General features: G+C 43.1%; 1 protein-coding gene across 1 annotated transcript; it reads left to right on the forward strand.

Annotated features, from left to right (window-relative positions):
• The first annotated feature begins 62,146 nt into the window (after window positions 1-62,146).
• LOC144751990 (vomeronasal type-2 receptor 116-like) lies at window positions 62,147-197,441 on the forward strand. The gene is made up of 6 exons (XM_078639949.1): window positions 62,147-62,290; window positions 102,110-102,337; window positions 130,377-130,460; window positions 132,003-132,126; window positions 144,553-144,558; window positions 196,540-197,441. Exons 1-6 carry the CDS (start codon window positions 62,147-62,149, stop codon window positions 197,439-197,441), a joined length of 1,488 nt encoding a protein of 495 aa, XP_078496075.1.
• Window positions 197,442-288,358: the final 90,917 nt, after the last annotated feature.

Below are 288,358 nucleotides of genomic sequence, written 5' to 3' on the forward strand. Positions count from 1 at the left end.
TTTTGCTTGCTAATATTGCACTTATTTTGTGGTCAGATGTATATGTTTTTTGCTATTATTCATATTATTTTTTGGTGCAGATTCCCAAGTATGTAACACCATCAGTATCTGTTTTTCAGTGTATTCAATGACTAATATGATATGTGGATATACCCCCATGGGCAATAGTAACTAGGGCAAAATCTGCAGCCAGTGTGGGTTTGCACTGAGGGATAAATATTTGGGCATGACTAACATTGGTCACATCCACCCCGGTGCCCCCAGTTCCTTGTTGTTGCTGATGTAGCTGGTCATAGTCAATACTATCCTGTCCCTCGACTCCAACCACCAAATCCTCGCAGATGACCGCTGACACCTGTTCCTCCAAGGCATCAAGATCATCCTATGGTGATGGACTCCCACCTCCGTTTTGCACTTAGCATCATGCCAGCGCTTCTTGCAGTCGTTCACTGTCCTTCTGTCCTCTGGGACTGCATTCCCCTTGGTTGCAATGGACTGCCATATTTCATTTTTGGTCCCCAATGACACAGTGGAGCTGACAAACAGCTGGTGGTGTTTGTCTGTCAACTCCGCAACTAGGATCTGGTTTTCCTGCTGGCTGAACCTGGTTTTCCTTTTCCCCTTGAAGTCTGGCTGGTTCTCCTGGCTTTTTGAGGTGTTAAGGGTGCTGTTCTCTCCTGCATTACTAGGTACAGCTTCCTCCATGGTTCTTCTGCTAATTTTTACTTTTTTGGGTGGTGTTTTGGTTACTTTGCAGGTGTTTTGTATTTGATTTTCTAGCAAAATGTGAAAAAAGTTTCTGGCCGCTGGCTGGCTGAGGGCCAATGTTTCCACGTTTGCAGAAAGATTTTTATTGCCGTAACGCAGAGGTTAATGTTGACAAATCCAGCCGTGAAGAGAAAATATCACCATGTAATGACATATTGTAAATATGTCAGCACCATGGCAATAGCTTTCAGCAGTACAAGGCGGTAGGAAAATTGGTGCTAACTAAAGCTAATGTTAATTCTTATACATATGGCCCTTTGTTCCTTAACTAGACTGGTGACTCAATTGTACGCTGGGGCAAAGGTGGAGCATTGGTCATTTTAACTACATAAGGACAACAAGCTGGGGTAGGTTAATAAAATCCCTATGAGGACAACTAGCCCCTCAAGTGTGCACATCTATGTCCCCTCTGCCCCATTATCGAGGCTGTTTGAGGATGTTAGGTGCCCCTCACATAATTAGAAGACCAACCCACACTTAAACGGTCCCCCGAGATGTTACAATAGCCCTCCTTCCTGAGCCCTGAAACTTCATCCTGTGTGCAGATTTGTAGAGACTTACACTACAGAACTAGCAGGAGATCAGACATAGGCCTATCCAGAGGGAGACTAGAGCTTGAAGTATAATTTTTGGGGGTGACCCTCGTAAGCACATTAGATTATGTTACAGTAGAGGTAACACAATTTGCCTTAAAACTAGATAGAGGTTCTTCAATAGTCTCCAGCCTAGAAGATATAGGTACGAGCAAGCTTTCTATCGCACTCCTCACACTTTCCAAGGTCTTCTCAAAGGTTTCTAGAACCACAGAGCTAAGCAATGTAGAGTAAATTGCATATTTAGATTGGGGGACTACAGGTGGATCAGGCTTCCTTAGCCCCTGACCCCATTTCTGCTTAGAGCAGGGGGCATTATTATGTGGTAAAATTATCTCTATACCAAGGATCAGTCCAGGGTCAACGGAAGAGACATCATTGGTGGAAGATGACAGTAAAACCAACAGTTGAACAGGGTTCTGCACAATGTCACAAAACATCTCTGACCCAGCTACTTCAGCTAAGGTACCAGTAAGGCGGTACTCCACATGTTCTATTTCCTATTTAATGCCCCTGTTTCACTTTAATACAACCATCCAGGGAAGAAGAGCAGCTTGACTTGGTGGGCATAGAGATTTTACTTTTCCCCATCACAGCCCGAGTACAATGGCCAAATGGAAGGCTTATCAGAAAATTAAAAACTTCTAGGATGTAGTACATTTGTTGGAGGTGGCGTTGGGTTGGCTGAGCCTTCTGTTTGTATGGGCTTTCAGGGTGAGTAATTTCAGGCAAGCTGGCAGATCCCGCCCCAGTGAATGGGCAAACACATAAAAAGCAAAGCCAGTGTGGGCAAGAAGCAGGCTTGGCAGTACCTAATGTGCAAGAGACAATGCCACCCCAAATAGTAGACAAATATGCAAAAGTCATTGCAGGCAGGCAGAAGTATGAATTAAAATATGCCCTCATAAATGAGTGACTATGGTACCTGGGAGTATGATGCAATCTTATCAAATGAACCCCTTCATCTCCGGAGAAAGATCTTAACCCTTTTAAGAGAGTAAGCTATTCAGCCCAAGATTTATATAACGTACAACCCATTTCCCATTTGAGCTGTGTCGGAGAATCCTGGCCTCTCCCGGAAGGACCTTTCTCCTGCAATAATTGTAAATATCAGTCACTCTTCAGTAAAGAGTGTCTGGATAAGCAACTGCTGGGGAATGCTGTAATCCCCCTCCCTAAATGTAACAGCATCCTCTGCAATGTAAGGTCACTGTCCAGACATCATACCGAGGTCTGGGACCTGATTAATTCCGCCCAACCAGACCTCTGTTTTTGAACTGAGACATGGCTAAAACTGCGTCTGGTCCCAGCTATTACGCTTGGGATACAATTGGGGTATAAAATAATCAGGCTAGATTGGCCTCAGAAGACCGGTGGGGGGGTGGCCATTGTATACAAGGATACTTTTATGATTACCATCTTAGACCAAAGCTGTACCACCGATATTGAAATATTGGTTTTTAGAATAAGCAACTCTAGGGAGTCCAGTTGGAAAGGCGCTTTGGTCTATCGCCCTCCTGGCCCCTGTACAACCGCTTCCATGATCTTAATGGAGACCTTGGCACCGCATATTGGTGCTGGGACCAATTTTTTGCTTCTCAGAGATTTTAATATCTATAGTGAATTTACAGATAATGTAGAGGCCCAAACCTTGCTAACAGATTTGGCCACTTTAGGTCTGAAGCAATGTAATAAAGGTCCCACTCACCGAGCCGGACATACCCTGGATCTAATCCTGTCTAACTCCCAAACACTGCTATGTCTCCCCCCCCCAAATAGGTAGAGTGGACAGATCACTCAGTGATTGAATTTGTCCTACCCATCCTGATGGAAGAACGTTCCCAACCTTTTCCTCAACCACTCTGGCGTAGACAGTGGTATAAAGTGTCTTCAGAGGCCTTTAAAGACACTTTTGAGCCTCCATGCTTCCTTACATCAGATGACAATGAGAATGCACTTTCTAAATTTAACACAGCTATAGAGGCCGCAGTAAACTCCATTGCCCCCATAAGAATGTGCAATGGGCGGTCTACTCACCGTCAGGAACTGTGGTACTCTGATCAATTGTGGTCCGATAAAAAATTTTGCAGGAAACTAGAGAAGACCTGGAGAACCTCCCATTTATCAGCAGATAAGACTCGCTTTCATGCTGCCCTAAAAATTTACCATAAAAATAATAGAGCAGCGCGGAAAACAATATTACTTCTCAATTAGATGAGGCAGGCAAGGACCCAAAAATATTATATCAGATTCTCCAAACTTTCACTAAGCCAATAGCCTGTGAAAGCCCAGAGACTATGTCCCAACTACTCTGTGATGACATCTCCAGATACTTTTCCAACAAAATTGACTCGATCTATGTAAAGATCGCTCAGTCAAGACACACAGACCAAATTAGTGATCTGCCCCAGGGCACTTCTCAGGAGACTGCAGCCACTAGTTCTATTAAAATGTCCATTATACCTGGGATCACGGTGGATAAGGTTAACAACCTTATTGGCACAGTGAAGTCAGGATGCCCGACTGACCTCGTCCCTGCCCGAGTGATGCACACAATAGGTGACACACTCAGCCCGATGATCCAGACCTTGATTAACCTCTCTTTATCAGAGGGTACAGTTCCATCAGAGTGGAAGAAAGCTCTGGTAAGGCCGATCAGGAAAAATTCTTCCGCTCCCTGGTCAGACATGTCCAATCTAAGGCCCATATCTTTACTACCCTACCTAGGTAAATTAACTGAGAAGCATGTCAATTATCATCTCTCAAGCTTCATAGAGCGTGCCGATGCCTGGGCCATTCTCAATCAGGGTTCAGGCCAAAATACAGCATCTAAACCGCTCTATTATCTGTCACGGATAATATTCGTATGTCCTGCGATAAGGGTCTGTCTGTGGTGTTGGTGCTGTTGGACTTATCAGCAGCATTCGACACCATATCTCATGCCATCCTTCTTAAAAGGCTTGAGGAGATTGGCCTGGAAAATTCAGCTCTAGCTTGGTTTACGAGCTTCCTGACGGATCGTACACAGTGTGTGAATATAGGTCATTCCGCTCTGCTCCGTCAAAAATCACCAAAGGGGTCCCTCAGGGCTCCTGTCTCAGCCCCACGTTGTTTAACGTTTATGTCGCCCCTTTAGCCGGAATTATGAGAACTTATGGCTTTGTACCTATATCTTACGCTGATGATACTCAGTTGGTATTCACTTTTAAAACCTTTACTCCAGCTGTAAGACAAGCCTTCTCGGATGGCATGACGGCTGTCTCCAACTGGATGGCCAAAAACGTCCTCCAATGTAATGTGGGGAAGTCTGAGGTCATGCTGTTCGGAGAAGCCAAAATATTGTGGACCCCAGATTGGTGGCCAGCCAGCCTAGGTGTGGCTCCCCTCCCTAGGCAGGTGGTAAAAAATCTGGGGGTACGCCTGGACCAGAACCTCACATTACAACATCATACCAACACCACAGTAGGGTCCTGTTTTCATGTCATCAGCTTACTCCGGAAAGTGTTCCCTCTCTTGCCTGACAGTTCCAGGAAGACTCTGGTCCAGGCTCTTGTACTTAGTCACCTGGACTACTGCAACGGTTTACTGTTAGCAGCAAATGAGGGCATCCTATATAGGCTCCAGGTAGTGCAGAACACCGCCGCAAGACAGGTGTTAAATGCCCCCCCCCAGATCACCATCCCGACCTCTTCTTGATAAACTACACTGGCTACCAATTCGACAGCGAATTGAATTCAAGATTTGCTGTGTGGTACATAAAAGTTTGCACGATCTAGGTCCTTCATACTTGGCCGAAAGATTTGTCCTCCATCTCCCCACACGCAATCTTCGATCAAGTAATCAGCTGTTGTTACAGATTCCCCGAGTCAAGAGGGCCAGACAAGGAGGACGTGTCCTCTCTGTAATGGGCCCTGTATTGTGGAACAATCTTCCATTCTCCCTCAGACAGTGCACCAATAACCTCACTTTTAGGAAAAGTCTAAAAACAGTGTTGTTTCAATATTAGTGCTTCTTTCTCCTGCTTAACATTTTTCTTACAGCTATCTGGCACGAAGATACTCCTTCGGGTGTGATTCCAGCGCGTTATAAACCTACAAATAAATAAATAAATAAACCAAGCAGTGCACATTTCCAAAGCCATGGAACTGTCCCTACTCTTGCTCTTTCTGGAACTGATGGACACAGGAAGGGCCCACCCTTCTTACAGTCTTTGCCCTTACTTGGCCTGCCCGTGTCCCACACTTCGAAAAGTGGTAGGGATTTTTTAGAGTGTGCAGCATGGGGAAAACAGAAGCAGCCCCTCCTGTTGTATGCAAAGTGTTATGGGACACTGAGTCCTCAAAGGAAAACAGAAGCAGCCCCTTCTCTCATGGGTAAAGTGTTGTGGGATACTGAGTCCCCAAAGGCAAAGCCTCTCCAAGCATCCTGTGCCGCAGTAGTTGATAGGGTGCTTTTAACCCCTTCGATGCTCATGACAGAATGGTTCTGTCATTAGCATCAGTGCAACAAAGAATGTCCCACTATTTCCATACAATTATGTGAACACAATTAAACAACAAACATGGATAAGCAGCCACAGAATAACAGCTAAAACAACTCTACTTTCATTGTGTCAGCCAACACTGAAATAATAACCACGTATTCAAAAACGGTTTGCTGTATAAAAAAGTTTTCATGACATTTATTTGTACATACACATATTAAAAACAATGTATTGTTAAAAAAGCATAAAAATCACAAGCAGTTAAAATACAATTAGTTACAGAAAACAGAAGTCGACGCAGCGTTTCGGTGATATTTGATTGATAGTTCACCTTCTTCAGGACAGTTTTCTTGCCTGGAAATATTTACAGCGTATCTGTGCGGAATCCTTTCTGATGGTGGAATCACTCACACTAGGTATCAGTGGACTTTTCTCTCTAGATGGGGACTTTGAATGTAGCCACCATAACCAATTAAAACAATTGTTTTGGATACAATCTCACAACGCGCTGTATTTTCCAGTAGCCTGATGGGGTCTGCTAGACAGTCGCGATTAGATGCCTCCAACCATCGAGAAGCCTCAAAGAGTATGATGAATATCGACCTGTTTGAAGTCTTTAATTGTATGGAAATAGTGGGACATTCTTCGTTGCTCAGCTTTGACCCGGTCCCTATCGCAAGTAGTAGGGTATCTCCCTCTTTTTTGTAAATTAGCATCAGTGCCCCTGTGCTCATCATGGAACCATTCAGTCATGAGGCCAGGGGCACAAAATCCCTCTGCTTCAGACAGCAGAGGGATTTCCTTCTCTCCCCTGTGACCTTGGGAGCTGGGGAAGAGCTTCCCCAGCTCCCGAGGCCCCTGCCTGGTTTCTGTTCAATGATAATCGGTGCGCACGTCGCGCTGTCGTCATTGAACACTCATTTCATTTTCACTTTGTACATACTCAGAGGCTATCTCAGCCCCCTGAGCACATAGAAAGACGGGAGAGGTATTGTTTGAAAGGGGAGAATCTCCCCAGTAGATCCCTGCTTGGGGATCACCCTCAGTCGATCTCCATGCAGGAATCCACCCACTAGACGCCAGGGAGGGGGAGCGGCCCCTTGGGCAAGGGCCTTCACTCCCCCATAAAGAAATTAACATTATTCAGCCTTTCTGCCCCCCCTGAGGGGCAGATGGGGCAGTAGCCCCCAATCTGCCCCCCAGGGGGGTAAAAAGCCCACTATACACTAGAGATTTTTTGGGGGCACTTTTGTTAGGGTGGGGGCTGACCGAAATGGGTGTGCCAATGACCCCACCCCCGGCACCATTACACCATTACAGCCTTTCTGCCCCCCCTGGGGGGCTGATGGGGCAGTAGCCCCCAATTTGCCCTCCAGGGGGGGGCAGAAAGCCCACTATACACCAGGGAATTTTTGTATGCACTTTTTTTAGGGTTGGGGCTGCCCGAAACGGGAACGCCAATGCCCCCATCCCCCCGCCACCATAAAAGCCTTTCTGCCCCCCCTGGGAGGCAGATGGGGGCAGTAGCCCACAATCTGCCCCCAAGGGGGGGCGAAAAGCCTACTTGACACCAGGGTTTTTTTGTGCAATTTTTTTTAGGATGAGGGATGCCCAAAATGGGCATGCCAATGCCCCCACCCCCTCCACCATTACAGCCTGCACCCCCGGAGGGGCAAAAAGCCCACTAGACGCCAGGGATATTTTGAGGCAAATCTGAATTAGGGTGGGGGAATTAGCATGCCCCTTTTGGGCAGACCCCACCCTAATTAAAATGTGCCCAAAAAACTCCCTGGTGTCTAGTGGACTTTTGGACCCCCCTGGGGGCATATGGGGGCATACCCCCCAATCTGCCCTGCCAGCGGGGGCTGTCCAAAACTGGATTGCCCATGACCCCACACCCTCAGTCGCAAAAATTACAGCCTTCCTGCCCCCCCTGGGGGCAGATGGGGCAGTAGCCCCCAATCTGCCCTCCCATGGGGGGCAAAAAGCTCCCTAGACACCAGGGATTTTTTAGGAATTGTTTTTATTAGGGTGGGGGCATTGGCATGCCCATTTTGTAATCAAAATGTGCTAAAAAAAATAAAATCCCTGGCATCTAGTAGGCTGTCTGCCTCCCTGGGGGGCTGTTGGGAGCATCAGCCCCCAATCTGCACCCCCGGGTGGGGCAAAAGACCCACTGGTCGCCAGAGAATTTTTTTGGGCAAATTTTTATTTGGGTGGGGGCTGCCTGAAACGGGCATGTCAAGGCCCTAACCCCCTCCCCCGCTAAAATTGCAGCCTTCTTGCCCCTCCTGGGGGCAGATGGGGCAGTAGCCCCCAATTTGCCCCTCCAGGGGGGCAAAAAGCTCACTTGACGTCAACGATTACGCTGGCTTTTTTATGTGTGGGGGTGGGGGCTGCCCAGAATGGGCATGCCAATGCCCCCTCCCCCACCCCCAAAAATAGCCACAGTGTTTCTGCCCCCCTTGGGGGCGTATCGGGGCAACCCCACCCTCGAAATCCCCCCCCCAGGGCGGCAGAAAGCCGACTAGGCACGGATTTGTTTTTAGCATATGCCTACCTGTGGATTTTAGGCCCTAGCACAGTCGGCACATAGGGAAACCTAGCAACCCTGTACACTTTTGAAAATTTGACACACATGGAAATGCAGAATGGGGAGACTTGACTGGCTCTCACCAGGTTCTGTAACCCAGAATCCCTTGCAAACCTAAAAATGTGTCCAAAAAAGACACATTTTCCTCACATTTCTGTGTTGATAAGTTCTGGAGTCTGCGTGGATCCACAAAATTTCACCCACCCCATGTTCCCCAAAGCCTGCCGAGAAAAAGGGTACCTCACTGGTGTGGGTAGGCCTAGTTCTCGCATCAGGCAAGGGCCAAAAACCTATTGAGGCAACATCAAAATGTTCTAAAACAAAACAACCAGGTTTTGCAAGGGGCGTGCCATGAGTTTTTGGCCCCGGGCTTGGTGGCCATCTAGGGAAACCTACCAAACCCACACATTTCTGAAAACTATAGACCCGGGGGAGTCCAGTGAGGGATAGCTTGCGTGGGTCCCCTAACATTTTCCTACCCAGAATCCCCTTCAAAAGGCACATTTAGTTGAAATAAATCACTTTTTTCACAAATTTCTGTGTGGGAAATTTCTGGAATTTCCATGGTTCCACAAATTTCATCCCACTCAGCATTCCCCTAGGTCTCCCGATAAAAATGGTACCTCACTTGTGTGGTTGGGTCAAGTACCTGCGACAGACAAGGGCCCAAAACCTATTGAGGCAACATCAAAATGACCTATCACAAAACAACCTGGTTTTGCAAAGGGGGTCACGTGGGTTTTTGTCCCTGGGCTCCGAGGCCATCTTAGAAAACTACCAAACCCAAACATTTCTGAAAACTAGACACCCGGGGGAGTCCACTGAGGTATGGCATGCATGGGTCCCCCAAAGTTTTCCTACCCAGAATCCCCTGCAAACCTCAAATTTAGCTGAAAAAATCACTTTTTTCTAAAATTTCTGTGTTGGAAAGTTCTGGAACCTAATGGATCCACAAATTTCATCCCACCCAGCGTTCCCCCAGGTCTCCCGATAAAAAAGATACCTCACTCCCGTGGGCGGTTGAAGTACCCGCGACATGCAAGGGCCCAAACCCTAGTGAGGCAACATCAAAACAACCTGGTTTTGCAAGGGAGGTCACCTGGGTTTCGGTACCCGGGCTCGGCGGCCATTTTGGGAACCTACCAAACCCAAACATTTCTGAAAACTAGACACCCGGGGGAGTCCAGCAAGGTATGGCATGCGTGGGTCCCCCAATGTTTTCCTACCCAGAAATCCCTGCAAACCTCAAATTTAGCTAAAAAAACCACTTTTTCCATACATTTTTTAATGGGATCACTGTGCCGGCACAGAATCACTCACCCTCCTGAGGCGAAAAGCCGGGAGCGAGATTAGCTGTTTTTAAAACTTTTGTGTCACTTATAACTTGTATTCTTTTTAAAAAAAGCACCTACTTCGACTTCCTGGCACCTTCAGGACGTGCCCTTTGAACTTTCTGCACAGCGGATCTAGCGCTGTCACAGAAGCAACAAACACCTACAATCTCTGCCGCCATTGACGGTGTGCAGCGAGGCCACACCCACTCCGAGGCCATGCCCCCCGCCCCTCCTGTATATAAGCGCTGATTGCGAGCGCTGCATACAGAATCACTCACCCTCCTGAGGCGAAAAGCCGGGAGCGAGATTAGCTCTTTTTAAAACTTTTGTATCACTTATAACTTGTATTCTTTTAAAAAAAAAAGCACCTACTTCGACTTCCTGGCACCTTCAGGACGTGCCCTTTGAACTTTCTGCACAGCGGATCTAGCGCTGTCACAGAAGCAACAAACACCTACAATCTCTGCCGCCATTGACGGCGTGCAGCGAGGCCACGCCCACTCCGAGGCCAATCCCCGCCCCTCCTGTATATAGGTGCTGATTGCGAGCGCTGCATACAGAATCACTCACCCTCTTGAGGCGAAAAGCCGGGAGCGAGATTAGCTGTTTTTAAAACTTTTGTGTCACTTATAACTTGTATTCTTTTTTTAAAAAAAGCACCTACTTTGACTTCCTGGCACCTTCAGGACGTGCCCTTTGAACTTTCTGCACAGAGGATCTAGCGCTGTCACAGAAGCAACAAACACCTACAATCTCTGCCGCCATTGACGGCGTGCAGCGAGGCCACGCCCACTCCGAGGCCACGCCCCCGCCCCCTCACTCCTATTAAAACATGTGCACTCACCGGTCGCGCAGCGGACGGGCGCAGCGGGCGCGCCTAAAGCAAGCCCGTCTTCGCCCGTCATCGCCAAGTCATCGCCTCTCGCCAGTCCCCCTGGTCAGACTCCATCAGCACCCCTTCACTATGACAGGGAACAACTACTTGCCTGGAACTCTGGACGGATTTGTGCACACACAACAGGTACACTTGGTCACACGTGCCTTCAATGTAAAATCTGTCATTTTGTTACAGCCAACCCCCACCATACTCGACAATTACAAGACCTACCCAAAACCACCCCCATTACGATCCTCCATCTCAACGTCAGGTCACTCATCAAACATCACCTTGAGATTAACACCCTCATACTGGATGAAAACCCTGACATCCTCTTCCTCTGTGAAACCTGGTTACGGGACGGCATTTCAGTCATACCTAACCACACCCTTCCAGACGACTACCTTATGTCGACCCTAAAGAGGGATGGGAGAGGCGGAGGTATTGCTGTAATTTACAAAAAATAATTTTCATGCTTATTCACCAAGGAAGTACTTCCCGACTGTGAATGTGCTCACTTTAAAATTACTGTAAATCCTAATTTCACCATGTCGGGCCTCTATATCTACCGCCCACCTGGACCAGCCTCAAAATGTATTGAAGCTCTTCTTGAGACAACAATCTCTTTAGTGACTAAAAATGCTAACTTCACTATACTAGGCAACCTCAATCTTCACTTTGACCTGCTTAACGATTCCACTATCAAAAATCTTCTTGCTGACTTCTCCGCCTTGCAACTGAACTCCCTTATTCAAATCTCAACGCATCTAGCTGGTCATATCCTAGATCCAGTATTTACAAACATCAAGGAGGTTAAGACAGAGGCACCCCTACCGATGGCATGGACAGACCACTACCTTATTAAAATGACCATTTTAGTCAATAAAATAGTTCACAAAAACACACCTACCCGCCGTCTAAAAAGACCATGGCACAAACTATCCATCAGTGATCTCCATACCACCCTTGGGGAATTCCATCATGAGACTAACCTAGATATCAACATAATCTATAGCAAGTTCCACGATTGGATCACGGGAGGATTAGACGCTCTTATCCCAGCGAAATGGACGAAAGGACGTAGCTCACCGTCCAATCCATGGTACAACGACACCCTCAAAGCCATGCGCAAAGTCTGTAAAAAAGCTGAGCGCCTATGGAGAAGGGAATATAACAATGAAGATAAAAACAATTATCTATTGAAACAAAAAACGTACCACAAAGCCATCCGCGCCGCACGAACCACCTTCTATGCAGATAAAATCAACTCGAGCCCTACCCCTGCCAAAGAAGTCTTTAAACTTGTTCAAGAACTACAGAACTGTAAATCCCCCCCAGCATCTCCTCTGCGCAACAATGCGAGGATCTTGCCACGTTCTTTGTCAACAAAGTACAAAAGATCTATCAATCCTTCCCCCAGCACTCCCCCAGCCTTACTATAATCACTAATCCCCCCCCTAATTATTCTATCCTGACTCACATCCCAGACATTTCCTTTGATAATCTCATCCAACTATGCCGAAAAGTCAAAACTGGCTCTCCGTCAGACCCCATGCGCCCTGCTCAATTTTTGGAGTCACTTAACTTTTTTCTACCTTCCCTGGCCTCTATTCTGAATCTCTCCTTTTCCTCAGCGAGTGTACCATCTGCCTGGAAGCAAGCGTGGGTCTCACCTATCATCAAGAAACCCACCCTAGATCCATCTAAACCGGAAAATTTCCGACCGATCTCTCTGCTTCAATGGCTGTCTAAACTCGCAGAAGCCCATGCTAACAGCATGTTGTCCCAACATATGGTCCAAAACAACATCCTGGACCCATCTCAAAATGGGTTCAGACCGGGCCATAGCACAGAGTCTGCTCTTCTGGCCACTACCGAATACCTCCAGACGATCTTAGATGCCGGTCAATGTGCTGCGCTGATTCTTCTCGACCTCAGCGCGGCCTTTGACACGGTATCCCACGACATCCTCCTTAACCGTCTGGGGACATTCGGAGTATCTGGCCTTGCTTTAAAGTGGTTTCAATCTTTCCTCAAGGACAGATCCTTCCGGGTCTCGGCACCCCCCTTCTTATTTAAACCTCATCCCATTGCACAGGGAGTTCCGCAGGGCTCTGCGTTGAGCCCATCCCTTTTTAATCTTTATGTGCAACCTCTTGCGACAGTGGCCAAAGAGTGGGGCCTGACACTGGTGTCGTACGCCGATGACACACAGCTGGCCATCACTCTTACGGAAGGACCTTCCATCCCGGCCTCTAGATTTAAAAACGGTCTTTCCGCAGTAGCCCAATGGATGACAGACAACTGTATACAGCTCATGCTGGATAAACAGAAGTGCTACTCCTTGGTAAAAACATCAGCCATTGGAATGAGCACTGGTGGCCGTCTTCGCTAGGAACCACTCCACCTCCCAAATCTCTAGTTAAAAAACTAGGAGTGTGGATGGATGCCTCACTTAACTACCAGACCCATACCAAAAAAGTCGCTGGCACCTGTGTCGGCCTGCTGAGGAGTCTCAGCCACATACTTGGCTTTTTTGACCCTAAGGTTCGCCAGCTTATCATTCAAGCAACTATCCTCTCGCGTTTGGACTACGCCAATGTACTCCTCCTAGGGGCCAACAAAGGAGAGATAGTACGACTACAACGCGTGCAGAACTCTGCGGCCAGAGCCTTAGTTGGCCTTCCTCGCAGATGCTCGGCCAGAGCTACACTTCGCAAACTACACTGGCTACCCGTTGACTCCAGAATTAAATTCAAAACCCTCATCATGATCTTTAAAATTTTCAAACTTGGCAGTCCAACACTACTCCGGCCTCTTCTCACTCCCTACGCTCCGTCACGCAACCTGCGATCCTCTAACCAGCATCTTCTGTGTGTTCCTCGCATAAAACTCTGCCACATGGGCGGCCGCTCCTTTAGGGTTCTGGGAGCCAAACTATGGAACGATCTGCCACAAAATATCCGCTCCATAGAAAATCTACCTGCCTTCCGAAAAGCCATTAAAACGCACCTATTCCCCTCCCCCTAACTCTCCTCTCCACCTTCATCTCTCAGGCCTGGGCCTGTGGTTTCTCTAGCGCCGGGACGCCTCTTCGCTGGGGCAGCTGTTTGCGCTTTACCAAAACTATAGAATAGAAAAGAATTGTCCTACCACCCAGCTTTCCCCTTGTTCTCCCGAGTAAAATGATACCTCACAGCTGTGGGTGGGCCAAAGGCCTGTGACTAGGAAGAGCCCAAAACATAGGAATTTAGAGTATAGCAGCGAGAATTTTAAGCGCTACATTTAAAAAAAAATTTTTTTTATCCAGTTCTGCTTTGGACACCCACAAAAGTGAGGTATCATTTTACTCGGGACACTAAGGGGAACGCTGTGGGGTTGGAAACGTGTGCCAACACGGTGATTTCACACACAAATATGTGGAAAATGTTTTTTTTTCAGCTAAATTTGAGGTTGCATGGCATTCTAGGTAGGAACACTTTGGGGATCCATGCAAGCTACACCTCATTGGACTCCCCCAGGTGTCTAGTTTTCAAAAATGTTTGGGTTGGTACTTTCCCAAGATCCCCGCCAAGCCCGGGGCCAAAATATCAGATGCGCCCCCCCCCGCCGAAAACCAGGTAGTTTTGCTATAGGTAATTTTGAAGTCTACACTGTATGCGTTGGGTAACTTCCTGTTGCAGCCACTATGCCTACCCACACAAGTGAGGTACCATTTTTATCGGGAGACCTGGGAGAACGCTGGGTGGGAGGAAATCTTTGGATCCACGCAGATTCCAGAACTTTACCAGACAGAAATGTGAGAAAAAAGTAAATTTTTCTGCGAAATGTGAGGTTTGCAGTGGAGAATGATGAAGGACCCAGGCAAGCCATACCTCGCTGGACTCCCCCGGGTATCGAGCTTCAAAAAATGTGTGGGTTAGGTAGGTTTCCCAAATGGCCACCGAGCCCCGGGCCAAAAACTCATGGGACCCCCCTTGCAAATTATTTCAAACAACAGGAGAGTCAGGGTGTAAATAATCACTCTTTTACCCCTAATATCAGTAATAATCAACAACAGAAGAGTGATAAATGCAGAACACCTCAAATAAAAAATTCGAAAGAGAAGAAAACGTTAAACCTGGTGAAAAGAACACAAAAGTTAATTCTAAAAAGAATCCTCACTCACCAACCTGGTGGTGACATGCTTCATCACTGGGTTCCCACTGGAAGGACCGAGTATCCTCCCAGTGTGCTTCTACGCCTGTTTACAGCGGAGCTGTTTTTTTTGTGTTTTGTTGCAGTGAAAAACCCAAAAGTGCTAAGTGTGTGCAAAATATATTAAAAAATGGTTAGTTGTGACTGTCAACTACTTTATTAATAGTCCAACCAGCATTGGTTAAAAACAGGTGATATAGGGACTTATAAATGGGTTTCTTTATTTGAAAACCCTCCGTCCTACAGGTTTAACGTTTTTTCCTCTTTTGAATTTTTCATTTGAGGTGTTTTGCATTTATCAGTCTTCTGTTGTTGATTATAACCCCCCTTGCAAAACAAGGTTGGTTTGTGATAGGTAATTTTGATGTCGCCTCAATAGGTTTGGGCACTTGCCCGTCACGGGTCCTTGACCCACCCACGCAAGTGAGGTACCATTTTTTTGGGGAGACCTGGGGGAACGCTGGGTGGGAGGAAATTTGTGGATTCATGCAGATTCCAGAACTTTCCACCACAGAAATGTTGGTAAAATGTGTTTTTTTTTCAATGTTTTAGGTTTGCAAGAGATTCTGGGTAACAGAACCTGGTAGGAGGCAGTTAAGTAACCCCATCCTGGATTCCCCTGGGTGTCTAGTTTTCCAGCTATGGTTCAAAAACTACAGCTAGGCACTTTGCCAAAAAAGGGTAATTTTTCACTGCGAAATTGAGGTATGACCACGTTGCATTTTGCACAGTTTCCTATGGGGGGCGCTAGGCTGACCCACACAAGTGAGGTACCATTTTTCGTGGAACGCAAGGTGTGTGGAAATTTGTGGATCCACGCAGATTCCAGAACTTTCCATCACAGAAATTTGGGGAAAATGTGATTAGTTTGTCAATTTTTTTGGTTTGCAAGGGATTCTGGGTAACAGAACCTGGTGGGAGGCAGTCAAGTCACCCCTTCCTATATTTCCCTGGGTGTCTAGTTTTCAAAAATGTATAGGTTTGCTAGGTTAAAAAACTACAGCTAGGCACATTGCCAAAAAAGTGGCATTTTTCACTGCGAAATTGAGGTGTGTCCATGTCGCGTTTTGCACAGTTTCCTGTCGCGGGCACTAGGACCGACCCACACAAGTGAGGAAACATTTTTCTTGGACGTCTTTGGGGAACTCAAGGTGTGTGGACATTTGTGGATCCACACAGAAATGTGGGGAAAATTAGATTTTTTTGACAATGTTTTCGGTTTGCAAGGGATTCTGGGTAACAGAACCTGGTGGGAGGCAGTCATGTCACCCCATCCTAGATTTCCCTGCGTGCCTAGTTTTTAAAAAAAGGTTTGCTAGGTTTCTCTAGGTGCAGGCAGGGCTAGGGTTAAAAAACTACAGCTAGGCACTTTGCTAAAAAGGGTCATTTTTCACTGCGAAATTGAGCTATGACCATGTTGTGTTTTGCGCCGTTTCCTGTCACGGGCACTAGGCCAACCCACACAAGTGAGGTACTGTTTTTCTTGTAAGACTGTGGGGAAAGCAGGATGGGTAGAAATGTGTGGATTTGCGCAGATTCCAAAACTTTCCACCACAGAAATGTGGGGAAAATGTGGCTTTCTTGACATTTTTTTAGGTTTGCAAGGGATTCTGGGTAACCAAACATGGTGGCAGGCAGTCAAATCACCTCATACTGGATTCCCCTGGGTGTCTAGTTTTCAGAAATGTATGTGTTTGCTAGGTTTTCCTAGGTGCCGGCAGAGCTTCGCAAAAAAAGGGTACATTTTCATTGTGACAATGTGGTGTGTTCATGTTGGATTTTGAGCCTTTCTGGTCGTGGACACTATGCCGACCGACACAAGTGAGGTACCATTTTTATCGGGAGACTTAGAGTAATTCAGATTTGTAAAGTAACTGTTATTACCTATTGAGTTTTGAGGCATTTCTGCCTTCCAAATGAAAGTCATTGTGTAAAAAAGAAGTCATTTTGAAAATTGACCAGTAATTCTCATGCTAGTATGAGTATTCCCAATTTTGAAAATGTGCAAAGATGTACTGTTTCTAAACTCTATACTTTGTACCCATTTCAGAAATACATAGGTGTCTTTCAAACCAATTTTTCCAAGTGTACATTTTCGCACAATAATTGCTATATACCCGGTACATAATAAAAAGCCATTGCAAATTGCTACTCAGTTTTTAACTCTGGGTTCGTCAGCTACTTTGTAAACCTACAAGTCCTATATATCCCCACAACTAGGAAGGTCCTGCAGATGTAACGGTATATTGCTTTCAAAGAGCTGCCATAATTACAAGAAGTTATGGGTTATGGGTGAAAATGTTGACATAAAAGGCTGTTTGTTTCAACTAATTTTCAATGTTTCCAATATTTAACTGTTAGTTTCTATAAATAAACCTTGATGGATCTACACAAATGTCCCTTTTCTGAATTCAGAATTTTGTCTACTTTTCTAAAATGTATAGCTTTCCAGGATCCATTATTGTTTTCAAACTCATGTCTACCATTAACTGGAAGGATGTTCAAAGTACTAAAAATAGCAAAAATAGGCTATGTCCCAGAAAAATGCCAAAACTTTGTAAAAAATGTTGGTTCCCTAAAAGCTGGAAAAATGGTGATTTCAGACCTACAAACCCTTTTTTGAAAACATTTGCAGGGAAAAACTCAGGCTTTCATTTGTAGCCCGTTTTTTCCCAATTTTCTGAAAAAAACTAAAATGTTACTGTATTTTGGCTAATTTCTGGGACCCCTCCAAGGGAATCCACAAACCCTGTGTACCTTTAGAATCCCCATTATGTTGGAAGAAAAGGACGCAAAATTGGCATGGATACCTTATGTGGTCAAAAAGCTACAGTGCCTAAGCTCACAGTACCCAAAATAGCCAAAAAAAGGCTTAGCACAGGAGGGGAAAAGGCCTAGCAGTGAAGAGGTTAAAGTGTGGGACACTGTTTCCCAAAGGCAAAGTCTCTCTAAGTCTCCAGCACTGCAGGAGGTGGTAGAGCGCTTTTAAAGTCAGCAGCATGGGGGAAACAGAAGCAGCCCCTCCTCGCATGTGCAAAGTTTCGTGGGACACTGAGGGCCTGATTTTGATCTTGGCAGACAGGGTAAATCTATTACAATCCTGATGGATATCCTGGATGCCAAATTTCCATAGGATATAACGAAATTGTAATTTGACTGATGAGATATCCATCATGTTTGTGATGGAGTAACTAAGTCCACCAAGATCATAATCAGTCCCCAATCCGCAAAGGCAAAGTGTATCCATGCATCCTGCACCACGAGAGGTGGTAAGGTGCTTTTACAGCCCAAGGAAACCAGAAGCAGCTCCTCCTCTTGTACGCGAATTGTTGTGGAACCCCAAAGGCAAAGTCTGGGCACCCATCCTGTGCTGTGGAAGTGATAGGGCACTTTTTAAGTGCACAGCACAGGGAAAACAGAAGCAGCAAAGTATTGTGGAACACTGAATCGCCAAAGGCAAAGTCTCTCCAAATGTCCTGTGGCGCGGAAGGTGGTAGGAAGCTTTTAAAAAGTGTGGCATGGGGAGAACAGAAGCAACCCCTCCCCTCATATAGTATGGAATACTGAGTCCATAAAGGCACAGTCTAGGCAAGCATCCCACACAGCAGGGGTGGTAGGGGGCTTTTAAAGCACGGGGCAAACTGAAGAAGCCCCTCCTCTCATGTGTTTTTGGATAATGAGTTCCCAAATTCAAAGTCTCTCCACTGGTCTTTGGCTGTGGATTTAAATCCGTCCTCATCCTGATCATTTGAAATAGATGCCATCTCAAAATGTAAAATAGGTACAACCTGCCCCATGAGCAGCACTGCCGAAACACATTGGAAAGCTACATGGGGGATGAGTGCAAACTGTGCTGTGGATTGTACAGAATCACCACCATGATGGCCCGCCATCTCCTTTTGAGACACTCTCAGACTATTGGCTTGAATGAGAGCTGCCATTGGTGATAGCGCCACCACAATCCCTGGTAGGCCCGGGTGCAGGTATTTCTAGTGGACCATTGCAACAATGTACTGAGTCACCAAATGAATATGCAGCGGTGGCTAAGCAGCCACAAGCCGTAGTTCACTAGACATATGAACATTATTGCATGTCCTGTGAACTCACAACACACAACAACCCTGATGTGACAATTTATGTTGATGAGAGACTTTAAACCAGCAATCTCAATGGGATGCAATGACTAACATTTTAAGGAAATAGCTGTGGGGTCCTGGTGTCCATACACATGGACATTTCTCTTCCTTCATGTTTGTTTGTGTCCTATTTTTATTTCTACCAATAAACCGTTTTTTTTTTCTAATTAGCAAATTGAAATATCATGTATGATTGGCTTAGAGTGACAAAAAGTACCTTTTGTCAAGACTAATTATGAACATTTGTATTACAAAATACATATTTATTTTGAATTCAATATCTTGAAACATGCAAGGCTTTACAAGTTCCCATGTTACATAGTCATGAAGTATGTTGTTTGTTATGTACATCGTATGCGGGGGATCCAACAGTGATGTGCGTAGAGAAGTGACACATCTAAAGAAAACAGGATATGGCTGGATTTTTCCAAACTCATTCATTGACAGCCTGTAATTTCTGATTAATTAATTATTAATTAATTATGTTACAACTTGGTCTTTAAAGAAGATCCTTCCTCCTCATACATAGTGCTCTACATAGTGCTCTGAACACAGTCCTTGTGTTTTTGGATTAGGCAGTCTAAACCTGTGGACTTATGCAATAGTTCTGAGACACATAAAAAAATAACTGGTTTCAAAGCTGGCACAGCACATGGGTAGTACCTAGCCTCCCAAAACTCTATACTGGCCCTTTAAGGAAAGCCTATATTTTAGCCTCATTAGGACCAGGAGAAATATGACCATGTCACCCCCACCATCAAGGAACTCCATTGTCTCCACTTGCAGACCGGTGCCATCTTCAAAACCAGCCGCATCATCTAATCTACAAACCCATGACTACAGGCATCCTTGCCAGTCTAGCTCAAATTCTTGTGACATCCAGTGACTCTCAGCACGCCTCCCTTACAGATACCTGCAGACCAGGGACATAAAAGTGCAAAAAAGTACAAAATAATAAGGTCAAAGGTCTTCTACACCTTTGAACCCAGTATCTGAAATAATATATCCATCAGGAATGCTCCATCCCTGCACCAATTTAGAAAAGTGTTTAAGATTCATGACTTGACATAACAACCTTTATGTTACAGTAACAGTCTGCTTTTGCTCTTAGTAACCAGCTAGCCCCTTCATACATTGACTGTTTGTTTGCCTTTGACCCCATACAAAGCCATGTGGCCTTTCAGCTAGTTTCATGCATCATAAATGTGGCTTTTATTTATTTGATGTCCCTTTAGCTTGTGATAACTCATCAAATCACGCTGTTTTGCCCACTTTGGTTTCCACCAGCTGATCTGCACTGCACTCAAAGGAGAAGCCAACAACAATTTTCCCCTCGGGCTGTTGAGACTCACCACCGCCATCCTCCCGCCGCCCTGCTGTTTCCCGACACCTGACAGCGGGGCCGCCGAGCGGAGTGAGGCGAGGGGCTGCCTACAACTCCCGGCAGCCCTCGAGGTCACCAGCCCCACCGTCGTCATTACGCCGCGCCAGGAGGCGCATAAAGGTCCCTACTGTTCCCCCTCGAGGGACGCGAGCGGGACGCTGGGCGAAGCCTGGGCCAAGGGTGGGCCCGTCCTAGCCCGTCACAGACCAGAGAAGACTGGGCTGGGCCCACCCCCCTAAGACCCAACACAAGGTAAATTCCTGACTAGTAAGTAGTCCAGCGATCTGGTATATTCCATGTTCATAATATAAGCTCAGTACATTCGTTCACCTGATCGGATCAATTATATACAATGACCACCAGAGGCTCCAGGAGTAAAACTCTAAAACAAAATATGTCAAGTACCGTAGGCCCCATCGATCAATTCATCACAAAAGTGAATCAAACTATTGATCAAACCGTACTGATGATTGACAGGCGAGTTTCCTACGAACTAGATCAAGAAAGACGCTCATCAATGGGCATGCTGGCACAGGCACGAACTCCTAATGTCTCACCACAAAACAGCATCAATTTGGAAACAAACGCGGACATATATGCCATACCGAACACCGTCGACTTATCAGTATCCTCACAATTGTCAGACTTACAATTGACCCAGGGTCTCGAGAGGGATTAGGGAAGGAGCAATCCCTAAACTTCCGCATCATAAAGAAACCTACTCAGAAAATCTCACAAATACAGCTGCAACAAACTTAAATTCTGATCCACGTCCCAAACCGAGTGACCTAAACAATGATCAAAACCAAAATAATAGTAAACTTGCTGCAGTTACTGAATCTAACAGTAACATTAATTCTGATGTACTCATTGTCGAAGATCATACTGACAGAGCTAACTCTAAGCATACCCATAAAAAAACTGTGGCTCCCTTTCCAACTAGAAACGCTAATAATGACAAAACACAATCGTCACTATTAAAAGAAATAGCTGAAATAGTTAAATATCAGCTGCAACCTATCCAAAAAAGCTTGGAAATTATAGAGAAGCAAGTAGCCATACTAGTTGCTACTTCAAAAACAACCTCAAATCTAAGAAACAAAGAACACTCAAACCCGCCTGGATTTAATGTTATTCCAGGCAATGCAAAGTCTACAGACAGACCAGTACAACCAGCTACTGACACGGCAACAACAAATACTACAATCGCAAAACCTGGGGAACGAGTGAAAAAACCAAACAATTTAATTCCCTCATTAAACACTAAGACTTCTCAAGTAACCCTCAATACAGCTCCGGCCTCACAAAATAAACCTTTGGTAAATGTTCACCCCGCAAATGGCCCTGCAACAAATGCTCCCGCAGCAAATACCCCCTCCATACCACTTCCATCTAAAACCCCTCGTCATGTACAGACACAAAGGCAAACTAATAAACCAGACCGACCAAGCAAAAGTTGGCCCAAAACAGTAAACCTCCCACCGGAAGCTGCACCGTTTGTAGTCATTTTAACAGGGGTCCCAGAATTAAGCAACGACACAGATGAACCAACTTGGTCCTTACTAAACAAAACCCGCCACTGGCTGAACAATAACAGACCTAACCATCCAAACAATGTCACCAGAATTACTACAGTGAGAAGGGCCTCATGGATAGGCCACCAACCAAAAACAATTCCCGGTGACTGTATAATTGTCAATCTTGAAAATCCTCGCGCTGTGGGATTCATCGGGAAACAATAGAGGAATAAAAGTAAAACGTTTATCCTTTTTCGATCCTCAACAAGGCCATCGTTTTGAGGACCCTAATTGGCCCTCAAATTGGTCCTGGAATCAGTCTGATCACGAACAAAGAAGCGGAAACAGGGAGATTGGGGCCATGGAAACAATCAAAGGAGCTGGTATCAGGGAGAATGGGGGAACAACAATAAAGACCGGGGTGATTGGAATAACTACGGTAGGAGGTCTTACCAACTCCCTCGAAGGGAACCATGGTCTAGAATACCTACTATTAACAGCTACAGCTGCTTAGACATGGTCGATTGACCATCCTCACAGAATCACACTACGACCTCTCTGTCTAATAACAAAGTTCACTCAAAAACGTCAGCCAAACACCCTAGGAGCAAGTTATCCAACCAAACTCCTTGTATTCCAAAAAATAGGCCACATAAACTAACGGTAATGATAAAATATCAAACGACCGAAAAACAGACTCAAGAATATCAATGCCCTTTTAAGGCTAGTATCAGCCCCTTGTCTATGTTACAAACTGCCCCAAATGAGCAGATATATGCGCCAAACTTGAACTTGGAATCCTCCTTTACTCAATCAGAAGAAGAAATTACTGTCCAGTCAACGCCACCTGTCGATATCAGTAATAACGTCGCCAGGAAAATGTTATTCTGGAACGTGGCGGGACTAGCAACTAAACACATTGAAAAAAGTATTCTAGAACTGACTGACTCGAACGACATTATTTGTCTTCAGGAGACCTGGCTCAACGACCCAATCCATCTCGTGGGATACAGAACATACTTCTCCCAAGCAATAAGGTCAAACTCAGGGAGAAGCAAAGGAGGCTTAATTACATACATTTCCAACCTCTGGTCGTGTCGTGAAATAACTCCCGTACTACTCCATCAGAATTATCAGATCATCAACATTCAAGGAATCAATCAAGAGGTTTATACCTTTATAAACTTCTATAATAATATGACCCCAATGGAGTTGTCCAAGGATTTTAAATGAAGTTTCTGTTGAGATTAATGACCTAAAAACAAAATATGCCAAAGTCTCACATACAATAATCTGGGGAGGAGACTTCAACCTTCACATATGTACCAAAAGTGACACCTCTATTTGTGGGATCATAGACGAACATTAAAACTCTTTATCTCACTTTACCCACACTGACGAAGGCATTAAATTGCAGGCTATTATGTCCGAATTAGATATAGGGTTCGCGAACATGATAAAAACGCCTACAACACAATTCACCTCGACTTTCCACGGAAGAGGCTTTGAAACCTTAATAGACTATAACCTGGTATCTATCAACAAAGCCACACGTATAAAGTCCTTCGAAGTGGACAAAAATGCACTCAGTGACCATTTCCCACTAAGACTAACGTATTTAGAACCAGATCTTCGAAAGAAAACAGATAAGGCCTATCCTGGTTTGCTACATCAGGAAGCAATAACACTGGACAAATTGAACGGATACACCCTTAAATGGGGCAAAGTAGATCAAGAAGCCATTAGTGCGAGAGTAATTAAAACATGTAGTAATGAAATTGACAAATGTTTAGACCCATCCACAATGTCTACAGAGATCATGATCAGCTATAATGTAATAGTGAAAACCATAAGTAACGAATTAACTAGGCCTAATAAACAAAAAATTACCGCAAAAAAAGGTTGGTTTAATACAAAATGTACAAAAGCCTATTCTGATTTAAAGAAAGCCCTAACAAAAAAACAAAGAAACAGAGAAGAGGTAATTAAGTTGAGGAAGACTTATACGCAGGCGATTAAACAAAGAAAAAAGGAGATACAAGCTAATCTCTGGACCCAACTTCTAAAAAGTAGTACCCTAAAAGACAGTACAATATTTTGGGAAACAGTTAAAACCCCCTTTTTAACTGACAACAACGATGGTCCCTTTTTGGACGTCGCCATAAACGCGGAGGATTGGGTGCAATAGTTCTCAGGGGTTTTCGGAGAGGTCAAACTTAGAGACTCAACCTCCCCGGCTCCTCTTCCACCGGTGAAATATCCAATAGAAATACACTTTACAATCAACGAAACAATGAAAGCATTAAAGACTGCCAAAATTGGCAAAGCACCAGGACCAGATTCTGTTCCCATGGACTTCTATAAATTTCTACCAGATCTTTGGTCTCCCCTTTTAACCAAAGTGTTAAATGCAGCAAAGGATACTGATCTTCCTGACTCTTGGTCATCATCGATTCTGTTTCCCATTTTTAAAAAAGGCAATAGAGACTGTCCCTCCTGCTATCGCCCCATTTCCCTCCTGGATTCGGTCGGGAAGATGGCAGGGCGTATACTTCTTGACCGACTCCAAGAGTGGTCAAAAGAACAAGGGGTACTTTCAGACCTGCGATATGGGTTTAAGGCGGGACTGAGTACTGTGGACCAAGTTCTGAATCTAACACTACTGGCTGGTAAATATGTAACAGCAAAAAAGTATTGCCTACACATGGTATATGTCGACCTCACAGCAGCTTTCGACTGTGTGGAACATTCAAAGCTCTGGTCAATAATCCTGCAAATGGGGATTGAATCTCCCATAGTAGACTTTCTCCGAGAGTTGTACACCGGAGCTACGGGAAAGGTTAGATTTGGGACAGCAGGACAACTAACTAACAGCTTTCCAATTCAGAAGGGGGTCAGACAAGGGTGCGTGCTGGCCCCTTTCTTATTTACGCTCTATACTAATGGTCTTGAGACAGCAATGTTAAAGGATGTTAAAGATTTCCCAGAAGCCGGTCGTCGGCAGATTCCAGCATTATTATATGCCGACGACGCGGTAATTCTTGCTCGAACACCAGTCCAGCTTCAGCGGGCTCTAAACAACTACTGCACTTTTATGACCAGTCTAAATTTAAAAGTCAATATAAAGAAAACTTACGTAATGCACGCTGGTAGCAAAGGGAAAAAAGTGAAGAAAATCTACGTGGATAACCTGCTCCTTGAAAGAACCAACACGTACCCTTATCTTGGCGTTACTATTGACGATGCGTTTAACTGGAAAGCAGCAATTAATTCACAAAAGCTAGCCCTAATAAGAACAGTTGGCGCCCTAAAAGCCTTTTCTCTTCGTTTGGGAAGAAGACCCCCGAATGAGATGATTAAGATATATAATGCAAAATGCATTAGCACAGCCACTTTCGGAGCAGGAGTCTGGGGAACAACAAATGTTGAACAACTACAAAAAGTTGAAAATTCCTTTTTAAAATTCCTACTAGCTGTTCCAAAAAGTACCACCACATTTGGATGTCATCTCGAACTCGGGGTAGATCACATAACCGACATCATTAAGATCCAGCCTATCATGTTATGGCGCAGAATATGGGCAACGGATGAATGCCAGCTCACAAGAACAATAATACAGGACTGCATGAAATTAGAGAACATGACAAAGATAAAATGGCTGGTATATGTAAAATCCTTTTTCATTGACATTGGTCTCCCAAGATTTTTTGAAGACCCACTGTCAGTAACAGACATATCAAAAAAAGAACTAAAATCACTATGTCTGTCGCATCTATCTCAACTACGGATGTTGAGCGAAATAGGAAAGCCATCAGTTCAACAATGCCTACTAATACAGCTGGCTCCAACTATCCAACCGTATTTGCAGTATGACTTATTACAATTTGAAACACTTCTTCTCACTCGTTTCAGGTTTAATTTATATCATTACATGGTTTTGTTTCCCATCCAGAATGTCTGGACTCATAACATTTCAGCGTGTCCCTGCGACCTAATATCGCCACAGTCTACAATTCATGTCCTTTTTTTCTGCAAATTCTATACACCATTACGCAGGAGGTGGATATTACCACTACTAAAAGTTATGAACATTCGTAGATGTCGCCCTGCCTACCTGGCGTTGCAATTTCTGGAAAATAACTTAATGACAAAATCTGTGGCACAGTATCTAAAATTATGCATTAGGCACCGTATGAATCTATAAAAATATCAATGAGTTTTCTTTTTTCTCTCGTTTAAATTGGATTTTTAACAATACTGTCTTGGAACAGAATGAATAACAGTTTTAAATATTTATTGTGTTTTTTATGTACTTTTATGGCTTTTCAAATGGAAAACCGAATAAAGATGATTTGATTGAACTCATCAAATCCGTAAAGTTTAAACATCACTATCTGCCTTGAATGTGCAGAGAAATTCTGATAGGACACAGATAATTGGTCTGTTCATTGTGCTTCTTTTTTAGGTCAGTTATGCAGCAGTGCATGATGTGCTGAGCGACAAAGTCCAGTTCCCATCATTTCTTCGCACCGTTCCACCCATGAGACCCTTTGCTACGGCATCAATGCAATTAGTGAAGCACTTTGGTTGGACTTGGGTAGGGCTTGTATCAGAAGCTGATGACGTCTTTCACAAGTGGACAAAGGATCTGAAGGAGGATCTTGAGAGTGTGGGAGTCTGTGTGTCTTTCTGGGAGAAAATCCATGACAAGAACTCAAAAGAAACGATGAGGAGCATCGCCAAGAGGATACGGAGCTCTTCTGCCAGGGTTATCATCTGCGATTTTTTTGAGATGGAACTTAAACCATTTCTGCAGGAGCTGAATGACTTGAATGTAACTGATAGAATATGGATTTTCTCAAATGGATTAATAATAACATCATATAATTTTCCACGGTCCTCTTTGACACTATTGAATGGTTCCCTGATAATGGTACTCCATGCCCCAGACATGCCCACACTCAAGCCTTTCCTAGAGAGCCTTCACCCTAACAGATTTCCTGAAGATATTTTCATCCATTCCTTCTGGGAGGCAGCCTTTGGGTGTAAGTGGTTAAACAATGCCAGCTCTTCGGGATCAGGGTCAGTGGACGCTAAGGATGGGGAGCTGCAGTGCACTGGCACAGAGGTGCTTGAAGATGTGAAGTCAATGTTTGGATTGTCTGATATGACTTATACGTATCACATTTACCTGGCAGTGTATGCCCTGGCACAGGCTCTGCAGGACCTGATCTCATGCACACCTGGGATGGGACCCTTCCAGAACAGCAGCTGTGTCAACGTACAACTGCTAAAGCCGTGGCAGGTAGGAGGATATTGAATTATTTATTGGTGTCTTTTGTTATATTACACATTTGTATGGCCTGCATTAGAGTGTCCGAAACTGATCCATAAACAATCACCATTTAGGGTATTGTTTTCCTATGTGTGAAGAGCTTGATTATCAGTGTCTCAAAAAGTACTAGACTGTAAATCTTATCAGATGAGCACAGGAGACCTACTAGGTATTAGGACCCTGCTGTACTCCTAGCGGAAATAGTGACCTGTCTGAAGTAATGCTTGGGGCAGAAACAACACTCCAGCTGGTCTGAGGCACTGGAAGAGATAGGCCCTGCTCTGCTCACGTATGGACTCTGAGTTCAGTTCAGGGTCATTGGTGGCAGAGCCTCATCTAAGACCTATGCCCGGTAATGAATCATTAGTTGCTTTGGCTCTTATCTAATGCTTAGTGCACAACCTTGCTCCTTTCTCTCAACTTTATTGTTTTCCTCCCAGTCAGGTTTCTTGGTGTTCCTAGTCCCTGGCCTCTTGTTAGTCCATTCTGTTGTGCTGGGCCTCATTTCTCCTAATTTACTCCCCAGAGTTGCGCCTGTGTGCTTACACCAAAAAAGACTAAAGCTGCCAGATGATTTGCTATAAAAAATTAGAAAACAGAAGTGGAGGAATACATACAACCACCTTCTAAAGTAAGCAAAACATTAAATTAAGCAAACTTATACATAACTTAATAAAACAAGTTTAATCATAAATAACTAGCCAAGCATTCTATTTATTTTATGGCTTAAACTTTAGAAGCTACAGACAAATGACTGCACCATCAACATACCACAACGCCAAGACATGTCTGCGATCAAATACCTACAAAAAGATACATGGAAAATAAATAAATTAGGTAGTTTGTAACAATAAATCAATCTTAAATGCTAAAAATAAAATAAAATTAAGCCACAAATAGCCACAACAATTAAATATTCAAAATAAAATACCTTTTCCCCCAACAGGAAAGAAGCCACATGACCCATATTATAACACCCACAGTTGAAAATAAGAAATAAGGTCTGTGATTGCCATCAACAATACATATGTATGTATATATTAAAAGCATGTAAACAACTGTATTATTACAAGTATAATTCACTTAAGTGTAATTCATTTTTTTCAGATAAAATGGAAGAAAGAGCAAGATAACATAATAGAAAAGAAAGCAATTACTCTCTCACATGGGCTACATTTACAGCACCAAACATGTCAATTGTAACTGTTCAAAAATTACTTTATTGCTTGCAATGGGATAGTTTATACAAAAATGATGTTAATAATGTGTGGTAACAGGTCCACTCCCACAAATGTCACTTAAATCAAATTAAGGCATGTTAATCAATCAATATTTATTTATTCTGTTAATAAAATTACCATGAAAAAATGCAACTCCATGTGATAAAATCAAGTTCATTAAAAGACAATACAAACAAACAATACAGTTGTAGTGTAGTTCCTATATTCCCAATAGGCTCTGCGCATTGGAATAATATATCCTGTAGTTTAGACTTAGGACTGAGGTCGACTAGGTCTCTACCGGATATATTAGACTTAATTGTGAGTGCCAGCTAGCTGAGAGGTCACTAGAAACTTGCTCGAATACACAAGAAGGGATTAGTTTCTGACAAACGCATAAACATGACAAATTTGTTTCCAAAAAATAAGAAATGTATCTCTAGATTCGCGGAAACAATAGATATTTATTTCACTCAGTCAATCGTGCATGCTTCGTTTCACCAGAGGTGCAGAGAAATAGAGAGACGGGCATTTTCAATAAAAGGTTATTTATTGAACAGTCTTCTTTCTCATGCAGAGGAAATGTACTGCTACAATAGTAATACTGGTTGCAAAGTATAATGCGTACAGTACGATGAGTATTATAAAATAATGCTGTAAAAGCATGATATGGTTTCTAAGCCATAAAATACATACATTAATAAATAAAGACTAAAAGTGCTCAACTGGTGCTTCTAAAATACGCCTACCGCGGTGTACCTAACCTAGGTCTAGTACAAGGGAAGAAGTAAGTGAGGTGTAGCTTACTTTCAGTATTCTTTTTGTCAAGAATCTAGTCCAAGAATTCTCTAAGGGTTTTTAATCAGCTCCGTACCTTGGTTTAGAATGAAGGAGGTCTGGTATCTCTTTCTCAGGACTCGATTTCCCAACAACCCGCAAGGGTAGGTTGGAAACACTGTAGCTGTACAGATGCTTATAAAAACAAGAGGCACCTAAAGCAATGAATCAGGTCTTAATTCCTCAATGCCCAGACAGCCCATAAACAAATAAATAAGTACAAATCACCTGGACCATGAGTAGCATCTGTAAATACAACAAAACAGGCCTAACTTTATTAAAATGCAATGGTTTTAGCAAAGGGATTAAAAAACACTTCTTTGACCAACTATAATGAGAGGAAAACGTAGTAAAGTGAAGCAAATCATGTGAAGACACGTTGTCACAGCCACAGGATTTTCCCCCCGAGGTGAGTTGTTTGAACATAAATCTGCCCAATAAAACCGATTATGATGTGAACGAACGAGGCCCAGGTATGTCTCCAACCTCTGTACAGTTTTTAAAAGCACGTGGCCTCTAACTGCTGATTCTGGAGTTCTAGGCTTTCTCTCCAAACGGGAGCATTCCAGAAACAATCTTTTAACTCTCTCTGATTCAAGGGTGGAGAGAGCAGTTGGGTTAAAAAAATATCAGGCCTACCTATAGAAAAAAAATGCCTTGACATGGGCTAACCATGGGATACTCAATGCCCGGTCTAAGGACAAACAGTCCTCAAGAATCTGCTGGCTTAACTCTAGTTCCCCCCTACTACAAACCCTTATCCAGCACAAAAGCAAGCTTAGGGCAATTAGGTCATTGACATAATCAAGCCCCATTTCCGCATGCACGGAAAAAGCTGGGGTGGACTTGGGGACCTGTACCAGCTTGCGCAGAATGTTGTTCTTTAAAGTCGGGGTCTGGCCCACCTTGTTTCCCCAGACCTCGCTATCATATACACTTGGAGTGACAGCTTTTTAAAATGTCCCTTGGTGCCCAAGGGCCAAGCCTCTGTGCTAAACTAAAGACAGCCCCCATGGTTTTAGCAGATTGTGATCCTTTGGCTTCCACCAGCGGTTTCTAGTAGTTTTGGGCATCAAATAAGGGTAAAACTTGATACCTTGAAGGTCTTCCTGTTGATGGATTTAGGGCCCACTACCATTAAGTAAGATTTCAAAATATTGACCGAAAGGTCCAGGGGTCTTATAAAAGACACATACTTAGCTTATAATAAGTCCAACCCCTGTGTGGTCCGGGCCATCGGGACTGCATTGTCCGCATTTAACAAGACAGGGAGAAATCTGTTCTTAATCTTGCGGCAGTCGGGCGACACCGATAAGAGTGCAGATTCCAGAATTAAGGCATGTACTGCTAGATTTAAGACAGGCAAGTACTAGTTTGAAGAATTCACTACACAAATACTAAAAAATCTGAACTTGTCACAAACCAGTTTCTAGCTATACCCACCCTCAATGCTTATTAGCACAAGCTGCAAAGCTGCCAGTGATACTCCTCCTGACTCTGAAGATATCCCTGAAGATACCAAGATATCTAAATTCCAGAACAATTAACCACCACAAATCACTTATTGTGACACAATGGTGGTGCAAACCATAAAAATCATATTTATAAGGGCACACAAAGCCACTTTCAGTAGCTTTGAATTGCCTCATAGATATGAGTAAGGCAAGGCAGGGCAAATTGCTGCATTGCTTTACTCTGCACTAGGGATGTGTTCCATGGGCATTGTGGTGGGTGTTCCCAGGCAACCCCCATGGATGTTGATGCATCCCCACATTTACAAGACCATGCAAACCTTGGGATGTTTTTGTGCAGGAAGGTGCCTCTCCCTGCACAGAAACAATCTTGCATGCAATGCAGGGAAGCGCAGCAAGGTGACTTGAAGCACTGCCCTACACCAAATCCACATAAATATGCCACTAATGTATTTCCTTGAAGACACTTGGGTTAGCTGATTGCACTGTTCCGGACACAGATGGCAACCCAAACTCCAAATACTATGGGGAATGTCTACAACTGCTCCATGACTCAAGAAGCTAAAACCAACAATGCAGTAGAAGGGCGCATAATGTCTTCAAATCTACACCAGATAGAGCCCAACCAATACTCTACAAGGTTAACTAATCCCTATAAAAAGAGCAAAGCTATCAAGAACTATGAGCAGTCATTAAACCATATAAAATCTAAAATTAGAAAAGAAAACAATGGAATTTACAACATGGTACAATATAATGTAAAACTCTTTATTTGCAACAAAGGAGTACACTACTTAGAATCAATAGCAAACTCCATACTATAGAAACACAGGTTATCTACACAATAACCAATAAACCTAAACCAAAATGCAAACACGCATAACTAAACTATTGATACTAAATAAATGATTTCCATACTTAGGGTGGCATGCCATTCTTAGGGTGGCTTGTCTCAAGCATTTTGCCTTTGCTCCTCCGATTTTGCTAGAATTCATTTTCTGGGCCTTAAAATCCTTACACTTTACCACTGCTAGCCAGTGCTAAAGTGTCTGTGCTCTCGCCACTAAACATAGTAGACTTGGCTTATACCTGATTGCCAAATTTAATTTACTAGTAAAGTGGTACAACATGTGCCCAGGGCAGGTAACTTAAATGCTACTAGTGAGCTGGCAGTACGTATTGTGCCATTCACTTTTGAAGCTACTTAAAACATGTCCTGGCCAGCCATGAATGCAGTTTTAAAAAACCTTTGGCAAATTAACCCTCTTTGCCAAGTTTTAAACTCTCCTTTTATTATATAATAGTCACCCATAAAGTAAGCCCTAGGTTGCCCATAGGGTAGGGTGCAATATAACTAAAATGTTGGACATGTACTTTTAAGTTTTACAGGTACAGGTGGTGAAAAACTCCTAAGTTCATTTTTCACTTCTGTGAGGCTTACCTCTCCCATAAGTTAACATTGGAATTGCATTTAATAAGTGCTAAGTATTGAATGGGAACAAGTAAACAGTTCATGTTTAGTGTCTTTGGAATTGTAATGAGAAATGCTCTTTAATGCTAAAGGCGAATATTTGATCACAATTTTGAAAAGTTCACTTTTATTACGTTTATATTTTCCTGCCTTAACCATTTAGTACCTGAAGCCTGTCCTGGGTCACCCGACAGGCTAGGTGTCAGTTGTACTTTGTATATTTCCATCAGATAGACTGACACAATACATAACTTAGGTGTGCCTGGATGGACCATTAACTGGCAGGATGGGGGGCTGGGCTCTACCCCACATGCAACTGAATAGGCTGTGTCCTGCGTTCACATGAGACCTTCTAGGTTTGCGAGATGTGCACTGGACCAGAACCTCTGGCTTTGCAATGTTGCAGTGCACTGGAAATAACATCAAGAAGCAGTCACATAAACTTACAGGTTTGATCAGCGGCTTGGGATGACAGCAGAATAACCGAAATCACAGATTGAAGTGTGCCACTCCCAGAAATAAATGTGAAATAAAGATTAGAGTTATTGGAACTCCCAGGGATAAACTGAGAACATAGGTTGGAGTTACTTACTCTCCCAGGGATAAACTCGGAACAAAGGTTGGAGTTTCTTGCACTCCCAAGAATATACTCCGTACACAGGGTGGTGTACATAGTTCATTCGTATACCAATGACTCTGAAGTGCTTTCTCTAGGAACTACTGTTCATCAAAGAAACACAAAACCTATGTCTTTCATCCTTGCATGATACATTTCTTGCACCAACGATTATAGAAAGGGTCTGGACTATAAACATACAAAAAGCGCAAGTGTGAATCATAGGGAGGACCTGGAGGAAAAGTCTATAGTCTTTGATGACGGGGCTCCTTTGTCCCTGTTACTACTATAGGAGGATTAGTGTGCAATAACCTAATATCAAGTACTTAGCCTATTTCTCCACTTGACTGAAGTTTGCTAAAGATCTCAAGACTTTGACTCAGGGAGTCATGGGGGTGTGGAGTAGCTGTGCAGGATGGAGAAAGGAGGAAGACGTCAAGGGAGCTGGTGGCAATGGAATCCCAGGTTCAGATAGACTTGAAGGAGACTCGAATGCTTCTCGGTTCTGGCAGAATTCTTAAGGTGAATGGGAAAGGTGAAGTTTGTTCCGGAGGGAGTGAGGCCAAGCCACTATTTGGATTTGGGTGGGGTTTATATATCCTTGTGAAGGCGCAATGTATGTATTTCGATGTATGTATTTCGATTTATATAGCGCACGAATCACCCAGGGGTCTCAAGGCGCTTGCTTAGGGAACCCGTCCTGGTATTCCCCTGTGAGATACCCGGCAGGGTATCCACAAGGTGAAAGCCAGGCATCCCGCCGCGAGGGGCCGTAGTGGAGATTAAGCAAGCTATTGCCCAGAGTCGCAGAGTGTGACCCCGTGAGTCGAGTAGGCACCGGAGCGAGAATTGTGGAGTCCCTGGAATTTTGAGCCCAAGACCCGCCGAGGCGTGGAATCGAACCCTGGTCCACTGCCGATCTCAGCTTCCGGGTCTGCCGCCTCTAACCACTGAGCCACGCTTCTCCACAATGGATGTCGCTAGATGACTTATGAGACACGGGAACTTTGGAGAAAGCATGTGTTAGTACACCCTCTTTGACCTTACAAATGAGCAGGTTCTACTTATTGATTGGAACCAAATAACAGAAACAAATATATTATTTTCACTCAAATATACACAATGGAAAAGAACACCAAGGCCCCAGTAACAACGGGTGCAAGGCTTGCTATTGGCTCGCTGGATTTTGGCAGAAGCTTGCAGGGATTTAAACACAATGTTATTACATTTGCACAGTCACAGGATTCTTGGGGAACATCAGTCATGAGGATACTGGGGAAACAAAGAAAACACATAGAGATGATGGACGGAGCACTGGCACTTTTCAGACACTCACCCCCAGTCACAGATCTGAGTTGAATCCATCATCGTTCTTTAGATTTGTTTTTTGTTGGGGTTGCGAAGAGTGGGTGGGAAGGGAGTTGGGAGTGGGACTCTATAGACTTTCATGAACATTTTGAGTTTTGGGGCTTGAGCCAGTTTTGTTTGGGAGAGGGGAGGGCATGTTGCTTGGGTGGCGAAGGTGGATTGCTTAGTAAATAAATAAAGGGGAAAATATTTTTTATAATCTAAATTTATGCTTGAAATAGTTTATGTTACTTTTACTTTACACTGCTGCCTTCAAGTAGTTTTGCGCAGCCTGTTTATGTTCCTGTAATGTAAAACTAGAGATACTGTAGGACTTAGTTATAGAGTCTAGCCTTATACTTGTCTAACTATCTTGATTAATATGGGCAATGCTGCCATGATGAGATGAGATGGCTATATTGTATTGAGGGTCTGTACTATCTAAATAAAAACCAGGACCAGTTAATTTATTTCTTGCTAAGTTAAATTACATCCATACTAGTTGTCCTACCTGAATATACATGCAGCAGTAACAAGGGAGGCATCACAACATCACAAGCGAGGTCCCACTTCCAGTTACACCCAGGTGAGATCCAACTGTAGATTTGCTCTGAATGACTTGATTATCCATCATAGGCAACCAAATGGAAGTAGAAACACTGAGTATGTGGGTTAAATATATTTATCAAAGATTTACAAACAATTGACACCACCTGAGGGGTAAGTGATGATGATGACACAATGAGAAAAATAAAATAGAAAAACAATAGCAATACCAGTACGTTTTGGCTAATGTGAAGCTAGCAGTATTATTTGTGAAATCCCAAAGTTATCAAAAATGGACTTGAAGTCTGGAGTTGACAAGCTTATGTTAGACGTTTGGGGTTAGGTAACACAAGGCCTTGATAATGTTCTTCATTCTATAGCTAAAAAAAATTGATCATTTTTAATGCGCCGATTGGGAATGGACTGGTTTTGGTTACTGCTTCGAAGATTCTACAGCAAGTTGGTGTTGCTTTCATCACATCCGCCCCATCAAGCGTGTGATCCATTGATGGTGTAATTTAAGCCACAGCTTAATAAATCACACAGTTCGGGGGAAGAGGGTTAGGGGTTTGATGAATTGATGGGTAAATAGATTTGGGGAAAGGTTTGACAAAGACAAACACTACAACACAAGGCCAACATTCATCTGGGCAATAAGCAGCAGCACATCATTCACCATCAATACGTTGTTAGGAGCAAACAAGTGTGACAAGGTACAGATACATGCATTGAAAACAGTTGTTCTGCCCCCAAGACCCAATTTATCATGTATCCAAATGTTTACTCTTCTAGGTTAGGGAGTGAACCCACCCACCTCTCTTAGTTAAAGTGATTGTTAATATAAAATTGATACTGAATTGCAAAATTGGATTGTGCATCTTTATTCTCCTCAGGAATGTTCACCCTTTGTGACCTCTCTGAAATGGTCCGGTAGGTAAGCAGGAGTGCTGCTGAGCTCAGCTTTCGTGAAGAGCCTAGAAGAAGGCCTGGGGATTGTAAAAGAGAAACTGTATTTTATAGTCCAGAAGGACAAAAGGAAGGTAAGCTTCATGATAAGTTTATCACGATAAGAAAACTCAGAGGCAGAACAAAAAAAACAAGAGAGGGGTGCTCAGAGTTGTTTCACTTTTGCCACTTTTCCAACACACATACCTACACACACACACACACACACACAGAACAGCATTTCACAAACACACCTCTCTATCCCAAATAGCTGAGTAGTTCTAAGCCTCAGACTCTTGGTTTACCTTTGAACGCAAGCTGATACTCAATAACTTATTCCTTCTTGCTGTTGATGAGTAAGTTCTACAGTCTTCGAAATTCGGGGTTGATGCACAGCTTTTATTTCAGATAAAAATTGTATTTATGTGGACTTCTCAGTATAAGGTGCTGCTGCTGGGTGACGCTCTCCGTCCGTGGCGTCCTTTGAATATTCATAGAGCGTGTAGCCAATGGGTCATTGATTACATCCCCTGCAGGCGCTCTAATTTTGGTTCCTCTTAGAATGAAGACTCCAACTTTGTTAATCAGTTTCGTTTTATTTCTGCTTATCGTAATTCATATTGTTTTCATATGTTTTTCAAGCTATTCATTTGAATATAATTCATTCGTTAATGCAATTTGCTTTGTGCGCTCCAATGCATTTCGGGCATTGTATGCCCTTCCTCAGGGAGCACAATCTGTTGAGAACACAAGTATAAACCATAATCACAATGTTGTTTACATATATCATACAGTTTCATCATGTGATGGGGTACATATCATGCACAAGGCCTGTTAGTGTGCTTGTGTTAATAAAAGTGAATGCGTCAGAATGTACATTGTGCTATAAACCGTTGTTACACCCGTGTTAGTTGAAAAAAAAATTGGGGGGAATGCGACGCACTTACGTCTGCCCTGTTGCTTGTACGAACTTCGAGCGCTGTACGAAAAAAAGAAATCTGTCAAAATATTCGTACTGACTTCTAACACGATGTGTGTTTCCCAGATACGGTAAGCGTTACTAACCTTAGATTCTGTTTCGATGTTCAGTCGCATCGGATTAATTCTCGTTCGGTTAGCGGATCAAGCCGCCTTTAGTGTTCCAAACCTGGTGTTGCCGGCAACAAAAAGGCTACTTCCGTGTCGCTTAGACGCGGGAAATGGAAAATGAAGAAATACTAGTGCGGTTTGGTGTCAAAAGACGACGCGATAATCTTTCTTTTGACACCGAACCGCACTAGTATTTCTTCATTTTCCATTTCCCGCGTCTAAGCGACACGGAAGTAGCCTTTTTGTTGCCGGCAACACCAGGGTTGGAACACTAAAGGCGGCTTGATCCGCTAACTGAACGAGAATTAATCCGATGCGACTGAACATCGAAACGGAATCTAAGGTTAGTAACGCTTACCGTATCTGGGAAACACACATCGTGTTAGAAGTCAGTACAAATATTTTGACTGACAGATTTCTTTTTTTCGTACAGTGCTCGAAGTTCGTACAAGCAACAGGGCAGACGTAAGTGCGTCGCATTCCAAGAATTTTTTTTTTCAATTAACACGGGTGTAACAACGGTTTATAGCACAATGTACATTCTGACGCATTCACTTTTATTAACACGAGCACACTAACAGGCATTGTGCATGATATGTACCCCATCACATGATGAAACTGTATGATATATGTAAACAACATTGTGATTATGGTTTATACTTGTGTTCTCAACAGATTTTTCTCCCTGAGGAAGGGCATACAATGCCCGAAATGCATTGGAGAGCAGTAAGCAAATTGCATTAACGAATTAATTATATTCAAATGAATAGCTTGAAAAACATATGAAAACAATATGAATTACGATAAGCAGAAATAAAACGAAACTGATTAACAAAGTTGGACTCTTCATTCTAAGAGGAACCAAAATTAGAGGGCCTGCAGGGGATGTAATCAATGACCCATTGGCTACACGCTCTATGATTAAGTTCTACAGTCGCCAGTCCTGCCCAGAGTTCCTCCATGATACTCTTGCAGACTTTAATAATCATCTTCATGAACCGTGAGGACCCGAGCCAGATAGACATGGAGTGCAGTTCGCTGCTGATGATGAACAAGTAGAAAATGAAACAGAATTGCAGTATTTTGCATACGTTTTTGCTTGATAACTAAAGTGACTGTTCTGATGTCGGAAGAACCAGAATAAAAGTAGGAACACCCTTGAAATTAATAAAATCTGGCTGTGAAAGGGCTGATAATCACCTAAGCCCCAAACAATGCAAATGAATACTCATCTCAAGAAATTTCCCATATTACAATCAATCAATCAATCAGATAATTTATAGAACACTCTACTCACTGATAAGGGCCGGAAGGAACGGGAGAGGGGGATTCGGGCAGCTCCAAGGTTAACCAGGTCTTGAGGTCAAACTTGAAGTTACCTTATCCAATCCAAGGCAAGCCTGGGTAGTTCAGGTATTGGGTATTCAATTCTTTGAAGCAGACAACACATTGGAATTCTGTATTGACAGGCAGTCCTGTACATAATAATTGATGTTATGGGGCAGCCGTTCTAGTACTAAGTGGTACTAAAAGGGATAGGCATTAGGCATGCAAGGGGGTCAGGCATTGTCCCCAATGTCAATAAGGAATTGTAGAGCCTTCTTCAATACACACATGTCCAACTGCAATCTGGGAATATAAATGTGACTCATAAAAAAATGGGGGGCTTCATAAATCTGACACAAAAAATAATGTCCCACTAGCTAATTTGCTTTAATGTTTTGATTTGTTTTGCAACAAGAACATTTTTAAAGTTATATTGGGGCACTGGAATACTTAGTCCGGGCAGTAGAGATTGTCCTCAAACTTAGGTGGTTCACCCAGAAGTTGGTCAGCTAACACATTTAATTCGATTTCAGAACAATCACCCTGTGCTACTGTTTCAGCAGCTATGAAATTGTGTGCTATAAAATTTTGGTTCATTTTGATCACATAAATACAAAAAAGAAGACCAGGTCTGTTGGAGTGTGTTGTGATATGCGGCGGGTAGGGTCACATGGAGGTATGTGTAACAATAGTTGAGTCACACTGGGCTATTAAATTTCCCTTCAGACCACCCTCGTGGCGGAGTATCATCATGTGGGAAAAGGACGTTCGCTTAAAATGCCGCTCAACCGTCAGATGATGATGCGGAAAGAGAAAGCGACGTATTGTGCCACAGTGTTGCTCAATGGGTAATGCTGAATGGGTGCAGTGCTCTAAATCATAGTGCTATCTAAAATTAACTACCCAAGTTCAAAACAATAATAATAAGTTTGGGTGTCAAGATTAAAAACACGCATAGTAGTTTAAAGAGTGAAACTACTCAATGGCGCTGTGCATAGTGGTCAACTAGTTTCAGCCTAATGGAGAATTGCTCCAGCCTTCGTCAGGACCTAATAATCAATAAGCTACTGCAAAAAACTATACTTAGTACTTAAGATTGCATAAACACTGTATTTACATCACAGTCATTAACGTGAAATGTACTTGTAAGGATCAATGTCTGCCAGGAACTTGGAGCCCCAATGTCCGCTGGAGACAGGAAGGTAATCTTCCTGTTGACAAAGTACAGAAAGTGCATACAATACATTAAATTGCACACATTGTCTGATTCTTGTCCTGCATATAGCGCTTGCGCTAGAAGCTTGTAGCTGTAATTTTTAACTCCCCGCTTTGTATTTACATATAGCGCTTGCTCTAGAAGCCTGTAGCTGTAATTTTAAAACACCCCGTTTTGTATTTACTTTTGACTCGCGTTCGTTTTTTTTCCCCCGTTTTTAAAACTGTTAGGATATTGTGTAGAATCACCAGGTCCCTACCTGTGCCCTTAGACACGGATCGCACTGCTGCACTTAATTGATCTGCATTCACCGCCATTCGGGCGGCCCGGTCCTCGCGCTTTGACTGTCCGGGACGCCATCTGGGGTGGGTCACTAGCGCTATTCAGCCATTGGCTGAAGTAGACACGTGGTCTAACTAGAGGCTGTTATTGGCTACGGTATTTAAATCAGGTAGGCGAGCCCCTCATTCTTGTCTGATTCTTGTCCTGCATATAGCGCTTGAGCTAGAAGCTTGTAGCTGTAATTTTTAACTCCCCGCTTTGTATTTACATATAGCGCTTGCTCTAGAAGCCTGTAGCTGTAATTTTAAAACACCCCGTTTTGTATTTACTTTTGACTCGCGTTCGTTTTTTTCCCCCGTTTTTAAAACTGTTAGGATATTGTGTAGAATCACCAGGTCCCTACCTGTGCCCTCAGACACGGATCGCACTGCTGCACTTAATTGATCTGCATTCACCGCCATTCGGGCGGCCCGGTCCTCGCGCTTTGACTGTCTGGGACGCCATCTGGGGTGGGTCACTAGCGCTATTCAGCCATTGGCTGAAGTAGACACGTGGTCTAACTAGAGCCCTATATAGACAGCAGGGTATGACGCGCAGCGTATACGCGCAGCGTGTGCGCCGGATGCCCGCCGGAGTCACGCCAGAGTCCAGCCCGTCTGCGCCCGTCCGCGCTGGATGACTGGCCTCTGGACTCCGACGATTCTTCTCCCGCCCTCTATAGTTATTCTTACCAGCAACTGCTGGGTCTTAAACCGCTTCGACTGCGATGTTCGCACTCATATGAGCCGGATGATCTTCTCTTCCCCCTCCTCTGCGGTTGTTCTTCCATGTGTAGGCTTCCTCTCTTAGCCCCTAGAAATCCACCCTCCGACTGTCCCGCCACCTCCAGCCATAAGATAGCAAGAGTAGAGTGCATTTTGCTTAATGCTCGCTCTCTTGTTAAGAATAAAATAATGTTCAAAGAGCTGGTACTAGAGAAAACACCTACGATAGTATTTATCACAGAAACATGGGCTAAGGACTCCTCTGACCCTGATCTAATTGAGGCGGTCCCAGAAGGGTACTGTCTGGTCAGATCTGATAGACAGGGTCGAGTAGGAGGGGGGTTAGCGAACCCCTACAAAGACTACTTGCAATGCCACTTTGTACCTCTACCCGACTTCCCTGATAGTTCTCAAGCACTTCACTTTACAATAAAGGAAGCGCAATGTCCTTTTTTTAATGGTATCTTAGTATATCGACCACCTGGCTCGAGAACTCATTTCACTTACAACCTTCTCCAGGCTCTGGAACCCTATTTTGGCCAACATAAATTCTCAATCCTAGGTGATTTTAATTATCACTTAGAACGACATGACTTACCGGATACATCATGCCTTATCGAGGCCCTGGAGTCCTGTGGACTCAAGCAACGAGTCAGCGGAGCGACCCATCGTGCTGGCCACACTTTGGATGGCCTCTTCTCCAATGACCCTCGGCTTACTATTAAGGATTCGATGCATCTATCCTGGTCTGACCATCTAGCGGTTCCTTTTATTTTGGAATACCATAGGTTGGACTCTTGTAAAAGAGGGAATCATGTTACGGAAACTGCTAGAAATCTTAGGAACCTTAGCAGTGATTCTTTTGTGCCCTGGGCCGCAAGTCTCTCTGTCACTAGCCTGGACAGCGTAGAGACTGCAGTTGGCCATTTTGAGCAGGTCACCACTGAAGCCTTGAACAAACTGGCCCCAGTACAGCTCCGTCGCCGAGCCAGAAAGAGACCATCCGCCCCCTGGTTCTCCGATTCCCTCAGACTTCTTAGGCAAGAAGTGAGACGAAAGGAGAGGCTCTGGCACGCCAGCTGGGACTTTAATTATTATTATTATTATTATTATTATTATTAAAACTTATATAGCGCACAGCTACCCTGAGGCATCCCGGCGCTTTGAACAGTGCATCAACCGTGAAACCATGAGATAGTTGGATCAACTCACGCAGGAAACAGATGTGTTTTCAGGCCCCTTCGAAAGCGCAAGATGCAGGTCTCAACACGAAGTTTTAGGGGCAGAGAGTTCCAAGGCGTTGCTGTGTGCACAGAAAAACGTCTCCCGCCCGTGCGCGATCTTTTTACTCTCGGGACATGGAGCAAGCATTTCTGATCGGACCTCAGCGCTCTGTTCGCTTTATAAGGCACTGCCAAATTCTTCAGGATAGATGGTCCGTTACCCTGAAGAATTTTGTGTGTGATGCAGAGTGCCTTAAACTTCACTCTCTCCCGCACCGGTAACCAGTGCAGAGCCTTAAGGGCGGGTCTAGCAGATTCTGTTCTGGGGATGCCCATAAGTAGTCTAGCCGCCGCGTTTTGCACCTGCTGAAGTTTGTTAAGAGTAGATTCAGGGGCGCCCAGAAAAAGACCATTACTATAGTCAAGGCGAGATGTTATCAAACCCTGAATCAACAACTTCCTCGATGGAAGAGGAAGGAGCGGGAAGATTTTACGAGCGGCCCGCAGCAGGGCAAAACATACTCCCGCAGTTCTTTTAGCGTGAGTTCTGAAGGAGAGATCTTGCTCCAGCCAGACTCCCAGGTTCTTAATCTCCTCTTTCATGGTGGGGAGATCACCCATACAACTTGGCCAGCATGTTAAAGGCAGTGGGGGAGCTTTGTTTCCAAGCAGCATAATCTCTGTTTTAGAGCCGTTCAGCTTCAAAGCTGAGCTGCTCATCCAGGTGTAGACGTCCACCAGGCATGAGTGCAACAAGTCGGGGTTCTCCACCAGTTGAGGAAGGGCGACCACCAGCTGAGTATCATCAGCATAGCTGATGATCTTGATGTTGTAAGGGGCCACCACATCCTCCAGGGGGGCCATGTAGACATTAAATAATGTCGGGCTCAAGGACGAGCCCTGCGGCACCCCCCACTGGAGAGAGATGGATGTAGTCTTGTTGCTGCCTTCCCAGACCTGGTAAGACCGGTCTTCGAGAAATGAGCAAAGCCATTTCAAAGCGGCCCCTGCCACACCCACCTCTGACAGCCGTTGAGTCAACACCCGATGGTTCACGGTGTCGAACGCGGCACTCAGATCCAGGAGGATCACTGCCACTGATCCTCCCGAATCTAAGATGCGTCTGGATTCTTCAACGACTGCCAGGAGGGCCGTGTCAGTACCTTGACCGGGACGAAAACCGGTCTGCGAGTCTCGGAGCAGACCATTCGACTCTAAAAAGTTGGACAGTCGATGATTTGCAAGCTTCTCAGCAATTTTGCTGAGGCCTGGCAACAGAGAGATAGGCCTGTAATTGGCCAGCTCCGCCGTGTCAAGGTTAGATTTTTTTAACAGTGCCTTGACCACAGCTTTTTTCCAGCTGGGTGGCACCAGACCATGGGTAAAAGAGGCATTTATCAGGTCCGTAATGGGCCCTGCCACAGCGGTTGCTGCTTGCTTTAAAATTTTAAAAGGAACTGGGTCCATAGGGGAGCCGCTTTTTATGGAGGCTATGGCTTTTAGAGTTTCAGCTTCTGAAACTGGGCCAAACGTGTCCAGGGAAATGAGTCGCTTTAAGAACAAGGAAGCTCATAAACTCCTTGTTAGGAAATATAAAGCTGAGATTATACGGGCCAAACAAGATTACTTTGTAACCCTGACCACCTCGCTCTCCTCGCCGAAGGAGCTCTTTAGAACTGTTGACTCTCTAGTCAACCTGCAAGCCCCTCACCCTGTCATTCCTTCGCAGGATCTGTGTGACAGGATTGCCTCCTTTTTCCACACCAAAATACAGGATATCCATCTGGCCCTCGAGGAACAAAGAGTCTGTGTTAGTGCATCTGTTACTCGGGTTGAGATGAATATGAATACTACAGACATCTCCCCATTGTGCACCCTGGACTCCTTTCCTTCGCTGGCCTTACAAGATCTGGAGATCCTGATCAATAAGATCAAATCAGGATCCCCTCTGGATACCTGCCCACTGAAAATCATCAAGCAGTGTAGGGAGACTCTCTTACCACCGCTGCTAGACATAATGAATCTAGCTATCAGAGATGGTATCTTCCCTATGGAGTGGGAGAAGGCGGTAGTCAAACCCCTGCTAAAGAAGGCATCCCTTGATCCGGAGGTCCTACAAAACTTCCGTCCCATCTCGTTGCTTCCTGCTCCAGCGAAGATGCTTGAGGCACATCTTAACAAGCATCTCGCTATCTTTGTGGAAAGCTCGGGATGTTTGGACTCCTCCCAGCATGGATTCAGGAGGGAACACAGCACCGAGTCAGCCCTCACCATCGTGCTTGATAAGATCCGCACGACAGTAGATGGGGGCCAGACCTCACTCCTGGTCCTGCTAGATCTAACAGCGGCCTTCGACACCCTCTCCCCCTCAGTGCTTACATCTCGCCTGAGGGAGGTGGGGGTGAGGGGGGCAGCCTTGGATCTCTTGACCTCCTTCCTTATTGGGAGGGAACAAAGAGTCAAGCTGGGGGAGTTCCTATCTCCATCCCGACCAGTGCTGTGTGGGGTCCCTCAAGGGTCGGCGCTTAGTCCGACCCTTTTCAACATCTATGTGACCCCACTAGCCAGATTAATAAGATCTTTCGGGATGGAGGTAGTCTCTTATGCAGACGACACCCAAATACTCGTCTCTCTCCCCCATTCTGATGTGCTTACCGCCTCCAAGTTCAGATCTTGTATGGAGGCGGTTGGCCACTGGATGATTCAGAACTCTCTTAAACTGAATGGGGAGAAGACTGAGGTATTGGTGTTTGGGGGAAAAGAAAACATCTGGTCAGCCCTTTGGTGGTCTGACTCACTAGGAATATGTCCCTCCCCCACCACGTCTGCTAAGAACCTTGGGGTGATGTTAGATCCAGCCCTTGACATGGGCGCTCAGGTGAGCAGAACTGTCTCTACCTGTTGGGGCCTGATCCACACCCTGCGAAGGATCAGGAAATAACTTTCCCTGCAGGCAAGAAAGCAAATTGCTGTTGCATTGATTGGCTCTCGTTTGGATTACTGCAATGTGCTGTATGCTGGGCTAAACCGGAGCCACTTACAGTGCTTGCAGATGGTCCAAAACGCTATAGCCAGATTTGTTCTGGACATTCCCAGGCGCTCCTCAGCCACTGCGGCCAGGAAATCGCTGCATTGGTTACCGGTGGAATTTCGAATCCGGTTCAAAGTGCTATGTATGACCTACAGAGCCATCGCTAAAAATAGCGACACAGGTATCTGCTCTATCATTTCCCACTATACCCCTGGTAGGAGCCTGCGTTCCTCCGGGAAATTGCTCCTTAAAGCCCCGCGTGTACAAAGAGCCAAATGGGGTGGCAGGGCTTTTTCGACGCTAGCCCCCAAATGGTGGAATGACCTTCCGCTTGATTTGAGATCTCTTCCATCTCTACAGAATTTCCGCAATGTTTTAAAAACTCACTTCTTTCGAGAAGCCTATGTGTAAGGACATCTGTTTCAATTTGATTGTATTGTTAGGCACCTTGATACCTGCGGGTTATTGTTTATGCGCATTATAAATGTTTATCATATCATATCATATCACACATAGAGCCACATAACCTCATAAAAACCGCAATAACAGAACACAGATGCGGAAACAATTTGCGTTCCACATAACAATGAACATATTAGCTCAATCACACGGAGGCATTTCCTCCTAGTGATACTCACCCAGCTTTGTGTGAGTGATGGCCTCACCTCGCCCGGCAACCGCTCGGGAAGTAGAGGCCCCGCTCTAATGTGTAGAAAAGAAAGGGCACAGTTAGCAAACAAAGCTTCTGTGTCCCACCAAATTGTACTACACATATACCCCCAAAAAACGTGTGATCGACCCCAGAGCTGCCCCTCCATATGAATATACCTCCAAGACAGTAGTTCATAATTAACAGTTAACAGTTAACTTAGTCATAAAAAAATATATTTTTTGGAAAGAATAGAAGGAATGGCCACTAGCGAGCATGTAGGTCACACTATTTAGCAAACTGAAAGGCACAGAATCATTGTAAACATGCGCCAGACCCACCAAAAGATACCGTAGCTAGGTGGGCCAATGAAACCCTAATCACTTGTTCTTATTAAAAGGTTTAGGGAGATAAGCATCCAGATACCTTACACTAGTTTCAAAAATAAATAAATATAACAGACTTAAGACGGCGCCTCATTGCCATGTTTAAAATAAAATAAACAGAGCATCTGCTGGCTTACCTCTCCGTCGGTACCTCGCGCTGAATTCAAGCGGAAGGGAAGGTGCCGGCGGGGTCAACCAGCTGGTTTAAATATCCGGATTGCTTGGATCAGCCGCCTATCACGGTGCTCGGGATTAGAATGAATACATATGACCCTCCTTCCCTTTCTTCTCGTATCACGCCGCAATCATTCTGAAAAACTTCATTCGCGGCTAAACATAGCGCTGATCCCTCACGCATGCGTGCGTGCAACCAGCTTACAAATGTCTCAGCATTGTGTCAATACGCATGCTCTCCCACGCCTATGGCCGTCAATAGATCGACCGAATAATAAAACAGTGTCTGTCCTTTATCCCGGCGGTGGAGTGGTATAGTTGACAAGACACATTCACAGTTAACGTTTACAGTAGGGGCTGATATTACAAAGTCACATGTCGTGAAAGGACATGCCACCCCATTCGTCAAAAAAATCCCGGTGGAACTACGAATGAGGAGGAGGAGGAATTCTATGCTCATATACGTTTGGTAAGTACCATATGCTGCCCGATCTACATTAATGGAGAAATAACGCACATAAATAGCGTTTTTTCATATAATTGTGAAAGGTAGTTGGTTAAATAGATGGCAACGATGATAATAATCGCTAGTAACGCCCACACAGTCAGGTGGAGCTCACAAAACCACCTCACCACATTATTATGGGCAAGCAATCACCAAGCAGGATATAATAAACTAATCACAGATGGGATCCAGCCGTATCCATTAAGTCTGCAGTACTCCAACTAAAGGAGCTAAATCATTGTTGGGACTGTCCTGGGTTGAAAATAAAATGTCAAACAGAGCTGCAACCTATGCTGTGGTATACAACGAGAGCCAATCAAATTGTGTTTGACCCCGCCTGCCCACTATTTTATACCTTAGTCCTGTGGACACTAGTTGAATACCACAGCATAGGTTGCAGCTCTGTTTGACATTTTATTTTCAACCCAGGACAGTCCCAACAATGATTTAGCTCCTTTAGTTGGAGTACTGCAGACTTAATGGATACGGCTGGATCCCATCTGTGATTAGTTTATTATATCCTGCTTGGTGATTGCTTGCCCATAATAATGTGGTGAGGTGGTTTTGTGAGCTCCACCTGACTGTGTGGGCGTTACTAGCGATTATTATCATCGTTGCCATCTATTTAACCAACTACCTTTCACGATTATATGAAAAAACGCTATTTATGTGCGTTATTTCTCCATTAATGTAGATCGGGCAGCATATGGTACTTACCAAACGTATATGAGCATAGAATTCCTCCTCCTCCTCATTCATAGTTCCACCGGGATTTTTTTGACGACTGGGGTGGCATGTCCTTTCACGACATGTGACTTTGTAATATCAGCCCCTACTGTAAACGTTAACTGTGAATGTGTCTTGTCAACTATACCACTCCACCGCCGGGATAAAGGACAGACACTGTTTTATTATTCGGTCGATCTATTGACGGCCATAGGCGTGGGAGAGCATGCGTATTGACACAATGCTGAGACATTTGTAAGCTGGTTGCACGCACGCATGCGTGAGGGATCAGCGCTATGTTTAGCCGCGAATGAAGTTTTTCAGAATGATTGCGGCGTGATACGAGAAGAAAGGGAAGGAGGGTCATATGTATTCATTCTAATCCCGAGCACCGTGATAGGCGGCTGATCCAAGCAATCCGGATATTTAAACCAGCTGCTTGACCCCGCCGGCACCTTCCCTTCCCCTTGAATTCAGCGCGAGGTACCGACGGAGAGGTAAGCCAGCAGATGCTCTGTTTATTTTATTTTAAACATGGCAATGAGGTACCGTCTTAAGTCTGTTATATTTATTTATTTTTGAAACTAGTGTAAGGTATCTGGATGCTTATCTCCCTAAACCTTTTAATAAGAACAAGTGATTAGGGTTTCATTGGCCCACCTAGCTACGGTATCTTTTGGTGGGTCTGGCGCATGTTTACAATGATTCTGTGCTTTTCAGTTTGCTACATAGTGTGACCTACATGCTCGCTAGTGGCCATTCCTTCTATTCTTTCCAAAAAATATATTTTTTTACGACTAAGTTAACTGTTAACTGTTAATTATGAACTACTGTCTTGGAGGTATATTCATATGGAGGGGCAGCTCTGGGGTCGATCACACGTTTTTTGGGGGTATATGTGTAGTACAATTTGGTGGGACACAGAAGCTTTGTTTGCTAACTGTGCCCTTTCTTTTCTACACATTAGAGCGGGGCCTCTACTTCCCGAGCGGTTGCCGGGCGAGGTGAGGCCGTCACTCACACAAAGCTGGGTGAGTATCACTAGGAGGAAATGCCTCCGTGTGATTGAGCTAATATGTTCATTGTTATGTGGAACGCAAATAGTTTCCGCATCTGTGTTCTGTTATTGCGGTTTTTATGAGGTTATGTGGCTCTATGTGTGCAATTTAATGTATGGTATGCACTTTCTGTACTTTGTCAACAGGAAGAAGATTACCTTCCTGTCTCCAGCGGACATTGGGGCTCCAAGTTCCTGGCAGACATTGATCCTTACAAGTACATTTCACGTTAATGACTGTGATGTAAATACAGTGTTTATGCAATCTTAAGTACTAAGTATAGTTTTTTGCAGTAGCTTATTGATTATTAGGTCCTGACGAAGGCTGGAGCAATTCTCCATTAGGCTGAAACTAGTTGACCACTATGCACAGCGCCATTGAGTAGTTTCACTCTTTAAACTACTATGCGTGTTTTTAATCTTGACACCCAAACTTATTATTATTGTTTTGAACTTGGGTAGTTAATTTTAGATAGCACTATGATTTAGAGCACTGCACCCATTCAGCATTACCCATTGAGCAACACTGTGGCACAATACGTCGCTTTCTCTTTCCGCATCATCATCTGACGGTTGAGCGGCATTTTAAGCGAACGTCCTTTTCCCACATGATGATACTCCGCCACGAGGGTGGTCTGAAGGGAAATTTAATAGCCCAGTGTGACTCAACTATTGTTACACATACCTCCATGTGACCCTACCCGCCGCATATCACAACACACTCCAACAGACCTGGTCTTCTTTTTTGTATTTATGTATTCATGTAAGGGGCGTCAGTTGACAGGTCTTTAAATTATTTCCCTTTGACCCTCCGCACAATTGTTTATAGTCATTTTGATCATAGTCAATCATTCCACATTTTGATACAATAGACTGGTCCTTCTCACTGTGATGACCGCACCAGCTGCACTAAACACTCATTCAGCAGAAACACTGGTGACAGGACAAGCCAGATACTTTATTGACAGCTCCGCTGAGCTCTGGCCATTGGCACATCTTCACATAGACCTCCTTTGGACCATCCAGATACTTTCGGAACATCCTGAGGATGGTCATTGGTGATGCCACTTGTTCTACCTGTTTTTCCATTGCCTCTTCACAGGACTTGAGCCCTGCTAATTGAAACCAATACAATACAGAGGATGGGTTGTTTCCTTCATTTGCTTTTACTGCTGATGTTTTGGTTGATGGTGTTTTTAGCTGCTCTGAGAAAAGACAGCCCTCCCGGAATTTGAATTTGGCACCCCAGATTTGTGGTGTGGGACTAAAAGTTGCAGCCATTCTTCTTCCAAGAACCCAGCTTCCTCTTCAATCTAATTCTTGTATTTTATAACATCCCCTTCAGAACAAGGGATGCAGGTGGGCAGAGTTTTTTGCACCATGCATCAAGTAGTCATATGTAGTCTTTGGACTCGATGATGTCACGTTGCAGCCTTATCTTAGAAGTTAAGTGCAGGACTAAGCACTCAACCAAGGAATTTTCTTCTGTGATTTCATTCACGTCTGCAGGATATGCAGCAATGGGATAGCTTGGCCTCGTGTTGTCCTCCTTGCTAACTTCATGCATGAAAACTTCAAAAGGGAGTTGCATCTGTGTCAGGTATTTGACTAGGCCCCATTTTTCCACATCCATGGTCATAGATTTGCCCAACTGCATCCTCTCCTCTTCAAATTACATAGTCATTAATCTGTTTGTACTGCTCAGCATTACAGCATATACAAGGCGGAGTTCCAATGTGTTGGCACCTCCTGTATTAGGACTTTAGCTGGTGCGCTATTATTATGCTGATTAATCCGCAGCTCAAATGGGCGCAGGTAGTCAGTATGTTGCTGACTATGTCTTCCTTTTTCAGGAAGTCTTGCACCACCAAGTTGATGCAAAAAGCCAAACACAGGACCCTGCATCTGACATGGACTTGACTATGTTACTGCCATTGTCCGTGGCAACGAAACCAATTATAAGACCTCTGCGTTGCAGCCTTTCATACACCTTGCTGTGAATTTCCTCCAAGATGCTTACAGCTGTATGTGATTTCTCCACAGCGAACAAGGCCACTGTTGAATGCCATTACAGGCTCTCAAAACTTTCTTCAGGGCCAACACCTGAAGATATGTTTTTGTTTTACCCCTGCAAAAGAGAATCAGTGTGCAGAGATGCACATGTAATCAGTTGCCTAACAACTGGTCCACATGTCTGTCATCAGGTGTGAACAACACTTTGCAGCAAAGTTTGTCCAACAAACTACAGCACATGTTCATGCAGCACTGGAACAGCCACTCTGGCAAAGTAGGTCCTACTTAGCACCTTCCATTTTGGGCAGATGGCTGCCACAAATTCTAAAAATCCCAATCCTCCCACAAATGAAAAAAGTAGGAGGTCCAGCGCTAACATTTTTGCCAACTTCCCATTGTACAAACATGTATTTGGGCTCATAGCCCCTCCTGCCTAAACATGCCCTTAATAGTAGCTTGGATTTTCCTCTTTTCTTGGGGCAATGGCACAGGCATCTTTTGAGAGGTACATGCTAGTAGCAGACTCAATGTGTGTGGTTGTGGTTGGGCAGTCACTGTGTGCTGTAGTGTCTCCACCATCTCAAATGAAGTACCGGGTTATTTAGAACCCAGCGGTGCCAGGGCACACACCCAAAGACTTCGAGTTCTCCTGCTTTAGACTACAGAAACTGTGAGACTTCTTGGTGACGTCAAGGATCAGATTTATTGGCTGCAGCCAGTAACAGGTATCCTAGAAGTACAACACGGTGTATATTCTCAGGAGACTGCTCACTCTTACAAAGTCAGTCGACCCTTTTTATACAAAATATTACGCTTCAGGCAAACATTACTTATTTACAGTAAACCAATTCCAATGTGCACAATAAAAGCATTACATGACAAACCCACATTTCATCGTCCAGCCCACTATCAATTACCCGGCAAGACCCAACACTCTCCATCAGATAAATCGGCTGGACCCCTCATAAAATCGGGCACCTCCTCATCAAAACAGATCATAAAGAACGGATCAGAGACAGGTGTGTGTAAGATTAGAGATAGTTGTGTGCAATGAAGGGTTTATGGTATGCCGTGCCTTGTTCCCTAATCTTGATCGGCCACTGGGAAAGGAACTGACCGAACAGGTTTGGCTTCGGGCAGTGGAGTCAGTTTGTCCAGGTCACACAGAAGTCAGCTGAATGTGTACGTGTCCCTAAAACTCGTTCGGCCTTAGTCATCGGCCTATGTGAGGGCAACCACAAAATGGCTGCCGTACACAAAATGGAACCCGAGGGTTCAGAACGGAAACTCTGGTTCCATGGTGATCACGTTGCTCGATCATGCCGAAAAAACTTGTATATAGTATACTCGTCATTCTCGGTCTACTGATACCAAAATTGTCATGATTCGACGATGTTTATGACACGGGTCCAGAATTCACGGAATCACAGACCCTCCTTTTGCCCTTACATAGGCAATAACCTACACTCACGCTAATCTGAGTCCAGGTCTATATTCATAAAGTCATTGAGATGTTGCTGCAGCATCATCCTATTACTTAGCTTGTTGCTCGATACAGGTTTCCTTACACACGATGTAGCACAGAGGCCACATATAGCAGGAGCACACTGTACACAAAGACAGAACAGGAAAAGGATGGCTGAGATCATCCCAATGACCATCAGAATCTTCCATCCCCAGGCGGATATCAGTTCCCAAAACCATCCCATCAACGACCAATCTCCTTTATCCATGTGTATATATTCGGAGATCTTATGTAGCTTGGAAATGGCCTGGTACACTGTCGGAGCAGTATCTGGAAAGAAAACACAGCAACTTGATTGGATCACTTTACATACCCCAACTCGATCTGCAAGTATGACGTCTAACGCGACCCTGTTCTGAAGAGTCATAAGACGATCCGACTGGAGCTCAGCAGTCAAGTTACTAAGGGCACCGGCAGTTTCAACTACAGTGGACTCAACCACCCTCGTCAATTGCCGTATGTTCATGCTGTTAACCATAGGTCCCCAAAACGCCAGAAAACCCTTCAAGAAATCTCCCAATTCTTGTCCTGCAGTATCTTCCTTACTGAAGACACCTCTAACTACCCTTGTCTTGTGGTAGTCTGCCGCAGCTGTGTAGGTGGGAGGCAACAGTAACGAAACAAAACATGTGCCCGAGAAATCAGGGGGCAACCATGTGTAGGCTCTACCATAACAGATGAAATAGGTACCCTTAGCTGCTAGGAATGATGGGGAAGTCTGGGACGCAAAGACATACGTCTCAGAGCAGATACTCTTCCCTAGCTGAGCTTTCGGATTCTTACCATTACCCTGCAGACAGTAGTGACCCTGATGGGGTAAAACCCAAATCGGGGAGGATCTTTTCGCTCGCTGGTTCTCATTCAGATTGACTCCATATCCGGTTACATTCCATCCAATATATGCTTGTGTCTCATCACTCGGGATAGTCTCATAGAAAGTAGCTCCTCTAATCATGTCTACTATACCCTTCACTAGAGCACTATTCTTTGGATTATCTTTTACAGAACGTAGGGGGTGGACTTCACGAGCATAGCTGAACATTGTTCTGTATGCCCACACAGAACCATTATGACTGAATAGCAGGACTAGGTAAGGAATACCTTTATCTGTTGTATGAGGCATAAGACTACACACCAAACAGTTAGTCATGTTCACTTCTAATTGGTGTTGGTGCAAAAGCTGAACGAAGGAGTTATTGACAAACTCTACTCTTCTAACAGACTCAAGTTCAGGCAGAGGGTGAAAAGAATATGAGGAGATAGTAGAAGAAGGCATAGGCTGTGCAGTGGGTAATAACGTCACTCGAAAAGAGAACAAAACGTATCCTATTAAAAACATCATTACGCTAAACAGTATCAAAAGGCATAATATCAAAAAACGTTTACTTATCATTATTGTAAACATTTTAGTTTTGAAATTCATCTCTTTGGCAGGTCTCTCCATCTCGAAAAACTCCATCCTCTAACCTTGCTGCTCGCGGAGGTAGGGTGTTCCGTGCTAAGGAATGCGCCTGTCAGTCCAAGGGAAACACCCAAGAACCAACCAGAACCGTCTGACCTTGTGTCTTCGGCTTGCACTCCGAAGACTTGTCGCCCGCGACCCTACAGCTGAACCCGGATGGTGGTTCGAAAAACAAAAATCTAAAAAGTTTGTCAGATGAGAGAGCTGCACTTTTAAAAATAGCAAAGAAAAGGAATTGTATTTGTCCATAGTTCTCGGCCTCAGATTATAACGGCTTTTCCCTGGTAATGTCTGATCACGAAACAATAGGTCAGGCTCAGTAGTGTCCAATTGAACTGAAGATGAGACAGCTTCTTGCAGAAGATCGTCGCTTTCGCGTTTAGAATTTGTTCCAATTAAACGTGCATCGCTAAAAGGCAGAAAATGAGGCACAGTCTCAGTCTCAGAGTCAGCAATACCCTCCTGGACCCACCGGTCATACGGCAGAGGCAAAGGGACCCTCTTACAATGTACGCCGTGGACCCAGTTCTTCTTTCCTTGCACTCGCACAGCACTTCTTGTGGATAGCAGGACTAAATGGGGGCCGGTCCAACGGGGCTGATCATTCTTTGTCCGCTGAAAGTTTTTTACTAAGACCCACGAGCCAGGATCGATGATGTGTCCTGGATCTGTAGAAGCCTGAGGCAGAGTATCGTGAACCTGTTGGTGTAAAACACGTAATTTAGCCGTCAAATCATATAAGAAATCAAGCAGTACAGGGTGTTCAATCTCGCTGAATTTTGTCGACCTCGGCACACCCCATATGTTGGCAGGGCGACTGAACACGATCTCATATGGACTAAGTCCCACTCGTGAATGCACAGTCATTCTTGTCGATAAAAGTGCTAAAGGCAAAGCATCTGGCCATTTAAGACCAGAGCTCACTTGTATCTTGGCCAGTTTCAGTTTTAGGGTGCCATTATAGCACTCTACTAGTCCAGCTGATTGGGGGTGATTTGCAGCGTGAAATTTCTGTCGGATTACTAGCCCTTCACATACTCTCTTCATCACTTGACCCACAAATTCACTCCCATTATCACTCCAGACCATTCTCTGCAAACCGAACCTAGGGAAAAATTCTTTGACAAGGGCTTTAGCTGTGGACAAGGCAGTGTTATCTTTAAGGGGATATGCTTCTACCCATCTCGAAAAGGCACAAACAAACACAAGTACGTATTTCAGGTTGTTGCATCTCCCCATGTGAATGAAATCTAGCTGCAAAACCTCGAACGGGTACGATGGAGGAGCAAAATAACCAGCTGGAGTTGGAGTTCCCTTACCAGGATTGTATCTTAAGCACACCATACAATTCTTGACCACATTCTCTGCACAGTTAGGAATTCCAGCGTTTTGCCATACGTGAGCCAACAACTTACAAATTCCTTTCACACTGATATGAGCCATTCCATGCGCCATCGTAACCACTGCAAGCACATACGCATCGGGTAACAACCATCGCTGATGCTCTGACAACTCAATCCAACAACCATTCGTATCCAGTTTACCCGTACTTTCTCTCCATACACTCAACTCTTTCTCTGTAGCTTCAGCTTGAATAGACTTCACACTCTCTATCGTATCTTCACACATTCCAACGTCACCAACCCATCTTGCAGGGCTCGCAACATACATTCGACTCATCACATCTCTTGCCACGTCTTTTGCAACTTTGTCTGCAAACGCATTACCACGACCAGCATCATCAGTAACCTTCTTGTGTGCACTGCATTTCACAATCGCAACTTGCAACGGCAAGGTAAGTGACTCAAGAAGCTCATTCACCAATTGACCATGCTGTATCTTCGTACCATGAGACGTAAGGAATCCACGTTCCTTCCACAAGTGCCCAAAACTATGGGCCACACCAAACGCATACTGGCTGTCGGTATATATGGTCACTTTCTTTCCTTTCGACAACACACACTCTCTCGTAAGTGCAATCAACTCTGCTGCTTGGGCTGAATTATGTGGGATACGTGCAGCTTCAACAATCGTGTGCAAAGTCGTAACAGCATATGCTGCAGTCGTATCTCCATTCGGGCGCTTGAAGCATGAACCATCCACCCATAAGGTACCATCACACTTCACAAGAGGAGTGTCCCTAAGATCTATTCTCCCTTTCGATTCTTCCTCTGTCCTGAGAAAGCAATCATGTTGTTCAACATTATCTGTTTCCACTGAAATCGGCAATAACGTGGCTGGATTCAACGTATTGCATCTCTTTATGTGCACATGACTCACTAGGAGTGTCAACTCGTAACCTAACAATCGAGCGCTAGTTAAGTGCTGTGTCTTGATTCTGTTTAACAAGGTATCCACTGCATGCGGAACCATCACGATTAGCATATTATTCATCACCAAACCAGCAGACTGTCGAATAGAAACAGCTGCTGCCGCTGTGGCTCTCAAACAACTCGGCAACGCCCTAGCTACCGGATCCAAATTCGACGAGAAATACGCACATGGACGTTGCTTGTCCCCAAAAGACTGTGTCAATACTGACAACGCACATCCCTCTCTCTCGGACATACAGTGTAAAGGGCTTACTGTAGTTGGGGTACCCAACACAGGAGCCAAACACAATGAATCACGCAATTCGGAAAACTTTTCTGACAATCATCGGACCAGGGGAGGGGATTCGGTGTGTCCTTGCAGGTCAATGCCACCAGCGGTTTGGCCAACAGTGAAAAATTTGCTATCCATTGTCTGCAATATGACATAATACCCAGAAAAGCACGCACTTCTCTCTGTGTAATTGGCACACTCATTTTCGCAATTGCATGAATTCTCTCTGGGGTCAATCTTCTTCCCTCCTTCGATAAGAGATGACCTAAGTAGGTCACTTCTTGTCGACAATATTGCAACTTTGAAAGAGACACCTTGTGATGGAAATCAGACAAATGACGTAGTAATGATAGAGTAGCTTTTTTACAAATTTCCTCTGTATCGGCGGCCACTAACAAATCGTCGACGTACTGAAGAAGAGTAGCACCATCAGGTAAAACAATTGCATCAAGTTGTGTTTTCAGAGCTTGACTATAGATTGACGGACTCTCACAATAGCCTTGATGAGCGCGTTTGAACCGGAAGCTTCGTCCTCCTAAAGAGAAGCCGAAAATATCCCTACTCTCCTCGGCAATCGGGATGCTGAAGAAGGCATTCTTCAAGTCAATGACCGAAAACCAAGTCGCTGAAGCTGGAATCATAGTCAATAATGCAGTGATATCGGGAACAACTGGAAACTGTGGCACAACTATCTTATTCACCTCTCTAAGGTCAATCACAAACCTGTAAACAGGTGGCTGAGACGAGTCAGTACGTTTCAGAACAGGTAGAACAGGACTATTGCAAACGTTACATCTTGTTTCCTCAATCACATCTTTTTCAATCAAATCATAAATGATCGCTAACAACGCCTTTTCACCTTCATTAGAGATCTTGTATTGGGGAATGTGTGGCATTTTAACGTTCGCTTTCAATGTCACGACATACGGCGGTATTCCCAAAAGACCTACATCGTTAGGACCAGTTGCCCAAAGAACGTTCCGCCGGAAGTTTATCCTACGACAAATACATTGGAGAGACCACTTTCTTACCCAATGTAAGTTGTACTCCCGAAGGAGAACAATACAACGTTGCATACAATCTTTTCAACAGATCCAATCCCAACAAGTTCTCACCACAACCTGTCGTCAGAATAAGGGGTGCTTCGAATTCACGAGGTCCAACAGAAAGGGACAAAGGATTAAAAATCGGGTTTCTAACCGGGGCGCCAGAAAAACCTACTGAAACATTCGGTAAGCCAGACAAAGGTGCGCCAGGGAGTTTAGAGTGCATAATAGAACTCTTCGTAGCACCAGTATCCAGCAGAAAAGACTCTGACACACCTGATGTAATCACTTCAACATAAGGTCCACTCTGATCTACTGGAACTGAAACAACTCCCTCTCTTTGTCCATGGCTGTCCTAGCAATAATTACCGTCTACATTCTCACCTTCGACATAGTAGTCATCAACATAGTACTGAGTCGTCCTACTAGATGCACCATTCTGTTGATCAAAACTATTCATTGAATTTTGTGGGGGAAATGAACGTGCGCTCTGGGGGAAATTTCCACGTCCCCTATCTCTAGGAGCTTGCTGAACACCTCGACCTCTCGCGCCAGAAACACCATTCATACGCTGTAACAAAATAGGGCAACTATATTCGAAATGTCCCTCCTCCTTACAATGCGAACACTGATTTGGGCCTACCATAAAACGCTGTTGAGGAGACTCGAACCTTTGCGAGTTTCTTCTGAGGCTGCTGATAATCACGCTGATTGTTACGGGGTGGATACGCTTGCTGTAAAAGCACCTTCGTCTTCAACTCTTTAGTCTTCTTGTCTGCCCTATCTTTCTCGTCCTTATCCCTATTTTCATAATACTGTGCAGTAGCCAGTATTTGTGCTGAAGAGGAAACGGCCCACGAGCTCTCTGAATCCTTCAATTTCTTACACAACTCGGGAAGCAAATTATGCACAAACTTGTCAACAAACAACCTTTGACCACCTTCTGTACTCATATCTTGACCACTGTGGTCGATAAACGTCTCTTCAGACCTGGTGAAGAAATCAGACACGGTTTCCTCTTTCTTCTGCTTACATGCAGACAATTTATCCCAATTTACACGCATCACAGGCATTAAAGTCTTCATGTAAGTAACGATCTTACCAGGGAGGTCTGCTACTAAAGGCTCAGGTTTAGCGCCACCAACTTGTCTGTCATTCGCAGCGCTAATATTAGCCCATGTGTCGCCTAACTCTTGCGCATGATCCGTATGACGAATCAATCCCCACAACGGCTGTGGAACAACCTTCCCAAACAACATGTCTATATCAGCTAAATTCATAATGCATGAATCTGCAGTCTGTGATAATTCCTTGTAATACCCTGCAGGATTTTTACGGGGGTCAGGTAAAGTCTGCTTAAGATCCAAGACATCAGCACGTTTCCATGGAACATGTACCCAAACACATTGAAAATGAGCCGGTACCGCGTCAATGTTAAGACCAGCATCAGCCTGAACTGCTTCTTTCCACACCGGATGAACCTCTCTCATTGGATATTGTCGCACCTTCCTCCTGACAGAGGGATCAGGCTCAGTCAATTGCCGAGAAATACCCTCACTCCTAAACAACAACAATGTCGCAACTGCTTTCTCAACGTCAGAACCCACTATCGTACCTTTCGCAAACTCCGACTGTATCTCGAACAACTCAGAAGGAGCCTGTCCCAACTCACCATCTTCCCGTTCTTCATGAAGGAAAGTACACATTTTATCAAAAACATATCTCTGCTTCGGTGCTTCCCATTGACGGAAGACATCCGTAACAGATTCCACATCATATCTTAAAGGGCTAGTAACCCATTTACGTGCCATACGATGAAACATTTCTCTCGAGAGAGAATCAGGCACTTGACTACGTGACTGTTTACGCTCCGAACTATGGGTCATACCAGACGACCCAAAGAGAGAAAATATAAGACTAGCAACAGTATCAGTCATTCTCTGTCGAACAGAAGGAGAAGTCGACAGAACAGGAGATAAAGCAGACTGAGAAAAGGTCAACGTAGGAACAGTAGCAGAGGAGGTAGTAAGAACAGGTGAAAAAGGTGCAGGAATTGAAGGCGAAGCAGGTAGCAAAGTCGGCGGCCCTTGAGGAGGCTGCGTCATAAGAGTAGGAGCCAGCTGAAGAGGAGCTGGCGGCCGTGGAGAGGCAGGAGGCAACACAACCGGAGGTTGCGCAACTAAAGGTTGCGGAGGTGCTGTAGCACTCTGCGCATAAGGGGGTGGCGAACTCAACAAATGCGACATTAAAGGGTCTTTCTCAAGTTCCTTCGCTGCCTCTTGCTGGAGAAGCGGCAAAGCGGATAGCATTTATCAATCACCATTTTACGTTGCCTGTGCAACTGCTAACTCATCTGTTCTTCTTCATTATCTTTAAACTGCATAGCAGCTTGCATTATCGAGATACCCTTCTTTCTTTTATTTCTCTTTGCTAATTTAATTTCTTTCTGTTTGGCTTCCTTTCGCCATAGGCAGAAAGAGTCAAACATCGCCGGCCGGGCTTTCTTCTTAAAGAGTTTAACCTCTAAATTATCTAGAACTTCGGTGTCAATACTACCATATTGGGGCCACTTTAGGACACCATCTTTCCTTGTGTACCTAACCCATACTTCATTATACGTGATAGAGCCTACGCCAAGCTTTACGTAGAGCTCATAGGTTGGAGTTCCAATTGGAGGAACCGGACACGAGTCCTCCAATCGGCAATCCCTGTTTCAACCACAACAAAACAAATTTCCAAGTCTGCTAAGACCAGGCATCTTCGCTCACTAGTCTAGCTTCAAACTTCAAGGGAATATCAAAACGATAGTCTCGTGAATACACGAGTCCCTCGGCTTTGGTACTTGCAAGCTCCAAATCAAAGATCCTAACAAATCAAAGATCCCATGGGATATCCAAAACTAAGAACCAAACTAAGGACTGGGAGACGCTCCACTCATACTTAACTGAGGTATCGATGACGTCACCAGAAGACTCGTCTATCGTCTCGCTCTACAAATCATCAAAGGGTCCGTCCGAGACAGGGCGATAGTCAGGGCAGCAGTCCTTCATAGCCGTCGGAAAGCGGGGAACCTCGCAGCAAAGACTTTCGGACCACAACAACATACAGGGGTCGATGAAGTGGCTGGCCTTCCTCCAGAATTTTCACACGAAGCTCCTCACGAACCTCAGGCTTGGACCGGTACCGCTGAAATCGCCCCACGTGGGTGCCAAATGAAGTACCAGGTTATTTAGAACCCAGCGGTGCCAGGGGACACACCCAAAGACTTCAAGTTCTCCTGCCTTAGACTACAGAAACTTTGAGACTTCTTGGTGACGTCAAGGATCAGATTTATTGGCTGCAGCCAGTAACAGGTATCCTAGAAGTACAACACGATGTATATTCTCAGGAGACTGCTCACTCTTACAAAGTCAGTCGACCCTTTTTATACAAAATATTACGCTTCAGGCAAACATTCCTTTTTTACAGTAAACCAATACCAATGTGCACAATAAAAGCATTACATGACAAACCCACATTTCATCGTCCAGCCCACTATCAATTACCTGGCAAGACCCAACACTCTCCTTCAGATAAATGGGCCGGACCCCTCATAAAATCGGGCACCTCCTCATCGTAAAACAGATCATAAAGAATGGATCAGAGACAGTTGTGTGTAAGATTAGACATAGTTGTGTGCAATGAAGGGTTTATGGTATGCCGTGCCTTGTTCCCTAATTTTGATCGGCCACTGGGAAAGGAACTGACCGAACAGGTTTGGCTTCGGGCAGTGGAGTCAGTTTGTCCAGGTCACACAGAAGTCAGCTGAATGTGTACGTGTCCCTAAAACTCGTTCGGCCTTAGTCATCGGCCTATGTGAGGGCAACCACAAAATGGCTGCCGTACACAAAATGGAACCCGAGGGTTCAGAACGGAAACTCTGGTTCAATGGTGATCACGTTGCTCGATCATGCCGAAAATATTCGTATATAGTATACTCGTCATTCTCGGTCTACTGATACCAAAATCGTGATTCAACGATGTTTATGACACGGGTCCAGAATTCATGGAACCACAACTCTGAGTCTACTTGAGCCATTGTGAAGTCGCTGAGGTGGGTGAATCTGCTGGTGTACTGCTGGAAACAGGGGTGCTTTGCATGAAGATATCACCTTCTTGTTCCTCATCATCACCTTTCGCCATGATTGGACCAGTAGCTGATGTTCCTCAGCTCTCCTACCACCACGTCCATGTTCAGCAACTTTTTTAAGGTGCTACTCCGTCTTGATTGTTTGCTGTTTTTTCATATGGGTCATCTGGCCTCCAGTACAATAATGTGTACCAGGCTTACCTCAACAAACATTGTGGTGCAATGTGCTCCCCCTCTTTGATAACTGTAAAAAAGTCATTTTTACTGGGCCACTGCCAATGCCTGAAGACATAGGTAGTCTTGGCATGTCGTTGATTGCCTCTCTGCTTCTCCTGAGGCAAGCGTTCGTGCAGGTCTCATTTGGGATTTGCTAATATGGGAGCTGGTGGTGGTACTACCTGTGCCACATCTCTTGGAGCTGGTTGAATAGCGATGTCAGATTCCTCAGTGTCACCTTCCATCATGATTACCTCGTCATCGTCATCCTCCTCTTCATTCCCTTCAATAAGTCTAATTCTTTCTGGAACTTTTCTTTTTCCTTGTGTGAGATGTTGGTCTGGTATATGCTGTCCTCTAATTAAAGTGGCACCTTGCATCAGTCCACACAACCCTTATGGTGATTTAAGAAGTAAAAGATAACCTTAGAAAGCTATCCAAGTGGGAGCTGCGGAGAGCAGCCTTCAGGCTTAGTCTTGAAGGAATGTTAAGCAGCTTGTTTTACCAGACAGCAAACTTATTGTATTAATTAAATAAAAAGAGAGCCACACAGTAGTTATAAAAATATGTATTTAATAATATAACACTATCTAGTACGACACAATATCTTCTACATGAAGATAATCACAAAGCACACAATACTGTAGTACAGAAACAATATTAAGTAGCAATAATACACAGTAGGCCCAGAGGGGGGCCAAGCCACATACTAAAATAGTGGCATAAGAACCATGACTGGAGTCAAGATAAGGTTTAAAGTATGTAGAACAGCTGGAACCCCAAGGAACCACCCCAGGTGAGTAAGTAGAGATCCCATGGAGGACAGGTGGAGTGTGGGAACAGAACTGCATGCTCTGTACAATTCTACAGGGAAGTCATAGTTGAAGTTTTAAAGTTTAAGGGCCCTTCCCAGTGTACTTCGAAGAAACCCCATGGAAGTTAGGAGGTTGGAGAGTCATCCCAGCCGTGGATACTGTAGTACCAGAGTTACATATCCCAGGGAAGCCGGGTGCATAGGTCTGGATCGGCGTCAGAAACCGCCATCGATCTCAATGGGAGACTTCACAGACGAGTCACTGTTGGAAGAAAGAAGAGTGTCCGGTGGATTCCAAATGTGGATTCAGGATGAAGAGCACCTGCAAGCAGAGGGTACAGAGTCTGGGTCACTGGGAGTGACAAGGGACTTGGGCCCCGATGTAGGTCGGTCGGTAACGGCCGAAAATCTGTATTTTCGGCTGTTACCAATCGGAATAGAGACAACGGGATGTAGGAGGCCGAAATCCGGCGAAATCGGCGATTTTACCGAATCGGAAAGTCACCGAGTCGGTCGGATTCCGAATCGGAAAAAAGTAGGAATCGGAAAAAATCTCCGATTCGGTAGATTACCTAATCGGAGATTTTTCCGATTCCTACTTTTTTCCGATTCGGAATCCGACCGACTCAGTGACTTTCCGATTCGGTAAAATCGCCGAATTGGTATAAATTCCGAATCGGTGAAAATCCGATTCCATGCGAAAAGCCTAAGATTGAGATGTAGGTAAGCACTGAAATACCGATTGTGCTTCAAATTCGGTATTTCAGAGTCGGAAATTACCATGGATTGGAATCAGGTGGTAACCAGGTGCAACCTATAAAAAAGGACCCAAAATGCAGTTCTACTTGCAACATGGCAGCTTTCTATGTCATAGCAAGACGGCTACGGCTACAGCAGGAAGGAGAGAGGGAATGGCAGAGAGAGGAGCAGGTGTACAGGCAGAGGGTGACCCTGTGCATGCTGACAGATCCAGAGATCCTACAGAGGTACAGGCTGGAGGCAGACACCATCAGAGACCTCATCAGGGACCTCCAACCCCTGTTGCAGCACCCCACCCCAAGGGCACACGCAATCCCTGTGCAGGTGCAGGTGCTATGCTGCCTACACCTGCTGGCGTCTGGCAGCTATCAAAGTGTAGTTGCTGTGGCAGGAGGGGTGACCCAGAGCAGCCTGTCAAGGTTCTTCCACAAGTTCCTTGATGCCATGATCCAGAGGATGGACCACTACATTTCCTTCCCTTCCACCCATGCAGAACTGGCACAGACAAAAGCTGAATTCTATCAGATGGCAAGATTCCCCCACATCATTGGCTGCATAGATGGCACACACATACCGATTTGCCCCCCTGCTGACACCGAATACGTATACCGCAATCGGAAGTCACGGCACACCATAAATGTGCAAGTGATATGCAATGCCAAGTGTGTGATCACTGACCTGGTTGCAAAGTTTCCGGGGAGTACCCACGACTGCTATATCTTCCAGAGTAGCGGAATTTATGCACGGCTGATGGCAGGGGAATTTGGCGAAGGATACCTCCTAGGTAAGACACAGTGTCAGACCCCCATAACCAAAATTGCAGTGTGAAGTACATGTATGCATGTGAGTAATGTTACCCCTTCTCCTTCTAGGCGACAGTGCATATGCCCTACGCTCGTTCATTCTCACCCCTTACCTCAACCCCTCAACACCCAGCCAAAGGAGGTACAACCGTGCCCACAAAAGCACGAGGAACGTAGTGGAAAGGACCTTTGGCATCTGGAAGAGCAGGTTCAGATGTCTGCACAAGAGCGGAGGTGCAAGGCAATATACCCCCATCACCTGCTGCAAGATTATTGCTGTCTGTGCAATGTTGCACAACCTTGCAGTCAGGAAAGGCACTGAGGTAGAGTTATCCGACTACGAGGACCCTGACGATGACAATGCTGTGCCACTACCACTACATGCTGGAGTCTCTGCACCATCTGACGGCAGATACAGGCGTCAGGAGATCACAGACAACTATTTCTGAGTGAGTACAGATGCACAAACAGGTCAATATATGTTTTCAGAAATTAAATTTAATAATGTTGCATCAACGTTACTGCACTGATGTGCAACAAAAGAAAAGTTAAACAAGAAGGGGTAGGAATGTCCAATGTCCGGGTTGCCTCACCCGCAGTGGCAGTCCTATTTTTTGCTGCGCTTAGCAGGCCCACTAGGATGAGCCTCACCCCCTTCTGAATGCCCTGCAGCCTCAGCTGAGTGCCTGCTGCTCCGGCGCGGCTCTGACGCAGCGCTGGCCGGGCTGCTGCGGCTGCTGCTGTCCCCAGCCTCGCCCAGGATGGGATTCACTACGGTGTTGGAGATGAGTAGTGTCTCCATGGCGGTTGTAATACGGCCCATGCCCCTAGTGACCTCGGACATGTTCTGTGTGAGGCTGGCCTCCATGTTTGCCCCACGCTGGCATAGCTGGGCAGTCGCAGCCGCAAGGCGGTTGAGTGACCTGTTTGTGACTCGTGCATCCCTGCTGTAGTGTAGCTCCTATTTTCCCAATAGGCTCTGCGCATTGGAATAGTACCTACAGCAGTAAAGGCCTAGACCAGACGTTAACTAGGTCTACTACTGTCGATACTAGACTTAATTTTTGGGTTCGCCAGCTAAGCTCAGAGTTCGCTAGAAACTTTCTCGAATGTTCAAGGAAGGATTAACTTCCCTGATTAGACAAGAAGGGATTTAGTTTCTGACAACCATAGAACATGACAACTTTGCTCTCCCCTAATCAAGAGTCAATCTCAAGAGCCGTGTGAGCACAAGGCAGTTATTTTACTCAGTCAGTACGTGCATTCTTAGTCTCATCAGAATGTAGAGAAAAGGAAGAGACGGGCGTGTTCAATAAAAAGGTGTTATTTATTGATCAGTCTCTTTTCTCGTACAAGAGAAATGGATCGATATTATTGCAATACTTATAGTTAAGTAAAGTGCATACATTAAAAGCAATAGTATAAAATAATACTGTAAAAACATTGATATGGTTTCTGAGCCATATGATGTTTAAAATGATTAAAATATATTTACATACACATATACATTTGACTAAACGTACTCAACTGGTGTTTCTAAATACGCCTACCCCGTGTACCTGACCTAAATCTAATGCGTGGGCGGGAATAGAAAGTTACAGTTTAAGTTAAGTTTGTTTTTGCCAAGTGAATAACTAAATAATTCTCTGTGAGGGGTTATTCAGTTCTGTACCTGGAATTTAGGATGAATGAGGAATGGTATCTCTTTCTCTGCTCTCGATATTCCAGGCTGCCTGCGAGGGCTGCCCAGAAGCGCCGGTGCTGGGTCTCTCGGCTTGAGATAGCAGCGCGTCTCTCAGCGCGTCAGGAAGGCGGGGCTGCTGCCAGCGGGGTCTGCTTCTGCTCTCGGCTTCGGCAAGTATGGCTGCTCCGTCTTGTCACCACGCGTGTGTTTGCATAGGGCAAGGTCGGCAATATTTATACCTTAAAGGTGCCGGGATTGACGTAAGGATGGACATAGGTACGTCAATAAAGATGTCATACGACTTGCTCGTTAGCACATTCTTTACTAAAGTTCTCTGTGAAATCAAAACAATGGCCGCACGGATTATCCAGGTTGTCATAGGTTTGATTTGTTATGAGAACGTCGTATGCCTTATCAGGGGCTGGAGGAATGTCGCTTGTCTAATTAGATCTCAAGCGTTATGACCTAATCAGATAACACGTTCCTGTGCCGTAGTGTGACTGCGTCAGATAACGGTATCTGCATCATGGGGGATTTCTTGCCTCATGGGCTGACTGTTAGTTAACTAGCTAGTTAGTTTAACCAGAATAGTGTCAGGAATAGGGGGATCGATTCAGAACCTATAGAAATACACGACACCCACTCCACGCTAACTATGGTCATATCTACTAATCTATGCATAGTATAACATAGTACAACATACTATAGAGTATAGTGTATACCTTACCACCCCAAAATACATAAATGCATTTTGAAATTTTCAAATATACTGAAAAATTGCAGTCATATATATCGTATGCACTTAAGCTATGAATTAAATGCAAAAGTAAACACGCATTGTTATGCATTATTGCTTTTTGGTATATGAGAACTACACATGAAATGGCTCTTAATATGGCTATACAGAAAGGAAGGTCGAGACCATTTCATCACATAATAAAATACTTGTGAACATACCAGCGGGCAGCTAAAGTCTATAAAGTATCTAAAAATAGAAATCTTAGTTCTCTAGGAATAGTTTCTTACTTTAAGCAGAAGATCAGTGTCCCGGGAAAAAATATATAGAAAAATATTTTAAGGGGCTTGCTGAAAAAAATTGCTGTCCGTGAACTGGAGTGAAATTGTTCATGTGACTTTATTTTTAAAGTTGAAGGCCGAATTCAGGGAACGCCGTGTGCGAGTTTACTCAAAAGTCTCTATTTCTGTTCCGGAGAGAACATCATATCATTCAGGCTTTCGAAAAAACTGTCAACAGCTTCATGGGAAAGTTCCACTAAGTCGGAAATAGGGGTAACCATGCATTCGTGCGCATGATTGTCTCCATAGACATTCTGATTTGCATTGCTGACAGAAGGTCGTACCTGTTCGATGTTGCTTTCATCTTGAACTTCACTACCCTTCAATCGTAGTGGTGAAGTTTCCAGGAATGCCGTCATCAGGATTGGCAGCCTTTGAGGGCAGCACAAAGCGTGAACCTTGGTAGGAACCAACAGTGTATCTGCATCCACCGGCGCATCCGATTGTAGCGTCAGACAGGTGTCTAACACGCATTCTTCTCCGCATAGCAGACACCTTAGTACAGGTAAAACACACCTTTGCCACATTGGTCGAAATGATAGAAACCAAGTCATGTTTAGGTCTCTAAGCCGGGAGAGTCCCAGGATTTTTGATATCCGGTCCCGGTATCCAATGGCTAGGATCGTATCTTCCATTGTCGCAAAAGTTTGATCTGTGACATGGGTTGCCATAACGAAAAATAAGGACTAGGAATAGGATTCCTGCAATTAGTCCCAGGATCAGGGGAAGTCCGCCAAAAATCGAATGGACGAAATCTGGAAAAATACCCAGTATGGCTTTGAATGGTGTTAATGCCATAGAAAATACTGTCTTAAATACCTTTGAGACCCCTGTGGTATCAGAAATATTTAAGATTTCGCTCAGGATTTCCGCGAAATGTACGGGGGAATTGGTTGATAATAATGTATGTATCTCTGCAGTCGTCCTTGCGACTTGTAGATCATACGTTTCTTTAGATGACGTGAGCCTTGTAGGCGTCTGAAGAAGCACTGTTTTCATTCTGCTTAAAGTGTCTATTCGAATAGAAGTAATTTTCAAACTGGGCCATGCCCTTGCCTCCCTGTCTGGAAAGGAGCTGGGGAACAAAGAACGTCCACAGCACTTGACCTTCGCCGTCGTAGTGACGAGATAAGGAGTCCCGGGCATAAGACTACAACATCTGCGGTCTACAATAAGAATGTAACTCCCATTATAGAGTCTTTGAAAGAATGGTTCTATTTCAGTTGCAGGTGCGCCTTGCTGGTGACATGAAAGGTTGTATGAATTCCCTTCACAGGCTCCGTGCAAACTAATTCCGTTACACAGAAGCGTGCCGCTTAGTGACATAGCACAATTGTTGCCACTAAGAAACACTTTCTGTCCTTTATTACTGACACATGCATGTGAATAGGGCAGGTTCCAAGTTGTTTTAAGGTACCCCTTTCCCAATTTCTCGTACATGCCAGCCTGTATATATTTTTGGCAGTATTGAAACCTGAAGGTTGAGATTGGAATATTTATGATTCCGTGGATTATCCATTCACTGACAGGTCGTTCTGACATTGTCAACGGTAATCTTTCTAGTTTTTCAATGCTCAAGATTGTATAATCAGCACCCTTTTGCGCCATACCGATTTGTCTATCAGTAAGGTTAAAGATTTGGAATAGTGACGTTGTGTTGATTAAACGCCAAGGCACATAGCCTGAACGCAGATTTTGTAACGTCCAGCCAAGCTGTACAATAGAACGCAATTGTGACTGACCATGTTGTAAAAACAGTAAGTCTTGCGATAATATATCGATTGCTGAAGACACAATGCTGTCCAATGAAAATATTCTGGAGGACAGAGTCATTAACCCATTGTCCACTACAGAAAGTGATTTTTCCAAATTAATACGGTCAATTTCCCGTATTCTCTCTGCTGTTTCAATTTGAGTAACCTTCCAGGCCTCATTGTATGCTGCATATACAGAGGCTGCTATGAAACGCTTTTGACGCTGTTTGCGTGGTCCCAGTATGAAATCACGCAAGTCAGCACCATCAGTAAGTAAAGTTAGGTGTTGCTTAATTTCAGGCAGTGTGGAAGTTTGAAGCCATTGAAGGCATAATTTGCCCACACTGTAGGTTGTTATTATCCCTGGGTGATGTCTTTGAGGATATCTAGGGTCTGGCCTGGTCATTTTGAAACCCTGTGTTTTATTCAGGAATCTATCTTGACAGTTATTTGTATCTGTGGGCCAGATCAACCATTGTTTCCAATCAGGATGTGTTCTGTTTTGGTTAAGTATATGGTTTATGTCTATTTCTTCATCTGTATCAGAGTTATTGCTAAACATTGTTGGCTTTGGAATAGACAGGTTATTTAAATCTTTGATTTTGGCTAAGCCAAGACAGGTGGTTTGTTGAACAGTGTCATTTAAAAATATCATTTGTTCTGGGATCATGCAGGCTCTAAACAAAGCTTCTAAACCCTGTACTTGCCATTCTTTTGTACCCCAAACACTTTTCAAATCAACATTTTTGTCCCAATAATCAAATCCAAAAGTATTCATTTTTTCAAAGAATGAATCTGAATATATCAATTTTGTGTTGGTTATCATGGTTTTCATCCCTGTCTTGTTTGACAAATTGTAATAAAATGTTTCAGCATTACTTGTGTTAAAACCTTGAAAGTATGAATATTTGTCATAAACGGTTCTTGAACTCCCTTTTGGAGGTGTTGCACAATGTTCCCATTGATTATAATTTAAAACATTTCTAGGTTGTGCAGATTTATGCAAGAAATGGTTACCATAATGGTTGTAGCAATACATACTATCATAATTTGTAGAACCTTGCAAATAATCATGTTTTGTAAATTTAGCGGACATTACTAAGTCAGACATCATATTGTTTATACTTTCAAAGTCCCAATCATCAGCAAATGAGTTTGGTTTTGCAAAGTCACTCAAGGAGATCTTGATTTGGTGTGGATATTTCAGGATCTCGACCGGACCATAAATTTCATAGTTAGTGTTGTCCCAGGCTACCCCACCAGGTATTGGAATTGCTGTGAAGTTGGCTGAAGAAAGTTCTGAAGAAAGTTCTCTTTTCTCGACGTGCGAAGATGTGTGTGGTTTGAGGACCAAGTTGATGTTCTGACTTGCTGTGTCCATTTTAGCATATTTTCCCTCAATGAAGCGTCCCAAAGTAAATACCATGATGAGCCAAAGTATGAGGATAAATGCACCAAAACCCACCCAAAATTCAATCCATGGAGAAATCAGATATGTTTCTTTCAGTTGGTTCAAAAGTTCCTTAGCTTTGTCTTTAAAGGATTTTGATGATGGCTGTGTCTTTGATTCACTGAAGCCTTCAGAGGAATCATCGAAGTTGATGAAGTAACCGGATGCAGTTCTGTCAATTGTTCCAATTGCTTCAGGATTTTTGTTTCTTGCATTGTCACTTGGAACTTCATTGTAGATTGGTGTGTCTCTGCTAAATGTCTTTATTTGGGTTTTCAGAGGTCTGAGTTCTATTGCATTGTTGCATAGTCCTTGCTGTTCTTCTGTAGGCGTTTCGAATGTGATGAGCCTCTTTGTTAGGACCTCTGTACTGGTAGCAAACCTTGGTGTTCTGCTACTTATTGGGAGTCCACTTGGCCTACCGTTTGTTATCGGCCACATGTTGTGGTTTTACCAGGTCGATGGATACAACTCGGTTCTCCTTTTTTCCAGCAAGTGGCGGTAGTACAACTGATCTTGTCCCGTTGACAGACAAGACAGGAACTGCTTTTCTGTAAGAAGGCCCAAATTCCTTCTTTACCGCGATCTTCTCCCTGACCAGATCCCCGACTTTTGGAATCCAGACAGGTCTTGCTGGGACAGGTGGTGATTCTTCAGTGGTTGTTGGCTGTTGTTTCAACTGTATGTTGCTCAGGTCTTTTCTTGTTTTGTTTAAGTCCTGCAAAATAGCCAAACGGTCTTTGACATCAAAGGTTTTTTCTTTTACCACTGAAGTCTGACTATCAAGGTCAGAGATCAACATCCTAGTTCCGAATAATAATTCGTACGGACTGAATCCCTTCAGAGAATTTCTTGGCAAGTTATTTAGACTACGTTGGACACTTATTAGATGTTTGACACATCCAGCTCCCGAACCTAATACCTTTGCCGTTATAGATTGCTTTATGTCACGGTTTTTTCTTTCAACAATTCCGTTCCCCTCAGGGTGAAATGGACAAGAGTACCGCAATTGCACGCCCATGCTGACCATGGCCTCCTTATAAGCCCGAGAGCTAAAAGCAGGACCATTGTCCGAATGCAGAATGCCAATTGCGTATGTGCCGATGAAGACCCGCAAATCTTTTATAATAGTTCTGGCGTCAGCCGTTCGCTGGGGCCACATCCATATGAATCTCGTGCATGAGTCCACTGCGACCAAGATATATTTATAGTTACCATCCCTTTGTAAGGGACCGCAGTGGTCTAGATAAACACAGGCTAATGGTTTATCCGAGATTAGAAGGGGCGTCTGTGCTGGACGTCTCACAGTTGATACTTTCATTTTTTGACATATTTCACATGCTAGAACATAGTTCCTTGTTTGTCTTCTCATTTGTGGCCACCAGTATCTCTGTTTTAATAATGATACAGTGGCTGAGACGCCAGCATGGGTAGAAGCAAGCCCTTCGTGTGCCGCTATTATTAGTCCTAATCTATGTTCCATGTTTGGAATTGCCCTATCCCCCACTCCAGGGATTTGAGCAAAAGGAACATTGTTTTCATCAGTTATGTATGAGTATTTTACTGGAAAGTCTTTAGGGAGTGGTTCTATCGAATCCTTTTCTGAAGCGCTGACAGCTTGTAATATTTCGCTGTCTATTTTTGTTTTTGACCGGGTGACGGCAGCTACGGAAGCCGTTTGCACAGCTGCCTTCGCGGCCTCATCAGCCAATGAATTCCCTGCAACGTGAACGCCATCACGTTGATGACTCAGTGTATGTATCACGTGAGTCTTTGGTAGTTCTTTTTGTAAAAGAGCTACTTGTTCCCATAGCATTTTATGCTTGATTGTGCCACCTTTCGCATCCTTGAAACCGTTTTGAAGCCAGATCTGCAAGTATTCATTATAAGATTGAACGCAATAATACGAATCGCACACTATGAGTGTGGGGAATTCTCGATCGGTATTTTCAAGCGCCATCTTGAATGCTAGTAATTCAGCTCGCTGAGCTGTGCAATCTCCTAGAGATTGGGTTTTAGTGAGGGTTGGTTTAAATTTCCCTTCGTGCCAACGACCTTTAACAATCGCGCACGCAGCACTGTAAGCTTGTTTACCCCCTACTGCGGGTTGTGCTGATCCGTCTGTATATATTATACAGCCGTATTGGTCTAGAGGCAGAATTTCGGTTGGCGGAGGACATTCAAATTCATATTGGAGGAATTCTTGTGTTTTTAAGTAAGGATCAAATTCGTACACCACGTCTGTTGCAGCAAGAGAATTAGCCCATTGTATCCATCTCGGATGGAGTGCTTTAGCATTCGGAATGCTTGCCTTTGTTACCGCCTCTAAGGCTGGTATTGGTGTCACGATTATTATTCGTTTACCTTGTGCCAGGGCTCGTTCTTTTGCTATAGCTGTCTGAGTTGCTGTAAGAATTTTTTCCGTTGGGCTAAATTTCATTTCAGCCTTAGTGTACAAGTGTGATTTAAATGCAATTGGTACCTTTTCTCCCTCATTAGAGGTCAGGTATGTGAATCCGCATCTCCCTGGGATGACTCGGATCACAAGGTTGCGTGTGTTATCACGTGTTTCTAATTTTGTTTTAATTAGCATGTCTGTTTGTAAGGATCTCAAAATTTCTGTGTGTGTTTGAGTCCAATTGGATCTTTTAAAGTCTGGTTTAATTAGATCATAAAGGGGTTTGACCCTTTCTTCGTAATTTGCAATGTATGTTCTTCCGAAATTTAGAAAACCTAGAATTGACTGTAGGTTTTTTAGTGTTTTAGGAGCTTGGATTACGGCACATTTCTCTAGGAAATTGTCTGCCAGGCTTTTGCCTTCACTTGATAACTCGTATCCTAAGAATAGGACTGTCAGATGGGCAATTCTGGATTTTTTTAAGTTGAATTTGTAACCCTCTGCAGCGAACCCAAGTATTATGGTGTTCACTCTTTTCAAGTGAGTCTCCAAGTCATCATCTGTTAAGTAAATGTCATCAACATAAGATAATGCTTCATCATCATATAGTTGTAGTAATTCTGTTACTCTCGCTGAGAATACCCCCGGGCTGTTCTTGTACCCCCGGGCTAACCGACAGAATTGTTTTTGAGTGCCATTTACTGAGAATGCAGTTAAATATCTGCTTTCTGGTGCTATATTTTGACAAAAGAATCCATTGGAGATGTCCAAGGTTGTTTTGTATTTTTTGCGCACTATGTTATTCATTAGTGCAGCACTGTGTGAGTTTTGCACTGCAAAAGTTTTGCAACATGTGTTAAGGTGTCGGTAATCCAAAACTAGACGATATGAATTGTCTGGTTTGGAGACCGGAAACAAAGGATTGTTCATTTGTGAGGTGCAAGTTTCAAACACCCCCTGGTATTCCAGCTGATCTAGTATTTCATTTACTTGTTTTTTAGCTTCTTGCTTAATTGGGTACTGCCTTTGTGCAGTTGGTTGTGATTTTAACTGGATTTTGTGAGGAGGAGAATCCTCATCCCATCCTACATGATTTTTATATAAAGCAGGTGCTAAGGCCACTGCCCACTTTCTAGCAAGTGTATATTTTTTATGAATCGGTATTTGATTCGAGAAGGCAGGCATAATTACTTCTTCGCCATGAGGGCACTCCCTGACAAACTCTGGTGGCCAGTCTTTTTCAGCTAGAAGGATATCATAGCCCTTGGAGAGATTATCCCAAAATAGTCCCCTTATTTTCCTAGTCTTATCTCCCTCTATACGTAATGTTATCTCGTATATCTTGTGGGGCTTGCTAACTCTGGTATCTGCAGTTTCCACTTGAAGATATTCATTCGTGTCCACTGTCTCCAGATGATTCATAAGGACTTTGCGAGCTATGCTCACCTCTGCTGCGCTGTCTAGCATTGTCTGAGCCCACTCTCCGTTTTTCAGTTGTGTCCTCAGTATTCTCGGCATTGTTAACTACCTTGATACTGGCTACCTTCTTTTTTGGAAATTGTAATTTCTTTTTCAGTTGAGCAGGTTCCTTGTCTTTGGACTTGGCGTGCTCTTCTGATCGTCCTCTTCTTTCCGATTTCTGCGAGGAATTCTGAAAAGATTGAGAGGGACGCGTATCAATGTCTTGATATCTATCAGGTCTTTTAATATTATCCCTATTTCTAAGGTTATATCTATTCCCAGAGGGGTCACTCTGCGGTGACCTCTGTCTTTGGTTTGGAGATTTCTCTCTTCTCCTAGGAGACCTTCCTTTGGGCTGGAATTTCTTTTCTTTAGGATTGGATTGTTTGTTTCCATCCCAGTTCTTTTTTGGTGAATTATTATTATTAAAAAATATTTTTTCTGGACTTGTAGTCAGTTGCGGTTTTACTGGTATTCCACCTAGACTATCTCTGACTAGTTCTTCATAGGATTTTTCTATGATTCTGGCAATTTCAGCTGGTTGGTCTGCTATATCTGTCTCTTTTAACCTCTGGCGGATCGCCACGTTTGCTGCTTCACCTTTTATGTTGGCTAGTAATATAGCCGAGACCTGCTTGAAGTCTTTTAGTAATTTCATACCAAGAGTTAAAGCAGGTTCTGGACCGTATTCATCTTGAATTTGTTTTAGCACATCTGGTATCACCGAAATGGATGGAACACCGTGCGTTTTTGTGTAGATGGAAGCAAAGACTGTACCCCAAGTGTCACAGTCCTCAATGTGTGGTGCGATTCCCATTGGGAGACATATAGTCAGAATCCTGTGTTTTTCCAGCGGGGTGGTGTCAGGAAACACCGCCTCTATTTGGGTAATTTTCTGTGCCAACCAGAATGGTATCTGTTCCCGTTTAACTGGAACTTTACCTAGGCAGGATTGGATGTTCTGTGGTGTGATTTTATTTGTGTTCCCCTGGTGAGGGGTCAGCTGTGGAAGTTTAATCGCTGGCTGAATTGTTGAAGTCCGCATTACATACTGAACTAATTGTCTATGAATTTTTAGTAGTTGTTTTAGCTGTATTAATAGTTCAGCTGCAGGCATCCTATCGATGTCTGGATGTGGTGTGTATCCGGCTAAGACCGGCCACGTTGCTCCTGGTCTTCCTAAAGGACCGAGCCTTGTAATGTAATTGTTATGTTTTAGGGCGCCATCAAATAAGAGCAAATGCTCTTGGAATTTGAGTGGTACTTCCACCTCCTCGAAAGGAGTGTATGTTTCTGGTGGAACCTCTATTTTATAATAGTGGAAGTACTTTGTTACAGCATTTGCTGCTGGAAAATGTATCCATGTATAGTATACCTCTGTCTGCAGATATTCGTGTGCCTCAATTACGAATATGACTGTGCCACCTCTAGGTGTCAGTCCATTTTCTATAAGTTTTAGAGTTATAGATCTTCTTTTGGCGACCGGGATGAGTATTATATCCGCGTCTGCATCTTTTAGTGCAGTATCTGCTGCTGCTATTTCAGCTGCTAATCTAACTGCCTCTCTTTCTTCATCACTGTCTCCCATTTTACAGACAGGATGGTATTATGTTTATTTGCAGATCAGGTTTCTTTATGGAACAAAGATTAGATGCACAATATTTTGGAACACTGTTTATCCTTCAACGTTGACTTGACCAAGAACCATACATAGGAGTTCCCTCCTGCGAGGTTTTGCCGGATATAACCTTTCACCCACTCCAGACGTCTTTGGAGTATTTGGGAAAAGGGGTCTGAGTGAGAAAGCACGACTGAGTTACTCTAAATGTCTTACGTTAGTTTTATCGCCCTTTCCAAACGCGTTGGGCGCCATGTAGTGTAGCTCCTATTTTCCCAATAGGCTCTGCGCATTGGAATAGTACCTACAGCAGTAAAGGCCTAGACCAGACGTTAACTAGGTCTACTACTGTCGATACTAGACTTAATTTTTGGGTTTGCCAGCTAAGCTCAGAGTTCGCTAGAAACTTTCTCGAATGTTCAAGGAAGGATTAACTTCCCTGATTAGACAAGAAGGGATTTAGTTTCTGACAACCATAGAACATGACAACTTTGCTCTCCCCTAATCAAGAGTCAATCTCAAGAGTCGTGTGAGCACAAGGCAGTTATTTTACTCAGTCAGTACGTGCATTCTTAGTCTCATCAGAATGTACAGAAAAGGAAGAGACGGGCGTGTTCAATAAAAAGGTGTTATTTATTGATCAGTCTCTTTTCTCGTACAAGAGAAATGGATTGATATTATTGCAATACTTATAGTTAAGTAAAGTGCATACATTAAAAGCAATAGTATAAAATAATACTGTAAAAACATTGATATGGTTTCTGAGCCATATGATGTTTAAAATGATTAAAATATATTTACATACACATATACATTTGACCAAACGTACTCAACTGGTGTTTCTAAATACGCCTACCCCGTGTACCTGACCTAAGTCTAATGCGTGGGCGGGAATAGAAAGTTACAGTTTAAGTTAAGTTTGTTTTTGCCAAGTGAATAACTAAAGAATTCTCTGTGAGGGGTTATTCAGTTCTGTACCTGGAATTTAGGATGAATGAGGAATGGTATCTCTTTCTCTGCTCTCGATATTCCAGGCTGCCTGCGAGGGCTGCCCAGAAGCGCCGGTGCTGGGTCTCTCGGCTTGAGATAGCAGCGCGTCTCTCAGCGCGTCAGGAAGGCGGGGCTGCTGCCAGCGGGGTCTGCTTCTGCTCTCGGCTTTGGCAAGTATGGCTGCTCCGTCTTGTCACCACGCGTGTGTTTGCATCGGGCAAGGTCGGCAATATTTATACCTTAAAGGTGCCGGGATTGACGTAAGGATGGACATAGGTACGTCAATAAAGATGTCATACGACTTGCTCGTTAGCACATTCTTTACTAAAGTTCTCTGTGAAATCAAAACAATGGCCGCACGGATTATCCAGGTTGTCATAGGTTTGATTTGTTATGAGAACGTCGTATGCCTTATCAGGGGCTGGAGGAATGTCGCTTGTCTAATTAGATCTCAAGCGTTATGACCTAATCAGATAACACGTTCCTGTGCCGTAGTGTGACTGCGTCAGATAACGGTATCTGCATCATGGGGGATTTCTTGCCTCATGGGCTGACTGTTAGTTAACTAGCTAGTTAGTTTAACCAGAATAGGGTCAGGAATAGGGGGATTGATTCAGAACCTATAGAAATACACGACACTGCGACGACTCAGCTCATGGTCATCCAACCTGTTGCAGAGCTGGGTGATGGCAGTGGTCATTCGGCCAATTGATGTCGCTATTTCCTTGTTGCTGTCAACGAAGGTCTTGAAGCCCTGTGTCATCTCACCCATCTGCAGGTTGTGCAGGCGCAACTGGCGATGGCAGGCCAGGATGGATTTCGCCTGCATCCTCTGTATCGTGACCATGCTGGTCTCCAGCCCTGCGAAGACGCTGCCTCCCGGTGCTGGTATTGGGCTGCTGGTTGCACGTGGCCTACGTGGAATTCTGCTGCCCTGCTGTGTGTGCTCTGGTGACGCTGGTGTCACGGGGTCGTGTGCAGGAGCCTGACCCGCTGCCCCCTCCATGATGACTAATGGAGCTACTATTCTCCTCCGGGCCGGGGAAGTGGCAGGTGCAGGGTGGCTCTGTGGTGGTGTGTTCTCCGGGGAGAATAGCAATGAGGGCGACTGAGACTGAGACAGTCGGGGGGAGTGTGGAGTTGTGAGGGAATGTCCAGTGTCCTCCTCATTTGCCAGGGCACAGCTGTTGTCCTCCTCCTCCTGTGCTGCTGCACTGGTGCTTGCCACCGCCGCACTGGCTGTTGGTGCTGGAGCTGGTGCTGGAGCTGATGCTGCTCCCCCGCCTGATGGTGCCCCTAGGTACAAAGAAGCATTTGTCAAGTGGGTGCTAATGTGTTCCAGTCACAACTATTAAAGCATTGCACATCTGATTACAAACACGTTGATGCTGTATTACAGTTATTTATCTCATGCTTCTGCTGTGGCATTTTTGGTAACTTTTGCAGAGTACATTTAGCAAGATGCATTGCTCATGTCTGTTGCTAGCAGTACTGGCCTGGGGTTTGGCTGTGCATTGGGTCTGTAGGGGAGGTGTCTGGTATGGTGTGTCAAGTTGCGCATGCTTCTTACCTGTAGCTGTAGCTCGGGATGAGCTATCCAGGTCCCCAATTCCCACGACACTGGCCCTCTCGATGGTGGTCGCCACTAGTTCCTCCAGCTGAGTGAGGGGTGGCGCACTGTTTGTTCCTCCTCCAGTGAGTCCAGCCTGCTTGTGCAGGTCGGCCAGTTTGCGCTTGGTCACGCCACGGATGTCATAAAACCTCTTCTTGAGGTCGTCTAGGCTCCTGTGGGTGACACCAACTGCATTCACTTTCTCCCCGATGTCGATCCACAGCCTCCTCTTGGTGCTCTCTGGAACAGTGAGGGACGGCCTTCCATATAGCTGGGTGTGCACCCTCACCACCTCCTCCACCAAAGTTTGCAGCTCCATGGTGCTGAATTTTGGATTGCGCTTCCGCGCTGCCTTCTGGCTCTCTGTGCTGGTGTCCATGTCTCACAGGGATCCTGCTCACAATGCTGCTCTCTCTGTGTTTGCTCAGCTCAGGCAGCTTTCCAGAAAGTTCTGATGAGTTGCACCTGCCTGGTTTGCCACTCCCTGTGGGGGAGGGTGCTTACAGCTCATTGGCTGATGTCTTCAGTGTCACTCAACCTGCTCGGCAAAACGGCATTCTCCGAATCGGTATTTTCCGATTCGGTATTTTCCGAATGTGTTCGGTAAATACCGATTCGGACTGTATAATGCCTTCCTATTGGCCTTTCGGCCCATGGGGCGTATTTATAATTCCGATTCAGCGTTTACCGAATCGGTTGGTTCCGCATTTTTTTATTACCGATTCGGACTTCTCCGACCCGGCCTATACCGAATCGGTAGTTGGCGAATCGGTACGTATCGACTCTCGATACCGAATGCTACCGATTCGGTATTTTTCCGATGATTATTTCCTACATATCATTTTCCGATTTTGAAATACCGATTCGGTACGGATCGGTATTTTAAAATCGGTAAATGCGTTTTACCTACATCGGGCCCTTGGTAGATTAAGGCTCACAGATGTCGGGTGCTTCAGGTGCGTTGATGGGTCTCTTGACCCTGCAGTCAAAGGGACCAGGAGATGTTGGAAACATCCAGGAGCCAGATGGGAGCTGTCCCATGAAGGATGTTAAGTGCTGCGGGGTTGGTGTCCGGCGGGAGCACCAACAACCCTTGGCAATGGCAACCCATGCAGAAGGTCAAGAAGGGTTACAGTTTGGACAAGCAAGGACCAGGAGACTCACGAAAGGGAAGGGAGTCAGGGCAAGCCTGGAGCAACCAGGCAAGCAAAAAGAAAATACAGTTGACTCTCAATTGGACCCACAGGCCAGAGGCACATGAGTTGCAAGAGGACCTCAAGCAGGTTCACAAGATAACAGCCCATGGAGCATACAGTGTGAGGAGGATGAAGATATCTTGAGAAATGTTCTCGGAGGTTGGGTCTATCAGTAGCCCAATGCACTTATCTGGCAACAGTCAACAAGCATATGCATTTGCAAAAGTATGTGATGCACAGGGGTCAATGTATTGCATCCCGCATGAGGGATTTTGACCTCAATCTTGGGGAGAGGGCAGCTCAGGCCTTTGGGAATTTAAGAATCTACCTCCTGTGCTGCTGGGATCTTTGGAGTCCATAGGAGCTGATGGTACTTTGGGATGTGGTGCCTGTGGATGCAGGGGAGTGACTCCTTCACTTCAAGGGAGATGTCTTTCATTGCCCTTGATGCTCCACAGGTCCTGCACAGATCCTGTATATTGCACAGACCATGCAGCAGACTGTGTGGGATACAAAGTCAGGCTCAAACAAAGTCCAGCGAAGTCCAAGTGCCCAGACGGTTGAAGTTCAGTGGTTACTGGTTCAGAATCTTGTCCACGTCGAATATAGGGTCCAACAGCCAGGTAAGTCCTTTTGTACCCACGGGAGAGGGGACCCGCCTATGGGAGGGACTGAACAATGGGGAGAATACTCCTCTGTCCTTTGTCCATGTTCGTGCCAGAATGGGAGCCAACGGCTCCCAGAACTGGTTTGAACTGGACTACGCACAAGGATACCAAGTGTGCCCCTCGTGCAGATGTGTAGGCACCATAGAGGTGCACCCACCCAGCCAAAATACACTAAATCATGTCTGGGAGGTGGTCACACCTCCCTGTGACAGGACGCCTATTGTACAGCAGCAGGAGAGCAGAAATGTGTCTCTGGTTGGCAGCAACCATTTTGTCATGTCTGGCTTGAGAAGGCTGGTACTGTGAAGACCAGGGACCCCATGAATCTTGTTTCAGGAGGGTGGAATCATACCTCCCACACCGGTTACCAGTGTGGAGGTATGATTCCAAGGTGCTTCATACCAAACACAACTTGTTTTGCTGCAGCCATTTTCGAGATAGCATTTAACTTGAGCATATAATGCACCTCAACTATATGTCTGGCTGGTTCACATACAACCGGGGAGAATGGTCTCGGAAGACTGCAGGGGTGCTCTGCTCATGCAGGGGTACCTTCTCACATAAAACCAAGCACCCTGCCTTCAGGATTGATAAGGCCTGCTTTAGGGGTAACTGATAGGTTTTAAGTGTAGTGACCTATAAATATAGTAAACCTATACCTTTAGTAAGTGGTGTAAGTATCAGCTTACACAGGCTGCAATGGCAGACAAGTAGTTCCATTTTGCATGGCCTCTCATGGGTGACATAATCATTTCTGCAGTCCATGGGAGGCCTCTGGGGTATCTATGCCCTGGGTACATGTGTACCATGTACTAGGGACTGACAAGGGTACCCCAGTATCCATTCTGGAGTGTACCTAGTACATAACATTACCAATTTAGGAAGAAAGCAGATAGACTGGGGTCCTGATCAGCAGGCTCCAAGTCAGACTAGTCAAAAACATTATTACATTCAGCAAAAAGTAGGGGTAACCATAAAAAGCAGATCCTACTTTCCTACACCTTGCCTCTCCTGTTGTCTACAGGTCTCTGTCGGGATCCACTCCATGTCCCTATCATAATCATCGAAAGTGCTGCTTGGAGAAGATGGTGCAGTAGTACCCATTCTTTTTCTTGCTGGAGATGTAGGAGCCAATGATGATTATAAAAGAGGAGATTGACCTTCTTGCTCTGAAGGAAGCTCAACCTCCTGTTCTGCTCCAACATCAGAAAAATCCATTGCTGGCTGTGGCTACTGTGCACTTTGCTGTGTTTCCTGAAAAGATTGTGTACTACATTGCAAAAGGGAAACATCCAATTCAACATCGGCACTCGTCTGCGTCAACATGATTGCACTGGCTGCCTCACTGACAGATATGGTCCTGGGCTTAGGTTGGGGAGGTGGTACTGTTGATGGAGGAGTACTGCTCTCAGCTTACTCGCTGGAGACTGGTGCGGTAGGCACAACTTTCCTGAAAAAGATTGCGGTTGGCACACCAGTGATGGAAATCTGCTTCTTCTGCTCCCCACTTGCTACTTTCAAGGCATTACCTTTCTTTGGGGCCATCTTGAAGCTGTTAGTTGGCAGTGGCACTTAGCTTCACACCAAGCTGAAGAGATAACTGTGTTGCGTACTCAGACAAGTATCATGTAGTGCAGAGACCTTCTGTGTGGCAGTACTGTGGGTGATGTCATTTCTCTAACGAACCTAAAAGCAAACAAGCAAGAAAAACATCAGTGAAATGTGGCATTGTTGCAGTTCAAATGATAGTACAAATAAACAATATAATTCAGTATGGTTATTTAAGTTACTATAAATAATTAACAATAGTATACAGTGTTCATTCGTAAAATGGAAACCTGCACCAACATAATCTTTCATGGTGACTGTACACTCAGGAAGGATTAGAAGGAGCAAAAACAACAATAAAAAACAATACAGCTGTAACTTTTTGCTTTATGTGCAATGCATCAAATGGGAATGCGTCAGGCCGGGAGGTGCTTTGACAATCTAACAATCCTTACACAATGATTGCTGTTGTGCAACTGTAGCAGACATGGGGCTGATTTATTAATGCCAGATGTTATGAAATGATTTAAAATAATCTCCCCAAAAATAATTAGATTAAAAAGTAATAATTGTTTAAAAAAAAAATAGGTAACATAGATAAAATAAAAAAGTAATGAAAATAAATACATCAAAAAACAATAAAAAATAATGTATCCTCAAGTATATCATTTGTTTTTATTTATTAAACGGCCATCTCATTGCTTAACCATCCCTGAAAGCATATGGCAAAGAGCCACTCTGGCTGGACACACAAAATCAACAACAACACAGAAAAAAGGCATTGGGAATAAAGAGAAGAAATGCATGTCTATGGCAAAAGCACACTGGCTACCTACATAAAATGGCTACTGACTAACCACATGGTGTCAAAGTCAAGTTTATTTGTTTGATTAATTAAATTCTTACAAAAATGCTTTTTAAAATATCACCAGAGAATAAAAAGTTTAAAACACCATGTACATAATTATTCTAATATTGCATAATCTAAAAAACGAATTAATAATAGTTTTCCTCAAGTTTTTTACCAATCACAGATAGAAGTTTTACGAAAGCAGAATTCATTGATACGTCATTCGGGTTTAAGCATGACATTAATGCTTGTCTACATGTCCTTACTCCACGAGCATTAAATAATCTCTTTAGGATAATTTTCCTTTCCACTTCTAATGCAGGACAAAGACATAGCAGATGCAATATTTCCTCTTGACCACATTTACATAGCCTATACATGGTATTGTCGTCACTAGTCTTCCATGCCGGCGGATGACATAAACCCGGCCAAAGTCAGAAACGTGCTCTTATAAAAATTTGCTTACTTTGCTGTGACCATGCTGTTACAAGATATTCTTGGACTTGATTTTTTTAAAATCCATTTATAATTGGCCGTGCATGCCTTCTTATTACCAATATCTCCTTGTCCTTTATCAGGGAAAGATGATTTGTCAGCTTATTGATTGTTCTTTTGAAATTTTCCTGGGTAATTACATTTTCCCAAATTGATGTTAATCAGTTTCTGGTTGTCCTTTACTTCTTGCCATAACATTCGGGACATTTGATTGTCGAGGTCATTTTTTATTCGATTCCAAACTTTCAAGATTTGACCTTTTCGAGCGTGTTGCTGATTATTTATGCCAAACTCCATCCTCACCTGTGCTTGCGAGGCATTGTGACCAACCACATGGTAAACCAGCAATCAAGGAGGCATGGCCGCAACATAATATTAAAAGAGCAACACATGCAAGCCTATGGTAAAAGCACATTGGATGCCTACACAAAATGGCCACCAGCCACATGGTAAAATAGCATGCAATGAGGCATGGGGAACAAAGAGAAGACATGCAGGCCTAAAATAAACGTCCGCTCCAACAAAATTAGTCTGGCAGAGACCCCACACATCCACAGAACCAGAGCAGGCAAGATATCCTTCTCCTACATCACAGATAAGACTTGTAACAAGCTCCCAGTCGACTTCAGTTGCTCATCGACCCTGCACACCTTCAGGAAGAGCCTAAAGACATGGATCTTCGACTGAACCGGAGCTGCTCCCCCCAGCGCCTTGAGACTCTCACGGGTGAGATTGATTGATTGATCGATTGCTTGATCCAGGAAAGGCAGGACACACTTTAACCCCCACAGAAGCTGTCTGATGAGAATGCACATCCCCAGCCCCAGTCACTTCAAAGCCAGACAGTAAATCCACACCCCAGCAGAGGCACATAGAATGACTAAGCAAGAAAATACACACTTCTAAAAGTTTTCATTTCAAGCCACAACATAAAAATCACCTTTAACAAAATATGCATTTTTTAATTCTGAGTTCAGTCATACTAAACTCCATCTTTATATTTTGTCCCCATGGGAAGTTATATTTGTAAGATGTTGCAAATTATTCCCCATTCTATCCCATGGGACAAATAGCCTTCCAATAGTGAAAAAAGGTACACTGTATTTCACTATCAGGACATGTCACACACATACCAACACATGCCCCACCCTTCACATACAGCACCGTACCCATGGGTGAACCTTGGGTCTACTTTAGGGGTGACTTACATATAATAAAAGAGAAGGTTAGGGCTTGGCAAGTGGGTGCACTTGACAAGTCGACATGGCAGTACAAACTGCGTGCAGACACTGCAGTGGCAGGTCTGAGGTACATTTACAGGGCTACTTCTGTGGGTGGCACAATCAGTTCTGCAGGCCCACTTATAGCATTTGATTTACATGCCCTGGCACACTCAGTCCACTTTACTAGGGACTTACAAGTAAACCAAACATGCCAATCATTGAAACACAAATCTATAAACACAATTTCCAGTAGGAGCACTTGCACTTTAACACTGAACAACAATGAGGGAGTGCTCAGAGACACTAAACCAGCACAAATAGAGTAAAAACCAGGTCTGAAAGCAAAAAGATGCCATATCTAACAATCGTAATATCCTTTATCTGGGGATCAATGAAGCCTCCATGAAACATTTGCAGGATGTGCAAAATGCAGACACGCTACACTTATAAACACACTTCCAAAATACACCTCAGCCGCTTCTGTTCACCATGACCTCTTGTGGATAAATGTGGAAACATGTGTCCAATTTAAGTCCTTGTGCTATGTCTTCAAAGCCGGGACTAGGACTGCCCACTACCACCTGAATGGCTTGATAACATTATATCTGCCCACACTGTACCTATGATCAAACTCACCGATATGGGAGGACCTCCTTAACATTCCTGGGCCCTAAGCTCTAGAATGCACTTCTTGAACATCTGAGATCTGTTTCCTCAATGCTCTCCTTCTGCAGACAGCTAAAAACCTGGCTGTTCTTACTCCTTCTGAGTTGGAAGGCACTAAAGCACCAGGAAACCCTGAGTGAATGTTTCACGTTTTAAAAGAATTTAAATAATAAATCAACTCTTCAGTACTCTTTTAGAACTGTGGGGGTTGTCAGAAAGAAGAACTGCGGGTCTGCTGAAAGGACTGTCACTCTGCTGACTTGCTGCCCTGCTGCCTTCCTGCCTGAGAAGGAGGGGTCACATTTGCATCTGAACCCAGGACTACCAGAGTCAATACAAGGGATAGTATGCTGGCTCCCATTCAAGGTCATGTGGATATAACATCTCCTAACACCTCTAACCAAGACATAGATCTTGAAGGGGTGAGCTCTTGACCCCCATGTGGTACCCCTGAGGTCCTGGACCTCTGATGTATCCTCAGAAAGCTCTCTTTAACTTTTTTGGTTCTTCATGAATGGGCCAGCTCGAACCCAGACCACGCTGCTCGCACTGTGCGCCAACGCGCAGTTCAGGTGAACCAGATCTTTGCGCCTCAGCATTGACTGCTCATGGCATCGTGAGGCAAACACTCTGGCCATGACCATTCATGATGCCAACAGGACCTTTGTGCTACAGAAATGACTATTTGCAATGCTTTCCATTCTCCTCGCGTCTACCTCCACAGTGCATGAAACTCTTAGCACTGGACTTGAAAGGTAGCTATTTCACCTGGATTAACTTGCTCTCTGTACCTGGCCCACGCTTCATTATGGTCAGCCGGAAATTACTTTCACCTTGTCTCGCCCTACCAGATAATCACGAATGATGCTTTGTGCAAGTGGGCCCAATTGTTATTTACATCTTTACAATTTCTTTGCTCTTGATCTACTGATTGGAATATTGCTGTTTTAGTGTCAAATAATCATGTTCTCTATTTTTATATCTTCTTTTGACATTTTTCTTGTGTTGTGTTTTTACTTTATTACTTTTATTGTACTGCATAGGTACTTTATAAACAGCCTCAAAGTTAAGCCTGATTGGGTTTTGTGCCAAACTACAAGAAGGTTAACACCTTCGGCGCTCATGACGAGCTTAGTTCGTCATGAGGCACAGTGGAGCAGTCCTTATGACGAGCTCAACTCTTCATAACAGCCGTGGAATGCCCATGCGGGGATAATTACCCTCCTGTGAAGGGCGTTCCATTAAGTGGGCGGAGTCATGACAGCACAGCTCATTGTGCTGCATGATGCGCTGAGTTCGTCACGAGTACCACGCGCCGCCCCCACCCCCCCTCACCACGGGGGAATTAGCCCCGCGGCTAAGGGGTTAAGCACATCTTAATTTAGGGGATTACTTGTGTCTTCTCTGTTACAAGAATTGTGGTTGCTGCTTAAGCAGAGTTTCACCCTCTCAACCACTAATCCATCTTCTTACAATCATCAGTCAAAACAACATAAAATAACACAGTTAGTTAGAAAGAAAGAAATCAACCACAAAGTTCAAAATTACAAATAAAATCAAATGGAACCAAGTGAATACAACACATGAAACCTAAAATAAAACAGAACAATGACACCAAATATGTGTACATATTAAAATATAACATTTCCCATTCCAAAAATAATACAAATAAAACCCTGTAGCTCTCTTTGTCCATATTCATGTTGTCAAAATATAATCCCCCAAAAACGTGGAAATAAAACACATTTTCCCAAGAAAAATGCAAAAATAAAACAGTCCATTTTAAATACAACTAAACAATCCAACATCATAAGCAATCATTAAAAAACAGGGGAAGGGGAAGGACCCTAAAGGGGTTACATTTACTATTTCCACTCCAATCTAAAATGCTTAGGGGAAGGAGTGAAACACTGAAGGGGTAAAGTTTGCTGTTTCCACTCCAATCTAAACCCTTTTTAGGGGAAGGTGATGGACACTAAAGGACTGACATTTGCTATTTCCACTCTAATCTAAACCAGCACACGGAAGGTGTTGGACAAAAGAGGTGACATTTAATATTCTCACTCCTATCTAAAACATGTAGGTGAAGGTTTGTACTTAAAAGTGTTACGATTTACTATTCCCAGTCCAAAAAAATAATTTAGGGGAAAGTGTTTAACTTTAAGGGCCTTATTATGATGTTGGGTGGACGCAACTTAAAGATAAGGGTCGACCGACCTCTGTTCGGCGGTCCCGACCACTGAATTTTTATGTAACTGCACATGGTGTGTTTGCAAGCACCCTTTTCGGTATGGGATCTTGTGATGTGGTCGGAAACCGGTCCCAGCTCACGCTCCCATACAAAAAAGGGAGTTGGTGTTCATCCCTGTACCTCATGGTGCCTGCAACACTGTGTAAGGATGAACAGGGTGGCACCAAAGTTGCCCCCTTGGCCCACAACCAGAGGCCACTGGCTGAAGGGGGCCCTGTTAGTGCCCCCCAAAGTCATTTTCCGACAGGCTTTCCATGTCAGAAAGCCCAGCATGGAAAGCCTGTCGGAAACCAAGCATTCTAGTTAGGCTTTCCTGGTTTTAGTTTCTATTTTTGGTAAATTCTGGTGGGGGGTTTTCAGTGTATTCAATATCTTAAAAAATAGTTATTATCAGTGGTTACACATTTTCGCGCCACTAAAAACATCAGAAAAAGTGTTTTGTCCGGTGTTTATGGAACGTTTTGCTTTTATTATTGCTTGCTTTCTGCACTGAATGAACATGGTATATAGACAGTGTACGTATAGTGTATATGAGGTCCAAATAGATTTTTGCAAATTAATCTTATTGTAGTTCACCATAGAATACTTCTTCAGTGAGTCTTTGGATCATGTGCACTTGCTCTTTCCTTCCCATGTAATCTTCTGTGAAAAGGCCCTCCCCGCATTCATAGCCCCATGGGCTGAGAACGATCAGCTATGGGACACAGTTGTGATGACTCTTTCTTTGATGCCACATAAAGCACGAAATGATAAATATTTGCGTTTTAGTTCCTGTGCATAAGAAAACAGTGCACCAGAATGGACTAAAAAGTCAATAGCATCCCTCATTAACTCTGAAGATGGTAAAGATGCTTTCAGCATACCATCTAACAAGTGGTAAGGATCTCCTTCAGGGTATCACTTCAACTCGGGTATCAATTTTGACAGGTCATCACACAACTTGTTTATATACGTAGCTGAATCACTGCAAATACAAACAATATAACTCCAATCTTTGTTGAACTTGGAAAGAACCTTTTTTGCAGAGCATTACAAGTGACACTGAGTTCAATGCTTTCCAAAAGTCTGGTGTTATGTTTTCACCACTATCCCAGATGCTTGGTGATATATACACTTGTCACTATAACTTGCATTGAAGGTTTAAAGCCTGAGGTGTAGGCAATTCACCTACTATCAATACTGACCCACTAGAAACTATGGTCTGATGTATTAAGGGTTTTTACCCTTTCTCTGCGGGCAAATGTGATGGCACATATTAGGAAAGATTTTTATGAAACCAGCCATTTTACCTATCAGTGAAAGAATCAAATGCAGCCAAAATATCAAATATGAGTTTGATATTTTCTGATTCTCTACAGTTTATAAAATAATTAAACTAGATCTAAAACAAGAAACTAAACCCTGCATCTTTAGACCAAAGGGCACAAAACTGAAAAAAGTAAAAGGAAGAAGAAACAATATTTTAGTGGGATCCCTAAAGAACAAAACTCAAGCAGAATAATGTTAGCCAGTCTTCCTTACTGCTAGCTTGTATAAGAAAGTTACATTGTATTGACACCTTCAGGAAGAAAATAATGACTTTTTCACTCTCTTTATCCTTTCTTTGAATGGCATTTAGGGCCTCATTATGAATGCGCATAGTATGCGGATTCATGGCCGCAGCCACACAGAACACCCACCGCCAGATTAGGATGGCGGTGGGATTGCCGATGGACCAGCGGCGGACGGCAGGTCCATCCGCCGCTGATCCGCGGGGTGGGGAGGGCTATTTGGTGACGGTGTCTGCAAGACACCATCAGCCAAATTAGGAATAGCACGGAGACATCCTTTTCCGCAGCGGCTTTTCTGCCGTGGAAAAGCATGTGGACTTTGGCTTTTGGGGGCCGTTGCGGGCTCCCAGGGTGTCGGGGGTGGGGGGTACCTATGGTACCCCCCAACATTTACATGCACAAAGCGGCAGGCACCACGCGGTGCCTGCCGCTTTGTGCATGTAAATGTAATACATGCATTTGTAACATTGCGGTGGGTGCTGCTTGAAGCAGCACCCGCCGTAATGTTATTAATACAGGATGTGACCGCCAGGGCGGCGGTCACATCTTAATTTCCACAGAGGGACCGCCGCTGCCCCTGCGGACGGTCCCTCCACCTCTGGGGTGGCGGACGGACGCAGGTCCGTCCGCCATCCTAATCTGCCCCATAGTTTGTGGTTGTGCGGTGTTTTTTCAGTGTGTATGTGTTTTCACCGGTGAGGGCTATTTATAGTTCAGTGGGGTTTTATCAGTTATTATAAGTTTAAACCTAAAACCCCACAGCCTAATCATAGTCATGACAGCGGAAACACCGTCCATTGGGATTTTGTGTCTCTGACTAGCTGACTTGCTCCTTGAGCCCATCAGAATCCAGCTGGAATGACCGCCCTGTTTCAATTTCAATTGCATTGATTGTAATTAGGCAGTCGGAAGTGAATCCACTATGAGGCTTGTAAAGCCTCCAATCTGCGGTCAGAGGCTTTCTGGGCCTCATAATAGTAAGGCCCTTAATGAGTAGGCAATTTTATATAGGTACTGGGTATTAAAGAATTGACATTTCCTTTCCACTCATTCGAACCCATTTAGAGAAGGTGTTAAATAGTAAAGGGGTGAAATGAACTTAACCTACTCCTACTTAATAAATATTTAAATGTAACTGTAAAAATATTAAAAGCAAATGTATAATGGAAAATACATATATTTTAAAAATATCAAAATAGTATTGAGATGTACAATAAATTAATAAATATATGTACAACATAACATACCACATTACCATAAATGAATAACATAGCTAAACAGCACACATTATTATAAAAATTATGTAGTTAATATAAACATAAAAAATGATAATACTTGTACATTGTATTCTAATCCCAAAATAATCATAAAACAAACAAAATATTTTATAAAATACTTAAATTAATATAATGTAATTTTTAATTAATCCATTAAATATTAGACCAATATTCATAAATATAACTTAATACAACACAATTCGTTACAGAAAATATAAAATCTATATCTACACATTTCAAAATATTTTCAATGACTAATTAATTAAATAGTCAGTCAGTCAATCAGATCACCTTTATTCGGTTAAAAATCAAAACCATATAGGCATACAGAAATACAAACAGACTAAATAAAATATAGCATATAGTTCAAAAAATATTTTTAAAAAAATGAATCAATTATGTGCAACTGATAATTTATAATATATCCTACGAATATTCTGCAATAAAATGGCTTCCATATCTCTTTGTCACAGACAAACAACATCTAAAATAATATGTTAGGACTTGGAAAGTTATCTTTTACAACAAAACAGGCAGTCACAAGTGCACTCATCTTTCAATCATTAGGGTCATGAGTGGACTGGTGCAGAAGATGCAGTTTCCCCGAACCCAAAAGTTGTCAGAACTCCTATAAACACATAATATCGCTATATTTTACTACTAAACAGACAGTCACAATTGCCGTTTCCTTGCAGCTGAAAGGGACTTGATTTAAATGGTGCAGCAGGTGCAGTGGCACCTGGGTCAAAAGTTGTCAAAACTCTACTAAACACCAAGGGCCAGATGTAGGACGCCAATTACCGGTCGTTAACAGCCGATTCCGGCCGTTACCGACCGGTAATTGGTTTTCGAGATGTAGGGGCCAATATTTTACAGATTCTGTAAATTTACCGAAACAGTAAATTTACCGAATCTGTAAAATACCGAATCGGTAATTTTACCGATTCGGTAAAACCCAGATGTAGGTAGCACTGTTTACAGTGCTACAGGCCTCCAGAATTCGGTATTTTACCACCCAATCCAATTGGGTGGTAAAATACTGAATTCAGGTGTGCATGCACATCTGTGCATGCACACCTGTGCCATGTGACACACAGACATGCCACACATGCCTGTATTTGGGGTGCTAGAGGGAGTCAAAGTGACACCCCCTGCACCCTTGCTGAAATCGGTATTTACCGAATCTGTAAATACCGATTCGGTAATGCCCATTGATTCCTATAGGCTTCAAGGCCCATAGGAATCAATGGGCATTACCGAATCTGAAATACCTACATCTCCCCCCTCTATTTTACCACTTCTTAAATATCGAATCGGTATGATTCGGTATTTAAGAAGTGGTAAAATAAAATTACCTACATCTGGCCCCAAATATTGTTAATATTTTACTACTAAGCAAGCAGTCATAAGTGCAGTTATCTATCACGCACTAGGCTCATGATTTCAATAGTGCAGCATGTGCAGTGGCACCAGGACCAAAAGGTCCAGGCACCCCACCGAACACTTAATATTGCTATCATTTTTTCCTGAACACATGTGCAGTTACCTTGCAGACAACAGGATCATGCTTTGAATGGTGCAGCAGGTGCAGTGACTCTGGGGCCCTAGCTCTTGGAACCCCTCTAAACACCAAATATTGCAACATTTTACTGCTAGTCAGGCAGTCACACATGCAGTTATCTTGCAGGCACTAGGGGCATGATTTGAATGGTGCAGCAGGTGCAGTGGCACCACATCCAAATGTTGCCAACACTCCTCTAAATACATAATATTGCTATTACATCAGTTCAATTATTTCCCTTTTCATTTAATTTTTCAAAATGTTACTATTACTTACTCGTACTCTACCACTAGTAACAGTGCAATATATTGCATTTTTGTACATAAACAAGTCATAACAGTGTAACAGACCTTATATTGTACAGCTACTTAGCAAGCTACAACAAGAAAAGCTTATTATTAATCACATTGGCGATACCTAATGCATCTACCAATGCTTGTTACTATTTTTTTTGTTAAATATTTTTTATTAAATATAAATGACACAGGAATGCAAATATAATATTCCATTCATATGCAGAAATAGGTGTGCAGTTATACAAGAATAACATCTATAAATAAGTTAAAAAAAACATGAGATTAATACATTTGTATATCACATATAAATTGATTTATAAATAGTCCAGTACTGAACTTTGTAGAAGTATATTTAGAACCTGTGAAAACATGAGATGGTATATAATAAAAGAAAAAATAGGGTAAAGATAAGAGAAAGAAAATTGAGATAGATAGGAGAAGGAGAAGATAAAGAGAGAAAGAGGAAAGAAAGAGAAAGAAAGAGACACTATCAAATAGAGAAAGAAAAGTTAAGTAGGAGGTGAAGTTCACGGTAGATACAAAGTAAATTTTAGCCATAATAGATCACATCTAATTTGTAGTTGAATTGAATCCTGAGGCACGGAAGCAATTCTGTGTTCATCGCATATTACATTCCACCAGAGTAAAAAGGATAACCAGAGTTGTCTTTCCAACCTGTTAATATAACCTTAAAAGCTACAACAATAAATAGTTCAAATAGAATTGATTTAGAGGTAATTTGTTCAAAATCCGGCAACATAGTACCTACAAATACATTATGAATCTTAAATTGAATATTCTAAGAAAAAATCGATATACATTTTGACCAAACTGCTTCTCAAAAAGCATAAACTTTTGGACAATAGTAGAGTAAATGCAGTAAAGAACCTTCAGCTTTAAAACATGACCAACAGGATGATGAGACTGATTGGTTAAACTTATGCAAATGTAGGGGAGTAATAACAACTCCATTGAAAATAAAATATTAGGATTGTGTGATATTAGCAGCTTTGGATGTCTTGAAGAGTTTTTGCCAAAATGTGTCCCATTGGGAAACAGATAGTATTTGGGATAGGTCCTGTTCCCGTTCTAGCTCAATATTTGTTTCAGTCTATGTGCAGTTAGCTATAGATAACGTTTTATAAATAAATGAGGCTCTAGGAGTAGTATCGGAAGAAACTTGGTACTAGGGTGTATCAGATGGGAATGAAGTTGGAGTTAATTGAGAAGTAAAATTCTGCAAGTAACTCTGGAGTGTTGGAGCTAGAATGTTATATTGCTGAATGTATGAATCAGGTAAATTAAAGGTCTCTTGCAATTGTTGAAAAGGTAAAATCCTATTATTGACAATCATTTGTTTGACATAAAAAAAACCTTTTCTTTCCAATGTTTGCAGTAAAATGATTGGTGATGAAATTTGATGTGTTTATTATACCATAATGAGGAGGAAAGAAAAAAAGGTAATATTTATCAAAATTCCTAAAGAAAAGTGTAAGTAGAAGATAATGGGAATATTTCAAAATTGGAAACTTAGAAATAAAAGTACAATTAGTCATAAAAATAATATCCTGTAATGAAAAATCATTTAGCAGCGAACATTCAAACAGTAACCCAAGAAGTTTTAGGTAAGTCTTGATAATCTTTATATATAGCATAAAATTGACGGATCAAAAAAGCAGTGTGATATAATTTAAAATCAGGGAATCTAACACATCCCTCAGTTTTAGGACAACGTAACTTGGATAAAGCAATGCTTGCATGTTTATTATTCCAAAGAAACTTAGTACATATAGAATTAATCTATGTAAAATAATAGTTGGGAATTTTGAATTGTAACATTGACAATGTGAACAATATCTGTGGAACAATCATCTCCTTAATTGTATCAAATCTGCCCCACCAAGATAGAAATAAAGGGGACCAAGAGGTCAACAATTTGGTAATCTTAAGTTTTAGAGCAGTAAACTTGTGGGATAGAGTATCATGATTATTAGAAGAGAACCATATGCCAAAGTATTTAATTTTTTGTGGACACCATGTAAAATTAGTAGAGTCAAACATATGTTGGTAACATGAAGAGTTTTAAGGTAAAATTTCAGTCTTGGAGAAATTAAGTTTATATCCGGAAACATTAGAGAATAATGGAATGTCATGTAAAAATGGAGGAAGGAATGTAACACGGTTGGACATATAAATAGGAACATCATCTGCATATGCAGAAAGCTTAATTTGGTGGGATTTCAGAGTAAATCCAGTAATAAGAGTATTATTTCTTATACGTTCAAGAAAAGGTTCCATACATAACACGAAAAATAATGGTGAAAGGGGGCACCCTTGACGTGTACCTCTTTTCAGGGAAAAATATGGAGAAAAAAGACCATTCAAAAAAACACATGCTTTTGGATCTGTATATAATAATTTGATATATGAAATAAACTTAGGCACAAAACCAAACCATTGTAAAGTGTGTAACATGAAATGCCAATTAATTCAGTCACAGGCTTTTTCTGCAAACAGAGACAATGCAGCCAAGGGAGAGGGATATTTTTTACTAAGAGTAAGAATATTAGAAAACATTCTGGCATTATCAGAGGCTAAACATCCTTTGACAAAGGCGTCTACAGTGGCAATCATATTTAGGGAGGATTTAGCTTTAATGAATTCTAGTAATGATGATGGGGATTTGGAGGAGAAATACTTGTGTTCCAGGGTTTTGATTTATGCTAGGGTGTCTGTATATTTGGCATTCATTAACGTCCAGTTTTTTTTAAGAATAAGCAATAGTGAAAGCTCTAAAAGACGCATTAAATGCATCCCAATTATTATGGACTGAGGTGTCTAAATTGTTATTATTTGCAAACAATTCATTATTAAAGAAGGTTGCTTAAGAAATAAAGGTACGGTCTGATTAAAGGGAATTGTTAAAATGCCAACAGCCTTGTTTACATGAGATGATGGATATATCAATGTAAGTAGATACGGAAGCATGGTCAGAAATAAAATAGAAACAATTTGTGAGGTGTGGAGACAAGGCAATAAGGATTTGGAAACTAAAATGTAATCAATACGAGAACTTGTATAGTGTACAGGAGAAAAGAAAGTAAATTCTGAGGTATCAGGATTACATGTCTTCCTTGAATCAAATAAAGGACGGGAGGAAATGGCAGATTGGAATGATTTGTACGTTTTGTCTGGTTTAAATTTACATTTGGAGTTTCTGTCTGAAAAAAGGTCCATCCAATTATTAAAGTCACCACCAACTACTACGTTAAAATTAGATACAGTTAATAGTTTCATTTGTATGGATTGTCAAAATGTCGGGTCTGGTTTAACGGGACCATAGATATTGAAAAAAGTCATATGCATTTTGTTGATAATAGTATCAACCAGTACCCATTGGCCAAAAGGATCCCATTTTGATGATAGTATTTGTGCATTGATTGATTTGTGAAATAGCATTGCCACACCGCCATGACGATCTGTAGCAGGAGAAAAAATAACTTGATTAACCCATTGACGTTTGAGTTTAAGAGACTCTAAATCATTACAATGAGTTTCCTGTAAAAAAGCAAGTTGGGTGTTAAGTTTAGCTAAATAAGACAATACCTTTTGACGTTTGACAGGATGACATAAACCACTAACATTCCACAAGACCACATTAACCATGTTGTTGGATTAGGGGGTACATGAGGAAACAGTAAAAAACAAAACTGCATAAAAAACAATGAAAAAAGAAATTATTATTAACATACGATGAACAAAACACGCTGGAAAAAACATATAACAAGGTGGACATATAGTCAAAAAGAAGAAAAAAGAATGAAAGACAGAAAGAGGAAAAAAGGAGAAGACAGATCAAGAAAAAAGTACACAGATCAAGGGGTAGAAAAGCAAGAAATAAGCAAAGTTGGGGGAGCATAGTGACGTTGAAGGACATGGACAGAAACAATAGTAAAATAACTGGAAGGAGAACCTCGAATATAAGAAGGCAAGGTGACTACTCATAGATTAATAACGAAATATAACTTGTAAAAAACATTTTAACAAGCATTGTACTATAGAAATAATCGGATGTTGGTATCCATTCCACAAGATGAAATATCACGTAGATAAAGTTTAAGTTTGTCAGGGTCATCAAATGAACGTGAGCGCCCTTCATGTGTAATTTTGCAAAGGCATGGACGAAGAATTCCATATTGGATATTAAGCTGTTGCATCTGAGGATGTAGGGCAAGAAATTCTTTACATCAGGCATTTGTTGCAGTCGAGACATCCTAGGATATAAAGATATTATGGCCCGGCCACATGAGTCGATGTTTAAGTCTTACTGCCTTTAGGACATGCATAATTATTATTATTATTATTATTATAATTACACTTGATTAAGCGCACAGCTACCCAAAGGTTTCCCGGCGCTAAAGCAAACAGAAGTATACGAGGTGAGGGGAGCATTGGATCGATAGCTTACATATTAAATAACCAGGTCTTGATTCCCTTACGGAAAGTCAGAAAACACATTTCAGAGCGTAGCGATAAGGGAAGGGAGTTCCAAAGAGAGGGTGCTAACAGGGAGAATGACCGACCTCCCATTTTAGCTCTCTTGACACGCGGTACTTTAACTTTATTTTGGGTGGAGGACCTAAGTGTGCGAGAGGGGACATAGTGCTGCACTAAAACAGATAAGTAGTGCGGGGCTTTTCCAGTCAGGATTTTGTGCATAAGACACAAAGCCTTGAATTTAACCCTATTCTCAATACGCAGCCAATGCAGTTTACGCATGTGGGCCGAGGTCGATGTTCTAGCAGGAAGGTTACAAATAAGGCGAACAGCCATATTTTGTACCACCTGGTACTTCCTAGTTACCTCCTTACAGGCACCCAAGAGTAAGATGTTCCCGTAGTCCAGGCGTGAGATGACAAGAGCCTGGACTACCGTCCTCAGGGTGTCAGCAGGCAGCATCCACGTGATTTTCCTCAGCCACCTGATGATGGTAGTACAGGCTCAGTAAATTCCAAGAAAAGCATTATAATTCCACGTGGCTTATGTGAAGAAGGACGGAGATGACCAATACAATGTGCTCTCTCTATGTTGAGGGGAGATGCAGATGGCTGGAGATCTAATAGTTCAGGTGGGAGCTTCTGTAGGAAGGAAACCATATCAGAATCTTCAATATTTTCCGGCAGTCAGTAAAGGCGTAGGTTATTCCTTTGATTACGGTTTTCAAGATCCTCTGTCTGTATTTTTAACTTGTGAATTTCTTGTTCTAATACTGGAATCTTTGAAGAAACATCTTGTAAGTCACTTACTCGTTGTTCAAGTTCCAAAACTTTTCCCTCCATAACAATCCATCTCTCCTAAATCAGTTTTAGCTTTTCATTGGTAGTAGACATAAAAGGTTGAAGGCCTCGTACTTTGTCTAATATAGAGTCCAGGACTGGGTTTCGTGAGGAGAGAATAGGAGAAGGTGGATAATTTGTATGTTGTTTTGATTTAGTACCAGTGGAAGAAGATCTGACTGAATGAGGATCAGTAGCTATTGTGGAAACGCTGAAAAAAGTGATTTAATAAGCACAACATTGGGTGAATGCAGGTGGTATAATATCAAAGACCACAACGTGTGACACACTTTATAATAATAAGATTTAGCAGTAGCAAAAGAACCTGAAGGACGGAATATGAAATATCAAAGTAGGTTCCAATTAAAGATGCATATTTGCTCCTTGCCACAGAAAACAAAAGATATTGAAGTAATGCAAAAGGGAGCACTTTCCTGAGACTTTCACAATCCAATCATGACCTTGGAGGCGTGAAAGAAAGAAACTATTATCTGTGGACAGATATAACTGGCAGCTGGTAAAAGGAGAAAAATATGGATGGCTCAATACAAAATAGCGGGAGTGCTAGGCGACGCTGCTCTCTCTGAGGTGATGTTGCTCCTTCATTTGAGCTCCATTAATTGTGAGTTGCATCAGTTCCATACCAGGGTAACAGGAAGACAATGGCGTAGCTTGAAAGTGTTCAGAAAATAAATAAAATAGCATATTTCGCCAATATTTTGCCAAAAAATAAAAGTTGCCAGGCAATTAGGTGTGACACATTCAGGAGTGGTTAATTAATCAAATAGGGCAAGGGAAAACAAATAGATTTTATAATATTCATTCCTAGAGGAAAAAAAGGCCCACAAATGTGCTCCCTGATGTATCGGTTTGAAGAAAAACTAGCCGCTGAAAATGGCGGGTGCCCGTGATTTTGTAGGCTGGCGGGCGCCCTTTATTTTGTAGGTTCAAACTCACAGCTGTGGCAAAGAGGCTCGTAACATGATGTCGAGAGCGTGAAAACCTGACAAACGGGTCACCGAATTATCGCAGAGCCATTCCTGTAGTTCGCGGTCTTGGGAGCCAGCAGACGAGGCTCAAAGTCCTGCCTCGGAGCGGAGCTCAAGCGTGATGTGCCATGACACCTCGGCGCGTAAGCCACCCTCCTCAATGTTTCCTAATGCTTGTTATTCTTATCTTGAAACTTCACAATCTCGTCCTCTACGTTTTCAATCACATGGGTCACACCAGCATTAAATGTATTATGATGAAAGTTGACAAGCAGCAAATCGAAGGATGCAAGGATGATACAGATTGAGAGCGGAAACTGAATGACCAACTTAGTTTAGTTAACAGGTGTCAATATAGTCAACCCACCTATCGTCCTGCTCTCATTCGAAGGAATAGATGGAAAACACCAGGAATTTACAAAAAAGAATCAGTAATCCATGTTTCTTGAAGACGCACAATATTGCATTCATAAATTAAAGAAGTCCAATCTAGATTACTCAGCTTTGACCGGATACTGGTCACATTCCAAGAGAACAGATTAAAAGTCTTTCTGGAGCTGGGGTAATCCAGACTAGAGGTCAATATAGATACATCCAAACTAACCTCCGGGAATTGAGTTTGACTTGGAGGTGGAGCCTTATCAGGTAGTCAATCAAGTTGCTCAAGTGACAAGAGTACTTCATATGTATTATTAGTCTCAAAGCCCTCCTCATACTGTTCGGACACCCCCGTCCATCCTTTGACACCAAGGGTAATGCATAGGCCTTGTGATATGGTATACAAACATACCCAAGAGGCAAACATTTATTAGATCTAGGTGACAAAAAGACCTGGTATGCAAGCGATGAAGGATGACATCTATAACAGAGTGTCTTCTACAGTTTCCAATTATACACTTGACTTGGAAATCCTTTACTCAATTTGTCACCCAGACGGCTCTTCTAGAAGCCCATATTCTGCCAATAAATCATGGTCCAAGTCTGAGTTCTCTTTAAGCCAGGACACTGTTTAAGGGAATGCTGATCTTCCTTCAGTGAAGAGGATAAGAACAGCGGCAACGCATTTGTCAAAATTAGAATGTAGGAAGTGCAATCTGGAGGGGTCCTTACATTTATCCTTTGCTTGTCTGCCACCAGAACATTAGCATTATTGGATGTTTGCCCTGCAAGTAAAGCATTCAAATTATGAATTATTTTAGTTGTTAAGATGGGAATCATCCATAATCCATTTTAGCCTCCAGTTCTTTAAGCCTACCCAATACTGAGGCACTAAAAATCATTAACCAGGTTTTCCACTTTGTTAAAACTATTTATAACCATATATGTCATCCTGGAAACTATTTTTGACCATTAAGGGCAATACATAACACCTGAGCTGTTACTGTGAGGCTTATATTTTAAATTAGTATTTATTACTATAAATACTGCATACATGTATTATATTATTATGTAACAGGAGGATGAGGGTCACGGTTTTTCCGTTGTGCATCATGGCCCTGATGTCGTCAGTTGAGGCGATGAGGGCTGTTCCGGTGCTGTGGTTGCTGCGGAATCTGGATTGGGGCGGATTTAGGATGTTGTTCTTTTCAGACAGTTGCCTGTTGACGATCTTCTCGATGACTTCCACGGGAATGGGAGGAGGGAGATGGGCCGGAATTTCTTGAGGTCCCTGGAGTCTGATTTTGTTTTCTTAAGTAGAGTGTTGATCTTGGTGTGCTTCCAGCTCCCCGGGAAGTTGGCGGTCTCGAAGGAGTTGTTGATGATCTTGCAGAGATGGGGTTTGATGGTGGAGCTTGTCATTTTAATACAAATAATACACACATTATTTTTCAAAAATTAATTATGCATATTTTTCCATGAATATTTCTTCTTTTAACCCGTTCCGTGCTGCCGTCGGCCATTGGCCGACGGCAGCACTACCTCCCCAGTGCTGCCGTCGGCCAATGGCCGACGCGGCCCTGCCCGTTTTGCAGAAGTGCCGCACTTCCGCAAAATCGCGGCCGCCGTTAAGGCGTTAAAAAAAACAATTTAATAATCTCCTCACCCTTTTATTCCATAAACACAACATTCTGCTTCTCTAAAATAATAACATATATTTAAAAAAAATACAATTTATAATTAAAAGTTACAAAAAAACATTAGCAATGAATATTCATTACAACAACAATGAATTCGTACAAAAACACTTAATAATAAACCTGGAAATACAAAATATTACACAATATTTAAAAAATACAACTTTTTTACAGCTATATTAAAAACAACACTTAAAATGGTATACTTACCTATGATACTCTTATTCACAATATGGGCCATATGTATCAACATCCTAATAGCGATTTTTTAGAAATCGATATTTGAGAATTGCAATTAGGGATGTATGTAAAAGAAATCGCAATTTTTTTGCAATTTCTTGATATTCCTTAATTGCGATTAGGAAATTGCAAATCGCAATTAAGGAAAACTTTCCCATTCATTTCTATGGGCCAGGAGGCGCTGGGATGCCTTCTGGTAACCATGCGCTTTACAAAAATGCCATACAATACAATACAATACTATTCTCAATTTGCAATTTGCAATTTGAGAATCGCAAATTGAGAATAATTTCAAGGGTGCAGGGGTGTCAAAAGGACACCCTGATGCACCCCTGACATAAGCTTGGTTGCACACGTGGCACACATACATGCCCTAAGGGCATGTATGTGCTTCACGTCGCACTTTGAAAAATGCAAAAAAGTGCCTTTTTCAAAGAAATCACAAATTACCACCAACTTGAAGTTGGTGGTAATTTGCGATTCCTTAAGGCCAAATTGCACTTTTTTTGGTGCTTCTTATATTGCATTTAAGGAATCGCAAAATTTGCGATTCCTTAAATGCAATCACAAAATAAGGAATCACAAATTCTGTGATTCCTTATTTTGCCTTAATACATACCATTTGGCAAAATTGCATTCGTTTGCACATGCAATTTTGATTGATACATATGGCCCTATGTCCTTCAAAGAATCTTCCCCACCATGAAATGTTAATATTCCACAAGCAATTAGCCTGATTCGTACTGAACTATTACATGTCGTCACAAAACCTGCTCTCTACACAATCAAGACTTCAAACAAAGCACCTCAACCACTAAATGAAAGAAACCTTCTTCAGACCTATAGAATCGTTAAAACTTTGGAGCTTCCTCAGACATATCACGAGTTTCAAAGGCACTTGGAATAGTTATATGTCGACAGTCTTCACACCAGAAAGCAAATGGCCTCATAAGTAGCTTTAGTTTAGTCTCAGTGATCTCTGGACCCCACATAGGTCAGTTATGTGAAACCATCAATGAGGAAATACTCAATGCCTCTGGGCCCCATTTCATCACTATCAGCCGCAAGATGCTCCTTGACAGACTGTCTCATTTCGTTCATGCCAACATTATAGTACTATTTATTTGACCTTTTTGCTATTTTTTGTAATTTTTGAAAGCACCATAGAAAACCTTGAGTTGGCCTGTTTTTTGCATCACATACAAAGATGGTTGGAAACATATTACCTTGTGGATAGTAACTGAGAATCTCTTTGGGTGGTGCTATTAATTGAAGGAATCTATCAGCTATGTATATTGAAATAAAGGTGGAATACCCTTGGTAAGAGTAAAACAGAGGGGCATTAACTGGATGTAGACATCTGACTGATAGACTCACGGAAAGAAAGAGAATTGAGGCAGGCACAAGAGGATTTTTGAGTCTGCTTGAAGAAATGGGTGTTTAGTGATTTTATGAGTTTGGGAATGTAAGACACTATATGTAAAGAAATGGCTAGAGAGCATAGAGGGATGAGTTAGACTTCTGCATGTTTTGTAACAAGTCACACACGTTGGAATGGAATGGTTGAGAAAATACAAGGCAAAAAGTTTTGACAGATAGTTTGGAGCTCAGTCATCAATGATATTGTGGGTGAGGTTGTTTCACTTACAAGAAGGCTGCCAAGTGTATTTCTGAACACCTTTGATGTGGTCCTGTTGCTTCAGGCTGATAAGGAAATAACCGGAACTTTTAAGTTTTAATATCTTGCTATTTAATAGTTATATTCTTTTGGGTCTAATTACTTATTTGTATATATTTTATAAAGTCATTGGTGACCGCTCCCAAAAGGAACTTTGCATTCGTCAAAAAGCTAAAAAAAGTGCCTTTGCTTACTTTTATGTAAATCTGGTCAATAGTTTTCAGAAATCATTATTATAAACATTTGCTCGGCAGTATTGAAATGGTTGCATTGCACATACACACATTTTGGTGTCCATAAGGTTTTACTGCCCCTAAGAGGAGCAGACGGAGATTAAACCTCTGATCTGTCAGGATGGGGTGGATGGATCTTGGCTGAAGTTGAATGATGAGATGCTCTGTGAATTGGCTCATCATTGTGAAAACAAATTAATGGCAGGTGAGACGGATCATTTCTACTCCTGACTGTGTTAGGAGCATGTCAGAGTAACATCCCTGGGGCATGAACCAGAGGCTTTCCCAGAAACAGGAGCATGAACTACTGTTCTACATTTGTGTGGATTTCTTTGGCATTGTATCTTTTTTTACTCTCTTCACCCTATAACCTTGTAACCTACAAGAACATTCTTGACCAAGAATACAAAATAAACAAGTCAGTTTATTATTTTGACAAGAGTCTTGTTGTTTATAATTTCAGATGCTGCATTATGTGAGGAGTGTGCGCTTTAACACCAGCTCTGGAGAGGAAATCTTCTTTGATGAAAATGGAGATGTGCCAGCTGTGTTTGATTTGGTAAACATTCAGATCTCCTCTGAGGGCACTGTGACACTGGTGAAGGTGGGGACCTTTGATTTCAGCATCCCGGAAGGAAAGCAGATACGGATAACGGATGATGCCATATTGTGGAACACAGGAGACAACCAGGTGAGAATCTTGATGATTCCTTCATTTGAAACGGGAAGGATGCAAGATCCAGATTGATGAAAAGATGATGATAAATCTGTAGAGTGCAACAAGGTGGATTTATTGAATACATTTCTCAAATATACTTCTTAAGGAGATGTCCCTTAAAATGCTAAAAAGTCTTTAGCTCTGAAATTAGAAGTAGACAATACAGCTGTCACTCCTGTGTAACAAGATCATAGAAGATAACGTGAACATCATAACCCAGAGAAAGTAATATGCTTAGGAGGGTTTTCAATTAATTTTTGATCTTTACCTGTTTCCTCCTTCACTTTTACTTTGCCAGGTTGAAGCCTGACCTCTATATTACTGTGTCAGAGTAACATAAAAAACAACAGGAGGATATTATGTATCCTGAGAGGTTGTAGCCATTTGAGGCACTGCCTTTCCACTGCCATGGGAAACAGTCTTTACAGCCCAATTTGACCATTCCACTGCCTTTATCGCAGATGTATTAACACACAAATGTTTACCACATACATCAATTAATCAGTATTTATAATGTGGGACTAGTCACTCGATAGGACATCTAGCTGTCTGCTGGCCCCAGACGCTTATTCAAATAGCCAGTCTCGAAGGCCATCTGGGATTCAGGAAGTAAGGCGATAGTCCGCCGGTGTGCAGGGAGGCTGTTCCATGTCTTTGCTGCAATGTTGGAGAGGGACCTTCTTCTGCCTCGCTTGATGCAGGGAGTATGGGCAAATGAAAAGGTGGCTTGTCAATGGTTGAGAAAGTCCAGGAGGTGGTTAATATAATAAGGTCCTTGGTCGTGTGTAGCCTTGTGTGTGTTGGTCAGCAGCTTGAATTGACATCTCTTCTGTACGGGGAGCCAGTGGAGTTATCTGAGATGAGGTGTGAAGTGGGTTCATTGGAGAAGGCCAAGGATGGAGGCTGGCTGAGGTGCTCTGTATGGTCTGGAGTCTCTGAAGGAGGTAGGCAGTGATTCCTATGTAGAGGGTGCTGCCATAGTCCAGCTAGCTGAGGATGAGGGCCTGACTCATGGTGCGTCTCACATATTGAAGAAGGTATTTGAAGATATTACATAGCATGCGCAGAGTGAGGAAGCAGGCGGATGAGAAGGCATTGATCTGTGATTTCATGGTGAGCTTGTTGTCAGTAATGATTAGGAGGTCTTTGGCGTGGTCAGAGGGTGTGGGTGAGGGTCCTGGGTTTGATGGCCTTTAAGAGTCATTCCATGTGTTGCTGCTGTTGCCAAAGATCATAAAGGCGTTTACCAACCATTCATTTACCACGCATTTAAGATAGGGTGGTGAACCCCAGTAGGTAGTTATAGTTAGCACCATTTTTTCTTCAAAAAGCATTTTTTCTTTTCCCAATACCTTTGGCACAGATTGACAAACCTTTTGTGAAATTTTCAAAACTAGTGGCCCGCTCCGGTCAGCTCCTGTCTTGAAAGTTTCGGGGTGATTCGGAAATCGGGGGCCAAGAAAAAAGGGGGTCCCAAAACGTGTTTTCTCCATGTTAATTCCCATAGGAAACTTTAGAAAGCCCAAACTGCTGAAAGGAATTAAACCAAATTTGGCAAAAAGGTAGCCCTTGTTTCAGAAAGAGCCATTTTTGTTAAATGGTGTGAATGCGTTCAGTAGTTCCTGAGAAATAAAAAAAAAGTTCAAAAAATGCATTTGCCATAGGAATGTTTAGACACGGCTACAGCTCGAACTGCTGAATGGAATTACACCAATCAATCAATCAATCAAAGCATTTATATAGCGCACTACTCACCCGGAGGGTCTCAAGGCGCTGGGGGGAGGGGGTCCGCTACTGCTCGAACAGCCAGGTCTTGAGTTGCTTCCTGAAGGCAAGGTGGTCTTGGGTCAGGCGTAGGTGGGTCGGAAGGGAGTTCCAAGTCTTGGCGGCCAGGTAGGAGAAGGACCTTCCTCCTGTGGTGGCTCTTCGGATGCGAGGGACGGCGGCGAGGGCGTGGCTGGTCGATCGAAGCTGGCGTTTGGGGGCGTAGAAGTTGAGGCGGCTGTTGAGGTATCCTGGGCCTTGGTTGTGTAGGGCTTTGTGTGCGTGGGTGAGGAGCCGGAAGGTGATTCTCTTGTTGACCTGGAGTCAGTGCAGGTCTCTCAGGTGTCCGTAGATGTGGCTGCGGCGGGGGATGTCCAGGATGAGTCGTGCTGAGGTGTTCTGGATCCGCTGGAGTCTCTTCTGGAGTTTGGCGGTGGTTCCGGCGTAGAGGGAGTTGCCGTAGTCCAGATGGCTGGTGACGAGGGCCTGAGTGACCGTCTTCCTGGTCTCGGTGGGGATCCATCGGAAGATCTTACGTAGCATGCGCAGGATGTTGAAGCACGACGAGGAGACGGCGTTGACTTGTCTGGTCATGGAGAGGGAGGAGTCCAGGATGAAGCCCAGGTTGCGTGCGTGGTCTGTGGGTTTGGGTGCGCTGCCCAGGGCGGGGGGCCACCAGGAGTCGTCCCAGGCGGAGGGTGAAGATCCCAGGCCAAATTTGGCATAAAGGTAGCATTTGTCACAGAAAGAACTCTTTTTTCTTAAATGGTGTAAATCTGTTCAGTAGTTGCTGAGTAAATCAAAAAATAAAAGTATCGATATATAGAGGCACGGTGGATCCACGCACCGTACCGATCACAAGCTGCATTCTAGTTGGCTGTGAACACTGCAAACCAGGAAGTGTTGGCTGCCATCTTGTGCCTCGGTAAACAAGAAAAATAAAGGCGTACAACAAGAAAGGGGACTGGGTAGCAACACCCCGTCCCCCTTGGCCTGCTCAGGGGGTCCCACAAGGACCCCCAAGGCCCAGAAAAGCAAACAGTGGAATGCACGCTGGGTGTGGGGATCCAAACAAAATAAAAAAAAAAACAAAGCGAGGTCTTTCTTGCTTCGTTATGTTTAACCCCCGGGTGGGCCCAGGGGCATGTACAAATGTAATAGCGGGGGCCCAGGGAGGCCATTGCAGCCCCAGGGACTGCCACCCCATGGGCTGTTTAAAAAAAACTTACACCTTTGTGGGTGGACTCAAGCTCCCCTACACAGTCTGGAACAGCCATCTCCCCGGGGCATTAAATCCAAATTCGGGGGTCCGTAGCGGCACAAATATGGTGACAATCACATAGAGATGCTGCAACATGCACCTCCAGACAACAAATGGCATCAGATTTCACGCGAAACATACAGACCAGGTAAGCCTTGGAGTGGAACTGCCACAACCATCACATGGACCACCACCTCTCTGGGGTTTTCAATTGTTGGGAGGGGCTGTACAGCCCCCCTCCTGGAGCCTGTGATGGCCCGGGGACCACCCCCTCCCAAGGCCGGCTCCTGCAGTGTCCTGGGGTACTCACCCCCGGGACACTGCTGTTTGCTGCGGTAGGGCAGGAGCACGTCTCCTGCCCTTTTGTAGCAAACTCTAGTTTGAATTTTGAAAGAAAGAGCAGTGAAATCTGTTCTCTCTTCCAAAATCCAAAGCAGAATTGCTTTTCCACATGGGGAGCTGCATGTTAGCAGCTCCCCATGTGAAAAACCAATGCCGGCTCTCGCGGGATGATGCAGGGACTGTGGGGGCATTGCGGCTCTCCCTATGGTCCCATTGAAGTGTATAGGCCACGGTGGATGGGGTCCCCTGGGCGAATAGAAATTAGTGGTAGGAACCGTTTTTTTACCAAAAAATGTAGAGTCGTGACCCTAACGCGAGGCTCAGCGCGTCCCCCTGGTGTAAACGCGCTGGGGGCATGACTCCCAGCGCAGCCCACTGGTGTGAACGCACTGGGTGCACAACTCAAAGCCGCGCTGAGTGCGTGACTCCCAGCAAAAAAAATTATGATTTTTTTTATTATAAATGTAGGTTATATGTTTGGATATTGGGTGGCTCTAAAAAGAGGCCTTGTGTTTATTGGGAGATTTTGGTACCTTCATGTAAGTGCCTATTCAAAGTCTAAAGTTGTTGAGAAAGATTCTGTTTCCCTCATCTGTGAAATGTACACCATCTCTCCTGTAGATGCCACCCATATTAACCCCTTCAGCGCGCATGACAAAGCCAGCTCGTCATGGGCGTTACCTGCGCTACGCGCATGACGAGCTGGCTTTGTCACGTAACGCGCGATTTTCAAAATCGCAGCGCGCAGCGGGAAAAACGCTAGCGTGCATGCGGTTAAAACACAGATTGCTGTTGTATATGGACCCCATACTATAATCTCCCAGATACGCAGAAGCAGCTTTATTGACATAGCTTTCTCAATCTGTGGGCAAAATTGATTGGACCGGTTCCATTTCTGTCTTTGGCATATGTTAGAATAGACAAAGGCAGTTTGGGGGAAAAGTAACATCAATTCTGCAAAGGTGTCCTACATTAGCATTTCCAAACTTACCTCAGTCAAAGTGCCTAGGTCATTGCCACCACAGTGCATAATTATGGGGTCAGGGTGTTGGAGAAGCAAAAAGGATTTAACCAATGGCATCAATTGGTGCCACTTTAATCCTCTCTTTACAATCAATTTAATATCTACATTTTGCAAAGCTAGGTCTTTGTCAATACCTCTGCTTTCAGCATTCCTTTTGTACCAGAAAATATAGCTGTGTCCCACAATCCACACTCTAAGCATCTTGAAGGGAAGTCTGGATACACTGAAAAGATGTTTCTAAAAAAGTGGATAAGATGCAGTTTAAAAAAAGGAGAGAAATGATGGGTTGATTGAGAACATTATGGAATGAAAATAGGGTGTATGCTTCCGTGTTGAAAAAGCATGTTTCTTATTGGCTGGTAAAAAAAAGGTATATTAGATAGGATAAACTGATATTTTGGAATGTCAAGCACACTTGCTGTTTCAATTTGCAACATTGTGTGCTGAACTTTGGACCTGTGTGTTCAGTTGAGTGTTCCATGAACTGTTACTATGGAAACAGGCATTAAGCAGAATGGGGATAGGGTTGGAAGTTATGTGTGGAATTAAAATGTATATTTCTTATAAATATTACAGTAATATGTAATTGCAGTGAGATTTCCCAAGTGACTGGAATGATTAGAAGTGGTGTGTTATGAAAAAAAGGTAACGTTTTTTGTAATATCATTTTGAAGTCTAGTCTGGATCCGCGCTTCCATTGCTTAAGGTGCACGGACCAGACGCGTCTCCAGAAAATTGCAGAAGCGATTTTGGTTCAGTTAGAGGTCAGTTGGCAAGGGTTGATATGTGTAACCAATAGAAATGTGTCTTAGAATTTGAAGTAATCTGGGAAGCAATGTGATTTGATATTTACATGTATATGTGTGCAGAATAAGAGGGAAACTTTGCGATTTTTTAGTTTTGCTAAGAGCAGTGCACTATATTCATTTTGGAAAAGGGGGTGGTGATGGACAGAGCATCTGAATTAAACAGAACACTTATACCCAGTCAAAAGATCAGGGCTTGATCCATCACCGTTTTTTAGCTCACTGCACCATCCCAGTTCAGAACCTGGCTACATGCAAATTAGTCTGTCCCTATATTCATTTTGTGCATACGAAATTCTAGTGTGCAATTCAGATACTTCATAATCTGCAAATCAATTTGAAAGGTGAGTTATTAATTTATGAGGTGTACAATGTCCTGCCTTTGTTTTTAAACATGAAATATAATTTACAAAATTTGAATTTACTCATATATTTTGTAATGATTATGCAGTTTTGTGTAATGTGTTTAAATGTTGTTAAATATACACTTCTGAATAGCATTATGTATGTTTTGGAATAGGGATAGCTGATTATGACTGATTGTTATAATGTGTGGATATGTACATTAGTAGTATAATGGATCATTTTTGGTGTAGATTTCAAATTGGAAATTAATATGTTGAGTTAAAGTACTAGAGATGAGAGTAGTTTTATAAGTGTCTAAAGAGGTAAAGATAACATATGCATCATTTTTGGTGTTTGGTGTTTGGTTTCAATTCGAAGCTTGTATTGTGAATTTATGTGGTGTAGATATTGTTTTGTAGAGAGATACTCATTTATGTTTTTCAGTGAAATGGTGAGACTTATGTGAAAGGTTTCTGGTTTGTATTTGGCTACGTGTAATATTAAAAGCAGTTGTAGAAAGGTGATTTAGCAGTAGAGATGTATGCAGTAGTTTTATTCAATAGAGTTTGCTTGCTGAGCAGGTATTGCCTTGTTTGTACTGAGACACTCCTCCAATCACCCATTGAGCACCGTACTCTTATTTATCCTGTGTAGTAATACCTAAGTACTTATAAATTCTCTATGCACTGTGTTAGGTAAAATCTAATTTGCACAATGTATGCGGTCCCTAACTCCTTGCAGACTACTGAGTAGCTCCAGCAAAAATTCAGCTAGTAGCCATTCTTGTTTGGAATCACACTGTGAGTCTGTGTCCACTCCTACAATCATCCTGACAGAAGCATGTCCTTATTTAATCACTCTGCTAAAACATAAGGACTTATAACCTCACGTTTCTGTCAACCACTAGCACTGTAGGTACCTACTCACTGTCGATGCACTTTCATAATGACTCAGGCATTGAGACAAGCTGTGCTACAATCGAATGTGTACAATTTATTCATTCCCCTAACCCCCGCAGACTACTGATTGAGTCCTGGAAAAATCCAGGTAAGAGTCATGCTTGTCTAGAATCACACTGTAAAACTGTGTCCACTCCTTCAATCATCCTGAGAGAAGCATGTCCTTATTTATTCAATTAGGTAAAATACAAGTACTTATAAAGTCACATTGCTGTCAACTACTAACACTCTAGGTACCCAGGCACTGTTTATGCACTTTCATAATGACTAAGGCATTGAGACCAGCAGTGGTACAATCAAACGTGCACAATGTATGCGGTCCTTTAAACCCTTGCAGAATATTAAATCAGTACTGCAAAAATCCAGGTAATAGCCATTCTTGTCTGGAATCACATTGTGAGTTTGTGTCCACTCCTACAATCATCCTGACAGAAGCATGTCCTTATTTAATCACTCTGCTAAAACATAAGCACTTATAACCTCACGTTTCTGTCAACCACTAGCACTGTAGGTACCTACTCACTGTCGATGCACTTTCATAAGGACTCAGGCATTGAGACGAGCTATGGTACAATCAAATGTGTACAATTTATGCAGTCCCCTAACCCCCTGCAGACTACTGATTGAGTCCTGGAAAAATCCAGGTAAGAGTCATGCTTGTCTGGGATCACACTGTAAGTCTTTGTCCACTCCTACAATCATCCTGACTGAAGCATGTCCTTATTTAATCAATTAGGTAAAATACAAGTACTTATAAAGTCACGTTGCTGTCAACTACTAGCACTCTAGGTACCAAGGCACTCTTTAGGCACTTTCATAATGACTAAGGCATTGAGACAAGCAGTGGTACAATCAAACGTGCACAATGTTTGCGGTCCGTTAAACCCTTGCAGACTATTGAATCAGTACTCCAAAAATCCAGGTAATAGTCATGCTTGTATGGAATCACACTGTGAATCTGTGTTCACTACTGCAATCATCCTAACAGAGGAATGTCCTTATTTAATCACTCTGCTAAAACATAAGCATGTATAACCTCACCTGGCTGTCAGCTACTAGCACTCTAGTTACCCAGTCACTGTTTATATACTTTCATATTGACTAAGGCATTGAGACAAGCAGTGGTACAATCAAATGTGCATAATCTATGCAGTCCCCTAACCCCCTGCAGACTACTTACTCAGTGCTGAAAAAATCCAGCTAATAATCATGCTTGTCTGGAATTACATCGCAAGTCTGTGTCCACTCCTACAATCATCCAGACAGAAGCATGTCCGTATTTAATCAGTTAGGTAAAGCACAGGTACTTATAAAGTTACCTTGCTGTCAACCACTAGCACTCTAGGTACCCAGTCACTGTGTATGCACTTGCACAATGACTCAGGCATTGAGACAAGCACTGGTACAATCAAATATGTACAATGTATGCAGTCTCCTAACCCCCTGCAGACTACTGACTCAGTCCTGAAAAAATCCAGCTAATAATCATGCATGTCTGAAATCACACTGTGGGTCTGTGTCTACTCCTGCAATCATCCTGACAGAAGCATTTCTTTATCTAATCAGTGTTTTAAAACATAAGTACGTATAAACTCAACTTGCTGTCAACTACTAGCACTCTAGGTACCCAGTCACTGTTTATGCACTTTCATAATGACTCAGGTATTGAGACAAGCACTGGTACAATCAAATGTTCACAATGTATGCAGTACCCTAACCCCCTGCAGACTACTGGCTCAGTCCTGCAAAAGTGCAGTCACAGTGGGTCAGGTCACAATGGGATAGTTTATTGTTGTTAGGGTAATAAAATATATTCATACTTAAACATACAATCTTAATGTTTTGTTGGGGGGTTACTGTTTTAAGAATTTATGTTACATTGGTTTCCTTGCTGCTGCATGCCCACAGCCAGTGTTAGATTTAAAATATCTGCCGATTTTGTAACACACAAACAGATAGATGTGGTACCCCTCACTGAGTTATTTGTCCTACTAGTTCTTTCAGTCTCTCCTCCTAGTCCAATATACCCCCCACCAAACTTATATTGCCTGTGATTGATGATGATTAAGTTCGGAACAGCGATGGCTACATGGTTTCCCAAGAGAATGGAGCAGATGCCTTGGTTGTGGTGTTAGTTGTAGACACTTGAACTAGCTTTTGCAGACAAAAAAAAGAGACAGTCACTTGCCTATGAGAGACTGTGGGAGGAGTAGTAGAATGAAGTAAAGTACAGTACAGAAGAAGACTACCAAACATACAATATTGCAACTGCTAAAGTAAAATAAAACATAATGGTGGTGGGGACAGCCTATTACAAGAAGTTATAAACAGTAGTTGTGTTGAGTGATCATGGTTAACCTCTCCAGGATTTTGGGCGAGCGACTGGTCCTTTTCACAGTTACAATGGCACCAGCAGCACTGAAAACACGCTCAGAAGAGACACTTGCAACAGGGCAAGCCAGATGCTTTATCGCCAGCCTGCTGATCACTGGCCATTAGCTTCTTTACCCATACCAATACACCAATGGGCTTTGCTCCATGAAGACCTATGCTGTGTCATCCAGATAGGCCTGGACCATCAACTCAATTTTCAGGGGTGCTCCGATTTGCTTGGCCTCTTTTGCCTTAGCATCAGCAATGGACTTGCCAAACCCTTTCAGTAAAAACCAATCAGTTGCCGTTTTTTTATGTGGCTGATGATCCTGTTGGTGCTGTTGTTGATTTTTTGGTAGTGTTGGTGACTGCTGGGAGGTAAACGCACTGCTCTCAGGCTCTGAAGTAGAACTTGACTCTGGATGCCATGTAGTACTTGTTCTGTCCTTGGGTGGTGGGCCTCTAATTAAGAGCTGTTCATTTTCGAAATCTGTGGCTTCCTCAGCTATCAAAGTTTTGCACTTGGCAACATCCACTTCTGAAAAAGGAATTACTGCATTACTGTTCAGAAATAATTTGTATTGTGCATCCAAAATTGTGGCAGTAATGTAATGTCAATGTGACACAATGTTATTTTGAATCCTAATATTTTGAGATGAGCAAACAGCTAAGGCGTTCGCCAAATAACATGCATCTACTTTGTCATCCACACCTGTGTATGTTTCAGACACCTCCTTCAGCTGTTGCTCTAGCATGTACAACAATGGGATAGCTTGGTCCATAGTACAGTCCTCCATGCTGACTTCACGTGTGAAGTCCTCAAAAGAAAGTAGCATCTCTGTCAGGCATTTAACGAGGTCCCATTTCCCCATCTCAACGGTCATGCTTTCACAGTAGGATCCCCTAATATTTTCATGACATAAGCATTAAGTGGCATGTACTGCTCAAACAGACAATCAAGCATGTAATAAGTTAAGTTCCAACGTGTTGGCACCCCTGGATGAGTGCTTTTACTGGCATTTTATGCTCACGTTGTATGACTCTCAGCTGCTTCCGGGCTTTAAAAGAATGGATGAAACGTGTGAATATTCTTCAGCAGGTGGTCAGTAAGTTGCTGACTTAGCTTTCATGTGTCAGAAAGTCTTGAACAACAATGTTAATTCAGTGTGCCAAACACGGGACCCTGAAATAGCCACCATATTTCATGGCCCTAACTACATTACTGCCATTGTCCTTGGCAACAAAACCAATGCTAAGCCCTCTTGGTCGCAGCCACTCAAAGACCTTGCTGTTAAACTCATCCAAAATGTTTGCAGCAGTATCATATTTCTCCATAGCAAACATGGCTACAGTTGCATGTTTGCGAGTGTCATTAATAACATCAGCAGTGTCAACTCCTGCAAATATCTTTTCTCTAACACCCGAAAAAGAGATCCAGTGTGCAGTGATGCATATGTAATCCGTGGCTTGGCAACTGATCCACATGTCTGTTGTCAGGTGGATACTCTGAACAGCACTCTGTTTTAAGGCTTTTTCAAGCAATTGCAGCATGTCGTGATGTAGTGCTGCAACAGCAACTCTGGTGAAATAGTAGCAGCTGAGAACCTTCCATTTTGGGCAGATGGTTGTCACAAATTCCAGAAAACCCACCCCTTCAACAAAAGAAAAAGGGAGAAGGTCCAGGGTAGCATTTTAGCCTGCTTCACATTTTACAAACGTCCTATTGGGTGGTTGTGTTCGTACAGCCCCTCCGGCCTGGTAAACATGCTAAGAATGGCAGGCTGCGTGGTATTCCTTTCTGTTAGGTTCAACACCACACTTTTTTCATTGCAGTACTCCTTGGTGGCTCAGGCTGACTCTTACTCTTGTGCCACTGAGATGTTACTGAGGATGTGGGCGGTACCACTGCAATGCTGGGGACAGGGCTACTTTGTGTCCTACTACCAGAGAGAATGTCTCCCTCTTCTTCTTCTTCCTGTTCCACCGTGAGCAGACCTTCTACTCATTTATCCCCCATCAACAGCAATGGTTCCAGGTTTTATGCGACGAAGGTGGTCCTCCCAGTTCATTGCGAGGGTTTTTTTCAGATGGGTCATTTGGCCTCTGGTATCATAGTTTGTACCAAGCTTACCACGATGAACAAAGGTATGACAAATGGAGCATATAGCAATGTTCTCCTCCTTTTCACTAACTGTAAAGAAGTCCCACACTGGGGAGCTTAACTTTTGTCTCCTGCTGGAGGTGCCACTTCCAATGCCAGATTAACTGGAGGGTGTACGTTGAATTTGACTCTGTGGCTGTGCAGTACCACTACCTACTTCTGCTGAGGTGGTGCTTGTGCTAGATGTGGGACGCTGCCGGCCCTTTGCTAATGTAAATATGGAAGTTGGAGGTCTTGTTGGGGTTACCTGTGTTGGAGGTATGCGTTCTACATCCCTCGCAGCCATTCTGGATAAGGTAATAATGTTGTTCTCCATGTCCTCGGGCCAGGAGTGATGTTCGTGATGACTGGCTCATCATCATTATTCTGCTGTTCTACATGGACCTCCATAAGTCTAAGGCTTTCTGGAACCTTCCTTTTCTGTAGCCTGGTCTTGGGATGTGTCTCCCTCTCATGCTCAGGTTGTTGTGGCTCCCAAGTATATCATCAGAAGGGATGCTTGGTGAATAACTCGATGGACTAACCGTCCTTTTCCTCGCTGGTGATTTGGAAGACAATGGATCTCCTGAATGAGTGGATTCCTCTTCTTCTTCCTCTGCATGAGGCTCAATTTCCTGAACTGCCCCTACTTCGGGAGGAACAACAATTACTATTGCGGGTGGTGGTTGCGGCTGTTGTTGTTGACCACTTATCTGTTGTGTTCCCTCCTGCGTTGATTGTGTACTACTTTGAGATAGCGATAAGTTTAGGTCAGACTCAGCATCACTGCTTTCCACAATTAGGCTGGCTACCTCTTCCACACTCATCTGCTTGGGCCTGGGTTGGTGGGTTGGGCCCACTGATGTGGAGGTGCTACCACCAGCTTGGCCCCTGGACACCGCTGCTGGAGGCCTCAATTTTGGTCTCCCATAAAAGTTTTTGGGCGGCACATTAGACTTAAGTCACACTTCCTTCATCTTCTGTTCCTTCTTCTCAATAGCAACTTTCTTGGTAGTGGAGGACCTGGTACCTGCTTCTTCAGATGTCAGCAGCACTTAGTTGCACAAGTTGCAGAGATGGCTGGTCAGGTCACTCACACATCACGTTGTGTACAGCAGCAGTGCATCTATCTGCCACCACAACAGGCGAGGATGACAAACCTCCTCCTCAGCCTGTTGTGCACCTAAAAGCCAAAAAGCCAGAAGAACATCAGTCAAATTATATTAAAATCAAACTAATGTAATAATATATAACTTCCTAGTGTGTGGTGGTCACAAAAATAACATTTTAGTAACTCAGTGGCCAACAACAGTGAGTGTAGCCATGAAGGAGACTTTGACAACAAGACCAGGGCTTTCCTGGTGTACTGTACTGTGTACACTCAGGAAGAATAAGAATAGCAAAGAACAAAAACATAAATGTATGTTGTGTGCAGCCTGTTTGCCCTAAATGTGTGCATCACGTGGGATGGATGCAGCATCAAGGAGCAACAACAGCAAAAAAGGCATTTATTTAACACACTCAAAAATTGAAATATACCCCAGGAAAAAAACACATTTTGCAATTCAATCCAATGCCATCCATTCCATACATGATGTTAAAATTCAAGAGACAACCCAAAAACAGTTATTTAACTTTCATGCACCCATGATGATTGATGAGTAGTACCACTGGGTCTACTGGCAGACTAGGCCACACGCTTGGAGGTCTATGGCAAAAGCACAGTGGATGGTCCCACCAAATGGCCACCACCACATGGCCAGGCCACTCACAAAAAAAACAAGAAAAGGAATACAAGAAAGACAATGCAGGCCTATGGCAAAATCACAATGCTTGGCTTCACAAAATGTCCGCCTCCCACATGGTCAGGCCACCCACCACAATAACAAGAAAGTACATACAAAGGACAGGAACAGGTAGTTGGAGTCTATGGGGAACTTCCTTCCTCTTTTAAAAAATGCTTTAAAAAAGAACAATTACTCTATTCTCCAGAATCTACAGCCAAATGACAACCTGAGGAGTTTTTTAGCAAAATAAACAAAATCATCTTTTTCGAGAAGGATTTATGCAGCTCGAGAGATATTGTTTGCCAGATTGCAAATTCAGTGTGTTCGGCATCGTGATCTGTACAAAAAGTCATTATCATGTGCGCGAACACGCATATTGAGCACGCAAAGAAGAAAAAAACTGTAAATCTCCGTTATCGTGCTGTGCAGAGTTGCCAAAACTTCACAAGCTGAACGCGTAGGGTTACCTACTGGCTGAAAAGTCCTATTTATTTAACAAACATCCAAAAACTGAAGTTCCACCCCAAAAGACACATTTTGCAATTCAATCCAAAGCCATCCATGCCATACATTATGTTAAAATTCAACAGACAACACAAAAACAGTTGTTTAACTTTCATGCACCCATGATGACTGATGAGTAGTACCTCTGGGCCTACTGGCAGAGTAGGTCACAAACTTGGAGGTCTATGGCAAAAGCACAGTGGCTGGTCCCAGAAAATGGCCGCCACCAAATGGCCAGGCCACTCACAAAAAAAGAAAAAGAATACAAAACAGACAATGGAGGCCTATGGCAAAAGCATAATGCCTGAATTCCCAAAATGGCCACCACCCACATGTTTAGCCCAAACACAATAACAAGAATGTACGTACAAAGGGCAGGAACAGGAAGTTGGAGTCTCTGGGGAACTTCCTTCCTCTCTTAAAACATTTTAAAGAAAGACTCCATGCTCCAAAACTACAGCCAAATGACAACCTGAGGAGTTTTTTTAGCAAAATGAACAAAATTATAATTTTTAGAAGGTTTTATGCAGCTCGAGAGATATTGTTCACCAGATTGCAAATTTGGCGTGCCCGGCATCGCGATCTGTACAAAAAGTAATTATCGCATACGCAAACACGCATATTGAGCGCGCAAAGAAGACAAAAACTGTAAGTCTGCATTGTCCCTCTGTGCAAAGTTGCAAAAACGAAACGAGCTGAACTCCTAGAGTTACCTACTGGCTGAAATGAACTATTTAATTAACACACACCCCAAAACAGAAATTTCACTACAAAAAACACATTTTACATTTCAATCCAATGCTATCCATGACGATAAAATTCAACAGACAACACAGAAACAGTTTTTATGCACCCATGATTTGATGATGACTACCTATGGGCCTACTGGCAGACTAGGCCACAAACTTGGAACTGAAGCATGTAGCAAAAGCAAGTACACTGCCTTAGTGGCCACATAAATTGGCCGCTAGCCACCCACAACAAAAAGAAATGGAAGACAGCCAATGCAAGCCTGTGCCAAAGCACACTGCGTTTCTTCACAAAATGGCTGCCACCCACATGGCCGGGCCACAACAACAACAAGCATAAGCCAAAGGGAACAAAGAAAGGACATGTAGGACCATATGGAAAAAGAAGCACACTACTAAACTATCACCACAAAATGGCCCCAAGCCACATGGTCACTCACAGTCACAACAGGCCATGGAAATATTGAACTGAAGCAGGCCTGTATATGACCAGACAAAGGAGGCCTGCTAAAGGATTGGAAAGTTACACATCAAGTACAAACACATCCAACAAAGGTATTTAACACACACACCCAAACAGGGAAATACACCATGAAAGGAAGACAAGCCACACAGGATCAAAGTGGACTTCCTTTATTCAGGTCCAGACACCAGCTCTCTCGGCAGCAACTGCCGTCCCAGGAGTTCCACAACCACCAGCACAGCATACATCACGAGCACGCTCGTGAAACAGCATTAAAGAGACAGTGTAACATCCCAACACACCACAACCACATTCAGCAATTCAATCCTATGCCATCCATGCCCTACATGATGTTTAAATTCAACAGACACCACAGAAACATGGTTGGACCCATGGCTACCTCTGGGGCTACTGGCTGAAATTTCAAATAAAATTAACTAGGCCCCTACTGAAAGTACACGCCACCCACAACAATAATTTTTAAAAACGATGAAAAGCCCAGAAAACTGTAGGTAAAAAAGCCCTAATCAAAAAAACATGTACACCAATTCTCAAACTTACTTATAAAATGAAATCTCAAATCCAAAAGTCCTCAAATAAATCAAATCCAATGATGTGATGCAGCAGACAGACACAAAAAGTTGTCCTTCCAGTTCCAAATCCAAATGAAAGTGAACAGCACATGGACAAAGCACTGGGAGGAGCCTGCTGGACAGGAACAGGAAGTTGGAGACTCTTGAAAAAAAGAGTAAAAAAAAGGACTCTTTGCACAAAAGACTACAGCCAAATTACAATCTGAGGAGTTTTACTGAGCAAAATTATAATTTTCTAGAAGGTTTTATCGTGCTCGAGAGAAATTCTTCTTCAGATTGTCAGATTGTAGTTTCTGCATGTTTGGGAACCTGATCTTACCAACACTGCCACCGGAAGGAAGATAGCGCGTCCAAATGACGTGTTCACATTCGCACAGTCTCGCGGGATCTAAACCTCGGGGCACACGTAAACGGATAGAAAATCGAGCCAGTGAGCGCAGAATCATGGTAAGTTGTTACCTCACCTGCGAGAAGGCATATTGACCGTGAGAGGAAGAAAAAACATAGAACTATGCTGTAGATTGCATAGTATTCAGCAACTTTGTGCTCTACGCGAACTGCAAAGTTACTGAAACTTTGCAAACTTTGTCAATGTGTGCACTCATTTCAGACTATTGTTCATATGGAGCATAAAACCGGTAAGTTGACTCCTACAGATTTACAGAGAGGATTAAAACAAAGAGTTGTGTATTTACCTCTAGATTTAAAGAAAGATATTGAAACTATTGGTGTAAAGATTGTAGGCAGTGAACCACTAGTTATTCTAGTTAATGGTGTTCCTACTAAGAGTAAGAAAATCTGGCAGGAATTGTTGGATGTCAGGAAAGTTTAAAAGGCAACATTGTATCTGATAAAAAATAATGAATACTACTAAAATGTGTATGTGGAAGAAGAAGAAATACTTTTAGGAGATGATAGTGAAACGTCAAGTGGTCAAATTAAAAAAGTGGACATGTCCAAAAGTGAAGAAATTTATGAACATTATAGTGTACATCCACTTTATTTGAAAGACGTTATGGGGAATACTATTGAATTATTCAAATGAAGAAAGCAAAGGGGACTTCCATGAGTGTATGGGAAAAAAGTTTGGAACTTTGTTGTTTTCCGCAGCTGTCCCAACAGGAAAAGGAGGACAGTATGATGAACGACCTGTGCAGATTCCTGCATCTGAATATCGGACAACAAGATTGTATGCAGAAGATCCAAGATTTCAACAATGTATCCCATATATATTTCATCTTTTGTTTGAGAGTGACTTGTCTGGACTTTCATATGCAGTCAACCACATATTGAAAACAGGAGTACATCTTCAAAATGTTTCTGCAAAGGAATTTATGGATGAAGTACATCAGAGAGACGATCATTTAGATTTTCAACTGATTAATTTGATGGCATATCAGCGTATTACTAATGAGTATTGGTATCATCGTCATGGAGAACTTAAATGCATGCTAAGGAACTTAGGAACTCCTACCTGGTTTGTTAACCTAAGCTGTGCTGAATACGCTTAGGATGATTCACTTGAATTTTTTCAAGAAGCAAATTCAAATACAAAAAATATTGAATACAAGACACCTGGTGAATTGTGCTCTTTGGATCATGTAAATGTATGCAGATATTTTAAACATAGGTTTGAAGCTATGATGTCTTTTATCTGCAATAAAAAGAATCCTCCTCTTGGAAAAGTTATTGATTTATTTTGGAGAAAGGAGTAGCAAGCTAGAGGTGCTCCTCATATACACATGCTTTTATGGATCAAGGATGCATCCAAATTTGGAACTGATATGGATGACACTGTTTTATCTTTTATTGAAGATTATGTCACATGTGCTCTACCAAAAAGAACAGAAAAATACACCATAAGGCAACAGGTATTACGATTCCAAAGTAATTGATGTGGCAAATACTGTCGACTAAATTATAAGTCTAATAAAAAGTTTTATACCATATGTCGTTTTGGATTTCCACGTCCTGTAATATCCAAAGGAAGAGTAAACGGTTTCATGTCAGCTGTGAGACATACCATCACTGGAAAATCTCCTGAAAGTACATATAATTTGAACTGAAGAATCAAAGTATATCAATGATCATAATCCAGTTATTCTCTCAATGTGGAATTCTAATATGGATATCCAATATGCTGCAGATAATTCCATTGCTGTTGCCCGGTATGTGACATCTTACATAATAAAATCAGAACAGACGGAGTTGAAAGAAATGTGGGAAGAAATTTCCCATGAGAAGAGTCTTAGTAAGAATGTGTACAGTTTCAGTTTGAAGATATTATCCCATCGAGAAATTGGAGCGTACAAATGCTTGGATCGGTTGTCACCTGCAAATTTATACTAAAAGTCTAGAAGAATCATTTGGGTGACTCTAGGTCTTGCTGCAACATGAAATCAAGAACTTAAATCTATACAAGAATTCAAATATTTAGCAGAAAGTTAACCGGAAAGTACAGATATTGTTAAAACAAATATGTTGGACACATACTATCCAATTATAAGTCGTCACCTTGAAAACACTTGTCTCTCTGAAGTGCTGCAATATTACAATTTTAAGAGGAATATTACAGAAAATATAAATAAAGGAAAATGTACAGTGATTGGTTCAGAAGGATGTTTGGTGAAACGAAGCAACGGAAATATGATTAATCACAGACAATTGAGTTGTCATACTCCTGATAGAAGAGAATTTTGTTATTTAGCACTTTTGCAGCTCTTCAAGCCTTGGCGTACAGAATTAGAATTACTTGGCCATTTTCAGTGCTATGAAGATTCTTTCAATGCTTGTAAAGATAGCATTTAATGCACAGCTTTTGCAAATTATTTCAAAATGTTGATTGAAGAAATTGATCAGGAAGCTACTATTACAGCTGAGATTGCTAGAGACAGTTTTCAAGACAGTAAAAGTTCTGCTCCACTGAGTGAAGATCCACTAGGACAACTAATTCTTGAAAATGAAGCGGCATTCGCCATGAATGAAGTGGAAACAGCAATGCATCAAGCTCAAAAATATATTATGGACTCAGAAAACATGGAAGAAAAATTAAATATTGAACAAAAAGAAATATATCAGCAATTGAGAACACAGATTGAACATGGTGTTCTTCGTGAAATAAAGAATGCACATTAACATCATTGCAACATATCCGAATGTATGTCAGTGTCAATCAGGTATAGGAAAATGTTTCTTAATTAAAGTTTTGACAAGTTATCTACAGAAAACAACTGACTCACATTTGTCTTGTGTTGTAACTGCTCCAACTGGATTGGCAGCACACAACATTAAAGGAATAACATTACATTGTTTACTAATGCTACCTGTAGAGCATGAAGGAATCACTATTATTGTAATGGAAAAATTAAAAACAAAATTGGATTCTTTGGAAAAATCTATATCTAAAACTGCTGGTTTAGAAAAGAATTTATATCTATGTGTAAATTGTTGGGTAATTTTATGGCGTAATTTGGATGTGGAAAAAATATTAGTACATGGAGCAATGGGAAACGTTGTTGATTTTGTTAATTATCAAACTAGAGATGGAATTGAATTTTTAAAAATCTATTTTGATCATATTGAAGAAATAAAACAAATCAGTCATTGTTCGGTTTGTTTTTTGCTTGTTAAATATTTTAATTTTCATAGAAAACAGTTTCCGCTTTCTCTGGCATATGCAGTGACTATTCATAAATTTCACGGTTTAAGTGTAGGCAGTGCTTTGGTAAACATTGGAAGTACTTTATTTAAAGAGGGTATGGCATATATTGCTTTGTCCCGAGTCAGAACTTTATCTGGATTGCATGGAATTGATTTTGATGAGAGAAAGATTAGTGCAGATGCAAATTGTGTAAGATAGTATAATCGGTTAGGAAGATTGTATGCTCCGAATTTAGGTGAATATCCTGTATGTGCAAAGTGTGTAGTAGGTCGAAAAAGAATATATGTGAATATCTGTAGTGCAGTTAAAGAGAAGAAAAAAAATCAAGATAATGTTGAGATTGCAAGCAAAAAGAAACAGGCCACTATTGAAGAGATTGTAGGATATCAGTTAGAAAATAGTTGAGGTATCAACTGGTATGCTAATGTAGTGGTCAATGGTGTTTTTTTTCTAGAAATTCTGCAACAGCAAATTATGGATAATAGAGATTTTGTTTGTTGCATTATATTTATGAAAAATCGAGAACTGATAAAAGTGAAATACAAAGTGTTTCTGATATTCGAAATCTTCTGGATATATGTTCTGGTTCTATTCAATGTACGCAGAATGTCCAACAAAATGCTCAGGAATTTCTAATGTATATGCTTACAGTATTGGAAAATGAAGGAATAGAAATTAAAAATCTCTATGGACTTTGTTATAAATGGAAACATGAATGTGAAAATTGTACGTTTACATCTACCACTAACATAGACAATGAAAGATTGATATATTTAACAATACCAGACTATAAAACAGTGTCCTTCAACAAACTAGTTAACGCAGCAAATCAAAACATGGAGTGTACCCAATGTAAATCAGAAATGTTATCAACAGTATTTATACAAAGATTTGGACAATATATAATTTTATTGATACAACATTGTACAGCTGATGGAAGGACAATTGAAACTTTGATAAAGATTATGTATCAAGTCAACTAACAATATCAGGAAGAACTTTTGTAGCAGTAGCAATTATATTTCATAATGGTCCTTCTATAACAACTGGACATTACACTGTCTATTTAAAATTCAATAAAGGATGGACATATTGAAATGAAGCTCCTTTGGTTTTTAGACATCATTTGCCTAAGGAATTACCAAATTCCTACCTAATATTTTTAAAGCCAAAGTTCTAAGAACATAATTAGTCCTATTGGGAATTTGTCAAAATGTATTAATACAATTACTATTGGACAATTTCAGTATAAAGGATTTCTGGAATATCATTTGGCCTAGGGGAAAGATATTTATATCAATTAATCACTTTTTCTTGGATATTCTGGCAGCATATTTTTAAAAGAATATTATTTAGAGTATATGGAAATTATAAAGAATTTTTGATTGATTTATTGTTTCGGTCCTTTCATATTGTAGTAAAAAAATTCTCTTTGAAGGAAGCATTTTACATATGTGTGATTTGTATTATACATTTTGTTATTGAGGAAGTTGTTTTTATGGAATGTGCAGAGATAGTTGACTATATTGCAAATATTTTTGACACAGATTTGGGTTTTTGAAACAATCTTCTTGATTGTTTTTTTTTTTTTGCCCGCTGTTATGTGATGAGTAACATTGAAATTACTATTTATAGTGAATTTCAATATATTCTGGGAACAACAAAAAAGCAAACGAAATATTTTATATTATGTTTAAAAGATGATGTGTTTAAAATGTATAATATTATACATTATAACTGCATTTTCTCTTCTCTTTTACCGATCACAATTCTAAAGTTCAAAATTAAAAACATTTTTTTTTATAAAAATCAACTTGAAAAATGTTTAGAATATTTTGATATCCACTACTGTAAAGGTAAGTTTAAGTAATCCAAACACTATCCATGCACAACTACATTCAGCTGTGAAGTATCTATATACACTTTTAACCAGCTACTTACTAAGTTACTACCCATGCAGCCTAATAATCCTCCTGTCTGCCCATGTATTTTTCCAATCACCTATCCAGCACTATCTGCTTGTCCTATTACTCCACCAATACCTAAGCACTTATAAAATCACCTTGCAGTCTGTTTGCAGCACTTTAATCGTTCCAGTCATGAGTCATGTACTTATGGAATGTCCTAGGTATTAAGAGAAGTATACACACAACATTCTACACACTATTTAACCACATACATACTATTGGGACAATCTAGTAAATTATAAAATACTACCCATGCTGCCTGGGAATTCTCTTCTCAGTTACATGTACTTCTCTAATCACCCATCCAGCACTATGTACTTATAGAATCACTTTAACAAGATCTGCACACTTATAAATTCACCAGACACCCTGTTTGTAGCACTGTAATTATTCCACGTTCTAGTCATGTAGTTATGGAACGGCCAAGCTACTAAGCCAAATATACCTACAATATTCTGTGCGGAATGTATGTAGATGTCTAACTCCAAATATACTATTGCTACACTGCACTAAATACCCAAGTAGTACCTACGCACCCTAAAAATCTTCCAGTCAATCTCATGCACTTCTCCAATAACCTGTCCAGGACTATCTACTTATCTTATTATTCCACCAATACCTAACCTCTTATAAATTGAATAAAAACTCTGTTTGCAGCACTGTAATCATTCCAGTTACGAGTCATGTAGTTAAGGAATGGGCTAGCTAGTAACACTAGTAAAGCTACAATATTTGGTGCACTATGCGTGCAGACTTCTAACTAGCTACATATTATTGATACACTCGTGTAAATACCCACTTAGTACCTATGCAGTGTAGAAATCTTCCTGTCAGTCTCATGCACTTTTCAAGTTAGTCATCCAGGACTACCTACTTATCCTATCACACTGCCAATACCTAAGCCATTAAAAATTTACTATACACTCTGTTTGCAGCACTGTGATTATTCTAGTTACTAGTCATGAACTTATGGAATGGCCTAGCTAGTAACACAACTACAGCTACAATGTTTTGTGCACTACCAATACAGACCTCTAACTAGCTATATACTATTGATACACTCTTCGAAATACCCAGTTAGTACCTATGCAGTCTAGGAATCGTCAAGTCTGTCTGATGTACTTCTTTAATGTCTTATCTACCACTATCTACTTATCCTATTACTCCGCCAATAGCTAAGCTCTTATAAATTAACTGTGCACTCTGTTTGCAGCACTGTCATCATTCCAATTACTAGTCATGTTCTTATAGAATGAACTAGACACTAACACAAGTACATGTACAATATCCTCTGCACCATCCCTACAAACCTCTAAGCACATACATAGTATTGGTACACTCCACTAAATACTGAAGTAGTACTCATGCTGCCTAGCATACCTCCTAACAGTCTCATGCACTTCGCCAATCATCTTTCCAGCACTATGTTCTTATTCTATCACTCTGCCAATACGTAAGCACTTATGGGGCAGATTTACACACCCCCTGCGCCACCTGAACGTCACTTTTTGTGACATAATGATGTCACTGTGGAGTCTTCCATATTTATAAGGAGAGGAAAAGCCGCCCTGCGTGGCTTTTCCTCTTCTTGAAAATACGCCCTATTCAAGTGCAGCACTTTGCGTTGAAGGGGCATTCCATGGATGTTGCCATGTATGTACCCACACAACACCCATGGAACAAGACACATCTCAAGATTTACGAGAAATCGTAAATCTGGAGATACATGTGAATGCTGTGCCACCTTAGAGGTGGTGTAGCGAGGCACAACTGTATATGTGAGTAAATGTAAGTGTGATTAATTCTTTTCATGAGTGAGTAGGATCACTGCATAACTGACTAGGATGACTGCTGATGTGTCAATATCTATATAGGTGTATAAGTACATTTGATAGTAAAGTCCACATTTGTAAAGGGCACAATCACCCGTAAGGGTATCTAGGCGCTGGGGGCCGTCGGGAAGATTAAGCGAGCTATTGCCCAGAGTCACATGGTGCTGGGCTAACCTGCCGCCGGAGCTGGGGATCGAACCGTGGTCCCCAGATTCCAGCGTCAGTCACCCTGGCCGCGGCGCCACACCTCTCCCAGTGTTCTATTGATCAGTGACTGCATGTATAAGTGATTCTGTGGGCGATAGGGCAGTTGTGTGTATAGACTTAGAAATCAGTGAGTGTGTATGTAGTAACTGCTATGTGTGTGTCAATGGTTTCAAATATGGTACTCTGTATTTTACAGTGAGCAATGAAAGATTATACTAGTATGTGATGAGGTGTATCAGATTGTCACGTGGATGATGTCATCAGTGATGTCATCAGCGATGTCATTTGAGATGTCGTCTTTGATGTCATGAGTGATGTCACTGACCCTGCCATGAGTGATGTAATATGTGAAGTTATCAGCAGTGCATTGGGGGGGGCGTGAGTTATAGTTAGCTAAACTGATTATAACAGGGGAAATTCTCTGGTTTTATACAAGTGAAATGTCCAACTAACTATAACTTTCTCTATAACCTATGCTTTTTTTCAGTGAATTTCCAAGGTTTTTTAACTGCTAATTTCTAACTATAACGTGCCTGAAACCTGTGTTTTTTTCAGTGAATTTCAAGGTTTTTTAAAATTCTAATTTTTAACTATAATGTGCCTGAAACCTATGTTTTTTTAAGTTAAATTCAAAGGTTTTTTAAATGCTAGTTTCTAATTATGCCTATAGAGGTAGGACACGTGAAGAAAGAAGATAAAACACAGATAAAGAAGTAAAAGAAATACAGCAACAGAAGTCCACAAAGACAAAGAAAAGTACAGGAAGAAGCAAGGCATGTGCAGAAAGAACCAACACAGGATCAGAAAGAGGCCTTGTTGCAAAATCATCCTGTGCTCCCAACTCTTTCAGACGGGTACTGGCGGTAACTGACTCTGACTAACCAGGCCTAGAGCCAGTGCTATGTTAAAGACACTTAGAATATAGTGAAAACACCTACATACACTAGGGAACACTATGCATTGGGGTACCCCTGTGATTAGCATGACCTCCTATGTAAGGCCCTAGTACATAATAGGGCAGGTGGATTAAAACTACCTCTAAGTCAGAGGTGCATAAATATGCAACTTTAACTAGTAGTCACATTTGCAGAGTTGTGGAGAAAGGGTGCTGGGTGTCCAACTAACGCTCAGGAATTCCACTGCACAGGACTTACAGGAGGTACCAGGAGGGATTCTTGGCCCCCAAACTCCCTTAGGACTAAAGTGGACTTCATCCCCCATCCCATAGTCTGCCACAAGGCACGTTTGTAGAGTGGTAGAGAAAGGGGGCCATGGCCTCCAACGACGTCTTAGCAATTCGACTGTGTGGGACTTACTGGAGGTAGCAAGAGGGGCAGTTGGCCCCAAGGACATCCTTGGGGGCCAACTTCTCAAACAATTACCTCCAGTCAGTCCCACACAGCAGCACTGGTAAGTACTCGTACCAGGCCACGCCCACTGTGCCCACCACTCTACAAACGCACTCCCTGGCATGCTCTTGGATGGGGATTGAAGTCCCCTTCCCTGCTGGGGGTCCTTTAGGGGACAACTAGCCTACCTTTTACCTCCAGTAAGCCCCACGCAGTGGTATTGGTGAGATTTAGACAAAGGCCATTGCCGCTTTCTCCACCACTCTGCAAATACGCCCCCCTGGCGTGTTGTAATTTAGGGGATTTCATCTCCTTGAATGCTAAGGGTCCCTGGGGTCCAACTAGCCCATCTGTTGACACATGCACATGCCTTGGTTCTCTGCAAGTGTCGTGGAATGAGGTTTTTCTATTATTAGGTTGAGTTACTGGTTTGCGCCCTTCTTCCGGAAGAGTTGAGAATCTTTAGGCTGTTTTAGGCTACTTTGTGTGGGAGTTTACCTGTGGTTTCGGGTTTTGCTCATTTTAACAAAGGGTACCAGAGGTGGTTGGAACTAAAGTAGAGCCTACATTTGGTAGTAAACCCTGACATGGTTGAGACATACAGAGCCCACCCAAAGTTGGACTAGGGAGAGCATTCCTGGGTGCCTGTTTTTACGCACCAGCTGGGGGCCTGCCCTGCTCCCTTACCAGACTGTTTTTTCCCCAGTGGCGTGGTCAGCCAACTCCTACCTGAGGGATCAACAGCACTGGGGCCCCAGTCCCCTGCAGGCACCTGGATGACAAACTGTAGTACAGATTCCCGGTCAAAATATTATGGATGCCATGAGGTTTTCTTCTGTGTAAGCAAAGGCTTCAGTATTCCGTAATGGTGTGTCAGTAGTCCTTGTTGTTGTGGTGATCTTTCTGGGGTGGGTATGGAGTATGTGGTGTACTGACTTCTTGGATTCACTGAATGCTTGACTTGTTTTAGTACCTCCAGTAAGCACCACAGAGCTGCATTGCAGAGAGGTGTAAAAAGGGGCATGACTTGGAGCACCTCTCTGCAACACAGCTCACCAGGTGCTTCCTGGAAGCACCTGGTGGGCTAGTTGGCCCCCAGGGGCCCTCAGGATTAAAAGGGAATTAATTTCCCAACTTAAAAAGCGCCACAGAGCGTGCTTTCATACATGTCACATCAGGCCCCACCCGCCCCCTCCCTTCACCACTGTGCAAATGCACCTGGTGGTACGTTTTAAGTTGGGGGATGAAGTCCTCTTGAATCCTGAGGGTCCCTGGGGTCCAACGAGCCCACGAGGTACCTCCAGTAAGCGCCACAGAGCTGCGTTGCAGAGAGGTATAAAAAGGGACATGGGCTGGACCACCTCTCTGCAACGCAGCCCTGTGGTGCTTGCTGGAGGTACCTGGTGGGCTAGTTGGACCCCAGGGACCCTCAGGATTCAAGGAAACTTTATCCCCACCAGGTGGCCATAATGAAGTATGGGAATCTGATAAGGACACAGATGCCTCTTGACCTTAGGGAAAGCTGGTGTGTACCAGTCTGTGTGTCTCTAGATGTCAGGTGTGAGGAGTGTGTGATCACTATGTGTGGTATGCATGTTGTGTTCTGATTTGCTCAATGTTCCCATCTACATGTGGTATTTAATGGTGCCAGATCTTTCTCAAAACTGTACCAAAAATGGCACATCTTCAGCCACCCCTGTAAGTCAGACACCTAGACTGTCGTGTCCACGACGGTCCCGGACGCTTCCCAGGAAGTACTATTATATCGCTGCTTCACTGCTGTTGCTGTATCGATACTTTCATTGAGAGAAGTTGTTGTTTAATGAAAATACCGTCAGCATAAATATAGAATGTAGGTCCACTGAAATCTACTTACACAAATATAAGTGGCAATAGAAATTGAAGGTGACTTTTGAAGCACTGTTACCTGAAATTTGTTCGTTGAATGCGTATTAAGCAGCCCTGAAGACGGTGTTGCCTGTGGACATCATACTTAGGGGTTGCATATTATACCCGGCGGGATCAGTCGTGGCATTACTTTGGATAACCTCCACATCATTCTTATATATCCTTTTGGACCAGGATTCTTCCCTCTGAGCTGTGCACTTGACTTATCCCCTTACGTTTGGAGGCAATCTGAACTCATAATATAAGTGCCCTGAAGAAGTCCTGTATTTGGACGAAATGCGTTGGCTGTACTTTGTGTTGTGCTACCTAATAAGAAAATGGAATAATGAAACTGCTGAACTTCTTTCCCATTATGAACTTAATAATTGTTTTACACTGAACTGTATACTGTGATGTGGTGCACCTGTGCTTTATTCTTTGTCCCCTGTAAGTTTGTAGTAAGTGGTAACCCTTGTACTTAGGGCATGGGTAGTGAGGGTTGCAGGTAGATTGTCTTGGTGCAGAGAAAACCAAAGAGTCAACATGCCACATATGCCTGTGTGCCATGCCCTCACACACTGCATGAGATATAGGTCATTCAACCCTGCTGCAGACCTTACAGCCCTAAGGCAGGGTGCACTTTTTCCCATGTGAGGTCATATCTGCATGAGTAGATATGACCCTGCAATATCTGAGCCATTTGTGGATATTGTAAGTGCACAGGGACGTCACAGAGAGTACATGGGTTGGCTACTTGGCATTATGATTTTCCTTGTTCCATTATGGACTCACTGTTCCCTAAGATGTTTGGTACCAAACATCGTATCTTAATAAATCCTCACTGATGCCAGTGTGGGAGTTATTAATAAATTCATCCAGGAGACCAATTAGAAGCCCCCTGGAAACCTACTAAGCAAAGGTGTGGTCTCTGACTCTTCATAGCCAGCCTGCCCCCACCAGGTATGTTTCTGACCTCACAGGGTTAGAGCCTGAGCTCTCCAAATCCAGAAACAAAGCCTGCTCTGAGTGGAGGTGCTTCACATCTCCTCCAGGCCAGAATGGCCTTCCAGAGAGGGAAACTTCAAAGGCATTGCCGCCTTTGAAGTACAGCCTAGGCTTCCCCAGATAGTGTAGAATGTCAACCCCCCTGTCTTGCTCCACATTTGGTGGAAAGACAAGCAGGAACGTTAGTTCGATGAGGGAGAGTATCCATATTCAGCCAGCACCACCCTCAGGTGTGGCAGGCAATGTTAATCCTTGTCCTCAAAATCCACCATCTTGAGATGGTGGAAAAGCAACCTTTCGGGGCTAGGTAGAGCCCCTTCACACAGGAAGTGGTTACTTAGAAGGTTTAAACATCCTAAGGTTAGGTAGTTTATTGGCTACTACCCGACACTCCATTTAATGCCTCTAAATCTAGCATTTAGGTGGCATCCCTTGACCCGGAAACTTCGATGGACAAGAAGAAGAAATGGACAAAGAAAACTCACTGCTTGAGAACTGAAGCCCTGCTGAAGAAAATATTATCACCAAACTCTGCCTGCTGCTTCAAGGACTTGACAATCATGGTGTGCTGTGTCATCCTGAACCTGCAAAGACATCAAGAGCCCTGGAGCTCATCCAGATTTTGAGAAATCACCAAGAACCTTCCTTGGAGTGAAGAAGTTACTCCCCTGTACACCACAGGCACCGATCCCACTGAGTCTGGTTTGTCGTCATGCTGTTCCTTGATAACTTCGATGCAGCACCCACATGAAAAGAGGTACATCAGCTCCTAAGGGTCAAGCCCTGTCTCCCCACTAAGTATGGAGAAACTAGGAACTATCAGAGCTTTACCATACCGATTCACGGGGTACCAAACCCCCTACAGCAAACAGTGAGACAAAGAGTCGGTTCTGGACACCAACTACCCCAGAAGCAAGTCCATCATCAAGGGACAACAAGACCTCTGAGACTCACATCATGAGTGACCCAGCTGTCCTGTATTCACCTTTCCAAGATGCCTGATTCTGACAGCGAGGACTTTTTCGATGCACAATACCTGGAGGACATACCCGCTCTGCACCTGGCCCCACTGGTCCAGGTAATGATCAACAGCTGTGCTCCCATGGTTCTGCTGCCCTTGTGACCTCCTCCCTATAGTGGGACCCATCGGACTTACCTTTAAATCCTCCTGTGCAGTCTCTTTCCAAGAGGCCCACCTCGTTATAGTGCACCAGCTGCCAACACCTTCAAGACACTGCTCACGGCTGAATCCGGGATGCTCCTGATCTTCTGCTGCTAGTAATTTAGACCTGGTACTCCTGTTGACGCGAAACGCGAAGGTGAACTTTGTGAAAGCATTGCCTGATTTTATATGCATTATTAATATTTCTCCCATTGATTTCATTGGTGCGTAATTTCTGAGTTCCTAAAGTACTTGCTGTAGATCAAAATTATGGGTCTTAAAAACACATACAATTCAACACTATTTTTATAAATTGGTCTTTGATTTATTCTTGATAATCTATCTCTTATTGCCTGTGATGATTAGCACTACCCTCTGTTAAGCCTAACTGCTAGCGTTATTGTCAACTACTTTAACCTCTATGTACTAGTGAGGGATCCACTGGACTCTATGCACAGTGTACTTTGTTTTAGGACACTATATTGAGAGCCAGATTCCTACATATACCAATAACAAATCTCAATGAACACTAACCACTGTGTTTTGTGCTTTTTGCCGTGAAATAACAGACAGTGACATCACCTTATGGTTGTCTATGTTACAACATTCTGATGCTTGTACAATCCTTCATGGATACAACAATACATTAAAGTGCATGCTGGCGTGCTGTGTTGTGACTTTGCAATCAAATGAAATGAAAAGTTACTGAGAATAGCATTACATTCCCACAGCATTGGCTCATGTTCAAGAAAAAGAAGATGCCTGTTTCATGTTGTGTTTTATATGTCCAGGCATAATAGTGAAAGGAAAAAAGATTGTCTAGCAACAATAAAATCCCAGGGCACTAATTCAAGTCTTGTAGAAAGCCTGTGACCTTAGGTAGCTTGTAGAAATAGGCGTACACTTGTCTACAATACTAAGGTGTAGGGTCACTACACCCTACAGATAGCCAATTACAGTTTTTATCTCTATCACTGACTCCTTTCATTAAAGGAATACCTGTGGATCCAAAGGTAATTTTACCAATTACAAGACCCCAGTAGGAAAAACTTTACCTGGGATATGGAATATGGCTGTTTCCATCCTGGTTTATAGGGACCAGGCTGAGACCCGATGAAGAAGCTTGCCACTATAAAACAACCATTACTGGATCCCAGTGTGTACTCTCAAATGGACTCACTTTCACTCTGAGTGTAAGCCCGTTTGAAAAAAGAATGTACGGTGCATTAGTATGTGTAATATTACACTCGGAAAAAAGTATCTATGTGTAGAAAATATCTCATTTCCCTCCCCTCTTACCTATCCTTTGCTTATGATTTGGTAGAAGTGATACAATGGGGTACAGCATGGCTCACTACCCTATAGTATCCGTTTGTATCCCTGAGCCATATGTGAATAATTTTTCATCATGTGAGTTATGTTTTTAGCTCCTCACTCTGTATCTGTTCCTTTCCCCAGGCTCCCAGTTCCTTCTGCAGTGTGAGCTGCCTCCCTGGGTACAGACAGTCACCGAGGACAGGCCAGCCTAACTGCTGCTTTGACTGTGTTCCCTGCTCTGCTGGTGAGATTTCAAATGAGACCGGTGAGCATCCTTTGACTCTGAAGCGCATATGTCGCAAGAACACGGACTGCAGATCTATTGATTTCAAGACTCAAGCAGGTTCATGGAGGTATCTTTGGAAGTATTAGCCAGAACACCTAAAGAACATGTTCAAAATGTCCTCTTGTCATGGAGTTCTTATCCATTTAACCAAGGGATGCAGTTACCTCTCTAGCCTCATATGAGAGTAAGTAGACTACAGTGAGTAACTTACCATTGTTGGCCATATTTATGGCAGAGTGGTACAGTGCAGAAAGTTCTCTTGCAACCCTGTATCCCAGAGAAAGGGCAAGAATGCACCGTATTTACCTCCTGTCCTTTTCCCAGTGCCAGTGCACAGTGGACTGCCTGGATCCAGCACGGGAACCCTTGCAGCATGGTGTAAGGGTGCCTCTGTTGCAGGTAGGATTGTTTATGTACAGGAAGGGGCACCTTCCTACACAAAAGCACACGAGGCTGTTTCCTTTTTCTATTTGTGCTGCAGAATACACGTAGAAAGAAGAAATAAGAAGGAGAAATAAAGACATTTCTCCTCATTACTCTCACCTTGGGAGGGGTAGGTTTTTTGAGCACTCCCAGGTCTACCATTTCTGGCAAGCCTGGGATTGCCTCAAAATCCATGAATATTGCGAGGGAACAACTAAGTAACCGTGTCAGAGCAGGGCAAACCAGAGATGTGTGCTGCGTTGCTTTACTAAAGATTTACGAACCACTCAGGGCCACTCAGGGTGACCTATCGTGGCTTCTTGAAATCTCATTTTGGGCTTGCGGCGCTCTTCCACCACATTGCAACCCCTTCAAAAATATGCCCCTGTGTGTTGCATCCCTTGTGGAGTAGTGTGGCTCACTGGTTGAGGCGGCAGACCTGGGAGCAGATGTCAGCCCGGACCAGGGTTCAATTCCCGACGCGGCAGGGTCGTGGACCTTGGTCAGCGGACTCGATAATTCTCGCTTCGGTGCTTACTCTAATCAGGGGTTCCACTCGGCAACTCTGGGCATTAGCTTGCCTAATCTCCACAACGGCCCCATCAATTCCGGGGATGCCTTGTTCCACCTTGGGGACTCCCAGCAGGGACCATCCCACAGGGAAAGCAGGACGGGTTCCCCAGAGTTATACAGCGCCAGGAAACCTACGGACGGGTAGCAGTGCGCTTTACAAGCTCAAATACATTTACATTTATTCCATCATCGGTCATACAGTATAAGGAGTGCCATGAATGTCATATACTATAGAAAAGCTATCAAATACCTAATAAGGAAGCTTTGTATCAATGATTTAGGATACTGCTCTCGAAAGGATCGTATGAAATAGTAGCTGTGCATACACCAATCTCAGAACTTTGCCACAAACTTAAATATCATATGTATTCACTTATTTAGTCATGTTAAAGTAATGTGTGTTATATGGTGTTTATCAGACCCAAGGGAGTAACATCTCTTTTTACACAGACAGCAACATTACATATAAAATTAAATTTGATTGCACAACATGAAATATGCATCCGCATAAAAAAAAAATATTTTTCAGATTTAAAACAAATTGGTTAAAAAAGCCTTATGCTAATAGTTAAAGTGAGGCGGGCAATATCATAAAATTAATGTGAGATATAAAAATTCTTTAACCGCATGCATGCGGCGGTTATTTTTGCCCTGTGCGGCTTTTTTCTAAAAGCCACGTTACATGACGAGCTGAGCTCGTCATGAGCATGGAAGGGGTTAAAGCATCCAGGAGTTTCATATAATTTTTGAATGACTTAATAAAGACACTTGTGCATAATTTAAGGGGCATCTGGTTCCAGATTCTAGGGAGATGAAGAAAAAAATGACTGAGATCTGGCTGTTAGTGTTTTGTACCATGATCCCAATAAAATTGATTCATAGCTTCAAAGAATCTGACTTATTTTTGTGCCTCGTATTTGGGGGTAGCAAGGTGTCTGGCTTTGTGTGTGATGTCGGTTATTTTGAATATGCGTCTCACTTCAATAGGAAGCCAATGGTGGGTGTGTCTGAAGTGTTACACTCCTGTAATAGGTCTTGTTGTTGGTCTCAGAGCCATGTGTGACTTGTGAGTGCCTGAGAGTAGAGCATTTCCATAGTCAAGTCTTGCATGAGCACCTCATCTATGATATTCTTTATGGTTTCATTTTAGGTGTCTGCAATATGAGTCAAATCAAAATTCTCATTTGGAAGCTGCAATCTAGATGATATGTTCAATGCTAACAGATGAAAATCATATTTTGTAATCCTGACCAATTGTGAGAAGATATTATTTAATATAATATTATCATTTTTCATGGAACCGTAATGGTTTTGCTCAGTTGCATTGTTGGTGGTTGGACTCTGCCCACTGGAGTGCTGTGGTCCTGTGCCCAATGTATGTGCTCTGAACCCAAAAACATGTACATATTGGCAAATACTAGACTGCCACATTTAATTCACTTGTGAGCATGGAAAATTAAATGTCAATTTGGAATGCAGAAATTAATTTAAATAGCGCAAACTCGACCCAAAGGTATAATAGTGCTTTACATGAGCTCCAGTTACGCTACAGACGGACACATTCAATTTGGTGGGCACGGGGTGAATAATGGCCTGATGCACGACTGTTTTTTATGGTTCCAAACAAGAAATAAGCCAGTTTGTGACTGAAAAAAATGTGGTGCCATGTACAAACATGTAGTATCTTGGTATTCTCTATGCTGTCCTTCTCTGCCTCTAATAGCATGTTCATGTGATGCACCTTTGAGAATGTTGGTGATCTGCCTGAGAGTTTACAGTTGGCTGAGCTGAGCACCATGATGGATGCTCCTGGTGGGGTCTCTTCTTGGTTTAAAGCATCTCTTAAATACTACATCACTTGTGGACTTCTCATCATTACAAAACACAATTTGCGATGCAAATGATTCGCAAAATAGATTTTGCGAGTCACTGTTAGGGAGACTGCAAATCTGAGCACTCAAAAATATCAATACAATTTTATATAATTGATAGTCCACTTTTAATCCACGTTCAGTCACATAGATTTTGGTCCAAATCTTCACATCAATTTTGTGTAGATGTTGTTTACAATTCTTTCCAAAAGGAAGGCAATCCAAGTCAATTTGTTCACAATGTTGAACAGATTGAGAGCCACTTAAGAAACAAATAGCCAATCAGCCAAAATGTGTTTCATTGGTTGGTAGTACAGCCCAACTTCCTCAGGGCTGTGGGCATTAAATAAACAAACTCATAAAATTGTTTTTCTACATGAAAAAGAGTAGAATAGGTGTCCATTCCAATCAAAAAGTGCACCCAAAATCCTAATATAATTCAATGCATGCACGTTTAACAAAGGAAACAACATACAGCGCACAAAATAAAAAATATAAAATTGTTTGTATGCAAACGTACATGCACCCAAATAGTGTATATACAAATGTACACACAAAATAGTGAAAAGAAAAACATAAGATATCAAATACCAAAATGTATGAAGAGGTGTGGCGCCGCGGCCAGGGCGACTGACGCTGGAATCTGGGGACCACGGTTCGATCCCCGGCTCCGGCGGCAGGTTAGCCCAGCACCATGTGACTCTGGGCAATAGCTCGCTTAATCTTCCCGACGGCCCCCCAGCGCCTAGAGACCCTTACGGGTGATTGTGCGCTTTACAAATGTGGACTTTATGTGAGACGGAAAGAAAAAGCCAGACAGTATCAAAAGTCACCAATAGTGCATACCAAAAGGTAAAGGGATGTAATAGAGCTGCAATGCTAGTCATGCATCACCCAATGTGCATTCTCATCATCCAATAATAAAACCATCTTTGCTCTCAATCACCCTTAATAGAAAAAACATATACTTCTGTTAATATTAACCTGCTTGGGCGGTGTATAGATATTCTTCCACCCCATAAGTAATAGTTCAATAGGGCAAGTTAATGCCTAGGTCGAGTGATGCCAGAAATTATAATTATCCTAGGTCACAAAATCATGATTTAATGCATCAAAATACACACCAATGCATATATTCAAGCTTCTATCTCACCGGAAGGACTTTAAATATACAACTTCATCTAACACGTAATATCACGGGAATAAAGCTACGCAAGAAAAACACATAAACAGTATAAATACCCGTACTGCATTTAATTGACAAATGCAGCAACACATTATCCACACTACCAGAAAAAAAAACAGAATATAGGACTCGAAAAACATTAACAAACTTTACATATTAAAGTCAATTAAGTACTATTCATTAAAATTCACTCGTATGCACTTTTTAATAAAAGGTGTTTGCTTTGTTCGCCCTAAGTTGGCAGTGTATGCCCAGATGTGTGTCCCTGGCTCACTTTGCCGCTGGATTCAAGCTAGCCTGGCTGATGAAGGCTGTTAGCCCGAAACTGGTCCCAGGATGCTTGTTTCCGGTCCAGGGAAGACCTGGCTTGGCAGTTCGGGCTGGACTGCTCCCATGAGGCACCGGGTTAAGACTGATTTGCATATGGCCATGTCTGAACTGGGGTGGTGAAGTGAGCTAAAGAATGAAGATGGATTCAACCCAGATCTGTGACTGGGGGTGGGTGTAAAAAGTGTCAGAAATCTGTCCATCATCTCCTTGTGTTTGCCTAAAAAATAAAAAGCCATTACTCCTCAATCTAAAATCATATCCCTTAACATCCCAACAATTGATTGTCATTACATCTGTCACACATCACCATCGTACTTTTTAAACAATTAAAAACCCATCTTGTGTACTCAGTTTAGTCCGAATAGATGCAGGAGAGTACTCCTTGTGCCTATATTCTGTGAGCTACCGCAGCCATATTGGAGTTCCAAAATATAGTCCTCCAAATCTGACGTAACCAAACGTCTATTGCACAGACAAACACATGCAAACCATGCATGGCCATCTTGAAGTAGTTACTCTAAGCCATTATCTCTCATCTATTACAAAGACAAACACAGGCAATCCATGTGCAGCCAACTTGGAATTTTGAAACCCATATCTCAGAGTCACTGCTCGTGCTGACCAAAATATTAACCACAGTACATACCTTAACATCATGTACACTAAAACATAATAATATTCAATTTATATAATTCTCTAATCCCTGTTCCCTCTTCCCTTATTTAATACCGAGTCACAGCCATTGTTAAGTGGTGACTCTTCACGACTAACCCAGACTAAAAGAAGTTCTCATGCATTTATATCAAAGTCTGGTGAAACAGCATTATAATCAATTAGAAAAATGGCAGATTCACCATCGGATACCATCCATCAATGTATCCTACCCTTGTAATACGGCTACCATTTCTAATGTGGGCCGTGTCATTGGTTACGTGTGTTCTATTTCCAATCACCCATAGTGAGACAGAGAAAACAGAGAACACCCAGCATATATGTAAAATGTGAGTGGGAGAAAATACCAAGGGTCTTTATAGCACAATAATCAGTAGAGCATTACATCCTTAGTAAGCAGTGTGTACGTATTTCCAACAGACATACCGATCTTAAGTACACATTACATTTAAAGCAGACCATTTTTTTTAAACAGAATATTCTCCATAGCTACCCTTGAATATGACTTGTATGTGCACTCAAAAGAACTCTCACACATGACTATTAAAACATAGGCAATATTTTCATTTTCAAATTTCACATCTAAGAGGAATGTTCAATTCCCCTAAGAAGTACTGCATCTCATTATCTATATTTAAACCCTGTTCCACAGCACGCAGTTTCATTATCCATGAAGCTTCACACTGTCTAAGTTGTAATTCTCTATTACCCCCATGCATGATGCTTTTTTTCCATGATCTATTGCATGAAATCTGAAACTAGGTACATGTCCCTGCGAGTTGGAATCCATAGCATGCATCACAATTAGATATTTATAACCATTGTTTTTCAGTGCCCTAAAATGTTCAGCTCTACGTTCTTTTAAGGGTCGTATCGTGTTGAGGCAAGTTCACACATTCATCCTTAATCTCCTCTTTGAGACTTCTGTGAAAAGGGTAATCAAGGTTTGTTCAACCCAAGTAGTCTCAGAACCTAACTGATGGAACTGCGCAATGAACATCATGTCTGCCTTGTTTAATGTCCCAGAGAGCCTTTCAGCAGAGGTTTTGAGACCGGATCCGTGGAACATCAGTATAATGATAGTAAAAAATTGAATAATTTGACAAACATGGGTCGGTGTCTATTAAAATGGTTGCCCAACCACGTACTGGCCCAGATAAGGCACTAATGTGATATCCTTCCATGTCCCTATCTTGCAAAAGCTGGCCGAGGCAAAAATGGAAAAACATGGTCATGGAATCCAGGAAATCCTTCAGATTACTTAGATCACCGGAATAACGGGCAAGACTACAGGAAAAGCAGTGAGGGATTGGCATAAAATTTAGTTTTCGCTCTGTGCTTGCAGAAGTTTTTGTGCCTAATGTTCAGTGGTCTGGGCAAGGTCCTGAGCCAGGTCCTTCTTCTGGAAAGCTGGAATTGCAAAATGTCACTTTACCAACGTCTAGAGAAGCTCTTGAAGTTCTCTTCAGCTCTGGACGGTCTGATCTTCACATACTTGGTCTGCTTCAGGTAGTGCCTTTAGGAAGGAGCCCCGATGAGGAAAAGGCACGCAGACAATAAAACCTGTAGTTCATGGATGCAGGCTTCTGGATGCTTTAAAATGCGATGACAGAGGAGCAATATGTCTTTTGAAGAGGAGAACCAGGCCCTGGGCTTGGAACACTGCTGAGGAAGAACAAAAGACGGAAGAGGAGACTACCTGAGACTGCACAGCATAAACAAGTGAAGAATAGACTGAATTCAGAGGAAAAATTACCAGGAAAAGAGCCAGGAGCAAGGAAGACAATGTAATACACTGCTCAATGCTTTGCACAAGGAACAAGTGGATGGTCTTCTTTTTCTAGGATTCTTGCTGATATATTGGATTAGTAAAAGGCTATGATTGGTCCAGTGATGGCTCTTACAGAAGGTGGCACAACAAACCAAGAAGACCACAAAGAGGTACGGACACCCGCAGATGTATCAATGGCCAGGCCCATTTGCCCCGGTCCCGTACCAGGGCCCACCACAATATCCGGCGTGTCCCTACTTCCAACCTGAATTTAATCAACATTTTTTAGGACAGGGCGGAAGGAGAGGCAAACGAGGACAACGGGGCAACGGAAGAGTACACTGGGAGGAAGACAGGCCAGGACCAAACACAAGGAGCAACTCCAGGGGTCAACAGCAACCAGGTACAAGAGCAAAGAGGGAATAGTAGTGAACCTCACGGACACAACCCTCACTACTGATTGGATGGCGATATTGGAAAAGGGCCCTGGATTCGTCCCTACTATCCATCTAGACAAGTTCAAGTTGCGATGCGAGCTGGGAGAATTCTTCAGAAAAATTAGACTCAAAACTTTGTTCTACGACAAAGAAGAAATAGCCAATGATGGCGAATACACTGACCTACGACGAAAATCGATGTTCTACCCGCCATCATGCATGATGCCCCCAGAGGTGCTCTCCTTTGAGGAAGCAGTTGTAAAAGAAGTAGAAGAACTCCAACCCCATAAGAACACTTTCAACAACTTAAGCAACAAAGAACGTACAACCCTTACGAAATTGAAGAACAGGACAAAATTAATTGCTAAACCCACTGACAAAGGGGGAGCAACAGTGATTTAAAGTACAAATGCCTGCAGGACAGCATGCCTCACCCTCCGGGCCAACAACAAATTTTACAAAAAGATCAATCGAATCCTGACACAACGACTCAAGAAAGCCATTGCCACACTGAAATCAGACGCCCTTGAAAGGGAATGGATCACCAAGAAAGAACATGGGTTTCTGAATCAAGAGAATCCATGGATATCTCTGTTCTATACCATTCCAAAAATCCAAAAAGGGAAAACACCCCTGCACGAAGACCCATTGTCTCCGGGATAGAGTCGGTCCTTGAGCCTCTGTCTAAATATACCGACTGGTTCCTACGCCCGTTGGTCAGATGTGTAACGTCGTATGTACAGGACACTAAACATCTCCTCAACCTCTTGACTAACATTGAATATGACCCGAGTGATAACTTCTTGTATGCCTAGATGTCCAGGCGTTGTATACCAGTATACCCCTGACAGAACGTATTGAAGTTATTGAGGAACTTCTCAAGAAAAAGGATTGGCAGTGGACTTCTCTCATCAAATGGGTGATCACTCTGGTGCGATTGGCACTCACTGAGAATATTTTCAAATTCAAGGACCAACTATATCTACAAGTCCATGGCACATCTATGGGCAGTACATTCGCTCCTAGCATTGCATGCTTGTACATGAGCCACATCGAGGATCAACACATATGGACAATGGATCCATACACCAACAACATCTGTAAATGGTACCGATACATTGACTACATCCTTGTGGTCTAGAAGGGTGACAATCAGAGTCTTTTAGATTTCACCAACTGGATCAACGGGATAAATCCACATCTGCGGTTTACCATGAACAAAGATAGAGAAACTATTCCTTTTCTAGAAGTCAATGTAACTGCCAGGGACGGCACACTAAGTAGCTCTCTGTACACTAAACCTACCGACAAAAATAGCCTGTTGAGATCCGACAGCGCACAGCCACAGGCCCTTAGGGAGAACCTACTGGTGGGACAATTGCTACGAATTCAGAGGAATCGCTCAAACTCCGAGATTACAGAAAAGAAGCACAAGTACTAACAGACAAACTAAAAGAAAAGGACTACCCTGTCAAAATCATTGAAAAAGCCAAGCAGAGAGCACGGAATACCCCAAGAGAGGCTCTCCTCAAACTCAAGAAAGGACACAACCACAACAAATGATCTGTGTCACCACATTCAATTCATCTTCAAACGATTTGAAGAAAATAATTCACAGAAAATGGCCCATACTTACATCAAATAAGTTGAAGTATGAGAAAACTATGTGCTCATTCAAAAGAAACCAAAGTCTGAGGGACACCCATATCCATACAGACACATACAAACCGAAAGGTGACAATCAGTTGACATTGTGGAACAGGACACTACCCATGTGAGTCATGTGTGGCTTGTGAATACACTGAACATACCAAGACTCTTGAATTAGGCTTATGTACCCAATGGGAACAGAGGTCTCACAGGAATTGTAATTCAGAGTCAGTAATCTACCTTATCAAGTGCCCCTGTGAATTGTCCTATGTGGGCATGACCAGTTACAAAGTTAAGATACGGATAAGAAAGCATAGAAGCACGATCAGGCGTGCAGTTACAGCCACTAGACTAACATCAAATTACTTGGAGAAACAGCACAAAGACACAGACATACGATGGACAATCATTGAGAAAGTTAAGGCCACTGGCAACCTACAGAAGAGACTTCTGGACAGGGAACAACACTGGGTATACGATTGAAAAAACATGAGAACGGACTCAATGATAGTATACAATGAAGCCAACTGAACAAATGAACACAGTATATGCCCACGTCTGGCTTGTCACAGAAGTAGTCAGCCAATGTCGGTGCATTAGCCAAGACGATTACAAGGGTTTTCTCAATATCTGTGCCTTATTCAATATGATTAGAGAGCACTGCATTCATCACACACACTTAAAGAAAGCAAACCTTCTACACTAGACCTCCCCTACGGCCATTCCTTTTTATATGTGGAAGCATTATTACCACTCCCAGTAGTATCACATAAGGTGGTGGATCGTTGTATCAAATTGTGGATATGATTAGACCAAAGGCAGTAGGCTCAACCTTTACACATCATTTGGGGCCACCATATGTCCTCCAATTTTTACATTTTGCCCCGATAATAAGAGTACCATCACGTGTCCCTTTATAAACATTGAACACCCCCTCTTGTTAGGCATCAAAACATCACCCAGGCTTGCGCATTCTGTTCAACAGAATATACAGATTCCAACCAGTAATTAGGGCCCTAATTAAATTAGCACCTTCACCACATGGTTTTTAACACACGCTCTGCTTATGTGGGTTTAAGTGCAATACTGTTACTTACGCCCACTGGCGTATTCAGTAATGAAACATCACTGTCTGATCGCCCCGCTCTTGAACTACAAAGCATTCATAAAAAACTGCAATCCCCAGGCCCATCCCACAAGCAGAGACACCGCTGCCGTGACGTTGCATGTCACTTCCTCTGAGGGCCGGGGGCGGGAAATTGAGGCCCCGGTGTTTTACCGCGAAAAAACACAACATTTAAACCAAAGACCGGCGACTCGGGCTGCACGAGCCGAGGACCGGAACCTAAATAGGTTAGAATGCTGGGTGACTACTCAAATTGAAGTGAGTGTCTGTACTCCGCACTGACGCTTGGCGCTTTCTTTTTTCTAGAATTTGCCAACCAATGGTCACTTAATCAGAGGCCCCTTGTACAGTGGAGTGGTGCGGCTCACTGGTTAGAGGCGGCAGACCTGCAAGCAGAGAACAGCCCGGGACCAGGGTTCAATTCCCGACGTGGCAGGATCTTAGACCAGGGTCAACGGACTCGATAATTCTCGCCTCGGTGCCTAATCTAACTGGGGATCACACTCGGCAATTCTGGGCATTAAGCTTGCCTCATCTCTACAACGGCCCCCCAGACGCCGGGGATGCCTGGTTTCACCCTGGAGATACCCAGAAAGGGACCATCTCACAGGGAAAGCCAGGACGGGTTCCCCAGAGGTCTACAGTGCCAGGACACTTGGTTAGAGTAACAGTGCGCTTTACAAGTATCCCACATTTACATTTACATATTTCGCCAACCGAATATATATATTATTGTCATTTTACCTTTAACACCACCCGCATTGTCTATCCGGTCCTGTGTGAAAAGGTCAACTTCCTCGAATTGGGTAAAGTATTATTATTAAGAAAGGTAGTGTGCATGATATGAATGTGTATTTGTGTGTTTATATTCACAGTCTTCTTTTTAAAGTAGTAGATAACATTAAGAAGATTATACGCTACATGGTGCAATTGAGATTTTTTTCACATGGTGCATGCTGTTTTTATTAATGTCAGACGTTCACGCTGATAGCGCTAGGATGCAATTAAACTCACCACTTTAACATAATGCCTGTCACAATAAATCAATATGTTACAGTGAAATGGTTCTCAGTGGCACAATGAGGGGAAGATACCTCTACACAGAAGCATGCACATAATTGCAGGCATGTTCACCTATGCGGTATCCACTGCACCCCACTGGGGCAGAAGCACAATAGCAACTTTGTTTATGATGTTTTTGTTATATTGTGATTGTCCGTGTTTTTCTTTTCAGATGGAGGCTGGCAGATGACACACACTAACTTCTTACATCCCACAAGGAGTAGCTACTCTGCCTTCACTTTACTGATAGGATAGGGACCCCTGCCCATCCTTTAGTTCCCTCACATAGGGGGTCAGTCTTGCCCTGAAGAAAGTACAGGACCTTTACGGCCACCACAGACTGATACATGTCAGCACTAGGGTCTTTGGACCATAATACTTCAACAAAGAACCAATTTTAGATACTTTTAATTATCCAGAGAGACCCAAAAATAAAGGGAAACCGGGGATCTGCCTGAGATATTTTATCTGTAAACCCCCTTGTCTCTTGTCTATCAAAAGAGCACCCAACACAGTGGTTGCGCCCACCCTGACTTTTAGTGGTTGGGGTGACTCGATAATGAAGCATGACACCACTAGGGTATTTGAGGGTAATTAAAACAAAAACATTTTTTCCCCACATTCATGTTTGGGTTAGGTACAACCTTTCACTAGAGAATGTTCTTCCTTTTTCCCCCTCTATTTCGGGCACAGCTAGTTTACTAGCACCACTGACCACTTTGCGGTCAATTGGAGTATCTTTTGTGATTAGTATACTACTTAGGGAGGATAAACTCCAGTTTTAATTACCTCTCAAACCCTCTAGGTATTGGGATCCTTCCCAGCACCTTAATGTGTTGATATATGGGAAACAATACACAGAGACCTTGTCGTAAAAGGTACTTCTTAAGACCCAGAATTCCTTGGGGCAGGAAGAAATAGACTGAAAGAGACTCAAGATGGAGGCGATGCTGGCGTCTCTGCAAGACATTCTCCCAAGGAGAGGAATGTCCTGCCCCAGAAATCTACCATTGGGCTTGCCGCTGTAAGGTAGGTTTAGATTGCGATGCCCGTCTGATCCTCCCGTGCCTGCTAGGGATGATTCAGGATACGAGTCACGGCAGGAGTGCAACATACAAGGCCTACTTCTAGGTGGGTAATTTATATTTAAAGGGAATTCTTTTCACTCTGTCAAAACCAGGCATATTTTTTTTGTGCAGAGTTCTGCCCCCAACTTCGGAGTCATAAATGTACCACTAAATTTATTTTTTGTGAATAGCAAAATAGAATAAACTTACACAAATGTGTTTGTTTATTTTATCAAGGAGAATGTTAACTTGCCTTAACACACCTTGCTGGTCCACAGGCTCACCTAAAAGGCAGAAGGTCTTTGCCATCTTAGATTCACTAAGACTGGTGCAATGTTGGATAGTTTGCATTAAAATCAAGATGAGCTAAAAAAACAGGAAGAGTTAACCTGAAAACATTTTTCTCATTTGCTGGGGAGTTTCCAGACGACACCTCCACTCAATAGCTAGTAAATCCAACAAATTTGACACCTCATCTGAAGCTCAGCAAAACACTTTCTGCACCTAAGTGGAGAAGTGTGGCTCAATGGTTAGTGCGGCAGACCCTGATGCAGAGGTCTAGCCCGGGACCAGGGTTCAATTCCCCGCCTAGGCGGGTCTTGGGCTCAAAAATTCCACGGACCTGATAATTCTCGCCTCGGTGCCTATTCCATTCATGGAGTCCCACTCTGCAACTCTGGGCAATAGCTTGCTTAATCTCCACAACGGCCCCCACAACGCTAAGGATGTCTGGCCTCCACCTTGGGGGTGCCCAGGAGTGGACACGTCACAGGGAAAGCCAGGATGGGTTCCACAGCAGTATTCGTACAAGCGCCTTGAGACCCTTGCGGGTGAGTAGTGCGCTATACAAGTTTCAATTTACATTTACATTTACAAGGAAGAACTAAGGTGGTCTGGACCTGCTGACTGAAAGGGAGGAGACCTCAAGGGTTGAACCTGCTCTAACCAACACCCATGACAAAGAAGTGTACTGCAAGTCTTTGAAATGCCGTGTGACTAAAACAACACCCATAACTGGAAAATGGCCTTTCTGGAGTGACCAGTTGCAACTGGAAATGAGCTGAACCCTACTGGTGGGCTCCGGACTCCTGACCCCTAAGTTATATCTATGACAGCCAATCACCACATCAACCTCATTGAGCAATATATTTAGATTGATTACACTCTGGGCTTTTTGCCACCTGAGTTCAGCAGACTCTTGCAACAAGCCTATCCAACTTTGATGCTACTGTCCTAGATACAGCCTCATGCCATGGCCGACCAGAGGAATCTAAGCTCCAAAAAAGAGACCATGTCCTTCACTGAGAAGCGCCAGGATGCCCGTAGGGTGACAGTATGCGCTATATAAAAGCTAAAATCAATCAATCAATCAATCAACTAAGTGAAGCTGCCCAATGATATGATTTCCCTGGACACTAAATTTGAATTTTCTCACTCACAGTTTTTACTGCAAAAACCAAACACTCCCTTAACATCTATCTGACTTTGAAGGGACTTTGCCAGATAGAGCCTGCTGCTTTGTCCAGGGGAAGATTCTGAGTTTCATTTCAGATACTCATTTATCTGACCAGTTCTCCATTATGGTATGGCCCACACTGATCTATACTTTTTCTCTTGAATCTTTTAAAATGTATATCTCAAATACCCATTTCTAGATTTGGCTTTTTTGTTTATGAAAGGTTTGCATTGCCATAAATTGGATTGGAATTTTTATTGTTTTGTATTTTAGATTTCTTTTTAACTGTTTTGGTACTCGTAAATGCTTTACACAATTATCCTAAGTTCAGCGTGTCTTCTCTGTGCCATTGCTACTATCGGTAGACCTCACGCTTAAATGATTGAAATCTAGTTTCGGACCTAAAAAGTTGGTGGATTTATTACTTCCACCCCGTTTAATAATTCACATTTTTAGATCCATCTTTATGTTTTTTTCATGCACATCAATCATAACCTTTTTTGAGATGTGGGAGAAAAGAGTGAGGTGTGTCTTGTCCACCAATAGGAGATTAAGTCATTGTTAAAAATGGGGGTCTCTAGTTGGCAATGGTTTGCACCTTTGTCCAAATAGGGACCCTTGCTTCTAGTCAGAGGAAGAGGGTACACTCCTAAAATAACCCCTGCTCACCCCCTTGGTAGCTTGGCATGAACAGACAGGCTTATCTCAGAGGCAGTGTGTAAAGCATTTGTGAACACATACAGTAATACAGTGGAAATACTACAAATGCACACCACACCAGTTTAGAAAAATAAGTAATCTTTATATAAACCACAACACGACCAAACAACAAAAATCCACAACACAGTATTAAAAATAAGGCTGTCAAATGGTAGAAATAGTTAAGTTCAATGCAAATGGTAAATGCAATACTTTTACCACAAAGTACTTTGATGCGTCACGCAAAACAAACAAAATAATCACAGGGAACAGTTCCTTGCTTCAGGGGAGGTGTTGCTTTGGTTCCTTACTGCAGTGCAGGAGAGGTGATGTGTTGGTTCCTTACCGGAGAGCAGGGGACGCATCTGTTTCTTACTGCATTCCAGTGACGATGCAACAAAATGGCGCCTCAATGCGATGCGACGATCCGGTGTGATGCAACAAAATTGCACCTTGATGCGATGCAATGATCCGGTGCAATGCGTGAACTCTTTCAGCCGCACAGCAGGTGCTGCAACTGTCTCTTCGGTGATACGACGGAACCAGGGGCAGTTACGATGTTCTTCTTCTTCGTTGCAGCGATATTCCGGCTCCCAGTAACAAACATTCTCAAGAGGTCCTAAACAGCAGTAGGCACCTCTTTGCAGGTTAGAATCTCCATCAAGGAAATACAGGGGAGCTGGTGGTGAAGTCTTTATGTTCCTGAGACTTCAGAACAGGAGGCAAGCTCAGTTTCAAGCCCTTGGAGATGTTCTTCCTCAAGTATATGACAAAGCGAACAGCAAAGTCCTTTTCTCCTTTCCTTGGCAGCAAGCAGCCACTGCAGGCTAACCCCAGACAACAAACAGCACAGGGGCAGTGTTCCTCCCCAGCTTATCTGACTCTTCTCCATGGCAAAGGGCCCACTTGATTCCCAAACGTGATCTAAACATCTGGGCCCCTCCTTTTTTGCTTTTAAAAATAATTTGTTCTCTGAAGGCAGAGAGTGCCTGTACCCAGCCAGAACCAGTTCTGTCCTCACTGGTGTAGCTTTCTGGCAGGAGGTGGAAACGGCATTGTTGAAGGCAGGCCAGGCCCATGCAGGTGAAAGTAAATCTCCTCCCCCTACTTTAAATACAACCCAGGTCTATTCAGCCCAGCCCTTCCTTGTCAGACTCACCAGAGGGGGGTGGAGCCGTCATTGTTATCCGAAGTCCAGGATGGACCTTTTTTAAATGTGTGAAATACTGCTTTTATTAGCAATTGTCTTCATTTGAGAGTCATAAGGGTCCTTAAGGTCATTCCAATGGATATTAAAATCCCTTAGTCAATGGTATTAGAGGACAACATTTTTTTATCAGTGATGAGTTTGATCACTCATTCAACTAATACATAATTACCACTGGATGGGTGAAAGATAATATGAGTTTTAGTTTCAGTCTTGGAATGAGGTAATTTTCTCCTCAACAATATTTAACGTGTTTAGCATATGTATCAATGGTCACAACCACGTCTCTTGGTCTAGAACTTTGATTGAGCAGTCTTGTGGTACCCGAAGGTTTAGAACTGGCCGGGAGGTTTCATGTAGTCTTTTCCTGTTTAAATAATGTATTTAAATGATGTGATTGAATAGTGTCTGATTTGTTTCTGCGGTGTTTGGTAGCAGAACCACAAATGAGCAGAAAGCATCTAATGGAGAACTGTATCATGCTTTTATTTTGAATGCAGGGTGCACTTGGAAAGAGACCCAGAGGGCAAAGCTTGTTGGTGCAGTGATCATTTCCCAAACAGTTTGGAGTGATAGTTGAGACAAAATGTTGGGAGGCTTCAGGTAAGGGGTGATTTTAGTATGGGTAACTGAAGCTGGATTATGGGAACCTTTATGAACCAATGAAAGCGTATTTGTTTGATGGGCAGTCAGTGGAAACATGTATGGACCGGAGTAATATTGAAAGAGCCCTTCAGATGTTGAGCCTTTGTGATCTGGGTCTAGTTTTGTCATGGGGCTAAATTACAGTAGATGGTACGAGATTACGGCAGAGAGAGGATTCTAAGTATGTGTCAATATCAAAATGAAGGTTCAGGCCACATAATTGACTTGAAAGGAGCACTAGCATTAATTGTCAAAGATAACTGCCAAGTACCTGACGGATTAGAAGGATTTGATGGGAGGCAGAGGCTCTGAAGCCAGCGAGTGGTTAGAGCCTCTTTTTGTTCTTAAAACCCAAAGGGATTATCTCAGTTTTCGTGATTTTGGGGCATGATCTATTCTTTTGTATCCTTTTTTCCATTTCTATTGGGATTGTCAAGGACTTTTCCTAAATTCTGTATTTTAGTTTCATGCGTATAAATGTATTATAAGCAATGCTGTAGTTGTTGTGGATCCCTGTGTGGGGTCATGAATATGTTGAAGAGAGCTTAGGATAGGGATGGCCCATCGGAAATGGCCCTGGTCATATTGATGATAAGCAGAAGTCAATCAAATTTCCCCTCATGGGCGTGGTTGGCAAAGAAGAATTTGATTAATTGGGATTCAACACATTATAGCCCAGAGAAGGACTCCAGATGTGAGAATAAATGTTTACAATTGTAGCAAAAGCTGCAGAGAAATCCAGAAGAATCTGCATCTTTGGCTGAGAGAGTTCTTAGCTGATGTTCATTACTGCTTCTACTGTTCTCCTTTGAGGTCTGAAGCCAGACTATGAGTCACAGAGAAGACAAGTTCTCTTGAAGTAACCTGATTGTTGCGAGGTGGCCACTACATCTAGAATTGTAGAAATGGTTTTGAAGCCAAACATGAGTCTGTAGTTTGTTAGCTCCTAGGAGTATGCATGGTGTTTCTTAAGGGGACACGTAATTATGGTGCCTGTCAGCAGGGACACATTGACAAATCTAGTGATTATTGGAACTAATGTAGAATAGCCAACGTTAATGGTTTCTTCAATTACAAAATCTCAAAACTCTGGAGAAAAATATCATATCCTTCTTCCTTGATGTAAAACTTTAGACCACTTCATCCCCAACTACCTTGCGGGACTTTTTAACTTGAATGAAAATCAAGAAGTCTAGACTGAGTTGTTCGGAAGAATGTGATTGAGCGGTAAGAGAAGACTGAGTGATCAGCTCCAGGTAGACTCAGAATAGTTCTTCTGAAGAATGTTTAGCTTTAGCAGTATGAAACTAGAAGTGTGCAATTGCTGCTGTGATTGTGGCAGCTTTGATGCATCTCTAATGATGGTGGCAAGATGTTTTATTGGAGAGGAGAATGGGTTGTCAATCATCTGCCTACAGGTCTGACCTTTCCTTTCAAAATCATTTTATTCTTTGGCAAATCATTTATTGATTTTCTAATTGGTGATTGGAGCAAGCATATCAATGTTAGTGATGGTGTTTAGAAGGTTGACGGCAAGATTTTCAGAAGGTGGACTTTCCTTGTCAGAGACCAGATGCAACATGAATCCTGTTCTCCTTGAGAATTTGAGGAAAGGGCTGTTGAAGGCAGAGCCATCCCTTTAAAATATAAAGTGCAGAGCATGCGGGGTAGACCTGCACAAAAAACATTCATATTGCTAGGGGAAGCCAAACTGTCTCCCGCTTGCCAGCTCGTATTTCTGGAGCCCTATTGGAAAAACAATTCCACCACACAGCGATGGGCAGAATTTGGCCAGAACTCCAAGTTACTCTTGCCAAATTCTGCCTGGTACATTTTGCACCCATTCCTAATTTTAGGCACAGTGTTTGTCGCACCAGCAGACCTTGCAATCTATCTCACTTGCACCTGGACGGGCAGGGCAAACAGAGAAGCAGCCCAAACATATCATATTGTAGCAGTCCTATGAATGGGAAATAAGCACTATGTCCGTCCATGTTCTGGCGCTTACCCAAGGATGTGAACCCTGACCAGTCTAAGACATTTACCTGTTTTGATCAGTGGCATTGTAAATGTGGATGTTAGCTGAATTTCTCAAACTTTCGCTAAGGCAGAGATTTACTAAACCTTTCATTGTCCTTGCAACAGCAGGGGGAAACACAAGGCTGCCCCACATTCTAGCAAATAAAGAACTTAAGAGTTTATGCGACACGGGTATCATAGAACCCACAGAATCATCTTTGTGGATGTCCTCTTTGGTGGTTGCTCGCAAGAGGTGTGGGCAGCTGCGCGTATGTTTGGATTTGAGGTCACTAAATAAGGAGATCTGGGTTGATTCTCACCCTTTGACTAAAATCAATGACAAGTATGCGTGCTTTAAGGGTGCCCAAGTATTTTCCAATCTTGATCTGGCCAGTGCCTATCGCCAGATAGAATTACATCCTGACTTGTGCTCCCTCAATGCTTTTGTATCTCCTCTTGGGACATTTCAATACCGACAAATGCCTTTTGCTTTGGCATCCGCTGTGTCAGTGTTTCAGAGGGTGAGGCAAAATCTCTTAACCCCTCCCATGCTCATGACGAGCTCATCTCATCATGAGCCATGGTTCCCGTGTGCTCATGCCGAGCTGAACTCGTCATGACCGTTAGAACACTCACATGTGGGGCTAATTCCCCTGGATTGTGAGTCTTCTACAGAAACAGGTGTGGCTGTGATGAGCTCAGCTCGTCATGAGCACACGACCACTGTAGCTCATGACGAGCTGAGCTCGTCACGAGCACAGGGGTGCTGTGCGTGCCCCTCCTCCCACCAGCACAGTGGGGGAATCAGCCCCACAGGCAAGGTGTTAAGGGATGTTGAAGGGCTGCTTGTTTTTCAAAACGACATGTTGATCCATGCCAAAGACAATGGTGTAGTTTCAAAGACCGAGAAGTGCAAGTTTCTTTGAAAAGAGATAGAATATCTTGGTCATTTGTTATCTCAAGAAGGAATAAAGCCCAGACAGGAACTTGTTGAAGCTGTTTCCACTGCTTCCATACCCAAAGACAAGATTGGCATTAAGTCTTTGCTTGGTCTGTTTGAGTATTACTCAAGGTTCATTCCCAATATTGCATCTGTTGTTCGACCCATCAGCAACCTACGTAAGAAGGGATTCATGTTTGTGTGGTCTGAGGAGTGTAATGATGCCTTTAATGAAGTTAAATCTAAAGAACAGTGAGGCTCTCAAACCTTTTGATCCTGACTTGCCTTTTTGTGCTGTGGTTCATGCCAGCCAGGTGGAGTTGGGGGCAATAGATACTCAAAATTGTAGGGATAAGAAAAACACTGTAGCATTTGCATCAAGGTTGTTGGGAGTGCAGAGATCCAATACTCTGTTATTGAAAAGGAATTGATTGTTTGTCCGTGAGCTATCGAGAAGTATCACCCATATGTTTTGGGTAGACAGTTTATGCTGCTTACTGATCATAAACCATTAGTTTCTATTCTGGGTTCTGGCACCAGTAAGTGTTGTACACCAAGAATAACGTGGATGGTCAGCAAATTGTTACAATACCAGTTGGATGTGTCTCATATTTCAGGGAGAAAGAACAGAAGGTCAGACTTTTCTTTCTCGCTTTCCACAAAATAAAGATGACAGTGAAGAGATTGATTGCAAGGAGCTGTGTGATGAGGATGCTGAACATTGTATTATGGCTGCTATGGATATTCTTGATCTTAATGTGGATTCTGGAGAGTGGCCTTGAGATAAGATGTCCTTCTCCAGCAGGTGTGTGAGTTGGTCAGACCAGAGAAAAAGTGTTGTCCCCTCTTTTACAACCATACTGCATAGTGGAACATGAAATTTCTCTACAAGATGGTGTACTATTGCGATGTGATAAGCTCATTCTACCTCATTCCATCAGACATGTTATTATAAGGAAAGCTCTTGAGGGGAATGTGGGTGCAACACTCACCAAACGTATCCCTGAAGATTTTAGGTGGCCATGTATGGATGTGGAAATAAATTATTTGGTACAAAACTTTTCTGTGTGTGGTGTCACTGAAAAAAACTTTCAAAGTGAAGACTCCACCTTTTTGCCTGTTGAGTGTCCCTCTGGTCCATGGGTCAAATTGGGTATTGATGTGATGGGCCCTTTTGAAACTTTGCCGGTTGGGTGCAGATATATTTTAGTTCTTATGGACAATGCGTCTAAGTGGCAGGAGATAAAGATGGTGAGAGAAGCCAATACTGTGAGCGTGGTTTCATTTCTGAAAGAGGTGTGCATGAGAGAGGGATTCCTTATATCTGACAATGGCATTTGTAACCCAGGCACATTTTAAACACACACATCAAGGGAATGTTGGAAACAGACTCAATCAATCACTCAGTCATTTATTAAGCGCTCTACATACCCGCAAGTGTCTCAAGGCGCTGTGGGAGGAGGTGGAGGCTTCTACTGATCGAACAGCAAGTTCTTTAGTGTCCTCCTGAAGGTCAGCAGGTCTTGGGTAGGCTCAGTGGGAGGGTGTTCCACGTCTTGGCGGCAAGGTGGGAGAAGGATCTCCCGCTGGTGGTTGTTCTTCGGATGCACGGGACGGTGGCTAGTGAGAGGTCAGCGGAGCGGAGCTGGTGGTTGGTGGTGTGGAGAGCCGTCTGTTGAGATAGGCTGGGCCGGTCTTGTGGAGTGCCTTGTGTGTGTGGGTGAGGAGCTTGAAGGACATCCTCTTGTTGACGGGGAGCCAGTGCAGGTTTCTCAGGTGGGGGTGTTGTGGCCATGTCGTGGTACATCGAGGATCAGTTGTGCCAAAGCATTTTTGATGCGTTGTAGTCGATTCATGAGCTTGGTCGGGGCTCCCGCATAGAGGGCGTTTCCGTAGTTGAGTCTGCTACTGACGAGGGCCTGGGTGACTGTCTTTCTTGTATCTGTCGGGATCCATCTGTAGATTTTGCGGAGCATGCGGAGGGTGTTGATGCAGGAGGCGGAGACGGCGTTGAATTGCTTGGTCATTGAGACCGTTGAGTCGAGGATTATACCCAGGTTGCATGCGTGTTCGGTGGGGTCGGGGCTGCCCCCAGTGCTGTTGGCCACCAGGAGTCATCCCAGGCTGACGAGTTGGAGCCAAGGATGAGGACCTCCATTTTGTCTGAGTTCAGCTTCAGACGGCTGATCTTCATTCAGTCAGCGACAGCCTTTATTCCTTCATGGAGGTTTGCTTTGGCGGTGATGGGGTCTTTGGTGAGGGAGAGGATTAGTTGAGTGTCGTCGGCGTGGGAGATTATGTTGAGGTCGTGCTGTCGGGGCGACATGTGCAAGTGGGGACATGTAAATGTTCGACAGTGTTGGGCTGAGGGAGGATCCTTGGGGTACGCCGCAAATGATCCCGGAGGCCTCGGAACGGAACGGGGGAGGTGGACGCTCTGGTTTCTGCCAGAGAGGAAGGCGGTGGTCCATTCCAGAGCCTTGTCTTGGATCCCTGCGGCGTGGAGGCGTGTGCGTAGTGTGCGGTGGCAGGTGGTGTCGAAGGCGGCGGAGAGGTCTAGGAGGATGAGTGCTGCAGTCTCCCTGTTGTCTAGGAGGGTCCTGATGTCGTTGGTGGTGGTGATGAGGGTGGTCTCGGTGCCGTGGTAGCTGCGGAACCTTGATTGGGAAGGGTCCAGGTTTCTGTTCTCTTCGAGGTATAGGGTTAGCTGCCTGTTATTGATTTTCTCGATGACCTTGGCCAGAAAGGGGAGCAGAGAGATGGGTCGGAAGTTCTTGAGGTCTCTTGGGTCTGCCTTGGGTTTTTTGAGTTGGGCGTTAATCTCGGCGTGTTTCCAGATCTCTGGGAAGGTCGCGGTCTCAAGGGAGAGATTGATGACGTTGCATAGGTGGGGTGCGATGGAGCTGCTTGCTTTGTTGAAGACGTGGTGCGGGAAAGGGTCTGACGGAGAGCCGGAGTGGATTGTGCTCATGATCTTGATGGTGTCATTGACGCTCACCCTGGTCCAGGCTAGCAAGGGAACATGGTCGATAGGGTGTGGAGAGTCTGTTGTGTTGCTGTCTGTTAGGGCTGTCTGGGTGTTGAAGCTGTCATGGATGTCTGCTATCTTGCGGTGGAAGAAGGTGGCGAGGGAGTCGCACAGTGCTTGCGACTTCTCTTTGAGTTTAAATTGGTGAACTTTATGGCGAGCAACCGTTATCACCTGGAGGTGACCTCACCCATTTTTAAGAGGGGCACTACCTACCTTTTTCCTAGAACAGTATAATGTGGTGACTGCGTATCTGGTTTAGTGGAGTCAAAGCGCCAGGATACCCTTTGGGTGACAGCTTGCGCTATATAAGTGTACAATACATACATACATTCTGTAGTGTGATTTGTTTATTTTTGTTTCTGGCTGCCTCCTAGCTACACTCTTAGACTTTGAGGTCCTAAAAACCATTTGAGTGACCACAACTCGTTAACGCCATCATTTTATTGGGATAACAAAGCGCTGAGTTTAACACCCCCTTACAAGTAGTCCACCACAGTGGCTGATCAGGGCTGAAGGATAAAGTGGGCCAGCATTGTCCCATCGGCCTTTGCCCAAAATCTGATTGTCTCATGTAATGCTGATCTTCAAATCTGCTTGTGAGTTGTATAGTCACCACTGAGAATATTGCCGTCATTCATTATTAACTGCAGGTTTATTAAGTCTGCACTCCTCAAAATCGTTGCTTCACAGGCCACCTGTGTGGTTAGATGGTTTGACAGGCAATGCTCCTGAGCCAACATAGACCTCTGGAATCTCTTGCATGCTAAAACCTGCTCTCAAGAAAAAGCCAAGAAGGCCAGGGCGACATTTAACAAAGCCCATAAGGATTGAAAAGCCCGAATTAAAGAAGAGACCTGAGATAAGTTGGTAATTGCTAGTTAGCCGCGCAATGGCGCTTCTTTCTGGTGTGTCATCAACTTGTCTCTTTTTCACGAAGACCATCTTACCAAGCAGGCATGTACCATCCTATCTCAGGCCGGGGTGGATCATTTTAGGGCAATTTACAGCCTTGAAGAAGAGGAAGAGCCAGAGCCTGTAGAAGGCCTCCAAACAGAGCGTACCTTAACTTTTAGCCTGTCAGAGGTCAGAGTCTCTATTTCCCAGTTGCTTTCAAACAAGGCACCAGGGCCCGAAGGGGTGCTGGGGGACCTATACAATGTATAGACTTGTGGGCCCTGATACTGACACTGCATTTAAACTCCCTCGTATCTAGTCATCTTACCTCAAATTGGCCTCAGTCTATAATAGTTCCCGTCTTTAAAAAGGCAATCGATCATATCCGGCCTATTTTAGACCCATTTCCCTCATAGATTCGGAGGTGAAAATTATTAGTAGGATTTTGTTAAATCGCCTCACCGATTGGGCCGAGGAGCGAGGCTTTTTGTTTGACCTACAGTACTGGTTTCGTTGTGATCGGAGAACAATAGAACAGACTCTGAATCCCTATCTTTTAACCCGTAAGTATACTAAGGCCAAGAAGGTGGCCACCCATCTGGCTTTCATGGACCTCAGCTCGATAGAGTTAACCTCTCTAAGCTTTGGTCCATGATGGAACAGATGGATATTGATGAAGTTTTAATCAATGGTCATTCCGCCAGCGTTAGGTTTGGTCGCATGCACTTCAGGGGGGGTATGGCAGGGCTACATATTAGCCCCTTTTTATTTGTTCTTTATATCAACAACATAGAGCAGGTCCTGACAGTTGCAGGTGTTGATGTCCCCAGAGTAGGAGGCCACCCCATCCCTGCCTTCCTATATGCAGACATTATAGTTTTAATGTCCCATACTGCTAAAAGTCTGAACAAGCTCCTTACTCTTTTTTATTAATTTTATGAACAGTGTTGACCTATCCACACATTTTTCAAAATCACATGTCATGAAGTTTGGTCAATCAAATATGAAAACAATAAAATATGTAATAGATGGCCAACATATTAGTATAGTAGGTAAGTTCAAGTACCTGGGGATACTACTGGATTCTGAGTACAATTGGCATTTGCTTATGAAGCAGAATGGTTTCTCTTTTAGTAGGGTGATATTGGGTGTTAGAGACTTTTCACGCTGGGGTGAGCACACTCACATCCAGTCTTGGAGATTTATAGGGCTAAATGTATCTCCTTAGTGTGCTATGGTAGCGGGATTTGGGGATATGGCCAGGTTGCACCACTCCATTTTGCGGAAATTACGTTTTTAAAGAGCCTCCTGGGAGTTTGCCGAAGCACATCTTATGAAATCCTCCACGAAGAATTAGGCATGGATTTTTTAACTGATCGACTCCGCCTCAATCCATTAAAACTCTGGAACTCAATCTGGACAAAGAAGGAGTTGAGTCTTAGTAGATCGATCTTGCAAGACAGTTTACAATTAGATAAGTCCCAAAGATTCCTTGGCTGGCCTTTGTGGTGCGTAGCTTGCGGGCTATAGGGAGGCCGGATACGTTTGTTAACACCACAAACATAACTTGTGCTGATGGAAAATGGGTTGAAACTGCTCTTATAAACAAGTTGAAATCAGGACGTGAGGATATTGCTTTAACAAAACACTCTATGTGCTATTGGTCAAAACAGCAAAATAACTCACCATCAACGCCGATTGTTGAACTATTTAAGATTTCATTTATTTCACCGACTGGTCCCTTTTAACGTGGTTGTTTTAAGCACTCTGATTTGCCTCCTTGCAACTGCGATAACATATCGATCAATGACATATTACATAAGGTTATGATCTGCTCAAAATATAGTAACCTGCGATACAAATTCATGCGCCCAATCTTATTGCCGCTGAATTTTAAACCAGCTAGGCCAGCCTTATTTTTTTACAGCTGCTGAACTCACCTTTTACTCGCTTTTTCCTTGTACATTTTCTGGTGGGAGTTCTAAAATTTGAATGATTATGGCACTTACATTTTGTATGTTGTTTTTAAATGACCTGCCTTTTATGATTATATCGATAAAATCGAATAAAGATTATTATGATTATGATTATGACAATGGAACTCAGTTTTAAAGTAAGGAATTTGAAGCATTTTTATTTTCATGTGGAGTGAAGCATTTAAAGAGTTCTCTATATCACCCACAAACAAATGGTCTTGTGGAAAGAATGAATCGTGTGGTGGGTGAGTGCATCAGATGGGCAGTAGTTGGAAACCATGGTGTTGTCAAGTCTTTGGAAAGTATGTTGTTTTTTTACAGGACCATGCCACATTCTTCTACCAAAGTTTCATCCTTTGAAATTTTAAAGGGTAGAAGGGCAAATACTAATTTTAGGCCTGGATGGATGAGTAGTGAGTCTAGTGTGTTGAACCTCATGGACATAGTTAAAGAGAATACCAAATTGACCCAAAATAAACAGAAGATTTGGTATGATGAATGAAAAGGTTTTAAAATGGTTCCTCTGGTTGTGGGGGATATTGTTCGGATCAAGTCTCCTGTTCACTTCAAAAAAGGAAAGGGTTAATATGATTCACCCACCAAATTTGTGAGGAGTGTAGTAATGATGTTCAAGTGGAGGGTGGTCATTGGTGAAATCTTTACAAAATTGTCAAAGTGAGGACTAATTGTCATGAAAGTGGATGTTTACCTAATGACTGTGCGGGTAGTAAGATGTCTGATGTACCTGGGTTTGCTCCAGGGTCATAGTCATGAGTGATTTTTTTGTCCTTTTTATTTCCCTTTGTTTTCTTTGGTTCTTCTTTTACTATGCGGAAGAAGGGAAGGCATGCTGCACTTTCAGAATATCCTGTCATGAAGTGCACAATATTATGTCTGTTTGTTCTACCTCTGTCTTGTTAGGTTCTATGTAATAGGTGCTAAGTGTCGTCTCAGAATGTTGATGTTCAAGTAGTTGAGTTGTTAGGATCAGTTACTGCTGGACTTGGTGATGTATGGACCTGCCAGCTGTGTAGTCACTGGAAATAAACCTTTCAACCTACCACAAGATGGAGTCATTTACTACAAATTCTGCCCGCAGTCCACAACCCTTCCCCCCAATCCTCCATTATCATTTCAATTAATTTCATTTCATAAAACTTTATTTCGGCAAACAATGCCAAAATAATCATTAAAAACACCCAACATAGTGCATTAAATTCATAGAAGGTTTACACAGTTTAAAAAATTTGATATAAAAATTCGATTTAAAAATAATCAACAATGATCCAGTTTATAATGTAGCCCCTCCCAAGGACCCAAATTATGACCAGAGAAGTACAATATTTGAGTCGGTTATGCTGTTTTTACCATTCTGGTGGGCCATTCTTCGTTGGATGGCCCTTCGGGTGCACCATATAATAAATAGGAAATGTGAAATGGAGGAGACAATAAGTATGTGTGTGTCAGTTTTGAGAAGCCTATGCACTTCACTACAATGTCTTGACCCCAGATCCCTACAAAATTGGAGTAGCCAGTGGGACCTAGCCTTCCTATAGCCCTTACAAAAAAATAGCGCATGGAGTTCCGTTTCGTCAGGTGAGTTACATGCCAGACACCACCCATTTGTTGCCCCCTCCCACTTACTAGTAAAAGAGTGCAGTGGGAGGACTCCGTGTCTAAACTGTCTGTAAAGTTGTTTTGCAAGGAGTGGCTGTATAATGTCCAGTTTTTTACTGCCAGGAATTCCGCCCTCAGGCGGCAGGCGGTGGTTCCCCTTGCAAGCTCACTGAGCTTGAGCTCTCTATAGCTCTCTATCAAGGTCTTTCTATCAGTGATTTGTGAGGTATCTTCTATTATTAGTTATTACTAATATTAGATTGCCCCTCCCAAAACCTCACAAATACTCTTAATGTATCCTCCCTGAACCTCGCAGACCCTTAACATCAGTCAATTTTTCCCTATAAGCAGCTAGTTCTGGGGAGCTCCAAAGACGGTGCCAGTAGAGAAGAGGCCTGAGAGCAACCTTGTCCGCAAAGGGTCTTACCCCAAGGTCCAAGGAGAGTGGTGTTAAGGGTGTACTAATAGGGAGGCCCATAAGCTGTCTGATAAAGGAGTACTCAGTGTGGACTAACAACTCCATGAAGAGCAGCACTCCTGGCCTGAACTTTACAGATTCCTGCCACTGGACTGACCAGTTTTTCAGTGCAGCTCCTGTGTAGGTTTAAAATACCCCCTGTTCTTTGAGTTAATTTCATCCCTGCTTTATTGATTTGGGCACCCCAATCCATTCGTTCAGTCAACATCAATACCGGATACTCATAGTATACCCAGATACTCTCTCCAGAGGTCTGCCATCCAAGCAAGGATTGGGGGGACGGGGGTGGAATTGCCTACATTGAATGCCATGTACTTAGTTTTTTTAAAGTTAATCTCCAGACCTCGTTTCTTGCAGAAGGCACTAAAGTTGTCAAAGGTCCTCTGCATTGCCATGGGGAATTTAGCAAGTAGAAGCGTGTCATCTGCAAATATCAGGGCTGGGATATTGCGCTGCGCCAACCTGGGGGCATCGATATTCTTACTTGCAATCAAGAAATATTTTAGGCCATTTACAAAAAGGGAGAAGAGTGTGGGTGCCAGGACACAGCCCTGGTGAACGCCTCTCCCAACGGGCAGAGGAGCCGAGAGTTCACCATTCCTGCCATATCGAATTCATGCAAAATTAACCTCATGAAGACGTCTTCATCCACTGAGCGTCTGCTCTACTACAAACACCTCTGCTATCTATGAGGAAGAAGTAGATACCATCCAGGCTCCCAAAGTAAACGTCTATTATTCTTCTTAATGTCTCAACTGTACCAAGTTTACTTTTTCTCAACAACCAACTAACACCCTTTTCATTTTATTTGGTAAACCACCGTCTTGACTCGCATTTGAGTTTGAACCAAATGATATATTGTAATGCACACCACACATGCATTTTCTCTGATTCACCCACACAGGCAGTCATCTTTTCTTTCTCCTCCAACCATCCTTGCTTCAAGCAGCCATGCATGTGATTCCTTCCAATCAGCCACCTCTCCCTGCATTCAAAAACACGTATGTAGTATGTATTGTGTATTGTGCACTTATATAGCGCGGTCTGCCATCCAAAGGGTATCCTGGCGCTTCAGACTCCACTGAACCATCTACACAGACGCGCTTTTTAGCCAGATCTAGGGAAAAGATGAGTTTTTAAGCTTTTCTTGAAGGATGGGAGGTCCTCCAAGCTCCTCAAGAATAGAGGGAGGGAGTTCCAGAGCTTGGCGGCTGCATAGCCAAAGGATCGACCCCCCATCCGAAGCCTATGGATCCTCGGAACCACGACCAGATGTAGTGAGGAGGAGCGTAGCGGTCTCGCTGCGTGTACCAAGAGAAGAATTTCCGTAGCATGGCTGGGCCTTGGTCATGTAAAGCCTTAAAGACCAGGCAGGAAGATTTAAAAAGAATTCACTTTTGGACTGGCAGCCAGTGCAGATCTTTACGTGCAAGGGATGAGGAGGCAGCGCGAGGCCTAGAGAGGGCTAATTTTGCAGCCATGTTTTGGATGCGCTGCAGCTTAGAGATCAAATTACCAGGGGCCCCCAGGAGCAATGCATTACAATAATCTATCCTACTAAGGATAATGCCACGCACCACCTCTGGCCTAGCCTGAAGTGGCAACAAGGGGAGAATTTTCCATAGAGTGCGGAGTAGCATCATGCAAGTAGAGATGGTTTTGTTAACAAAGCCGTTCAGCTGAAGGTTAGAGTTAAACATAACTCCAAGGTTACGGGCAGAATCCACCGCCACCACATTACCCAAGGAGGAAGAAGGAGAGAAGTCAGTCGGCAGAGCACGCGGGACGCGGTCCGAGGAGCAGTAGAGTACCTCGGTCTTGGAACTATTAAATTGAAGGGAGTTGTTTCTCAACCAGTCGGCCGTGGCAGCCATACAGCGATGGAAGGTTTCTGTGGACAAAGCATCTTCTCCTTCAAGGGAGAAGATGAGCTGGGTGTCATCGGCGTAATTGATCACTGAGATGCCAAAGGATTTGATCAATTTTACCAGAGGACACAGATACAGATTGAACAGGATGGGGCTGATCGCAGACCCCTGCAGAACGCCCTGTCCCACTCTCCTAATGTCTGAGCGAAAAGGTGGTAAAGCCACCACCTGATGCCTGTTCTGAAGGTACGAAATCAGCCAGTCCCTTGCAAAACCTGCTATCCCGGCCTCATCCAGCCTGTTGATAAGAATGGGATGGCTGACCGTGTCGAACGCGGCCGACAAGTCGAGCAGCACTAAAAAGGCTGCTCGACCATTGTCGACCCGCGATCGAAGGTTGTCCAACACGACCACCAGTGCCGACTCCGTACCATGAGCTGGCCGGAAGCCGAACTGAGCCATCTCCAGACAGGTGTTACTTTCCAAGAAGCTGGAAAGAGACCGGGTAACACATTTTTCCATGATCTTGACTTGGAAAGGGAGCAAGGAGATTGGCCGATAGTTAGACAGACAGGTGGGGTCAAGCGTGGGCTTCTTTAGGAGAGGGGAAACCACCGCTAGCTTCCAGCTATCAGGAACCATAGCTGAAGGACTGGTGGCAGATGGAATATAAAGGTGGAAAAAGTTCATCCTGGAAGAGTTTCCAATATTTGTGGGGAAATGGATCCACAGGAGAGCCCGAAGACACCCCGCTTGCTAACGTACAAAACTCATCAAGTGAAGGAAGAGTAAAGCACTCTAACCGATGGTGAGATGTCAGTTCATCCGGTTCAACAGGAGCGGGGGAGGATACAAAAGTATCCAAAGACTGAGGGCCACGTGTGCCTGAGACAGTAAGGGCACCGTTCTTTACAGTCATAAATATTACGACTCGCTCGTCCTTCCTTTTGCCCTTCTTTCCCTTTTCATTCTTCACATCCCTCAAGTTCATCTGATATGACTTGGCTTCACGATAAAAGTTTCCCAGCTGAGTTGAAGTCATAGAGGGGGTCATTGCTTACCCGAGAACTACCGCCGCTAATGCTATGGCTAAGTCGAAGTTGACTGTCTTCTCCGTGATTGGCAAAAATGTAGTTCTAAATTAGTAACTGTTCTTAACAGTACAGTGTACTTGTACTAGTGTACTGTCTACTGTACAGTACATCATACACTCCTTTGCGAGCCTACTCAATAATGTCAATAAGTAAGGAGTATAATATCTTACCACCGTCAGCCGCTGAGCCTTCCCCCCAACTCCTCCTGGTGGCACTTGTTGTGGCGCCGCCGCATCACCTGGAGTGGACCCCTCCGCACTGATGGCCCCGGCACTGGTGTTAGGTGCCGCATCCGATGTTGTGACGTCTAGAAAAAACATGTCATATTTTCAGATGCCATACACCACCCATATGTCGTCTCGTAATGAAAGAAAATGTTAATACATAACCAATTTTCAATTATTGGGAATGAAAAAAAGTGAGGGTTTTGGGGAGGGTGATAACCTTTTATATGGTTAGCCATTAAATGCTACACTTTTTGGCACAAGTGATGAATGCTTGCTTTTTAACGTGCACCATTTTTATAATTAAAGACAGAAGATTCCATTGCCCTTCTGCCAACAGGACAATTCACCACCTCCTCCTCATCACCAGCAGTACTTTAAGTACTTTAAAGAAGGTGGGGGCTCCCTCACAGTTATTCTAATAATTTGATGTGTTAAGTTATATTGATTCAAGGGAATGTTGTTTAAACTTTAACGTCATCTATCTCATCACCAGTGCTCGCTCGCAATACTGCGCTATTAAAAATGAAGAAATAATCTTTTTTACTTCTTATTTGAAAATAAAACTTTAAAACTAACAAACACTGTGCGGTTTTTGTTCACGAGAGAGTGAGAGGAAGGGTTTGCACTTTGAACTACTGCACTGTGCAGGCATAATTCCGTCACTCTGATAGGTCGGGACTCGGCGGCAGTCTTCTTCTGTTCTTCTGGGTCGTAACGTAATCATTGGTCAGACACACTAGATAGTCGGTCAGGGGATTGGGGGTTCAACTTCTGTTCGAACTGAGGTATGTGGAAAGTCAACTGCATCTATCATCAACAATGTCCTATTTCTCTTGTCCATACTTCTGTATGTGCAGAATAGTCCCTGAAACACTAGCGGTATGCTATGTGCTCCTATCAAATCATAAAAGCCAACTACTAGCTTATTCTTGTTGGACACATTGACATTTTGTTGTAGGAAATTGTCAAAGCACTTACATTAAGAAGACTGGAATAGACAGCAAGGGCAACGCAGAGGACTGCACTCAGTGCCTGGATCAGAGTTTTGTTTAACACCGTTTGCCGATTGAGCAAGCTTAGCTACCTACACAGACTGACTCATAATAATAGTAAATAATAGTAGTAGCACAGAGAGTGATGGTAGAGGCAGGATAAGAATGTAGAAACAGTCTACAAGAAGATCAAAAACTATTTTGCAAAAAATAGAATTAGGAAACAATTTTGAATGAATAGGACCTGTAAAAGTTAGGGAAGTATAATTATTAATATTAACAACAGAACAACTTACTGGGGCCAGCAGAAGAGCCTGCAGAGGACCGTTCGTGCCCACCTTGTTCCGCCGGAGTTTCAGTCTTCTTGCCCCTGGGAGGTGCTGATGATCATGAAATAAACACAAACATGGATGATTGTTTTTTTTAAATATTTGATTTCTTTGACCACAATCTAAAATTATCTCGGGGAAAGAAATTACCAACAATTGCACTACGTTTATTGATCGACCTATCTGATCTGGTCAACTAGGAAAGATAGTACAGTTTTGCTGGATTCGCAGACCGTCTACTTGGAAAGTTAAGTAAATCACTAACTAAACCAACAACAAAAAGGTTCTACTACAACTGCCAGCACTCAACAGCATGCGACGTGACAGACACAGTCCGTCATCATGATTGTAGACCACTAAAAAAATGTCCTACTACTAAATAACAAGTCATAATATACTCAACCTATCAATCCACCACTATCTCTTCTTACTGGCAGCAGGAGTACAAAGGAAGGACTAGACTTAAGTCTCTAGTCTCTCTAGCATTACGCAGTCCTGCTCAAATGAGCACAAAGTTGCAAACAAGTAAGCATTGGAGCAACGCCACTGAGCAGGCAAGCACCTGCAATCACAGAAACTATTCAAACGTTAATTTACCTGCAATGTAATCGAATCGGCAGCATTCTTGCTCATCGGGAAAAACATATATTAGCAATATAACACAGAGCAGAAGTACACAAAGTAGTTAATAAATAGCTACTCACCAAGGCCAGGGATCTCCACACCTAGCAGGTGGAGCAAGTCCTGCTCGCGGTCAAGGAGGTCCGACCACCAGTGCGTCGCTTGATGGTAGGTGCGCCGGACCCTCGACTCCCTCCGCATGGCCCGGCACACATAAGCCCATAGCTGGTGACGCTCCCGGAGGCCATACCCTGATGTAAGCCTGCCCCCTGCTGCCACGGTCTTGGGGAGGTGGTGCTGTACATAAAAGATCAGTGCAGCCACCTCCACCGGGCTGAAAATCTCCCTGGCCGTCACATCCTCCCTCTTAAGCGCCCGCAAGGGAGCCGGCTACTGGGTGCAGGACCCTTCCCCTTCAGATCTTTGCCGGCTCCTTTTGCCAAGGTCTTGGACAGTAAAGTAAAATAAATAAAGGAAAGAATAGGGAAAAAGTAAAGAAAAGAAAAGAGAGTTAAAAAAAGTAGTTTTAAACTAACCAAAAGTAGAAAAAAACACAAAATATAGATGTAGAAAAAGAGAGGGATAGAAAATGAGTAAAAAAGATAAAAAAACTTCAAACAAAGAAAGGATGACAAAGATTCAAGCTGGATACAAAAAGCATGCCCAGGACCATAGCAATGAATGAAAAACAAGATGGCCACGCCCATTGAGGACCGCGTGGGTAAGTTTGTGCGATATTTCCCCCACGAGTGCGCAAAAACGCACGCGAACACGTAATCGCACCCCGCACACAACGTGAGCTTGCAAATAGCGCCCGGAAATGGAAATACGCAATGCGCACAAGATGGCCGCGCCTATGTACGACCGCATGGGTAACTTCACGGTCGGTGCGCTGCAAGCGGCCCGCGAACATGCAAAAAGCCCAGCGAACACGTACAAAAAAATCTGCAAATTCGCACGAATTTGTGGATATTGCGGATCGCGAATTCGCGCATTTGCCCCATACTTACTAATCGGGCGATAATTGACAGGCAAAAGCGGGGAATCCTTTTTATGGTTTGGTATTATTTCAGTGCCTGTCCACGTGGTGGGCATTGCCATGCCTTGTAATATGGCATTAAACATAGTGGCCAGATAGGGGGCCCAGATGGTAAGTTCAGAGCGGAAGAGATCGCCAGGGATCTTGTCTAGACCTGCTGCTTTTGCAGGTGTTATCTTCCCTAAGGCATCGGCGACTTTTCTTACCGAGATAAGGGGAACATCGTCTGCGGTTGGGCCCCAGTTCGGCGACACTGTTTCCACGCTTGCTTCCCCATCCTTGTCCTTTGTATAAAGGGTTTCGTAGTGTGCCTTCCAAACTCCTCCGTCTATGTTATGTTCAATGGCCAGTCTACCAGTCTGAGAACCAGTATTTATGATGTTCCAGAAGGACCTCAGATCGCGTGGGATTAGTGCATTTCTAGCGTACTCCCAGATTTTCTTCGCTTTGGTCGTGGCGCCCTTATAAGAGCCTCTTGTTTCTTTGATCATTGCCTTGTCCATACCTTTGATGGCGGGGATTAGGTCGGATTTGGCAGCTCGGCAACTAGCATTAAACTATTGATGCTTAAGCTTCTGGGCGCTCTAAGCTTTTTGTTTTGATCGAAAAATACAGACAGAGAGGCATTCAGATCTTGGTAGTTTTTAGAAATCCTTGAGAGAGGGATACATGCTCCTTTACTCTGTATTATTTGGGATATGGTTGAATGTGATGGGATTGCTTGGTGGTAGAGCTTGGCCAGTTTGTCCTGCAATTGAGAGATTTCAGCCCAATGAACTCTCCTCCCTCCATTGGTCAGGATCAGGTTGGGGGCTAGAGTTGGGGGATTGTCCTGTGACTTCTTGGTACATGGAGAAACTATTTCTAAAATGAGTGCCTCATGATCGCTATTGTGGCGGGGACTGATTTTAAAACCTATCACCCTATGCCAAGACTTGGAATCAAACATAATGTAATCAATAATTGAAGTATGGCCCTGTCTATTGAAAGTGTGCTTCCCCGTACTATCATATGTAGTGCGCCCATTCCATGTTCTATTTTTTTTAAACATTTTTATTTGACAAGCAAGTCAAGGAGAGTAACATTTTTCGTATACATACAGAAAGATCAAGTTTTCAGTTATTGCAGGTACAGATCAACATACGGTAGTAGAAAACAGACTTCTTGGCAAAATCAATAGTATCAGCTAAAACACAAAGATTCCATTGAACAGATCCGTATACAATTTACAAAAAGTTGTCCCTAATCTTTCCAAGCTTTTGAGCCTCTGCTCCTGGCCAGTGCCCTTTCCATACTGTAAATTTCATTTAAAAGATTCTACCACTCGATCGTGTGAGGGGGGTTCTGCGACATCCAAGCCCTAGCTATCGCCAATCTGGCGCAAGACAGAGCTATACTTAATCAACTCCTATTAATGGTGGCCGTAGAATATATAGATAGTAATACCAAAGGTGCAGTAATTGAAGTATTAATCAACTGTTTTTGAAGTAAAATATTTTAAATTTCTGACCAATATTTGGTTAACAATGGGCATGAATAGATCATATGTATGAGGTCTGCTGCCACCAGACCACATTTGGGGCATTTAGTGCGATCGCTACCTGAAATGTTTTGTGACCATTTAGATATTTTTAATGGAGTATAGTAAAGTTGACTAACCGTCCTATAAAGTTGTAGTTTCAGACTAGAAGAGTGGACTACTTTGTTAATATTAACTAAAGCGGCTGAAACATTCTGGGATGTCACATTAAATCCCAAATCAGCAGTCCATTTTGACGCCAATCTAGGGCAATCATCCAGTTTGTTTTGGCTGAGACACTTGTATCCCAGACTAATTAGTGACTTCCTTTTCGTAGAATAGAAGCAAGTCCAGATAACTGAGCTATTCATTTGTTTCAGATTCATCTTACGTATCAAATAATCCTTGATTTGAAAGTATTTGTACATCATTACTTCGGGCAAGTTATACAGAATTTGCAATGTTGCAAATTGTAGAAAACCATTGGTACCATATAAGTCTCCTAATGTCTTAATTCCATACTTAGCCCAGTCCCGCCCAGTTTTATCACTGAAAATATCAGGAAGCCCTGGATTGTCCCAGAGTGGTAGCTTAGTATGAAAAAAGGAAGTGTCACAGTTGCTCAAGATCAAGTTCCAAATACGTACTGCATCTCTCGCGGTCTTAAATCTTACTCGTTTAAAATTGTTTGGGTCTTGTACTTTTGCCAAGAACTGTTTTGAGTTATTACCAAGCATGAACTGATAGAAAAAGTATTGATCATTAACTATAAACTGACTACGAAGCCGGCCTAAAAAGGATGCGAAAAAATAAGCTCTAAAGTCCGGGAAATTCAAACCCCCTCTTTCAAGTGGTAATTTTAATGTAGACATAGGCCTTCTGGCCTTCTTATAGCCCCAGATAAAGCTGCTGAGGATTCCTTCTAATTTTTTAAAGAATAGATTATTAACCCGAAAAGGAATGGAGCGGAAAAAATATAAAAATTTCGGCAAAATGTTCATCTTGATCAGGTTCATTCGACCAAGTAGATTGAGCAGGATCTTGTGCCATTTTTTGAGCAGCATGGTCACCTCTTTTAGTAAGGGATCATAGTTTAACGTATTTATTTCAGTAATCTTAGAAGAAATTTTTACCCCTAAGTAGACTGCGGATTTACAGAGTCCTTGCACTATAGAGTTAGCTTGATAATTCATGATAACCTGTGTTTTATTGATGTTTAATTTATAGCCAGAGATAACTCCAAAGTTTTTGGCTTCCTCTGTTATTCCTAGTAGTGCATCCACCACATTAGTGGTATAGATAGATAAATCATCCGCATATGCGGGTATTTTGAGGATTTTGTCTTTGTGCTGCATCGGTTCGATCTTAACTTAAACTTGCAGTGCGTTGATAAAAGGCTCCATAGAGAGAGCAAAAAGCAGGGGTGATAACTGGCACCCCTGCCGAGTCCCCCTTAAGATCACAAAAGTTGACGAAAGTGACCCAGCGTAGCTGATTTTAGCGTTAGGATCCCTGTATAGTGCCTGTATGCTTCTGAGGAACTGCCCTTTAATGCCAAATTGCTTCAAGACCCCCCACAAATAATCCCACCCCACTCGGTCAAACGCCTTCTCTGCATCTAAAAGTATCATACCGAGTGGGGTGAGATTAGTTGCAGCCACGTCAAAAGCAGTGATGGCCATGTTGACATGGGTGGTGGTGTCCCTCCCTACAACAAAGCTGTGCTGTTGATCAGTTACCAAATACGGCATGAGAGGTCCCATTCGCATTGCTAACAGTTTGGAGTAAGCTTTAGCGTCGGCGTTTATCAAAGAAATAGGTCTGTAAGACCCGCAATCCGTAGGTGGTTTATTTTTTTTAAAAAGAACATGATTTTAGGTGTTTTCCAAGAATCCAGGGCCTTCCCTGTAGCACCAATTAAATTAATTACTAAACGAAAAAGAAACAGAATTTCATCTGCACAAATTTTGTATAATTCTATCGGAAGTGTATCTTCGCCTGCCGCCTTGTTAGATGGAAGAGAGGAAACCGCCAGACGCAATTCTGCTAATGTATACTTCTCCTCCAGTTGGTCGAATACTTTCCTGATCTAAATATTCTCTTAACGGTAATTTCTCGATTATATAAGATTGAATCTGATCTTCCGTGCTCCTACTCTCCGGGGTGTATAAGTTTTCATAATATGAGGCAAACTGTCCCATAATTTGTGCAGGTTGGGAGTATAGAATGCCGTTGGGGCCCTATATGGATTTATTTAAGGTCGTTGCCCGATCATCAGTAACTTTGTAAGCCAGAAGCTTCCCTACTCTATCCCCACATTCATATTGGGACAGTTTATATTTAAGTATTTTACGACTATTTTTCTCCCTGAGGGAGCTTTTAATAATTGAGCGTAAAGTAAGAAGTTTGGTTTCCAATTAAGCAATGTCTTGACTGCTTAGCCCACCAGCCCTAAGATTATCAGCTAATTGGTTTTCGACATGTAAAATATTAGCGGTTGCCGCCTTGGTTTGTTTCCAATGCAGTGCGTTTTGTTTAAATACTTATTGTTGTGCCCGCCCCCTAATTGAGGCTTTACAGGCATCCCACACGGATAGAAGAGTAGCAGTATTAATATTATTTTCAATAAATTCTTTTATATGTACCTTAAGGCCTGCTACAAATACTACATCTGTTAATAAATATCTTGGGAACGTAAAGGGTCGCAGTTCTAATGGCCTTTGAGCTATACAAAATGTAAAAAGGATAGGGATATGATCAGATGATATTCTTGGGATGATCTCCTTATGTTCTGAATCAATTAGTTCATCTGATGCCCACGCCAGATATATTCGTGAGCATAGTTTATGAGGGGATGAATAGTAGGTGTACCCTGGTATACCAGGATAGAGATTACGCCATATATATTTTACATTATGTATCCTTGCTAATTCCAAAATTGCTGCCCTGGTTTTACGCATGCGTGGAAATATCCCTCTCTTAGTCACGTCCTGTTCATAATTTAGCACACAAATACATCCCCCCATAAAAATAAGTTCTCCCTCCCAAGATAGTAGTTTTACATTCAGCCAATCAAAAATGCGTGGTTCAGCCCTATTCGACCCATAGATGGCACAGAAGACATAGTTGCAATTTTCTACCCGCATTTGCGCTATTGCCCACGACCCCCATTGTCTGCAGCAGTTTTAATCACTTCCCCACGCACTTGTCGCTTCATCAAAATTGCCACTCCATGAATAGGAGCATTTAAGGTACTGCATACCACCATCTCGTATCCCAATTGGGCCAGAAGTTTCTTATCCTTAAAGCATATATGCGTTTCTGTTAGCATAACCAAATGTGCATCATACATTTTCAATTAGTCATAGACCAAGTTTCTTTTAGATTTACTGTTCAAGCCTGACACATTCCATGCTAAACAACTAAAATGCAACATTTTTGAGTAAATATTAAATCATAGTGATCTGTCCCTTCCCTTGAATTTATACTCTTTTCTAATAAGATAACTGCCAAGTTACTCTCACTTAGACTTGTTGTGTCTTTTTTTCCCCTCCTCACCACCCCCCTCCCTCTACCACCCCCTACCCTACCCTCCACCCCCGTACCATGTGGAAAAACCCCCCTCACGCACCTGCCGCCGATGGATGGGCAGCCACCTGTAGGTAGAGCTATCTATAGAACCCTCACCCTAAAATGTATAAATCTTAGACCCCCAAAGTACAGTATCAATTAATCAGCACCTTGTCAGCCACCATTATCTTTCAGCAAGTTTGTACATCCTAGCACCTTTATACATTAGTAATTTTTGCTAACACCGCCTCCGCTTCCTTAACCTGATTAAGGTAATACGTATGACCTGCTTTGATGACTTTAAAGCAGGCCGGTTCCTGGAGAAAGACTTGTGCCCCTGCCGCTTTAAAAGAATCAATTAGTTGTTTTAAATTCCAGCGCCTCTCCATTGTGCTCTTACATAAATCTGACCTGACAAAAAAGGTTACTTCTTCTGTCAATTCAATTCAAAAGTACTTTATTCGGTTAAAAATATAACCATTACAGCATAACATGTGATATTACATACACTATAAAAAAAACAAGAAAAAGTTCAATAAAAGTATAATTCCATAAAAAACAGGCAGTGTCTCTGACCATACATTTTAATTAATCAAGGTTTGACCCAAGAGTGGTCCAAATTAATTAAAAGTGGGGAAAAATAGCCACTCCAAACAAGTCCCAATCTACCCTTCGTGTGATTACTTTGTGCTTATTGACATAGGGACGGGACATATAATGTTCTGGGGTAGAAATCAGTTATGCTCCAGGTGGAAATGGGACCATCTCCTCTTTGTGGCCGCCATAATTGGAGATGTGGGATGACATATTTGCTCCTAAATTTTACCAATATCAGATCTCCTGCAATGTCTTTTGGTAAAGGTCCTAGCCAGCCCACCCTTCTGACAGATAGTATAGTACCATCGATGTTAGTTGGCAGAGGTCTATTTTTGGTTAGCCAAAACGTGACTTTGTTTGTTAGATCCTGTTGGCTTTCATTTTTCCCCTTGGTCAATTCTGGTGCTCCTGCAAGGACGCACACAAAAGGAACGGCCTACGGTGGCAAATGTAGGAGATTGGTTTTGTGTGACGTATTCTCATTGTTTGCCCGTAGCCCCTTGTGCAACCTAGATGCTTTGTTTGGCCCTGATCTATAGTAAGAGCTCCGAGTTGTTGAGCCTCCTTTCGGGAGGTTCAGAGCTGTTTTTTGTGGGTAGGCTAATTGATTGTGGGTAGTCTTGCTTTGTGTGACGGATTCAGTCGTTTCTGTGGCGGATGGACGCTGTGACTGGGAAGGTTCTGGCAGGTTTTTTATGAGTGGCGAGTTAGCCTTAATCGCATCCTCGACACCCATGAGCCTATCCCCTAAGCTGATTATTTTTTCTATCAGGTGTGATATTAACGTTTCCAACATTCTTTCGATTGAGACCAATAGAGAAGCCTCAACGGGTGCTGTAGGGGCAGTACTGACAGTGGTGGGAGTGTAGAGTAGAGTGCAAGACCTCTGCAACTCCCTCGCCTCCTACTTCCACAACAAGATCGCGGACATACACAACAGCTTCAGCACTCAACCAACGCACGCCACGACCGAACCACCGCCCCCCACCACCTCTCTCCGCGCCTGGACCCCGATCAGCACCGAAAACACCATCCGCACGATGAACTCCATCCACTCCGGATCTCCGACAGACCCCTGCCCTCACCACGTCTTCAACAAGGCCGACGCTGTCATCGCACCCCACCTGCGGGACATCATCAACACCTCCTTCGACATCGCCACCTTCCCGGAGAGCTGGAAGCACGCCGAACTCAGCGCTCTACTCAAGAAACCATCAGCAGACCCTACCGACCTCAAGAACTACCGCCCCATCTCGCTGCTCCGGTTTCCGTCCAAAGTCATCGAGAAGACCGTCAACAAGCAACTGGCCGCCTTCCTCGAGACGAACGGCTCCCTCGACCTCTCGCAGTCTGGCTTCCGGGCCAAGCACAGCACCGAGACTGCCCTGATCGCAGCTACAGATGACATCCGAGCCCTGCTCGACAACGGAGAAACAGCGGCCCTCATCCTCCTGGACCTCTCCGCGGCCTTCGACACTGTCTGCCACCGTACCCTAGTACAGCGCCTCAGCAACGTCGGAACCCAGGAGAAGGCACTGGAGTGGATCACCTCCTTCCTCGCTGGAAGGACACAGAGAGTCCGCCTCCCCCCGTTCAGATCGGAGGCCACCGAAGTCATCTGCGGCGTTCCTCAAGGCTCCTCGCTCAGCCCAACTCTCTTCAACGTCTACATGAGCCCCCTCGCAGCCATCGCACGCCAGCACAACCTGAACATCATCTCCTACGCCGACGACACCCAGCTGATCCTCTCCCTCACCAACAACCCCACCACCGCCAGAGCCAACCTGCACGAAGGGATGACAGACATAGCCAAATGGATGTCGAACAGCCGCCTGAAACTGAACTCGGACAAGACGGAAGTCCTCATCCTGGGATCCTCACCCTCCGCCTGGGACGACTCCTGGTGGCCCCCCGCCCTGGGCAGCGCACCCAAACCAACTGACCACGCATGCAACCTGGGCTTCATCCTGGACTCCTCCCTCTCCATGACCAGACAAGTCCACGCCGTCTCCTCGTCGTGCTTCAACATCCTGCGAATGCTACGCAAGATCTTCCGATGGATCCCCACCGAGACCAGGAAGACGGTCACCCAGGCCCTCGTCACCAGCCGTCTGGACTACGGCAACTCCCTCTACGCCGGAACCACCGCCAAACTCCAGAAGAGACTCCAGCGGATCCAGAACACCTCAGCACGACTCATCCTGGACATCCCCCGCCACAGCCACATCTCCGGACACCTGAGAGACCTGCACTGGCTCCCGGTCAACGAGAGAATCACCTTCCGGCTCCTCACCCACGCACACAAAGCCCTACACAACCAAGGACCAGGATACCTCAACAGCCGCCTCAACTTCTACGCTCCCACGCGCCAGCTTCGATCAACCAGCCACGCCCTCGCCGCCGTCCCCCGCATCCGAAGAACCACCACAGGAGGAAGGTCCTTCTCCTACCTGGCCGCCAAAACTTGGAACTCCCTTCCGACCCACCTCCGCCTGACCCAGGACCACCTCGCCTTCAGGAAGCAGCTCAAGACCTGGCTGTTCGAGCAGTAGCGGACCCCCCCCCAGCGCCTTGAGACCCTCCGGGTGAGTAGTGCGCTATACAAATGCTCTGATTGATTGATTGATTGATTGATTGATTGATTGATAGGGCAGTGAAGAATTGGGTTTTAATTTCTGTTGCTTTGCCTGACTCCCCATTTGTATAACCCCAACTCTCTTCCTTTTGGTGGAGGAAATCTGTGGTGGCCCTGTAGGTTTGATATTTGACTCTGATTGTACTGAAAGGGGAGTAGCCTGGGAGTTTTTAATTAGTTGGGATTGGGATTGGCTACAGGGCTCAGGACTAATGGGTGCTATGGTGCAAATAGGAGCGTTGATTTGCATATTACCTGAATCCACAGGGGCGTATGTGGACTTGCATAATTTATTTAGTTCATCAAATAGCGATAAGCTCGGTGCTGCATCAGGAGTCTGTATAGGCGAACATATACTAGGGGGACAATCCATAACGGGGGATCGTTCTATTCTCTCTAGTTCTTTTAAAATGGGGAGAGTTACCCTGTTAACGAAATAGTCAATTGTCCCCTTAAGCGAGTGTCTCTGGGACGGAGTATTTCTGGTCTCCTCCTCCCCACGGGTCATAGCACAAGGATTCTGCCAGTTGCAATTGGGTCTGAATTGATCACCAGCGAAACGTTTCAGCTGTATTAAGGCTCTGCAGAAGCCTGTAAGGAACCTGGGGAGTAGCAGTAAATAACAGTACCTTATGTCTTTAGTGTGATCCTACTCCGAGGTCCAGAGTAATGTAAAGAGGGGTGCCCCGTAACGTCCTCCTCATGCCTCTGAGGGCCACAGAGGGCCCGCCCTTTGCCCGGGCTTAGCCCGGTGTACCCGCTCACGTCCCGCGGGGACAGGAGGCGTTCCGATGGATGTAGGCGCCTCCTGGCGCAGGCTGTGACGTCCCAGGTGCGCCTCTGCCACCGGGGCACCTGGGGAATGTAGTTTGGGACCGAGTTGCCGTTTCCCTCACGGTGCTCGGTGGGCTCAGCTGTTGTGGTCAAGTGCTGTGGGGCTCTGCCAATACCCCTCCCGTGCTGCCCGGACTGGTTCAGTTCGGTTTGGACCCCAAGGAGCTGTCGGCGCTCCGATGGATGTAGGCGCCTCCCGGCGCAGGCTGTGACGTCCCAGGTGCGCCTCTGCCACCGGGGCACCTGGGGAATGTAGTTTGGGACCGAGTTGCTGTTTCCCTCACGGCGCTCGGTGGGCTCAGCTGCTGTGGTCAAGTGCTGTGGGGCTCTGCCAATACCCCTCCCGTGCTGCCCGGACTGGTTCAGTTCGGTTTGGACCCCTTCTGTCACTATTGGGTAGTTAGATCTTGCTTTCAAAAAGACCGCCTGCCTAAGTAAGAAGTTCCGAAAAAAAGATCATGAATGGGCGGGGAAATTTACTTCCCTTGTTTCTATTTCCTAGCGGCAGTCTATGAACTCTCTGTAATTGAAATCGGGAAAGGCACGCTGAAAGAGTTTGACGATGTAGGCGCGAGGGTCTGAGCCTTCCGAGCCCTCTGGAATCCCAAAGAGTCTAAGGTTGTGCCTCCGCTGTCTATTCTCCATGTCCTCGATTTTATATTGCAAGGCTCGGATCTCTTCGTCATGGCGGGCAGTCTTTAGCTCTGTACCTGCTGACTGTTCTTCTACCTGCACCACCCTCTGCTGTAGTTCTTTTACCTCTTGAGTGATACCACTCAGTCAGTAAGTCAATCACTTTTATTCGATTTTTAAAAATCATAAAAAGACACAGGATACATTTCAAAGATTACACACAAAAAAAAAAAACAATCACAAAAAATATTTACATAATATATGTACATAATAAGTCATAAATCATATCGTCAAAGCGATGATTTGTAAAATGACATATGCATGAACAATCAATGTATACAGTCAAAAAAAGTTAAAAAGGTTTAGAAAGAGACAATTAAAACATTTTAAAACATCAATATTTCAAAGCATCAATATATCTATTGTCTATTATGGTTACACTTAGGAAATTTCGTTTATAATTAATCCATTATTACCTTTCCTGTGCTTCTTATTAATGCGTACTCCTGCTACTAAAAAGTTAGCAACATGGAAAGTGACGCGTGCATTGTGCAAAAGTTGCAGGAATAAGAGTGCAGGCCTAACTTGTAAGAAACAAGCCTCTCTAAGGATGAGAAAGAGATATTTCCTTCTGATTTTATCATAGTGATCACAGAACATAATAAAATGTAAAGTGTCCTGGGATGAAAAGTTGTCACAATCACAAGGTTTATTATTATCGGGAGTATCCCATCTGTAATATGCGCCCAACAAAAAATGTATTAAATTCAAACAAAATCTAATTAAAATAAAGCGGTGGAATGGTTTATTGACAAATACCAGGTAAGGTTCTGGACCTGGGACAGTTTAAAGTGTAAAATTCCTTTTCACTGTCATTTTTTTTAGTTCAGTTTCCTCTCGCTCTGTTATAAAAAAGGTTTCTCAGTGATTCCTTAATTATTTTAACATCCTCCTTTCGTATGCTCTCGGGGGAATAAAAAAGGTCAATACGTCCCACCTGGGCTAGCATAGTTTTCACATACATTATCCATGGAATCTTAAGTACTCCATCCATACTTAGACAATCTTCCAAAATATTGTGATTTAAAGAAATCTCATTGTTTAGCCAGGTTTTTAACCAGGAAATGACAGGGATAGATTTTATGACGTCTGAGACATACCCAACCTCCAATTCCGAATGAATAGTAAAAGTGGGGGTAGACTGGGGAACAGTAAGTAATGATCTTAAAAACCTGTTCTCTGCCCTTTGAATAAGGACAGGACTTGTGTATCCCCAGATCGATGCCCCGTAGGTGGCGATCGCAATACCACTCATTTTGCTGTTAACCTCAAGTAGATAATTTTGCATCTTAGTATTGTCTTCTTTCAACTGTAAAAAATATTGTTGAGCTTCGTGCCGCTGTTCGGTCAGTGTATGCAGAATTAGAGCTAGAGAAGGGTTCTCGGACTGTGGTAAGCCAGGCAGGATATCCATACAGGATAATGTCTCAGAATATATTTTTGAAGGGATATGCGTGCCCGTACCAGGGTGCCTATTCTCCTTGGCCATAAAAGCTATTGTAGGAGAGGTTGTGTTAACAATGTGAGTGGGAGCCGTACTATATGCCCCCTCTCTTCCATCAATTACTGGCTGCGGGCATCTCCCCTCTATTGAGGTAGTGTCCAAAGATCTGTTTACAAGAGATCGATTGAGGCATTTAGGAGAGATAGCGTTGCTACTTGCATCTTGTGAGGGGAGAAGCAACTCCGTTGGGCTATTTCCTGATAGCCGTAAAGCCATGGTTTTGCCCCCCCCCCCTTGGCCTGGATCCACTTTCACAGTGGACTCTCGTCTATGATAGGTTTGCCTCTAGTTTTCGAAAATCATATAACCGTAGAGAAAGTGGAGGGGTTAATATTCTTCTTATTCTTAACTTTGCTTTTAGCCTTGCCCCTTCCTTTTTTCCGACCGAGCTGCTTCGCTGCGTCCAAAGAAGAGTCCGCCCCCCCATCTTCTTCCTCATCGATCAATTCCTCATATTCATCGTTAGAGCCATCAGCCTTCTCCATTTTCCCCAAAAGGAGATCGCCGGGGGGCCTATTTAATTCACTGCTATTGAGGATCTTTTGTGCAGCAACGACCTGCGTAGGCTTAGCCAGTTCCAACATACTAGGAGCTGCAGCATTTATTGCGTTGTTCAATTCAGAGCCACTTAAGTCTAGCTTTGCATCTGCATCTACCAACTCCAAATCCAGCTCCGGCTACTTTTCTTTATCTGCTGCTGAAACCACTGATGCCACTGCTACACGTTTATCCCCATCTATAGGGCCTTCCATATTGACAGTCAACTCAGTCTGATCGGGCTGATCAGCAGCTTCTTGACTAAAAGCTTCTACCACTTCCCGCTGCACATTCTCCGTAGTATCCATATTTAATTGTTCTTTTAACTTAGTACCTGTTTTACTATTTTTAATGTCATTAGCTGCAGCAGTAACAATAGTAGTGACCATTTTAGTCTTAATCAGTGCACTTTTGTCAGCGACAGTGAACAGAGGGGGTCAGATGAATTGCTGCTCACCGGATAGAGGTGCAGCCTTGTCCTGTCTCCCTGTAGTCTCCAATTTTTGTAAACTCATTCCTGCGGCTGGGGCTGATGCACTCGCAGAGACCTTCGCGGGAGTCTTCCCGTCCAATATCTTCAGAGTTTCAGCCGGTGCATTGCTCGCAGCGGCCGAAACATTCCCCTGAATGCCGCCCTCCTCCGCCGTTGCTGCCGGGACGCCTTTCACAGCCCGTGATCCCCTTGGAGGGTTCTTCGGAGCCATCATTCGCGCTATAGGATTAAGCGCCGGGCTCAGTCTCCACTGCGTACTCTCTGTGTCAGATACGCCAATCGCCCGCCAGGTGTGAGGGCCAGAGCTGCGACCCAGACCTGAAGAGCCGAGCCAGGAAAACAACATCCAGCGAGCCCAGCCCGCCCCAGGACTGAGATCGTCCTGTCCGGTGTGTCCGCCAAGGAACAGAAGCTGCATCCGACGGTCTCCCGAAGGTAATTGCCGCCCTGCAGAATTGTACAAAAAAGATTTTGTACGGTTTCTCTTTTTGTCGTTTATCGTTTGGCGTTAAATTTAAGGCTAACTAGCCGAGTCAGAGGGTACTAAGTCCGTAACATCATCAGCTTAGGCATCAAGGTGAGGGAGCTACAGACTCGAGCTGCACCAAGTGGTGTCTTCAGTCCGCCATCTTCCCCCCTCGATTCATTGCATGCTCCCAGTGAAAAGTTTAGTGTTAAAGTGTATATCTGGAGTACCAGCGGTGTGCAAGCCCTCACTGGGGGAATGTTAGGCTCAGGAAATGACCAATGTTGATCCTCCTCATCCATTATGTCTGTGACCAGACCATTCAGAGGCTCAAATTGGCAGTTGAAGTAGCCGCCAATAATTATCCCACTGTTTGTTGTGATAGTTGGGAGTAGAGTATTAAGTTGGTCAAGAGTGGTAGACACTTGACCCTGGAACCTCAGACGCGAATATAGGTTTAAGAGAGTACTTACATTTGACTGGAAGGTTATTAGGATACAAAGGATATTACGCGAGGGTCAGTCAATGTGTTTTGTCTCGCAACCTAAATGGACTCCCACCCAAGTGGAGAATCTCTTGAGGGTCTGCCTCTCCCCGCAGTCCCCAGTCCAGACTCTCCAATTTGGAAGTTAGTCCCGCTATGTTCCAGGAAAGTATTTTTACACTTGGGGAATGCACTAGAGTAACTTGTGGAGGGGGTTCGATGATTTTGCTTGCTAAAGTGGGCTCCTTTGGGGAGGAGAACGTAAGCTGGGTTTCATGGTGAATGTGCTTTTGACTGCTAGTGGGGGGTCTACATCCCTTAAAGCTGGTTTAATAGGGTGGACTGTAGCCACCGGTCGTATTAAGGAGTCACTCCGTTGATTGGTCCCACTTGTCTGAGTGGTAGGCAATCTAGGTTGAATTTGGTCTCCTGTTGAATGATCTACCTTCCTAAGTCAAGCCACGGCCTCAAGGGGGCTAAACCTATTGTTCACAGGGATATTAAAATGTAATGGAGAAGGTTCTGCCTGCAAGAATGGGAAAAATTGATTGTTCTGTTGGCTTGCCCTTCTCGGGTGATTGACTCCTCTGGGATCTTGCGGGTACTGGCCTGGGCGGTAAAAGTAAGCTAATGGTAGTAAGTTGATGGACCTCCCAATCCTCTGAAAATGATGGTCTAAGAGACAGTCTACAATCGCCCTATTCCTGATTTTTTTTTAAAATTTTTTATTGAGAGTTCATAAACACAAGATAATCATTATATGACACATTAGCAACAGAGTGAATACAGTGCAGAGTAAAATGCGTATGCAGAACAGAAAAAAAACCAGAACCCAAAAACCAGAATCAACTTACACTGACTTCATTTAAATATAAAAACATATCCAAATTTCGACAGATTAAAAACTACTCATTAAGTGCAATGTGCATAGTGCATTTGTCATAACGGTCTAGCAGGCTAAATAGAGGAAGTGGTTAAAATCGATATCCACCATAGTCAGTCTAGGAATCAAACACACTCCACTATTTATCATATTTCCTAATAGTCCCTGATCTCAATGCATATTTCCTTTCCCTTTCCTGGATCCTTAATAAGTTTGCCTTCCACGCTTGAAAGGTTGGTACTATCTCTGATTTCCAGCACTGTAAAATAAGTGATTTAGCTATCAGGGAAGCTATAAACAGGGACTCATCTTAAGGAGTGGGGCTCGGAGAGCAGCCTAGAACTGAGATTAATTCATTAAATGAAATATTGGCTTTGATTGTGATACTGAGGTATTTTTCTATGTCCTTCCAGAATTCCTGTATTTTAGGGCACTCCCAGACAATGTGTTTCCAAGTGCCCTTTTCTTCACCGCAGAAGCACTTATCGACAATTTGGGGATATATACTATGGAGGAATGAGGGAGTTCTATAGATTAGCAATTTGCTATAAAATTGCATGTGTTTAAAAATAGCACCACGGAAAAGGGTTTTGTTAAATGTATTAATTTTATCCCACGTTGATTTGCTAATTTCAATATCTTCCCTCTTTTTCCACCTTTCTCTAACCTTATCGAAAGATTCAATTGCGCTGTCTTCTTTTTATATTTTAATCCAAGTGCTGATCTTCTTTTGCATTGGATTATTTAATGCTATTGATATGTCACTTTTATGAAATAGATTACCTATATCTAGCTCTCTGAGCTCCGCATGGAGCATAAAAAAAGACCATTTCAATATTGTGTTCGAATGGTGTATCTGTCTAGAAATTTCCTCCCAGGATTTCCATCTTTTCCCTAAAAGGAAATCCTCTATCTTCTCAAAGCCATTATCCTGCCATAGTCACGCTATATTTTTATCCAGAGAGCCCCCCTCTCCAAAGCTAAAATTGATTAAAGCAGTTGAACTGCTTATTCTAAAAATACCATAGAATTTCCGGAGCTGGGTTTTCTGTTTAAATAGCCACTGTAGGGACTTATAGCGGACCTTCTTTGGATATTTCATAATTCTGGCGGGATCAGTAATTTTAGTTTCCAGCAATATCTTCCTCATAAAAAAATTGTCTGCCTCGCGATCGTATAAAAAGAAAAACCTAAAACTATGGTGTGCAAAAGTAGCAAAATAATATTCTCTAATGTTTGGGAGGGACAGGCCTCCCTGTGCAGATGGAAGGTGCAAAGTGCAAAGTGCAAAGTGCAAGTCTCGGAATTATTTTTGCCCAGAGAAAGGAGGAAATCATGGCATCCATTTTTTTAAAAGAAGAGAGCTGTATTGCGCAAGGGGCTGCACTAAAAAGGAAGTTAAAAAGAGGTAAAATAGACATACGTATTAGAGCAGCCCGTCCCATTATAGACAGCGGCAATAAATTCCAGCAATACAGAGGTATATAATTTAAGGAATACAGATAAATATTCCCAGATATCTCTTTGGGCTTGTGTTGTAGATCTGCCTAAATTCCGGCAATAAAGTGTCTACAGTGCAGTTGACTAAGATTATTTCGGTCTTGTATCATTTATCTTATAACCCCCTAACTTTTGAAACTCAGAAAAGATTTTTTACATTTTTACTTGACTTGAGGGCTTTAGATCTAAAAAAAGGGCAATGTCGTCGGCATATAGTTTAATGTTTGTCATGCCGGCTACGGGTACTGTGTCGGTCATTGTGCCCCTGATTGCAATTGCCAAAGGTTCAATAAATAAGGCAAATAAAATTGGCGACAAAGGGCAGCTTTGACGCGTGCCTCTGCTGACCTGACATGTCCCAATGTTAATATTATTGATAATAATATGTGCCCTAGAGTTCATATAAAGTTGTTTCAATAGGGAAATAAAAACAATCGGAAAATCGAAGCTGTGCAAAATCGCAAAAAGGCAGTCCAATGGCACCAAATCGAAAGCTTTTTCGGCATCTAAGACCCAAACTTGCGCTTTCACCTTGTTAATCTTAAAATAATCCAGTGCCTCCAGTAAAAATGTTGTGTTCGTAAGGAGATGCCTTCCAGCTATAAAACCACACTGATCAGGGCCTATAAGAGGCCCTACTATTTTATTCAGCCGGTTTGTTAAAAGTTTCGTAAATTTTTTATAATCTGTGTTTAAAAGACTTATGGGCCTGTACGAGTTCATATTTTCCTTATCCTTTCCCTTTTTTAAAATGCTAACCACCACTGCCGAATGAAAAGAGTCCGGAGGTGATCCTCCTTGTATTATAAAATTGGCTAGGAGTAAGAATTCATTACGCAGAGTACCTTCAAATTTTTTAAAAATTTCCACAGGGAGCACGTCGTCGCCATTGGCCTTACCGTTGGGAAGAGAGCGAATTACCTCATCGAGTTCTGACTTTGTAAAGTCCTCGATCAGCAATCTCTTCCCCTCATGATCTAATTTGGGTATTTCTAGTGTCTCTAAAACCTGAACTTTGGTGACAGGGTCAATTAGTTGCTCTATCCTATTTCGGGCCCGATTTTCTTTGGCTTGCCACACCAAGAGTTTTCCTGTATATACGCTCTCTTCATATAGGTTTTGGGCATAAAGATTACTGTTAGTCTGGCCTAAATCATAATAAAAATCCTTCATTTTTCTCTTTGCTTCGGATACTCTTTGTCCCAAAAGTGAGGATTTCGCCCTATAATGTTCTTGGGTTGCCTGCATAAGATTTGTTTGTAATTTAGTTTTCACCTCCCTACTTGCCTTCTGCTTTGGTATTTCTTTGGAGGTAATTATTCCCCGCAAAGTGGAATTGAATGCATCCCAGGTTGTATTTAATGGGGCTGTGCCTCTGTTTCGTGCAAAGAACTCCTCAATCTCTTCCTCAATGTCTGCACACCAGGTTCAATTTGTTAAAGTACCATCTCCTAGGTGCCTCTGTTTCTTGCCTCCCTATTCTTATCCCCATAGTACCACACGATCTGAAAACGCGTTCAGTAGATGGGCATATTTATGTACCTCCAACCCGTATGATGTTAGAAAAAAGTCTAAACTAGATGATGTATTATATTTTGCAGAATGGCAAGAGTATTCACGTTTAAGGGTATTACAGGAGCGCCAGTGGTCGGTGACATCGAGATCAAGTTTGCAGCTTTGTATGGCAATAGCAACGTGGGGTTTCTTCTGGCGTCGATCTTTTTTGGATGAATCGACTAAGGGATTTTGTAAAAAATTGAAATCCCCCCCCCCCCATATTATTTGCCCAGGTAAACCTGTTAGAGCTTGTTTCAATTGTAAGATTGGAAGAGGGTCATCTATAACTGGTGCATAAATTGTGGCTAAAATTATATTTGCATGATTTAATTTACCATGTGCAAGTGCCCATCTACCACTGGGGTCTGTAAGTGCCCCTTCTAGGGAGAAGCCTACATGACTTCCTATTAGAATGCATACTCCCCTCTGCGCCAGGCCAGCTGCTGAAGAAATTTTGTACCCCACCCATCCCTTAAAAATGTTGTCAGATTCAGCGTGGGTTTTGTGATGGGTTTCTTGTAAATAAATAACATCCGGACTGAGGCTTTTTAACCAACACTCAATAGCATTTTTTTTGCGAGCGTTGTTAAATCCATTTGCATTAAAGGAGACAAACTTCAGCATATTACTCGTTAGTTAAGATACTTAAAAAGAGAATATATATAAAATATGTTCGAGGCTGATTTAAACATCCCCTTGTGCAAAGTACACAGAACAATACTCCAAATAGCAGCAAATAATTGAAGAGTGATTGAGGAGGAGCAGCTTTTAAAGTGCAAAATACAAAGCTATGATTAGAGTACATAACGCCCTTTTGTGCAAAATATGCAATTCTCATAATCTAAATGCAAAAGACAGGTATACTACATCAATACTTAAAGTTGCAAATACGTGCTGATTATACGAACCCCGAGATGAAGGGTCAGAGCGAGCAATAGTGTGAAAACAATGCTACTAGGGGCAAGGAATCTATGACCTCCTATATCTGACCATTGTGCAAAAAAAGCAAATAAAGTTCAACTAATAAAGAACTCAGACCTTACAGCCTTTTCCACTCTAAAACAGGTTGTCATGGTTTAAGCAATATTACCAATCAATACTTATAATAAGACACCACAACTTAGATCTTAGGTACCTTCCCATACAAAGAAGAGAAAAACCAATTGACGTAAGACAAACTGCTACTGCTGATATATTACTAAGTTTTTCCATATCATAGCAGTGTCAAAAGATGGCCGTGCAATTTCTAGGTGTATGAACTCTCTTTTTTTCCCCCTGCGACACCCCCTTCACCACCCTCCTCCCACCTCCCCCTAGAGTGGACGGTAACCCCCTGTGACCCACCTCCGGCCTTCTCTGTGTCCTTTGCTTCTTTGTGGATGCCATTTTGTTGCATCCTTTGTGTGTTTCCTGTCCCTTAAACCCGCCCCTTTCTTACTCAAACAGAAAAAATAATTAGATATCCAACATATGATTATGCGCCGAGTCCTTCAAGAAATGACTGGGCTTCATGCAAGTCTGTAAAGATAAAAAATCTCCCTTTTGCTAGCACCTTCAATTTGGATTGTCGTACAATCATGGCTTGAGCCCCCTTAGTCTTGAAAGAGTCAATCAACTTAACAAATTCCCTGCGTCTGTGGGCAGATGCAGCCGACATGTCTGAGAAAATCCGGAAGTTGTTCACTCCATCAACATTGAATGTTCTCTTTGAAAAGGCAGTATTTAGGATTCTCTCCTTTACCCTAAAATCCGAAAAGTTAAGCTATATTGTGCGAGGGTATTTCAGGTTATTGGGTTTATGCGCAGGGACTCTGTGTGCCCTTTTAATTGTTAAGTCACCTTGCAGCTCAGGTATGGCTTTTTTTAAGAGGGACTCTGACAATTTTACCACATCCATATCTTCCAGGCCCTCGGAAATGCCCACTAACCGTATATTGGACCGCCTGTTATAATTTTCCAAGTCCTGCATTTTTTCCGCTAATTGAGATTTATCTCTGTTTGCTGCATGAAGATCTTTCTGCATCGTCATTAAGGTAACTTCTAAGGTCGAGATCCGAGCTTCAGCCTCCGAGACCCTCATGGGGAGATTTCCAAGGCACTCCTCCATTTTCGTGAGCCTGTTATGCAGCTGTGATATTTCGTGAGCTTGGGAGTTTTTGAAATCCCTTAGTTCCCGGAGAATAGTGGCGAGCATGTCCTCCACAGAATCTACTTTTGAGACGTTGGAGGGTGTGGACAGTTCGTCCTCTTGGGTCTCATGTGGACATATATCTTGGCTTGGGTCTACTATAACTGTTGCAGATGGTGAAGAGTCGATATTCGTAGGCGGTACTTTTAGTGCAGAATGAACCAACTTTTCAATTTTGGCAGGGCTGTGGTGGGGTTGGGAATGCGTTTTGGAGCATGGGAGAGACTGAGGTGGGATCTGGGACATAGCGGTGCAGGGGACTGAGGAGGCCCAATTTTGAATGGATTGAGATATATTAATAGGGGGGAGTGAGCTGTCATTTGGCACTGTCGCTGGTGTTTCTTCTGAGCCTGCCTCTGCCACTGCCACCGGCATTGCAGGCATTGCTGGATTATTTATATTCCCTCTTACATTAGAAACTTCTTGCTCCGCTGTGCCATTTGCTCCCCCTTGATTAATCTCTTCCCGCGTAGGTGTGCTTGTGAATTGTCCCTGTTGGAGCAGCGGTTTAGAGAAAAGAGGATACTGCGTGGGGGTTGATTGACTCTCGGCCCTTTTAGCTAAAGCCGTGCTGTCCATCTTATCCACCTTATCCGCCTTGTCTTTCCCATCCCCCTCGCCTTTTTCTCCAACAGCCAACAGACTCAGTTCTGCTGAAAGTTCAGACAATGTCTCTGCGTCTTCGTCCTCCTCCTCCTCCTCCAGGTCCTCTTCGGCAGCTTGCTTACTTAGAACATTATATTTATTTTGTCTGTATTTCTCTGCTGCTTCCATCGCTTTAAGCTTTAAAGCACTTCTTTGTTGTTTATTTCTTCTGCCTTTTTTCTCCCCTCCTTTGGCCACTGGTGGGGGTATGGTCACTGTTGGCGATTTTAAAAGATCCCTTGCTAGATCTGGTTTGGCCTGTTCACCCCTTGATATGGCCACCATGGCTGCGTGTAATCTGCTAGATTAGGCTACACGACTGAGCCGATTAAACCGATTCTAAATTTGAGCCAATCGAAGAAGAGCCCTTATTGCAGGAAGGGAAAGGCCCCTTTTCTATAATGTCCAATTATGGTGCAGAAGGACGTCGGGTGGAGTAGGAAACAGAGAGAGGGAAACATTTGTAGCAGTCACAGACTTGAGCGACGCACCCAACGCTCACCTCAGCTTCTCAGCTCCACAGCTCCTCAGCTCCAGACCTGCCCAGATCCCGGCCTCAATGACCCCAAATCTGCTGCAGCCTCAACAGGCTCAATGCCTTAACGTTGCATCGCGTTGCAACAGTCACCTAATTCCCGTAGCCAATGCAGAGCGGGCCTCAGCAGTCCCGGGGCTTAACGTACCGCAGCACAGCAACCAGCAAACGGGTGAGGTCAGCGGTTGATGCGATGGCCGCCTTCGATCATCCGTCATCCGTCATCCGCGGGAGAAAATAGGGAGAGTGGTGCCTAGTACTCCGCATGGAGGGTCAGAACGGAGCGGAGAGAGGGTTCGGCGAAGATTCAGCGTCAGACATCGCATCTGTGGGCGGGTCTTAGGAGCACAGGAAGCACAACGGCGACGTGCGTGAGTTCACGTCAGCCGCATTTTTCGAATCGCCCTATTCCTGAAGTTGATGACAACACAGTTGCCAGTAATATCTTTGGGTCTCCAACCTACCCACCCCACCCTATGAATCATAAGAATTCCATTTGTGTCTCTATGGGAGAACTGTTTATGATTCACCAGCCAATGCAAACATTTATTCCTTAGATCGAGATAGGATTACCTGGCCCCTTTTTTTAGTTCCGGCACTCTAGCCAAAATGACTACATAAGTGGTTGAGGCCAGGGGGGAGGTCGATACACAGAAGAGCCCTCCCTACCTCATAGGGACCCTCCTGTGATGTGCTCTTCTGCCTTTCCCTCTCTCTAGTAGGATTGCTCACAGAGGTTCTGGCTGTACCTGGGACTTTGACATTTCCCCTCTGTGCCCTCTGCTTGTGTCCCTGGCCATGAGTATTATTTCCTTTCCCCTCCCCCTTAGGGATACTGGGTCGCTTTCCCTTATGCTCATGATTAGGTTGTGGTGTCTTGTTGGTAGGGGGCAAATTATCTTTTAAGAGCTGGGGGCTGAGTCTTGTGGAGCATTGTGTTAGCCAATTCCTATTCCCTCAAAATCACCTCAGTCCTATCCATCGAGCGTTCAACCAATTTGACAAGACTGTCAACCCGATCCCATGCATTTTTTAGTTCATCCCTCACTATTGTCCTTACTTGAACCTGCAAATCCACCACCACATCCATGACCCTGGCTGGCTGTTCTGGGCCTCCTTTAGGTGGAAGTCTTTGATCATTGGAATGGTTGGTGTCTTGGGAGCTGGAGCTTGTTGTTTGGGCCCCATGGATGCAGTGGTTTTGGCTTTACCTTTTTTAGGTCAAGCCCCCCTGGGTATGGATCATCCACCCTGCTTGCTTCATGAGTTCTTGCGTTGCAGGAGGCATGTTCCTGGTCTGTGGACAGAAGAGATCCTGTGATATCGAGGGGGCTAAGGGGTGCGGCCAGGTTAGTGTGAGGGAAATTCATCTTTTTGTTAGTTAGATCTCGGTTGCTACTACACCAATGGCTCTCTGGAGCATCCGGTCTATTGAAGTTTGCTGAATAGATAAATCCAGCTGCACTGATGCTGCATTACTCTTCCCCACCCCTGATCTCCTCCCCATGTTTACAAAGAGGTCAGATTAGAACCCAGTAGTAAACTGTGCCTGGGGCCCCATGCCACTGACCTTGATGGTAGCTTTTATGAGGTCCGTTCCCCAGGGATCGGTCGAGCTCCCCTTCAAAAACTTAGGGGGGTAGCTCAGCCCAGCCTCTTCTGGCCACTGACGGGCAAGGACTGGCCCACGCGTGTCCCATGCCACAGGGAGAAAAGCAGTGCTTTTAGCATGATGACAGCTTCTCCCCTCATTAGCGGCGGCCCAAAAGTGAGTCTGTTGCACCCTGGGACTTGCGGTCCCCAGGGTGTGTAGCAAGATGACGAGAGTGTGGGATGAGAGTGCGGGATGAGGCAGCAGTGCTCCCTGGGACCTCAGCCCCACCAGGGTGTTGCTGGAAATGCCCCTGGTCGCAGTCCCGATATGCAGAACAGAATTGCAGCGTCCCCTCCATTATCCATCTGCTTACCCACAGCCCCTTCTGACCACCCTCTGCTGTCCTTGAATTCTCCGAAACTGTTGCGCCCATCATCTCCCGGGACCTCAGTCCTTCTCTCCCACCCTCCCTGCCTCTGTGTTGCTTTTGTGGAGCACACAGCTAAAAAGAGAAGTGCTAAGAAACTAAATATCATTGTTTATTGTTTGTATTAGTTTGAGACACCGTAAAGTAATAACTAATTCTCATGAGGTCACCTATTTGCATAGAACAGAAGGTACAAGTGTGAGGGTATGAAGTTTTGACCAGTAAAAGGTATGAAGTTTTGACCAGTAAACTGGCTGGTGCTACATTTCCCTCAGAGGTATTCAGTTATTAGAGCCATGTGAAGGGTTGTTCTAATCTGTTCTTTTTTAGGTATCGCCAAAACAGCGCGTGCACTGCCTCTTACGAGACCTTTCTATACCTCATGGGGGAGGGGCTCAAAGGCAACCCTTTAATTATCATTGGTTGGTTTTAATGTCACTCTCATTTTCTTGCTTTTTATTTGTCAGCTTCTGTAGGCTTCCTTCCTCATCGCTGTTTTTTGCTTCCCTCAAACATGAACGCATTTCTTGTGTCCTTCCACTGCCGCTTTTTTGGGTGCCTCTTGTATCTTTTTAAATGCACTCTACAAGAATGCATGTGTTTTTCAGCTGTCTCCCAAGTATACTTCACCCTCCCTGTTTACCTCCTTCCCTTGTACGCCCACCCTCCCTCCATTGTCCACATGCGTGCTCTAACCCCCTGCACAAACCTCCATTGTCTGTGTGCGTGCCTCCAGCACCTCCCACCCTGTCACCTGTGTGTGTTGGCCCATCCCTCCAGCCTGTTGTAATGGATGCTTTACCCAATCCCTTCCCAACCACCCTCTGTTGTCCACCTGCTTGCCGCCAACTCCTCCTTCCCACATTCCATTGTCTGTGTGTTTGACCACAGCCCATCCTGCCTGGCCTCTGTTCCAATATTGTGACCTAAGCATTGTGTGACAAAAATATTGTTTTTGCACCCTCCCCTTCCATCACTTCCAAGACTGTGTTTTGCTCTTGGAGTTACCTAAGTCTGGAGTTACTGTTGTGAGTGACAGGCCCTACTTCCAGTCACAGACAACTAACAAGTCTTCACCTAGACCCCTGTCCTTCACAATTCAAGCACTGGAAGTTTTGCCTTGCCACATGTTCAGTATGATACAGGTCATAACACATACTTTCCTTTTTCATTCTTAGCCATTATCACTCAAGCGAAGTTGGCATGTTTCAAAATGAACAAGCATCACCTAGTAGAACTATTGGCTTTGACAATCCTGTTTGGCCATGCTGTATAGCATCAAGGCTACTCTGTAGCATGGATATTAGGAAAAATGTGTGATTACAAGACTGAAGCATCATTTGTTTGGTACACGCATGTGTTCAACAAAGAAGCACACATCTATAACATTGTGTGGGTTTTTCTTATGTTTTTATTTCCCTAAAAATGATGACCAGGTTGTGAGAATGGTTTGGGAGGGGGGAGACAAGTAACAGGTTGGTTGTGAAGAGAATCAACACAAAAAGAAAGAGAGCAACATGGACATAACACACTGTCACAAGAGCACAACACTTGTGCATGTGGGGGGAAGAAACCCAATAGTGAGAGAAAGTACCATTGAGGGTAATAACTTTTGGAATAGGGACGAGCGATCTCAGTGACCACCTACCTCTAGAAGCCAAATTAAGATCAAACTGTCAACTGGTAACAGCACCATGTATAGGCCCCGACACAGAAGTCAGCTCAAACTTAAAGCGGCTATGGTGCAATGCCGGCAATATTGATTGCGTAAGCTGCAAAACGAAAACCCTCTTCAATGAAATTGTCAGCTCTTCAACAAAGGTGTCGGATGTTTGGTAAAACTTTATTCATGCCATCAGAGAGAAAATGGAAGAAAATATGCCTAAAAGCTCACTTTGAGGGAAGGGAAATTCGAATAAACCAACCTTAGAAATGAAAACACAAAAACGGCGAATAAATAAAAAACTGAGGCAACTGCGGTAGGATCAGGCAAACCAGAGCCTACAAAGTGATCTACGGGCAGCAAAAAGCCAACTCAAATGGTTGAAATGGGAAAAGCAGAAATTAAGAAATGAACACCTGTGGGAAACAGAAAAACAGCTCCAAGTTTTGGCAAATGGTCAAAAGACTACAGAACTCTAATCACTTAGGTCAAAACTCAAATATTTCAGAGTAAGTATGGACAAAATACCTATTGACGCATTTCAATAATGATGACACCATGGAGGACGCCGCTATAAACAATCCTTGTTCAAAAGCCATATGTCAAAAACAAAAGGAAAATCGAACCACACGGGCATAGAAACCCAGGGAAAGTATGCCCCCGGAGCCACTAGCTCATTAATATTTGATAAACCCAATACGGATGAAGACCCTGTAAAGGGTATCGAGCTATGCCCATGGGACGAAATCTTGCCAGTAGACATCAAACAAAAAATATCGAGGGGGTGACCCACTGGGGCACTGGGGCCGAATGGCATACCACCGATACTGTATAAATCAGATGTGGAGTTCTGGAGCGAAACGTTGGCACCAATATTTAATAATATAAAACACACTCAAACTCTCCCAGAGTCTTGGCACGGGTCAGTCATCAGCCCGATTTATAAACGCAGTAGCAAGAAGCATCCCAGCAGCTACAGGCTCATTGCCCTACTAGATGTGGAGGCTAAATACTTCGCTGGAGTCATCCTGGAGGAACTAACTTCAGGGGCATCCGAAAATTCAATTATCCCAATTAATCAAACGGTTTTCTCTTAAAGCCAAGGGACCACAACCAACATCATGGCATTGTCCTTGCTGATGGGAGCTGATTTGCCAAAACTTGGCATGGCTCAGGAACTTCCTCAGCAATAGATGCCAAGTCACAGTGTTGGGTCAATACCAGTCTGAAGCTAAGGTCGTCAGTTCCGGGGTCCCTCAGGGCTCGAGTCTAAGTCCAGTACTTTTTAATCATCATGACCCTTTCTTGGACTTCGCCGATACTTCAGAAGATCAAATCAGCAGACTTATCTCTATCACTAAGTCAGGATCCCCTTTGGACCCTTGTCCCCCCCCAGTGATGGCCAATCTAAGTGAGGTGATTTCTCACCCACTTATGGAAATCTGCAACACGGCCTTTCATACTGGCTGTTTTCCAGCCCTGTGGAAGAAGGCAGTGATTAAGCCTCTATTGAAGAAGCCCTCCCTGGACCCCTCTGACGTGGTCAGTTATAGACCTATTGCCTGTCTCCCCTTCCCGGCCAAAATTTGCGAAACTCTGATGAACAAACAGCTCTCAGAGTACGTCGACACTCACCAACTCTTAGACGAAACGCAATTTGGCTTCAGGAAGGGACATGGGACGGAGACCGCTTTAATAAAAGCTTCTGACGAAATCAGAACCATTATGGATCAGGGAGGAGTGGCCATCTTGATTCTTCTGGATTTATCTGCAGCATTTGACACGGTCGACCATGCTATCTTGGTCGACCGTGTCACAGCTCTGGGGATAGACGGTCTGGCCAGAGACCTCATTTCATCCTTCCTGGCCGACCGCACCCAGACAGTCAAGTTGGGCAATTTCTATTCTCCCGTCTCTGCACTACCTTGTGGAGTACCCCAAGGCTCCTCGCTAAGTCCCACGCTATTTAACATCTATGTAGCGGACTTAGCGAGGGTAATAAAGGCCTATGGGGTACGATTAACCTCCTATGCAGACGATACCCAACTGGTGCTGGCGATCCACAAAAACGGCACAGCAGTGGCAGCTAACTTCCAGGAGGCCATGCTTGCTGTTAGTACATGGATGTCCTCCAACTGCCTAAGGCTTAACTCGGGTAAAACCGAGGTTATGACCTTTGGCAATCTTGCTCCAGAATGGTCCCCTACTTGGTGGCCTAATCAACTGGGCTCTCCACCCGTCCCTGTGGTAAAAGCAAGAAATTTGGGAGTCATCTTTGACAGCAAATTAACATTCAACCTCCATGTCAACAAGGTCGTCTCCTCTGCTTTCTTTATTTTAAAGAAAATAAAGAAACTGCTGCCTTATCTCCCCACCTCTGCTGGGAAGACCTTAGTTACCACTCTGGTATTTTCCAAAACTGATTATGGAAATGCCCTCTTCCTTAACACCGAGAAACAGGTGCTGGTGAAGTTACAGTCAGTACAGAACGCGGCTGCCAGAATTCTGCTAAACATCCCTCGCCGCCAACCTACCACTCTTGCTATCCGCCAGCTCCATTGGCTTAGAGTAGAGAGCCGCATCAACTTCAAGGCCCTCTGCATTGCTTATAAGGCAGTGCACGGCATAGGACCTAAATTCTTGACTGAGGCATTCCAGGTCTACACCCCCAAAAGACTGTTGAGATCTGCCAATACTTGCCTACTACCTGTACCTCGTACCAGAACGGCAACTTGGGGAGACCGTCGCTTTTTAGTGGCTGTACCAAAACTTTGGAACCTTCTTCCACTAAATATCAAAAATGCACCCAACTTGTTAAGCTTCCGTAGGCTCGTAAAGACATGGCTGTTTGACCAATGAATCCTATCACCGTGGTCCTGCTAGCCCACACATGCGCCGAGACACCTCCGGGTATTTGTTCGCGCAATAAAAATATCAAAAATAAATAAATAAATAAAATAAATAATCTGTACATGGTACCCCTAGTGAAACTGATCGCGTCATTTCAGATCAGCACAATATCATACGCTGACGACACCCAGCTCATTCTGGTGTTGGACAGGGAACGGTCTGGTGCCGAGGATGACCTTAAGGAGTGTCTAACAGCAACATTTAAATGGATGACTGACAATCATTTAAAATGTAATGCTGGAAAGACATTCGGGAATCATAATCTGTTTTCCCCAAAAATGTGTTGGCCTGCTGATGCAGAAGCTCCCCCCAACACTATAACATCTGCTCATAACTTGGGTATCAAGTTCGACGATCAACTGTCTTTCAAACATCAAGCGGTGGCCGTAGCCGGGACGTGCTTCCAGATTATAAAGGCTTTGAGGAAGTTTTTTGATCTTCTCCCGTTGTCGGCCAGAAAAACAGTCGCAGTGGCCCTAATAAATTCCAGGTTGGATTATTGTAATGGTTTAAATGCTGGAGCTAACAAAGCCGTTCTCCATAGGTTACAAATGGTCCAACATGCAGCGGCCCGCCTTGTATTACGTTGGCCCCGTAGGTCTTCAGCTTCAGCAGCACTTAATGCACTCCACTGGCTACCAATAGGTAAAAGGCTTCTTTTTAAGATTCTTATAATTACCTTCAGGGCATTTCAACAGCAAGGGCCAAAATACCTGTGTAATGGGTTTAAAAGATATCACCCGACACGCTGTTTGAGGTCCGCCAGTCTGAATCTGCTCACAATCCCTCGATTCAAGCTGGTAACAAAAGGTGGCAAATCCCTTTTTGTACTGGGCGCCAAGGCCTGGAATAAGCTCCCGCCCTCCTTACGATCATTGTCCCAAGAAACGTATTTCAGGAAAGCATTAAAAACCTGGGTCTTCTCATTATCTGATGTTGCCTGTAGGGCGCTGGTGTAATGTGTAGTGCATAGTGCAAGCTATCTCTTTTCCCTCCAACCCCTTCATCTGGGCTGGGTGAGCGCCAAGATACTCCCTGGAGTGATAGGAGCGCTATAAAAGTGTCCTTTACATTACATTACAAAGAGATCAACTCATCTTTATACATCTCGTTTATCGATTATACCGCAGCATTCGATCATGTGGACCGCAACAAACTATGGCAGAAACTGGACCACTGGGGAATACCGAAACACCTCCTAGATGCGCTAATAATGCTCCTTCAAAAACCTGGATCAAAATTAAACTTGGGGCAGGCACGCACCTTTCGATTGCCATCAGGACAACAAAAGGGCTAAATCAGGGGTGCGTATTAGCACCACTACTATTTAATCTTTTTCTAGCCGACCTCCCTGGGGTCCTCGATAAATGTCCTAACCACGCACCCAAATTGGGGAAATACCGAAACACCTCCTAGATGCGCTAATAATGCTCCTTCAAAAACCTGGATCAAAATTAAACTTGGGGCAGGCACGCACCTTTCGATTGCCATCAGGACAACAAAAGGGCTAAATCAGGGGTGCGTATTAGCACCACTACTATTTAATCTTTTTCTAGCCGACCTCCCTGGGGTCTTCGATAAATGTCCTAACCACGCACCCAAATTGGGGAAAATCGTCCTTTCTAACCTCCTATTTGCGGACGACCTGGTGCTGATAAGTTGGACACCAACGGGCCTCCAGCACCTCTTGAACGTAACTCACACTTTTTCAGTAAAAAACTCCATCCAAATTAACTTTAGTAAATCAAAGGTCATGGCCGTGAATTACAGGAAAAAAAGGAATCTCTGTTGGCATCTGAATGGAGAACAGCTTGATCGGATGACCTCTTATAAATACCTGGGAGTTATCCTGGACTCCAAAAACACGTCTAGGGTACACCTTGACTCCTTACGAGGCAAGGCGACGAAGATCTACCTGGCATTAAAACCATTAAAGGCCAAACTACCTGATCGCACCTTTAAACCGCTCCTTGAAAAATTGTGTGCAAAACTACAGCCTACTCTCCCATACTGCAGTGAATCACTCCACGGGAAGGATGCCGCATTACTGGACACAGTCATAGCCAACACACACATACAGGGCTATTTTCAACCTCCCAAAATCCGTCTCTCCAGCCCAAATTCGACTAGAGTTTGGCATCCTCAAACAAACCCTAGAAAGGCGGAGCGTGTGCATAGCCAGCTGGCACAAGATCCGCAGAGCAGAGACGGGCTCCCTAAGTTCCAACGTATGGGAAGAGCTACTTAGAAAACGCAAATCCTCCCCCAGTGACTATCTATTTGAATCACTCCAAGTTCTTGGCCTGACCGACATCTGGGAAACATCAATAGACCTTTTGTCCCTAAAAAAAATCGCCAAAAAATAGGCGTGCATTGTATCAGTGATCGAAGACATGCAGGATCTACCTAATAGGGCGCACGGCTGGATAACGTTAGGTGACTATGGAAAAATACAACCGCAAGCATACCTTAACATCGGTATGAAAAGGGAACTCAAAGAAAAGCTGCTAAAATTACGCCTAGGCGTGATCCCCATACTCCCCCACCTCCCACCCTGGGAAAGAAATAACTCTTCACAGCAGTGTCGCCTGTGTAAAACCGCCAAGGAGGACATAGTCCATGTAATCTGCACCTGTCCTAGACTAAAGGACCTGAGGCATAACTTTTTACAACCATTCTTTAAACTGCATGCCATTCGGTCCGGCAGGCAGGCAGTCAAACTGTGTTTTAACACCAATAAGACTAAATTGAACTGCCAGGTCGTGAGGTTCTTGGATTCGACAAATAAAAGACTAAACAGTGCTTGACGAACATTACACGGCTCCGAGGACAAGCATGAACTGATCTCAATTAACTCTTCATTTTTAATCTAATTTAACTTGATACGCCTAAGTACACATGTCTTTTAAAATGTATATATTGGTGTTTCTACAATTTTGTAAAGTTTTAATTAACCATGTACAAAATATAAACGTTACCTTACCTTACCTTACCATTGAGGGGGGTAAAAAGAAGACATGGGAGACAGCTGGAAAACATATGCACTTTTAAGTAGTCCTAAAACAAAAAGAAAAAAGCAAGAAGTGAATGAAACCCAATCAAAGAGATGGTAAATAGGCTATTCTCCATGGGAGGGACAAATAAAAGATTGACAAACAGGAATACAAATAAGAAGCAGACTGGAGAGAATGATAGTAACACCAAGTAATGGTAAGCAATGGTTGAACTTCTGTTCTTGTTAAGCTCATGATTTATGTTTAGCAATTGGATATCCTGCACTGTCTGATAGTTTCAACCTAAAAGTAAGAAAAAGGCTTCCTGATTGCAAACGGCACTGTGTCAGGAAGCATTCTGAAGGACAAACAAGCAAATACTCATAGACCTGGACTGTCTTCAAACTAAGAATCTTTTTTTGTGCAGGGAAAGGTATGAGGGGAACATGGGTACATTCATTCATAACAACATAGCATCATGGGAGAATTTAATTAAGTGTGATACGTTTGTGGGTATTTGGAATTTTTTTCATATTCACCGTTCTAATGCAGGTCTGTACTAACACGTTAATTATTATTGTGGTATTTTCTTTTTTTTTTAGAGACTGAGATAACATATGATATTGATTTGTAGATATATCTTGTTGTAGTCAACAGGAATCATTTAACATAGGTCTGTGGCTCTCTAGGCCGTACCTCCTCCTTAAAGTAGCTTGAATTAGAGAGGCTAATGAGACCTGTTTCTTTTTCCCCCAAGGGGCCACAGAAAAGACAACCAGGGTTTTTCACTTTCTCCCTAAGATCATGCTGACACTTCCTAAGTACAGAGATTGTACTCAGTAACCAATTCCCTTCTTTATTTCAGATTCCCCTGATTGCTGGCCTTGTTCTGAAGACCAGTGGCCCAATGAAGAGCGAACCCGATGTGTTCTAACAACTTTCCAGTTCCTGTCCCTTGAGGAGCCTTTGGGAATCACACTTTTATGCCTCTCCAGCCTACTCTTCCTAGTCACTCTGTTTGTTCTCTGCATCTTCAAGAAGTACCAGGACACACCAATTGTCAAAGCTAACAATCGAGAGCTCAGCTATGTGCTTCTCATCGCCCTCATGCTCTGCTTCCTCTCTCCCTTCACCTTCATTGGCCATCCGATGAGGGCCACCTGCATAATCCGCCAAAACTCATTTGGAATCATCTTTTCCATCAGCATTTCCTCCATTCTGGCCAAAACCATCACTGTGATTATAGCGTTCAAAGCTCGCAACCCCACCAGCCGGCCTTCAAGGTGGCTTGGGACCAGAATTCCCGTTGGAGTGGTCCTTCTGTGTTCATTTGCTCCAGTCCTGATTTGCACAGTCTGGCTGCTTCTTGATCCTCCGTTCCCAGTGAAGATACAGATACGAGACACCACCATCATCCAGTGTGACGAGGGCTCCGTTCTCTTCTTCTATCTGATGTTGGGATATCTAGGCTTGTTGGCCACTGTCAGCTTTGTGGTTGCATTTTATGCCCGCAATTTGCCTCAAAGTTTTAATGAGGCCAAGTTCCTCACCTTCAGTATGCTTGTGTTTCTGGCCGTCTGGATCTCATTCATCCCAGCGTATCTCAGCACCAATGGAAAGTATTTGGTGGCCGTTGAGATCTTCGCCATCTTGTCATCGAGTGCAGGACTATTGGGTTGTATCTTCATTCCTAAATGTTACATCATCCTTTGGAGGCCGGATATGAATACAAAACAGTACCTAATGCAAAGGAATATTTCCAAATGAAACAATAAATTACCTACAATTGTTAAATAAAATCTTTTGTTAGTACAACCTCACTTCTTGGCAGTTCTGCAGCAAAAACAATCAACATGACAGTAAGGTCTGGTGGCCCTGTGGACTAATGCACCAACTCCATAAAAGAATATGTGACCTCATGTTTATAGATTTGAATACTGGCATTAATCAGGGCTTTCATCATTCTAAGGTTCTTAAGATAAGTTGGCTAACAATAATTACATGATATTCAGTGACAAGATTCCCCTAAGAGTGTGGTGAAATTTACAAACTTGCATGCTATGAATATGCTGTACAAGCCATATTTTATTTCAGAGCCGACTGAAAAAATATGAGACTAATTTAAACAAAAGCATAGACTTTGTATGAAAACAAAATGAGAAAATGTAAATGTGTTCCTGATATATATAAGAGCTGTACAGGGTCCCCAAAAGATAGAGTTTTGTAGATTATTAAAGATTGGTTAAACACCTAAGAAAGTATAGGAAATTGAACACATTTGTGAATAACCATAAGATATGTTTTTAGGGCTTACCCTCTGTGTAAATGATGTGCTAATCAAGTAATAAAAAGTGAATATGATTACATTGAGTGAACAATATTTTCAGATTGTTTTGTTCAGGTAATATGATAATCAAGCTGGTGTGGAAATATTATTGGTATTTAATCATTAGAGCTGACCATTTCACTTTCAAATTATTATTATGAAATATGACGCTTTCTGGACGGTTGATAGTTGTATGGTTTATTTTGTTGTCCTTTCAATAGAACACTCCCTAACTTAGCATTCATTGATCTCTGTTGATTGTTTATTCTGAAACTTTTTAACAAAGCTTTTGAACTATCTGACCAAAATTGTGCACAAACAGATAACGGTATACACTCAAAATATCGAGTTTTTAATATCGATATGCATTAATATCGATAAAAAAATATAGAATGGACACGATATCGAATTGACAGAATATAGACTACAAAAATATCGAATATATTAGCGGTAATATCGAATCCAAAATATAGAATGGACAAAATATCGAATGGACAGAATATAGACAACAAAAAATATAGAATGGACAGAATATAGACAACAAAAATATAGAATGGATAGAATATAGACAACAAAAATATCGAATTTGAAGTAAGATAATATACATTTTTTAATAATATCTAATTTTTTCAAGGTATTTTATATGTTAGTATAGGTGTGAAAAGTATATATTTATTTTATAATTTATTTTAATTAATTAATTTTATGGTATTTAATTTGTGCGTAATATAATTCTGTAGCGGGTTGTGGGTTTATAGGGGAATAGGGTGGGAAGTAATTCAATTATAATTAATTAAATATGTTAATTTATTTATTGGTATTTATTTTGAATTAATTGTTAATTAATTGTTAATTGGTTAATAATTATAATATAATGGGTAATTAATTTTAATTAATTGATTAATTGATAATTATGTTAATTTTATTAATTTATTTATTTTCTGTAGCGGGTTGTGGGGGGTTGTGGGTTTATAGGGGCATAGGGTGGGAAGTATTTAATTATAAATATTTAATTTTTTTAATTTATTTATTGGTATTTATTTTGAATTAATTGGTATTTACATTTTTAATTGGTAATTAATTAAAATATAATTGGTAAATAATTTTAATTAATTGATTGATTGATAATTATGTTAATTGTATTAATTTATTTTCTGTTGTGGGTTATGTGTTAATAGCGGAATAGGGTGGGAAGTAATTTAATTGTAATTAATAAAAAAAAATGTTTTTAATAATGTTTAATTATTTTTAATTGTTAATTAATTAATTGTTAATTGGTAAATAATGTGTATTAATAGGTAATAATTTTTAATAATTATTTTGCATTTGTATTTTTAATTGATTAATTATTATAGTATATACAATTGTTAATTACTTTTAATTAATTTGTAATTGGTATTAATATTTAATTTATTTTTATTCATATATGAAGTATTTACTTTCCCTACTGTTGCACGCTCTGGAGTGGGAATAGTAATTTTTACCCCAACTCTATCCAACGCTTTTCCTACTGTTGCACTCTCTGGAGTGGGAATAACAATTTTTACCCCTACGCTATCCAACGCTTTCTCTACTGTTGCACTCTCTGGAGTGGGAATAGTAGTTTTTACCCTCCCTCTATCCAATGCTTTTCCTACTGTTGCACTCACTGGAGTGGGAATAGTAAATTTTATGCTTACACTATCCAACGCTTTCCCTACTGTTGCACTCTCTGGAGTGGGAATAGTAATTTTTACCCCTACGCTATCCAACGCTTTCCCTACTTTTGCACTCTCTGGAGTGGGAATAGTAATTTTTACCCTTGCTATCCAATGCTTTCCCTACTGTTGCATTCACTGGAGTGGGGATAATAAATTGTATGCCTACGCTATCCAACGCTTTCATTACTGTTGCACTCTCTGGAGTGGGAATTGTAATTTTTACCCCTATGCTATCCAACGCTTTCCCTACTCTTTCACTTTCTGGAGTGGGAATAGTAATTTTTACCCTTCCGCTATCCAACACTTTCCCTACTGTTGCACTCTCTGGAGACGGAATAGTAATGTTTTCCCCTACTCTATCCAACGCTTTCCCTACTGTTGCACTCACTGGAGTGGTAATAGTACATTTTACTCTTTCTGCTATCCTACGGTAAAAATATTGTAATGTTTTTAATTAATATTACGTTTATATATATATATATATATGTATATGTATTAACAAATCAAATTGTATGTTTTTTAACTTACATTAATTGCTTATTAATTTTAAGGTTATTTAAGTATTTTAAGTATGTTAAAGTTAATTATATTTATTATTTCATTAATGTTAATTAATTTAAAGCATTTTGAAAAATTCGATATTTTGACTAACTATATTTTTTACATCGATATTTTTGATTCAATATTTTTGTACTTACCTGTTTGGAGATAGGAGGTCGATATTTTTGTATTCTATATTTTTACCTCGATATTCTTGTAGTTCTAAATTTTTGACATCGATATTGTTTCAGTGATCCCAAATAAAGTTTAGAGTTGACCTTCACTCCCAAATGAGACACACACAATCACAGAATCCATTGTAACTGAAGGCTGCAGGGAGACAACTAGCTGTTGGTTTACCTAGCTGGCGCGCTTCTCACTTAAGGTAGCTGCTACTGTGGGCCCGAATAATAAGCATTAGTTTGAACCACCTTTGAAACTCAAAATGGGATTTTTATTTTAAAATATTCCTAGATATACTTTTTGCACAGTGCAAGCGGTCGTTTTGTGCTGCTCTAGTAAATTCGTACCTGAGCAGCAGCTTTCTCAACGTGTACTGGTAGTTTCTCATTACAAGCGGTCGCAAGCATACGCGACCACTCGCAATAAGAAATCTGACCTCCCCGCATTGAGAATCTTGCCAGAAGGTATATTTTCCACGCTCGGGATCAGCAACTTGATGTTGCTGATCGCACAGGAGATTTTTCGAAAACTCCTGTTCCTTTTCTTTTTCCTCTCCCTTAGATTCCTTTGTTTTAAACCATCGCAGCAGACTATTTTGTCTTGGGCCCGGCCGGGTCGGAATTATCACCGGCTGAGCGGTGACCGTTGCTGTTTTCGGATTTTCATTTTCTGCCCTACCTTTGTTTCCCATCTCTTGGCTCCTATACCCTCTCCATCTCCTTTTTTGCTCTGATTTCTACATGGTGTTACTTTTTAAGTGTCTTAATTTCTCTTAGTTCGACACTAGTCCAATTTCCAGTACTGTTTGTTTAACCTTTTCTCCAAAACCTCCCTTCCTTCCTTCCTTCCTTTTTTCATTTCTTCCCTGCTGTCTGTTCTTTCCTTTCCTTTTATAGACAACCCAATAATTTAATATCGTCTGACACAGGTATAAGGGATTTCCAAATCCACATAAACTAATTGTAGTGTCTATTTCACTTCACACTGGGCACAAGCATGGTCCAATAGATAAGCACATACTCACATGGGGGGAACACTCGCAGTCTCTCCTTTGGGTTAATTTGTGCTTCCACGGCCCCTTCATCTGCCGTCATCACTTACAGACGATTGGTCACCGGCACTTGATGTTTTTTAGTCCAGGTTTTGATGTTTGGGTTTCCACGGCTTAGTCACATTAATTATGACAAGAGTCACATCATATTTCTTGACAAGAAGTGTCTACAGTTTGGTACAAGTATCATTCATATCCCTTGTATCCTTTCCCAGCCCTGAGGAAGTCGCGGAAAGATTGTTCCACATGTGTTGAAACACTCGGCTGGTTTGCTTGAGAATTAAAGACTGAAAATTGTGCAAACTCTACAGGAGACGATTTCCGTATTTCTTGGTTTGCATATTGTACCACATGTGTTCACATTAACGTATTGTTACACTTTACTTATGTGTGCCGAGGTCTATCCCCAAACTTGGTGACCCGGGGTCTGGAAAACTGAACCCTGCGGCTTTAGAATACGTATAATGTGGCGCCCTCTCATGGGGCTTGCAATATCTACAACTTTTAGTTATTTTGGATGATGTACTCATGAGACCAAGGGCCATATTATCAAGAACGGCGATAACATCCTGCACACCAAAACCTGTGCTTCTATGTGAATTCTAAAGGGCATATTATCAAGCCCCTTTTCGCCGCTCTTGATAATATGTCCCCAAGTATTACAATCAGTGGTGACGTCCTTTGTAACACTGATTACCTCCTTCAGCCTAGAGAGACATGTCTTATTTGCTTCATGTTTGTCAGGGAAGGGGTTTAATGAGGGACGTTGACCCACCCATCAAAGAGCCTATTGCAATACACAAACTGCACTCTGATAGTTACTAAAGGCAACAAGAGACACAAAACAGTAGCAAACTATTCCAGCTCAGAGCTGGAGTAAGTCCAGCACCACACAAGGCCAACAATTGCTACTGCAACCCTCTACCATAGAAAAAAGTTACGCGGTTAAAATAAAACCGCATAGAAAACAATGGTGATTGTTATTATTAATAATAATAATAAGAATAATAATAATGCTAATAATGCTAATAATATTAGTGAAGTGATTTTAAACACCTGAAGTTGCTTCCACTGACGTGTCTCAGTGCTAGAGTCTCTCTTCCAAAGGTCATAGAGCAAATGTTTCTTCCTGTCTAATTTGAGGGTGAAGGGAGTACCACAACGTTGCCACTAAGAAAGAAGGGGCTGAATTACAAGCCTTATGTGCTGCCAGAGCATCATTTTTTTGATGCTCCAGCTGTGCAGAGTGACATCTACGAGGCCACGCAAAGCCACCATGCGGGGCTTTCCATGGCCTTGTAGATAAGGGAATAAGGCAACGCTGTGCAATTCGCTTTGTTGCCTCACACTTCTTCAGGGAGGCATGCCATGGGCGTTGCACCGGGTGCTCCCAGGAAAAACTACCTTGGATTTTGGCACATTATCAGATTTACAACATAGTAAATTTGGGAATTTATCAAAACTGTGCACTTCCGCAGGAGTGGCGTAATGAGGAGAAATATGTTTATTTCTCCTTGTTTTTTCAAAGCACACATAGAAAGAGAAAATCGCTTCCATTGAAAGTGGATGCTGGAACTTGATCTGGGGACGATAAAAACTTCACAATTGAGAACATTTCTCAAGAGGAATTCTGAGCCGCCTCAATTTTGCCAAAGTAAAAATTTTTAAGGGTAACCCTGATATGCCTATGATATGCCTTCAAGGCCGATCGAAGGCTGGCAATATTGGTAAGATTAAAATTTCTGCACCAAGTACACGCTAGGTGTTTGCAGTTCTTTTCTAGAACAAGCAGATCATTGCTGTACCATTCCACTGTGGGTCCCCTAAACTAAATGTAATTATTTTTAAAAAGATAAAAAAATACACCTAAATGAATGTAAAAGATAATAATTAAAAATTAATGTATCAATATATTAGGTACAACATAATTACCTTTAATACATTCTATGCATACATTTTAATAAGTAATAATATGTAATAAAAAGTGCTTTTTTAAACTTTTGGTGGGAATTTAATTTTCAATATAAAATTCAAGAATAGTGTATTAATGTAATTTGTTATATTTGCATGCATTAAAGAATTAAATCCAAATTAGGGGGGTCATTAGGATCGCGGAGGGACTTGAGTCCGTCCGCGACCCCGGAGGAGGAGGGAACGTCCGCATTGGCTGCGGCGTTCCCTCCGTTCAGATTAGGATGTGACCGCCAGGGTGACGGTCACATCCTCTATATTTAACATTGCAGCAGGTGCAGCTTCAAGCTGCACCCGCCGCAATGTTAAAAATCCATGCATCGCATTTGCGTGCACAAAGCGGCAGTGCACCCTCCACCCCCTCTTCACCCAGGGCCCCCGAAGTGAAGGTCCGTATGCTTTTCTATGGCGGAAAGGCCGCTGCGGAAAAGCATACATATGACACCATCCTAATATGGCTGGCGGTGTCTGATAGACACCGCCAGCCATGTTAAACCTTTTCCGCCGCGGTCGGAAGGTGACCGCGGCGGAAAAGCTGTGGACAGATTTCAAGACCCACCGCCATCCTAATAAGGCGGTGGGTCTTTTGAGGCTCCGCAGCGGTTTTCCCGCATCCTCCGGGCCGGCGGTGGCTTCCGCCGGCCCGGTGGATGCGGGGAAACCGCAATCCTAATCTACCCCTAAGTTATTAGTGCTGTAACATTTTTTTCCTTAGCTCTACATTTAAAAACAATTACCATCAATTTACCTTATTTAACATAAAAACATGTAAATAAATATTTTTAAGTGAAATAAACTTTTTTAACATGCTCAGTATACTTTAGCTTAAGGAGACTCTGCAATAAGGAAATGTTTTATAATGTAAACATGTGTTTTAAATGCAAATTATGTTTGTACTTTCTTATGCTATACCAAAAGGGGACTATAGACTAAAAGGCTTTAAACCTGGGGAAAGATTTGTTTGAACAGACTTGTAAAACAAATGCTGGAGATCTGTGTAACAAGGAATACAATTCTTACAACACCTCTGGTAATGAAATGAGTGACTGCTCTCCACTAAACCACTCATTCTCAGCTGACACTCATTTCCAGAGTAACCAATCTCATCCTGCCTAACCACATAAAGCAGGTACCACACACCAGAACACTTTCCCTGCCTTCAATATGTTGATGAACACCCCCTGAGGAGGACGAGCAAGAGAGATGAGGGTTACAGGCAAAGCATCAACATCTGTAGGCTGTTAAGGGAAGCTGTTATTGCCAAATGCCACTACTCACCTCAGTTTATCACTTCAGCCACCTCACCACAAAGCACACCTTTTCCACAACAGACAGAGTTGGAACTGCATCAGTGCCAGGGGCTGCTTCTCTGATGTGTAGACTGCCTTTCCTAGAAGCTCACACAACAGCTAAGTGCTCCTACAGTCATCACTTGCACACCAGTTGTTTGCTGAGGATTCAAGTGAAATATGACTTATTGGTAAGTGACAACACATCAAACTGGGCCTTCTTTTGTACTAAGGGGTGGCACCTCAAATATAGTAAACACGAAAACACAATTCACACAGATTTCCCTGATATACACTGCATGTAGCTAAGCATGATGTAGTAAAATTAGAATAGATGTCCTTAGTAAATACAAGCAAATTTATTTTTTTCACAGGGAATACCGGTTATGTTCCCACTCTACAGATGTCCAATTACAAGTTCTCAGAAAATATACAATAGGGAACACATACTTACAGGAGCCGTTAGAGAACACATATTTTGAGATCCTCAAGTCGGACTCAGATGCCTTGACCATAGTAGGAGGTACTGGTGTATGTCTCAGAAGTTGTCTATAAGATTTATGTTGCATATTGTATGTTGCACACCATCACCATATGAAGGGGCTTACGTATAGATGTTAACACTGATCTGAGACCCCAGCCAGGTACACCATGTGGGATACAGAACAGAGGTCAGGCTACACTGGTGCAGGTTAGCTTGGTATTTTAGTTACTGAATTTATGTGGTTGAAAACTCTCTCTACATTGGTAAATGTGAACAAATGAAACACGGTTTGTTTATACCTTCCTGAAATAGCTCAATTTACTTTGTGTAAAGTAGTCAACTAACAAGCTATGCTCAAGTTTAAAAAAGGTGAACGTTTCAATTACTTAGACATTGCTTGACTTACCTCTGAACCACAATATTTCATGTACTATACTCATTTATTAGTTCAAACATTATAAAAATATAACTTTACACACCTATTGTGGGTACACAAAACACCCCTGGTTGTATTTTGTTACTGTCTTAACTTTGGAATTGTAGGTCAGAGATTCTGCGCTTCAGTAAAAACACCACACACAGGGAGAGAATCTCTTTCTAACACAAATAAACAGAAAATTACTTATAAAAAGAAGTCAGGTATTCTATTGTTATTGTCAGCCATCCTCACCTATAAGTCATATCCTGCTGGTCCTTTGCCCCATCTTTCCCTTAACATGGCTGACAGACTTGATGCGAAAATCTCCACTTATTCCATAAGGAAATTGCAGATCAATTTGGAGGTGGTTGCGGAAACGTGCCCTCCACTTTATGGAGGTCCAGAGACACAGCTGAGCAATGCAGCGTATTCCCATATCTAGAGAAGCTTTTTTATTATTATTATTATTAATATTATTATTATTATTATTATTATTATTATTATTATTATTATTATTATTATTATTTTATTGAAAGCACAATTACTCAAGCTGTCATACCACTGAAGAAGGTAAGGTGCTGGCCTGGCTAAGGAGTTTTCTCACAAAACGTACCCAAAGTGTCATCTTGAGTACGTTTCGGTCGGAGGAGGTGGAGATCTCTAAGGGGGTGCCACAGGGCTCTTGTCTGAGCCCTACGTTATTTAACATCTATGTGGCCCCCCTGGCTAACATCATGAGATCCCACGGTTTCATCCCAGAAACGTACACGGACGATACCCAACTCCTCTTTCCGTTCAAAACTTTGACATCTGAAGTGCGAAACTCCTTTGCCCGGGGCATGAAAGAAGTGGCCCAGTGGATGGCCTCAAACTTTTTACAGTGCAACGTCTCCAAAACGGAGGTGATGCTCTTCGGGGAAGCTAAACGCCTGTGGACTCCCGACTGGTGGCCGCAAGATCTGGGCCCAGTCCCTGAGCCCAAACAGTGCGCGAAAAATCTCGGAGTAAAACTGGACCAGGAGCTTTCCTTGAAACAACATGGAAACCAAGTGGTTGGCTCCTGTTTCCATGTTATTGGGCTTCTCTGAAGAGTCTTCCCCCTGCTCCCTGATACCACCAGAAGAACTTTGGTACAGGCGCTCGTATTGAGCAGACTAGACTACTGCAACGGATTGTTGCTAGCTGCCAACGAGGGGGTCATTTCCAGGTTGCAGGTTGTGCAAAACACCGCGGCACGCCTTGTCCTTAATGCCCCTGCATGCACTCCATCTAAACCCCTGTTGGCCAAACTTCACTGGCTTCCAGTGAAACAGAGGGTAATGTTCAAGACGTGCTGTATTATCCATAAGTGCCTTATAGGGAAAGGCCCTGACTACCTGACTAAAACATTTTGGTGTATATGTTCCCTCTCGATCGCTTAGATCAGGAGATCAAGAACTCCTATGTGTCCCAAGGATTAAGAAGACAGGGCAAGGGGGCAGGGCCCTATCTGTTGCCGGCCCTAAGCTATGGAATAATCTCCCCAGAGAAATCAGACAATGCAGGGAACACCTTCCGTTTAGGAAGAAACTAAAAACGTTTCTTCCAATATTAGGTTATCTATATTAGGAAATAGGACACATGAAAGAACCTGCTTTGCTTAAAATGATGCCAAGGGCGCGGAGATACTCCTTCGGGAGTTGATTCCCAGCGCGGTATAAGATTGCAAAATAAATAAAAAATAAATAAAACATAAAATAAAGATAGGAGTCTGATATTTAAACAAATGTGTTTTAGAGCCTTCCAAAAAGTTAAATGATTTGGCTCCATCTGCATAATGGTAGGCGGTTTGTTCAAGGCCTGTGCAGTAACCACCAAGAAGTTGTAACATCCCAATCTAGCCTTCTGAAATGTATACACTACAAGATTAAGATATCCTGAATGTAGTGTTCTAGTAGGGCAATGTGTTTGGAAATGGCCTCATGACAAAAACTCAGGGCCTTAAATTCACATCTTTCCTGACAGGAAGCCATTGAAGTTTCCTGAGGTGCATAGAAACTTTATTACATTTATCAAGATTAAAACATCTATCTAGCAGCTGCATTCTGAATTAATTGCAGTTTTTAAATCTGATACTTTGGGAAACCAACATATAAAGCACTACAATTGTCCAGTTTGCTCAGGATCATGGCTCGTATCAGAGGTCACCTTGCCTACTGCTGAATAAAAGGAAAACATGTTTCAGCTTTTTCATAATTAAAAAGCAGGTAGTGGGGATTTTTTTTCACTTGAGATTCAAAAGACAGTTTAAAGTCAAATACAGCCCCTAGGTTGCAGGCAGGAGCCATCTGCAACAGACACAATCCTAGTGATTGAGGCCATCAATCTGACTGACAACACAAACCTAGAGAGCAAGAGGAAGCGTCATCAAACAGCTCTGTTTTATCCATTTTCTGTCAGAGACAATTGTCATTCATCTAGGTAGCTACTTGAACATGACTATTATTATTTGGGTATTGTGCATATACTCATTAAACTGAAAACTAAGAGGCTATCAGATTAGCTAGAGGAGCTACATAGATATTAAAAAGAGTGAGGCTGAGTGCAGATCTTTGCGGAACCCTACAATTATTTTTTTTTAAATTGGAACAAAGGGACGCCAGCTGCACCGCCTGTGTTCAATGCTGCAAAAAGGATTCAAGCAACTTTAAAATATTACCCTGAATGATAGTGGCATTGAGATTTTTAAACAGACTATCATAAACGACCTTGTCAAATGCAGCAGACAAATCTAGAAGGATGAGAACTTCTGAATCTCCCTCATTCACAATCATGCAAATATCATTTGAGATCACAGTAAGCACAGTCTTAGTGCTAACCCTGGGTATAGTTTGCGTAGTAGCACCATGCATAGCTACGTGAAGTGCACTTCGCACTACGCAAGCTACGCATAGCTACCCGAACTGCGTAGTGCGGTAGAGATAGAGAAAATGCTGTTCGCACTGATTGCACAGTGCCGAATGCTTGGCTGCACTGTGCAATCATTGCAAACGCCATCTTGCACAGTGCAAGCGGTCATTTTCTGCCACTCGAGTAGATTTGTACTCGAGTGGCAGCTTTCTCAATGTGGACTGGTAGTTTCTCATCTCGAGCGGTCGTGAGCATTCGTGACCACTCGCAATGATGAACCTGACCATATTGAGAATCTCGCCGGGAGGTTTATTTTCCACGCTTGCGATCAGCAACTTGATGTTGCTGATCGCAAACGAGGAAAAAGTCTAGCCGGGATGTTGATTTTGCTCGCTCGCATCGCCAGCTTAATGTTGAAGACTGCGAGCAAGCACAAAATGCCCACTACGCTAATCATTTTTGCACTGTGCTACGTGCAATTTGCATAGTGTGTAGTAGCACAAACTACGCACGCTCTGCGAGTATTATGTAGACCTATGCCTAGTATTACTCAGTGGTAAGAGTGTGTCTAAAACCAGATTGATGATTATTTAGTATATTGTTTTTCACAATAAAATATCATAAGTCAGCATTACATAACTTTACAAAATCTTGGTAAAAAATGGTATTAGTGAGATGGGAAGATAAAAAGCATGAGTGTCAGGGTCAAGCACATCTTTCGTTAAGAGCGGGGTGACAAGTGCAGTTTTACACAATGTAGGAACCTCCCCATTGGCTAATAATTTATTGCAAATCCTTGTTATTACTGGAGTAAACGCGGGTGCCAGTGCTTTAAAAATCTTAGGTGGACAGGGATTACATGGTGATCCAGACTTAATTGTTGTCAATTTAGCAAGTACAAATTCCTCCGTTAAAGGAAAAAAGCTGAACCATGACTTAAGTAGGAGAGCTACATTTTCCTAAGGTTTTTTTTATTAAAGCCACTGGTGCAAATGATGATACAATTACAGAGAGCTCTAGGCAAAATAGGGGCTGTTTTTAGCATAGTGAAATATATTATTAATCAGGGAGATATAGACTTGAAAGAGTCATTTAGAAGAATTTCTAGACAATATAATTTTAGCTTAGTAACTATTGCACCTGGTGTTTTGTTTCAGCAATTTCTAAGTTTTAAGCTCAAGCTTATAGTTTTTTTCTTCAGATTCAGCATATGTAAGCTTCAACCATCCTTACATTTTGTTTACATTTCCTTCCGGCCAGAATCAAGTCATTTGAATACCTGAGAGCTGAAGGTAGTTTCTGATATGTAGCACCTATTTTGGAGGGTAAAACCTCATCCAAGGAATTTGACATCAAAATGTTTTCCAACTAAGATTTCCAATTTCTCATTGTTAAGTTTCAACCAGGTGCGGTACTGTGCTTTTCCTATTGTTACATTAGAAATCTGTAATTTTCCCACAAGCACCTGAAACAATACAACTTGTGACCAGACCAGGGGATTTATATAATAAAATCTATATCTATCTGATTATGCTTGGCAGCAATACGGTCTAGTATATGCCTGCCCTGATGGATGCAAGACTTCACATGCTGATGAAGGTCAAAAGCTGAGCAATTGGTCTAGAATTATTATAATAGGAGTATAGTATTTGTAATGTTATCAAACTGTATATTTAACTCACCCAAAATAAGTAGAAACTCATATTCCATATCGGCTGAGGAGATACCTTCCTGAAATTGTAATGATTTCCCTTTTGGGCCCACTTTGGTTCTCCCTTAGTTTTGCATTTAATACATTTTAAGCTGCCTCTGCTCTCTCTACAGAGCCACATATAACACATGTGGTATTGTGACATTAGTTTGAGAATACACTGCATATGTTGTTTGTTAATAAGGGACTCTTCTTGGGATTTATTCTACACATTCTGTACAAGTTGCTGGGAATACATAACAACTTAGGGGCAGATTATGGCTCCTTAGGAAATGGCTCCGAACCCTCGGTTGGAGCCGTTACTAGAGCACCGTAATCTCCTGTTTGGATTTATTTCCGACTGACCCATTCGGAAAGCCTCCTGTAATCCCAAGGGCGGTTCTTTCCGCCCAAGGGATTACAACGTTGGATTCCTACAGGCTTTCTGTGCTAACCCCCTGGGTGGAAGGCCTCCAGTGAATGACCCAGGGGGCACCCTGCCCCCTGTAGATACCTTCGCCCAGTGGCAGGCACCTTGAGGTGCCTGCTAAGGGGTAGAGGGATGAATTGCACCTTAGCTCTTTACGTTGAGAGCATGCATTCCGGTCATATTGCATGCTCCCATTGTAAAGAATAGGAGTGTGACCGATCAGTGTTTGGTTGCATCCTTATTGCTGGTTTAATACTGCCAACAGGAGGTTGGTCGGTCCCAGTTCCAGATCGATGTTAACGGACGCAGGTCCGCCGGACAACGGAATTGGCCACTTACTGTGTTGTGTTTTATGTGCTCGATCATCAGCAGCTCCTAACATCTAAGCATAACACTGTCACACAGCTGCATCTTCAGTACAGTAGTTTTATCATATAAACTGTGTACTGTACCCTTGGGGACAGAGAGGAGAATTCCGGCAGACATGACTGTTCAGGAATGACACCCAATCAAATGATGGATGGAATGCTAAATAAATCATACATTCACCCCTAGTCAAGAGATCTGGGTTAAATCCATTGTTCATTTGCTCACCATGCCATCCCAGTTTAGACGCAGCCATATGCAAATCAGTCTTGACCCTGTGCCTCATGGGAACAGTCCAGACCGAACTGCCAAGCGAGGTCCACCCCTTACCGGAAACAAGCATCCTGGGACTAGTTTAGGGTATTACCCTTCATCAGCCAGGCTAGCTTGAATCTAGTGGTGCAGTAAGTAAGGGACCACGTCTCGGCATACCCATCCCACTTAGGGTGAAAAGTGCTACGCAAACAAATGATGGATGTGTGATGTATTCCTATAGGTTCTGAATCGATCCCCCTATTCCTGACCCTATTCTGGTTAGCAAACTAACAAGTTAACTAGTAATCAGCCCATGAGGCAGAAAATCCCCATGATGCAGATACCGTTATCTGACGCAGTCACACTACGGCACAGGAACGTGTTATCTGATTAGGTCATAACGCTTGCGATCTAATTAGACAAGCAATATTCCTCCAGCCCCTGATAAGGCATACGGAGTTCTCATAACAAATCAAACCTATGACAACCTGGGCAAAACCCTGCGGCCATTGTTTTGATTTCACCGAGAACTTCAGCAAAAGAATGTGCTAACGAGCAAGTCGTATGACATCCTTATTGACGTATCTATGTCCATCCTTACGTCAATCTCGGCACCTTAAAGGTATAAATATTACCGATCTTGCCCTATGCAAAGACACGCGTGGTGACGAGACGGAGCAGCCATACTTGCCGAAGCCCAGAAGCAGAGCAGACCCCGCTGGCAGCAGCCCCGCCTTTCTGACGCGCTGAGAAGCTGCTTTCTCCTGCCGAGAAACCAAGCACCGGCGCTTCCAGGTAGCCCTCGCAGGCAGCCTGGAATATCGAGACCAGAGAAAGAGATACCATTCCTCATTCATCCTAACTTCCAGGTACAGAGCTGAATAACCCCTCGCAGAGAATTCTTAAGTTAGTCACTTGGCAAAAACAACCTTAACTTAAACTGTAACTTTCTATTCCCGCCCACGTATTAGGCTTAGGTCAGGTACACGGGGTAGGCGTATCTAGAAACACCAGTTGAGTACGTTTAGTCAAATGTATATGTGTATGTAATATATTTGATTCATTTTAAACATCATATGGCTTAGAAACCATATCAATGTTTTTACAGTATTATTTTATACTTCTGCTTTTAATGTATGCACTTTACTTAACTATAAGTATTGCAATAATATCGATCCATTTCTCTTGTATGAGAAAAGAGACTGATCAATAAATACCACCTTTTTATTGACTACGCCCGTCTCTTCCTTTTCTCTACAATCTGATGAGACTAAGAATGCACGTACTGACTGAGTAAAATAAATTGCCTTTTGTTCACACGACTCTCGAGATTTACTCTTGATTAGGGGAGAGCAAAGTTGTCATGTTCTATGGTTGTCAGAAACTAAATCCCTTCTTGTCTAATCAGGGAAGTTAAATCCTACCTGAACATTCGAGAAAGTTTCTAGTGAACTCTGAGCTAAGCTGGCAAACCCAAAACCCAAAACTTTAAGTCTAATATTGACAGTAGTAGACCTAGTTAACGTCTGGTCTAGGCCTTTACTATTGTAGGTATTATTCCAATGCGCAGAGCCTATTGGGATGATAGGAGCTACACTACATGGCGCCCAACGTGTTTGGAAAGGGCGATACAACTAACGTAAGACATTTAGAGTAACTCTGTCGTGCTTTCTCACTCAGACCCCTTTTCCCATTATACTCCAAAGACGTCTGGAGTGGGTGAAAGGTTATATCCGCCAGACCTCGCAGGAGGGAACTCCTATGTATGGTTCTTGGTATAGTCAACGTTGAAGGATACACTGTTCCAAAATATTGTGCATCTAATCTTTGTTTCCATAAGAAACCTGATCTGCAAACAAACAAAATAACCTTTTGGACAGTAAAATGTCAGACAATGAGGATGAAAGAGAGGCAGTTAGAATAGCAACTGAACTTGCAGCAGCTGATGCTACCATGCAGGCAGCAGACGAGGATATAATACTCATCCCGGTCATCAAAAGGAGATCTATAACTCTAAAACTTATAGAAAATGGACTGACACCTAGAGGTGGCACAGTCATATTCGTAATTGAGGCACACGAATATCGGCAGACAGAGGTATACTATTCATGGATACATTTTCCAGCAGCAAATGCTGTAACAAAGTACTTCCACTATTACAAAATAGAGGAACCTCCTAATGAGTACACTCCTTTCGAGGAGGTGGAAGTACCACTCAAATTTCAAGAGCACCTGCTCTTATTTGATGGCGCCCTAAAACATAATAATCACATCACCAGGCTCGGTCCTTTAGGTAGACCAGGAGCAACGTGGCCGGTCCTAGCCGGATACACACCACATCCAGACATCGATAGAATGCCTGCAGCAGAGCTGTTAATACAGCTAAAACAATTAATAAAAATTCATAGACAATTAGTTCAGTATGTGATGCGGACTTCAACAATTCAGCCAGCGATTAAACTTCCACAGCTGACCCCTCACCAGGGGAACACAAATAAAATTACACCACAGAACATCCAATCCTGCCTAGGTAAAGTACCGGCTAAACGGGAACAAATACCATTCTGGTTGGCGCAGAAAATCACCCAAATAGAGGCGGTGTTTCCAGACACCACCCCGCTAGAAAAGCACAGGATTCTGACTATCTGTCTCCCAATGGGAATCGCACCACACATTGAGGACTGTGACACTTGGGGTACAGTCTTTGCTTCCATCTACACAAAAACGCACGGTGTTCCATCCATTTTGGTAATACCAGATGTGCTAAAACAAATTCAAGACGAATATCGTCCAGAACCCGCTTTAACTCTTGGTATGAAATTACTGAAAGACTTCAAGCAGGTCTCGGCTATATTATTAGCTAACATAAAGGGAGAAGCAGCAAACGTGACGATCCGCCAGAGGTTAAAAGAGACAGATATAGCAGACCAACCAGCTGAAATTGCCAGAATCATAGAAAAATCCTATGAGGAACTAGGTAGAGATAGTTTAGGTGGAATACCAGTAAAACCGCAACTGACGGAAAGTCCTGAAAAAATATTTTTTAATAATAATTCACCAAAAAAGAACTGGGATGGAAACAAACAATCCAATCCTAAGGAAAAGAAATTCCAGTCCAGAGGAAGGTCTCCTAGGCAAAGAGAAAAATCTCCGAACCAAAGACACAGGTCACCCCATAGTGAACCCTCTGGGAAAAGATATAACCTTAGAAATAGGGATAATATAAAAAAGCCTGATAGATATCAAGACATTGATACACGTCCCTCTCAATCTTTTCAGACTTCCTCGCAGAAATCGGAAAGAAGAGGACGATCAGAACAAAGAGAAGAGCACGCCAAGTCCAAAGACAAGGAACCTGCTCAGCTAAAAAAGAAATTACAATTTCCAAAAAAGAAGGTAGCCAGTATCAAGGTAGTTAACAATGCCGAGAATACTGAGGACACAACTGAAAAACGGAGAATGGGCTCAGACAATGCTAGACAGCGCAGCAGAAGTGAGCATAGTTCGCAAAGTCCTTATGAATCATCTGGTGACAGTGGACACGAATGAATATCTTCAAGTGGAAACTGCAGACACCAGAGTTAGCAAACCTCACAAAATATACAAAATAACATTGCGTATAGAGGGAGATAAGACTAGGAAAATAAGGGGACTATTTTGGGATAATCTCTCCGAGGGCTATGACATCCTTCTAGCTGAAAAAGACTGGCCTCCAGAGTTTGTTAGGGAGTGCCCTCATGGCGAAGAAATAATTATGCCTGCCTTCTCAAATCATATCCCAATTCATAAAAAATATACACTTGCTAGAAAGTGGGCAGTAGCTCTTGCTCCTGCGTTATATAAAAATCACGTAGGATGGGATGAGGACTCCCCTCCTCACAAAATCTAGTTAAAATCACAGCCTACTGCACAAAGGCAGTACCCAATTAGGCAAGAAGCTAAAAAACAGGTAAATGAAATACTAGATCAGCTAGAATACCAGGGGGTGATTGAAACTTGCACCTCACAAATGAACAACCCTTTGTTTCCGGTCTCCAAACCAGACAATTCATATCGTCTAGTTTTGGATTACCGACACCTTAACACATGTTGCAAAACTTTTGCAGTGCAAAACTCGCATAGTGCTGCACTAATGAATAACATAGTGCGCAAAAAATACAAAACAACATTAGACATTTCTAATGGATTCTTTTGTCAAAACATAGCACCAGAGAGCAGATATTTAACTGCATTCTCAATAAATGGCACTCAAAAACAATTCTGTCGGTTAGCCCAGGGGTACAAGAACAGCCCGGGAGTATTCTCAGCGAGAGTAACAGAGTTACTACAAACATATGATGACGAAGCATTATCTTATGTCGATGACATATACTTAACAGATGATGACTTGGATACTCACTTGAAGAGAGTGAACACCATAATACTTGGGTTCGCAGCAGAGGGTTGCAAATTCAACTTTAAAAAATCCAGAATTGCCCATCTGACAGTCCTGTTCTTAGGATATGAATTATCAAGTGAAGGCAAAAGCCTGGCTGACAATTTCCTAGAGAAATGTGCCGTAATCCAAGCACCTAGAACACTAAAAAACCTACAGTCAATTCTAGGCTTCCTAAATTTCGGAAGGACATACATTGCAAATTACGCAGAAAGGGTCAAACCCCTTTATGATCTAATAAAACCAGATTTTAAAAGATGCAATTGGACTCAAATACACACAGAAATTTTGAGATCCTTACAAACAGACATGCTAATTAAAACAAAATCAGAAACACGTGATAACACACGCAATCTTGTAATTCGAGTCATCCCAGGGAGATGCGGATTCACATACCTGACCTCTAATGAGGGAGAAAAGGTACCAATTGCATTCAAATCACACTTGTACACAGAAACTGAACAGAAATTCAGTAATACAGAAAAAATTGTTCATGCAGTTCAAACCGCAATAGCTAGAGAAAAAGACAAAGCTGACGGTAGACATATCACAGTCAGAACAGCAGAATCAGCCTTTGAGGCACTAACAACACAGTGTAATTTACCAACAATAACATTGAACCCGGAATGGATACAATGGGTGAATTCAATCACAACGGACAAAGTATACTACTACTTTGATCCAGAGCTAGAAGAATTAAAAGATCTAGAATATGAAAAAACATTCCCTCTGCCAATCGACATTCTGCCTTTACGACACTACGCCTGTGTAATTTATACAGACGGACATGCTCAACCCCCCGTTTGGGGAGAACAAGCATACAACCCCACATGTGGGATTACAAAAGAAGTGTGGCGCGGAGGTAAATTAAGACCTCTATTAACAAAGACACACTCAGTAGAAACTAATCCAGAAAAACAAACTGAAATATTAGCTTTGAAAATGGCGCTAGATAATGCGGATCGCGAATTCCCGACACTTATAGTGTCAGATTCATATTACTGCGTCAAATCATATAACAGCGATTTGCAGACATGGATTCAAAACGGTTACAAAGATGACACAGATGCACCAATAAAGCAGAAACTGCTCTGGGAACAAATAGCTCTTTTACAAAAAGAACTACCAAAGACTCACGTGACACACTCACTGAGTCACCAGCGTGATGGCGTTCACGTTGCAGGGAATTCATTGGCTGAGACAGCCACAGCGGCAGCCACTAAATCGGCTCCCGTAGTTCGAAAAAAGCGTACATTAAAATACATTGACGGTGAAACAGTGCTGGCGGTGAAAACGTCATTAAAAGGCGACTGCTCAGCGTTACCGATCAACTATCCACTCAATTACACATACATAATCGATGCAAACTCCGTCCCTTTTGCTCGAATCCCTGGAGTGGGGGATAGAGTGATTCCAAACATGGACAGGAGAAACTTGTTAATCGCAGACGCACATATGGGCGAGGGTCTCAGACACCTCAAACTAAAAGATTCTCTGGAAGAATTACAATCACGGTACTGTTGGCCAGGCATGAGCCTGCATCACACCATGTTTGTAAAAAACTGCCCAAACTGCAACAGAGATCGCAGTGGAGAGAGAAACAGTTTAATACCTCGTCGGTTTACTCCAGAAAAAATCAAGAGTAAAAAGGAAGGCTTGCGATTAACATATACAGGCTAGTTTCCACTTATAATGTAGATCACCAGCACTCGGCTGACGTCTGGACTGTTATACAAAGATTTGCGAGTCTAAATGGCATATACGCTAAGAGCATGCTACGTTTGACCATTGTCTTCACTCTAGCCCTCCAGCCTGAGGGGAAACATGACCAAATGAGCATAGCCCAGCGGGAATCTTCTCACTTCCTTCCTGAGGGTACGGGATGGTGTAAAGAAAAAACCAAGGCATAAAGCAATCTATTACGGAAAGGATATTAGGTTCGGGAGCTGGGTGCGTCAAACATCTAATAAGTGTCCAACGTAGTCTAAATAACTTGCCAAGAAATTCTCTGAAGGGATTCAGTGCGTACGAATTATTATTTGGAACTAGGATGATGATCTCTGACATTGATAGTTAGACTTCAGTGGTGAAAGAAAAAAGCTTTGATATCAAAGACCGTTTGGCTATTTTGCAGGACTTAAACAAAACAAGAAAAGACCTGAGCAACATAAAGTTGAAACAACAGCCAACAACCACTGAAGAACCACCAACTGTCCCAGCAACACCTGTCTGGATTCCAAAAGTCGGGGATCTAGTCAGGGAGAAGATCGCGGTAAAGAAGGAATTTGGGCTTTCTTACAGAAAAGCAGTTACTGTCTTGTCTGTCAACGGGACAAGATCAGTTGTACTACCGCCACTTGCTGGTAAAAAGGAGAACCGAGTTGTATCCATCGACCTGGTAAAACCACAATCATGTGGCCGATAACAAACAGTAGGCCAAGTGGACTCCCAATAAGTAGCAGAACACCAAGGTTTGCTACCAGTACAGAGGTCCTATCGAAGAGGCTCATCACATTCGAAACGCCTACAGAAGAACAACAAGGACTATGCAACAATGCAATAGAACTCAGACCTCTGAAAACCCAAATAAAAACATTTAGCAGAGACACACCAATTTATAGTGAAGTACCAAGTGAACATGCAAGAAACAGAAATCCTGAAGCAATTGGAACAATTGACAGAACTGCATCCGGCTACTTCATAAACTTCGATGATTCCTCTGAAGGCTTCAGTGAATCAAAGACACAGCCATCATCAAAAACCTTTAAAGATAAAGCTAAAGAACTTTTGAAACAACTGAAAGAAACATATCTGATTTCCCCATGGATTGAATTTTGGGTGGGTTTTGGTGCATTTATCCTCATACTTTGGCTCATCATGGTACTTACTTTGGGACGCTTCATTGAGGGAAAATATGCTAAAATGGACACAGCAAGTCAGAAAATCAACTTGATCCTCAAACCACACACATCTTCACACGTCGAGAAAAGAGAACTTTCTTCAGCCAACTTCACAGCCAATCCTATACCGGGTGGGGTAGCATGGGACAACACTGACTACGAAATTTATGGTCCAGTCGAGATCCTGAAATATCCACACCAAATTAAGATCTCCTTGAGTGACTTTGTAAAACCAAACTCATTTGCTGATGATTGGGACTTCGAAAGCATTAATAATATGATGTCTGACTTAGTAATGTCTGCTAAATTTACCAAACATGATTATTTGCAGGGTTCTACAAATTATGATAGTATGTACTGTTATAACCACTATGGTAACCATTTTCTACATAAATCTGCACAACCTAGAAATGTTTTAAATTATAATCAATGGGAACATTGTGCAACACCTCCAAAAGGGAGCTCAAGAACCGTTTACGACAAATATTCATATTTTTCAGGTTTTAACACAAGTAATGCTGAAACATTTTATTTTAAATTGTTAAATAAGACAGGGATGAAGACCATGATAACAAACACAAAATTGATATATTCAGATTCCTTTTTTGAACAAATGAATACTTTTGGATTTGATTATTGGGACAAAAATGTTGAATTGAAAAGTGTTTGGGGTACAAAAGATTGGCAAGTACAGGGTATAGAAGCTTTGTTTAGAGCCTGCATGATCCCAGAACAAATGATATTTTTAAATGACACTGTTCAACAAACCACCTGTCTTGGCCTAGCCAAAATCAAAGATTTAAATAAACCGTCTATTCCAAAGCCAACAATGTTTAGCAATAGCTCTGATACAGATGAAGAGATAGACGTAAACCATATATTAAACCAAAACAGAACACATCCTGATTGGAAACAATGGTTGATCTGGCCCACAGATACTAATAACTGTCAAGACAGATTCCTGAACAAAACACAGGGGTTCAAAATGACCAGGCCAGACCCTAGATATCCCCAAAGACATCACCCAGGGATAATAACAACCTACAGTGTGGGCAAATTATGCCTTCAATGGCTACAAACTTCCACACTGGCAGAAATTAAGCAACACCTAACTTTACTTACTGATGGTGCTGACTTCCGTGATTTCATTATGGGACCACGCAAACAGCGTCAAAAACGTTTCATAGCAGCCTCTGTATATGCAGCATACAATGAGGCCTGGAAGGTTACTCAAATTGAGACAGCAGAGAGAATACGGGAAATTGACCGTATTAATTTGGAAAAATCACTTTCTGTAGTGGACAATGGGTTAATGACTCTGTCCTCCAGAATTTTTTCTTTGGACAGCATTGTGTCTTCAGCAATCGACATATTATCGCAGGACTTACTGTTGCTACAACACGGTCAGTCCCAATTGCGTTCTATTGTACAGCTTGGCTGGACGTTACAAAATCTGCGTTCAGGCTATGTGCCTTGGCGTTTAATCAACACAACGTCACTATTCCAAATCTTTAACCTTACTGATAGACAAATCAGTATGGCACAAAAGGGTGCTGATTATACAATCTTGAGCATTGAAAAACTCGAAAGATTACCAGTGACAATGTCAGAACGACCTGTCAGTGAATGGATAATACATGGGATAATAAATATTCCAATCTCAACCTTCAGGTTTCAATATTGCCAAAAATATATACAGGCTGGCATGTACAAGAAATTGGGAAAGGGGTACATTAAAACAACATGGAACCTGCCCTATTCACATGCATGTGTCAGTAATAAAGGACAGAAAGTGTTTCTTAGTGGCAACAATTGTGCGATGTCACTAAGTGGCACACTTCTGTGTAACGGAATTAGTTTGCATGGAGCCTGTGAAGGGAATTCATACAACCTTTCATGTCACCAGCAAGGCGCACCTGCAACAGAATTAGAACCATTCTTTCAAAGACTCTATAATGGGAGTTACATTCTAATTGTGGATCGCAGATGTTGTAGTCTTATGCCCGGGACTCCTTATCTCGTAACTACGACTGCGAAGGTCAAGTGCTGTGGACGCTCATTGTTCCCCAGCTCCTTTCCAGACAGGGAGGCAAGGGCATGGCCCAATTTGAAAATTACTTCTATTCGAATAGATACTTTAAGCAGAAGGAAAACAGTGCTTCTTCAGACGCCTACAAGGCTCACGTCATCAAAAGAAACGTATGATCTACAAGTCGCAAGGACGACTGCAGAGATACATTCATTGTTATCAACTAATTCCCCCATACATTTCGCAGAAATCCTGAATGAAATCTTAAATATTTCTGATACCAATGGGGTCTCAAAGGTATTTAAGACAGTATTTTCGATGGCATTAACACCATTCAAAGCCATACTGGGTATTTTTCCAGATTTCGTCCATTCGATTTTTGGCGGACTTCCCCTGATCCTGGGACTAATTGCAGGAATCCTATTCTTAGTCCTTATTTTTCGTTATGGCAACCCATGTCACAGACAAAACTCTTGCGACAAGGGAAGAAACAATCCTAGCCATTGGATACCGGGACCGGATATCAAAAATCCTGGGACTCTCCCGGCTTAGAGACCTGAACATGACTTGGTTTCTATCATTTCGACCAATGTGGCAAAGATGTGTTTTACCTGTATTAAGGTGTCTGCTATGCGGAGAAGAATGCGTGTTAGACACCTGTCTGACGCTACAAACGGATGCGCCAATGGATGCAGAAACATTGTTGAGCCTGATCAAGGTTCATGCTTTGTGCTGCCCTCAAAGGCTACCAATCCTGATGACGGCATTCGTGGAAGCTTCACCACTACGATTGATGGGTAGTGAAGTTCAAGATGAAAGCAGCATCGATCAGGTACGACCTTCTGTCAGCAATGCGAATCAGAATGTCAATGGAGACAATCATGCGCACGAATGCATGATTACACCTATTTCCGAGTTAGTGGAACTTTCCCAGGAAGCTGTTGACAGCTTTTTCGAAAGCCTAAATGATATGATGTTCTCGCCGGAACAGAAATAGAGACTTTTGAGCAAGCTCGCACACGGCGTTCCCTGAATTCGGCCTTCAACTTTAAAAATGAAGTCACATGAACAATTTTCCCTCCAGTTCACGGACAGCAAGTTTTTCAGCAGCCCCAAAATATTTTTGCATATTTTTCGGGACACTATCTTCTGCTTAAAGTAAGAACTATTCTTAAAGAACTAAAATTTCTAATTATAGATAGCTTATAGACATTAGCTGCCCGCTGGTATGTTCATAAATATTTTATTCTGAGATGGAATGGTCTCGAACTTTTTTTCTGTATTGAGAGACATTTCATGTGTAATTTCTCATATACCAAATAAGCAATAATGTATACAAATGCGTGATTACTTTAGCATTATTCCATAGCTTGAGTGCATACAATACATATGACTGCAATTTTTCCGTATATTTGAAAATTTCAAAATGCATTTATGTATTTGGGGTGGTAAGGTATACACTATACTCTATAGTATGTTGTACTATGTTATACTATGCATAGATTAGGTAATATGACCATAGTTAGCGTGGAGTGGGTGTGATGTATTCCTATAGGTTCTGAATCGATCCCCCTATTCCTGACCCTATTCTGGTTAGCAAACTAACAAGTTAACTAGTAATCAGCCCATGAGGCAGAAAATCCCCATGATGCAGATACCGTTATCTGACGCAGTCACACTACGGCACAGGAACGTGTTATCTGATTAGGTCATAACGCTTGCGATCTAATTAGACAAGCGATATTCCTCCAGCCCCTGATAAGGCATACGGAGTTCTCATAACAAATCAAACCTATGACAACCTGGGCAAAACCCTGCGGCCATTGTTTTGATTTCACCGAGAACTTCAGCAAAAGAATGTGCTAACGAGCAAGTCGTATGACATCCTTATTGACGTATCTATGTCCATCCTTACGTCAATCTCGGCACCTTAAAGGTATAAATATTACCGATCTTGCCCTATGCAAAGACACGCGTGGTGACGAGACGGAGCAGCCATACTTGCCCAAGCCCAGAAGCAGAGCAGACCCCGCTGGCAGCAGCCCCGCCTTTCTGACGCGCTGAGAACGAGAAGCTGCTTTCTCCTGCCGAGAAACCAAGCACCGGCGCTTCCGGGTAGCCCTCGCAGGCAGCCTGGAATATCGAGACCAGAGAAAGAGATACCATTCCTCATTCATCCTAACTTCCAGGTACAGAACTGAATAACCCCTCGCAGAGAATTCTTAAGTTAGTCACTTGGCAAAAACAACCTTAACTTAAACTGTAACTTTCTATTCCCGCCCACGTATTAGGCTTAGGTCAGGTACACGGGGTAGGCGTATCTAGAAACACCAGTTGAGTACGTTTAGTCAAATGTATATGTGTATGTAATATATTTTATTCATTTTAAACATCATATGGCTTAGAAACCATATCAATGTTTTTACAGTATTATTTTATACTTCTGCTTTTAATGTATGCACTTTACTTAACTATAAGTATTGCAATAATATCGATCCATTTCTCTTGTATGAGAAAAGAGACTGATCAATAAATACCACCTTTTTATTGACTACGCCCGTCTCTTCCTTTTCTCTACAATCTGATGAGACTAAGAATGCACGTACTGACTGAGTAAAATAAATTGCCTTTTGTTCACACGACTCTCGAGATTTACTCTTGATTAGGGGAGAGCAAAGTTGTCATGTTCTATGGTTGTCAGAAACTAAATCCCTTCTTGTCTAATCAGGGAAGTTAAATCCTACCTGAACATTCGAGAAAGTTTCTAGTGAACTCTGAGCTAAGCTGGCAAACCCAAAACTTTAAGTCTAATATCGACAGTAGTAGACCTAGTTAACGTCTGGTCTAGGCCTTTACTATTGTAGGTATTATTCCAATGCGCAGAGCCTATTGGGATGATAGGAGCTACACTACAGATGGAATGCTGAATAAATCATACATTCACTCCCAGTCAAGAGATCTGGGTTAAATCCATTGTTCCTTTGAAACCAGTCCTAGGATGCTTGTTTCCAGTCCAGGGAGAACCTGGCCTGGCATTTCAGGCTGGACTGTTCCCAGTGGGCCCAGGATCAAGACTGATTTGCATATGGCTGCGTCCAAACTGGAATTGCATGGTGAGCAAAAAAACAATGGATTTAGGCCCAGCCTCTCCCCGCAATCATAAACAAATATTCCCTGTTGTCTAGTGGGCATTCCTGCTGCATGATCGCACGATCGTGTAGCAGGAATGCTTAAAAAGGGCATCAGGGGAAAGGAAAACCCTTTCCTTTTCCCCGATGCCTCTTTTGTTTAAATACCCCACTCACTGCACATATCACATTTATTTGTGTTCTTTCTTGTCTTGTACACCCATTCAATTTCACACTCACACTCACTAATTCACAATGACCAAAAATACGCAGCCACATTTTTCAGATGAGGCATTGTCAGTGCTTGTGGATGAAATACTCAGAGTTAAGACACAGATTTTTAGGACCCAAGTCCAGCAAACTTTCTCCACCCAGAAAAACCTAATGAGGGACAGGATATTCAACGAAGTGAATGCAGTAGCCAGCACCCTGTGCACATTGGAGTATATCAGACAGAGGTGGTACGATGTCAAGATGAGGGTCAAGGTCATAGCCAACACCGGGTTGCCCAACAGACTGGCGGTAGTCCTTCCGTGCTACCCATACCCTTTAGTGCCTGGGAGGAAAAGGTGCATGCAATCCTGCCGTGGGAGAGCTTGTTTGAAATACCTAAAGGAATAAAGTCTGGTAAGTGACCACCGAACATCATCCACACGTCATCCATGACACCTTACCACACAGTGGAGAGATATGGTGCAGCGGCCAGGGCAGCTGACTTTGGACTTCGGACTTCGGACTCTTCACGGTTTGATCCCTGGCTCCGGCGGCAGATCAGCTCAGCACTGTGTGACTCTAGGCAAACGCTCACTTAATTTCCACGACGGCCCTCAGCGCATTCAGACCCGTAAGGGTGAGTTGTTTATGCTTTAAAAATAACAGATTTATAACACATAACTGCAATGGTCCACATTTTGTAATTGTGATGTTTCGAAATGAAGTGGTAGCCAAAGTTTTGTAGATGTGTAACTCATGCTCACAACCTGTATACCTGCACTGAACATCAGAAATGTCCCAAGCAATCCCATTTACAAATGTCTCCATGTAGACAGTTAGTGTATACCCAATAACTCAATTATGCCACCAACAAAAACATCTGTCAACATCCCATCAAAATAGCCCTTAACTAGAGTAGGTAGATACCACGTATGTAAGGCCCAGTATGTAATGCCAACCACTTTATCAAAAAAAAGGACTACACCTACCATCATCCAATTGCACCCTACCTAAGAACAACAGCCTGCAGTGTCAGCCATCTCTCCTCGCAACGTCCCCTCATCAGCAGGAAGAAATAGGTCTAGGTGGGCTGGGGGTGATTCACCATTACATCGCAACTTTTACAACGGGAGGCTTTTACAACGGAACTTTTACAACGCAGGATCCATTACATCGGATGCCATTACAACGCATGGCATTACATCGCAGATGCTATTACAACGCATGGCATTACATCGTAAGTATAGGTAAATATTTAATTTTTTAAAATTTTATTAATATTAATTATAATTAAATATATTTATTTATGTTTTTTAATATTATTAATTCATTATTTATTATATTAATTAAAGTAATTTTTAAAATAAGTACAGGTGTACAGGGGTGTTTTTAGGTTTCAGGGTAGGGTTTGGGTTTTGGGATACAGGGGTGTTTTTAGGTTTCAGGGTAGGGTTTGGGTTTTGGGGTACAGGGGTGTTTTTAGGTTTCAGGGTAGGGTTTGGGTTTTGGGGTACAGGGGTGTTTTTAGGTTTCAGGGTAGGGTTTGGGTTTTGGGATACAGGGGTGTTTTTAGGTTTCAGGGTAGGGTTTGGGTTTTGGGGTACAGGGGTGTTTTTAGGTTTCAGGGTAGGGTTTGGGTTTTGGGATACAGGGGTGTTTTTAGGTTTCAGGGTAGGGTTTGGGTTTTGGGATACAGGGGTGTTTTTAGGTTTCAGGGTAGGGTTTGGGTTTTGGGGTACAGGGGTGTTTTTAGGTTTCAGGGTAGGGTTTGGGTTTTGGGGTACAGGGGTGTTTTTAGGTTTCAGGGTAGGGTTTGGGTTTTGGGGTACAGGGGTGTTTTTAGGTTTCAGGGTTGGGTTTGTGCTTAGGGCTAATTACATTATATTTACCATTTATAAATTAATTAAAATATATTTATTAAATACAATTAATTATATTATATTAATTACATTTTTTAATTAATTTAATTAAATTAAATATTTTTTTTAATTAATTTAATTTAATTACAATTTTAAAAATATTTAAATTAAATTAATTTCATTATATTAGATCTAAATCTATTAAATTAAATTAATTACTATTTTAAAATGTATTTTATTTAAATTAAATAAATTAATTAAATTAACTTAATTACATTTTTTTAAAAAGGTATACTTACCTATACTTACGATGTAATGCCATGCGTTGTAATAGCATCTGCGATGTAATGCCATGCGTTGTAATGCCATCCGATGTAATGGATCCTGCGTTGTAAAAATTCCGATGTAATGGAATGCGTTGTAAAAAACCGCGTTGTAGTGACACCAATCCGGGCTGGGTGGGCTGGGTGTGCTGGGTTGAAGAAGGACTCACTACATTGACCACAAATTCCCAGCAGGCCTTGTGCTCTAAACTACAGGTACCTGGGTCAGTCATCTCTCTACTTCACTCCCCCTCACTTGCAAGAAGCCATTTGTCAAGTGGGGGGATGAGAAATAACCACAACTCCCATCAGGCCTTGTACTCCAAACTACATTTACCTGTGTCAGCCATCACTCTAACTCACTCTCCCTCACTTGCAGGACACAATAGGCTGGTGTGGGCTAGGTGTGCTGGGTGGGAGGAGGACATATTCCATTGATCACATACACCATCAGACCTTGTACTCCAAACTACAGTCACCTCGGTCATCCATCTCTCTATTTCACTCTCCCCCACTAGCTGTAAGTCATTGGTCAAGCAGGGGGATGGAGTTTTTGAAATAACCACACATCCCAGCAGGCCTTCTAACACAAGATCAAGGAATCAGTCACCTTTAATGTACCTCCAAAACCAATTATTTCACATCTTACTATGGAGTGTAAGTTAACAATCACTGCGTTGTGTATACAGAATGCTATCCACATACACATATGCCTACTTAGGCTGATGTACCTCAGTCTCTTGAGTAGAAAAGAATGAGACCATCACTCACACCATGATTACATTGTACTAACAAATACACAGTCTGTTCAATGTGCCTGGTGATATATAGAGAATGCACAGCACACAGGAATAACAACAAATAACATTTCTAATTGATGTGTACTGTACGCCATGTCACTAATCTTCAGAGTGCCAGGTATGAGTCAATGTCAGTAGACAAGTTACAATACAATTTGAGAACATGAGCAGGTCAGCACAGAGGTGGAGCAAGACCATAAATGATGAAGTTGCATTGTTTATGTCTAATAAAAGCTAAAATCATGGGGATAGGTAACAAATCATCCATCTAAAACAGTTTTGAGATCCAGGCATTTACATAATGTGTACGAGTTGAGGTACAAAGCATATTTCTATCTGTACCAACAGGGCAATCTGGTAACACCTCCATGTAGATTGAAGAAAACAGCCAGGCTCAGAATCCAACCCTGTGGGTGCGCCCTAGCAAAGAAGACTCTCCTGCACCCTTGGATGAGGAGAAGGAACCTGGCCATCAGGCTTGGCTTGACAGACAGCATCAGCATGTCCAACAGAATCCACTGTGACATCTCTCACCCCTACCACAACAGATACACCATCAACCAAGGGCAACAACATCAACACTGCAGCACAATCCACTCTGGAGTTCATGGACACAAAATAGTCAATGAGGAAGGAGGATCCTGTTTAACTGTGCAGGCACAAACCATGCCAGCCTGTGGGGGTAGGGGTGATGGAAGGGGGCTTGTGGTTCCAAGTCGGGAAACAGCTGGAGCCACTGATGCCCTGGCCAACCTCTTTCTGGTAATGGGTGCCTATGAAGGGGCACCAGGGAGCAATGGGCCAGGTTTCTCAACACCTCCAGAACATTGAACAACTGCAGGCATCCCAAGACCAAACACTTGAGCGATTCAATGACCTAATGGAAGAAGGCATAGGGGTGCTGAGGGAGATCATCACCCCTCTCTGCCAGGCATTTCCACACACAAGTACCCCTCCCTGCGTGACATCTCCATCTGGGCCCTCAACATCTGCACAAGCCACATGGAGGGACGCTGAGCCTGTAGGAAAATCCTCAGTGCCCCAGGAGCCTGCAGGTATTGTTCCCGCCACCCATACATGGGGTGCGTCATCCAAAGAACTATAAGGGAGGGTCGGATGGCAATGCACAAACCCCAGCCAGTAAAAAACGACACACCTGATATCCTTCTTTGTGTGCCAAACATTCACTTTCTGACTTTTCATCCCAAATGTTCCACCTCAGATGGAAATACTCTTAGACTTTGCAATCTGATAATTGTGGCCATAATTTTTGGGATTTCAACCAACAACACTTTCAACATCAATACCAGCTCATGTTGTGCCTTTGACATCTGTCTAAATTGTTGTAAGTCTCATGTTATCACTCTGATGAAGGAGTAATCAACTAGTTCAAGAAGTACATGTAAGTTGTAACTTACATGCCACAAAGTCCATCAAACGTGGCACCAGTATAATTATACAGATTCAGCGTACCATGCAAACTTTAGTCCATGGTACCTATTTACAAATAGTCAATTGTATGAACAATCCTCACGCGTTGGAATCCCACTCAACAATTTATGTCACCAACCTATGTTGTTGTGTTCAATCAAAAAAACAGCAATTTGGGAGGAGCTACATCAGGCAATGAAAACTTCAATGTGAAACACAAATTGTATTTGTCTGCTGCACCTGGTGCCAGATCACAAACACCATAAGTGTGGCTCAATGGTTAGAGCGGCAGACCCTGATGCAGAGATCTAGCCCAGGACCAGGGTTCAATTCCCCGCCTCGGCGGGTCTTGGGCTCAATTTCTCCAGACCTGATAATTCTCGCCTCGGTGCCTATTCTAATCTTGGGTCCCACTCTGCAACTCTAGAAATAGCAAGCTTAATCTCCACAACGGCCCCCACAACGCTAACGATGCCTGGCCTCCACCTTGGGGGTGCCCAGGAGTGGACACCTCACAGGGAAAGCCAGGATGGGTTCCACAGCGGTATTCGTACAAGCCCCTTGAGACCCTTGCGGGTGAGTAGTGCGCTATACAAGTATCAATTTACAATTTACAATTTATAAATGATATGCACAATCAGTAGACTAAAGAAAAGAAAACAGGTCTGTACTACTGGCCAGTGCAAACAGGTCCTATCTTGTGGTGTGCTGCATCATTTGCTAGGTCAAAAGCATATGCCAGTGGTGTGGCACTTGTACCATGCAATGAGGACACACATCTAATGCTATATCATGATGGAAAACATATTGCAAAAAAAAGTCCACACAATGGGATAAAAGTCCATTGGTGTTGTAGCAACTTCCATTCCTGCTATTGCAAGCAGGTGTCATAACAGATATGTATCCCAAAAGTCTGTGCCACACATTCCCAGGATCAGTCCATATCCAGGTTGAACTCAGACATAGCATCACATGCCTGGTGACAGCACAACTCAGAAACTCCCCTCAGTTGAGGACATTCCAAAGTAAGCTGAAACAACAAAATTAAATCAGATTAGCAAGGATGATTCATGTCTCACAAGTAAGACCAAACTGGAACTTCATCCAGAACAATGTTACTGTTAACAATAGTTAGACATGAATGATACAGTGTGCATGATACAGTGTGCACTATAACCATATCCAAAACCAGTCCAGCACAAACAGTAGCACACTTATCCTACACTCTGATGTGTACGTACACATAGTCCATACAGACACACAACAATAAGCACTGTAGAATTATAAATATATCCCTGAGCATACTTACAGTCATGGAAAGCAGTTGTTGATAAGCTGTTGTTGTAAGTCATCTCCTCCTCCTCACCACTGTCTTCATTGCCAAGTCCCGGATCCTCAGTCGGTGGCACATGCTGTTCTCCTTCATCTTCAATCAGAGGGATGCTTTTCCTTAATGCCAGGTTGTGGAGCCTGCAGCAGGCAAAGGGGATCTGGCAAACCTTTCCAGTTGAATATTGTAGGGCTCCTCCAGTTTCATCAAGACAGCGGAATCTGCCCTTCCAGAGGCCAAAAGCTTGCTCCACTGTCCGTCTTGTCCTCCTATTGGCCCTATTGAAACAGAATTCTCCTGGGGTGACTGGATTCCGCAATGGCGCTAGTAACCATGGCTCGTTGGGGTATCCTGCATCTCCTAAATGGAAGATGGACTTGAGTACAATGTTCAAGCAAACATCTACTAACAAGCCACACAAACCACTCACAACAAACGTCATTCAAAGGCTTCATTGCCAACAAGCCAGGCCTGCTCTGGAAGTAGTTGAGTCATCAAACAGGGTATGACTGTTCTGTTGAATGAGACATGGTCTGATCCTGGAAATGTGGCACACACTGTACATTGATTGAGTGGAATTGATTCCGGTTCCTATATACTTGCTCATTGACCAGTAGTGGATTAAAAGCAATTAGTGTCCCTTCAATTGCTTCAATTACATGTGGGATTTGCCCAAACATATAACAATCAGCTTTGATATTTGCCAATTCTCCTGGTTTGGAAAATTGATGTAGCTGTCAACGTCTGCACTATATCCCAAAGTACATTTATAAACATTGGCTAGGATATTCCCCCAGATGTTGTCACTGCGTACTGAAACTTACCTGTAGCCAAGAAATGCAGCACTGCCTGAACTGTGGGCTTCAGTGATGTGGGATAGTTGTGATGTGGACGCAATGAAGGTGACAACTGCTGGCTCAAGTCATTGATGGTTGTCTTACTGAGACAGTATTTGTGGATCATGTCTCTGTCTTCCTTGCTTTGTAGGTAATGAAAGGACCTGCAGATCGAAGACAGTCTACCAACTCCTCTACGATAACTATGGGTGGAATGTATACACAGTAGGTGTTAGATCACAATGTTCCCAGCAACATGCACCTATACAAACACCATAGACCAATTAACCACACAAGACAGTCCATGTCAGTGCAAACCAACACTACATGCAGACAATTGTTACATGGTGTACACTGTCATGCTCTCATGTCTGCATTGCACATACAATGACATACAATCCATTGACATTGAGCATCTTTCTTAATATGAAGATGTACACTACAGTATAGTACACAAAGACCACTTTCAATGTTCCTTTCACTTGCAATGCTTCAGTAGAGTGCTTGCATTTTGAGTGTGCTGGCCCTCTGGGAAGGTAGGATTCTGTACATCGTAAAGACACACTCCCCTTCCTAACTGGACATCATACAGATCACACACTGGGTAACAGTGGCATTCAACACTGTTATTTGATGTATTTACACCTGTTAATTGACATGGGATGCATACTGCCTGAGAGAAAGGGAAAGTTCACAAACAAAGTGTGTACTTTCCTGTTGATTTAGCCTGCCAGCAAGTGTTAGTGGTTCAGGGTCCTCTCAAGGAGACTTAATTATGGGAATGTTGGCGTTTAATTTGGATGTCCCTTTAATGAACAATGTAGTGCATCCTGGCATGGTGCAGTACAAAACAGCAAGATTTTTTGCACCAACCGAACCAGCATTCAAAAGTGACGGTAGGTGGTTCAGACCAGAGGCCGACACAGCTATAGGCTGTAACTTGTTATGATGACAGTTGTGGCTTGCTGATTGTGTCTGCCTACAGTGAAGATTGACACAGTAAACTTCCATTACTACTGTAACAATCTTACTCGCAGACTGTCGGCTATTTTGAAATGTGTGGTAGGCGGAGTGTCAGTCAGCAATTGAATGCATTGGACGACATCAGAAAATGTGACCGACGCAAACCTATCCCTTTGACCACCTGCACACAAGACCATCTATGAGATCTAGATATAAGCCATGCGTTTTGCAATACAGATTACTTGCCTTCATAAAATAAACTTCACTTCTACAGACCTTCCCATCTCTCTGCTGCTGTTCACATCCTCTGGGAGTTACAACACTCGCTGTACAGGGATCAGGGCCCCTGTCTTCACACCAGAGTAACTGAAGATGCTGGTAGACACAACCCTTCCCTTATTTATTTATTTATTCAAGAGTTTTATATAGCGCTGGCTAGACCCGGAGGTATCAGAGCGCTTTATATGAGGTTCCACAAAAATTACAATTACAAGATTACATCAGTTTCAAATTACATCAGTTCCTAGACAAACAATTGCAAGAGCGTAGAAGACGAGATAATTGAAGTGTAGAGGGGAAGTAGTGGGGGGTAAGCGAGGTGAGAAAGTGAAGATAGGGGAAGAGAACAAACAGTAGAGATGAAAGTAAGTCTGTCTAAAGACCAACTGGGTAGGTGACGATCAAAGGAGGTTATCCACGGCCCATCTCCTGTATAGCTAAACCAGGTAGCTCCATTGGGCATCAGACAGAATAGGTCAGTCTCACTACATTGAGAGAGGAGAGAAGGAGAGAAATAGAAAGAGGGAGGAAGTGAGAGGAGACGACAAGAGAGATGAAAGGAAGTCTGTCAAACAACCGACTGGGTAGGTGACGTCCAGGGAGTGAATCCCCGGCCTGTCTCCCCTATAGCTAAACCAAGCAGCTCCATCGGGCGTCGGACAAAATAGCTAGATCTCAAATGATGATTGAAAAATTCACAGATAGAACGGGGGGACTAAAGGGCCAGGACAGGTGAGGGCAAAGGTCAGAAGCAGGAAAATGGAGAAGAGTAGAGTGGGAAGAGTAGAGTAAAGTCATTGCACAGTTCCTTTTTTGGAATTTGAAAACATAGCCATCAAATCCGCTTTTGTGATCGCCATTGCAGTGGCTCCTGCGTCATCTCACAGTGTCGGGCGTTTGTCTGAAGGAATGAAAAAAATCCGAGACTTTACCCGTCTGCTTGCTCATCGTCTTCTTTGATGGCATAGGGTGTTGACCAGGCTGGCCCCCCGAGTAGCTGTCTGGGATGAGGTGACTGAGTGGGGGGATTAAGGCAAAGTGAGGGCTGTCAGACCCCTAGGCGCAAATTCTGCGAGGCGCAAATTCTGCGAGGGATATGGGGGCTCAAATTTAGGAATGCCTCATGGGGAGTTCATCGTGGCTAGTCGGTGCCAGCGATGCCATAAAGGAGGACGACCAGGAAGTAAGGACCGAATTGGGGTGGTATGGATTGTGACCCTTCTGGTCGTGCCGGAGTGCATAGGCAGCACGTCGAGAGTCATCGGTGTGGGCTGGGTCCAGCCTTCAGGCATAGGTGGCTGCTGGCAACGTGGTGTGTGGAGGCCACGGACCCACAGGGCACGATCACTATCGCGGAATCGGTGTTGTCAGTGTCAGATCAGGTCCGGAGGCAGATCAAGGTTGCTCTGTAGGGCCTCGAGGTAATCTGGCAATGTCTATATCCCCGGACCATGGTCTAGGCCAAGTAGCAGGCTAGAAATGCAGGGGGAGATCGCAGGCTGATCAGGGAGCTGGTGCGAGGTTAGAGTGAGCCAGGTAAGGCACTGATCTTCATCCGACGGTCGCCAGCGGCTGCCATCTTAGAGTCAGGCAAGCGCCCGATGGAATGTCTCAAAGTAGGGCTGCCGCCAGAGTGAAGCTGATTTGTGTGCCCCCCAGCCCAAAGGAAGCAGTGGGAGTCTCCGCCGGGCGGCAGCACGTAGGCAGCAATCCCACCTCCCGGAGGCGCCCTTAGTCGGCGCCGTCCTCGGCAATATGACGGCTGCCATTTTGTGCGCCTCCGCTTCTCTCCTCTTTCAGAAATATCAGCCACGTCCGAGGTCTCAGGAATGGGCAAAGTCTCTCCGCTGGTGCCCCAAGCACTCTGCTTCAAGTAGGGAGTATTTTCGTCCAAGATGAAGCCCTGTAGCTGCCTAAAGCCAGGCCGGAGCAGCGCGTGTGCCCGGAGCCGAGACAAGCTACGTCCGCCCCTCCCCGCAGCTGTATGGCACGCCAGGGGAGGAGCAAGCGAGAACAATTCTGACAGAATAATTATTTTGAAAGTCAGCAAACTATGAACATTAGGCAGATTTTTGCAAAGTAACACACTTCTGAATCTGTAGCCAATTGTTCAAAAGTGTGTTTGTATTTGTGATTGAGAAGTGCACTGCTGAAAGTGTGTCATTGCTGCTCTCGACTTTCTATCACTCTTCTTGTGTGAATATTTAATCATTGACCACAAACATAATAGTGTGTGTTGGCGAGGCATGCACACAGTGGTTGTACATAATGGTGACTTGTTTTCAGCCATATTTAAAAATACAATTGCTTGCGGAGTCATAGCTAATCAAACTCTAATTGTGAATGTGCATTTTCATTTGCATCTGTGGTTAAGTAGGTAATGTATTCAGTCACAACAACAACTCCACACACATGATGCAATATCTGCGTTATGTCACTTATGACACAAGCCCTCAAATACCAAATCAAAGTGCTCAACAATGGTCATGTCTGATATAGGAGGCAACCAGGTGTTTGAGTTATAATGTCCATTCAGGGCATGTGCAGATCATGTTTAGCAATGTGTTATAGACATAGTGTAATCATTGGTAAATAACCATACTAGGTAGTTGTATGTGCAGGGCCAAAATGGTACTCTTCCCTTCTGCTGAAGACATAGGTGTGCTGAGGTTAGCAGTTAGGAGATTTCCTACCACCTCTGTTGTTCTCCCATCCACAGTGTACTGAGAGGAGTTGCATAGTCACTTAGGGCAAGGTCAGGTTAGAGTGTGGATTCAATGAGAAAGGAAAATGTGTCATTAAAACTGTAAATATTGCACGTTTGACAGCAGGTGTAGTGTTGAGAAATCTAGTCTGCTAGTTTGTATGTAGGTTCATAACCTATGTGAAAAAGTACCTGCATATGTACATCTTGCATGGGTACTTAAGTGCCTGTTACCATATCATCCTTATAGGTCAAAGCCCATCGGCAGATTTTCATTTAGAGGACCATTGCCTGAAAGGAGCATTTCCTGGGGGATCACACAGCGACGCAGTGGCCACTGCCAAAAATGGTAGCAGGACCTGAGAGGGTGGGCCAAGATCGCTGAAGTTACAGCTGGGACTGGCCCCTCCTGGCACCCTGACCCCCCTAATGCATTGCACCCTGGCGGTGGCCTATCCCAACCCTGTTGGTCAGTGTAGAGCCAGACAGCAGCAAGGAGGGGTTGAGTATATGCCTTGATGAAGTTATTACAGTACCATGCATGTTCATATATTGCAGCCACTGTTCCAACTTTTAGGTTTTGACACAATCAAGACCGAAGTAAAGTGTAGAATGTAGCAAATGCGACAATAGTAGAGGTGTATGGTTAGGTCCCTTGATTCTGGGGCATGTACGGGTAAAATAGGGTGAGTATTACCAGTAGTGCTACTCCATTGTCTGATGGGCACATGATGATGCAATAAACAGGAAAATATATTTAGTTATTTATGTAATGTTCAACATAGTTCATTCTAAATACCATTGTTTGCCCGGGTTTCTGTAGTGAGACAACCACACGTTTTGTGTCATTTGATGCCTGTGAACTTGACTGTGACTTGCCATGCAATACATCCAGGTAGCAGGAAATGTGTAATTGCAGGTCTGGGTAAGTAGTGATTGATCTTTGTGAAAAGATTTGCAAACAGAAAAGTGGCTATCTGTTGTGCAATGTAGCAGCAGGTACATTTAGACTCATATGTACTGAGGTCACAGGTCAGGCTGTACCTTACCGTGAGTTAGTGACAGGACAAATACTGTCTGATTTTGACCTGAATCCATGTTTTGTACCATGTGTAGGTGACAACAGATGTTTGTGAGTGGCTAACAAAGTAGGTGTTATTTGGGAAACAGGGAGGTAAGTACATGGATGTGAAAGTTACACATTCCCAATGGAATTGATAGTTGTTACAAGGGCCATTAATATTTTCAGGAAACTAAATCCATGGTTTAGCACTATAAATCGGATATCAGGAAAAGTGGCTCAACCGACTTCTGAGAAGGGCAGATATATTCAGGTGCAGGACACAACAGCATCTAAACTGTACAATATATGAAAGATGATATTTATCAGGGAGGGATATGCTGACTTGTCTTTGTGAGATGTGGATATGAGCAGGGTTTACACACTAGTAAGTAGTGTTGGCTAAGTTTATCAACTTAAATGCTCTTCACTACTATTGTGGGCACACAATGATTCTACCTGGCCAGGTGAGCCACATGCCCCTGAAGTATTATGCAGTCATTGTCATAGTCAGTGTGATAAGCATTGATACATGCAAAACTGGTAACATTGTTGAAATCTGTACTTAGTAAATTTGATAATTACACAGTGCTGACATGACACAATAGTTGTAGACATACATGTTTACATTGCGATACCTAAATCCTATGTGTGACTCATAATGAGTTACACATGTGACACTTAGAACTGCTTCATCTGCTAATGGACGGATGTGCAACTGTAATGTGATCTGTGTGAAATAGCCTATTCCATGACTGGGACATCTTGATGCTGATTCATCAAAATATGTTAACTGAAGCACGGAGCATGCTGTTCCACAAGCTCTGGATTAGGCAGCTGTACGGTAGGACTGCAGTGTTATTTTATCCCCCCTTGGATCACATGCTGTAAGTCTGGTATACCACGAGGGCATAAGGATTGAGGAACAAATCAGCTGGTATAATTTGCAGTGCCCCGGGAGGTGTTTGTCCCCGGGACTTGGGGGAGCCCCGGAGCCCCCCACCCCTCATTTAAAAACCTAACACTCTTTTTTTTTTTGTCCGGAGTCATGCACCCTGCGTGACATCTATTTTTCTTTCAAATTGGGGCTCTGAGGGTCCTTGTTGGACCCCCAGAGCAGGCCTAGGGGTCGGGGTGTTCCTACCCTGCCCCCTTTTCTTGTTTTTAATCCTTTTTTCTAAAGTTATCTTCTGGCTCGGTATCTGAGTCTAAAAATTGCTGCCAACAGTTCCCAGTTTGGAGTATTGGCAGCCAATGAGAATGAACCTCGTGCTTGGGAGGGTTCGCGAATCCACTGCGTCCCTAGATATCAAAAGCTTTTCTTTTTCTAATTTCTCAGGAACTACTGAACGGGTTTACACCATTTCACAAACAGGGCTCTTTCTGAACCAAACCCTACCTGTTTGCAAAATGTGGTGTAAATCCATTCAGCAGTTCGGGCTGTAGCTTTGTCTAAAGTTTCCTATGGAAATTAACAAAGAGAAAACACATTTAGAGACCCCCCTTTTTTCTTAGACCCCCGCTTGACGAATCACCCCAAAACTTTCAAGACAGGTGCTGACCGGAGCGGGTGAGATATTGAGAAGGAAAAACATGAACTTTCATCCTGATACTATTATGTGAGAGAGAAAATAGCTTTCACTAATGTCCTATTGACTTAATATAAATAAATGTTGTCATTCAAGTACAAATTATGACCATGGTAAATCTGGGTAGAGTTGTTATTCCACATATGTACCAAGTACATAACATCTCAACTCATTTTTTTAAATCTGTTTTTCAGCATCAGACCAGGGCAGCAGAGGAGACAGTGCTACACATGTTGGGGAAGCAGCTGCTCACAGTGGTTCTTGTGCCGCCAGTGAGCAAGAAGGAAGCAGTGGAACCAAGGGTGATGGGAGCACCACAGAAGAGCTGACCAACGTGAATCCTGTAACCTCTTTGTCAGAGTCCAGTTCCAGTGAAGCCTCCCAGGTGGTGTGTGGATCCCCCGGACCTGTGTCTACTCGATCTGAGTCCACCATCCCCTACCATCTCGACCCTCCCAGCTACTCCCCAGCCCCCTCACAATGGCCGCTCCCCTAGAAGGAGAGGCATCTCCTTTACACCAGGCACCTCACCCCTGTCCCTGTCTTCCTACTGCCCTGAGTATGGAGGCCATCGACCTCCTGAGAGAGATCTCTGTGGAACAGACAGCAGTGCTGAATGTCCTCCAGGTGCATACCAATCAGAAGACCCAGATTGCATCATTCCTGGAGGGCATTCACTCTTATATATCTTCCCTACAGGGATCCATCCAGGCTCTAGCCTCCACACTCAGGTCATCATTAACCCAATTCCAGCTTTCTACCTCCTACGTTTTCCCCATCCGCAGTACCTATTCCCATACTGACCAAAGCACATGTAAACCTGACTACACATTCACATCAACATCCACACAGAGCACACAAACACACAAACACACACACATAAGGCCAAAGAAAGACACACATGCACTCAGCAGACACAAGCCACCCTCTCTTCCACATCCACTGACATTCAGGCTGTAAAAAATGGAACACATACAGACGAAGGGGCAGACAACACACAATCACATACAGCCACGACGGACACCACACAACACGCACAGACATGCCACGGACTTCACTACCCTCTGCCTCCACACCCCCTCTCCTCGTACCCATTCTTCCAAGAAACTCCACCTCTTTGTCCTTGACTTCTTACCTTCCTAAACTGGCCAACCCCCTCCCAAATCTAAAAGGAAGACTCTGCCAACCCTCCAAACCTTTCTACGTCCACCCCGAAAACACCTACCCAGCTTCCTAAGGAGATCTACCTAAACATAAAGGGCCCGATTCACAGAATTAACTTAAGACTCAATCCTAAACTTACTACTATTTTGGTATTCACAGAATGCACTTACTACTTTTGGCATTCACAGAATGAAATTACTACTTTTGGTATTCACAGAAGATAGGATTTTGTCTTGAGTCTGTCTTAAGTCTGTCTTAAGTATGTCTTAAGTTTGTCTTAAGACAAACTTAAGACAAAATCCTAACTTCTGTGAATACCAAAAGTAGTAAGTTCATTCTGTGAATACCAAAATAGTAGTAAGTTTAGGATTGAGTCTTAAGTTCATTCTGTGAATCGGGCCCAATGTAACCCGAAATAGAAATGTTCCCCATCCTGCCAGTGCCCCACCCCTCCTAAAGCCAGAAGTTTGTATTCCTACCCCTGTACGTCTATGGGGAAGAAGGCTAAAGTAAAAAATAAGTAAAAAATAAACACCCCCTTTGCTTTCACCACCCTTCAAGGATATAAAATCCCCAAAAATTGTGAAACCCAGACCTTTCCCCCCTACATCCTGCCTTCCCACTGACCTAGCCAACCCACCCCCAATCCTGAGACCAGCCCTCCCAAGGACCAACCCAGTCCACTCTAGTTGTATTATTTTGGTGCCTGGTCTGCCCCCTAGATGCTCCTTCAGGGGGATCACTGAAGGCAAGTTTGGATGGACAGCACTTTGCTGGCCCACAACTGGCCATTGGCCTTTGTTTTCTTCTTGTCAATATGGAGCTCAATAAATCGTTTTTTTTGGAGGTTGGTATTCCTGTGTCGAAACATAGCTCTTACCGTTAACTGTCATTCATGTGTATTTTATGATGTGTGAGCATATCATTCATGGAGTAGGTAAGTCTATTGGGATGTTGTGGGGGTTTGTATAATTACGTTGGCTGGATGTCAATGCCCACATAAGGATTGGGTAGGAGTGTCGGGTAAAGGGCCAAACCTTGCATTGGCTATTGTATGCGTTCATAGTTTAGGCAGATTTTATAAGTCCATTGCGCTACTGTGTCAATGGACAAAACTCACGGAGATGGATGTTACATATGTATTTGATGTGCACATGTCATGTCTTCTTGTTAATACACTTGGAGGTGTTTTGACTCTACGTGCATGATGGTTACTTTAGCCACACATGTACACAGAGCAATGTGTGAACTGCAACTTTATAGATATGGGCCAATTGCTGTTCCATCAGTGGATCTTGATGAGTGCTTCCAATGATACATTTGACATATGTGGATGCCGCTTTGTGCCAATACCCATTAGTCCCAGTTGAGACGGATTCTCAATGTCCCTTCCACATGGAGAGTGGGAGGAAGGTACAATGAGACTGTGTCCCGGCCCAGTTGTCTTCCAGGTCTCCCTTTAATTAGTGATCCACATTATGGAACTCTGACCTTCTGAGTAGTAAATGTTTGATGGTTGTAAAGCCATTCACATGAAATGAAATGAAATGAAATGTATATGTATAACGCGCACTAATACCCGGAGGTGTCTAGGTGCGATTGACTATTTCAAGGGGATGTTTGTGTGTGGGTCCATGACAATAGTTAGTGAGTTAGACTGTGTTTCTGTACTCACTAACTCACTACTGATGTATGTGATAGTTGTATTAGGACATAGCTAATGGTACAGGAATGGGTGTCACATGAGTTGATAGCTAGTTATAATGTGGTGTGATTGTTTGTTTTACACTACATTGCAGACACATATATATATATATATATATGTATATATTACCTACTGGCGGTCGCCAGTAGGTAGTTATAGTTAGGACCTAGGTACCCCTAGGAAATCCGCAACATTATATTGGGAATAACTTTGGCGCCGGTGGACGCATCTTTGCGAATTTCTCAAAGAAGATGGCCCGCTCCGCTCCGTTCCTTCCCTGAAAGATTGGGGGGGATTAGTCAAGTGGGGGCTGAGATAAAAGGGGGGGCCCAAAACGTGTTTTCCCCATGTTATTTTCCATAGGACGATTAGACACGGCTACAGCCCAAATGGCTTAATGGAATTATAAGAAATTTGTCAAAAAGGTAGAGTCCGGTTCGCAGATTACGCTTTTCTTTAAATGGTGTAAATCCTTCCAGTAGTTGCTGAGAAAATTAAAGTTGAAATCAATTATATATCTATAAGTGCGCACGGGTGTGTGCACTAGTGCGCGCACCCCTGTGCGCGAGCGGAATTCTGATTTGCTGTTTGACGTCTGTCAACATTCGATTCAGAGGAAATCAGGAAGTGTTGACTGCCATTTTGTCAGTGCGAGTCAACATATTGTAGAGAACAAAGGGGCAGAACATGGAAAGGGGGAAGGGTGGAGACTCCCTGCCCACCTAGGTTTTCACAGGGGGTCGATTAAGGACCCCCAAGGCCCAAAAAAACATTTTTTTTTCTAAAAAGTTGCAAGGTGCGTGCACTCGGTCGCGCACCTCGATTTACAAGAGTGTGAAAAACGATAGTGGAGATCGTGGAAAGGGGGCAAGGTAGAGACTCCCTGACCCCATAGGTTTTCTCAGGGGGTCCATTAAGGACCCCCAAGGCCCCCCCAAAAAAAAAAAATTCTAAAAAGTTGTGAGGTGCATGCACTCGGTCGCACACCTCAATTTACAAGAGTGTTAAAAACTATAGTGGAGATCGTGGAAAGGGGGCAAGGTAGAGACTCCCTGACCCTCTAGGATTTCTCAGGGGGTTCCTGAAGGACTTCAACGGGCTCCCAAAAATATTTTTTCAAGAAAACGCACACGTCGACAAACAAACAGAAAAAAATATAGTTAAACAACATGTTTGAGAGTTTAGATGTTGGTTGGCTCTAAAAAGAGCCGTTGTGTTTATAAAGTGTTTTTGGTACCTACAAGTAAGTACTGATGCAGAGTCGTAAATTCAAAAGGAAGACTCTATTCCCCTCATCTGTAAAATGTACACCATCTCTCCTATAGATGCATTGCATGTTGTAACGCAAGTTGTTGTGGTATATAGAACCCATGCCATAGTCTCTGAGGAAAGCAGAAACAGACTTATTCACATGTTTCCTTGCTTTCTCAATCTGTGGGCAATATTGGTTGGACCAGTTCCATTTTTGTCTTTGGCATATATTTGAATATACAAAGGCAGTTTGTGGAAAAAGTGACATCAATTGCCCGAAGGTGTCCTTTAAAATCATTTCGAGACCTAACCCAGTCAAAGTGCCCAGGTCATTTCCACCACAGTGCAAAATAATGAGGTCAGGGTGTGGCCTATGTAAAAAGGATTTTACCAATGGTATCAATTGGTGACATTTTAATCCTGTCTGACAAATCCACATAATATCCACATTTGGTAAATCAAGGTTGAGAAAGCATCTATTTGCTGCATACCTTTTACTCTTGTATATACATCTGTGTCCTATAACCTGAACTTTTAGCATTTTGAAGTCAGATCCAGTAGTACTCAGATGGGCACTGTAAGTGAAATGGCAGTTAGAAGCTGAAAGTTTATAAAAGAATGTGGATGAGGTTCAGTGCACTTGAAAAACTACAAATGATTGGTTGTTTTTTACAATTCAAGATTGAAAACTAGGGTGCATGCTAATGTTTTTTTTAAAGGGATATTGCTATTGGTTGAGAAAAAATCATCAAAACTAACAAAGCAGTGGATAAGCAGGTGTATTTGAAGGTCAAACAGCATTGCTGGTTTTATTTGCAACATTGAGATATGAACTTCTGACCTGTGTCTTCAACCAGGTGCAGTATGAGGTGTTACCATGTACATGAATATGAGTCTGAAATGAGAGGGAATCTGTGCCATTATTCTGAGGCTGCAGTGACAGAAGCATTATTCAGAGATTCTGCATAAGAAAATCTGGTTTGTGACTGCCACTGTTCTAAATCTTCAAAAGCATTTTTAAAGGTGAGCCTCTAACTCTTTTTCACTGCATTTCTCCTTTTATTATGCCTTAGTCACTATAACTGCTTCACTCCCTCACAGTCTGTCACTGTCCTTATTGTTTCTCTCTCACTGTTTTCTTTTCTTTCCACTACTCTTCCTTTTCTTTCCTCTCTCTTTCTATAAATGATTTCCTCTCACTTACTACTTTTTACTTTCAATAATTATGTTTTTTTTTCCTTACTCCTCTTCCCTCATCCTGATATCTAATGCCTTACTGTTACTGCTTTTCATTCACTCTCAGTACTTTTTCCTTATTCTCCTTCCTCACTTTCTTTCCTTCAACTCTCTTTCTTGACTTCCTGTAGCGTGGGGGTGTGAACAGGCTGGAGCCTTTCTATCGGGGGATTATGAACAGGCTGGAGACTTGGTTTGCGTAATGAGGGTTTTATTCGGAAAAAGGTTTTTCGAGTCCTGAATGTCAACCTTTCCCTTGCAAAGTCTGCCCGGTCCAAGGTGGCGTCCGTTCTGTCCGAGGATGACGAGGTCGTCCTCTTTCACTCCAACCAGGGGATGTTACTGCCTTCTTCTTAGAGCCGATACAAAAGGGGATGATGGACGGAGCGTTTTAACAAATCAAACACTCACCCCCAGTCAACTGATCTGGGTTTAATCCATCACCATTCTTTAGCCCACTCTGCCACCCCAGTTCAGACATGGCTATATGCAAATCAGTCTGACCCTGTGCCTTGTGGCAACAGTTCTGAAACTGGGATGGTGCAATGAGCTAAAAAACGGTGTTGGATCTAGCCCTGATCTCTTGACTGGGTGAGAGTATTCTGCTTAATTCAGAGACTCTGTCCCTCACCACCCCGTGTTGTAAATAATTTTGTCCACCCTAAGCTTGGAAGGGTATACTCAGACATGAGTCCCTTGCTCATTGCACCATCAGGATTCAAGCAAGCCGGGCCGAAGACGGCTGTAATGCCAGAAACCGGTCCCCGGAAGCTTGTTTCCTTCCCAGTGTAAGAATTGGCCTGAAACTGGGATGGTGCAATGAGCTAAAAAACGGTGTTGGATCTAGCCCTGATCTCTTGACTGGGTGAGAGTATTCTGCTTAATTCAGAGACTCTGTCCCTCACCACCCCGTGTTGTAAATAATTGTGGGAACCGTCCAGCCCGAACTGCCAAGCCATGTCTTCCCTGGACCGGAAACAAGCATCCTGGAACCGGTTTTGGATTCATAATCCTCATCAGCCAGGCTATCTTGAATCCAGTGGCCAAGTGAACAAGGGACTCACGTCTGAGCATACCCTGCCACACTTAGGGCGAACAATGCGATACAAAAGGGGATGATGGACGGAGCGTTTGAACAAATCAAACACTCACCCCCAGTCAACTGATCTGGGTTTAATCTATCACCATTCTTTAGTTCACTCAGCCATAGATCTCTGACAATCGCTCTACAAAGTGATCAAGAACAGGCCGAATCTTAAAAAGACAGTCACAGACAGTGTGATCTTGTGTCAATGCTAAAGCATTATCCACAAAATGCAGCCAATTACAACTCATAATTGCAGGAAATATGGCTGTTGCCATTAAGGGACTGGTTGACCAATATGAAGCCATGGCCGACTTCCTTATCAAGCCCATCAGAAAAGTCAAAATCAAAAACTTCTTCATCTCATCCAGATTTGTGGGAGTCCACCGGGTAGCTCTAAAATGGGGCCTATGTCTGGCATTATTGTCCCTCAAAATCTGTTCAGCATACACATTAGTCTGCTCAACAATCTCAGCCAAAAATGCATCATGCATGAACAACTGAAAAAACTGTGGGGCAGATTTACAATAACTGGCGCATCCTTGCATATCAGCAGGGATGTGCCAGTTATTGTGCGTCACGGCTCCGCCACCATGGATGCGCCGCATTTACAGTGTTGTGCACCATGGGGAAAAAATGGACAGATGCGTGAAGCATCTGCTGCCGTAAAGTTGGCACATTGCTGGAGTTACGTCACAAGCGCGATTCAGCTCCAGCAAGGCTCGGGGGTGTCCTATCCTTAAAATGCTGCATCAATCCTTACGCCTGCTTCAAGCAGTTGCAGGATTTTGACGCAGCATAGCCCTAAAAGTGGCTGAGTGAAATCTTGTAGATTTCACTCAGCCACTTTTAGGAGGCGTTCCTGCGCCGGAACGCCCCCCCCCCTGAACATGAACGCCTACATGTGGCGCAGGGCTTTACAATGTGATGCATCTCCCAGTTGCGTCACGTTGCAAGTACTCCACACCATGGCGCTGGATTTGCACCGCTGCTGCGTCACAAAATTGACACAACAGCAGCTTAAAAGAGGCGCAAGGGGCTTGTAAATCTGCCCCTGTGTAGGCAAAAAAATAATCACAATCCACTCTACACCCTGCATCACCACTGAAGGCAGGAAACACTGGCTGCACCATGTTTGGATCAACCCAAAGTCCAGCACTTACAGTAGGAAGCCTAGCAGCCTCAGGCTGCAATCCAGATGCCTCTTGCACCATCGACACATCAGTGTCCTCCTCTAAAACAGGCACTTCATCCCCACTGAGAGTAGCTGCACTGAGAGTAGCTTCATCATCATACGATTCCTCGTGGACGAAAAACTCACTGCCAGAATCTTGCACTCCCTCCTCTCCCTCAGACGCTCTGTCAGTCTCATAATCCTGCTCAGAGGAATATTCAAGAAGCATACCAACCACCTGCTGAGCAGTAATTCCACGGCTAGCCATAATGCTTACTAATAAAGGTAACTTGTCAAACAAGTAAACAACAACAAACACTTTGTAAAATAAGCAATACACAAAATGTGTCTTTTCTCACAAAGACCTATATACTCTAAAACTATGCCACTCACTTGTCAGAGCAGCTCCAATCACCACCACCTACACTGCACAGACACAGTAAGGACCAACAATATCCCACAAAAAAAAGAAAATTACACATAAGACAATGCAACTCACATCGCAAAGATTTCATGCTCAAAACACTAACTACATATGCTGCTATTATGGCACCACTTACAACAAATGTCATTCATGCATGACAATAATACTCATTTGGAGTAAACACAACAAAAACGTGTTTCTTACCAAATGAATGCAACTACGCAAAACTGCAGCACTGTGGAAACCGCAAACAAGAATCAAAAGCTTACACTAGAGTAAAAAGGAGAAAAAATATTCCAATCACATATGCAAATAATGCACCAGTCCACACACAATCCACCAGCCAAGCTAAAGGGTAGGTGGGCCTAAGATTATAAATAAAACCATGGCAGCCTGTGGGGGTAGGGGTGATGGAAGGGGGCTTGTGGTTCCAAGTCGGGAAACAGCTGGAGCCACTGATGCCCTGGCCAGCCTCTTTCTGGTAATGGGTGCCTATGAAGGGGCACCAGGGAGCAATGGGCCAGGGTTCTCAACACCTCCAGAACATTGAAAAACTACAGGCATCCCAAGACCAGACACTTGAGCGTTTCAATGACCTAATGGAAGAAGGCATAGGGGTGCTGAGGGAGATCATCACCCCTCTCTGCCAGGCATTTCCACACACAAGTACCCCTCCCTGCGTGACATCTCCATCTGGGCCCTCAACATCTGCACAAGCCACATGTATGGGCGCTGAGCCTGTTGGAAAATCCTCAGTGCCCCAGGAGCCTGCAGGTATTGTTCCCGCCCCCCATACATCGGCTGCATCATCCAAAGAAATATAAGGGAGGGTCGGATGGCAATGCACAAACCCCAGCCAGTAAAAAACGACACACCTGATATCCTTCTTTGTGTGCCAAACATTCAGTTTCTGACTTTTTATCCCAAATGTTCCACCTCAGATGGAAATGCTCTTAGACTTTGCAATCTGATAATTGTGGCCATGATTTGGGGGATTTCAACCAACAACACTTTCAACATCAATACCAGCTCATGTTGTGCCTTTGACATCTGTCTAAATTGTTGTCTCATGTTATCACTCTGATGAAGGAGTAATCAATTAGTTCAAGAAGTACATGTAAGTTGTAACTTACATGCCACAAAGTCCATCAAACGTGGCACCAGTATAATTATACAGATTCAGCGTACCATGCAAACTTTAGTCCATGGTACCTATTTACAAATAGTCAATTATATGAACAATCCTCACGCGTTGGAATCCCACTCAACAATTTATGTCACCAACCTATGTTGTTGTGTTCAATCAAAAAAACAGCAATTTGGGAGGAGCTACATCAGACAATGAAAACTTCAATGTGAAACACAAATTGTATTTGTCTGCTGCACCTGGTGCCAGATCACAAACACCATAAATGATATGCACAATCAGTAGACTAAAGAAAAGAACTCAGGTCTGTACTACTGGCCAGTGCAAACAGGTCCTATCACAAGGTGTGCTGCATTATATGCTAGATAATAACAGAATAGATGTTCCTTAGGCCAATTATTTAACCTCAATTTCACAATTATGCAATTGTCACAATAGTGAGCATAAATTCAGTTTTTCAAGGCAGTACAAATCTTAAATCATTTGTATTTATTAAATCCAGAGGATATATGAACACATTATATCTCAATCCATTTTTGGCAACTCAAAGAGGTATACTGTATTTTCAGTTTGTAAAAATATGTACACAGTACCACAAGACACTTTTGTAAAGAATATGGACAGTATTGAAATATCTTCCATATATACATACATTTTGTAAAGATTATATACACAAAATTATAAATCACTCAATGTTGATGCTATTTACAAAGAAGTGCCGTTGCGTCGACATTTCGGTCTCATACAAAACAATATAACGAGACCATCATCAGGACATAGGTTGCGCAATGGACCTATAGTGAAACAATATAAATATCATTCATAATTAAATCTGTACATCATCTTGAAAAACAACAACTATATAGGTCTACCCACACAGAACCGATTAGTGGAAAAATACTAAATAAGAAAGTGTCAACACCTGTGTCCAAGGGTTAAAAAAAGGGGGGGCTATTTACAAATATACATATATACACAGTGGTCATGTCCCAACTTGACATGCACCCACACCATAGTGCCACCATATGAGACAAGAAATATAGATGAATACTCACTGGACAACCAATGGAATGAACTCTAATCCTGTTGAAAACATAACAGATATCCAACAATGTCTACACTCGTCAAACCAAATGAGAATGGACATGGGCAATACCATATCAGCGTTTAATAACGGGGAAACAACAACAGGGAGGTCCTACCTTTGAAAGTGTCTTAACGATCACTATCACGTAGGGGCACTTGGCTCTGCTCCACTTTATCTGTGATAAAACAAGCGCACAGTCAGCTACATATCGTCTTATACAAACTAAGGCGAAACCGAAACTCTAACCGCCAAGACAGAGAGTACTTACTTGGCAGCGAGTAAATCAACAGCGAAAACAGTCAGGGTCGGAAAAAACACGAGCCGATGCTGGCGTTTACCCAGAGTATCATGGGCAAGCTCGCGGTCACGTGATGATGCGTGATACGTCATGGCGGCCATTTTGGGATAAAAATAGTGCCTGACTATGCCACAGGACAATGTTAAGGGCCAGGCAGGGAACCAAAGAATCAAACCTGACGTCCAACTTGAGAACTCGCGGTCACATGGTATAGTGTGACAAATCATGGCGGCCATTGTGCGACAAATATCACGCCTGACTTAGCCTATCACCGCTATAGGGGGTCAGGCACAACAGCAATAATCCATACAATCGATCAGAAATAATGAATGGAATTCCACTAACTAGTCTTAGATCATTCAAGGGATTAGTAACACTTAGAATTAAGGCAAAGATTACTGTCAGGCACAACAGCATTAATGAATAGAATGCCACTAACTAATCTTAGATCATTCAGGGGATTAGTAACAGTTACAGTTAGGGCTAAGAATTATAAAAATAGTAGTCCAACTTGCGACTACAACGAACCATCATTGCACAGGTATGGAATTCAGAAGTTTACACAGATAATTTCAACGCAAAGTTGCCAAAACCTGCCACTCAACAAAGGAGTTTAATCCCTTGGACACAGTGTTGGCTGACCAAATCCAACTATTTTCTTTCTGTTTCAGTAGACGGTCAATGTTACATCTCCTTTTTGACTGTCTAACAGTCTCCAAAACAAACCATTGCATATCACAGGGTGCATGTTGTTTTTGTAAATAGTGTTCCACTAGAGGGGCTGTTTCTATCTTGCATCTAATTCTAGACTGATGTTGTGAAATGAAATGAAATTAGATTTCTTATGCGCATGGCTGCCCAAGAGCGTCCCAGCGCTAACACACACAGCTAGCTTCCAAGGTCCTCGGTAACAGATCTCATATTTCTCGTGGGAAAAGGAAGGTCTTTAAAGCTTTCCGAAACTTCTGGAGACAGGGTTCCAGACGGAGAGCAGCAGGAAGATCATTCCAGATCTTGGCTACGTTCACAGAGAACCTCCTGCCTCCTGAGCGAGTTCTCTTTACTCTGGGGATGGTCAGTAAATTGCTCCCGTCAGAGCGGAGGGAACGCGAGGACTTGTAGGGGCATATCAAGTCCCTGAGGATAGGGGGGCCAATTCCCTGGAGAGATTTAAAGGCGATGGAAAGGGCCTTAAATTTAACTCTCTCCCGGATGGGGAGCCAATGGAGAGCTCTAAGAGCAGGCTTAGCCGAAGTTCTTTTTGCCGTGCCTGTCAAAACCCTGGCCGCCGCATTTTGAACTCGCTGAAGGGTGTTGAGGGCTGATTCAGGGGCACCAAGCAGCAAGGCATTGCTGTAGTCCAGCCTTGACAGTATTAGCCCCTGAATCAGAAGTTTCCTTGAGCTAAAGGGGAGAAGAGGCAACACCTTTCGGACTGAGCGTAACAAACCATAGCAGATCCCTGCCACTTTCTTCGTTTGTACTCTGAGCGTCAGGTCTGGCTCTAACCACACTCCCAAGCTTTTAATCTCATTCTTGGGTTGGGGCGCTTCACCCAGGCCGGGGGGCCACATGGTTTTGGGGAGGGAGGTGGAGAGGTTGCCCACCATCATAAGTTCCGTTTTGGAACCATTAAGTTTCAGCCGAGATTCTGTCATCCAGGCCATGATAGCTGTCAGACAGCACCCAAATCTTTCTGCCGCATTTTCATGGTGAGATAGCGAGACAACAAGCTGGGTGTCATCCGCGTAGGTCACTATTTTCACCCCGAAAGGTGAAACCACATCCTCCAGCGGGGCCATATAGATATTAAAAAGCGTTGGGCTCAACGAGGAGCCCTGCGGGACTCCACACTGGAGGGGGATCGACTCAGACACGTTGGTGCCATCACAGACCTGGTAGGACCGACCAATCAGAAAGGAAGTTATCCAGCTTAAAGCCTGGCCAGATATTCCCATCCTAGTAAGGCGCTGAATAAGGATACCGTGATTAACGGTATCAAAAGCCGCGCTGAGGTCTAAGAGGACCACAGCTGCGGATCCTCCTGCATCAAGAATGCGTCGGGCTTCCTCCACTACTGCAATCAGGGCAGAGTCAGTCCCCTGGCCAGGGCGAAAGCCTGTTTGCGAATGCTTGAGCAGGTTGCGGCCTTCTAGGAGTGTGGACAGCTGGCGGTTGACAACCTTTTCTGCAATTTTGCCCAGGCCCGGCAGCAAAGAAATAGGGCGGAAGTTCGCCAGATCGTCAGGGTCAAGTCCTGGCTTTTTAGGGAGAGCCTTAACCATCGCCTTCTTCCAGCTAGGGGGAACTTCCCCACATCCGAAGGAGGCGTTCAGGAGATCCGTGGCCCGTGAGGAGATGGTCTGTACAATCCGCTTAAGAACATAGATGGGCATAGGGTCCGAGGGGGAACCACTTTTAAGATTGGTTAACTCTTTGCGGAAGTCTTCCTCAGTTATGGGAGTGATAACTTCCCACAGAGGGCTCGCACCACTCGCGACCTGGGTGGATGACACAGAGGGAAGAGTATTAAGAGGAATACTTTGTAGAATTTTCCTGACCTTGTTATCAAAGAAATGTGCAAGCTCATTGCACCGAGCTGTGCTCGTAGTTTGTGGCAGTGAAGGAGAGGGGGTATTCAGGAGTTCCTTAACTATAGTAAATGTCTCTCTAGATGAGCTGGAAGCAGTCCTGATTCTCTCTTCATAAAAGGCCGCTTTCGTGCGGTTGCAGGCTAGCTTATATGTCCTCATGGCTTCCTGATAGGAGACTTTACTATTGTTAGACCAATCTTTCCGCCAAACGCGTTCCAGACGTTTGCAGACTTTTCTAAGGTCGCGCAGTTCAGATGTGTACCAAGGGTTTTTAAACCCATTACTTTTCTTGGTACTACACTTCTTAGGAAGCACCAAATCCAGTGCTTTTAGTAACCAATTATGAAAATTGCGATCTGCTTCAAGGGGGTTCGAAAGTTTGGCAGGAATAGATTGTTCGAGGGCAGTAGTTAGGTCGTCAAAGGACAGTTTGGGCCAAGGTCTATGAGAAGAACGAATAGAGCCTTTACATTCAGATCTAGAATCCATCATGATTGTCAAATTAAAAGGAATAAGAAAGTGGTCTGACCAGGGGAGGGGACATGGCGGTGAGGCCTCCAGAAGTGAAACATTGGAAAATAGAGGGTGATTCTTTTCCTTACTTCTTGTGTGGTTTTTCCTATATAGTATAGCGAGCAAGGACATTTGATGCAGTATATAAAAAATTTTGTCAGACAGTTAGTGTGGTTTCTTAAAGTCCAGTTTTTTCCATTAATGCAGCACGTCTTAGTTATTGTTGTGGTTTGGCACGCAGTACATGAACCACAGGGAAAATGTCCCATTACCGGTGGTAGGCCCCAGATGTTTTGGATGGTACTTGCGATCGGTTCTTTATATGCTTTTACCAAATGGTCCCTTAGATTACGTGCCCTTTTAAAGGCAAAGCGTGGTACTGGCAATTGTGGTTCAATCTTTCGGATCAGATGCCAATTGTTTGTTATAATTTTCTTGATACGGTTGGAATCCGATCCAAAAGTAGTGACACATGTCAGGAGCAGGATCTGGTTTAGTGTTTCCTTCAAGAAGTGACTGCCTATCATAATACCACGCTCTTTTCCTTGAGCGTTTTACAAGTCTGTAAGGATAGCCTCTCATTACTAGTTTGGTCTGCAGTATTTTTGCCTCTGTGAAATAGTCATTCCGTTTGGTACAGTTTCGTTTGATCCTTAGAAACTGTCCAAAGGGCAGATTATCACGTAAGTTACGTGGGTGATGGCTCGTATATTTTAGCAACGTATTGCGTGCTGTAGGTTTAGTAAAGAGACTTGTGGATAAGTGTCCTACATCATCCCATATTTTGAGATCTAAAAAATGTATCGATTCTTTGTCATATTCAATTGTGAATTGTAAATTACTATTCTGTAGATTCAGCCAACTGTGAAAATTCTGTAATTCTACTAGTGAACCGTCCCAAATTAAACAGACATCATCTATATATCTTAAATATTCCAAAATATGGTTCTTAAATGGGTTGTCCTTATAGATCACTTTTTCTTCAAATGCAGCGACATATAGATTAGCTATGTCAGGGGCAAAAATTGCCCCCATTGCTACTCCCTTTATTTGTACATAGAACGTGCCATTGAAACTGAAATAGTTGTCGTTTAATGCAATTTTGGCACATTCAGTAATAAATTCTGTTGGAACTTGATGTGGGCGAGGTCTATTATTCAATACATCAGTGATTACATTGAGTGCCTCTGTTTGGGGTTTATTAAGATATAAACTTTCAATATCCATAGTAACTAGGAGATTGGTTTGGGCATTATATTCTTTTCCCTCTAGGCGATTTATGACACTAGTGCTGTCTCTGGTGTAAGATTTAGTGAGTATTACGTCAGATTTTATAAAATAGTCCACATATTCCGCTAGCGGTTGGAGTATCGATTGACAACCTGCTACAATCGGTCTACAGGGTGGTTTTTTGTCGTCTTTGTGCACTTTGGGTAAAGTGTAGAACGCAGGGGTAGAGTAGTCATTTTTGTTTAAGTAATCAAATTCTTTACAGATTCAGCGTACCATGCAAACTTTAGTCCATGGTACCTATTTACAAATAGTCAATTGTATGAACAATCCTCACGCGTTGGAATCCCACTCAACAATTTATGTCACCAACCTATGTTGTTGTGTTCAATCAAAAAAACAGCAATTTGGGAGGGGCTACATCAGACAATGAAAACTTCAATGTGAAACACAAATTGTATTTGTCTGCTGCACCTGGTGCCAGATCACAAACACCATAAATGATATGCACAATCAGTAGACTAAAGAAAAGAAAACAGGTCTGCACTACTGGCCAGTGCAAACAGGTCCTATCTTGTGGTGTGCTGCATTATATGCTAGGTCATAAGCATATGTCAGTGGTGTGGCACTTGTACCATGCAATGAGGACACACATCTAATGCTATATCATGATGGAAAACATATTGCAAAAAAAAGTCCACACAATGGGATAAAAGTCCATTGGTGTTGTAGCAACTTCCATTCCTGCTATTGCAAGCAGGTGTCATAACAGATATGTATCCTAAAAGTCTGTACCACACATTCCCAGGATCAGTCCATATCCAGGTTGAACTTAGACATAGCATCACATGCATGGTGACAGCACAACTCAGAAACTCCCCTCAGTTGAGGACATGCCAAAGTAAGCTGAAACAACAAAATTAAATCAGATTAGCAAGGATGATTCATGTCTCACAAGTAAGACCAAACTGGAACTTCATCCAGAACAATGTTACTGTTCACACTAGTTAGGCATGAATGAAACAGTGTGCCTGTGACTATAACCATAAGCAAAACATGTCCTGCACAAATCTTAGCACACTTATCCTACACTCTGATGTGTTCTTACACATAGTCCACACAGACACACAACAATAAGCACTGTAGAATTGTAAAGGCATCCCAGTGCATACTTACAGTCATGTAAACATGTTTTTGATAAGCTGTTGTCACAAGTCAACTCCTTCTCCTCACCAATGTCATGTCTCTATATGATCCTGAGGCTTGAGCCGGGAGAAAAACGCTGCTGCTATCATTTTAGATATCGTAATTTTACCATTGTTTCATTATTACCCTGTGTTCACGAGTTTTTAAGCCTTTAATGTGATTATTTCAGGTCAGTTTTTTGAATGCTGTTAAAACTTTGCTACTTTTGCACTGAAGCTGTTCGAGCCCTCTTTAATTAAAAACAGTACCTACTAGTATATTGGGAAGGCACTCTGTGATCTGGGTGCTTGATTCATCTGCCGAGGACATCATCAACAAGGAAAAGGCAACCCATAAAAAGGTACTGTTAATTGCATTCAAAGCCCCCTGGCTAAACACATACTATACAACAACAATGGGAGAGGCAGGGAGATTCAAGGACACTCACTCAGTCCCCGGTCAAGTACGTATAAACAAAAACAGAGAGGTCAAGTCAGTTTCAGAAACCACAAAGCGGAGTCAAATGAGAATCGCACACCCACTTTGGCTGGGAAAGAAAGCCCTCACACACCGACCTAGTCAGTGTCATGCTTCATCATCGGGCCCCACCAAAGAGGCCGATTGCCTCTTTGGTGTGCTGCGACTCCAGAAAGACTGCGGAGCTGGTTGTGTGAGAAGGGCGTGCTGTGAGGTAAAATTAGAATTAAAAGTGCCTAAAAAGGTATCAGAATAATAAATTTTAATAAGTGATCCCTAAGGCACAGAAAAAAAGTATTATGTGTCTGAATTTAGCTGCCAAGGTATTAGGATTGGTTAAATTCAGAAATACATTACATCAGTCAACATGTTTCTGCCATATGGGTGGTTTCAATTTACCAAGGCATTCATCAGGACTAAACCCCGGCGGTATAGACACTCTAATCATCCATCCTAACCTGGGGACGTGAAAGTGAAAATCTAAAAAAGGTGAAAAAGTGCTAAAAAAAGGAGAGCGGGTTGCTCAATCCAAAAAACTCCAAATTGTAGAGTATCTCAGCACTTTAACACAGGGCGCTACTTGCACCATGGGTCTCGGGAGGGGGGTTGGAGCGTACCTGGCACATCGCCCTCAACGCTCACAGCCCACTGTAAACCTGCATGTAGCCTCAATACCGGACCCCGACGACTTTTGACCTCTCTGTTTTTGTTTATATGTAAACACATACTATAACAGCAGTTCACTCTGTATTCTTGAGGGAGTTAGACCAATTTGATTGGGACCTTGTTGCTTATTATTACCCCTACCCATTATTATCGATTTCTATAGAATGAGTAACTTGGGTAAAAAAACAAAAACTCCAGCAGCAACACAACCAAACACCAGACTGCAGGCAGCAGTATCACAGCCTCTACCCAGCTTAACAGCAATCGACAAGATGGTGCAAAAAACTATAGGATTTGTGGCTACTGCAATCGAAAATACTGAGAGAAGACTATCAACTACACCCACATTATGTTTGCAAAACTAGGGAGGTGACTGTTCAGTTATTGCAACTGATGCCCTGGACCAAAACTCCTACCAAACATCGTCCTATGTAGAATTGCCCTGTACACAGGCGCCTATAGAGACTCCTATAGATGTAGAGGATCCACCTATTGTTCTGACTTCCCCCTTCCCCAGGGAAACCCCTATAGTAGGTAAACCACGCCCCAGGAGAAAGAAAGAGAGCCTTCCAAAAAAATCGGGCAAAAAGATTTTGGCCAATCACAAACTGGTGACCCCAGTAGTTAATACGTCGCATCTGCCCTCAGGAATACCGTGCTGGGTCACTAACATGGTGGCTGACTTGCAAGCATCCTTGGAGCAGACCATTGTTACCCATATTAAACCCTTGGTGTCAAAGCTTGACAGACAATCCTCTATCCTAAATAATAAGGGGGTAGGGATAACAAAGTCAGCTAATCCCTTGGGAAACTCTGCACCCTTATTTGATTGTGATTGCGGAGGTACACCTAATAATACATCTAGTGACAGGGTAGCTTTACTAAAAAAAAACTCAACACAGATTAAAAATGCAGGAACTCCAATAATTATCACTAAGCCTGCACATGCTCTACCTCCCCCCCTCCTAACAGTAACACACACGGCCAAACTCACCAGGCAGTGGGAAACTCCACTGCCAACATTGATAAAACTAGATCGAAGCCGAAGGAGAGTAAAAATGAAAGTAAAACTAGTACTCCAACGATCAGGAATGTACCACCTAAAGCTACTCCTTGCCAGTTGCCAACCATTAACTTACCCCCGGAAGCACTACCATACGTGGTAGCCCTCACAGGAGCTCCAGTCTTAAGCGATGGGAAAAGAGAAAAGGAGATCGATCTGAAAAACAAGTGCATCCAATGGTTAAGTACAAACAGACCCCTACCCCCAAATGTCTTAGGGGAAATACTGCCAGTTTCAAGAATAGATTGGATAGGGAGGGGACCAAAAACAGTGTCAGGAGATGCTGTAATAATAAATTTTAGGGACACCTCTGCTGTGGACCACATCTGTAATGCTCCCTTCCGCAGGTCAAATTCCCAAATACGCCCGCTACACTTGTCATTTTTTTACCCTACTCCCAACTGGAGATTAACCCACTCCAATGGGACTCACTATAATAGGGGCATTTATCCTCCATCAAATAGAATGCAACATAGGCAGACATTCGGGGAGGACATGTTCCCATATAATTCTACACACCCGCTCCAACCCCATTGGAACAGGTTTAGTCTGCTGGAGGAGGTAGATTGACTCATATCGAAAGGAAATTCCCCATTACAAATCATTAATGAAGAGTCCACTAGAAGACGGGTTTTGGGGGAAAATGTTCCATCTACCTCCACCGGGGATGATTCAATATCTTACTCTTCGATGAGGGAGGGGACCAAAGAAAAGGGGAACCTGGACAGCCCCCTTGTAAATGGAAGGGGGGATGTACAAGGTTCTGACAAGGCAGTGGAAGGTTGCTTGTAAATTCTTTCCTGGAACATAGCCGGGTTAAAAAACAAACTGCTCACAACAGAGTGGGACTCCTTCATGGCTGCTCACGATATCTGCCTGATGCAGGAGACCTGGGCAATCGTGGAGAGCACCAGTCCGGCCTTTGCAACTTTTGATATCCTTGCAGTATCTACAGGTAGAGGCCGCCCTTCGGGCGGACTATCAATATGGATAGGCACTCATTTGGGCATTCAGGCCAATCAAATACTAGTTAAAGAAGCATTTGCAATGTAATAGGTTTAACATTTGCAAGAGTTAGAGATATTGGATTTGTAAATGTAAAAGTTTTCTAATCATGGTATTTGGTGTAGAGTAGTTGTACGTTATGTGTAATAATATTATCTGGTATTTTGTGCAGTGAAATTATGTGAATGGAAAGTATGTGGTATTTAGTGTATAGGAATTATGTGGAGTGGGGTTATGCGTTTTCAAGAGTAATTATGTGGTATTGTAGTCTGTGCTGTGGAGTGGTAGCCCCAGGTTTAGTCTTCCTTGTTTCCATAGAAGGAAAATTATAAACTCATTGAGACACAAAAAAGAAGGAACCACTGAGGAGCACTTCTGGACCTAGTCAGGGGTCTGAGCAGGGCCACTGGAATTATGTGACTGTTCGACTGCACCAATTTTCACATAATTAAACATTTTCCAAATATTTCATCATCTACTGCCTAATCTGCAGATTTGAAAAAAAGAAGTCTTCTTTCTAGCTCAAATGTGGCGTGGCGGAAGGCCCTTTGCAAAGCTGGAATTGTCATGTGTTACTTATTGCATAATGTGGGTGTTAAACTGTTTCTAATGGTGCACAAACCTCTGTTCTTTCTGTGCATCTCTTGCCTCGCTCTGCATTTCTTTTGCTTCTTTCTACACCATTCTTCCTCTTTCTGCATATGTCCTACCTATGTAGGCACAGTTAGAAATTAGCATTTAAAAAACCTTTGAAATTCACTGAAAGAAACATAGGTTTCAAGGATGTTTTAGTTAGAAATTAGCATTTAAAAAATCTTTGAAATTCACAGAAAAAAACATAGGTTTCAGATACATTAAAGTTAGAAATTAGCATTTAAAGAACCTTAGAAATTCACGGAATAAACCACTGGTTTCAGGGACGTTATAGTTGGATATTTTAGTCGAACAAAACCAGAGAAATTTGGCCATTATAGTTAGTTGAGATAACTATAACTCGTGCCCCCACAATGCATTGCTGGTGACGTCACATGTTACATCACCTATGACATGGTCAGTGATATCACTGATGACATCACTGATGATATCATTGATGACATCTTCCATGTGATAATCTGATACACCTCCTCACACCCTACTATAAACTTTGATTCACCAACTCGAAAATACAGACAACCATTTTCTAAACAAAAGACACACCAATAGCAGTTACTACTTACCCACTCACTGATTCCTAGGTCTACACACACATCTACCCATTCACCCATACTGTTGTTCATACACGCAGTCACTCATCAATACAGCACTATCATATGCACTCATATACCTAAACAGACACTCAGACACCACAACTCACCCATAGAGTTACTTACACACAAAGTCAGTCATGCAAAGAATCAATCACTCTCCCATTTACTCACACACAATTATTCACAAACTACCTCACTTATGAATACAGATAGTAACACATACTTACTCTCTTATACAATCACTGAAACAAACACACACTCATCCATACAGCCACTCTCACAATCACTCACTCTTACATTTAATCATTTATATAGTCCAACACTCATATATACTACTTTTCACATATGTAGTTACTCACATATGTACCACTGAGACATCTAAACACTAACCACCCCACCAGCCCTTAACAGATGCACTCTTGAACCCATACACCCAGTGAATCACCCACTCACACATCTACGCACAAAGTCACATACCCCCACCCACCCACACAGACACTCAGGCACCCATACAGATATTCAATCAATCAATAACCCATATAGACACTCATGTAGCTCCTCCCCAACCCATGCAGCTGCTTACACACCAACTGACAGACTGATACTGACATTCACACAGTTTAGTCACTAACCCATGCATTCAGTAAGACATGTTTAATCACTCACTTATACAGTCAGTCACACACCTACTAAATCATACATACATACACTCATACGCCCACTCATTCTTCAATACACATTGGCATATATATATATATATATATTCACTGAAAAAACCATAGGTTATAGACCATATATAGTTAGGAATTAGCATTTATAAAACCTTGAAATTCACTGAAAAAACCATAGGTTATAGACCATATATAGTTAGGAATTAGCATTTAGAAAACCTTATTTTACTCACACAAAACCATTGAAATTCCATATATAGTTAGTTGCACTAACTATATATCGCGCACCCGCAATCCACTGCTGATGATGTCACATATTACATCATTCATGACATGGTCAGTGACATCACTGATGACATCACTGATGACATCATCTAGTGTCTGTGTGTTTTTGTAAAGTTGAAATACGTTTTACATATTGAAGAATGACTGGATGGATGGAAGACTGAGTGTGTGTGTGGCTGGCTGGGAGGTGTGTGACGCTGAGCATATCAATGTGTACTTGTATCAGTGATTGTATAAGAGAGTAAGTATGTGTTAGTATATGTGTGAAAAGTATGGTGTTCTGTGTTTAACTATAGATGAGGAAATCGAAGTGTGATTGATTCTTCACAGGACTGACTAGGTGTATGAGTGCATATGATAGTGTTCTAATAATAACTGACTGTATGTATGAGTAATTGTATGGGTGAATGAGTGAATGTGTGTGTAGACGTACGAATCAGTGAGTGCGTATGTAGTAACTGGTATTGGTGTGTCATGATGTCATCAGTGATGTCATTTGAGATGTCATCAGTGATGTCATTTCAGATGTCATTAGTGATGTCATCAGTGATGTCACTGAAGTATGGTGTTCTGTGTTTAACTGTATAGATGAAGAAATGGAAGTGTGATTGATTCTTTACAGGACTGACTTGGTGTGTGAGTAACTCCATGGATGAGTGGCAGTGTGTGACTGTCTGGATAGGTGTATGAGTGCATATGATAGTGTTGTAATGAGTGACTGTATGTATGAGTGATTGTATGGGTGAATGAGTGAATGTGTGTGTAGACGTAGGAATCAGTGAGTGCGTATGTAGTAACTGGTATTGGTGTGTCATGATGTCATCAGTGATGTCATTTGAGATGTCATCAGTGATGTCATCAGTGATGTCATTTGAGATGTCATCAGTGATGTCATCAGTGATGTCTCATGAATTATGTAATATGTGACATCATCAGCAGTGGATTGCGGGTGCGCGATATATAGTTAGTGCAAATAACTATATATGGAATTTCAATGGTTTTGTGTGAGTAAAATAAGGTTTTCTAAATGCTAATTCCTAACTATATATGGTCTATAACCTATGTTTTTTTCAGTGAATTATCAAGGTTTTGTAAATGCTAATTCCTAACTATATATGGTCTATAACCTATGGTTTTTTCAGTGAATTTCATTGGTTTTTTAACAGCTAATATCTGTAGCTGTAAAATGTATTCTTCTTTAAATCCAAAAATATATTTTATATGTTTATGAATAATTTTTTTTTTTAAATATTTTTTTTTCTTCGTTCCCGCTTCGCGAATCGGGAAGCTTCCCGTTAGCTGACCTTGATGCCGCGAAATAGACCGCGAGCCGGTAAACGTTTCTTTACCGCAACTGCCGCGTTAGAAAACAACATCGTGACGCCTCCCGTCCGCATGACGTTTCGCGTTGTCGCGTGATACGTCATATGACGTGCTACGTTAGCGAACTGGTACGCTTACCGAGTCGCAAAGCACAGGTTTCTGGAAGCAAACCGGGAGGCCCTGCAAAGCGCTTAACGTAAACACAGCAGGTCATGTGACTTGGTAATAACACTTTTCATTGGTTCATTTCACTTTTGGTTTCCTAATGATGTAAGACTAGGTCATATAATCTAAAATGAACACTTTTCATTGGTTGAGAACTATTGTTTTTCCCAAATGATGAAAATCCCTCCTTCTTTCCTCACTCTGATTTTCATCATTGTGAGAGAAAGACCCTTTGTTACCAGTGAGCAATGGCTTCTTTAGTAGCTTCAGCTGGTGCTTCCCCACCACCTCCACCACATCCAAGGAAGAGTGGACCACCTGCTCAAGTTATAATTCAGCAAGAAGAGGAAGAAGAGGAACAGGACGACGAGCACGAAGAGAGACACTTTTTGCCTGAGGAGCCCAGGACGTCTCACCGGAAAGAAAACTTCATTTGGCAATTTTTTTAAATTCCCAAAGGTCAGAAAAAAGTAAATGCAAGATACGTAACTTGCCTTATATGTCAAGATAGACTGTCCAGAGGGACCGAGAAAAAATACAGTTTCGGAAACTATACAATGCATCGCCATATGACTAGGTGGCATCCTAATAACTACAGTGCTGCACAGTTTCGTAACGACCTAGATAATCTCCCTATTATGGCCAGAAGATCTGTTGTACCGGAAGTAACGGGACCAGAGGGCAGGGAGATGGTGCCAAATATACAAACGAGATTTCGTGAAGTAAAACAAGTCTGCGTACATTGGAGTGGATTCATTGGCTACGGAGAAAGAAGCATCACTCTGATCAACAGAGCTATTGACAATCATGCTCATGTTTGTCCGAAACGCCCCAAACAATAAATTCTTTTTTTTTTTTTTGTTGCTCCTGTTGAGCCCTTTACAATGAATCGTTTTCGTTGCCCCCTCCGAAAAAAAACCCAAATAAATATAAAACTGTTCAGAAAAATTCAAAAAAGTCAAAAAATGTTCAGAAAAATAACAAAAAAAATATAAAACAACAAAAACAATAAAAAAAAAGTTCTTTTCAGAACTACCTCCCCGGTATTAAAAAATTGGTACAATATTTGGAACTGTGCCAACCTCTATTTCTCTTAGTTCGCTTCCCAGTTCGCTCGCCGGTACGCGAACCGGAAGTGAACCAAAATTAAAAAAAAAAAAAAAAGAACAGTAAGTATAAGGGAAGGAAACAGACACTTATGTTAAAAGAAAGACAGCTATAGGGGAGTAAACTAGAGATACTATTACCCGTAATCCACTGCTGATGATGTCACATATTACATCATTCATGACATGCTCAGTGACATCATCAGCAGAGGATTGCGGGTTTTTTGGCAATGTGCCTTATCCACGGTTTAATAACGCTGCCTTTTGCTTTATATAAGTTTTCAAATTGTATGAAATATATACCAATAGGTCGTTATGAACCTTTAGGTAGTGCTTTTCTTCATGATGTCTGGTCGCTTCCATACACATACAGATGTTTCAAAGATGATCAAGAAGTTTATCTGAATGGAGAGGAATGCACTGAGACGCCAGATCATTCACTAATGTGTAGGCACATACAGTTACACGGTTCATGCAACAAACACCGACCAAATATGGCTTGCGTGTTGCAAGGCACGCCAGTTCCTGCTATCATCCCCACGTTCAAGTTGTTGGAAAATGGTAGTTATTTGATGCTCAATAATGAAGATTGTTCTGGGTTAATTAAAAGTATTCCTTTTATCGTAACAGTAAGTGAACGGGTTATTTGCTGCAGAAATGTTCTATTTCCTCCCACACATGAACATAGGGAGTTTTCAATCTGGCCACAAATACCAACCTTGGGAGCAGATTTCAACGGCATGGCAAGAATAAGAGCTCTTTTGTCTCAGAGAGAGGTGGCCTTGAGTTCGGCCCGTGAAACTTTCGTGCTTCACATAGCGAACAACCGTACAGAGGGGCCGACCCTTTTCAATACTGATTCGCCTTCGGACTATCTTTAACGCGTCCTCCACAAAGGCCCTGGCGCACTTTTTTAAAGTTGTTACCAGTGGTCTCGTGACTTCATTTGAGAAAATCTTTGGAGTCATCCCTGCTTTCTTTCATTCTATTTTTTCCACTGTGCTTCGTGGATTCCCATTTTTACTTGCATTACCAGCGGAAGCTCTTGTGCTTTTTTACATTTTTAAATATGGATGTCCCTCCTGTGCAAGCTCCCGCCCTGCAGCTGCTGACATTGTTCCGCAATCGCATGCTAGAATATTATGGCACAATGCCGTTGGCGATATTAAGCACGGCATATGGATTATCTTTTCGATTCTCCTACTTCACCTGTGTCCAGCCTGTATTTCACTGCCTGACCTGTGATTTCGATTGGGCCATTGATTTGTGTCTCTGCGGACCGGTTTCTCCTGACGTCGACTTTAATCACTGATGACTCCTATCATTACTCACGAGTTGGTTTGTCCTGGCGAAAGGATTATGGCTGTGGCATTGATGCATGGACTAATTGGTCCCTGGAATTTACTGGCGGCAACACAGTCTTTCTTGGAACAGAGCTTTCTTGAAAACCAACCGAGCTGTCCTCTGATGGTGATAGAGGATCCGGTGCTGGGAGAGCACGTATGTTCTTTTCCGCTTTTAAATTGGATGGCTGAACTCTTTTCGGATGAAGACGGTGACTTCCTATTGGAGGCTGTTGCAGCTTATTTTGCATACACAGTTATGTCATAGACCTTTTTCATGTTTGATATGCTGAGTACTAGCATTTCATTGACAATTCATTGACTTATTTGTCAAGTTTTTATTATTTAGCTTGCCTATTGGCTTAAGACTCGATAAAGTACTTGGCTGTTTTATTTTTCTTTAGCATTACATTTTCCTAGTTTTTAATGTTTTACCTTGCGGACCGTCCACATATAAAGTTGCAATCTGCTCTCATGAGATGGCACTTCTATTATCTTATTCAGTTCGTTTCCGGATCATGGGGAGGTGTCATCTAGGTCCTGGATATCTTTACACCGTGTTAAGTTAGCATGGGCTCATTACCGGTTTAAACGCCATTTTTCCTTTTTTGCAACTTCTGCACACGACACTTAGTTGTTGCTTTAGCTTTCAACCAAGTAGTTCATCGTGGTTTACATGAGAATAATATGTTATTGCTCTACTATCTGCTTTGCTTGTTAAACTATATCTGTACAGCGAGTGCTGAAGTTTCAAGAACAACACGATACAGAATTGTTATGAGGTCTGATCTCCACGACTTCATACTCATAACATAAGTGCAGCTTCTGCCAATTCTGGGCATGAGGCGGGTTTTATATTGCTTTGCCGAACACACATACACAACAGTTGATGCGGTTCACATGAAGAGAGAGCTGGTGTATGCTGATGTGATTCCTTCAAATCTAAGACACTAAAGTATGGGCACGCCCTAAACCAACACAAACAGACCTTCTTAGCAAATAATATAATATGTGTATTAGGGAGGGTGAGATATAAGCAGCCGCGGGCCGTGGAGGGAGTTACGGTGGGGCAGGGAGGCGGGGAGGGGGAGGGGCAGGGTGGAGCCCTCTCCACCCTGCCCCTCCCCCTCCCCGCCTCCCTGCCCCACCGTAACTCCCTCCACGGCCCGTGGCTGCTTATAAGTGTTGCTAACTCTTATTCATTTACAGCATGTTAACATACTGTCACCATTCGCTTTTTATGTACTAGTAACTATGCTGGTAATTTTGCTACTGATAATATGTGTACTTGTATTATCTAAGATACTACGCCTGAGAAGACGGCATTAGTAAATAAACATTTCAAATACACATGTGTTCTTCTTAACTCCATGTTCTGGTTTCTAAGAAATATATAACGACCGACTGTTCATGAGTTCCACGTATCCTGAGGTACTATAAGTTCATATTCTGGATTGTCTAAACATTGAGAGTTTGTTATATCCAATGTGACACTGTACTTTGCTTGCTAAGGGGTTTTTGATTACTAAGGTGAGTTTTGGGGCACCCTAATTCGCCGAGGTTCCAATCCTCTGTCCACAGTTCTGTGTGAGAACAGAAACCCTGCGACAGGGGCACCCCCGACCCTTGCTGGAGCTTCATCACACTTGCGATACAACTCCAGCAATGTGCCACCTTTACGGCACAGATACATCACGCATCTGTGCTGTTTTTGCCCCATGATGCGCCGCATTGTAAATGCAGCACACCATAGGTGACGGAACAGCGGCACAGAATGACTAACACATCCCTGGTGATGCGCCAGTCATCATAAATCTATCCCTATGCTTCTTATCTTGTTAGAGATGAACCGCCATATGTATCATCAAAGTTTTTTGCATTTCCTAAATAGCGAACTTTAAGGAATAAATAGCGATTCTTTACCATTCCTAGTTTGCGATGAGCTATTTGCTAATTACAAATTACCCATTCATTTCCTTCATTTCCATAGGGCGGTTGGACTCACTTTTAGCTCGAACGGCTGAATGGATTTCCACGAAACTTGGCAAAATTGTAGGGACTGGTAGCCCGATGTGCCTTTGCTATGTCTCAAGATATATGCTCCAGTGGTTTTTACGAAAATTAACTTTGAAAAATATATATTGGGCTACATTGGCCTATATATATGTTGGAGCCCAAATGTAGCCCAATGTAGCCCAATGAAGCCCAATGAAGCCCAATGTAGCCCAAAGATGGCCGCCAGAGACAAAAAAAACAAATGTAGCCCAAATATCAGCCAGATGTAGCCCAACTATAGCCCAGTGACAGAATGACCAATCAGCTTTGCAAATCTCCGTTACGCGAAGCGCTGTTACAGATATATATCTTTTTTTGAACGTTAATTTCTCAAAATCCACTGGAGCACATATATTGAGACCTAGCAAAGGCACATCGGGCTACCAGTCCCTAATATTTTACCAAGTTTCGTGCAAATCCATTCAGCCGTTCGATTATTATTATATATTTTTTTTTTTGCCCCGCGGGGCCCTTTTAAAACCTCCACATCAAACCTAGGGGGTCAGCGAGGATCTACTATGCCCCCTTATGGTCATTTGCCCCTTCGCTTTGGCCTCCTCTTGTCTCTCGATCCTACCAAGAGACAAGATGGCGGCCGCTACGGACTGTTTGGAATGTTTACAGACGCCGGAGAACCAATCAGCTTCGCTTCACAAAGCTCCGTTGCGCGAAAAGTACGCGTACTGGAGCGCTGCCCGGTCCGCTGTTACAGATATATATCTTTTTTTAAACGTTAATTTCTCAAAATCCACTGTAGCACATATATTGAGACCTACAAAAGGCACATCGGGCTACCAGTCCCTACAATTTTGCCAAGTTTCGTGCAAATCCATTCAGCCGTTCGGGCTAAAAGTGAGGCCAACCGCCCTATGGAAAACTCAATGTTAAAAACACGTTTTAGGACCCCCCTTTTTTCTCGACCCCCCCTGGACGAACCCCCCCCCAATTTTCAGGGGCTGCTCAGAAACAAAATGTGCCATTTTCCTGAAAATTTCAGCCAATTCCGTCCACAAACGCCAAAGTTATTTGACATAGAATTTTCAAAAATCCCATAGAGAAAAAATCCTAACTATATATACCTACTGGCGACCGCCAGTAGGTAATATATATATATATATATATATATATATATATATATATATATATATATATATATATATATATATATATATATATATAAAACATATTTAAACATGTTAGAAACACTCAGTCACTGGATAATGTCATCAGTGATGTAATTTGAGAATTCATCAGTGATGTCATCAGTGATGTCACTGTCCATTTCATGATTGATATAATATGTGACGTCATCAGCATTGGATTGCAGGGGCATGAGTTATAGTTACCTCAACTAACTATAGTCGTCAAATAACTATAACGTCCCTGAAACCTGTTTTTTCAGTGAATTTCAAAGGTTTTTTAAATGCTAATCTCTAACTTTAACGTCCCTGAAACCTATGTTTTTTTCAGTGAATATATATGTGTATTTGATCTTTATTTCAATATTCCATAATTAGTTTTCATACTCGTGTATTAATAAAGTCCACTTCACCCATGGGGTTACTTTGGCACTTAATATCAGATGATCATCCTTGCGCACTCATTTTATTAACCTTAGAAGGATGAAAGTCCTGAATAAAGCGGGCATTGGAACCTGTAACCATGAGTACAAATACCATTACATGGATTGGATGCATTGGACCCTTGAGCTACCAGATTGATCTGCCATGTCGGTCTTTTCTTCTGCAGACTTTTGAAGAAGTGAGATTACACTAATAAATGATTTATGGATATCAGTTGTGGATACTTTTGGCCTGATTTAGGGCTTGGCGTTGGGTTACTCAGGCACAACGGTGATGGATATCTGTCTGCCAAAATATAAATCCTATTAAATCATAATGGATTTATATTTCTGCAGATGAGATATCCATCAACATTGTGACAGAGTAACCCAACCGCCAAGATCTACATCAGGCCCTTTACTTTTTTTTTCAATTGGAAATAGGCCTTTGCATTAAGTACTGTTTTGTGTTCATATTTGGCCTCCAAATGATGATGTAACATTTAGGAATAAAGATACATCCCAATAGTCCTGCACTCGATGACAAGATGGCGAAGATCTCCACGGCCACCAAATACTTTCCGTTGGTGCTGAGATACGCTGGGATAAAGGAGATCCAGACGGCCAGAAACACAAGCATACTGAAGGTGAGGAACTTGGCCTCATTAAAACTCTGAGGCAAATTGCGTGCATGAAATGCAACCACAAAGCTGACAGTGGCCAACAATCCCAGATATCCCAACATCAGATAAAAGAATAGAACAGAGCCCTCGTCACACTGGAGGATGGTGGTGTCCTGTATCTGTATCTTAACTGGGAACGGAGGATCAAGGAGCAGCCAGACTGTGCAAATCAGGACTGGAGCAAATGAACACAGAAGGACCACTCCAACAGGCATTCTGGACCCAAGCCACCTTGAAGACCGGCTGGTGGGATCGCGAGCATTGAACGCTATAATCACAGTGATGGTTTTGGCCAGAATGGAGGAAATGCTGATGGAAAAGATAATCCCAAATGAGTTTTGTCTGATCATGCAGGAAACCCCTGTGGGACGTCCAATGAAGGTGAAGGGAGAGAGGAAACAGAGCATGAGGGCGATGAGAAGCACATAGCTGAGTTCTCGATTGTTTGCTTTGACAATTGGTGTGTCCTGGTACTTCTTGAAGATGCAGAGAATAAGCAGAGTTATTAAGAAGAGGAGGCTGGTGAGGCATGAAAATGTGATTCCCAAAGGCTCCTCAATGGACAGGAACTCAACAGTTGTGAGATCACATCGGGTTCGTTCTTCATTGGGCCAGTGGTCTTCAGGACAAGGCCAGCAGTCAGGGGAATCTAAAGTAAAGAAAGGAGTTAGTTACTGATTACAATATCTGTACTTAGGAAGTCACAATTTGCTCTTGTTCTGAATATGCAGCTTTGTGAGCCAAGGAATTGTCCCTCCCTCAAGTGTCTTTTCTGTGGCCCGTTGGAGAGAAAAGACTAGCAAGAAAAGAGTTAGGTCTTATCAGCCTCATTCCCATTCCCTCTGAGCTATGTTATTGAGGGGTACAGCCTGGATATGTACAAACCTACAGGCGACAGGTTCGGTTCATGGGGACTGGATGCCTGACCAATACTGCCAGCCATTGACTACAACAAGATATATCTACAAATAAATAACACGTCCTCTGGTTTCTGCCGCTGTATAGAGATTTGAATGGCAACTCTAAATTGCTTGAGTGGAATAAAGACTGTAAAGTCTCCCACCAATCTGTCTGATTTTACTCAGGTTGTTAAATACTAAATCAGGACTTCCAGGTACAGCGGCGGTGCCGACAAATAACAATAGTTCTTAATTTCACCTGAGGGATTGCCAGTGGTTAGACTTTTTGTGAGCATTCGTCCCTTCACCTTGTGGATTTTTGATTGACAGTAGTAAGGCTGGAAATCTGAGACAGTGCTACAATGTTTGTGATTTTTAGAAAGTAATCCATTTGCCATTCATAGTGCATGTCTATGGGTGCCCATGTGCTACTTGTTTGGTAATCTGGTTACAAAGAGGACTATTTTCAAGAAGTGGTGCACCCTAGTGCAGCAAGCAAAGTTGCTGCACTGCATTGTGTCACCTAAAGAGAACAGAACTGTGCTACATCTACAAAGAAATGTTGCAGTCCTGCTCTCTCTATCTGGTGTACTTTTGGTTACCTAGAGCCAATGCAGGAACCCTTGGGTCATTGGTCAATGGTGTCTGCGTTATAGTCAAGCTGTACCTTCCCTCACAAATGGTATCCTCAGAAGCATTCTCCTCTTTGTTTGTGGCCGCATTATGAAGCACACACTCACAGAGGGAAGGGAATATAACAAGGAGAAATTTAAAAAAGATCTCCTTGTACCTCAGTGCCAGGCAGGTGCATCATGTTTACAACTCTCTGGAATGCTGCAAAGTCATAACATGAAGCACAATGCATTACATTGCTTCTTCTTACTAAGCCAGCAAATTGACATGGCTTTGTAAATACCAAAAAAGGATATCATGTAGGAGTGCATCAAAAGGTGACGCAACCGGATGCAAAGCAAAATATTTGTAAAATATATTTAAGTAAAAAAAAAAATGAACAAGTTGAAACTTCTTAGTGAAATGAGGATGATAAGAAACACCAACACAGACATAGCACACCCGGCTCAGGGACCCCAGATGCAACAACCAAGCCAATAATTTAGAGGGTGTGACAACCCCCACATCCCCTCTGAAGAAACACACCTGCGTAAGAGGGTGAAGCAGAGCTCTGCTAGATCTGAGGAGTGGAAACATCCCCTCAGAGTGCATCAACTTTAAGTGATATGAGTCTTAAGTGATCATACAAAGCAAGCATTAAGGTTCTCAACGCCGCCAAGCAACCACTTTTACTTAGAATAACTTAAATCAATTTGTGCAAATCGTTTCAAGGAGTTTGAGGGAAAAAAGGAAAGTCTGAGTATTTTTCCTTTGCCTGTCATCAGCATGAGACATTGAACCCTTGAGCTAACAGTCAGATGATGGAAGAAGACCATATTTCCCACAGAGACATTGTCCAATTGATCCCAAAAACAACTATATAGGAGCTATATGAATGCCCTGGTGGAGTCACAGAGTCTATTTTTCTTTGTCATTAAATGTATTCCAGACCTGTGACCAGTGCTCACATCAGGAATTCACTAAGTAGTTTTGAGTACCAGCCCTCCATCACTAAAAGGGGTGCAGTAGTCATGAAAATAGCTGCAGGATTGAGGGTTCTGTGGTAGACTGTGAGGACTCACTCCCCCATTGCCTCTACAGTCAAGGAGCCCTTTGAGGCCTCATGCATGGGACACTCAACCCACTGGCCTTTTGTATATGTGTATATGCACTGCAATTGAAGCACTCACCAGGTGACTTAAGATTTAAATATACCACCAAAAGTCCATTGTAACGCTGCTTGAAGTTGTCCAGAAGCCATGTATATGTGTAAAAAGGTAAAGAAGGTCAAATCATTTTCATTTAGAAGAATATCTCAACTTAGAGCTTTTCCCTTCATCTAATTGAAATATATTAAACTAGCAACACTGCAAAATGACATGAGAAACAACAAGCACTGAGCTATTCACAAAAATACATTAATACACTCAAACCAGTATCCAATTCCAATGCCATTGTCACCATGGATACACTCAAAGCAGTAACAATGAATCGTACAAAAAGTTGATGGGTGGAAGGCTTGAAATAATCTCAGTCACGGGTGTTTTCTGGGGTCCGCATCGCAGTCCATCATTATATTGCACACCATGCCGACCCAGTCTGAGCCCACCCATATGCAAATCAGCCTTGACCCACCCCTATGAATTCAGTCCATCCTGAACTGCCAGGCCAGGATCCCCTGAACCTAAACACAAGAACACCAGGTATTAAGCTTAAACAATAATGAGACATTACAGCCACTACCTGTCAAGCGTGGATGAAATTTTGTCATACCCAGGGCAGCACCCTCACTGGACACAAAACACCATTTTTCATGGAGAACCCATATTGTGCTGAAAAATGATAAAACTCCTTCCCTTTGATGGACTGGATCAGTGTTACACTACTATAAGTGTTATCATTTGAAGAGTGACTATGTGTAGTCTCAGCATGGTAGCCAGTTTGTCATGGGCGATATTGCGAGAAAGAAAATGCTCTCCCTGCCAGCTGTTTCAAACGTAAATACAGGAATAATCAGGAATTAGTGGGCCTTTTAGGTCACTGGTTCTCATTTCAAGGCACCTGCTGCACCAATGTGAGCTGTGTGGTCTCTTGTGTTCAAACGGAAGCCTGCCTTCTGTAGCATTGGCTACTAGTTGAAACCATCTCAGAGTTAGCAGCTCTCATGTACTTAGAATATGAACAGCGTATGGCAATGATCAAGGTTATGCAAGGTGCAATGAAAACCAAACTCGATGCTAGTACACGGGCTGTGCCTTTATTCAATGGGATAGTATAGCCAGGGGGTTCACCCAAACATAGTCACTGGGACCTGGGTCGTAACAGTACTGAGAGGTCCCAGTGTGAAATTGGCAATAGACACAAAGTAATCAAAAAATTAGAAACACAATGAATGAATCTACACTGTTTTTATTCACAATGTAGATATTTGTTAGGTGTAGTATCTGACAGTACACATTCAAAAGGTTGTGTAGTGCCCCAGGGGAGAAGGGGAAATAATAAGGTGAGTATAGTGTGGATAGGGAATCGTGACAGTAAAATCAACCAAATATCGTAGATGCATTTGTATGTCAGGTTCAGGTTCAAAAGCTTTATTCGATTTGTAAAACAAACCATACAAGCAAGACAGATTTACATATTTAACATTGATTCTAAAATTTCATCAAGGTCACCAAATCTAAAAACTATCTAAAAACCATCATAGACATAATATGTTACAGTCTAAAAACATAATTTGACCAGTACAATTTGGATTTGGACGATACACAGTCTATTGCCTGATAAAAACTAAATTCACTTATAATACATACAAATATACAGACAGGAAGACAGAGTTAAAACACAGTCAAATGCATCAAATGACTATGGCTTTCCTGGCAGCTGTACATTTTAGTATATATATGACGCAACAAAAAAACAAATATCCAGATCCTTTAAAGAGGATAGTAGCTGTAAAGCATTCTTTGTAGAACGAACATTATTTTTTAAAAGGATGGGTTTTAGATATTATATCCTAAAAGAATGGTAAAATTTACAAAATAATAAAAAGTGTCAGCAACTCTGACGTGAGATGTTATCACAAGGGCATACGGTATCGGATCTGGCTTTCATTACAGGGAATGCAACAAGATGGTGTACGATTCCCAACCTTAAGCGTGTTAAAACAAACCGGTGATAATTACGAGTAACACTAAAAAGATAAGGTTGGAAACCGGTAATTGGATTACATTCCCGGTAGGACATCACAGATTGTAACGTTCCAGACACCCTGTCGCGACACTCCTTCTTGTGATTTAAAATTTAGAATTTAAATTTAGATACAACAGATTTGGGGTCAAGAAATATGTCAAACTTAAATAGGAGATTGAACCAGTTGTGTATGTACTTAAGCCACATGATACGCGAAGAGTGGTCCAACCTGAGACAATCAAGGATAATCTCCTGGGTAAATTGTGTTTCAGTCTTGGCCCAGATTGAGCGCCATAGCAGCAAGGGACGTAGTGCTGCTAAATCAGATATAAATTCGATTCCGACTTCTTCGTGAATCAGTTCTACTGATGCTGAAGGTGGTACGCACAACAACTTTCTGAGGAACTTATTTTCTTCTCTCTGCACAGTTGGACCAACGCAATGTCCCCACACCCCCGCACAGTACAGCACTGATGTAACACATTTACATTATAGATGTTCATCATATCTTTGATGCTCCTCACCCCAAGTTTAGATGAAAATTTAAAAATACTATTAGTGGACCTTATCATTTTTAAGCTGATATTGTCGAGCTCGGGTTGCCATGTCCCATCGCTTGCATAAGTAATTCCTAGATAGCAAAAGGTTTTAACTTGTGTCATCTTAACCTTTTCTATACAAAGCTAGAGTTAGCTTTCTTAGCTTTCATCCCACAGGACATTACAAAGGTTTTAGATTTATTTACTAGTAGTCTCCTACTTTCAATAAACAACATAAATCTGTTGATAAGACGCTGTAAACCAATCTGAGTGCGAGACAATAACACAGCGTCATCCGCATACAATAAGATTGGAACCGGTTTCCCTCCTATCAATGGTGCATCTGCGGGAATCTGGCACAGAATGGAATCAATTTGGTTGATAAAAAGAGAAAATGAAAGGGGGGCCAGTACACAGCCCTGGCGAATGCCTCTTGAAACTTTGAAAAAAGGAGTGCATTCGCCTAGGGGACCATAGCGCACCTTGCATGACAATCTCTCATAGAGCCTGGCCAGGAAATGAACAATCTCCTTGGGTGCTCCCGACTCTATCAGGACCTGCCATAGTATAGAGTGGTCAACCAGGTCAAACGCGCTACTCAAATCCGCGAAACAAAGAAACAGGCTGCCTTTTTTAACTTCTGTACATTTGTTAATTAAAAGATCTAGATTGACACACTGTTCAAGTGTCCCCATGCCTTTCCTGAAACCGTATTGGACCTTAGTTAAAATATCCCTGTCAGTTGCCCAGGTTTCCAGTCTCTTCAGCATAATTCGACTCATTCGACTTATGTTCCCGCTAGGAACCTCCGGTCCTCGGCGAAATCGCTCCTCACCGTTCCCCGAGTGCGAAGAGCTAAATGGGGAGGTAGAGCCTTTTCTAACTTGGCCCCAAGCTGGTGGAATACGCTTCCTTTGGAAATCCGGACTCTACCGTCAATTCATTCATACAGAAAGGTCCTGAAAACATGTTTTTTTGGCAAAGCATACCCCTAGCTTTTGGTTCCCCCTTTTTTAATTTTCATTGTTTTGGTAGGCGCCTTGATGCCTTTGGGCAAAGTTGCGCGTTTATAAATTTTATTCCATTCCATTACCTTGACTGATGCATCCAACAATGAAATGGGACGATAATTACATGCCTCCGATTTGCTGCCTTTCTTAAAAAGTGGTATGATGACCGACTGTCCCCATGATGGTGGAAAGCAGCCCTCTGCTGCTGCTTTAAAAAGCCTCTCCAGAATGGGCGCCCACAGATTCATTTCGGTTTTAAATAGGTCTATTGGTACTCAGTCTGGGCCCGGAGCCTTTCCTCCTTTACTATTGGACAGGCCTTCATAAACCTCATCCAGGCTTATTCCCAGTGGTAAGGGCAACCAAACAGAAACCTCATGAGCCAGGGTTTCTAAAGACTTCCCGTCTGGATTGAAAATATTAGTATAATGTTCAATCCATGCATTGCAAGCTACATAGGATGTTAGTTCCGGGATACCGTCTGTGTTTAGAAAGGGGCTGTTAATAGTCTCCCAGTAGAGTTTGCTGTTTTGCGTTTCAGCTGCTAAGTTTAAATTATGCCATGCTTCTTCTTGCAGGGCCTTTTTCCTATTGGAAAGGGCCACCTTGTAATTGGCACGCAATATTTTGATGTTAGTGTTGTTGCGTGGTTTATTACTAAGTGCCTTTTTTAGTTCACCTAGGGACGATGTGCAATGTTTGTCAAACCAACCCAACCTAACAACTCTATTTTTTGTCTGTTTCTTTTTTAATATTCCTTCAATGGTTGTGTTTATCCTAATAAAGCTTGAAAGCAGGGTTGCAGAATTGGTGACGTCTCCAAGACAATAATTAATCTCATTTCTGCATTTTTCTACTACCTCCTTATGTTTTTTCACTGGGTCGATTCCGGCCCATCTGATCCTTGGGCCGTTCGGTCTCGTGGGGACTATGTCCGTGAGGCAGATTTAGTTATTGAATGGCTTTGTTCCCCAACCCAATAGCGTCAAAGAGATACTATTATGATCACTTAGGATTTCTTCCCTAACCCACAGATTAGTGTATTCGCTATTATTGGACATCAAAATGTGATCAATATTGGTGTTGGCATTCCTACCTGTGAATGTAGGACAAGTAAGATTGAGCTTGTTCTTGTTACAACTAAGCAAATCTAGGTCAAATTTGACTAGCAATTTATTTATTATCGAGCCATAAATACAGTGTGGGAAGTGTAGGCAATCCACACTCTGGGCCACGACACTGCTGCCCATCTCTTTTCTAAAACCACAAGGGTTACCCACTGCTAAAGGGCATGGCTGAATGTTAAATTCGCCAGCCCAAAGGATGACTGCCATTCTACGTGAAGTTGCCGATACCCTTTTGATTTCGCTTTCCAGGGGGAATAAAATATTTTCCCTCGAGGCGTCAAAATTGTTGTTGTAGAAATGTACAAGAATTAGATCTTTACCCTTGCTAGATTCCATCCGTAACACCTGACTGTGTGTTCCAACAGCAGAATAACTTTTGGTTTTAAAGTTAATCAATTTGTTGGAAATTAGTAACAATAGGCCACCCTTTGCTCTACCTGATAAGGAATTAGAGGCGTTTAGACAAAGAGATGAGTAGCCTTCTACATAAATAGGTTCTTGACACCACGTTTCTTGAAGGCAGATGATGTCATGGCCAGCCCCGATAAACTCCTTCCAAAACGGGGTATTCAGTTTACCTGTGATACCGGCTATATTCCAGGTAATAATTGTGTAACCCACAGCTGCAGCTGCAATTATGGTATCACTTTCTCGTTGTGGGGCAGGCATTTTATCAAGGACACCCAACTTGGTACCTATGGATGCTACCATTGACTCCTGTTGAACCGCTAATAGGTCTTCTACTATATCAGGTATCCTACCTGGGTTAGATGTACCCGCTATCTGTATAGGGATGATTGGGTCATTAAGTAAATTTGGTGCTATAGAGATTTCAGAGTGAGTAGCTAAAGCACTCCCTGGCTTCTCATCAGGCCCTAGTACCCCCTGGGTCTTGTTAATGCTATATAGGATGGCTGACGGTCAATCGACCATTTCCAGGCAATCATATCTATTTTTAACGGGAATACCTCACCATCCCTCCTTTGTATGCTGATCTCTACTAGGATACCACGGCCGAGGTTCCCACTCCCTACTCCTATTCCTCTGAGTATACCAGGGACCCACATAGTTCCAAGGGCGCTCTGGTGGTTGCACCCAATTTGGGGCTATCGGGTACTGGTGGCTACGCGCAGGTGGATAAAAGTAGGAGAGGCGATATGCATCAATCTCCCCTTTCTTGGCCAGAACTGGCCATGAACAAATATAATCCACAGTGTCTGGATCATCGCAGGTTACTATAATACAGTCTCCCTGTGTACTTTTGGGTTCAGCCCCAATCCACGAGACTCTACGCACCGCTGAGATTCGACTTAAATAAGGGAGTTGTAGGGGCCTATTTAAGCTGAGCCTTCTGTAAGACCTTGTTCCGGAGGGACCAGGATGGTTCCTCTGTACTTATAGGCAGTTCAGGGACCCCCGTAAGAATGACAGTGTAGGGAAACACTTCTGGCGGTAAATGGACGGGGCGTTTGGACCTGAACCCCCTCTTTCCCTCGCTCAGTGGATTCGATGGATGGTACTGTGACATTAATGGAAGAATGGGCCTCCGATTCGATGGCTGGGGAGGTCCCTTGTTGGGGATAGATTGGGTCGGGGTGGTCTGGGAGGGGGTAGGCTGAGAAGAAATAGTAGCCAGAGTCTTAACCGTAGGCCCACTCCCGGGAATAGTTGAAGAGGCGGTTTGTGGCCCTTTGGGCTTGGTTTGATTAGATTGAGCTTTTGTCGCCATGGAAGGTTTAGCTCCACAGTCCAGATGAGCCCCTTGGATTCCTGTTCTAGGGGGATTCGTTATACCCACCCCGGGGTTTGCTTGACCCAAGCTATGCTGATTCAGTGGCTTCTGGGAAAGTGTCGCAAGTTGTTTTTCTATCATAATTATGCTCCGTTCTAGGGGTTGCAGATAATGCTTTAATAGTTCCCTGAAACTTGCTAAAAGCTGGGAGTTAGCACTACATGAGCTACATGTACCCCCCTCCGTGCCCATGGTCGTTAAATTTACTGTTGGTTCTAGTAAATTAATAAGTGAAATATTGGAATCACTTGGAGCGCCATGTGGCGGGGGAGCAGTTGCCCCCTTCTTGTTAGTTGCTATAACTTTTTTTTTTTTAATTGCCCTTCTTTTTTTCATTGCCCTGTTTAGGAACAGCGCCCTCCTTTGCCCCCTTAAGCTGGTTCTCGAGACCTAGGTCTTGAGTTAAAGTAGCTGGAGGTCTGGAGTTTTCTCAAGGTTCCCCGTAGAGTCAAAGTCAGAAGAGATTGGTAGCTGACAAATCAACAGTTTTCGGGATGGAGTGAACCTCTACTAAGACGTTTGGTTGCAGTAGGACCGGAATGGACGAAGCTAATTGAAGTGGGGATAGCGCTGAGGCTATGGGGCCCATCGAAGACCTCCTAGCAATTGCCAGGTCATGTGACACCCTTCGCTCCAGCAGGGAAATGCTTTGATCGATGGCCTCGTTAGTTCTGGAAATAAATTGGTCAAGCGGACCAGTGATCAGAGCAGTTTTTGTCGCCGTCTTGCTTCTGGTCCCCCTAGTCATGATGGCAAGACAGAGTACCTTACACAGTAGTTTTGAGATGAAATTAACTGGAATTAAGGAGTGTGAACAAGTGTACCTTTCATTGAAAGTTTGCAGACCGGATCATAAAGCCAAGGGGGGCGGCCCAGCCCAGCCTAGCTCGGTCTAGAATGGGCTAAAACGGGCCCACCCTTGGCCCGGGCTTCGCCCGGCGTCCCGCGAGGCGGGGCCGGTGATGCTTTTGAGCGCCTCCTTGACCTAGTGCTGAAATCGAATATGTCTTCTCCAGTTGATTCATCAGCGTTTATCTGTGTTTTCATGAACCTATGGAGAGTTAGTATTATTGCCATGATCACGTGTTGCAATTGAATATGTCTTCTCCAGTTGATTCATCAGCATTGTTCCGTGTTCTAACTGTGTTTTAATGTCACTCTGATTGTCCCTGTCATGTTAATTACTGCGATTGGCATTCCATTCCCCTCGAATGCGCGTATCAATATTTCCTGATTTAGTAACAATTCATTGCGAACAAATGCCTATGCTGTTATCACAGGTTATTTTTGTAATTATATAAGAGCCTTTTTTTTTATAATTGTTCCTAAAATATTCTAATTTATTTCGAGCACGATGTTTATTCATAGGATCTCTATTACTCGCTCTATCTGCCGATCGGTTGCTGCCATTAGTCTTTCTGCAGTGTCTATACGCAACCCTGCGGTCACGTGATGCAGTAACCTTAGTTACTGCCACAACCAGGAAGCTCCGTTCGCCATTGCCGACACGAGCAGACAAGACACCAGATTCACTCGGCTACCGGTGAGTGTCTTATCCCGACATACCTATGGCCCTCTGTAGTCCAGACTTAGGGTTTGACGGCTACTAACACGACATCCGTGGTTCCTGTTATTTTCCACAGATGCTGCCCAGCTGCCTCTCTTTACTACAAGCCCACGGGGATTTGAACAGCCTAAATCTACCTTTGGGTAAGCTGTTCTATTTACCGTCCAACACGGACTCGTGTTTTCTCCCTGTTGCCACAAATCTAAAATCGACCTTTTTCCTTCGATATTCATTCCTGTGTCCACCGTCCCCGGGCTCTGATTCGATTCTACCGCTCACGCATGTCCTGACTGTGAGTCAATATTTAGTTCACATATATTGTTAATGAGCTGTACTATCATGTTTTAGCTATTAAACGATGTCAGTAATGATATGTCCATCCCTCCATTATTCTAGACCTACGGGTCTCCGCTAGTCTTTAACATTCTATTTAGTTTAACACAAATTCCTCAATAATTTCTTTCATCTCTTTATTTTAAGATTTGAAGATCTCACCAGATGAGGTATTCCGTCCTTTAAATAGAAGACGAGCATCAATTGAATTGATTTGGTATGCTCTATCCCTAATTGTGTGCTATTTCAACTACTCATGTTGTGACTCATGACCTGGAGTTCATCTATGATTAAGTAACCTCTGTGATATATATTGAACAGGTTGCCTGCCCCGCACCCTGTCCTGATGAAGACCCCACAGCAAGGGTACTACTAATTCCTGCAATAATCTGAGGGTCGAAACGTCGACAATTGCTCCTTGCCTATCAGCTTCACGCCAAAACTTCAACATTAATGTATTATGTGAAGCATGATTCATATTTAGTGATGTATTGCACCTATGGTCTTTTTGTTTTTGTATATTGAAATTGACATACACATGCATCTACGTTATTTGGTTGATTTTACTGTCACGATTCCCTATCCACACTATCCTCACCTTATCACTTCCCCTTTTCCCCTGGGGCACTACACAACCTTTTGAATGTGTACTGTCAGATACCACACCTAACAAATATCTACATTGTGAATAAAAACAGTGTAGATTCATTCATTGTGTTTCTAATTTTTTGATTACTTTGTGTCTATTGCCAATTTCACACTGGGACCCCACCTCTCAGTACTTTATTCTATGGGAATCATTGACTGCTCACATGCTCACCTCAGATATTTGATATAACACACCTTCTTGGCTTTAAGAAATTGGACTATTGTTTGCGGACCCACCTCTAGGATAATGACAAGCCTTATAAGGGCAAACCCACAAATTTACTAATTTAACCTAGGCCCATCCCTCTGATAGCTATGGCACAATGCAGTCAAGCTTCACTTAGGGCAATGTGCAGTATAATGATGCATTACCAAACAGCCATGAAGTAGAAATGCAACACAATAAAAATCCAAACTAAAATAGAAAGTAGAGTAATCCATTAGAAAAACATATTTGCCCAAAATAGCAAAAATGGAATATGGGAAAAAAGATATGATCACTGTGGATGTATATATGTGTTACGACCTATACACACTTGTTTCATGTGCTGATTAGCGACTACAGGTATCAACAGGAGCCCAGATAATGTCTTGGGAATGATTGTATATTCGATTCCAAAAACTTTAATATATTCTTTTTTTTTTTTAAAGGGAAACCTGAAACGAGAGTTTTTTAAATTTTAAGTAGGAAAAGCGCCAAGAAGCAAAAAGTACTAATAATAGTCAATGGTTGACCTGTTGTCAGTAGTAGAGGAAAGCAGAAAAATCTTCGACTCAGGAGGTTCCACTGCCATCATTCTTCTCGACCTAAGCGCAGCGTTCGACACGGTGAACCATGTGACCCTAATTAACCGTTTAAGGAACATAGGAGTCACAGGCACTGTGCTTCAATGGCTGCACTCCTTCTTAGAAGAACCTTTCAGGTTTTTAAGGAGAAAGTTATATCTGAACCGGCCAACTTAAAAAGTGGGGTTCCGCATGTCTCCTCTCTCAGCCCGCCCCTTTTTTTTTTTTTTTTTTAGAAAACCTTTATTTACGAAAAGGTGCACACAGCTAATCAGCCAAACATCCCGGAGGCATGGCAGCAGAATCGAGAACCAAACAGATACGGCACACACAGGAGAACAATACAGGATGAAAAGGGTTAAATTTTTTCCTTTTTTTGAAAATAAACCAGGATATACACAATAAAGACGTGAAACAGTGCAGTACATTAACGAGAAGAGAAGACAGAAAAGAAAACGGGAGGGGACCGGGTACGGGATCTGAGGTAAATTCGTTCGTCGGGCCGGCAGAGAAGCAAGTCCAAAGCCAGAGACGACAGCAATTATAAGGAATCAGTAGAGGCAGGCAGACCAACCCTGGGTACTCACGACTGACGCTCCCCCCCCACCCCCTGACGAATCCAGTGACAGGAGAAACTAAACGGCAACAGTCCCAGCCCCGTCCAAAAGTCCCAACAATAACCCGATATACTGGTCCCAGACCCAGAAGGAGAAAAAGAAAAGAGAGTCAAGTGCAACCAAAAAATAGAGAAAAAACAAAAAGGGCCATAGAAACAGAAAACGGAACAAAAAGCACCCCAACCCCAACCCCCCACCCTGCACCTCTGCAGACGGCTACGGCCCACCCCCCAGCAGCGTGCCTGTCGCCCAGCAACCAAAAACCCGAAATATAGGAGAAAGAGATCTATAAAAGGGAGAAAAGAAAAAGGTAAGAAAGGAAAATGAAAATGAAGGGAGGAGGAGAGTTGCACAATCCCTCAGCCGCCCCCCCCCCCCGCGACATGAAACCCTAGTCATTGACCAATCAGCAACAAACAAGTACTAGACGGCAGTAGCCAGGGAGAACGCCTAATCCCGCCCCATCCCCCAATACAAGAAAATGGTGGACCCCGGTACTTCACAAGTGTCTAGCATAAGCAATGGACATAAGTCTCACCCTTGACCTCTACGAACGGTAACTCCAGGTTCCTCATATCGCACCAGCCCATCCACATGACAAATCATAAGTCCAGCCAGTCCACAAATCTGCGCGGCGAGTCCGACAGAAAAACGAAAACCACCACAATCCACCTCCGCCATGACACTCGCTCCGAAACGACCAGTCCCTGACCACCTCAGGTTCCACCTTGCCACACAGCTCACACGGTCGAGAAATACGTGCAGCCTCCGTCGGGTCACGATTTCAACCAAGTCAGTAGGGGACGGGCATGTGGGCACATTCACAAGTGAACTCGCCAACGTTGGCGGGCGACGCGCCATGGCGGCGGGTTCCGCCGCGCACTGCAATCCAGATAATGTTATCCAGGCTCCGACACTGGATGGGCCACGGTCCACAGAGTCCTGGGGCAAAGCGGGAGAAATGACCAGCGTAGGGGGGCCCAACAGAACTGAGTCTTTGCGCGATCGGGCAGTTTCGGTGTCATCCGCGATCGTCTCGTGGGACAGAGCGGCCACGTAGGAGCGCAAATCCCCAATGGCGGCCAGAACGGTTCGCAATGAGGGCCCTCCGTCACCCCGCACCTCCGCAGAATGATCGACAGCAAACATCGGAGCGCCCCGCAGGACACCCAAGTCTATCAAGGAAGTGCGAGTAGGGCAGGCGGGGGGAGCAGGCACACTGACCAGCGACACCGGGGTCCCCTGGACTGGGGCCCCACCCCGGCGGACGGGCTGCACCAAGAAGGGGACCCCCGACCCCCGGGCCACCCACAGGGCCAGTACTCCTCCGCAAAGCGATTAGAACCGCTGGCATGCACCAATCCAGGAGCTGGTCGCTCTGTACGACAATGGACCGGACCGTGTCAGGGTCACCCAGCCGCTGTTGTTGTGTTGTACCCCAGCTAGATCAGTACTCGAGGTCCCAGCTTTCGGACAATGGGAGGCCAAGAACTTCCACTCGAGATAGCTCCGTCAATCCGGGATGTAAAGTCTCCGGGATCACACCATCAAAGGCAGCAACAGGTCACAGACACGGGGGTGAGGCGAGAAGGCAGGATTTATAGCAGGATATTCAGTCGCAGGAGAAGGTCGACGGAGCCGAGAACTTATGCGACCATCTTCATTCGGCAGCAAGCTCCTCCTCCCCAGCCCGACCCTTTTTAACATTTATATGGCCCCCTTGGCAGCCATAGTAGCCCCTTTGGAATCCGCATAGTGACCTATGCGGACGACACGCAACTGGTGGTGGCACTCAATCAGGCAGAACATAACACCAACAGTCTCTATACCTGCCTAGAAGACATTTCAAAATGGATGGATATTTCACAGCTCAAGCTCAATGGTGGAAAAATCGAGATTATGGTCTTATGTAACCACAGCAGCTTCTACCCCAATTCAATGTGGCCTTCACGCATGTGTTCTCCCCTTACCCCCAAGACCAAAATCAAGAGTCTGGGTATTTGGTTGGACCAGGAGTTGAATTTTACTACACAGGCCAGGTAGGCAACAGCAATTTGTTCCGGCCTGCTCAGAATGGCCTGAAAACTCCTCCCTCTTCTTCCCCCACCAGCAAAAAAGGTATTGATACAATCCCTATTACTCTCCAGGCTGGACTACGGGAATGCCCTATACCTAGGCTCCCCCTCCCCAGTAATGGCGAAACTCAACTTGGTCCAGAATAGCGCAGCCAGATTACTGAAGGGCACTTCCAACAGACAATCCGCAATACTTTCTCTCCACTGGCTCCCCGTGCATGAGCGCATTCAATTTAAATCGCTGTGCATTGCCCATAAAACTCTGTCAGTAACAGGTCCCTCCATTAACTCAGCCCTGATCCTTCCTTATAAGGCTAACAGAAAACTTTGGTCAGATAATTTGCGTCTGGCCGAGCTACCCAGAATAAAAAGAGCCAGAAGTGGCGGACGACTGTTCTCCTATAATGCCTCCAAACTCTGGAATTCCTTGCCACTCCATTTATGTCTGAGCCCCAATAACCAGACCTTCAGAAAACAACTTAAGACCCTGCTGTCTCCCTAGTCTGTCTCCATCCATGTTGGTCCACAGCGCTGGGACACCTGTGGGTAGCCACGCGCTTTATAAGTACCCATTCATTCATTCATGTATTTATTCATTCATTCATTCATTGTGGTAGATCCAGTACAATAAAGTCAAAGCTTTTACCTTTAGAATAGAGTCCTTTAAGTCACACTCCACCATGTGGGTATTCTTCTAAAGCCCCTGAGAACCTCAGGGGAAGCACTTAGAGACTCTCGAAATGTCACTCAGAGGACAACTGTTTTTTTTCAAAAAAAGTTACCTGGCCACCAATTTCAGTGCTGTTAATTAATACTGCAGATTCGAAATACAACGCAAACAATCATTGTACTTTACTTTCATATTTGTATTGATTAAACTTCATTTTGAACAACTATTCATCACTCTTGATGCATAGGAGGAATACACATTTCATTCAGTATATTGTGTGACTCAAAATTATATGAAAAACATTTTACAAAAACATATTAGAAAGTCAAAAACAAAGACAAAACACTGTGGTATTTGCATCAATTAATTATACCAGTCCAAAATTTCAACAATTGCCTGTCATAATTCTAATTCTATGTGGTACTATGACAGGCAGACTGCGGGGAAAATTATTTTTTATAAAAGTTCGCTCTCGGGGTATATTTCAATTATGACACCCTGACTAGAATCCCATTCAATGTTGGTCCCTCCCAGACGATTAAAGACGGATAACGGCAGGGATCAGTCCAGTTGCCACTGATTGCCTGGGTAGATGCAAGAAATACCAATTGTAGCTTTAACAGATGGTCAACCTTATGAGCCTTGGAGTCTGCCGCATTGCTCTGGGTGGAAGAGAGGGCAGAGCCAGGCTTTCAGGGCTCTTTTCAGAATGCTGACAACAGGTATGGCCTTTTCTGATCTTCCTCAGATTCCAAGAGTGTTCTCAGGTATGTGCCTGAAGATGCCCTAAATCTGTCTGCTAATATCTAGTGTGTGGGAAGGACTCTGGGCATGCCGTAACCAAAGGGATAAAGCTCTCTACAGTTTGGTCATTTTAGAGATGGTGAGTGTCTTTGGCCACACTCAACTTGGGTTCTGAGGGCTGGTTTTTTGTATGGAGAGTGTATTATGGTAATCCTTTTATCCCACATCCAACACTAAAATCCAGTTTACGGCAATCACTGTACATACAAAATTCCCAGAGACTGAAGACTGGTAGAATAAAAGGGTTTTTCAACAACATCCAGAAATAGGGCTTTGGCATTTGGCTTTGGCGGTCTCTAGTAGGTAGTTATAGTTAGGACCTATTATCCATAGGAAAAGCGTTTTATGATTTGCAGTTTGACAAATCTTCGTGAAAGTTTCAAAACTAATGGTTCACTCAGGTCAGCTCCTGTCTTCATCAAGCGGGGGTTGAGAAAAAAGAGGGGTCCCAAAACGTGTTTTCTCCATGTTAATTTCCATAGGAATTTTGAAACAGGCTGCAGCTCGAACTGCTGAACGGGATTACACCAAATCTGGCAAAGAGGTTGGTCTTGCTCCAGAAAGCATGATTTTTTCAAATGGTGTAAATCCGTTCAGTATTTCCTGAGAAATGTAAAAAATAAAAATATTGATATCTGAGCACCGAGGAGTGTTTGCCAACCCTCCAGGCATGAGCTTCACTTTGATTAGCTGCCATAGCTCTCAACCAGAATGTGTTGGCAGCCATCTTGTGACTCAGTACCCCCTTTGGCAAACTGATCTGTAATTCAAGTGTGAATTTGCCTCTGACAAGGTCAGCTATGCAGCCTTCTTAGCCCCTGACTTACCCAACCCTTCCTCCGGTCTCAAAAAATATGGGGAAGCCTATTCACATGCAAAAAGAACAAATTGATGGACAGAATGCAAGACCATGTCATACATTCACCCCAGTACAGAGATCTGGGCCTAAATCAATAGTTTTTTTGCCCCCCGTGCCATTCCAGTTTGGACCCAGCCATATGCAAATCAGTGTTGACCTTGCACCCAACGGGAACAGTCCAGCCCGAACTGCCAGGCCATGTCCTCCCTGGACTGCAAACAAGCGTCCTAGGACCGGTTTCGGGCTGTCAGCCCTCATCAGCCAGGATAGCTTGAATCCAGTGGCATGGAGAGCACTGGACCCACGTCTGGGAATTTTCTTCAATTCAGAGGGGGACCCCACATCAATCTAAGGCAGGTAGACGGGGAAAGAAACATCAAAAGCAGAACGGGTACCTGCCCTATGGATTTGGACAGAAAGGCCTAGGAGAGGTCCAAGTGTATTAATATAGAGACACCTAAGCCCAGGCAAATTACACCACACAGACAGATTTATTCGTTTTGTATCAAAATTTATTTTTCATGAGTAGATTTATTTTAAAGACTGCCTTTTTTTGCTGATACATAAATATGTTTCGTGGGTTAACCTACACCGTAATAAATAGACACAATTATAAAAATAAATATAAATAGTGGTTCAGATTCCGCTCTAACATATCATCAACATTCATACAACATTCATTCTCAGATCAAACAGCACCAAGCGATGATGGTTGTGAATAACATGGGGACCGATGGTTCGAGGTCCAGGTAGGTTCTGAGGGTTCCTAGATATAAAGGTTTAGAGGTGGCACTGTAATTATCAGCTTATGATGGGAATATTCCAATCATAAGCTGATAATTACAGTGCCTCTTCAAGCTAGACGAAAAAAACCCCTCCCGTGATAAACCAGGTAAACACCTCTAAACCTTTAACATCTCTGTTTTCAGCACTTCTATTAAATCTATGTGCAGCCCCCAGTCAGACCCCCCACTTTTGTTATTCTTGCCTACCAGCAGTCCCAGTTGAGTATAGCCCTTAAACTGTAACTTCATTGTTCCCCTTCTTTGTAAATAAATACCTCTATGATGCTATGAATGTGTTCTGCAAGCCTAGTCCCGACCGCCCACAAACTGGATGTCCGTAGTCTGAATGTAGATGTGAGCCTATCTAGTTTACACCTAAACCCTCGCAAAAATGTATATACACCTAACCACTGTTTTTAATGTTTATTTCACAGAAACCTTACCTGTTTGTGGTTCCCCTTCCGCCCTTCCACTGTGCCCTGATGAAGGTGTAGTCCCGAACGGGACCATACACCGAAACGCGCGTAGGCGCTTGTTCCTATCTAGGAACCCTCAGAACCTACCTGGACCTCGAACCATCGGTCCCCATGTTATTCACAACCATCATCGCTTGGTGCTGTTTGATCTGAGAATGAATGTTGTATGAATGTTGATGATATGTTAGAGCGGAATCTGAACCACTATTTATATTTATTTTTATAATTGTGTCTATTTATTACGGTGTAGGTTAACCCACGAAACATATTTATGTATCAGCAAAAAAAGGCAGTCTTTAAAATAAATCTACTCATGAAAAATAAATTTTGATACAAAACGAATAAATCTGTCTGTGTGGTGTAATTTGCCTGGGCTTAGGTGTCTCTATATTAATACACTTGGACCTCTCCTAGGCCTTTCTGTCCAAATCCATAGGGCAGGTACCCGTTCTGCTTTTGATGTTTCTTCCCACGTCTGGGAATACCCGTCCCACTCAGGGGGACAAATGCAAAAAGAACAATTGATGGACAGAATGCAGAACAATGTCATAGATTAACCCCATTCACCTCGGGAGGCCGAGGCTGGCACCCTACCCACAGAGAAACCTCAAGAAAGCTGCGGTGAAGTAGAGGGGGCAAACATGGCTTTATGTCTCCCTTTCAACAATGTTTTAGGCCTCTATCCAAGCCGCTTATGGGCTGTAATGTGTCCCGGAACTGTCTATGCCCTCCCTAATCACCAGAGTCCATGTTTTATTCATGGCGTGGGGGAGGCAGTGCAATAAACATGAAAATATGTATTCTGTCACCATGACATCATCGGAAGAGGAGGGTTGGGGGAATGAAGGAGAGCACCACAGTGCTGAGAGTGGCCCATCGCATACACCACTTCACTAAATGCGCATACGTAGCAAGGCTGAGCAGTCAGTGTCCTCCTTTGAGAGTACAAGTATTTACCATAAAACACACTTTGAATTTCTTGTTCTTAAGTTTGTTTTGTGGTGTATGCTAGGACTTAATTTGTTTTTTCTTCTGTTGATATGCTTTTTCCTTTTTTGCCTTTTTTCTCAATGTAGGTTTCCATAAGTGTTACATGGTGCTGCTGCACTTATGCTGCTTTTTGATCTTTACATCTTCTAAGTGTGAAATAAGCCTTACATGTACTCAGTGAAGTATATTTATAAGTTCATGTAGCAAATGAATCATAAAACTGTTTTAGTAAAAGAAACATAAACATCAGACTACTAGAGCAATGAGTTTCATCCACAGCACGAAGCCAGGAATATGTGGAGGGGCCGCAGGCTGGTGCACATGGTGCGCTCAGGAGGCCCTCCTGTGGAGGGGTGCCTTCAAGAGACCCTCTGTGGATGTGGCAGTGGGCTGGTGCACATGGTGCTCTCAAGAGGCCCTCCCGTGGAGGGGTGCCTTCAAGAGACCCTCCGTGGATGTGGTAGTGGGCTAGTGCACATGGTGCTCTCAAGAGGCCCTCCCTTGGAGGGGTGCCTTCAAGAGACCCTCCGTGGATGTGGCAGTGGTCTGGTGCACATGGTGCGCTCAGGAGGCCCTCCTGTGGAGGGGTGCCCTCAAGAGGCTCTCTGTGGAGGGGGCTGTGGGCTGGTGCACAATGTGCTCTTAAGAGTACCTCCCATGGAGGGCTGCCCTCAAGAGGCTCTCCATGGATGGGGCCATGGCTGGTGCACATGGTGCTCTCAAGAGGCCCTCCCATGAAGGGGTGCTTTCAAGAGACCCTCCGTGGATGTGGCAGTGGGCTGGTGCACATGGTGCTCTCAAGAGGCCCTCCCGTGGAAGGGTGCCTTCAAGAGACCCTCCGTGGATGTAGCAAAGGGCTGGTGCACATGGTGCTCTCAAGAGGCCCTCCCGTGGAAGGGTGCCTTCAAGATATCCTCCGTGGATGTGGCAGTGGGCTGGTGCACATGGTGCTCTCAAGAGGCCCTCCCGTGGAGGAGTGCCTTCAAGAGACCCTCCGTGGATGTGGGCTGGTGCACATGGTGCTCTCAAGAGGCCCTCCCGTAGAGGGGTGCCTTCAAGAGACCCTCCGTGGATGTGGCAGTGGGCTTGTGCACATGGTGCTCTCAAGATGCCCTCCCGTGGAGGGGTGCCTTTAGGAGACCCTCGTGGATGTGGCAGTGGGCTGGTGCAAATGGTGCTCTCAAGAGGCCCTCCAATGGAGGGGTGCCTTCAAGAGACCCTCCGTGGATGTGGCAGTGGGCTGGTGAACATGGTGCTCTCAAGAGGCCCTCCCGTGGAGGGGTGACTTCAAGAGACCCTCCGTGGATGTGATAGTGGGCTGGTGCATATGCTGCTCTAAAGAGGCCCTCCCATGGAGGGGTGCCTTCAAGACACCCTCCATAGATGTTGCAGTGGGCTGGTGCACATGGTGCTCACAAGAGGCCCTCCCGTGGAGGGTTGTCCTCAAGAGGCTCTCCATGGATGGGGCCATGGGCTGGTGCACATGGTGCTCTCAAGAGGCCCTCCCGTGGAGGGGTGCTTTCAAGAGACCCTCCGTGGATGTGGTAGTGGGCTGGTGCACATGGTGCTCTCAAGAGGCCCTCCCATGGAGGGGTGCCTTCAAGAGACCCTCCGTGGATGTGGCAGTGGACTAGTGCACATGGTGCTCTCAAGAGGCCCTCCCATGGAGGGGTGCCTTCAAGAGACCCTCCAT

Source organism: Lissotriton helveticus, chromosome 4_2, assembly GCF_964261635.1.
Source record: "Lissotriton helveticus chromosome 4_2, aLisHel1.1, whole genome shotgun sequence".
NCBI classification, from domain to species: domain Eukaryota; kingdom Metazoa; phylum Chordata; class Amphibia; order Caudata; family Salamandridae; genus Lissotriton; species Lissotriton helveticus.

Coding starts and splice junctions, on each gene's coding strand:
- LOC144751990 (XM_078639949.1), top strand. CDS start 62,147: ATGGGAGACTTCACAGACGAGTCACTGTTGGAAGAAAGAAGAGTGTCC. Junction 62,291..102,109: donor CAAGGGACTTGGGCCCCGAT/GTAGGTCGGTCG, acceptor TTATAATTTCAG/ATGCTGCATTATGTGAGGAG. Junction 130,461..132,002: donor ACCTGGCCCCACTGGTCCAG/GTAATGATCAAC, acceptor TCCTTTCCCCAG/GCTCCCAGTTCCTTCTGCAG.